Source organism: Hemitrygon akajei, chromosome 14 (genome assembly GCF_048418815.1).
Source record: "Hemitrygon akajei chromosome 14, sHemAka1.3, whole genome shotgun sequence".
NCBI classification, from domain to species: domain Eukaryota; kingdom Metazoa; phylum Chordata; class Chondrichthyes; order Myliobatiformes; family Dasyatidae; genus Hemitrygon; species Hemitrygon akajei.
The window spans coordinates 70,254,514-70,496,270 of record NC_133137.1 but is presented as its reverse complement, the minus strand read 5'-3'; the positions used below and the strand labels follow the sequence as shown (position 1 = coordinate 70,496,270).

At 40.1% G+C, this 241,757-nt stretch overlaps 3 protein-coding genes across 6 annotated transcripts; 2 read left to right on the top strand and 1 right to left on the bottom strand.

The window, feature by feature from the left end:
- Window positions 1-22,655: 22,655 nt before the first annotated feature.
- On the bottom strand, window positions 22,656-89,668 carry rad51ap1 (RAD51 associated protein 1). 2 transcript variants are annotated; one of them, XM_073066341.1, is made up of 9 exons: window positions 89,564-89,668; window positions 78,135-78,181; window positions 76,906-77,041; window positions 74,508-74,587; window positions 73,224-73,298; window positions 70,557-70,715; window positions 31,392-31,544; window positions 28,697-28,822; window positions 22,656-23,810 (listed from the first exon to the last, which is right to left on the bottom strand). In XM_073066341.1, the coding sequence occupies exons 1-9, from the start codon at window positions 89,578-89,580 to the stop codon at window positions 23,683-23,685; spliced, it is 921 nt and encodes a 306-aa protein (XP_072922442.1). In that variant the 5' UTR covers window positions 89,581-89,668; the 3' UTR covers window positions 22,656-23,682. The 2 variants fall into 2 exon arrangements, with proteins under 2 accessions (XP_072922442.1, XP_072922443.1); XM_073066342.1 differs by lacking the exon at window positions 73,224-73,298.
- Window positions 89,669-89,832: 164 nt separating this feature from the next.
- On the top strand, window positions 89,833-150,102 carry ferry3 (FERRY endosomal RAB5 effector complex subunit 3). 3 transcript variants are annotated; one of them, XM_073066338.1, is made up of 14 exons: window positions 89,833-89,914; window positions 108,712-108,917; window positions 113,616-113,761; window positions 115,101-115,282; window positions 116,516-116,615; window positions 117,405-117,526; window positions 120,659-120,756; window positions 120,873-121,070; window positions 124,414-124,542; window positions 125,805-125,879; window positions 129,293-129,495; window positions 132,788-132,845; window positions 135,184-135,251; window positions 148,716-150,102. In XM_073066338.1, exons 2-14 carry the CDS (start codon window positions 108,722-108,724, stop codon window positions 148,806-148,808), a joined length of 1,668 nt encoding a protein of 555 aa, XP_072922439.1. In that variant the 5' UTR covers window positions 89,833-89,914; window positions 108,712-108,721; the 3' UTR covers window positions 148,809-150,102. The 3 variants fall into 3 exon arrangements, with proteins under 3 accessions (XP_072922439.1, XP_072922440.1, XP_072922441.1); XM_073066339.1 differs by lacking the exon at window positions 89,833-89,914 and adding an exon at window positions 89,966-90,330; XM_073066340.1 differs by lacking the exons at window positions 89,833-89,914; window positions 108,712-108,917; window positions 113,616-113,761 and adding an exon at window positions 115,797-115,970 and having other exon boundaries at window positions 115,155-115,282.
- Window positions 150,103-180,783: 30,681 nt separating this feature from the next.
- On the top strand, window positions 180,784-185,720 carry LOC140738680 (fibroblast growth factor 23-like). The gene is made up of 3 exons (XM_073066337.1): window positions 180,784-182,062; window positions 182,734-182,837; window positions 184,018-185,720. Exons 1-3 carry the CDS (start codon window positions 181,849-181,851, stop codon window positions 184,303-184,305), a joined length of 606 nt encoding a protein of 201 aa, XP_072922438.1. The 5' UTR covers window positions 180,784-181,848; the 3' UTR covers window positions 184,306-185,720.
- Window positions 185,721-241,757: the final 56,037 nt, after the last annotated feature.

Below are 241,757 nucleotides of genomic sequence, written 5' to 3'. Positions count from 1 at the left end.
ACAGTCCAAAGACGTAGGTTAATTGGTCATTGTAAATTGCCCGTGATTATGCTAAGGTTAAATTGGGGACATGGCTCAAAGGGCTGGAAGGGTCTTTCCTGCACTGTATATATCTAGAGATAGATAGATAAAGATGTAGGTTAAAAAATATAGTTTTAATCAGTGTGTAAAGTAACACTTTGTGACATGCACTCTGGTACATTTGGAATAACGAGATGTTGCTGAGCACCTTTGCACATTTCCTTATGTATAAAAGCTTCCCAGTTATTTTGACTACCTTTATTTTTCTTCCATCATCTATTCACGAATGCACTTTGTTGGTATTTTCCAGGAAAGTTCCCTGGAATATGTTCTATCACCACAGAGAGGAGCATAGAATCGTTATATATTTGGAAATGTTTTAACCTCTGGTAAATTGTTGTCTACCACAAATAAACCTTTACACACTGTTGTGTTTGAACAAACAGTTTATGTATTTATTTTTAATTTATTTATTGGGATACAGCGCAGAGTAGGCCCTTCAAGCCATCCCCTATTTTTATCCTATTTTAGGACTAATTAAAGAACAATTAACCAATAAACAGGTCATTGGACTACAAACTTCTTATGGACAGTGGCGGGAATTGAACCCAGGTCCTGCTATTATGAAGCAACATGCTAACCACTACGCTACCATACTGGCCTTTAACATGGACCTTTTTTAAAAAAAAAATAATTTTTTTTATTAGTTTTTCAAAACATTTTACAAAATTAAAAACCCCAAATCCCAATGAGGAGCATTAATACAGAGCAAGGTTAAGCATACAATAACAATATGCTACAAAGGAAGAGAATTTAACAAAAAAGCACCTAAATTAAAGACAAGTGAGCTTAGTGTCCTCCCCAAGCCCCACAACACAAGAAAAAAAACAATTCCAGACCAACCACCACACAGTATAGAGAGTATAAGTCCGGACAGTCAAACTCCCAGACTGTGAATACACTTAGCAACAGAGGATAATAATGCCTACTACCAGAAAAAAAAAGGGAGCTGAAAGCAAGGGACCGAAAAGAAAAAAAAACCCTAGTCAAGAGGAAGGTTATGAAAGTACTCGATAAAAGGCCCCCAGATCTTATGGAACTTTAAATCTGAATTGAGAACTGAATAATGTATTTTTTCGAGGTCCAAGCAGGCCATAATGTCGTTAAGCCATTGCGCATGAGTGGGCGGGGCAACATCTCTCCATCTAAGGAGGATCAAGCATCTTGCCAGGAGAGAGGCAAAGGATAGTATTCGGCATTTGGTTGGACCCAGACATACATCTGTCTCGCCCCAAAAACCGAACAGAGCAATTAAGGGGTTAGGTTCTAGGTGCTGATTCAGAATACCCGATAGTGTAGTGAAGACATCTTTCCAGAATTTCTCCAAGCTAGGACAGAACCAGTACATATGGATGAGAGAGGCCACGCCCCTCTTGCATTTATCACAGAGCGGACTAATGCCAGGGTAGAATCGAGATAGTTTAGATTTAGACATATGGGCTCTATGAACAATCTTAAACTGTAAGAGACAATGGCGAGCACAAAGAGAGGTTGAGTTAACTGATTTGAGAACTGAGTCCCAGCTCTCCTCGGATAAGGAGATATTTAAATCCTGCTCCCAGGCCATTTTAATTTTATCCACAGGGGCCCGTCGTAAGGCTGCTAGTTTATCTTGGATAATTGAAATTAAACCTTTACCTAGTGGATTAATGGAGAGAACATGGACCTTTTAAAAGCCGCAATAATAGCTGAAATTATGCACTTGATTGTCACGTTTGAATCAATCTTTATTTAAATTTAGTTGTGCACTTAATTATATTTTTTACCACAAGGTGGCAGGCCAGCAACAATATGAAAAGGGTGGCGGTAACTGCTGAGATTCACTGGTAAAGCCTTCATTCACAAAACATTGACTAAATGGCAAAAAGCAAATTTCTAAATATTTTCTGTAACTTAGCTACTAAGCTAAGGCTGATATCATTTTACCTCATGGTTAAATGGACAGGTTATTTTTTAAAAATGTAGTAAATAAAGAGAAATGAAATAAACGCTGAACACTCTTTCAGTCCATACTATTATATTAAATAAAAGTCCTCTATGATTTTCTGAATGTGCTGAGTAACAGAACACAAGAAATGGAAAGAGCAGGCCAATTGACCTCCCACCCATTCAATTACAGCTTGGCTGAGTTTTACCTCAACAACTTTTTCCACTGTTAAACCCTTATAAAGCCATCATGCTACTGGACCAGTGTGGATAACTTCAATCACCACTATTCTGAACTAATTCTATGATCTGTAGGCTAATTTTCAAGAACATTACAACTCATGTTCTCAGTATGGTTTTTTGTTTGCATAGTTTGTCTGCTTCTGCACATTGGTTGTTTGTCAATCTCTAGTTACAGTGTTTTTGTAAAATTCTATTTATTTCTTTCTTCTCTGAAAATGCCTGCAAGAAATTAAATCTCATGGTAATATATACAATATATAGTCAGATAAGAAATTTATTGTAAACTTTGATTAATGTCTTTGAAATCCAAAAATTCTATCGAACTCTGTCTTAGCTATTTTCAACAAGGAGCCACCACAACCCTTTGAGTTACTACCTTCAGGAGAAATTATTTTTGTTTGAATATTGACCACTTATTCTGGGGCCTTGATCTTTGGTTCTTTACAATCCAGCCAGGAAAAGTGTCTTCCCTTTATTTAGCTTTGTTAAGCAATATAATAACTTAGTGCATTTCAATTAAATCAACTCTATTTTTTTCGAAACAGTTTAAGTCTGACTTGTAGATAGCTTCTTGATTAGTTGGGGGAGAGGGCAGGAGAATGGAGTGATTGACAGGGATAATTAATCACAATTAATCACTCGAGAGGCTTTTTCCCAAGGCTGAAATGGTTGCCACAAGAGGACACGGGTTTAAGGTGCTGGGGAGTAGGTACAGAGGAGATGTCAGGGTTAAATTTTTTACTCAGAGAGTGGTGAGTGTGTGGAATGGGCTGCCGGCAATGGTGGTGGAGTCGGATATGATAAGGTCTTTTAAGAGGCTTTTAGATAGGTACATGGAGTTTAGTAAAATAGAGGGCTATAGGTAAGCCTAGTAATTTCTAAGGTAGGGACATGTTCCACACAACTTTGTTGGCTGAAGGTCCTGTATTGTGCTGTAGGTTTTCTATGTTTCTATGATGGAACGGCAGAGCAGATTTGATGGGCTGTTGGCTTAATCCTGCTCCTATATTTTATGGTTTAATCTCTCATGCATAGGTCTGTTTACTGCAGCACCAATGATAAAGTTAAAAAGCTAAACATCCATTAAACAAAAATGTGATATCAGGGACCCGTCCTATTGTAGTTATTTTGCCCCTATGCCCTTTCCCACTGGGCAGTTGATACAAAATCTTAAGATCACATATCACCAGATTCAAGGACAGCTTCTATTCTGCTGTTATCGGATCCTCGAATGGACCTCTCATAAGATGCACTCTTGATCTGACATTTTACCTTGCCGGGGCCCGGGCACTTTATTTGTCTTCCTGTGCTGCTCTTTCTCAGTAACTGCAACTCGATATTCTTCATTCTGACAACACACACAAAATGCTGGTGGAATGCAGCAGGCCAGGTAGCATCTATAGGAAGAAGTACAGTTGATGTTTTGGGCCGAGACACTTTGTCAGGACTAACTGAAAGAAGAGATACTGTAGTAACAGATTTGAAGGTGGGAGGGGGAGGGGGAAATCTGAAATGATAGGAAAAGACAGGAGGGGGAGGGGTGAAGCTGAGAGTTGGGAAGATGTTTGGCAAAAGGGATACAGAGCTGGAGAAGGGAAAGGATCATGGGACAGGAGGCCTAGGGAGAAAGAAAGGGAGAGGGGAGCACCAGAGGGAGATGGAAAGCAGGCAAGGAGTGATTGTGAGAGGAACAGAGAGAGGAAAAAAGGAGGGGAATAATAAATAAAGAATGGGGTAAGAAGGGGAGGAGGGGCATTAATGGAAGTTAGAGAACTCAATGTTCATGCCATCAAGTTGGAGACTACCCAGACAGAATATAAGGTGTTGTTCCTCTAACCTGAGTGTGGTTTCATCTTGACAGTAGAGGAGGCCATGGATAGACATATCAGAATGGGAATGGGAAGTGGAATTAAAATGTGTGGTCACTGGGAGATCCTGCTTTCTCTGGGGGACAGAGCGTAGGTGTTCAGCGAAACGGTCTCCCAGTCTGCGTCAGGTCTCACCAATCTATGGAAGGCCGCACTGGGTGCAGTATATCACACCACTATCTGGAGCCCTGAATGGTGGTGAGGGAGGAAATGTAAGGGCAGGTGTAGCACTTGTTCCACTTACAAGGATAAGTGCTGGAAGGGAGATCAGTGGGAAGAGATTGGGGGGGGGGGTGGGAAATGAACGGACAAGGGAGTCACTTACAAGGATAAGTGCCAGGAGATTGCCTATCAACTTTCCAGCTCTTAGTTTCATCCCTCTCCCTCTGGTCTTCTCCTATCATTTCAGATCTCCCCCTCCCCCTCCCACTTTCGAATCTCTTACTATCTCTTCTTTCACTTAGTCCTGACGAAGGGTCTCGGCCTGAAACGTCGACTGTACTTCTTCCTATAGATGCTGCCTGGCCTGCTGCGTTCCACCAGCATTTTGTGTGTGTTGCCTGAATTTCCAGCATCTGCAGATTTCCTCGTGCTTGTGTTCTTCATTCTTAAGTTCTTTGTACTGCCTCAGTACAATTATGTATGGCATAATCTGCCTGGATGGCGTTCAAACATATGCTTTTCACTCTATCTCAGTACAAGTGACACTAATAAACGGATACAATAAAATACAGTGCTGCATGGTGACTGATTCAAGATAAGATTGTATGATGATAAGACCACAAGACTTAGGAGCAGAATTAGGTCATTTGGTCCCTGGAGTCTGCTCCGCCAATCAATCATTGCTCCTCCCCTCCTCAGCCTCGCTCCTTGGCCTTCCCTCATAACCTTTGATGATGTGGCCAATCAAGATCCTATCAATCTCCGCCTTAAATAACCCCAATGACCTGGCTTCCACACCTGCCTGTGGTAACAAATTCTGCAAATTCACTACCCTCTGGCTAAAGAAATTGCTCCACATCTTCATTTTAAATGGACACCCCTCTATCCTGAGGCTTTTCCCTCTTGTCTTAGACTCAGGCCCAGAGCCATCCAATGTTCCTTATATGATAACTCTTTCTTTCCTGGAATCATTCTTGAGAACCTCTTCTGAACCCTCTCCAATGCCAGCACTTCTTTTCAAAGATGAGGAGCCCAAGACTGTTCACAATACTCAAGCAGAGGCCTTACCAGTACCTTATAAAGCCTCAGCATCACATCCCTGCTCTTATATTCTGGACCTCTAGAATTTAATGCAAACATTGCATTTGCCTTCCTCACCACTGACTCAACCTGCAAGTTAACCTTTAGCGTGTTCTGCACAAGGACTCCCAAGCCCCTTTGTATCTCAAATGTTTGGATTTTCTCCCTGTTTGGAAAATAGTCTGCACATTTATTTCTACTACCAAAGTGCCTGGCCATGCATTTTCCAACATTGTATTTCATTTGCCACTTTCTTGCCCATTTTTCTGATTTATCTAAGTCCTTCTACAGCATTCCTGTTTTCTCAACCCTACTTGCCCCTCCACCAAACATCATAACACCTGCAAACTTGGCAACAAAGCCATCTATTCCATTGTCTAAATCATTGATATACAGCATAAAAAGAAGTGATCCCACACCAACCCCTGTCGAACACCACTAGTCATTGGCAGCCAACCAGAAAAGGATTATTTTGTTCCCACTCGTTGCCTCCTATCAATCAGCCAATGCTCTAACCATGCCAGTAACTTTGCTGGGCTCTTAACATTACCAAAGGCCTTCTGAAAATCCATACATACAACATCCACTATATCCCCTTTATCTATTCTACTTGTAATCTCCTCAAAGAATTTCAGCAGGTTCATCAGACAGGATTTTCCCTTAAGGAAGCCATGCTGACTTTGTCCCATCTTGTTCTGTGTCACCAGAGTGTGTGTATTCTGAACTTTATCAATCCATGCTGCTCCCATGCAGCCATTTTATCTTTAAATCTCATATGGCATTCCTGAAGGGAATGATACTGCCCTTTTTATTGAATATTTAGATTTTGCCTTCTTCAATTCCTTGCAGTGTCCAACCCAACTCCAAACTTTTGATCAAAAACAGATCAATATCTTGCTGTGTGTTTTAATTCTAGAATTTTTCACAACTAAGCAAAGTCTCAGTGGTCAGCTTGCACTGTCTATAGGTTTTATCCATATGGGTCCACTCAATGCAAGACTATACTTTATTTAACTTTGTGTTCAGTAATTTTGCGTTAATAAAATCTGATTGTATGATGGAAACATATTCTTTAACTCAGTTGTTCAAACTACCATTGTTCTTAAAATAAGCAAGCTGCTCACCCTGATAAGGTAACACTGACCATACTTTAAAATTTGTGACAATTTTGAAACCTGCCACTAGATACTCCCTCAAGTGTCAGCAACACTTAGATTAATCTCATTAGCATCTTCTACTTCAAAAGTTCAAACCTCTGAATCATTATCAAAGTTCATGTATGTCACCATATAGAACCCTGAGATTCATTTTCTTGTGAGCATACTCAATAAATCCAATGCCCATTATAGCATCAATGAAAGACCACATTAACTTGGGCATTCAACCAGTGTGCAACAGACAACAAATTGTGCAACTACAAAAAGAAAGAAATAATAACAAAAAATAAATAAGCAATAAATATTGAGACAAAGAGTCCTTGAAAGTGATTCCATGGGTTGTGGGAACATTTCAATGATGGGGCAAGTGTTTTCAAAACTCTTCAACTATTCATTGCTAATGAGTTTTGCATAAATTAATGTCTATATAACCAAGAGAGGGGGGAAACTAAAGTATCACCAGCCTAAAGAAAGATTTCTGATTGCCTTGTGATTTCCAAAGGAATATGCAACTCTTGTCTTGGAATTCCATATCCCCCATCTGTAGCTAAACCCAATCTATGGGCCCCAGTTATTTAAAATATCTAGGGTAATAAGATCTAGTTCAACACTATTCATTTTCCATATCTCTATCTTATTACAGAGGAAGGTCTTCTTTAAGACATCACATAAAAGCCAGCAATCTTCCTAACATTAATTTTTCAAATCAGATTTTAAACAAAAAATTTTGACCCTCTTCCCATTCTGAAATATTCCCTTGTGAGAGTAAGTTGTGTGTGTTATGTCATCTGCAAAGATCAAAGCGGTATAATTTGTGTCACATATTTAAAGTAAAAAAAAACACCCTGCCTTATTTCATGTGCATACATAATAATATGTTGTCACAATGTTAAATAAAATAGGGGAAAATAGTTTTGACTTGGCCTTACTTTCAAGTAAATATGTCTTCTCAGCATTATTTTCTCTTTTTCAACCAGTTAAACACTTGCATTATAAGTCCTGTTAACGTTGGAATTGTAGGATGGAGGGGGGGGGGGGGAGAGGTGAAGAGATGTGCAGAGAAGGGCTGCTGTTGTGGTGGGGGAGTGGGAATTAAGAAGTGGAGTGGTGAATAGTGGATACCATCATAGTTACCAGGTCCCCCGCACTGGATCCCATGGCCTGTGAGAAGGTCTCGTTGAGTGGAATAAATTCAGGGAAGCATCGTCACCCCATGGTTGGCTGCACCTCTCCAGGCATCATTGTGAAGCAGTGCATCAGCATCAGAAAGAAAAACGTATTCTTTTTGAGCTCTTTGTAACTCCTTGATTTTGTTTGTTCACTTTCTACGGATATTGCACCATATAGTAAGCATAATTGCTGCACTATAAGGTAGAATTTCTAAATTCAGTATAGTTCACATTTTTAAAAAAACAATAATATACTGAATTTTGAAATTCTATCATACATGATGGTATGAAGTTATAATAATTAGCAGGAAGTATCCCCCAAATGAAAATCATTTGAAAGTTCAGATAACGACATGTAAAACATAATTTTTGAGCAATTCAAGCATTTAAAAAAATCCAACAAAACTAATTTTGTACGTGTGGTTTTAAACATACATTGAACGTGATTTTCTGTGGGAACATTTTAGATAACCCCTAAAGGTCAAAAAAACTCAGTAGCATAAATTATGTAGCTCATTAGAGGGCAGGGTTATTTAATTTCGGTAGTGTAGCTGCCGAAAGATAAAATGAATTATGGTGACCTTCCTGTAGAGAGAGCACGTGCTATGAAGCTTCTGACAGCTGCTATATGATTCCTTTCCCTTTTGTGATTTTCAGAGTTCCCATAATCTGATGTCTTGGCTTTTATTGCTCTGCAGGGAATATTCTTTTACATCATATTATTTAGCAATGCATCAGAGTGCATGTTCTCACGTTTACCGTTAAACCTTCCCCCTTGTCAGTACATGTTTGTCCAATGGCTCAGAGCCATATACCATATCTTAAGATACCTGAGTAATGAGAAAGTGCTCTTTAGCAGAGCTTCAACCCAAATGAGAAACACACCATTGGCTCTTATGCTTTCTACTGTAAATAACTGACATGAGAGAGAATGAAATATATTTATGTAGTGCCTTATCACATCTTGGAGAAATTCCTTGAAGTTTTCCACATGAACAATATCTTCTGCAATATTAGGGTTAAGTTTTTACTTTCACTGACTGCGTGGGAATTTGCATCCATCCATCCATCCTCGATCTACTACCCTACTCCCAAAACACCGCAAAGCCCAACAGCACCCTCTTTCCAGTCCAGCCCGTTGCAGTTTGTTCGTTATGTGCCCTGTCGTATGACATGGGCGATCATGGTCTTGACCATGACCATGATTGTTCTTGGCAAATTTTTCTGCAGAAGTGGTTTTGGGCAGTGTCTTTACAAGACGGGTGACCCCAGCCATCACCAGTACTCCTTGGAGATTGTCTGCCTGCTGTCAGTGGTCGTATAACCAGGGCTTGTGATGTGCACCAGCTGCTCATACCACCATCCACCACTTGCTCCCATGGCTTCACGTGACCCTAATTGTGGGGGAGGGGAAGGGTGCTAATCAAGTTCTGTTTTTGCGGATGTCTGCAAAGAGTAAGAATTTCAGGTTGTATATTGTATACATTCACTGATATTAAGTGGATGTATTGAACTATTGCTACACCTTGCCTAAGGGTGACCTGCAGGTTAATGGAAGGTAGGAGCACCTTACACCTCCTTTGGTAGAGACGTATTTCCACCCCGCCACATGGACTTACTCAGTACCACCTTGAAATCAATGGTATGAGAACCCGATTGGCTCTACAACCTGTGATTGATAAATCTGTCAAATTACTGCCTGGAAGCCTGGAAGCCAATGAGAAATCACTGCTCTTTTTAACAAAATGTCTTTTATATCTATATGATTGGGCTTAGAAAACATTATAAGACCATAAGATATAGGAGCAGAATTAGGCCATCTGGCCCATCGAGTCAGCTCCGCCATTCAATCATGGCTGATCCTTTTTTTACTTCCCCGCTTCAACCCTAGTTCCCGGCCTTCTCCCCACTATCTGCCTTAGCAACACACAGAAAATTCTGGAGGAACACAGCAGGTCAGGCAGCATCCATGGAAATGAATAAGCAGTTGATATTTCAGACCAAGACCTTTCTTTAGGTCTGAGAAAGTAGGGCTGGAGAAGAAGGAATCTGATAGGAGAGGAGAGTGGACCACAGGAGAAAAGAAAGGAAGAGGGGACCCAGGGGGAAGTAATAAGCAGGTGATAAGAGGTAAAAGTCAGAGTGGGGAATAGAGGATGTGGGGAAGGGGAATTTTTTTACCGGAAGGATAAATTGATATCCATGCCATCATGTTGGAGTCTTCCCAGATGGAATATAAGCTGTTGCTCCTCTACCCTGCATGCTGGCAGAGGGAAGGAGCACCTTACATCTCCTTTGATAGAGATGTATCTTTACGCCACCATATGGATCCAGTCAGTACCATCTTGAAATGGACCGACATGTCAGAAAACCTACCTTAGTCTTGAATTATTTTTAAATTAAAAAAACTTAAGATTGGGTCTTGATTCCACACATTTTTGACTCAGAGAGAAACAATGATCGGCTACAGCATAGATTAATGACATGATCAGAGCAAATAACTACTTCTGGATAATGAAAATAAGGTTAAGTGGTGGGAAAGTTATTCATATGTTTGATTTATAATAGCTTTTGCCGCATGTAAATTTTAGGAAGTTGGTTTGCATCATAGAAAGATTTGTTGCCAAGCAGACAAATCACATTTTCCTTATCTGTATTTGGAAACTTGAACAAATGTTAAACTCATTGGGAACTGTGTTAATAATCTTAAATTTACTTTGTTTTTTTGTAATAGACATATGATCATTAGACTGTCTCAGTTTAAAGTCTGGTGGGAGTCTCTGTTTCTGTTATTGTAGAAAAAAGTATTTTCATTGCCAAAGAATACAACACAACACCCTCCTGTCCTAAGAATTGCACCCTATGTACTTGGGCTATGCTTTATGATAGAATCAAATACATATTGCAGCCAGTAGAGGGCAAAATAATATTAACTTAAATGGCCTCGGAATTCTATTGTGTGACCTATCGTTTATATGGACTACATAATGAAATATTGAACAATTATCACATTCACAGTGCTCTTAATGTACATATGCCAAAGTTTGTGATTTAGTTACCGAAGAAATGTCAAGCATAGACCACTTGTGCAGAACGAGGTTTCAATACAAATGTAAGAGCTAATCTTAAAAAAAATGTACTTTAAGGGAAATTGCCCTAATGGGTCACAGCTAATACAGTTCAGCCTTGAGAACCAATAGCAGGTACATGTCCTTAAATGAATGGGTGAGAAAGAAATGATATTAATGCATTGTAATAGAATGCCATCACAGGCAAATCCCTCCCCACCTTGGGCACAACTACACGGAGTGCGGTCACTGGAAAGCCGTATCCATCACAAAGGCCCCCACCACCCAGGCCATGCTCTCTTCTCGCTGCTGCCATCAGGAAGAAGATACAGGAGCCTCAGGGCCCACACCACCATCTATTACCCCTCAGCCAACAGGCTCTTGAACTGGAGGAGATAAGCACTCACCCCATCACTGAACTGTCCCCACAACTCACTTTCAAGGACTCCTCATCTCGTGTTCTTGATATTTATTGCTTATTTATTTATCCTTCTCATTATTATTTTCTTCTGTATTTGCACACTTCATTTTCTTTTACAAATTGGTTGGTTGGACATGGTTTTCATTGATATTACCATGTTTCTTGTGTTTACTGAGTATGCCCGCAAGAAAATTAATCTCAGGGATGTAAGTGGCGACATATATGTATTTTGATAATAAATTTACTTTTAACTTTAAATTGATTGTACAAGGAATATAGAAAAAGATGTCAACTGGTTGTATTGCTTTTGCTGTGTGTATTTTATGAATAAAGTACAATTATTACATTTTTAAAAATGGAATGCTTCTCAATCAAATACGGAGTTAGGCAAGGCTGTTCTATCTTGTTTGTATTCTGTATCATCCTTAATGGCTGAATCAATCAGGAAACTCATGGGCATGAAGAGTGATAATCCCAGGACGTGGGAGCACACAAGTCAAAGCTTTCTTACCTATGGCCAGTGTAGTCACTTTCTTCTGGGAACGGTTGTTGTCGCGTGGCCTGAGTATCTGAGATCAGCTTGAACTTGCTCTGGGACCCGAGTCAATCACAATAAAAGTGAAGCCACATCTAAAGCGATTGGTTAGACTAATCTTTTGTTCCTTTCACCGTTTGGTCAGATAGCGTGAAGGTGGGGGAATCAGGTTCAGAGGAGCGAGGCCGAGGGAAAGGAACTGTCTGAGGGGGAGGGAGGAAATTATATGAGGTGAGAAAGAAGCAGAGAATGGGGATTATGCTCCATCTCAGCTGTAGGATGCAAACTGGTCATCAGCTTAAGCTGATCTTGGTGATACTGTATGTGGGCAACCCTATGAAGAGTGGATAAGGGCCAGTCCATTGTAGGTAAAGTCCTCTCCACCATTGAGCACATCTACACGAAGATTGTCGCAAATGAATCTCGGGGTTGTATGTGGCGACATATATGCACTTTGACAATAAGTTTACTTTGAACTTAGGTGCAGGTGTTGCCCACGGCCTGATTCTGTGCAGCAGCATGATGTAAGGAAAATATAGCTAATATTGCCCTCATCTTGACTTTAAGCTTTTAAGAGAACTTGGGCTCACAAACACCAAGTGGCATGATATGCTGTTTCCACATGTCTTCACTGTTACACAGGAAAGACCCATTCAGTTGGACTCTCCCACACCACGTGTCCTTACAGGAATGTTTCCGCAGATAAGCACCTTCCACAACGAGTCAGTCAAACAGTATCTACACAGAACGTTGCTCACTATGCCAGCCAGGGTGCAGCCTTGAGCCCCACACCTCAGGTGTGAGCAGCCACTCCCCTTGCGCCAACCCTCATGGGCAGCTATTAGATCATCATTTCAAAGAAATCATTGCCACAAGACCTGCAGCGTGGAGGGCAGGAGTCCACGCCAAGTTCCCAGCATGAGCACCCACACACTGGAGGGCAGGACTGGGGATTTATGCCAGGTTTCCAGCACAGCAGCCCTGTGTGTATTGCTTCTCCCTGTATGTATAATGCTGTAGAATCACTCATTCCTGGAAATGCTTCCTGAGCACAAGGCAAGATACCAGTGTCTTTCTCCCATTCCTAAACATATGACGGCATCCATTAACCAGCCGGGAACTCAGAAACTGTGGAATCATTGTACTACCAAAACGGGCCAAGCCCTTAAGTGCTTATTCTGAGTAAGAGAAATTTAACTATGTGCGTGTGTCTTTTAATGTTTCCTGAGTTTACTTATTCAGAGTCAAAGTAAATTTATTCAAAGTCAAAGTAAATTTATTATCAAACTACGTATATGTCACCATACACAACCTTGAGATTAATTTTCTTGCAGATTCAAATCCCCAGCAGAAACCATTAACTGAACAGATATTTGCAATGAAAATCTGCCTTTGCAAGATATGCTGTGAGTGCAGCAAACCAAAGTAGATTACTTGTAGTCGGCATGGGAAATTACAAAGAGAGGAACTAAACATTCTAGACAGTTCAAGGCTCTGCACTTGCCAAACAGGTCCAGAATGAGCTGATTTTTCATAAGCTACCTGCTTTAGCTCTTGTTTGCACAACGTTACACACTGAAATGAAATAACAATCAAGCTGTGCCGCGAGAGTACTTTAATTTAGAATTTGCTCGATCATCTTTGCTACACCCAGTGTAGGTGTGAATGGCTGGGATTGGAATTATTGTAACTCGGACGCTGAGTCTCCATCTTCGTTCCTCTTGGGGAGTCACTGCGATTGAATTGATTTACATTCACTCCTTGTGGGTTCCAAGGTGGTTGATGAGGTTAATGTGAGAACCACAGTCTCTTCAACAGATGGAGCAGGAAGTGTTGGTGGGACAGGTGGGTGGGTAGGCATGGCAAAGAGGGTCATAACACCTACTTATTCTCCAGTTAGAGTGGCTATGGATCTCAGATTCCCAAGGATCAGAGGGATTCATGTCTTTGAGCGAATCCTTTAATCTACTTTTTTTTTGTTCACCTAGTAATCTAAGACAGAGTTTAGAGGAGTATCTGTTCAGCATTCTGTTGATGGGCATGCAAATAGTATGGCCATCCCAACTTAGTCACCCACCAAACGCAGGAATGTGCAGAATACTGATTAACTGCTTGCATTACTGTATACAATTAAATTAAAAATTTTACTCCTTCCTTTCATTCGGAGCATGTCAGTATCGAACTCCAGGCAAGACATTAGTTGAATTACTGGGAGAGGGGTGTTCAATTAACTCTTATACAATGACTGCCTTTGTTAATGATTAATAAAACAAATTATATCAACACACTCTTTTAACAACATTGGCAGCATTTTATTAATGTTAATAAAATGCTAACTTGCTGGCTTAGACACGCTCAGTACAGCTGTGAATGAATGACTGGGATAGGAAGCAGAGCAAACTCTTTGGCATCTCCATCCGCAACAACGCCAGCATGCAACCAAGTAATCATTAAACACCCAAGTCGTCAGCCACACCGTCTGCCCCCGCGGCTACCTAAACCTTTCGCGATTACTTTAAAACGCGTTTTGTGGCGATCTCTGGGGTCGACGGCTTGGCACTAAATTTCAACTGGAAATTAATTTTAATTTTGCAAGTGGTTTCTCGTTTTCGTATTACTCAGGTTAGACCACCTAATCTGCAATTGTCTGCTTGAACCCCTCCCTATTTTGAATAAGTAGATAGCGTTAACAGTTCTCCGATACCAGTCTCTTTTCAAAATGACAAAGATTTAGTTCAGAGATTTTGCTATCGCCACCCTTGATCTCTTTTTTAGGGGTATACACTATTCACACTAGGTGCCCTGCTCACTTTTGTAGGTCTTTTAATCCGTTTAATGTCCCATATTCGTTCTTTCTCTACTGTGAGATTAATCTCATTCCGGCCTTTTGTGATCCAAAATACCCACGTGGAGCAAGTCATCCGACAACAAAAATATTTTTTTGTCCATAATCAAATACATCATCGCTGTTATTACACATTTATAAAAAAAAGTTGTGTTCCCATTTATATCACATGCATTTTAAACATATTTTTCCCTTCCTACTTTTAAATAAATGTTTCCCTGTGCATTTCTCCTTCCTCTTGTTCCAGGGAGCTGTAGACTTGGTATCTTTCTGCCACCTAGCAATATGCTTCAGGGCCTCCTTTGGTCAAGGCTGACCCTAGATGTTGCATCCCAGCTGTCTATGTGATATGCAAGACAGAGCAGTACTATATAGAGAGCAAATTATTTCCCCTTTCCCTGCAGCTAATGATTCCAAAAGGATGGCAGAGGCTGATACGGTTTGGCACCAGGAGTTGCCAGTCAACACTGAACTCAAGGTAGGACTGTCTGAGGGTCCTCAGCTCTGGAGTTTTCCTCAGGGGTTTACTCCCAAAGCCTTCCCCATGAATGAATATAGCCACAAGGCAGTGGAGGTTTGAAATCAGAATTTTCTTTCTCCTAGATGAGCTGCCAGTCATATCTGATGTGCCCCCATCTACCCAAGGCAACTGGTTTTAAAGTGCCAGTAACCCACCTTTGCCCCTTCTCCTGTCAGTAGAAACAGTTCTGCCGGGCTTAGTAGCTAAGCCACATGTGAAAGTCAGGAGCTGGATTTAGTTGTCAGAGACTATTTGATGCGCAGCTATTTTGAGCATTTAATAGCTACTGGGAACTTATTCCCACTACCACACCCAGTTATAACAACTTTAAGGAACCATCTTGAAGATTGACTATTACAAACATATTGATATTTTGATCCATCTCAATTTCTGAACTATTTGCTCCAGATCTTTCCTCAAATTATCAGCTGGACCTGAAAGCCAGTTTTCAGCTCCAACCAGCATGGGGCCCATGACTCTAGATGGCTGAGTTCTACCACTGAATTTCACAGTGGTCATGCTGGAATTGCAGGAGATTGGGATAAATTGGGAGGCTGGATTTCAGGAGAGTCAGAGAAGGCTTTTTATCAAAAGTTCTGGATAACTGAAACAGTGCACAAAAAACATAACTTGTCCCTTTTACATTCTGAACATCTGAACATCCCACGAGTGAATGTAAAAGTAGGCTTTATAAAAGGAAACAATAAGTATAAGAGCAAAAAAATTATAGGACATAAGATATACAAGCAGAATTGGGTCTTTCAACCTATTGAGTTGGCTCTAACATACAATCATGCTTTTTTTAACCCCACTTTCCTGCCTTCTCCCTGTAACTCTTAATCCCATTACCAATCATGAATTTATCAAACTTTGACTCAAATCCGCAACCTTCCACTCAAATTCCACAGATTCATCAACCTCCTCATCCAAAGGTATATCTGTTTTTTTCCAAGGACATGGTTTTCTACTAATGGAAACATCATCTCCACATCCACTCTATCCAGACCTTTCAGTTTCTAGTAGGTTTGGAAAACATAGAAAACCTACAGCACAATACAGGCCCTTTGGCCCCCAAAGTTGTGCCGAACATGTCCCTATCTTAGAAATTACTAGGCTTACCTATAGCCCTCTATTTTACTAAGCTCCATGTACCTATCTAAAAGTCTCTTAGAAGACCCTATTGTATCCGCCTCCACCACTGTTGCTGGCAGCCCATCCCACGCACTCACCACTCTCTGAGTAAAAAACTTACCCTGACATTTCCTCTGTACCTACTTCCCAGCACCTTAAACCTGTGTCCTCTTGTGGCAACCATTTCAGCCGTGGGAAAAAGCCTCTGACTATCCACACGATCAATGCCTCTCATCACCTTGTACACCTCTATCAGGTCACCTCTCATTCTCCTTCGCTCCAAGGAGAAAAGGCTGAGTTCATTCAACCTATTCTCATAAGGCAGGCTCTCCAATCCAGGCAACATCCTTGTAAATCTCCTCTGCACCCTTTCTATGGCTTCCACATCCTTCCTGTAGTGAAGCAACCAGAACTGAGCACAGTACCCCAAGTGGGGTTGGACCAGGGTCCTATATAGCTGCAACATTACCTCTTGGCTCCTAAATTCAAATCCACAATTGATGAAGGCCAACACACCATACACCTTCTTAACCACAGAGTCAACTTGCACAGCTGCTTTGAGTGTCCTATGGACTCAGACCCCAAGATCCCTCTGATCCTCCACTCTGCCAAGAGTCTTACCATTAATACTATATCCTGCCATCATATCTGACCTACCAAAATGAACCACTTCACACTTATCTGTGTTGAAATCCATCTGCCACTTCTCAGCCCAGTTTTACATCCTATCAATGTCCCGCTGTAACCTCTGACAGCTCTCCGCACTATCCACAACACCTCCAATCTTTGCGTCATCAGCCAACTTACTAACCCATCCCTTCACTTCCTCATCCAGGCCATTTATAAAAATCACGAAGAGTAAGGGTCCCAGAAAAGATCCCTGAGGCACTCTACTGGTCACCGACCTCCATGCAGAATATGACCTGTCTACATGCTTCCTTGCTTCCTTCTCATGCCTAGTCCTGTTCCTGGTACTTCAGTGTCTGTGTCTTGCTTTTGGGTCCGCTTCCACTGCCCCCCTTATGACAAATCCTGCCTCTCAGGATCTTCTCCATCAACTTACCAACCACTGAGATAAGACTCACTGGTCTGTAATTTCCTGGGCTATCTCTACTCCCTTTGTTGAATAAAGGAACATCTGCAACCCTCCAATCCTCAGGAACCTCTCCCGTCCCCATTGATGATGCAAAGATCATCACCAGAGGCTCAGCAATCTCCTCCCTCGCCTCCAACAGTAGCCTGGGGTACATTTCGTCAGGTCCCGGCGACTTATCCAACTGGATGCTTTCCAAAAGCTCCAGCTCATCCTCTTTCTTAATATCTACATGCTCAAGCTTTTTAGTCTGCTACAAGTCATCACTACAATCACTAAGATCTTTTTCCATAGTGAATACTGAAGTATTCATTAAGTACCTCTGCTATTTCCTCTGGTTCCATACACACATTCCCACTGTCAAATTTGATAGGTCCTATTCTTTGACGTCTTACCCTCTTGCTCTTCACATATTTGTAGAATGCCTTGGGGTTTTCCTTAATTCTGCCTGCCAAAGCCTTCTCATGGCTCCTTCTGGCTCTCCTAATTTCCTTCTTAAGCTTCTTCCTGTTAGCCTTATAATCTTCTAGATCTCTAACATTACCTAGCTCTCTGAACCTTTTGTAAGATTTTCAATGAGATTTGCCCACTTCCCCCCCCCCCCCCACCTTATACAGACCCAGAGCTGTAGCACACTGCTTATATGATGAACCTTTTCAAACACTGGTATGGCTACAATTGTGTCCATTTCTAGGCAGCAGACATCAGAAAAGATGAAAAGGCTTTAGAGAAATCTCAGAAGTAATTTGCCAGTGTGATTCCAGAAATGTAGAACTTCAGTTATGAGACAAGTCAGGGTCAACTGAGGCTCTTTCCCTTGTAACAGAAAGGATGTGAAGAGACTTGAGAGGTATTTAAAGTCACAAACGTTAAAGCTAAGATACAGAGAAGCTTTCCATTGGCAAAGCACCCAAATGCCAGAGTGTATAAAATGAAGGAGATTAACAAGAGAACCAAAAGTGACATGAGGAAACACTATGGAGTCAATGGTTAGAATTCAAAATACATAGCCAGAGAATTAGGGAAGGCAGAAGTAAAAGGGAGCTAGAGAATTTGCAAGAGGACAGAGCAGTAGCATTAGCTGGATTTTCTAACATTTAGTCAGTCTGGACACGATAGGGTGAATAGCCTCCTTCCATGCTGTAAGCATTCTTTGATTTAAACTGGGCCAATTAGAACTATCAAAAGAGATTGACTTTAGGGGGCAGTGTGAAATGTGAAAGCCTGTTCATTTGCGAGGGTCTGTGTCTGTAGGGCAAGTAGATGAGGGCTGGTAAGCTGTTGTGTTTGGGAAAAGGAAGTTACAAGTCTGCCTATGAATTAAGATAATCTTATTGCTATCAAACATATTCTGAGGAATGCATTCCCCACTTCAGGGCTGAGATATTACATATTGCGGACATAAGTGAGAATCCTGAATACATGTCTTTAAACACTAATCACTTCTGGAACTTGCTTGGCAGTAAGTTTTAACACTTAGCTCTTGACATGCGATGTCTTCGTCTGTTACACAACATCTTGAAATACTGATGCAGTTTGAAGTATTGCTGCCGATTGACGTCAGTACTTGATAATCGTTGAAGCTGCAAGTGAGCATCTGTTCCATTTTCTCAACAGATAGCCCAGTCTTTCTGACATAAACACAATGAATCAATCTTCTGTCTACACAGCTGAAGATGGCATTACTTCATGTAATAAACAATGCTAATTTATTATGCTTGTATTGTGAAAGAAAAAGTCCCGTGAAAATCCTTTCCTGCATTTGCAATAGGATCTAATCATAATCTTCGTAACATCATTCCCAGCCTTTTAGAACATTTTATTCGACTGACATTTTCAAATTCTTTTTGATATTACATTTTTGTCATATTGTTAAGTGCCCTAAATGCCAGTGGAAACATCCTCCATTACTTACATTATCAAAATCCCAGACCTCTACTGAGTTAATCCTCCAATTTTAGGAAAATAATACGAAGTTTTTTTCTAGATGTTATGGAATTATTATAAGAATAATGCCAAATTAAAACAATACAGTACATTAAATATTATTAAGAGGAAGGTTTACAGAGAGTGTTTTAATACCAAGGTGGAAAGAACGGGCAGGACAACCATTGGGGATGCTTGGAGAGCATTGGTTTAATTTCAACTGCTGCAACTCTTTTAAACACATCGGATGAGTTACCCAGCTGAAATGATTTTTAGAGAATCCAAGACCACCTTCAATCACGAGTATTGGATGATGAACATGCTGCTGTTGGCAATTCATAAATTTTCAAAGAGACTATATATACAGTGGATTCTGGTTAATTGGGACACAATGGAACCGGTACATTTTGATCTGATTAAGCAGCTGCCCCAAATAGCTGAAGTTTCATGGAAATAGTTACAAAGGTATAAAAAAGACAAAATACCAATTAACTGAGTAAAAAAATTATGTACTTAAATGAAATACAGAATCAGAGTCAGGTTTATTATCACCAGTATGTGTTGTGAAATTTGTTAACTTAGCAGCAGCAGTTCATTGCAATACATAACATAAAAAAACAAATAAATAAATCAATTACAGTATATGTATATTGAATAGATTAAAAATCGCACAAAAATATAAATAATATATATTTAAACAGAGAGGTAGTGTTCAAGGGTTCTATGTCCATTTAGGAATCGAATGGCAGAGGGGAAGAAGCTGTTCCTGAATCACTGAGTGTGTGCCTTCAGGCTTCTGTACCTCCTGCCTAATGGTAACAGTGAGAAAAGAGCATTCCCTGGGTGCTGGAGGTCCTTAATAATGGATGCTGACTTTCTGAGACACCGTTCCTTGAAGATGCCCTGGGTACTTTGTAGGCTAGTACCCAAGATGGAGCCGACTAAACATTCCAAGTGTTAAATGTTAAAAGGCCTGAACAGATTTGATATGGCAAAGTTATTTCTCTTGGCAGGGGAGTCTAGGACAAGAGGGCACGACTTTAGAACAGAGATGCGGAGAAATTACTTTAGTCAGAGGGTGGTAAATCTGTGGAATTTGTTGCCGTGAGCGGCTGTGGAGGCCAAGTCATTGGGTGCATTTAAGGCAGAGATAGATATGTTCTTGATAATCCAGGGCATCAAAGGGTATGGGAAGAAGGCAGGGGAGTGGGGATGACTGGAAGAATTGGATCAGCCCATGATTGAATGGCGGAGCAGACTTGATGGGCTGAATGACCTACTTCTGCTCTGAAATCTTATGGTCTTATGGACTAAGTTTACAACTCTCTACAGCTTCTTTCAGTCCTGTGCAGTGCCCCCCCAACCCCCACCGCTCCATTCCAGACAGTGATGCAACCTGTCAGAATGCTCTCCACGGTACATCTATAGAAGTTTTTGAGTGTATTTGTTGACATACCAAATCTCTTCAAACTCCTAATGAAATATTGCTGCTGTCATTCCTTTGTAATTGCATTGGTATTTTGGGACCAGATTAGGTCCTCAGAGATCTTGATACCCTGGAACTTGAAACTGTTTTCTCTCTCCACTTCTGATCCCTCTATGAGCATTGGTATGTGTTCCTTCATCTTACCCTTCCTGAACTCCACAATCAGCTCTTTCATCTTACAATGTCGAGTGCAAGGCTGTTGCTGTGACACCACTCCACTAGTTGGCATATCTTGCTCCTGTACACCTTCCCACCACCATCTGGGATTCTACCAGCAATGGTTGTATCATCAGCAAAATTATAGACGGTATTTGATCTATAGCTAGCCACACAGACATGGGTATAGAGAGAGCAGAGCAGTGGGCTAAGCACACACCCCAAGGTGCACCAGTGTTGATCGCCAGTGAGGAGGAGATGTTATCACCAATTCGCACAGATTGTGGTCTTCTGGTTAGGAAGCCAAGATTCCAATTGCAGAGGGAGGTACAGAGGTCCAGGTTCTGTAACTTCTCAGTCAGGATTGGCACAAATCAGAAACAGAGCAAATTAAAACATTACCAATACTACAACACTATAAAACTGTGTATTAGTTACCGTTCCTGTTGCAGGAATTCATCAAGATTTGATTGACAAATGAACAAAATCAGTGAGACACCTAGGATAGATAATGGGCTGCCTTCATAAAATGCTTTCAATGACTGCATCCTCCAAATCTTCATTTTCTTTGTAACATTCAAGATGATTGTCAATACCATCAAATTCTTCATAGTTCCTAACTTGTTGAAGTAGTGAAATTGTTTCCATTTCATTCTTGACTGTTTCTGGCAACTCCAAGACTGAATGCTTGAAACTGCATTGAGCAAAGCAGTTCAGAATTGTCTTCCTGCTTATTTGTCACCAAGTATCAGTGACAAAAATCTTTCTAAACACAAACACACACAACTGATGCTATTTAAAAACTCTTTGCTCTATGCATAGTGTAGTATCTAACAGTTACACAAGTGCACGTGACTGATGTCAGTTCCTGCCTCAATTAAGTGGCATAGTGAGCCAAATAAACAAAGGGAATCTTGGCTTTTATCTTGATTAATTTTTGTTCTTTACGAGTTATCATAAATATGCGGCTGGTCTGATAAACTGATGGCCCAACCAACCGGAATCTACCATATACAGATTTGGAGCAATGAGTTACAGTACCTCTATTAATCTTTGTGGGATCCAGAGTCCTAGTTGGCTCCATAAACATTGGGTACTGCTGTGGGCTCACCAATTATTTCAGCTTCAATGACTTTGAATGAATGACCTCCTCTATACAGTGTGTTAAAAAAAATCTTTACACGTATTGACAAAGACACGAACTGAATGAGGCAGGAAATTCAGATATGAAACAAAGCAATCTATAAATGGCAGTGGAGTAATTTTGACTCCAATTTCAACTGGTTTCCATTGGGTAAATGGATTTAAAATCTTTCTTTGACAAGGCTGGAAGTCATATTAGGAAAGATATTGCAAATATTTGTCAAACACTTGCTGCTTCTAATAATCATACCTGTTCCTGTGGCTACTCATAACCATGGCTATGCTTAATTTTGGAAGAAGTATTTTAAGTAAATGTTTCAACTCTTTAAAAACAGAAAATCTGTTCTGCTTATTAAATATGTCAAAGTATTAATCATGCTTTGTATCTGGGAAAACTAAGTTAAGAAACAAATTCATATTTCTGTTCTCCACCTTGTTATATACTGGTCAATAAATTTCCAAAACCCAGCATGAAGAACAAGTTGTCAGCTCAACAATCACATTTGTTTTATATTGATCCTTGCCAAGCATAAATTAGCAATTTTGCTTACCAGTATAATTTAAATGTTATCCATTTGTTGCAAAGAGCTATTGAACGATATGTCATTATTAATGCAGCAGTTTAAAATACAATTCATTTCACAATTGTTACAAAGATAAGTTTATTTTTATTTTTTAAAAATAGTTCTTTTAGTTGTAAACTTGAAACTCTCTTAGGTGGAGACCAAAAAATAACATGATTAAGAAGGACAGTTGTACCCAGAAATTAAGAGAGTTCAATTTTAATAAATCATATTTTCTTCATATAAACAAATGGACAATTGTCTAATTATTAAGCATTAACAGTTTTTAGTCTCTAAACATTACAATTCCTAAATATTGTCCTGACAAGCTTTGTATCAGAGCCGTTTTCATGCTTTGATAAATCACTTGGAAAAACTTTCCAAGAGCAAGTCCAAGTTGTCATTGTGTAGACTGGTCTGGTGATAGCAGATTTTCTGCCTGCAAAACAGATGTTGTAAGTCTGCCTAGAAAAAGCATGTTTGGAATTTCATTATGCTGACCAGACAGAAGAAATCATCCTTCAATCCATGTTATAAGAAAAGCCTCTAACAACATAGCATAATATACAATCATATGATCTCTTTAATTAAGGGCATCATGGAAAAGCTGGTATTTTTTTGATGTGGTCTTGCATCAATTGTGTCCAGATTAAACCTATGCAGACCTAATTTATAGGATTTAATCCCAAAAGAATTTCCCTTTGGAGTGGGTTTTAAACAAGATCATATGAATAAGTGTATAGGCTGTGCAGCAAATACAGTGTGTATTTTCTGCAGAGTCTGGACTCAGTATTGATGAAAAGACAGCAGGTCCAATCTATTCAGGTCTTGGAATGCTTAAAAATGTACTCAATTTGTCAATGTCTGAAAGTTCCAATTTTGAAACACAATGGGTGCAATCTCAATCTCAACATTATCAATACAATCTGTAATCAAGATTATTTCCTCCAATCCCTATCATAAGGAAAACTGTGAAAAAGTTCCAAAAGAATTATACAGATAAATACAGTAACTTGGTAAAACAGGCTTATGACGATAAAGGCTAAAAAAAAATGTTGCTATTACAGCAACAGATTAAATTTCTTACTTATAATAATTTAAAACCATCTTCAATTATTGTCCGCAGAGGGGTGTAAAGGTTTGACTTTGGCAAATCGAGAAAGGCCCAATCGAAGGCCTTGACTCGGGCTTTTGACAAAAACTCTGTCCAGTGGTGCATTGCTGTTTTCTTTTGAGGCTGAAAAACCAGATGAAAATGTTTTGACTTACAGATATGTAGAAATAAAAGCTATAATTTCAGTTAATAAGATTATTTATGTTCTTGAGATGTGTAAAAAATCCTTTGATATAATTTTGACCTAAGTTCCATTTACTTTACATTGTTGCTATAGTGACAAACTTGAAGAATTGTGTGTATAATTGTAAGCACCTTATGGTGGTGGCTGTTCTAACTCAGCCATATCAAAAGGAGTTTAAAACACAGCTGCTGAGGGGCATGTACTCAGCTAATTCAATGCAAATAAAATAGTTCTAACATTTACTAAATCGTTTTCAAAGCTACTGGAGGAAGGAGTCTCAGACTGAAATATAACAGGTGATTTTGCCTGATATATATGTGTGGCCATCAACTTCCATTCAACCGTTCTGATACACTTGAGTCAACCCTCTGCAAATGACCTCATCATTCCCCTCCCTCAAAACTCCTGGAAAATATCTGAGGAGTTTTTATAAAAATTAAAAATTGTTAGCTAGTACCTTCTGGAAGTAATTAGGTCCTATAATTAACAAGGTTCCAGGAAAGAACAGTATAATATGGAGACACTAGAAACAAGTGTGTTACTATGGAGACACTAGGTTTTTTTTCCAAAGGATTACTTTTTACATCTCTTGATTTTAGAAATTTCTTCAACATTGCATATTTACTTTGAATATATATCTGTCAATATAAAAATATACCTACACACAGTGTGAATGGGTGGAACAATGGCACTGCACGTAATACAGCTCTCTCACAGCTCCAGCCCCACATTTGAATCTATCTATTATACAGTATATGTGTGGTGTTTGCTCATCTTTCCTTTGAATGCATGGGATTACCCGAGGTGCTCTGGTTCCTTCACACATCCCAAAGGTTGTTAGAATAATTGGCTACTGTAAGATGCTCCTGGTGGAGGGTACAGCAGGGGAGTCGGAATTGGGTGTGTAAGAGAACAGATTACAGTGAAATGACATGGATAGGATTGCTCTGAGAACTGGCATAGATGCAATAGGCCAAATTGCCACTTTACATGTTTGAAGAGAAATATAACATTTTACGCTATATATTTGTAAAACTAGTTACAAAGAGAAAGTAATTTAAAAACATACAGAATCTAGGACTTTGTAAATAGTAGTACAGAGTACAATAATAATAAGTTATGATGAATCTTTATGAAACACTGATTCAACCAAAGCTGGGGTAGTGTATCCATTTTGATTACCTCACTTTGGGATAGATATAAAGACATTGAAGAAGGTGCAGAGATCAATGAAAATGGTCCAGCGTTATGGAACATTTTACTGTACACTTTGTAAAAGCTGTGATTACGTTCATTGAGTCGGATAGCATTGAAACAGGTCCTTTAGCCTGATGGGTCTATGATGACCATTTGCACTAACCCTATATTAATCCCAGATGTTTTTGTCCCCACATTCTCGTCATCTTCCCTCAGATTCCACTACAATTTACAGTGGTTGATTAACCCAGCAATCCGCAACGCTTTGTAATGTGGGAGGAAAGCAGAAGAAACGCATGCATTCACAGAGAGGATGTGCAAATGTCACACAGAGGTCAGTACTGAACTCTGTCTCTGGTGCTAGGAGACAAGCAACCCTACCAGATCCACTCCTAACAGGAGAGAAAGTTATGAGAAGATATGGTAGAGGTGTTCTGTGCAATGAAGAATCTAGACAGGGGAAGGTCTGTAACAAAATGACAAAAAATTAAATCAACTGGCAAAACACACTTGAGATGAACTGAGAGAGAGTTCTTTTGCAGTATGCACCATCTAACATGCACACTCAGCTGAAGCTTTCCAAGGGGAGATGAGTCTATGAAAAAATAGTTGCAGACTACAAGGAAAGGGCAAGGGAGTGGGACCAGCTACATTGCTCTATAAAGAAAGCTGGCATGGACTCAAAACATCAAATGACCTCAGCTTTTACTGTTACTGTTCCATGATGTCAAAGGAAATGGAATATATAATGTTGTCAGAGTAATTAAACCCACCCAACAATTATAGTGTAACAACTTTGCAACTTTTGCCTCCCAGCTACTCCTAATGTGTTGAAACTCCAGTGATAAAACATTGCCTTCCCAAACAGAAGGAAATGCTTTACTCAAAACAACATTAGAACAAGTGGAGCATGTTCAACAAGGTGAATTAATAATCTATGTTTTTCTAATCAAATTACCCAGTACCCCAACATCACCTGGAAGTTCAGTCCTGGGGGAACAGTTTTAGTTGTGGATTAGTGGAAAGTTACAATAGCCCAGATCATCCTACGTGCCAACAGCTAGCTTGAGATTATTTTAACTGACCTAAATTTACTAAGCAGTTTCCTCCCAGGCTAAATCAAGAATGTTGTGGATGATAGCCAGACAAGGTAAAACATTTCTTGAAATTTCTTGTGCGGCTAGGAAGAGAAGTAGGTTGGTTGATTGAAATTCTTCCATTTTCGGTAATGGATTCTACACTGACTCAACCCTAATCATTATAGCCAGTACTCAAAAAATTGTGACATCTGGCAACCATAGCTAATATTTCAGTGTTGGCTACCTATCCAAGCTAGCTTTTTTGGATAACTGGATATCTTCCTTTTCTTAATCTCATTTGAGGTCACCTTAAGGTTCAAATTTAACATCTCTACTCCTTGCAAGATAAGCTCACTGATTCACACATAAACCACAATGCATGCTTTGTTATTTGAATGTTTTTATATAAATTGATTACTAATGTACAAAAGCTACTTAATTTTGGAATTAAGTCATTTTCCATCTAACAATTTTGTTTCCAAATGGACGATAAATCTACATATTTATTCTAAATTCAGCTATCATGGTCTTTTGCTCAGTTGAAAATCAATTTTCAAATGTTAGCAGTCTAAGCAAATTTATTTTCTTTACAAGATAATCAGAATTGTTGAGACCATAAAACCTTAAGACAAAGGAGCAGAACCAGGCCATTCAGCCCATCTAGTCTGCTCCAACATTTCATTATGACTGATCCATTTCCCTCTCAACCCCAATCCCCTGCCTTCCCCCATAACCTTTCACACCCTGACTAATCAAGAACCTATCAAACTCCACCTTAAATGCACCCAGTGACCAGGCCGCCACAGCAGCCTGTGGCAATGAATTCCACAGATTCACCACCCTCTGGCTAAAGAAATCCCCTCATCTCTGTTCTAAATGGACGTTCTTCTATTCTGAGGCTGTGCACTCTGGTCCTAGATTCTCCCACCAGAGGAAACATCCTCTTCACATCTACCCTATCTAGGCCTTTCAACATCCGATAGTTTTCAATGAGTTCTCCCCCTAAATTCCATCAAGTTCAGAATCAGAGCCTTTAATCACAGCTCATATGATACCACTTAATTCCCAGAATCATACTCATGAAACTCCTCTGAACCCTCTCCAATGCCAGTACAGCCTTTCTTAAATAAGGGGCCAAAACTGCTCACAATACTCCAAGTGAGGTTTCACTAGTGTCTTATACAGCCTCAGCACTGCATCTTTGCTTTTATATTCTGGTCTTCTTGAAATGAATGCTAACATTTCATTCGCCTTCCTCACCACCAATTCAACCTGCAAATTAACTTTTAGGGAATCCCGTACGAGTACTGCCAAATCCTTTTGCACTTTGGATTCTTGAATTTTCTCCCTATTTAGAAAATAGTCCATGATTTTACTCCTTCTACCAAAGAATATGACCATACACTTCCCGACACTGTACTCCATCTGCCACCTCTTTGCCCATTTTCCTACTCTGCTTCCTCAACACCACCTGCACCTCCACCTATCTCTATCGTCCGCAAACGTGGCCACAAAGCTATCAATTTCATCATCCAAATTGTTGACATACAATGTAAAAAAGAAGCGATCGCAACACAGATTCCAGGGGAACATCACTAGTCACCGGCAGCCAATCCAAAAAGGATCCTTTTATTCCCACTCTTTGCCTGCTGCTAATCAGCCAATGCTCTATCCATGCTAATATCTTTCCTGTAACACCCTGGGCTCTTATTTTGTTTAGAAAGCTTATGTGCGGCACCTTGTCAAAGGCCTTCTGAAAAACCAAGTACACAGATCCACTGACTGTCAGGCTAGTTGGCCTATAATTTCCTTTCTTCTGCCTCTTTCCCTTTTTGAAGAGTGGAGTGAGATTTGCAATTTTCCAGTTTTCCGGAACCATGCCAGAATCGATTGATTCTTGACAGATCATTACTAATGCCCCCACAATCTCTTCAGCTACCCCTTTTAGAACCTTGGGTTGTAGTCCATCAAGCCCAGGTAACTTATCACTTTCAGACCCTTCAGCTTTTCAAGCACCAACTCACAATCCACAACTCCATCAATATTTGTGTCATGTGCCAACTTTCTAATCAGCCATCTACCTTTTCATCCAAGTTATTTACATATGCCACAAATAAAAGAGGGCCCAGCACAGAATGCTGCAAGATACCACTGGTCACAGTCAGAATAACACCTCTCCACCTCAATATAACAACAATCCAATACCAAGACAGCATGAGTCCCATGCATCTTAGTTTTCTGGACCAGTTTACCAAGACAAACCTTGTCAAATACATTGCTGAAGTCCATGTCAACAACTGCTACCCCAAAATCATCAATCATCTTCATCAGCCCACAAAAAGCCCAATCAAGTTTGTAAGACATGATCTGTCCTACACAAAGCTAAGCTGACTATCGTGAATAAGTCCATGCTTTTCCAAACATGAGTATATCCTATCATTAAGAACCTTTTCCAACAGCTTCCCAATCATTGATGTGAGGCTCAATGGCCAATAATTTACTGAATTATCCCTATTGCTCTTCTTAAACAAAGGAATAACATTGGCTACCTGGTGGAGTCCATTTTGGCTTTCTTAGTCCAGTTGAAGGACTTGATGCTTGTGATGCTATAGGGGATGTTGGAGAAAATGATATTTCTGTCAACATTGATGGTTTGCTTTTTTCAGGAACCAGAGCTGTAGGGGAACAAAATTGATTATATACATATTATTATCAGCACATTGAAGATACACTCGAGTACTTTATTGCATTGTGAGGTAGTGCAAGGTTCATAATGGCATGACTAAATTTGTTGTATAAAAAAGCATCAAAAATAAACCTGAATTGAACTGGTTTGTGAGGTACCATTTTGGAGCCCTGTGGTGCCTAATTGGGAAGACTGACAATATGAATCTTTGCAGTTATACAGTTCCCAAGAAATCACATAAGGGAATATGCTTCTAAGTCATTGTTTATGCTTTTCCAACACAAGCCACCAGAAGGTGCAGCGGCAAAACAAAATTCCCTGTTGATTAATATTACTTTACAATGCAATGCAATTATGGAGTAGCACAGTAGTGTAGAGGCTAGTGTAATGCTTTACAGTGCCAGCTTTAAGATTAGGGTTCACTTCCCATCGCTGTCTGTAAGGAGTTGTTTGTTCTCCCAATGACCATGTGGGTTGACTCAGGGTGCTCCAGAAATGACATATGGTTAGGGTTAAGGTTAGTAACTTGTGGACACACTATGTTGGTGCTGGAACTGTGGTGATACCTGTGGGCTGTCCCCAGCCCATTTCAGACTCTGTTGGTTGCAAACAATGCACTTTACTCACAAACGAGAAAATATCTGCAGATGCTGGAAATCCGAGCAACAGACACAAAATGCCGGAGGGACTCAGCAGACCAGCAGCATCTATGGAAAAGAGTACAGCTGACCTTTTGGTTCCTCCAGTATTTTGTATGTGTTGAATGCATTTTACTGTATGTTTTGATGTTTCAATGTACATGCAATATATAAAACTAATCTTTATTTGAGTATCTTTATTTTTATTCCAATTTGTTCTCTATGTAATAAGCGCTCTCGCATTTGATAGATACTTAAATATGTTTACAGTATATCCAAAGCAAATTAGTGGAAAATTAAATTGCTTCATAGAACATAGAAATTTACAGCACATTACAGGCTCTTTGGCCCACAATGCAATGTTGACCCATGTAACCTACTCTAGAAACTGCCTAGAATTTCCCGAGCGCATAGCCCTCTATTTTTCTAAGCTCCATGTACCTATCTAAGAAGCTCTTAAAAGACCCTGTTGTATCCGCTTCCACCACCACTGCCGGCATTGCATTCCACACACCCGTCACTCTCTGTGTGAAAAACTTACCCCTGACATCCCCTCAGTACATATTTCCAAGCACCTAAAAACCCTTGTGTTAGCCATTTCAGCCCTGGGAAAAAGTCTCTGGCTATCTACACAATCAATGCTCCTCATCAGCTTATACACCTCTTTCAGGTCACCTCTCATCCTCCGTCGCTCCAAGGAGAAAAGGCCAATTTACTCAACCTATTCTCATAAGGTGTGCCCTCCAATCCAGGCAACATCCTTGTAAATCTTCTCTGCACTCTCTCTATACTATCCACATCCATCCTGTAGTGAGGTGACCAGAACTGAACACAGTACTCCAAGTGGGGTCTGACCAAGGTTGATGAATGTCAACACACCATACACCTTCATAACAACACTGTCAACCTGCGCAGCAGCTTTGAGTGTCCTATGGACACAGACTCCAAGATCTCTCAGATCCTCCACTCTGCGAAGAATCTTACCATTAATATTATATTCTGCCTCTATATTTGAGCTACCAAAATGAACCACTTCACATTTATCTGGGTTGAAGTCCATCTCCCACCCCTCAGCCCAGTTCTGCATCCTATTGATAGGTATCCACTGTAACCTCTGACAATCCTCCAGACTATCCACAACACCCCCAACCTTTGTATCATCAGCGAACTTATTAACCCACCCTTCTACTTCTTCATCCAGGTCATTTATAAAAATCACAAAGAGGAGGGGTCCCAGAACAAATCCCCATGGAACACCACTGGTCAATGACCTCCATGCAGAATACGAACCATCTACAACCACCCTTTGTCTTCTGTTGGCAAGCCAATTCTGGGTCCACAAAGCAAGGTCTCCTTGGAGGTCTTGCCTCCTTACTTTCTGAAGGAGCCTTGCATGGGGAACCTTATCAAATGCCTTACTGAAATCCATATACACTACATCCACTGCTCTACCTTCATCAAAGTATTTTGTTACATCCTCGAAGAATTCAATCGGGCTCGTAAGGCACGGCCTGCCCTTGACAAAACCATGCTGACTATTCCTAATCAGATTATATCTCTTCAAATGCTCATAAATCCTGCCTCTCAGGATCTTCTCCAACAACTTGCCCACCTCTGAAATCAGATTCAATTGAAAGAAAATCATGTAATCATTCAGATGACAAAATAACAATAGGAAAATCTATTAACACTGTAAACATTTTCCTAAAACATTGTTGCAGTGCAAAGAACTTAAAATAACTGGAGAGTCTCCAGATATCTATGAAAGTCATTCTACAACCTCTTAACTATGCTAATATATTTGCATTCCACAATCATTCTACAGTTAACTCGTTTGTCTTAATCCATAACTTTAACATGGGATTATAATACAGAAAGCATGATTAAACACATTCATTTGTAATGATTAGTGGAATCTACCTGTATCTTTGCTGTTTGATTTGACACATTTTTTCTCTTTTGTCTTTGTTTGTACTTTGATTGTATTTTGTTTCTTGTTTTTATTTGATGTATTTTTGAAAGTAAATTCCTCATCCGTATCTGTGTTACTTCCATTGCTTTCTGATTCTTCAGCTGCAACACAAATAATATAGTAAGCTCAGAACGATATGGAACATCAGAATGAATAGGCAAAATCATCTTCAATTTTTTTGATTTGTCCTTATTCAAATTCTTCACCAATGACTTTACCACTTTTTTAAAGGTGCAGTCTTAAGTATAGATTAACTATGCTTCATCATGCGATATTATACTTTGCCCAATACCTTTGTGCAAAAGATATTCTCCCCTAATTTGTTCCATTGTAATGTAGGAAACTGAAGCATGGCAAGGACATTTGGCCATTCCCACACAATCTGCCACTTATGGAGAAATTTCTTTAGCCAAAGGGTGGTGAATTTGTGGAATTTATTGCCACAGGCAGCTGTGGAGGCCAGGTCCTTGGGTGTATTTAAGGCAGAGATTGATAGGTTCTAGATTGGACATGGTATCAAAGGTTATGGGGAGATGGCTGGGAACTGGGTTGAAGAGGAGATAGAAAAAAAGCATCAGCCATGATTGAATGGTGGAGCAGACTCGATGGGCCTAATTATGTTCCTATGTCTTATGGTCTTAATAAGATCATTTCTTTGTTGACCTTGGTTCCTCTTTCCTGCACTAACCCCATATTTGTGATTATCTTAATATCTAAAAGTTTTGCAGATCTTTTGAATATTTTGAGCAGCTTTACTCCACTTTTTATAACTTCTTGTATTGCAAATCTTGCTTTTGAACATCTGTGCTCTTGGACTTTTCTGAGTTCCTTTACTCAAAATATTTATTATTAATTCCCAGAGCATCCTGGAAGCTAGAAAAGTGAATTTAATTCAAGCTTTAATTGCCATGATTTAAGGACTGATCAGCACTTGATAACTTAGTTAAAATATATGAGATAAAATGAGATGAGAGAAAATGTCATCAAAAAACAAGAGAAAATCTGCAGATGCTAGAAATCCAAGCAACAGACACAAAATGCTGGAGGAACTCAGGAGGCCAGGCAGCACCTATGGAAAAGAGTAAACAGTCGACGTTTCAGGCTGAGACCCTTCATATTGGCCTGATGTGCTCTGTGATTTAATTTATTCTTCTGTGGCTATATCCTATCTTATCTTAAGGCCCTAAAATCTGGACTACAAAATTTGCAATAGTTCTGCTATACAATCTTTATTGACATGGATTATCTGGCAAAAAAACTTAAAGTACATCAATGCAGTAATCTACACTGAAAGGCAGCTGGATTGATCTCAACTATGATAAAATATTAGAGTTTATAAGTAATTATCTAATGAGGTATAAAGAACAATGGCCCAGAATTTGTGGTCAGGGATTCATGCATAGTAAATGTCATTATGGTCAGTACCAAAACATACCTCAACCAAAACCAGTTTAAAAAAATCTTTGACAGCATGTTAACATAGAACAGTACAGTACTGGAGAGTACATTCAATGGCCTATCTTCCAGTGAGAGGTCATTGAATGGCCTATCTAGTGCTCACCATGTTCTGCCAATCTTGATGGCATTTTTTACAAGATCTCTTCCTCCCATGTGTCCTCCATATCCTTTCATTCCCTTCATTGTCACTTGCCTGTCTAAACTCCACCAAACTGCCTGCTTCTACAACCACCCGTGGTATCCCATTCCTGATCCTTACCATTCATGGTGTAAAAAAACTTCTCCCCCTCTAACTTTAAAAGCAAGTCCTCTGGTGTTTGACATTTCTACCTTAGGGGAAAGAAGCTACCTTATCTATGCTTCTCATGCTTTTAAAAACCGCTAATAGGTCACCTCCCCCCACCCCAGCCTCTCACACTCTTGTAAGAGCAACCTCAAGTTTGTCCAACCTTTCCTGGTAGCTGAATCCAGGCAGCATCCTGGTAAACTATTCTGCACCATTTCCAGTCTCCACATCCTCCCTACAAAAGGGTGACCAGAACTGTACATAATATTCCAAGTGCAGTCTGATTAAAATTTTACATAGCTGCAACATGACGTCCTTGCAAAGCCATTTTCAGGGATCTGGACCTCAAGATCCCTTTGCACCTCAAGGCTTTTAAGAGCAAACCACGAACTGTATATATTCCCCTTTATTTGACCTCCCGAAGTGCGATACCAGCCTGAATTAAACTCCATCTGCCACTTTCCTACCCATATTTGGAACTGATGTATATCCCGCTGTATTATTTGTTAGTCTTTTACAATATCCACAACTCCACCAATCCTGGTGTTACCTACAAACTTCCTAATCCACCCATCTACATTTTCATCCAAATCATACATATATTTCCAAACAACAGAGGTCTCAGCACTGATCTTACAGAATGCCACTTGTCTTGGATGCCCATTCAGAGCAACTTCCACCCCTACTCTGTCTTCTGTGGGTAAGCCACTTCTGAATTTAAACTCATAACTTAGTCGGAGCCTTCTGAATCACCCACCAAATGCCTCACTAAAGTCCACAGCCTCAAGTTCACCAAGTATCTTTGTTACCTCCTTAAAATAACTCAATCAAGTTTGTAAGGCATGACCTACCCTGCACAAAGTCATGCTCACTTTCCCTAATCAGGCCTTGCTTTTCCAAATACGCATAAATCTTATCCCTTGGTATCTTCTCCAGCAGCTTCTATCACCATTGTGAGGCTCAATCTCGACTGTCACTATTTCCCTTCTTGAACAAACGCACAACATTTTCTACTCTCCACTTCTCCAGAACCTCACTTGTTGCTAGTGAGGACACAAAGATATCTGATAAAGCTTCAGTAATCTACTCACTTGCTTCTTTCCAATATTCTTGGATAAACGCTGTCAGGTCTTGGGAAAATATTCACTTTAATGCTTCTCAGAAGGTCCTTCACTACCACCTCAATCTCAAAATCTCCCAGCACATTAGCATGTCCCACCCAGTTTTCTCTTTCCTCCAAATCCTTCTCTTCAGTAAATACCAATGTAAACTACTCATTTTGCACCTCATTACCTGCTCTGATTCCAAGCACAAATTCCCTCCTTAATCCTTGGGTGGATCCACTCTCTCCTTAGTTATCCTATTTTTATGTACTGTATATATAAATTGCCTTGGAATTCTCTTTGATCCTGCTACCCACAAGCTTACTATTTTTAAACTGTTTTCAGACATTCAGAAACATTAATAAAAAACATGAAAAACCACTCAAACTATCCTGAATTGTCAAAAGGTATTTAAAATGTTAATCTAATTAAAAACACTCAAAAAAGTTAAAGCTAATTCTTGTAATCAATCTTTTGCGACTGTTTGCCCAACAACTGTATCCCCTGGTGAAATCCATGGAGAGCTTTTGTATCAGGTCCAAGCTGATGCAGACTGTTCCCCAACATCAAAGTAAAGTAAAATCAAGAAAGTTCCATTGGCACTGGGAAAATATCAGAAGTAGAAGGCAGAATGTGCAGCAGTCTTGAGGCTGCTCTGAGTTTTGTAGGGTAATGTCAACACTTGTATGGGGATGGGGATTTCTTTCCAGTGATTCATCCAAGAAAGTTGTAAAAAATATTCGCAGAATTGAAAATAGATGGGAATCAATCTTAGAATTCTGTACATCAACCATACTTGGCAAATCTTTGTTTTTGTCTTTCAACTTTAAAATCCTTAATATAATATTCAGTGATCCTTTTGGAGCATCACTTCTCACCATCTGTCACATCAAAGTACCTACTCTTTACTTCTAAAGGTATACGTATTACTTAGTATCTTGAAGCCAGCTATTTGGGAAGTAGCTGAATAGGTTGGGAAAAAAGCAACAAATTATCCTTAATATATATTTTATTGCTGCAAATCTAGAAAATAAAGCCTGCCAGATCAGGTACAGATAGATATGTGGAATTATGATATTGTACCATTAATGAAACACAGCTCAAAGAACAGAAGGCTAGCAGTGCCTTCCGATGACATGCTTTGGTCAAGGTAACAAAGATATGTGAACAGATGCTAGAAAGATGAACTAATTAGAAAATCAGGAAAAGATCTATACGTCAGAGGGAAACAGAAGTTCAAATATTTAGAAACATATTAAGAAGTTCAAGAATAATATTAGGGGATTTCAACTTCATTAACATTTTTAAGAATCTTCATTAGACAGATTCTTAAAGATTAATCTGTGTCAGATGAGTGGGAGTCATTCAAAGATATTTGAACAGTCAGACTGAATACATAACTACAAAGAAAATGTTTCAGACTTCTAATTCTACACCACTTTGGATGTCAATGTAGTGTAGGACAAAAGAGATACACTTCCATTAGATGCCGCAAGCTCTTTACAAGTGGAGGGAAGGCAGGGATGAAATTGAAGAAAAAAATTATAAAGTCAAAGAAAAGGAATGAAAAATTATTAGCAAGTAAAATCAAGAAAGTTCCATTGGTATTTATAAATAGCTCAAGAGAAAAAGGAAAATAATGGAAGAGGTAGAGATTATTTGAAACAAAAAGTGACTGGAGTGTCAAGGCAGATAACATGAATGTGGTTCTAAATGAATACTTAGCACCTAGCTTCAAAAAAGAAGAAAGCATTTCAGTTACAGGATAAGGAAATGTGTAATATTAATACATGAAACCAGAATGAATAAGCCACTCTCCACAATAGGTCTACAGTGGATACAATCTCACTGGCTCTCCACTTGGCCTTGGATCACCTGGACAATAGCAATATCTACTATACACCAGTCTGCTGTTTATTGATTACAGCTCAGCGTTCAACACAGACATACCCTCAGTTCTAATTAACAAGCTCCAAAACCTGGGCCTCTGTACCTCCTTCTTGCAATTGGATCCTTGACTTTCTCATCGTGAGAGCACAGTCAGTGCAGATTGTAAATAACATCTTCTTGCTAGCAATCAACATTAGCACACCCCAAGGATTTGTACCTCAGCCCACTGCTCTACTCTCTCTACACACACAAATGCGTGACTAGGCACAGCTCAAGCACCATCTGTAAGTTTGCTGATGAAAGAACTATAGTTGGCAGAATTTCAGATGGTGACGAGGAAACATACAGGAGTGAGATAGGTTGAGTGGTGTTGCCACAACAGCCTTGCACGTAAGACCAAGGAATTGACTGTGGACTTCAGGAAGGGGAAGTCGAGGGAACACACTCCAGTCCTCATTGAGGGATTAGCAGTGAAAATGGTGAGCAATTTGAACCTTCTGAATGTCAACATCTCTGAGCATCTATCCTGGGCCCAACATATTGATTCAATTACAAAGAAGGCTCGACAACAGCTATATTTCAAAGGAGTGTCACCCAAAACTCTCGTATATTTCTACCGATGTATCTGGTTGTATCAATAATTGATATGGAGGGACCACAGCACAGGATCAGAAGCTGCTGCAGAAAATTGCAAACTTTATAGCGATGAAATGCTTTGAGAGGTTGGTCATGACTAGAATGAATTCCTGCCTCAGCAAGGACCTGGACCCACTGTAATTTGTCTATCGCCACAATAGGTCAACAGCAAATCCAATCTCAATGGCTCTTCACATGGTCTTTGACTACCTGGACAACACAAACACCTATGTCAGGATGCTGTTCATTGACTAGCATTTAATACCATAATTCCCACAATCCTGATTGAGAAGTTGCAGAACCTGGGCCTCTGTACCTCCCTCTGCAATTGGATCCTCGACTTCCTAACCAGAAGACCACAATATGTGTCGATTGGTGATAACATCTTCTCCTCACTGACGATCAACATTGGTGCACCTCAGGGGTGTGTGTTTAGCCTACTGCTCTACTCTCTATATACCCATGATTATGTGGCTAGGCATAGCTCAAATACCATCTATAAATTTGCTGATGATACAACTATTGTTGGTAGAATCTCAGCTGCTAACAAGAGGGCATACAGGAATGAGATATGCCAACTAGTGGAGTGCTGTAGCAGTAACAACCCGGCACTCAATGTCAGTAAGATGAAAGCGCTGATTGTGGATGTCGGGAAGGGAAAGATGAAGGAACACATACCAATCCTCATAGATGGATCAGAAGTGAAGAGAGTGAGCAGTTTCAAGTTCCTGGGTCTCAAGATTTCTGAAGATCTAACCTGGTCCCAACATATCGATGCAGTTATAAAAAAGACAAGACAGCAGCTATACTTCTTCAGGAGTTTGAAGAGATTTGGTACGTCAACAGATACTCTCAAAAACTTCTATAGATGTACTGTGCAGAGCATTCTGACAGGCTGCATCACTGTCTGGTATTGGGGGGTGGGGTGAGGCTACTGCACAGGACCGAAAGAAGCTGCAGAGGGTTGTAAATTTAGTCGGCTCTGTCTTGTGTACTAGCCTATAAAGTACCCAAAACATCTTCAAGGAGCGGTGTCTCAAAAAAGCAGCAACCATTATTAAGGATTTCTAGCACCCATGGCATGCCCTTTTCTCACTTTAGATAGATAGATAGATAGATAGATAGATACTTTATTCATCCCCATGGGGAAATTCAACTTTTTTCCAATGTCCCATACACTTGTTGTAGCAAAACTAATTACATACAATACTTAACTCAGTAAAAAATATGCTATGCATCTAAATCACTATCTCCAAAAGCATTAATAATAGCTTTTAAAAAGTTCTTAAGTCCTGGCGGTAGAATTGTAAAGCCAAATGGCATTGGGGAGTATTGACCTCTTCATCCTGTCTGAGGAGCATTGCATCGATAGTAACCTGTCGCTGAAACTGCTTCTCTGTCTCTGGATGGTGCTATGTAGAGGATGTTCAGAGTTATCCATAATTGACCGTAGCCTACTCAGCGCCCTTCGCTCAGCTACCGATGTTAAACTCTCCAGTACTTTGCCCACGACAGAGCCCGCCTTCCTTACCAGCTTATTAAGACGTGAGGCGTCCCTCTTCTTAATGCTTCCTCCCCAACACGCCACCACAAAGAAGAGGGCGCTCTCCACAACTGACCTATAGAACATCTTCAGCATCTCACTACAGACATTGAATGACGCCAAACTTCTTAGGAAGTACAGTCGACTCTGTGCCTTCCTGCACAAGGCATCTGTGTTGGCAGTCCAGTCTAGCTTCTTACCATCAGGTAGGAGGTACAGAAGCCTGAAGGCACACACTCAGCGATTCAGGAACAGCTTCTTCCCCTCTGCCATCCGATTCCTAAATGGACATTGAACCCCTGGACACTACCTCACTTTTTTTAATATACAGTATTTCTGTTTTTTGCATGATTTTTAACCTATTCAATATACGTATACAGTAATTGATTGATTTATTTTTTATTATTATTTTATTTTGTGCTTTTTTACTTCTCTATTATGTATTGCATTAAACTGCTGTTGCTAAGTTAACAAATTTCACGTCACATGCTGGTGATAATAAATCTGATTCTGACTCAGCCAACTCCAACTGGGCACTAGCCTCCCAAGCACTGAGTTTATCTTCAAAAGGCGATGGCTCAAAAAGGTGACATCTGTTATTAATAAACCTCATCCCCCAGGACATGCTTGTTGCTACCATCCAGGAGGTAAAGGAGCCTAAAGAAACACACTCAAAATTTTAAGAACAGCTTCTTCCCCACCACCATCAGATTTCTTAATGGACAATGAGCCCATGCCTTACTATTTTGTTTTGGTCTCTTTTTGCACTATTTAATTAATTTACTCTTTTATATACAGTGGATTCTGATTAATTGGAACACATCGGGAAGAGTACAGTTTGGCCAACAGTACTATAAAACAATGTATTTGTTCCTAATATTTATCGATGGAGGAACTCATCCAGTGTACACAATGAACAAAATAAGCACAGACACCTAGAACAGATAATGAACTACCTTTACACAATGCTTTTGATGATTGCATCCTTCAAATCTTCATTTTCATTGTAACATTCAAGATGATTGTTGATAGCTTCAAAGTCCTTGTAGTTCCTAACTTGTTTAAGTAGTGAAATTGTTTCATTTTCACTCGAGGCTTTTTCAGGCATTTCCAAGCCTGAATGCTTGAAACCACAGTGAACAAAATAGTTCTGAATTGTCTTACTGCTTATTTCTCGCCAACTATCAGTATCAAAAATCACTTGCACTTTGAGCACAAGCACACGCAACTGACACTATTTAAAAACTGTTCGCTCTAAGGATGGTATAGCATCTAATGGCAACACCTGTGCTTGCGACTGACTTTGTTAGAACTTGTTTGGCAACCCTATATATGTCTAAGACTTTTACACAGTAATGTATTTCTTAATGTAATTTTAAAAACTTATAGCTTATTTATTAGGTATTGCAATGTACAGCTGGTACAAAATAGCATATTTCATGACATATGCCAGAGATATTAAACCTGATTCTGAGTCACCTCCATGTACAGTGAAACTTACATAGCAGACGGTCTTGCTGTCATGCAAAGCTTCACAGAGGATTGGACTGACTTCACTCCACAATCTCCTGCTGGGACAATTCTTTGTAAGACAGTAACAAGCAAAATCTGGCCATTTTACAATTTCTGACATATTTGTAGCTCGGATTGATAAAGAAGATTGCCTATCTTATGGCAGAAATAACGCTACATCTGAAATTGAGCCAATATTTATGATAAATTTTAAAACGTAAATATTAGACAATTATTTATGTTACAGCACACATTGTTGGAATGCTTCTGTCTGTAAAGGCATCTCTCACTGAGTCATGACAGACTTATTTATGCTGGAGCACAATATCACGTTGACAGACACTCTTAATGTGTTTTCAAAAACAATTTTCAGTTGTTTGAAACCTAAAATAAAAATACAACTACATCTGTTTGGTAATATATTCACCAATACAGAAAGGCATACTAGCGATGTTTATGACTATAAAGTTCACTGGTTAAAGTATCTAGTAATGCAAGAACCAATGTATTGGATTTAATTAAAATGGTCAGCAACTTATGTACCACCTCCCTTTTTAAGTGTTGATAAAGTTTAAGTGATCAGGGCAACAAGAATAATTTTGTACACAATATTAACACTTTAGAGTTTGCATATTAAGTAACGGTAGATCAAAATTCATTTTCTCATCATTAAAATGAACACCAGTGTGTCTGTATCATGACCATCACCTCTCTCTGAATATTCCAATATGTTATACATGTTTTTGCAGGATTGCAATCTTTTTTCGAATGTCTCAAAATTATTTCACATGGCATCTTTAGGATCAACTAAGAAATCTAAGAAAAACTAACGATCAACTGAGAAATTTTCATCCCTTCAATCTAGGGTGAACCCAAATTGCAGACTGTATGGAAACAGGACTCTCAATCAGCCACTTCAGCAATTTCTGTTAACCATTAGCACTATGATGTTCCAAAGAAACAGACTGGCTTTCCAGGAAACTTTATTTCAACATTTATCAACTAAAAGCATGTTTTTACATTTTTAACTGCTTTAACCTTGACCATCCTTGTAGATTCCCAGACAAATATTTCAGCAATCAAAAAGTTACCTGTAGTATTATCAGTGCAAACAATTTATCTTAAATTGCTTCTAACTTCAGTAGCCAAAATAATCTTGGCTTCTGTATAGCATTTAAACTTCCTTCATTCCAGTCTCCATAAAGGAGGTCATTTGAAACTTTGCTGCTCATTTCCTATTTGTTCATTCATCACACCAGAGCTAGCTGATTTACATTGTCTTCTGGTTAAGCAATAACACGATCATAAAATTCTAATCCTTTTTTTATTATACCTCCATTTCTCAGTAATCTCAGAAGCCTTGACCTTTCAAGATATTTGTCCTCCTCCAATTATGTTACTCAGCCAAATTAAATTGCTCCATTATTGTCAGCTGCACAGTGGTGTTTGAAAGTTTGTGAACCCAGCAGAATTTTCACTATTTCTGCATAAATATGACTTAAAATATGATCAGATCTTCATGTACATTCCCAAACCAAAAACCATGGATGAACCAGGAGGTATGTCATCTGCTGAGGGTAAGATCTGTGGCATTTAAGTAAGGCATACCAGAAAATCAGGTATGATTTGCGGAGGGCTATTTCAACTGCGAAGAGACAATTTTGAATAAGGTTGGAGGTGACATCAGATGTACAACACTGGCAGGGTTTGCAAGACATTACTTCCTACAAAGCAAAACCAATAGCATGTATAGCAGTGATGCTTCACTACCAGATGAACTCAACACCTTCTATGCCCGCTTTGAAAGGGAGAATATAACTACAGCCGTGAAGATCTCTGTTGTAGCCGGTGACCCTATGATCTCTGTCTCAGAGGCCAATGTTAGGCAGTCTTTAAAGAGGGTGAACCCTCGCAAGCCGGAAGGTCCTGATGAAGTACCTGGAAATGCTCTGAAAACTTGTGCCAACCAACTGGCGGGAGTATTCAAGGACATTTTCAACCTCTCACTGCTATGGGCGGTAGTTCCCACTTGCTTCAAACAGGCAACAATTATACCAGTGCCTAAGAAGAATAATGTGAGCTGCCTTAATGACTATCGCCCAGTAGCATTCACATCTACAGTGATGAAATGCTTTGAAAAGTTGGTCATGGCTAGGCTGAACTCCTGCCCCAGCAAGGACCTGGACCCACTGCAATTTGCCTATCATCACAATAGGTCAATGGCAGATGCAATCTCAATGGCTCTTCACACGGCCTTAGACCACCTGGAAAATACGAACGCCTATGTCAGGATGCTGTTCATTGACTATAGCTCAGCACTTAACACCACAACCCTGATTGAGAAGTTACAGAACCTGGGCCTCTGTACCTTTCTCTCAATTGAATTCTCGACTTCCTAACCGGAAGACCACAATCTGTACAGATTGGTGATAACATCTCCTCCTCGCTGACAATCAACACTGGTGCACCTCAGGGGTGTGTGCTTAGTCCACTGCTCTACTCTCTCTATACCCATGACAGTGTGACTAGGCATAGCTTAAATACCATTTATAAATTTGCTGATGATACAACCATTGTTGGTAGAATCTCAGATGGAGACGAGAGGGCGTATAGGAACGAGACATGCCAACTAGTGGAGTGGTGTCACAGCAGTAAGCTTGCACTCTATGTCAGTAAGATGAAAGAACCGATTGTGGACTTCAGGAAGGGTAAGACGAAGGAACGCATACCAATCCTCATAGAGGGATCAGAAGTGGAGAGAGTGAGCAGTTTCAGGTTCCTGAGTGCCAAGATCTCTGAGACCTAACTTGGTCCCAACATATCGATGCAGTTATAAAGAAGGCAAGAAAGCGACTATACATCATTAGGAGTTTGAAGAGATTTGGTATGTCAACAAATACACTCAAAAACTTCTATAGATGTACCATGGAGAGCATTCTGACAGTCTGCATCACTGTCTGGTATGGTGGGGGGGGGGGGGGGGGGGGTGGCTACTGCACAGGACCGAAAGAAGCTGCAGAGGGTTGTACATTTAGTCAGCTCCATCTTGGGTACTTGCCTACAAAGTACCCAGGACATCTTCAAGGAGCAGAGTCTCTGAAAGGCAGCGTCCATTATTGAGGACCTCCAGCACCAAGGGCATGCCCTTTTGTCACTCTTACCATCAGGTAGGAGGTACAGAAGCCTGAGGCACATACTTAGCAATTCAGAAACAGCTTCCTCCCCTCTGGCACCTGATTCCTAAATTGTCATTGAACCTGTGAACACTACGTCACTTTTTTAGTATACAATTATTTCTGTTTTTGAACAATTTTAATCTATTCAATATATGTATACTGTAAATTGATTTACTTATTATTATTTGTTTATTTTTTCTTCTTCTTCCATATTATGTATTGCATTGAACTGCTGCTGCTAAGTTAACAAATTTCATGACATATCTTGTTGATAATAAACATGATTCTGATGTAAGTCCTGAAACTAGATAAAGAGAATCCAATTAAATAAGTAACACATTAACATTATACTTGTTCATTTATTTATTCAGAAAAATGACCCAATATTATATGTACTTGCTGGAAAAAGTATGTGAATCTCTCGGGTAATGCCTTCTACAAAAACTATTTGGAGTCAGGTGTTCTAATGAATGAGATGAGATTGGAGGTGTGGGTTGTAGAGGTGTCCTGTCCTATAAAAACACACACACAAAGTCAGGTTACTGACAGAGCCTGCTCTTTCGAAGAAATATCTGTTGATGTGCACCATGCCTCGAATGAAACAACTTTCAGAGGAACTTTGTACAGATGCATCAAGCTGGAAAAAACTAATGATTTCTAAAGACCAAAGTGTTCATCAGTCCACAGTAAGTGAAATTGTCTACAAATGGAGGAAATTCAGTACTGTTGCTACTTTCCCTAGGAGTGGGCATCCTGCAAAGGTCGCACCAGGAGTACAACATGCAATGCTGAAGGAGGTGAAAAAGAATCCAAGGGTAACAGCAAAAGAGCTGCAGAAATCTCTAGAACTCCTGAGGTCTCTGTTCACGTGTCCACCATAAGAAAAACACTGAACAAGAATGATGTTCATGGAAGGACACCACGGAGGAAACCAAAAATAAAACATAGCTGCACGTCTCAAGTTTGCAAAAGACCACCTGGATGTTCTACAATACTTCTGGGGCATTGTCCTGTGGACAGATGAGACAAAAGTTGAACTTTTTAACAAAAGAACATAAGAAATAGGAACAGGAATAGGCCATCTGTCCTGTCGAGCCTGCTCCACCATTCAATAAGATCATGGCCAATCTGACCACGGACTCATCTCTACCTACCTGCCTTTTCACCATAACTTAATTCCCCTACTATGCAAAAATCTATCCAACCTTGTCTTATATATATTTAATGAGGTAGTCTCCACTGCTTCATTGGGCGGAAAATTCCACAGATTCACCACCCTCCGGGAAAAGCAGTTCCTCCTCATCTCCGTCCTAAATCTACTCCCCCAAATCTTGAGGTTATCTCCCCTAGTTCTAGTCTGACCGACCAGTGGAAACTACATTCCTGCCTCTATCTTATCTATCCCTTTCATAATTTTATATATTTATATAAGATCTCCTCTCATTCTTCTGAAAAAAGCTGCAGAAGGTTGTAAATCTAGACAGATCCATCTTGGGTACTAGCCTACAAAGTACCCAGGACATCTTCAGGAAACAGTGTCTCAGAAGGGCAGTGTCCATTATTAAGGACCTCCAGCATCCAGGGCATGCCCTTTTCTCACTGCTACCATCAAGTAATCAGCATAAGCACCAGCCTGATGAGCCTATAAGACTCGGGACAGACTTTTTAACCATCAGGTAGAAGGTACAGAAGCCTGAAGGCACACATTCAGCGATTCAGGATCAGCTTCTTCCCCTCTGCCATCCGATTCCTAAATGGACGTTGAATCTTTGGACACTACCTTACTTTTTTTTTAATATACAGTACTGTATTTCTGATTTTGCATGTTTTAAAAAATCTACTCAATATACATAATTGATTTACTTGTTTAATTATTATTATTATTTTTTCTCTCCGCTAGATTATGTATTGCATTGAACTGCTGCCGCTAAGTTAACAAATTTCACGTCACATGCTGGTGATAATAAACCTGATTCTGATTCTGAATTCCAGCATGTACGGTCCCAGGTGATTCAATCTCTCCTCATAGTCTAACCCCCTCATCTCTGGAATCAACCCGGTGAACCTCATCTGCACCGCCTCCAAAGCCAGTATATCCTTCCTCAAGTAAGGAGACCAGAACCGTATGCAGTACTCCAGAGTACGGCCTCACCAGTACCCTGTACAATTGCAGCATAATCTCCCTACTCCTAAGTTTGATCATACATCACCCCCAACTCTCTGCATCCTTATCTTATGGATGTCTTTTATGTGGCACCTTATTGAATGCCTTCTGGAAATCCAAGTAAATAATGTCCATCTGTTCCCCTCTATCTTCTGCGCTTGTTATATCCTCAAAGAACTGCAGTAAGTTTGTCAAACATTTGCTGAATCCATGCTGCATCTGCATGATGGATCCATTTCTTTCCAGATACCTTGTTATTTCTTCTTTAATGATAGCTTTAAGCATTTTGACAACTACAGATGTTTAACTAACTGGCCCATATATACCTGCCTTTTGCATCCTTTTTTGAACAGTGGCATGATATTCATCTTCTTCCAATGCACTGGAGTCCAGAGAATTTTGATAACCTATCACCAAGGCCTCTACTATAACCTCTGCAATTTCCTTCAGTAACCTGAGATGCATTCCATTAGGACTAGGGGACTTGTCTATCTTCAGGCCCACAAGTTTGCTCAGCACTACCTCTTCAGTGATAGCTGCTGCATCGAGGTCCTCTCCTCCCACTGCATCCATATCATGTCTCTTTGGCATGTTAGATGTGTCCTCCACCATGAAGACTGACACAAAATAGTCAATCAAAGTCTCAGCCATTTCCTTATTATCCAATATCTGTACTCCTTCTCGTCCTCCAAGGGACCTACGTTCACTTAAGTCACCTTATTCCACTTTATATTTTGTGCTAGTTTATTTTCCAAATCTATATCCTTTTCTTTATTGTTTGCTTAGTGGTTCTTTATTGTTTTTAAAAGTTTTCCCCATCTTCCAGTTTCCCACTATTCCTGGAGACTTTGTACACATGAGTTTTTAGTTTGATATCATCCTTTATTTCCTTAGTTATCCATGCTGGCTCTCCCCACCCTTACTGTCTTTGCTTTTAACAGGAATATACTTCTGCTGAGCACGGTGAAAAATCCCTTTGAAAGTCTTCCACTGTTCCTCAAACATCCCACCATAAAGCCTGTGTTCCCAGTCTACCCTATCCAATTCCTCCATCATTCCGTTGTAGTCTCCCCTGTTTGGGCATAATACACTGGTTTTTAGATCGAACAATTGCACCCTTCGATTTGTATGAGAAAATCAATCATACTATGATCACTCTTTCCAAGAGGATCCCTAACTACAAGATTGCTAATTTTAACTGTCTCATTTGGCAGAAATGCACATTGCTATGTTTGGAGGAATAAGGGCACTGCACACCAACACCAAAACCTCATCCCAACCGTGAAGCATGGTGGAAAGAGCATCATGGTTTGGGGCTGCTTTGCTGCCTCAGGGCCTGGGCAGCTTGCAATCATTGAGGGAACAATGAATACAAAATTGTATCAAGACATTTTACTGGAGAATATCAGGGTAGCAGTCCGTCACCTGAAGCTTAATAAAAGTCCGATAATGCAACAAGAAGATGACCCGAAAGACAACAGTAAATCAACAACAGAAAGCTTTAAAAAGAATAAAATTCGTATTTTGGAATGGCCGGGTCAAAGTCCTGACCATAATCCTATAGAAATGTTGTGGAAGAACCTGAAGCAAGCAGTTTATGCAAGAAAGCCCACCAACATCCCAGAGTTTAAGCAGCTTGTAAGAAGGAATAGTCTAAAATTCCTCCAAGCTAATATGCAGGACTGATCAGCAGTTACTGGAAACATTTGGTTGAAGGTATTGCTGTACACCAGTTACTAAAAGTAAAGATTCACATACTTTTCTCAACAAATAAATGTAATATCGGATAATTTTTCTCAATAAATAAATGAACAAATATAATGTTTTTTGTGTAATTTATTTAACTGGGTTCCCTTTATCTAGTTTTCGGACTTAATATGAAAAATGATCAGATTTTAGGTCATATTTATGCAAAAATAGAGGAACTTCTTCAGGGTTCACAAACTTTCTAGCACCACTGTATGTTCACTTACTAAGATCCTGAGCTTTGGAATTTCTTTGCAAAAACTCTCCCCTTCATGTTCCTGTAACAAACTAATATAATTTTTAAAGCATCAAGCTCCTTTAATGTCACTTTGAGCTTTTTCTTATATTTTAGATATAGAGGATAAAAGGAAATCATTTTGACATTTGCATCAAAACAAAAATCTTATTTTTAAGATTGTGATTAATAACCATCAAACATACAACCAGTGGAAACCTGACATTAAGATTAGCTCAGCCTCAGAGTATCACTAGTCTTGTGGAATGGACTGTCCTTTACCTCAAACTGGAACAGAATTTTGCTAAAGTTCAAGTTGTGTTGAAAGTAAGATATGAAGTTCCATGTCCTGTCATTTTATCTGAAGCTGAGCCATACATGGAGCTTGAGCTTAAAGACAGCAGTATTAGGAAAAGTTGTAAAGAAAGCATGCAACTGAACCAAACACATCTGAAGGTTATAGAATGCATTGCCCCATTAGCACTTAGTCCTCAATACAATGCAGAAGAAATAAGAAAATTTCCAGTTAGGTGAGGTTAAATCAAAATTGTATCTGCAATTAAAGATTTTATAACAATACTTCTGAAAAAAGTAGAGCTCTCCTAATGTCCTTGGCCATGTTAAATCATCAACCAAAGGCAGCTTGCCATTTATCTGATATCTGAATAGAAGATCTTAAATAAATTTACTGTCAAGTTCAACATTATTTCATTTCAAAGTAAGTCACTGTATGAAATATTTATTTTTCCCTCTTTCATCTTCAATTATCTAATCAGCAATTAAAATAAAAGCAGCATTGCAAACAATAAAATTATTTTTAGGACAGTGACTAATGTTTTGTAACCAAATTTGCAAAAGCAATGCTTGACAAGCAAAGATCCTGGAGGTGTGATGAATTCTGAGCAATTCACTCTCTAGAAGAGCTCCCCACTTTAAAGGGATCTTTAAACTTCCCTGAACAGACAAAAAGACAGAGGCTGAACATTTTGTCCACAAAATGGTATTTCAGCCAATGCCACACTTTTTAAACATACAACTGAAATTTTTTCCTGGATTGTGTGGTCTAAAAAATTAATCCTACCTTGCACGAAACGGAAGTACCTTATCTCACCCAATCTGACATTTTGCTTTTAACTGCTCCTAGAGTCAATAGGGAAGAGAAAAATTGGCAAGTGCTATATATTTAGTCTTTACTATCTGGGTTTACAAAAGGAAGTGTCGACTTGGGCAAGCAAGTGGCACTACCGTTTCATGAAACTGTCCCTTGAAAAGAATCAGTTCTTCCAGAAGAGGAATATTGAGGAGTTGGAGTAAAAAAAAAGTTTGAGTATGTGAACCCATTTTAATTTTTTTCCAAAACATTAATTTTTCCCAATGATTTGTTGATATTGTTTGAAATTATAGATTTCAACATAAAAGTTTGCACATTGTTGAGCCCCTGAGTTTTTTTTAAAAAGAACAATCCAAGCAAAACTCATTCTCTAACAGTTTCTTTCTAGAAATTTTGTCCAGACCCTTTATAATTCTGAATGATCTATCAAATCACACCTCAATTTTGCCACTCCAAATTCTACCATCCTGTATAACATTAATGAGTTAAAGTTCTATTTATTTTTTTGTGAACAGTAACAGGTGGTTGCAGTGTACAGTCAACAGACCTTGGATTCGCTGCTGATGAACTGCAGTCTACCTTTCCATATGGACAATGTCAGTACATCTTTCCATAAACTACATTTCCATGTGAACTTCGCTGGGATCGATTCTGTGATCTAACATTAAGAAGATTACAAATAAAGTATTAAGGGATAGACACTCACAATCTGTTGTTACTTTGTTTTGCACAAGAGACGCTGCAACTGATATGCACATGAATGGCACCATGCATTCATTTGCTTTTGAGCACTGCATGTTAAGATCTTGAAACAAATTTACATTAATGCTAAATAGTTGCATTAGTACACATTTCCTTAGATATTTTATTCTCCAACAACATTGTTAAGGTTCTTATAGCTGGCGGTGGCAATGGGAACAAGCTCCCAATGGCATGCACCTCAAATAGCCTCTGATAACCAAGTCCCACTCCTGGCCTTCATGTGTAGTTTAGCTACTAAGCCCTGTGAAACCGTTTCTACTGACAGGAAATGAGGCACAACTCGGGTTACCGATGCTGAAAATCAGTCACTTTGAGTGGATGGGGCTCATAAAGGAGAAAGAAAACTCTGATCTTAAACCTCCACTGTCTTGTGACTACACAAACTCGCAGGGAAAGCTTTGGGAGTAAATCCCGAGGGAAAAATCTGAAGCTGGAGTCCCTAAGGCAGTTCAACGCTGACTAGCAACTCCTGTGATGCTGCTGGTATTAAACTGTATCTCTCTGCTGTTCCTTTAGGTTCATCAGATGCATGGAGAGGGGGAGCTTGCTACATGGGCACAGCTTACTGCCCAGGAGTGTGTATCTGGACAGTTAGGAAGTAACATCCATGGTCGACCCTGACCGATGGAGGCCTCACTCACTCACTAGCAACATACAAATTGTACTGTAGATAATTTAAGTAACATATAAATCACCCATGATCAAATGTCAGAGAAGACTCAATGGGCTCACAAATAGACTTCTGTTCCTTATGATAATTTCAGCAGCATTGTTTTTTTCTTGAGTAACTAGTTTGGGATTTTGGTGGGCTATTGAATACTATTACAGAAAAGTAGCAAATAATCGATTTTGACAAATGTGGAAACAACTTCATTATTTCTACAATATGTTTACTGTATCCAAACATCGCTTTTAGCTAACTCAGAAAGAGGTTTACTGGATGATGAAACTGATAAAAAAAGATGACTTTATTTTGGACTTTTCCCCCTTGTGTAATATAAAATGAGGCAATAGTTTAAAGATAACATTTATTGTTTAAAATCAGATAACTACACATTATTGTTGATTAATAGCCATGGGTTGTGTAGACAATGTTGCATTGTCTAGATAAGGGAATGATGTGTCACTTCGAAACATATTTATGAGCACCTCTGAATGCCTGACAATCATGAAAATACGGTATAATGCTTTGATTTATGGATGAGAATGTTTTGCAACCTTACAAAAATGCAATTCTAACTATCAACTACTTTTCACATAAATCATTTACCAATTTGGCCTTGAGCATCTTAATTGAAGTTACTAAATATTCATCATCAGATTATTCTTTTGTTATTTAAAAAATGTAAAACTGATAAGCACATGTTCATAACTAATCATGGGATGTTGAACACTGACAATGGATATTTTGGCCAACCACTAAAGTTAATTAAATTTCTCTAACCTTTATCCTTCCTTGTTTTACAGTGTTGGACTAATAGCCCTCAAGCCATTGATTAAATCACAAGAGATATTTTATTTTCATCCCATCATAAACTTTCATTAATTAGAATCCTCTTTGCCTCCTAAATGGTAGTGAAAACAATATTAATATCAATACTTTGGCACATAATCTAATATTATACTATATTCTGTAGCTACAGTTTTCTTAAAATTTTCAGGGCAATTTAAGTGTGGTTTGATGCCGATGTGTTATTACTTCTTTTAACTGGAACTCCATGACTCCTACTTGTGAAGAAAGATGATCTATTTTATAACATTTTATTTTAAAGGAAATACCATATATTTGAATTTCTGAGAGTTTCTATTAATTTGTACACATTACTTATTTCTCCAAAATTCTTTTCTTTACTCGTTGTTATATTTGGTAATCTGCATTTTCTGAACTAATCTGGTATGTTTACAAAATTCCAGTGCTATAACAAAAATCTTATTCCCTTATTTTATCAATCTGTATTTTAAATGCATGTTTATTTAAATATAATTAAAATGTCTCAACATAGCAACTAATGCTTCACTTTGCATCCTACTTCATAATGAACAAATCATTAAAGGTGCTTGGAAGTAGGTACAGAGGGGATGTCAGAGGTAAGTTTTTTTTTTACTCAGAGAGTGGTGAGTGCGTGGAATGGTGAAGGCAGATACAATAGGGTCTTTTAAGAGACTCCTGGATAGGTACATGGAACTTAGAAAAATAGAGGGTTATGGGTAACCCTAGGTAATTTCTAAAGTAAGCACATGTTCAGCACAGCATTGTGAGCCAAAGGGCCTGTATTGTGCTGTAGGTTTTCTATGTTTCTATTAAACCCAACCCATTACTTCTTGTCAACCAACTTTCTACTATTCAGATTGGTCACTTGCATGCTTTGATTTAATTTCTGTTTGTATTTGGCTCCCTAATCAGACTTCTGGATGGAAATATAGCCTTTTCAGTCTTTATTTTCTAATAAAATTAGTATATTATTTAACTGTATGGACATATTTATCTAATATTTTCTGCCTCTTATCCTTGCGCATTTGTGGAATTTTTTCAAATAACACACTCCAGGTTCTCATTATCTCCAAGTAAGGTAAGTAAGGAAGATTTTCCCTGAATTCCCAACTGAATTTATTTGGTGTTCATCTCATATTGAATGCACTGGTAACAGATTATCCTACAGAAAATATAATTACACCATCTCCTAGTCTTTCCTTTTCCAGACCATAGAATCCTTTTCAGTTTTGCCTTTTGTGATAAGTATATTTTCTTAGATCTGGTATTACTCTGGTGAATCCTTTTTGGCTGTCAATTCCCAGTTTCTTTTCTATACAATAGAAACCAGAGGAGCTCAGTACTCCATGTGTGACACAGCCAGGGTTCACTATACACTCCTCTACTTTTCAGCTTCACCCCTTGCATAATGAAACTGGTCTTGACCCTCATTTTCTCTTGCTGCTTTTAATGATTTGTACACCCTCACCCTTGCTTCCTTTGCTCTTTTAACCTTTCAGTCCCTTATATCGTGAATAAATTGCCTACTGCAGTCATTTACATAGAAGTTATATGCATATTCCTAAACATGAGATGAAACAGATGCTCTACTTAGCAATTATAGCATACAAAATATGGAATTCAAACACTTACAAATCCTTTGCAGTAAGTGACTCAAGATGCCAAATTCAAGTGTGAGTTCCATAAAATCAAACTTTTGCTGTCACCTAATAAACACTTTGATTGCCAAATTTGGTTAATTTCAATACAACCAATTGGAATGAAACTGATTGAAAATGCCATTTTATAATAAATTCAAATTCAGTCAATATTGCTTCTTTCATTTTTGGCTTAAGAAGTCTGGTGTAGATTTAAAACAATGTTGAAAATTCAACTAAATGCAATTTCTTTACACACCAAGATACTTGGGTTGCTGCAGCAATGAAAGCCAAAATTTCTGTCTTGTTCAAAACCCTGAATTATGCATCTCCTTAATAATAATTTATTTTACAATCATTAGACTAATTAATCATGAAAGAAATCTTAATAGGAAAAGAAACAAGATTGATACAAAATTAGACATCTGAGATTTTTTTCAGCATTAGGACATTGAGCAATTCATAAGACTGCCCTGGTTTGGCGGGGGTGGGGGTCACAGAGGAAAAGGTCAAAATCAAGTTTAATGTCACATGTGAAAACAGGGCCACCTGGAAGGTAATAATAGAAATGACAATCATCTCAAGAATGCTATAGATTCACAACTTTTGTAAATTCTTTTATAACAGCGCTAACTGCTAAACAAATTGTTAACAAATTTCGCAACACATGCTGGTAATAATAAACCTGATTTTGATTCTGATAAACAGTGGAGCTTTTTTTTGACAAGCATATTATAAAGTCCAATGTAGGGAAGGTGAAGGTATCACAGCTTAGCAACAGAATATTTGCAGACCAGGAGGGGTGAGCTTGGAAGCAGCACAGGAGCTGCCAGGTAGGGGTCAAGACATGCAAAAAATTGAGGCCTGGAGAGAAGTCTACGGCCATAAGGGGAAAGTAGCAGAACATAGGAATAGGACAAAGTAAAACAAAGGAAGAAATATATGGTCAGGATACAGCATATTTGAGGTGGCAAGAGGGGAATGGGGAAGGATAAACATTAATGCAAATCTTAAGAGTTTTAAGATAAAACAAAGGTGAGCTAGATTAGTATGGTTTGTGATTTGACAACAATGAGAGAATCTTGATGTAAACTGCCTCTGCACTTAATATGAAATAATGTCCTAAGTTAAAACTCTTTCACATGCATTTCCCTGCTAGTTTTGAATTTTGACAGAACAAAGCAACTCAAAAATCCTCCTTGCACCTTCATATGGATGAGAGGAGTTTGGAGGGATATGGCCCAGGTGCAGGTCAGTGGGACTAGGCAGAAAAATGGTTCGGCACAGCCAAGAAGGGCCAAAAGGCCTGTGTCTGTGCTGTAATGTTCTATGTTCTATGGTTCACCATGAAGACATCTTGCCTTCATACATACAGAGGCACACTAGAAAATACTGAATATCAGCAGATGGGTAAATTTGGGGATTTCTATGGCAAAGTGCTGAATTTAGGAAAACATTAAAAAAAACTGAAACCTTATGAGAAATTGATGCAATTAATCAAATTTCTGGTATTGCTGGTTCATGTTTGGTTGTTTTTACAGATAAAGTTATTAAAGTAGTGGAAGGCAGATGCAAAGTTAACACTTTGCATGTATTGATGCAAGTATTGATTTTCAAATTGCATTAAGCATCACAATGCATAAAATAGCTACAAAACCTGCGAAATATGGTGAAAGTGGCAAGCAGACTTTGTGTTGATTGGTAGGATTCCCATAAAAAAGAAGTAATATAAATGGTAGTGACGTTCTATGATGTGGGAAAATCAATTACCAGTGAGGACCCTTAGGTAGGTGAATGACACCATGTGGTTCAGGCAGGGTAGCAACATCAAGACGAACAAATGTGAGAAGGCCTAGGTACATGAGTTAATAAAGGTCCATGAACCATAGTGCAAAACAACAGCAAAAGCAAATTGGGTGATAAGACAATTACATTCAAAAGAAAACATAATATTTGTGTCTGCTAAAAGCCTTGACAAGACTTAGCATTGAATACTGTTTCCACAGATTGAATCATGTAGAAATATAGATTATTTGAATTTTTGAAAATAATTAAAGAATTATAGCTTAGGAAGGATGATTAGATCAGGGCAGAATTAGGTTAGAAACTAAAAGATACTACATTGCACAGAAAGTCATTGGACATCGGAGCAAGTTGAAGGCACTTGCATTGACTGCACATTGGGTGCAGAGTACTCAAAAGGGAGTTGGAGGTGTTAATGAGATCTTAAAATATGATATGTAAAAGAAAGGATAATCAACCGGTCACCAACATCCAACAGTTTATGCAGTTGGAGAAAAGTTCCTAATTTTGACCTATTATCTTGGGTCCTTTACCTTTCCCAGAAAACTGTAAAGCTGTACAGACACAGCTAGAAAATGGATGAAGATGCCTTTCACATCAAAGTGTATCAATAAAGTACAGGATGGTCCTCTTCTTTATTTTTGTACAGAAACTTCTAATTGAGAATAATATCAAACACGAGGAAATCTGCAGATGCTGGAAATTCAAGCAACACACTCAAAATGCTGGTGAAACACAGCAGGCCAGGGAGCATCTATAAGGAGAAGCACTGTCAACGTTTTGAGCCGAGACCCTTTGTCAGGACTAACTGAAAGGAACAATACTAAGAGATTTGAAAGTAGGAGGGGGAGGGGAAAATGCGAAATGATAGGAGAAGACCGGAGGGGGTAGGGTGAAGCTGAGAGCCGGAAAGGTGATTGGCAAAAGGGATACAGAGCTGGAGAAGGGAAAGGATCATGGGACAGGAGGCCTAGGGAGAAAGAAAGGCGGAGGGGAGCACCAGAGGGAGATGGAGAACAGGCAGAGTGATGGGCAGAGAGAGAGAGAAAAAAACAAACAACTAAATATGTCAGGGATGGGGTAAGAAGGGGAGGAGGGGCATTAATGGAAGTTAGAGAAGTCAACGTTCATGCCATCAGGTTGGAGGCTACCCGGCCGGTATATAAGGTGTTGTTCCTCCAACCTGAGTGTGGCTTCATCTTGATAGTAGAGGAGGCCATGGATAGACATATCAGAATGGGAGTGGCATCTGATATGTCTATCCATGGCCTCCTCTACTGTCAAGATAAAGCCACACTCAGGTTGGAGGAATGACACCTTATATAACGGCCGGGTAGCCTCCAACCTGATGGCATGAACGTTGACTTCTCTAACTTCCATTAATGCCCCTCCTCCCCTTTTTACACCATCCCTGATATATTTACTGTTTCCCCCCCTTCTTTTTTTTCTCTCTCTTTCTTTCTGCCCATCACTCTGCCTGTTCTCCATCTCCCTCTGGTGCTCCCCTCCGCCTTTCTTTCTCCCTAGGCCTCCTGTCCCATGATCCTTTCCCTTCTCCAGCTCTGTATCCCTTTTGCCAATCACCTTTCCGGCTCTCAGCTTCACCCCACCCCCTCCGGTCTTCTCCTATCATTTTGCATTTCCCCCTCCCCCTCCTACTTTCAAATCTCTTACTATCGTTCCTTTCAGTTAGTCCTGATGAAGGGTCTTGGCCCGAAACATTGACAGTGCTTTTCCTTATAGATGCTGCCTGGCCTGCTGTGTTCCACCAGCATTTTGTGTGTGTTGCTTGTGAATAATATAGTTGCTTTTTTCTATGTCCTTTACATTGTCAGGTTTGAGTTGTCACTACTATCCAACAAAGCACAGAAATGTAGGTAGGCAGAAAAGATAATTTACCTTACTCTGAGGTACGATGTGTGGACATCAGCTAAAGAAAGCATTAGGTTCTGCTATGCATCCTGAATAGTGTATGAGGATTTGCTGTTCAAGTATGTTCTGAAGAAATTATTAAAGAACCATATTTTCCCCAGTCTGTTACCTATCAACTATGTAGGATTTGCATAGCTCTTTTGAATACACAAATGCATAATTAATGAGATGACATATAGCTTAAAATCTTTGCAATATCCACAGTTCTGGAAAAAAATAGTTCTGTCATAACAGCTTTGTGGAGGGAATTTACTCGAAGCAAAGAAACGAGCAAACTGTTAAAAAATACAAAAAGGACCTTGAGAAATATCAGCCTGAGTGTTTAATTTGTTTTCATTTAGCTCATTGTACTTACTGGTAATGTCAGGTGACCCACATAGAGACCAAGCAATTTTTATTGTCATAGGGATTTATTACAGAAAAATCCCATTTAAAGCAAGTATTTTAGCTATATCAACAATTTTATATCGACTTTTTTATTTAACTGAAATAGTTCGGCTCAAATAAAAGCCCACTTAAAATAAATTGGAAAAAATTTAAAGATTTTTGGCTGAAGAGATCACAAAATGAAATTTCCCTGCAATACAGAGGGTTTGTACAAGTGAAGAAAACAAGGGATTCTCCTAGTGTCTTGTCCAATATTTATTCCTGAACTAACATCAGTAAAATTGATTACGTACTCAGTTATCCCTTTTGAGGCACAAGTTGAGTGAATAATGATTTTATTTCCTCTTACACTACAACACTTTCAAATGGCAGCAATAAAAACTAGTATATAACTGCAAAACATTTCCTTTTCTTTTGATTAATTTTTAATTTCTGCTTCAAATTTCATACCAATAAGAAATTATGCTTCTTTATTTAATATAAATATAAGACACATTAACTTTGCATAATTTATTTTTTTCTACATTCTGTTCATCCCCAGGCAATATCCAATTTACTTTACAATTACACAGTGGTTTGAAGTGATAAATTTTAATTTCACAGCAATGGAACAAAATAAATTCCAAAAGAATGCCAAATGAACCTTCTTGAACCAACCTTCCCTGCAGGACCTTGTCAAAGGCCTTGCTAAATGCCATGTAGACAACATATACTACCTTGCCTTCATCAATTTTCCTGATGAAAGAGGTTCATGAAAAAGATCCCAGGAATGAAAAGGTTAACGTCCAGTGGCATACAAAAGTTTGGGCACCCCTGGTCAAAATTTCTGTTATTGTACTGTGAATAGCTAAGCGAGTAAAAGATGACCTGATTTCCAAAAGGCATAAAGTTAAAGATGACACATTTCTTTAATATTTTAAGCAGATTACTTCTTTATTTCTATTTTTTACAGTTTCAAAATAACAAAAAAGGAAAAGGGCTCAAAGCAAATATTTGGGCACCCTGCATGGTCAGTACTTAGTAACAACCCGTTTAGCAAGTATCACAGCTTGTAAACGCTTTCAATTCTTGTTTGGGGGATTTTCGCCCATTTTTCCTTGCAAAAGGCTTCTAGTTCTGTGAGATTCTTGGGCCGCCTTGCATGCACTGCTCTTTTGAGGTCTATCCACTGATTTTTGATGATGTTTAGGTTGGGGGACTGTGAGGGCCATGGCAAAACCATCAGCTTGCACCTCTTGAGGTAGTTCATTGTGGATTTTGAGGTGTGTTTAGGATCATTATCCTGTTATAGAAGCCATCCTCTTTTCACCTTCAGCTTTTTTTTTTACAGACGGTGTGAAGTTTCCTTCCAGAATTTGCTGGTATTTAATTGAATTCATTCTTCCCTCTACCAGTGAAATGTTCCCTGTGCCACTGGCTGCAACACAAGCCCAAAGCGTGATCGATCCACCCCAGTGTTTAACATTTGGAGAGGTGTTCTTTTCCTGAAATTCTGCACCTTTTTTTCTCCAAACATACCTTTGCTCATCGTGGCCAAAAAGTTTTATTTTAACTTCATCAGTCCACAGGATTTGTTTCCAAAATGCATCAGGCTTGTTTAGATGTTCCTTTGCAAACTTCTGACGCTGAATTTTGTGGTGAGGACGCAGGAAAGGTTTTCTTCTGATGACTCTTCCATGAGGTCATATTTGTGCAGGTATCGCTGCACAGTAGAGCAGTGCACCACCACTCCAGAGTCTGCTAAATCTTCCTGATGATCTTTTGCAGTCAAACGGGGGTTTTGATTTGCCTTTCTAGCAATCCTACAAGCATTTCTCTCGGAAAGTTTTCTTGGTCTTCCAGACCTCAACTTGTCCTCCACCGTTCCTGTTAACTTCCATTTCTTAATTACACTGCGAACTGAGGAAACGGCTACCTGAAAACGCTTTGCTATCTTCTTATAGCCTTCTCCTGCTTTGTGGGCATCATTTATTTTAACTTTCAGAGTGCTAGGCAGTTGCTTAGAGGAGCCCATGACTGCTGATTGTTGCGACAAGGTTTGAGGAGTCAGGGTATTTGTAAAGCTTTGAAATTTGCATCACCTGGCCTTTCCTAACGATGACTGTGAACAAGCCATAGCCCTAACAAGCTAATTAAGGCCTGAGACCTTGGTAAAAGTTATCTGAAAGCTCAAATCTCTTGGGGTGTCCAAACTTTTGCATGGTGCACCTTTCCTTTTTTTCACTTTAAAAATGTACAAAACAAAAATAATACACTAATCTTGCTTAAAATATTGAAAAGAATATTTCATCTTTAACATTATGTCTTTCGGCGATCAGTTCATCTTCTACTCAACTATTCACAGTAACAGAAATTTTGACCAGGGGTGCCCAAACTTTTGCATGCCGCTGTATGAGGTGTGTTTGATAGCTCTGGGCCTGTAATTGCAGGAGCTTAGAAGAATGAGGGGCAATTTCATTGAAACCTATTGAATTTTGAAAAACCTCAACTGAGTGGACGTAGAGAGGATGTTTCTTATACTGGAAGAGTCTAGGACCAAAGGGCATATACTTAGAATACAAGGATGTCCCTTAGCCAGAGGGTGATGAATCTGTGGAGGACAAATCACTGGGTGTATTTAAAGCAGAGGGTGACAGGTTCTAGACTATCAGGGTGTCAAAGGTTAAGGGGAGGAGGCAAGAGAACAAGGTTGAGAGCAATAATAAAGGAGCCATGATGAAATAGTGGAGAAGTCTTGATAGGCTGAATGGCCTAATTCTGCTCCTATGTGTTACCGTCTTAACCAACTGTGCTAGGCAACTGTGAGAACAATATCAGGAAAACATGAGGCTGAACAATGCATTATATGCAAATAACTTAACCAACTGTTAAATTATTTCATTGGCTTAAAAAAACATTCACAAGACTGTTTTCTCTAATGAGAGTTAAGTCTCGTGGTTGGGTTTGTCAACTTTCTGTTTCCAATAACAGTGACCTCCCTCTCTCTTTCTCTTTGTGTAAATACCCAGTACGTGCAGACACACACGTCCAGGAGTGGATTGATTGCATCTTTATTTAGACTTACATTTAAATACGTTTCCAGGATGTTAGATACTAACCATCATTAAAATATTGCAATTTAAATGAATTTAAACCAAATAAATAATAGATAATTAAGCTGGAACATAGTTAAGACCAATAATCTTGCTTGTCCTAAAGCAGTTTGAAGTACAATTCTTGTTGCCTTCTTTAAAAACCAGTTTTTGTACTAAATTAATGCAGACAGATTTGTGATCGTTAACAGCTGAAACCGATCCCAATATCAAATTAAAGATGTGTGATATTAACTGGCAACTTCTTTTACTCATTTACAGGAAGTGGACGTCACTGGTAATGGCAGTAGTTATTACCCATCTATTATTCTTCTTTTAATGAAGGAACAAACATCTGGAGTCACATCAAAGTTCAAAGTAAATTAAGGTTTATAATCAAAATACATATATGTCACCATATACAACCCTGAGATTCATTTTGGGCAAGGGTGGGAGATTTCCATCCATAAAGGATATTAGTAATCTGGGTGCTTTTTTTCAAACAACAATCCAGTAGCTTAGTGTTTATACAATCATAGAATCATAGATCACTACAGCACAGAAACAGGCCCTTCAGCCTATCTAGTTCACGCTGAAATATATTCTGCCTAATCCCATTGATTTGCACCCAGACTATAGCCTTCCATAACTCTTCCATCCACGTACCTTTCCAAATTTCTCTTAAATGCTGAAATCAAACCCGCATCCAGCTTGTTTCACACTCTCATCATACTCTGAGTGAAGACTTTCCCCTTAAACATTTCAACTTTCACCTTGAACCCATGGCCCCTAGTTCTAATTATTTGAACAATTTCCTCTGCTACTTCATTGAGATTCCAGCCTAAGTCTCCAGACCGATGGTTAGAAATCTGGCTGCTAGTCTAACCACAAAATTACTCCTGATTGAAACTGATGAAGTATAACATTAGAGGTTGAGTTGCAACCCAATGTCCAATTATCCAAAAATGCACTTCACTGTCCAATTAATACTGAAGGTAAAGTGCAGGAAGCAACTTTAAATCACTATGCTTAACTATAATTAATCCATTCAATTTTTTGTTTGGATTTGGCATCTCTTAACCTAACATTACTGTCATCAGGATGTACAGTATCCTATGGTATTAGTATACCATAGGTATACTTGATATGTTTGAGTACACTTGGTATGCTTGAGTATCCTATGGTATAAATTTAAAGAGGAAATATATTAGCTTTGGTGTGATGAATTCAATCAAAGCATCAAATGTAGTAATGAGCAATCTGTCAACAAATTATATCAAGTTGCATAACTTTTAGGATCAAAAGTTTCAGTTCAATTAACTATTTCTCTATGCTCTATATTTTCTGTATTTAACACTTATCAATAAGGTACAATTTAAAATTTCTAAATGATACTGCTTTGTATAAAATCAGACCTTTTTATATTAACTTGGAGATATTGTTGTCTGCTGATCGTGACAGAAATAAGAAACAAAGTTTATGAAGTTAAAATTCTTCATCTACATAAGACCTATCATGTTGGAAAAGCGCCAAGGGTGAAAATGGGCACGGCAAGCATCCGAAATTATCTCCTTCCCTAAAACCACGTCATTTCCTGAAATGAACATGCAGCTTTAAATGAAATGTGCTTCTTGGAACTATAATGCAAGAGATCAAATCTCATCTTCCCAAACTGAAATCTTAATTTAGAAACAATTAACAATGTACAGTTTGAAAGTCCAGCCAGGATTCTGCAGCCAACAGTGAAGCAACAAAACTTGCTGTTGACTGGAAAAAAAACTATCTACAAAGGTCTAGCAATCTGTGTGCTATAGCTTTCACCTGCTAGCAAACTTCACAGGAATTCCAAGAACCAAGGAGCAATGATATCATCAAACTGATAAGCAGCCACATTCAAACCAGGAAGGAAGGCTTAATGCACCATTCACTTATAACCCACAAACCAAAGTACAACAAATATAGTTTTTTTTCAAAAGAGCTAGAATAATGTGTAGTTTTTCTTCCATATATTCAGTGTAGGTTAGCCGGTGTTGTAGTGGCATTTGCACTGGATTTCAAGGTGAGTGGTCCCAGGTTCAAATCAAGCCGGCTCCTTACACACTTTCTATCCGTGCTGGGCTGAGCATCGAGCTGGCAACTCGATGTCGTAGAAAACAGACTGAAGCTAAAGAAACAGGAAGGTTGCCACTCGATGCGCTACAAGGTGGGGAAAGGGACAACAATTCACTGTAATAATATCATTGGCAAGCCTACCACTTTTCCTTCCAACCCAAATGTCCTGAAGAAGATGAATTAAGCAGGTTACTGGATTTTTGAACCAGTTATGATTAAGAACCAGAAAAATATTTCCAGAATGGATGTGTAATTTTGAAGGAGATCCTGCAGATAGTGTTGTTACCAATTACCTTTTGCCCTTGTCCTTCTAAGTAGTTGAGCTTATACCTTGTCACGTGATCTCCATGTAATAACAAGATTTTATATTACATGACAAAAACCCTCCATTGACAGATGAAGGAAATTGCTTTGTCCTGGAGGTTGTGAGCTTTGAGTGATGCTGAAACTGAAGTTTTTAACTCTAAACTGAGGATACTGTTAGGACCTAGAGCCTTTGCTATACATGACACACACAGACATCCTGTGGTATCATGTGGAGTGATACCAACTGAATTTACTGAAAACAGATTTTTGTGATATTGGGGCTCTCAGAAATGGGCCAACTTGGATTTCTCATTTATGCTGAGGATAGGTAGAAATTTTAGAGCAATGGATTTTGTACTTATGTTTTGGCTTCTGATAGAAGTGAGACTGGGACTGGTACCAGGGCCTCCTTTTTTTTATAAATGTGGCAGGACAGATTAGATCCCTTGATGATATGACTGCTTACTTCTGTCTGCATTGTATTAAGTGGCTTTCCAAATTATTTCATAACACAGTTTAAAAGCAAACTAAACACACATATAAGCCGGACCAGGTAGCTGCTCCACAACAGATTTACTTCCCTATGTGACTTTAATGAACAAGGTAATTAGGACAAACAATTAGTTTTGTAACAGTGCAGATATGAGCACTTTATTCTACATTAAAATTCTTAGCTGCCATGATAAGATTTGGAGTCTAGTAAGATAGCATTATATTACCATTTCCAACAAACACGTTGTTCTCAGCATTTCGCAATTTCTTGGTATCATGCTCAATGGGGTTGAAAACAGCACCCCCTCTGGAGCAGCTGAAATAACAACTAAACTTTCTGGCTAACTTTTCGTTTCATCATCATTGCAACTCAAGGTCTGGCCCTATGCATTTTAAAACTTACAAGGTACTTTTCAAAATACAAACATAGATAATTAGTGAAAATACTAAGTAATGCCATTTAAACTTACTACATGGTCCTTTTCATAAAAACTGAGAAGTCTCTTTCTTAGCTGATTAATTTATCAGGTTAAAGTCCATGGTTCTTTGCTGTGTTTCATTCATTTAATTCCGTTGAGAATGCGATTTTTTTTTGCACAATACAATTGCCAAGGGCCGTTCAGCCATTGGACATGAGTTTAATCCTACTTTCAACTATTAGTTCATAGTATGCAGGTAGTGCCTCTAAAGTGCTGATCCCAGACAGGTTGTTCTGCAATGTGGTGAATGCTCACCACTCTTTCAGCTAGTGAAGTCCATATCATCAGTAATCATTGAATGAAATGATTTCTTCCAGTACTTCACCAATTAACTTAAACTTGAGCTCTTTGGTTACTGAAATTTCTGTTAAGGAAGATAGGTCATTTTAGTCTACCCTGCTTATAGCTCACATTATTTTATATACCTCAAATAAATTTCTCCTGATTTCTTTGTTCCAAAGTCTAGACTGTTTCTCATTACTCTAATTCTCTTATGCTGGCAATACTGTGGTTATGAGAACAGATCAGTGCTTGGGTATCCTGCAGCAAAAGGCTCACCTTGTAATAATGCACCTAGTTGTTTCCATCATTTACAAGGCACATGCCAGCAGTGTAACAGAATAATCACTACCTACTCTGATGCCTCTCAAGAAGCATCATCGTCATCATTATGTACAGTGTCGTATGATGTAGGCAATCATGGTCTTTTTTCTACAGAAGTGGTTTGCCATTGTTTTCTTCTGGGCAGTGTCTTTACAAGATGGGTGACCCCAGCCATTGTCAATATTCTTCTGAGATTGTCTGCATGGTGTCAGAGGTCATATAACCAGGATACATATATGCACCAGCTGCTCATACGACCACCCACCATCTGCTCCCATGACTTCACGTGACCTTGATCCGGTTCAAGATGATGGTTCATTGCCACTTTCTCAACAGTATTAGCGTAGGCAATATACAATGGCCTTGGCAGCAATGTTCACATCCATCTTTGTAAAGCACTATTACATCCTTCCTGACCCTCACTGACCAGAGTTCAACTTTAGACATGACTCAACTAATATTTTTTACTGTTCTAACATGAACACCCTGTTCATGTTCTGTGCCTCTGCCAATAAAAGCAAGTATTACACTTAGTTTCTTAACCAGCTTTTCTACCTGCTCTGCTACCTCCAAGATCCGGATCCCTTGTTCCTCCACACACTCTGATGTATACTCTTCTGCTTCACGGTTTTGGATAAAAAAGGAATATTAGTTCATGGTCCCAGCATATTGATGTAGTCATAAAGAAGACAAGACAACGGCTATACTTTATTAGGAGTTTGAAGCGATATGGCATGTCAACAAATACACTCAAAAACTTCTATAGATGTACCGTGGAGAGCATCACTGTCAGGTTGCATCACTGTCTGGTATGCAGGGGCAACTGCACAGGACCGAAAGAAGCTGCAGAATGTTGTAAATCTAGTCAGCTCCATCTTGGGTACTAGCCTACAAAGTACCCATGACATCTTTAGGAAGCGGTGTCTCAGAAAGGCAGCGTCCGTTATTAAAGACGTCCAGTACCAAGGACACGCTCTTTTCTCACTGTTACCGTCAGGTAGGAGGTACAGAAGCCTGAAGGCACACACTCAGCTATTCAAGAACAGCTTCTTCCCCTCTGCCAACCAATTCCTAAATGGACTTTGAAGCTTTGGACATTACCTCACTTTTTTTAATATACAGTATTTCTGTTTTTGCACATTTAAAAAAATAATCTATTCAATATATGTAATTGATTTACTTGTTTATTTATTATTATTTTTTCTCTCTTTGCTAGATTATGTATTGCATTGAACTGCTGCTGCCGCCAAGTTAACAAATTTCACGTCACATGCCGGTGATAATAAACCTCAACAAACTAATGATATAAAACTCCTACTAGATTCACATAGATCTGCCAGTAGATATGCCCATAACTGGTTATTCACTATCACAGCCTTTCACTCAGCCGACAGCCAACCACAGGACCTCTGTACTGGTTAAATGGTATTGTTTTAATTATCATGTGGGTTGTTAGGTAACTGTAGGATGCAGGTGAGTGGTAGAATCTGGGGAGAGTAGATGAGAGTGTGGGGAGAATAAGAAGAAATTAATTAGAATGAGTGGTTGATGGTCTGCACAGAGCCAGGGGCCAAAGAGTTATATTTCTCCATGAGTGAGTCAGTGAAGTGCATATGCATGTCTGTGTCGTGCATGTATACTTTAAAATTTTTAATGCCTTTATGTTTGACAGGCCTTGAGTAATTGATAGCTTGGATAACAGACATGATAGTCACTATCCAAAGGGTGGAGCCTTGTAGGTGCAGCGCCTTTCTTGTCACTGCAGCCAACCACCTGAGCCAGAAAAGATTCTACACTGCCCTGAGCCTTCTTGATGAGCTAGAAACTGGGATCTCAATAGAAGAATGTGCAGAGGATCACATGAAAGGGAATGGCAGATGATGCTGAATGTGCAAAATTCCAAGAAGTAACAGACTTTCTCCCTTTATCATCATATACACCTTATCCATTTGGGGATATTTTTTCTGCTGGATTACCTTATAGTTCCCTTTCCTCCCCAATATTGATAACTTGCTTCTGAGGAGATTAGCTCAGCCTACCAATCCGATACAGACACTAATCGATGTCATACCAAGCATATCTGCATCAGAATAAATTCTAATGTAACAAATGTAAAGAGACAGTACACTGTTAAAGAGCAAGACCTTTAACAGTGTTTATGAGCAAAGTGATCTAGAGGTCAACGTTCATAGCTTCTGAAAAATGGCCACACGTTAGTAAGGTGGTAAAGAAGGCATATGGCATGCTTGCCTTTATTAGGCAATGAGTTCAAAAGTCAGGAAGTTATGTTGCAGCTTTATAAAATTCTAATTAGATCGCATCTGGAGTATTGCATACAGTTCTGGTTGCCTATTATAGGAAGGATGTCATGGATTTGGGGAAGTGCAGAAGAGGTTTATCAGGATACTGCCTGGAATAGAGGCTATGTGCTATAATGGGAGGCTGGACAAACTTGGGTTGTTTTCTCTGGAGTGGTGGAGGCTGAGGGGAGATCTGATAGGGGTTTATTAGATTATGACAGGCATAGATAGAGAGTCAGTATCTTTCTCCCAGGGTTGAAATGCCAGAGAGCATACATTTAAGGTGAGAGGGGATAATTTTAAAACAGATGTGAGGGGTAAGGTTTTTTTTAATTAAGAGAGTTGCAAATGCCTAGAATGCACAGCCTAGGGTGGTGGTAGAGGAAGACACATTAGGGACTTTTAAGAGATGTTCAGATAGGCACATGAATGTGAGGAAAATAGAAGAATAAGGGCATTGTGTGGGCAGAAGAGATTAGTTTAGTTAGCCATTTGATACTAATTTACAGTCGGCCCCCCTTATCCGCGAGTTCCACATGTGCAAGTTCAACCAACCGCGAATTGAGAAAACCCGGAAGTGCTCTTCCAGCACTTGTTGTTCGAGCATGTACAGACTTTTTTTTCTTGTCATTATTTTCTAAACAATGCAGTATAACAACTATTTTACATAGCATTTACATTGTATTAGGTATTATAAGTAATCTAGAGATGACTTAAAGTATACGGGAGGATGTGCGTAGTTGCCATGGATCAGGATCGGAAAAAAATGGGAAGTTCTCTTACTAAGTAAGTTAGAACAGGTACATCTAGTATTATTTAGCATCAGTTAGTCAAATGTTTGTCTTAGTACTGTATATAGTATATATTTTACCTTTCTATGCATATAAAACACTTAAGAACATATGTTTCAGCACCGGGCTCGGGAACGGAAGTTCCCAAGTTCAATCCAGTGACAGACCGCTTCCAAGCGCACTCTCCATCCGTGCCTGGTTGATATGGAGGATCAAAAACCCAAAACCTAATAATTAAACCACTGCGTTGCATAGTAATAATTGTAACTTTCATTGGGGCAGGGCTTTTCTCACTTCATCCTTTAAAATTGTTCCGATCGTTGACCGACTGTAGCCTAACGCTTTTCCAATGACCGATGGCATTTCACCTCTTTCTGATTGCTTTATTATTTCCACTTTATTTTCAATTGTGATCGTGATTATTTTCGTGAACAGAAACACTGTGGATTCAGAGCTCCGCCACCAGGTCCTAATGTCCACCGCATTGAGACAGGTTGAAAAGGGACTTGAGCATCCACGTTTTTTGGTATCCGCGAGGGGTCCCAGAACCAATCCCTCGCGGATAAGGAGGGCAGACTGTAATTGGTTTGGCACAACATTAAAGGCTGAGGGGCCTATTTCTATGTCTATGTACTGTTCTATATTCTATGTGACAGAAATCCAAAATGCACAAATCATAAATTTAATCCCTTGTTATTTTCAATACAAATTTGACAATCAAATGGCAAGACAGCAATATCAATCATTAGCCCAGCCTATCCCTGAACGAGGCAGAGGTATTTATTCAGACAAAGAATATATTGTACTTCTAACTCTGCTTCTAACAGGATGAATCTATTTGCCAAGTTGGACTGTTGTTTCAATGTCAATGCTAATTCTTCACCAAGAATACTTCAAATACTTTTCGCTTCTGCACTATACCAATAACTACAGTATTTGTGTTCAAGTATTTTATGTTGTAAAGACGTGCTATATGAAACAATGGGCTAGAAATGATAACGAATCGGCAAATATATGTTAAATGCACTCCAGAGTACTTCACAGACAGAAGAGGTACTGCAGATGCTGGAAATTTGCAGTCTTGTCCCAAAACGCTGACTGTTTATTTCTATCCACATATGCTGAGTTCCTCCAGCACATTGTGTGTATTACTGCAGAGTACTTGATTTGTGCAAGGACTCTGGCAGAGAAATTTCAGTGAGCAGAAGACCTAAGTTCAAAGAAGAGTATTAGGCCTCCCACAGGGGTTTCAGTGCACTGAGGGAAGAGGGCTGGATACATGATCTTGGTTGGTGGACATAGATCAAATGGGAATGGGAAGGGGGAAGAGCTAATTTGGCCAGGTCATGGATGTGTAAGATGGGGAGGCAAAGGAATTGGTATTACACATGAGCAGAAGTCTAATGATATTGGTACCAAGAGGTATCCATCATTCTCTGTCCATCAAGCAAAGTGCTTAGAACAAGGGTTCCCAACCTGGCATCCACTATCCCCTGCTTAATGGTATTGGTCCATGGCATAAAAAGGCTGAGAACCCCTGGCTTAGAATGACAGATACCTCTAACCGCACAAGGTAAGGTTTAGTTAATGCTAATGCAATTCCTCAGTCTTTCTGGTTTCAGAATTCAATGCCAATTTCACTATGAATGTCTGCACTCATCACAGGACACGAATGTACAAATAAATTTTGTGCTAGTGACATCAATACATTTGTTAAAAATACTTGATGTCAGTGCACATATGTGGATCAAATTTGTGGAAAGCATGATATGTGCTTGAAGGACCTAATTGTGTTTACCAATTAGGTTTTAAATAAATAAAATTTACTCATGAAGCAAACAGAGGCGCAGACTAATACAGGAAAATTTCTAGTGACTATTCTCTTCACATCCCTTGTCACTAATGCAATTAACAGAAAAAATTATTCTCTATCTACTCTCACATCTCAAAACTTTAAAACTTTGAAAAAAATTAATCAGACCCCGTTGATGTCTGTAGTTCCAATGAAAATATCATTCTTTTTCTTCCTTCATCACAACCAGAGCACCTGGCATTGCTTCTGTAAATCTTCTCTTTTGTGACTCTAATATTCTTGCTTTAATGTGGTTCCCAAGTAATCAATGTACTCAAGAGTTTCATGGAAATACTTTTAAAATGTATAAAAAAGACAAACCACTATTTAACTGAGTGACTAATGTATTTAATTGAAATATATAATGAATTAGAGCACTACCAAAATTACTACAGTACTATAAAACTGCATATTAGTTCCTAATTGTTGACAATGGAGGAATTCATCCAGCATACTCTGCCGTGTTCTTTTGATTGACTGTAAATGAAAAAAATCAATGGAGATACCTGATGCAGATAATGGATTACCTTCATACAAAGCTCTCGATGACTGCATCCTCCTTCATTTTTATTGTAACATTCAAGATGAATGCTGATACCTTCCAATTCTTTGTATTCTCAACTTGTTGAGGTAGTGAAATAGTTTCATTTCACATCTGGCCTTTTCTGGCCACTCCAAGCCTGAATGCTCAAACCGCAGTGAGCAACACAATTCTGAATTGTCTTACTGCTTATTTCTCACCAACAATCAGTGATAAAAATCACTGCTCTTTGAACACAAACAGACACAACTGATGTTATTTAAAAACCAAGCATGGTGTAGTGTCTAACAGCTACACAAGTACACATGACTGATGCTAGTTGGAAACTGTTAGTTAGAAACAGCCACCTTTTCACAATTAAGCGGCATAGTGTCCCAAAAAAATGAAGGGAATCCTGGTTAAATTCTCAATTAGTTTCTGATCTTTAAGAGTTGCCCCAAATAAGTGGCTGCCCTGATTAACCAATGGCTAAATTAACGGGAATCCATTGTATTTTATTTATCATCTCTTACTTTGCATGCAAACCTATGTTTTAATTTCTCTGTGTCTATATCCTGGTATATGTTGATTTTACTACTCAAAGGATTCTCTCAGTTAGGTTATGTTCTTGTTTGTTAAAATAAACAAATGCAAAGGCCAAAGAAAACTTAAGCACCTCATATTGCTCTGAGGTATTTTAGAAAAGCTCTAGAAAAAGATAACTGCATATAAACTTTTAAATGAAATTCCAAACAATATTAATATACCATATGTTCTTAGAGATTTAAAATTGGATATTTCAAAATACATTAATGCATTCTTTGATCGCTTAATGTAACAAAAAGTGGACTCACAATAAAGACAAAGAGTCACAGATTTGTACTGCATAGACATGAGCCATTTGGCCTACCAGGTCCACGCCGACTTTTTTGCCCATCTGTCAGGGCATATTCTGGGGTTATGGTATATAGCAAATACTAATTTCAACAGCAGCCAGCCTTTGGACCTGAACATGGATAGTAGTTTGAACTTAAAGTGCAGCTCTGAACAATGGTCTTCTTGAGCTGTATATTGGGGTTGATTGCAAACAAAGAAACACTGCATTTGACCTTAAATGCCTTCATATGCATGATTGCAACGCAGAGTCAGAGAGAATTAACATTCATTTTGGGTGTCTGGAGTATGGGTGTGAAGATGGAGGTGTCTGAAAATTATATGCAATTCAAAGGAAGCACTGTAGATACATTGTAACTATAGAATTGTCCTGCTGTTACCTTTGATCTTTAACATATAAAAATGTCATGTACTATTGGGTCAGGCAGGCCTCTTCTTTCAAGAGTGTCTCGAATATGACACCTTTGCTGAATAAAGGCTTCTATATCCACTAGCTTCAGTGTCTCTCAAGTCATAAGTCAGAACACCATCTACATTAGTCCTATTTGACATGTTAAGATCACATCCTTCTACCCCTTGTCCATCTAAATGTGTCTAAATTCCTCATAAACATGACAATTGTATCTGATTCCATCACTCCAAATGTGAACACAAATATTAATTTAGTAAGAGTAAAGTAATAGACGACTTTTTAAAAAATCAGGCATTACTACAAACATGCTGGAAGTGCTTTTGTAAATTATAATTTCACTTACTTTTAATGGAAACATTAACTTAATCAAGTATATTGATTTTGTAATTATCATTATCCACTACTCACTTGTTATGTAGTCTTGTTCACTTCCAGATTCCTTTTCACATTCACCATCACTGCCTCTATCATCAAGAAGAATCTTCCTCTGTTTTAACACTGCTCCAGATGCTGCCTGTCTTTGTCTAGGTCGTACTGAGGGTCCTTCATTTTCAACAGTAGTTTTGTCTAAGCCAGAACAAAAAACGTGTAATGGATTACAACAGTCATTATTCTTAATACCGTACAGGAAATAATATCTAATAATATACAATTCATTATATAAAATCTATCATATATTTAGCTTCTGCCAGATTTCACCCAACTTTTTCTGCCACATTTCAAGAACTTTTAATATATTGAAAACATTCACAAATGGAAATCATTAGAACCACTAATTTAATTGCTAATCAAAGAAATTCAGAATTCTATCCTGGATCTTAAACAACAATCAGCTTGTTGCTGACATTTCCTTGCCTACTTCTATCTTACTTAACTTCATCTAACTGGTTCCATATCATTGAAATCCTTTCTTTGTTCTTGCCAATTGCTGCAATCTGTGATTGTCAAACTACTTTTCTCATGTACGTGCAAAAGCAAGCTCCAACAGGTAACTTTGGAGGATCTGTGAATTGACTCATGGCCTGAATGTAAAATGTTCATGAAGATTCATCAGAAAATTGACTATGAACTAATGAAGGGCTGGACTTTTTTTTGCAACAGTCTTCATTTATCTGTTGAAATCCTCTGCTGTGATCTGATAGTGCTCAATGATATCACTATTAATTGGCACCATATTTCAATATGTTCCTCTGCGGAACTCCATTTATCTGAGGTTCTCACAGCATTTACTTCAGGTAAATCAGTTCTTTAGTCAATACAAGGTTAGAGCACACCCCAACAATTTCAATGAAAATTGTAGGACACAAGAAAGAAAGATAAGGTAAGCCCCTATTGAAAAAAAAGAATAATTATCTGAAGTTTTTCTTGCATGTTTTTAGGATTTTGTTTAAATATATTGTAGAAAAATGTTTAAAAAATAAGGAAATTTTATTTCTAATAGTCTTTCAGATGTTTCTATATGTCAGAAATATTCAAAGCCCTGACAACAGTCATGCAGCTAGGCCGCTGGTAGACTTTGCAGTTGTCAAAGCTGTCAGTGCAGCTTGAGGCAGGATTTCACCTTTGCTTAGTTTGTGGACCTGCTACAGTTAGCCCCCATAAAATAGGCCACTCGGATTTGGATCAGGCAAATTCAGCTCTTGGATGACCAAGAGTAAACAATACAAATGATTTTTTTTCCCTCAAAATTAGAGAAAATAGAAAAAATTGAAAAGTAGCTCAAAAATTAAGAAAATTAAGAATACATGCATTAGATAGCACCCACTTAACATATACCTTTTACACATATCACCTGGCAACATTTCTCATAAATTCTACACCAAATGGCATTAGATCTAGATCAATTAATAATTTTAAAGATGTGAGACAGACCAAAGGAAGAGAGGTTTATTTTTAATAGCATGCTTCTACATAAAACAGAGACTATGCTTCCCTGTTTGGGTTGTGTTGTTATTTTGTTTCATTACATATCCTCTCTAGCCCTTCTCTTCTTCTTCTCACTCTCCAATTTTGGTTTTACCATAATTTCAATAACTAGTTCTGAAAAACATCAGTCAAACAATGAGAAGAACCACAGCAAAATTATTCCATTGGCACAATGTTGCTGTATCCTGTAAAATACATACCCAGATAGACTAAATTCAGGTCATAGTGACAGCACTCAATAGGGGAAGGATAGAAATTTTTATCCAATATTTTGATTTGAGGCCAAAACTTTGAGATCTTCAAGGTAAAATTTAGCAGAGGGAATTATGTGGTGTACACACCAGCTGTGTGAGGAAAAAGGCACGACAACACCTCTCTCACCTCACATGGTTGAAAAAGTTTGGTATTGGCCCCCAAGTCCTAAAACTTTCTACAGGGGCACAAATGAGAGCTTCTTGACTGGCTGCATCACTTCCTGGTATGGGAACTGTACCTCCCTTAATCACAGGACTCTGCAGAGAGTGGTGCGGACAGCCCAGAGCACCTGCAGATGTGAACTTCCCACTATTCAGGACATTTACAAAGACAGGTGTGTAAAAAAGGGCCGAAGGATCATCGGGCACCCAAGTCACCCCAACCACAAACTGTTCCAGCTGCTACCATCCAGGAAACGGTACCACAGCATAAAAGCCAAGACCAACAGGATCCGGGATAGCTTCTTCCACCAGCCATCAGACTGATTAATTCATGTTGACACAACTGTATTTCTATGTAATATTGACTGTCCTGTTGCACATACTATTTATTATATACTATAAATTGCACATTTAGACAGAGACATAATGTAAAGATTTTTACTCCTCATGTATATGATGTAAGTAATAAAGTCAATTTAATTAAATTCAATTAAAAAGACAAATGACAATTCAACTGCCAAATTTAACCATGTACTTTCTGCTGAACTTAAAATGAAATGATGGGAGAAAGTTTTAAAAGCCCACTGTTGATCACTGGAATTCTGATCAGTAATTTGGTTACAAATATAAGGCAATTCATGAAAACTCACTAGTCACATGAAACAAGGACAGCAGCATTTAGTAGGACAAGAAAGTGACCTAGCAATGATTCAATTAATTACTGCAAGCTTACCAGGAAAGTTGCTATTCTCATTGCAGTTAGAGTGTAATGATGTATCTGTATTTGTTGTTTCGGCTGATTCATTTGCTGTTTATTACATAGAGAACATTAGCAATAAATTTTACCTTTGCAAGTGGGACCAACTTCACATAAAAATAAAGTCATCTATATTTAAAGTCAAAACAAAATATTATAGCTATTTTAACAACATACTTTATTAATAAACAACATTACAGAAGGAATAGAACGTATTGTTTCAGGTAGAAATGAAACAGTACAATAGAATACTAAAAATACTGCTGTTTGATAGTTATCTAAAAATGCTTTACTCTGTAAACTATTAATGCAGAATATCAGAAAATACAGAGTTTATATTTAATAGCTCAGAAAAAAAGGAATAACTTATTTATTTTATTTTTTACTTAGAGATACAGTAAGGTAACAGGCCTTCCAGCCCAATGAGTCCGCACTGCCCTATTACACCCATGTGACTAATCGACTTAATAATCCGTGTGTCTTTAGAACATGGGTCAAAACCAAAGCTCCCAGAGGAAACCCACGTGGTCATGGGGAGAATGTTCAAACTCCTTAGAGATAGTGGCAGAATTGAACTGGAGTCACTGGCATTGCAATGGCATTACACTAGCTGCATTACCAATTTGAAGCATGGTATTTTTTTTCTCTACCTCCATCTACCATCTATCTGCCTCTCCCTCCAATTCCACCCATCCCTTCCACAACATGGCTTGACATGCCCTTCATCTGTCACCTCTACCTAGTCCACCAATCACCTCAGGCTCCTGTGTCACCACTCCCCCTCTCCTCTTTATCCTGGCTATCACTTCTTTCCACTCCCAGTTCTGATGCAGAATTTCAGTTGGAAACATCAACCATTCCTTTTCTCCCTCAGATGCTTTTCAACCTGCTGAGTTCCTCCAGCAGATTGTTTGTTGTCCACATTTCTAATCTGTTGCACACACCTTTGAAGATATTCAGTGGGCCCACCTTTTTACATAAATATGACAAGTGAGCCCATATGAATGTACTCATCTTCTATGAAACTGTTGGAAATACTCAGAGTCAAGTATACTTCCACTTATAAATGTGTTAGTAAATTTGTACATATCTGTTAAGCATTTTGTATAGAATAGTATATTATTTTGCATTTCAGGCAAATTACACAACAAATATGTAATGAAATATTTTCTGTAGTATGCTGTTACATTAGGATACAATCCACATTATTTACTACAGCAATGGAAACTGGCACTTTGTTAAAATATATATTAGTCTCACCTTCACAAGTGGACTCTTGTGCTGATATGATTAATGCAGTCTTTAAGTTTCTTTGGTAAACTTTTTCATCAAGTGGTAGTCTGTGTTAAAAAGCAAACTGGCCAATTAAAATAATCAAAGTTCAAGGGCAAACAGCACTAAAAGAAAAAAAAAGAGCGGGACACTGTCATACAACAGTATCGCTCAGTAACTACAGCAAGAAAAGAAACCCTAAACTTCCCTAAATCAAACAATCAAAAAAATCTAATTTCTTTTCTATATAATTTTACAGTAGATTTACCATGTATATATTCAGTTGATTTAGTATTTTTATACTGGCAGAATTAACTTTGAAGAATAGAATAAAATTGCCATCAACAGCAGGACAATATGATGTGAGCTTCCACTAAGAACCAGCCATTTTGGTGAAATTATGATAGTGAGGAAGAACAAGCCTCTATCACTAGATTGGGGTGTCAATAAAAACTCTTACACTGATCCGGAATAACTAATTTTCTATTCACTGGTAGTGTATTGATCTTTGCAGTAATCAAATGTATACATTGGCTCTGTCCAACACTTAACTCAAAGTATATCCAGCTCAACAATAAGGCCCAACATAAAGAAATTGTCTCTCTTGGAGTCACTGTACTTCTCAAAAATAAGTGATCATTGATTGCAAAACAAAACAAAAACAAATCAGAAATTAGGGAATGTAAAATCTAAAGTGAGCTTTCGAGAGTAAAGTTAAGAAACAATTCCAGAGCCTGGTGCATCTTCATTACAGCTTTTTATTCCACCAGGCTTTACGATATTAGTAGATGCACATGTACATTTTTCATTTAAATCATTACCATAGATTGTGAGTATCTGAAGGCTTCTTGTGACTTTTTTAATTGAGATTCAACAAAGTTATTGAGCAGTCTCTTCTGGCCCTTTGAGCTGTATTGCTTAGCAATGCCCCAATTTAATCCTAGCGTAATCACAGGACAATTTACAATGACCAATTAACCTACCAACCAATACGTCTTTGAACTGTGGGAGGAAACCAGAGAAATCCACATGGTCACGGGAAGAACATACAAACTCTTTACAGGTAGTGGCAGGAATTGAACCCTTGTTGCTGGTACTGTAAAGTGTTATGCTAACCACTACACTACCGTGCCACCCATCTCATTAGCAATAGTGAAGCATCCTGAAAAGGTCCTGTTTCTTTTTAAATTTCAGTCTCAGTCCTTCAACAAATCCACTGTTCCCATTCACCTTTTATGTGGTAACATCAAAATGTCTTTTGAAATTCCAGACATCCTATATCCATATTTGTAGTTAGATCCTCAAAAATAAACATTTAAACTTGTCAAGTACAATTTCGCTGTATTTTCCAAGTGTCCTGTTACATGGCACTTACTAAAGAATTGCAACTTTTTCCTGACAGTTGGTGTCAGGCTAACTGGATTATACTTCCCTATTTTCTCTCTTGTTCTTCAGCAGTGATGCTGAATTTGCTAACTGCTAATCTCCTGACAATAGTGATGATCTTCTAAAATTCTCCAATGTTTCCACTATTTCATCAAACACCTCTTTTAGAATCCTGGGATGCAGACTATCTGTCAGGGGATTTGTTAGCTTCTAGTTCCCTCAATTTTTCTAGTGTTTCTCCTGAGTAGCTGACTCCATATAGCAACAAGAGTACTCTCAGCCACAAATGAGATGAAGGATTTTTCTGTCAAGAAATCTTGGTGAATATATTGCTGTATGAAACAAGGATTTTTTTGCAGCAAATTTGTAAGTAACTATCTACCACTCAGTCCATATTTATGGAGAAATTCACACTGCTCTTATTGAGAAAACTTACAGTAAATTCTGTCATAAATATTCCTCAATATAATTCAATTTTGTGCAGAGATTTTTTTTCTGGTGGAATATGTAAATATCATATTTGATGTAAACATCATTGTTTATTGATAAAGCCATCACAAAACAAACTTGGCTTGGAATATCCTCAAGAAGCATGAGAGTTCACTTAGAACAAATTCAAAGTGTTTTTTCTTTTGGTATTAGATCCCTTTATATCAGTTTGATATAGTGTACAAAATCACCAGAATTCAAAAATGAGTCTGTAATTCTATGCACAAGTTTCATATCTCAGTCATGAGGAAAAAGATTATCAAGCATTTAACAGACATTACATTTAAGGAAGAAGAATTCCACTGAAGCAGAACGCTTCCAATCCACTGAAAACATGTTTACATATAAGTAACTACTTTCATTAATTGCAAGGCATTGCTGGAAAAGGAAACAATGAGAATCTGGGAAGAGTGATACTGACTGAGACTCTAGGAGGTAAATCAGGCTGAACAGGTATTCCAGCCATCAGTAGCTCTCATTGAGATTCTCTCAGGTTGAAAACCAATCTCACCTTTCGTTAGGCAGTTCCTTTTTGACTTTTGCTTCTTGACTGTCTTTTTTAACACTTTTCCCCTTTTTTTGTTTCTCATCAACTTTTAGACGAGGCTTTTTACTTGGAGGAGCAGACGTACACGCAAAATCTTCATCTGAAAAATATATTCACTCTAATGAATATTTACTCTTCCAATTATTGATTTGCTGTTCCCCAAAAATCACTATTCATGCAGAACTCACAATATTGACTCCAGTTCGGTGAATGTTTGTGAAATCAAGAAATAATATTCTAAGATGAAGAAATTTTAAGTTGATATAACTTTATAAGAAAGTCAAGAAATGTTTCAGTTAATTACAACAACTATAACTGTAGAGCTTCTTATTCCACAATTGAAGGTTATGCAAGCACAAGGAATACCAAATAACATCAGACTTCAGAGATAGTTGGAGAAATTCTCACCTGCCTGTTACTTTCCCTTGGGTCCCAGCCTCCTTCTCTTTCTCCTATGGTTCACTCTCCTCTTCTATCAGATTCCTTCCTCTCCATCCACTTATCTTTCTAACCCTATCACTAGGCTTACCCTATCACCTTCCAGCTAGCCTCCTTCCCCATCCCCCCCCCTTTTTACTCTGGCATATTCCCCCTTCCTTCTCAGGCCTGAAAAAGGGTCTCATCCTGAAACATTGACTGTCTATTAATTTCCATAGCTGCTGCTTGCCCTGCTGAGTTTCCCTAGCATTTTGTGTGTGTTGCTTTGGATTTTGAACATCTGCAGATTTTCCAGTGTTTATGTTGTGCTTAAAGTTGCTTGTCCATAAGTACTTTGTAGGACATGAATGATTTAGAGGGCAGAGTACTATTAAAATGTTGAGATGACACTGACTGGTAATGGCTATTTCTGAGAGTCAGTAGATTAATAACAAGTAAGAATAAATCCAGGAATAATCCTTAAAGAATTAAAGGAAAGAATATAGGGACCTTTCTTGTCTTTGGATAAGTGCTACTTTTCTACACAGTTATTCAAGTCATTTAACTGTATTTAAATTTAAGAAATAAAATAACATAGACAAATAATGTGGGAATACAACTACCATACTGTAGGCAGCTCTAGTGCAAGAGCTGGACTTGGCACATTACACCATGATGCTCGAGAACTCTAATATTCTACAGAAAGCCAATATTCAAGAATTTCCATATTCTAAAGAAAACCAGCAAGCACTTTAAAATTTTTATTTGTAACTTACCATCATCAAAGTCTTCATTCTGTGAGTAATCCACAATTTTCTTGTTCCTAATGATTAAAAAAATCTCTTACTTTTCAGCAAAAATTAAAAAAATTTGTTTGAATTATGTTTGTATTGTACAATATTATAAAAGTAGACCAAGCTAAATGAGTTAAGAATAAAAATTACAGGTTAGTATTGGTAAACTGAGGTTTTAAAGGATAACTGAAGAAGAAAATAGAGTAGACCTAATGTGGATAGCTCTTTCAAAGAGTTAGCAAGGGTATCATGGTCTGTAAGGCCTTATTCAGATCTGTGAAATTTCATGTTTATTACTTGGTTTACAAAATAATTATTACTCCTGCAATGAAGATAAACTTCCATGCTGTTTCATCAGGATAACCCCAAGTTTATCAAGTCAAGACAATGTGTGATTTTCATACAAGATATTACAATCATCATTTATATCATTGATCCTGTAAGATATTTAATCTTAAACTCCTCCCTGGTATTCAAATATTGAATGTTATCTCCACAATCCCTACAACCCTAAAATATTCTTATTTGTCACCACTCTAAACCCCGACAAAAACCCTTCAGGTTTACCAATTTTGTTTTTTGCTAACTTTCTTTAGCTTTCTCTTCTTCCTTCATATTCATCCCACCAAACCTCTTTTCTAGCCACCAAACTAACTCAATTGGAAGTTTCTTCTTCTGTTATCCTTTGAAACCTCAGTTAACCAACACTGAAACTACTTGCCATTCCTTAATTCATTCTCATTCATTGTCAATATCTTGGTCTGTTTTCCTCCATTATTCCATCAAATTTCCTAACTCACACCACTAAATCGGGACATTCCAATCTTACTTCATTTAAGAACAAATGCTCAGTATGAAAACATTGTCACCACAATTCCCCGTTTTATGACACAGTCACTGCTAGTCAATGTAAACAGAAACTTCGCCCACTACATGAATGGACACAAGCCAATTTAAATTATATAAATATTTTTATTACAAATATATACAAATTACTTCATACATGTGATATTGTGTAAAGGATGAAAGCTATCACCAAACACAAAAATGAACAGACGACAAAGCTATAAATTCACTTGTGGTTAGAATTTAAGATATTTATTTATTGAGATACAATGCTAAATAGGCCCTTCAAGCTGCGCTGCCCAAAAATCCTGATTTAATCTTCACTTAATCATCGACGGCTTACAGTAACCAATTAACCTGCCAACCGGTACATCTTTGGACTGTGGAGGAAACCGGAGGACTCAGAGGATACCCACACAGTCACAGAGAAAACATAGAAACTCCTTACAGGCAGCGACAGGAATTGAAGCCGGTTTGTTGGTACTGTGCCACCCGGGTAAAGTATATATAAATAAATGCACAATGAAATTTAATTTAGAATCACTTGACTTAAATAATACTTACTTTTGCCACTCCATTTCAAGTGGACGAATTTAGAACCTTTCTTTTTGTGACACCCGCATATTAACAATTTAGAAATTGTTTTAAGGCCATAGCTTGATTACTGCTTCCAGTTAAAGTCACTTTACAGGAACAATGTAACTGCACTTGACAGGGTACAGAAGAGAACAATTTTGCCAGGTTTGGAAAATTGTAACAATGAGAAAAGATTACAAAAGCTAGGATTGTTAAGCAGAGGATACTGAGGAGATACATAACTGAGACACATGAAAAATTATCAAGATCCATAGCCTCCTCTTGTGCCAAAATAAGGCGACTCTCAGGGTGGAGGAGCAACACCTTATATTCCATCTGGGTAGCTTTCAACCTGGTGGCATGAATATCGATTTCTCCTTCCCCTAACTTTTTCCCCTCCTCATCCCCTCTTCTTCTATTCCTCACTCTGGCCTTTTACCTCTTCTCATCGGCCTATCACTTTCCCCTGGGTCCCCACCTCCCTCCCTTTCTCCTATGGTCCACTCTCTCCTATCAGATTCCTTTTTCTCCGGCCCTTATCTTTGCCACCCATTTGGCTTCACATATTACCTTCTAGCTAGCGTCCTTCCCCCCCCCCCCCCCCCCCCCCACTGCCACCTCTTTATTCAGGCAACTTCCCCCTTCCATTTCAGTCCTGAAGAAGGGTTTCAACCCAAAACGTTGACTGCTTTTCATTTCCATAGATGCTGCCTGGCCTGCTGAGTTCCTCCAGCACTTTTATGCATGTTGCTTTGGATTTCCCCGCATCTGTTTAAAGAGTTTAGATAAATTATGTTTCCTTAGAAAGATCAAAAACTAGGTCACAGATCTAAAATAGCAAATAAAATCTATTTACAATCAAGAGAAAATCTACAAATGCTCAAAATCTGAGCAACACACACAAAATGCTGGAGGAACTCAGCAGGCCAGGCAGCACCTATGGAAAAAAAAAGTAGGGTCAACGTTTTGGGCCAAAACCCCTCAGCAAATTAAACTGATTTATTATTGTTACATGTACCGAGATATAGTGGAAAAAGTTTGCATGTCATATAATACAGATAATTTCATTACAACAGTGCATTAATTAAATCCTTGACTTTCTCATCGGGAGACCAGTCAGTGCGGGTCAGAAGTAACATCTCCTCCTCACTGATAATCAACACTGATACACCACAAGGATGCATGCTTAGCCCACTGTTCTACTCTCCTTACACCCATGACAATGTGGCTAGGGAAAGCACAAACATCATCAATAAATTCGCTGATGACACAACTGTTGTCATCAGAATCTCAGATGGTGATGAAGAGTGCGATAGATCGGCTGGTTGAGTGGTGTCACAACAACCTTGCACTCAATGTCAGTAAGAGCAAGGAATTGATTGTGGACTTCAGAAAGGGGAAGTCGAGGGAACACACACCAGTCCTCATTGAGGGGTCAGCAGTGAAAAGGGTGAGCGGTTTCAGATTCCTGGGTGTCACCTCTGAAGATCTATTTTGGGCTCACCAAAAGTATTGATGTAATTACAAAGATAAGCCAGCGGCTATATTTCATTAGGAGTTTGAGATTTGGTATGTTACCAAAGACTCTAGTAAATTTCTACTGATGTACCATGGGGAGCATTCTAACTGGTTTTAGCCAGAATCTTTAACTAGAGGTTGGTGAATCTGTGGAATTTATTGCCACAGATGGCTGTGGAGGCCAAGTTACTGTGTATACTTAAAGCAGAGGTTCTTGACTAATAAGGGCGTCAAAGGTTATGGGAAGCAGGTGGGACAATGGGTTTGAGAGGGATAATAAATCAGCAATGAGAGAAAGGCAGAGCAGACCAGATGGGCTGAATGGCCTAATTCTGCTTTATGTCTTATGGTTGCATCACCATATGGTGTGGAACGGTGACTGCACATGATTGGAAAAAGCTGCAGAGCCTTGTAAACTCGGCCAGCTTCATCATGGGACTATTTTCCCCACCATTAAGGAACTGAGAGTTAATTGGGTACTCCTGTTCTTAGCAAGTCCACATCTGCCATGCTGAGGGTGTTTATAGACCAATGCACAGAGTACAGAGCACTGGTATGTTGCAGTAAGAGGGAAGAGCAAGGATGGCGAGGTAGGGTAACCCTGGATGTCAAGAGAAGTGGCCAATTTAGACAGGAAGATAAAGGAAATATTTCTAAGGTTTAGGAAGCTAAAAGCAAACAGAGGTATCCCTTGAGAATTACAAAGAGGATAGAAATCCCTGGCAAGTAGATTTAAAGAGAATCCCAAGGCATTCTAAACATACATTATGAGCAAGAGGAAAACCAGCAAGTGGGTAGGATACAGAAGGGAATATGTGCTTATAGCATATATGTCAAACTCAAGGCCCGCGGGCCAAATCCGGCCCGTGGTGGAATTATCTTTGGCCCGCGAGATAATATCTAATTACTATTAAAGCTGGCCCCAGTAATCGAAGCGCCTATGGCATATGATATGGCTAATGCTGAGTTTATTCAGGTACCAGGTTTTCAGGGTTTTTAGTGTTTATTCGGCAGTCTTCTTCATAAGAAACGGAATTTGTAAAGTGAAACACTTTGTAGTTATAGCAGAGACTGAGACACATGAGAGCAGGCTGAAAAAACAGAGGCAACGAAAGCTGCGTTCGCACGCGTCCGACTGATCCGGCCCGTGACCTAAAATGAGTTTGACACCCCTGGCTTATAGGAATGGGGTGTGGGTGAAGTCTAAGTGAGTACTTTGCATCAGTATTTGGTTTAATTTTTTATTTCATTTAGCGATACAGTTGGGGGTAGGCCCTTCTGGCCCTTTGCACCACACCACCCCAGCAACCCCCAACAAACCCAATTAATCCTAACCTATTTGTGGGACAATTTACAATGACTGATTAACTTACGCAGCACATCTTTGGACTGTGGGAGGAAATTGGAGCACCCAGGGAAAAACCCACTCATTCCACAGGGAGGATGTAGAGTCTCCTTATAGAATGGCACTGAACTTAAGTCCAAACTCTGATGCCCGAGCTAATAGCACCATGCTAACTGCCATGCTACAGTGGCGCTCAAGAGAACGATGTGGAGGACAGGGAGACCAGTGTGCAGAACGTTAATTTCATCAAGTGGCTACACAGTTTGATATAAAGAAGGCATACAGCATGCTTGCCTTTATTAATTGAGAAATTTTAAGAAGTTTTAAGAGTTGAAAAGTTGAGCTGCAGCTTAAAAAAACTCCAGTTAGGCTATATCTTGTCACTGCATTATAGAAAGTTAGTGGAGGCTACGGAAAAGGTGCAGAAAAGGTTCACCAGATGCTGCCTGTATTAAAGGGCACGTACTATAAGGAGAGTTGGACAAACTTGTTTTTTTAAAATCTGGACAGCAGAGACTGAGGTAAGATCTGACAAAGGTTTATAAGATTATGACGGGCATAGATAGAGTAGAGAGCTAGTATCTTTTTTTGAAGGTTGAAATGTCTAATACCAGAGGTCATGCATTTAAGCTGAGAAGGGTTAAGTTCAAAGGAGATGTGTGGGGCAAGTATTTTTTAACACAAAGAGTGGGGTGCTTGGAATGTGCTGCCTGAAGTGGTGGTGGAGGCAAATACAATAGTGGCATTCAAGAAGTTCTTAGCATAGGCGCACGAATGTGTAGGAAATGGAAGAATATGGACATCGTGTAGGTATAAAGGATTAGTTCTTGATTTAGTTTGTGTTCTTTAAGAGTTGACCCAAATAATCAGCTGCTCTGATTAACAGAAGGCCCAATAAAATGGAATCCACTGTACTTCATTTAATAGTTATACTTATAAATGATGTAACTTCATACCATTCTAATTTAATTTTTCACCTATATGCCATTCTGTTAGTCTAAATTTTCTTACAGTCTCTGCATAGTCAATGATATTAATTTAGTGTCATTTCTTAAATTAATTCCATGTTACAGTGGAATTCGACAAGGGGAAACCCAATGCAATCTCTATGGGAATCAACACAGCTTTTCCACAAACACTTTCAGCTACTATTAAAATGTTACATTCTGTAAATAACTGTCTGAGTAACATCTTATTGCTGTCATTTCTTGGCAAATGATTGAACAAGAGATAGGACAAGTTCTGGCATATTGTCTGAATGGACAGTGTTATTCCATTAGTCAGGAGACAGAAATTTCCTGTCAGTGGATTTGCATAAGCATGGCATCCCCAGAGAATTATTGACCAAAGCACACATACTGATATGGAAAGAGTTGTCTCTTGTTCATCATATAGGGCTAAATGCACGATCTTCTTAATCATATCACTATAGGCGTACAGAAATACAGCAATCAAGTGATAGCATTTGTATCCAGAGGCCTCTATGATTGATCTAGAGAATAATTCAGATCCCACAATGCCAGTTGCAAAAGTTAAACTCAATACTTAAGTCTGAAATGAAAAACTAATAACTATAATCTTCCTTTCCATCTCTAATACCAGCCCTTCCTTCCTGACATCCAAATTTGTTTCCCTTCCTTCCCCCAGCTCCTTTCATCTTTTCTCTCCATTCTCCTTTCACAGTCCCTCCTTACTTCTCGTTTCCTGCTCCAGTAGCAATACAGTGGAAGTGTGACTGCTCTCCAGATTTAGGAAAGATGTGACTTATAGAAATCTGACTTCATGTAAATTCTCCCAAAAATTTTAAAGAACTTTTCAAGATAAGAAAGTTTACAGAATTGCAAGCATCTTTGAATTATAGATTAGTGGTAACAGCTAGTTAATTCAAAAGACAAATATTTTTCAAAAGAAAACTGTTTACAGGTGACCGCCACATTACTGGGGGGGGGGGGGGGGGGAGGGGTGCTCCAAGTAAACAGTCCATCTTGAATCTCTTTAACACAAAGCCAAATCATCTGCCCATACATCAAGAAACATGACTTAAAAATGAATGACAGTGGATTCCTGTTAATTCAAGTCAAGTCACTTTTATTGTCATTTCGACCATAACTGCTGGTACAGTACACAGTAAAAATGAGACAACGTTTTTCAGGACCATGGTGTTACATGACACAGTACAAAAACTAGACTGAACTACATAAAAAAACACCACAGAGAAAGCTATGCTAGACTACAGACCTACACAGGACTGCGTAAAGTGCACAAAAACAGTGCAGGCATTACAATAAATAATAAACAGGACAATAGGGCAAGGTGTCAGTCCAGGCTCTGGGTATTGAGGAGTCTAATAGCTTGGGGGATTAATCAGGTTAATCAGGGCAGCTGTTTATTTGGGTCAACTCTTAAAGAACAAAAGCAGATCGAGAAAATAGCTGGCATTCCCTTATTTGGGACATGTCACTTAATTGGGGCAGGACACTGTTGCCGAATCATTTCTAACTGTCAGTCATGGGCACTTGTGTCTATGTTAGACACTACACCATACTCAGAGCAAGTTTTCTTTAAATACTGTCAGTTGCATGTGATTGTTTTCAAAATGCACTGATTTTTGTCACTGATAGATAAATATGCAGTCCGACAAGTAAGAACCGTTTTGCTCACTGCAGTTTCAAGCATTTAGGATTGGAGACAGCAGAAATGGTTAAGAGTGAAAATGAAACAGTTTCACTAACTGAACAAGTTGGGAATGATGAAGAATTTAAAGGTATCAACAATCATCTTAAACATTACGATGAAAATGAAAATGTGGCGCATGCAATTGTCAAAATCATTGTACGAAGACAGTCCATTATCTCCACTAGGTGTCTGTACTGGTTTTGTTCACTTACAGTCAATCAAAAGAACATGACAGCATACACTGGATGAATTCTTTCTTCAATAACTATTAGGAACTAATACATAGTTTTATAGTACAATTGTACTATTGGCAGCATTCTAATTTGTTCCATAGTTCATTTAAATACATAATTTGTTACTCAGTTAAATAGTACTTTGTATTTTTTTTATATCTTTTTAACTATTTCCATGAAACTTCAGCTTACTGGGGCAGCCACTTAGATGGGCCAAAAAGTACTGGTCCCAATGTGTTCCAATTAACCAGAATCCACTACAATTTTATTTACTTTTTTCACCTCAGTTCATTGAGAGCAAAATTTATTCCATATCTCAGAGATTTGGTTAGTTTTTGAGAGTACTGTAAGGGCAGTTACATTATTTGGATAGCTATAATGCAGGTGTCACCTGTACAAGTAACCTTCCTACAGTATTCAGACACCATTTTTTTTATGAATGCAGGCTGTTAGTTCACATCAGGAAGCCATTTAAGAGATCTCTTTCACTGAGATTTGTAAAATACTTTATCACATAAGGTAACATTAACTAATACTTCAAGGCCATGGTAACTAGCCATTGGATGAGGCATTTTGTACCATTGTAACTACACAGGAGAAGACAATGAATAAGTACAGTTAGACGAGAAGCTAGACTGGACTGCCAACACAGATGCCTTGTGCAGGAAGGCACAGAGTCGACTGTACTTCCTTAGAAGGTTGGCGTCATTCAATGTCTGTAGTGAGATGCTGAAGATGTTCTATAGGTCAGTTGTGGAGAGCGCCCTCTTCTTCGTGGTGGCGTGTTGGGGAGGAAGCATTAAGAAGAGGGACGCCTCACGTCTTAATAAGCTAGTAAGGAAGGCGGGCTCTGTCGTGGGCAAAGTACTGGAGAGTTTAACATCGGTAGCTGAGCGAAGGGCGCTGAGTAGGCTACGGTCAATTATGGAAAACTCTGAACATCCTCTACATAGCACCAATCAGAGACAGAGAAGCAGTTTCAGCGACAGGTTACTATCGATGCAATGCTCCTCAGACAGGATGAAGAGGTCAATACTCCCCAATGCCATTAGGCTTTACAATTCAACCGCCAGGACTTAAGAACTTTTTAAAAGCTATTATTAATGCTTTTTGAGATAGTGATTTAGATGCATATCATATTTTTTACTGAGTTAAGTATTGTATGTTATTAGTTTTGCTACAACAAGTGTATGGGACATTGGAAAAAAAGTTGAATTTCCCCGTGGGGATGAATAAAGTATCTATCTATCTATCTATCTAATGTTCATTTTAATTGAAAATGTTTATTTCCGACTTGCAGAAAAATCAGTTCTCAGGAATGAAATTTCGAGAACATAAAAGCAAAGATGTAATGTTGAGACCTCACTTAAGAGTATTGTGAGTGGTTTTGGGTCCATTACCTAAGGGAGGTTGTGTGACATTGGATAGAGTTCAAAGGAGGTTCATGAAATGATTGTGGGATTGAAAGAATTACCATACAAGGAGCATTTGATGGCTCTGGGCTTCTGCTGACTGGAATTCAGATAAATGAGGGATGACCTCATTGAAACCTATCGAATGTTGAAAGGCCTCAATAGAGTGGATGTGGAGAGGATGTTGCCTATTGTGGGTGTGTCTAGGACCAAAGGACAGCCTCAGAACAAGGGGACATCAGTTAGAACAGGGATGAGTAGGAATTTCTTAGCCCATGAATGGTGAACCTGTGGAATTCATTGCCACGGGCAGCTGTAGAGGCCAAGTCATAGGGTATATTTAAGACAGATATTGATGGATTCTTGATTAGTCAGGGCATGAAGGGATACGGGGAGGAGGCAGGAGATTGGGGTTGAGAGGGAAAATCGATCAGCCATGAAGAAATGGCAGAGCAGACTTAATGGGCCAAATGGCCTAATTCTGGTCCTATATCTTATGGTCTTATGAAATGCTGGCATAACTCATGGCCTATCCGGACTAACTTTGACAATCTATCAGTCAGCTAGACCTCTAGGAAGTTCCTGATAGCGCATCATAAAGAACAAAAACAGATGCTTTGGCCCACACCATTGGTAGTGAACACCAAGGTGCTATTTGTACAAATCCAGTGTTTCCTCTTGCATCTCCAAAATCTCCAATCCCAACCCCACTACAATCCTCTTGTATCCATATTACTTGGAAAAATTTATAGTGACCAACTAACCTATAAACCAGCACATCTTTGCCATCCTGTTAATATTAATGGTGAGGATGTGGATGTAGTGAGGACATACAAGTATCTGGGGATGCAGCTAGATGACAGACTGAATTGGAGCATCAATACAGAGGCTGTGTACAAGAAGGGCTAGAGTTGCCTCTACTTCCTGAGGAGACTGAGGTCTTCTGGAGTATGTAGGCCTCTCCTTCACATGTTCTACCAGACTGTTGTCGCCAGCACAATCTTCTATGTGGTGGTATGTTGGGGCAATGGCATCAGCACAGGTGATGCCAACAGGCTCAATAAACTGAGTAGAAAGGCTGGCTCTGTTATAGGAGTCAAACTGGACACATTTTGCCTGCTGTGGGAGAACAAAGTACGCTATGGAAAATCCTGGCAATTCTGGACAATGTTTCTCACCCTCTGCATGCCACCTTGGCTGAACAGAGGAGCTCTTTTAATAATAGACTAAGACAACTGTACTGCTCCAAACAGCGCTATCTGAGGTCATTCTTACCGTCAGCCATTAGGCTCTATACTGAGTCAACCTATAGCCAGGGAAGTGATGACCCCCTCCTGTTAAGACTGATTGAAGTAATTTTTTTTTATTCTTTCTTACTTCTCTTCTAATATTTGTATATCTGTGCACTTGTAATGCTACTATGACACTGTAATTTCCTTTGGGATCAATAAAGTATCTATCTATCTGAGAGGAAAACCCATGCAGTCAGAAAATGCACAAACTCCAGAAAGTCAGGACTGAACACACTCTCGGGGGCTGTGAGGCTACACCATAAACTGCTGCACCACTGTTCCACCTGCCCTGCACCTCACTGTGAAAGAGTTGTCCACAGAGCAATTCCACGAAGCTCCCATGGAGATGGTAGAAGGGAGGAGAGGGGAGAAACAGGTGGAGGACGGGGGGGGGGGGGGGGGAACAGCATGAAGCAAATCTTTTTTTTAATTCAAAGTCACAGCATGCCAGTAATGCTCATAATTAATTGGTATACGTTGAATCATTGTGCCTGTTGTATGTCTCTGAGACAAATAGCCGCCTTTCTCTAACAACCCCATCCAACACTCTCCTCTGCCCAGCAGACTTTTGCCCTTTTTCTAAATCTGTAAATCTATCCTCTCTTTATTTCTAATCTATCTCCTACTCTACCCTCAGCCTCTCCTCCATCTCTACTCCTAGTCTGTACCTTTCTACCCAGGTAGCCCTCCACCTCCATCTTTACTGCTTGATTTGTCATCCTTCCAACCCCCATCTGCTGTTCCCATCTCCTTAACCCTTATTCTGCCACCCAACAAAGATTTTAACTCATGTATGTGAAGGATGTAAGAAATAAAGTCAATTAAATTCCCTATTTCCCTCTGTACCCTGCCTGCCATCTCCTCTATTTTTTTCAATCCACTCTATGTCTCAACTTCACTTCACAGTCTTGGTGACTATTTTGTAGTTGATCTGAAAACCAGCCATAATGTCTCTTTGGTAACTCTACCCCGCCCCCCCCACCACCCCAGTCCCTTTCTCTCTGCACTTGACACTTTTCCTTCCTAACCCTAATCACTCTGTTAACTCCAACTCGCTTTCATTCTCCCTCTTCCTCCTCCTCGACCCCCACCTACCCACTTCATCAAAGTTCCAGCAAGCTGTGTTTGTTCCTGACCTCTGTGTAGTTTATGTCTCAACATGACTGTTTTAACTTCCCCGAGTGTTCCAGTTTCCTTCCATATGTCAAGACTTAAGTGGAAACTGAAGCTTGTCCCAAAAGTAGCTGATTGCACATTGTTGAATTTGTTAGGAAAGCGAGAGGAAAAACGGGATTCGTCCAGGTTGGTGGCTGGTGAACACAAGACCTGTCATCGTACGACTCTGTGAACACTGACTTCCAGTTCCGCGGTGTTTCTCTCACCTCCAACTTCATCCCCTCCATCTCCCTCCCCCCAATTCACTCATCGACCGACTTTCCCGTTCCCGTACCGCCCCCCCCCCCCGCTCTTTTTGCTTCTCTCCTCTCCTCTGTTTATGTTTAAACTTACGAACCTGACAGGCCTGGGCATAACAGCGGCTTTTTAGGATCAGTAGGAACCATTAACCGGCCGGAATAAGATAAATAATTCAAGAGCCCGCGCTCTCGAGACTCGCAACAGTTCTCAGACGCACTTTCGTTTCAAGAATTAGACGGATTTTGATAGCTACAGATGAAATGAAATAAGTACTAAAGATTTTTTTTTTAATTTCCCTACTTTTAGGCAAACATCTTTTTTGTTTAACCTGCGTAGAGAATCTGCAGTTGTGGGTTAAAGGCTACTTTGGGCTTCAGTCGGCCTTCCTGTTGCTGGGACTTGACGTGAAGTGTTTAGTGAAGGATCCCGGCGCTTGCTGGAATATCAGGTCTCTGAACTTACCGTTTTCAATTGCATTATCTTTGTTTTGTCTAGTACAAAAATAATATTAATCGAATATCCATAGGAAATTTTGTTGACGTTTGAGGAAGGTTCCATTCCGTACAACACGGGAGACTGGACTTTCGTCCTAGTGATGATTACTGAAGACCATCCTCCATCTCCACCACCAACCCCACATCCTTTCTTTATATGCACGCGGAAGACTTTATCTCTCTCTTTGAACACACACGACGTTTCAGCAATTTCTCCATCCTGTTAATTAACAGGCTTCACTGTTAATTACACCTGTCTTGTGCCGCCTTCATTTCTCCTCTGCCCAATTCCTGACCATGCAGCTGCGCTATAACTGATGCTTATCAAAGGGGTTCCCAGGTTCTCTAAGGATTTAAAACTGTTTTTCTGGTATGTGTTCTGTCCTTTGCATTGTTCAGTAGAAACAGTTTGCAAATACGTTCAATGTTTGCCTGGCAATCTGAACATAATCTGCTTTATGATGTTATGTGCCTGTGATGCCTTTAGAAGTACCCAAGTTTTTCATTGTGCATACATATACTTGAGAATAAGACAATAAACTTTGACTGTGCAGTTCATAGAATAACGGTACCACAGGAATTTGGCCCATGATGTGGAGCTGAACTAATTAAATTCCTAAATAAACTAATCCCTTCTGCCTACACAAGATCCATACCTGTCCATTTTAAATTCTTTGTTATGCTTGAATAATTCATTAGACCAGTCGTCTATTTGTATTGACATACTATTCTGTTTATCTATTTATTTAGTTATTGACATACAGCTCAGAATAGGCCCTTCCAGTCCTTTGAGCCACACCGCCCAGCAATTCCCCTGAATTAAATCTGAGCTTAATCACGGGACAATTTACAGTGGCCAATTAACTCACCAGCTAGTAGGTCTTTGGATAGTGGGAGTAAACCAGAGCACGTGGACACAGGGAAAATGTGCAAACTCCTCACAGGCAGTGTTGAGAGTTGATCTTCAGTCACTGGTACTGTTATTGCTGTTGTAGTAGCCATTTTGCTACAGTGCCCCCCCTGAATGTTTTTGGGATGTTAATCATATCTTGAAAATCCAGACACTTCAACAACTTAATTCCCACCACTACATTAAGAACGTTGTTGTTCCGTTTCATGCCTTGTGGCGCATTGGCCGGCATTTTTGCCATTTCCGTAGCATTTGATTGTTTATGCGGCTGAGTTGCTAGCTCAGTGCTCAACCCAGCACGGACGGAAAGCATGCAAGGAGCCAGCCGGATCTGGACTCGGGACCATTTGCCTGAAGTCTGGTGTTGGTGCTTCTGCACCACTAGCCGGCTTATACTAGAATTGGGGAAACCAATATCGCTTTTAGCTGACATTTTCTAACAACTGGCAGGCTGATTGGTATCAGTTTCTGTCTTTTTCTAGTAGGTTTCTCTGTTAATCTCCTGCATTTGATCTGGAAACTGTGGAAGCAAAATTAGCAACAATTCTGCTGTTTGTGTCACTTTCCTCTCTCTTGTATTCTTCAGTACTGCATTTTAGTCATATGTTTCTGAGTGAATCTATTTTGTTTCACACGTAACATTAAAACACGTGTTTTATGTCAGCATCTTCACGCCCTTAGGAGGTTTGATTTATCACCAAAAAAATCTGACAAACTTCTACAGATGAAGAATCACAGAAAAATATAGCACAGGCAAGCACTTAGCTCCATCTAGTTCATGCTGAAGCATTTAAACTGCCTACTCCCATTGACCTGCTCCAGGACCATAGCCCTGCATACCCAGGTGTATCAAGTCCTCAGCATTCTTAAGTGGGAGGGTGAACAGCCAGAAGTCGTGGTCCATGTAGGTACCAATGACATGGGTAGGATGAGTGAGGAGGTTCTGCTTAGGGAGTTAGGTGCTAAATTAAAGGGCAGGACCTCCAGGGTTGTGAACTCAGGGCTGCTACCCGTGTCAAGTCTAGAACTTGGAAGATAATACAGTTTAATATGCGGCTAAGGAGTTGGTGTAGGAGGGAGGGCATAAGAGTTTTGGGTCATTGGGCTCTCTTCCAGGGAAGGTGGGACCTGTGCAGAAGGGTCGATTTGCACCTGAACTTGAGAAGGACTGATATCCTAGTGGGAAGATTAGTTAATGCTGCACAGTGGGGTTTAAGTGAGAGTTGCAAGGGGGTACAGAGACAGTTAATGAAGAGGGGTAGAGGCAGATGTTGGTAAGACCTCAGACAAAGTTGGGAATCAAAAGATTGAGCATGGTGCAACAAGAGCAAAAAGAGTGAATACAGGACTGAATGTGTTGTATCTGAATGTGTACAGTATATGGAATAAGGTAGATGAACTTGCAACACAGTTGCAGATTGGCAGGTATAATGTTGTAGGTATCACTGAATCATGGCTGAAAGATTATAGCTGGGAGTTTATTTCCAAGGATACAAATTGTATCAAAAGAATAGGTAGGAAGGCAGAGGGGGTGGCATTGCTCTGTTGGTAAAAAATGAAATCAAATCATTAGAAAGAGGTAGGTTTGGAAGGTGTTGAATCTTTGTGGGTAGAGCTAAGGAACTGTAAGGTTAAAAAGATCCCGATGGGAGTTGTATTCACCAAGACCAAGGAGATGGTGGTGGACTTTAGGAGATCTAGGCTTCATATGGAGCCAGTGATCATTAATGGAGAATGTGTGGAGCAGGTTAAGACCTACAAGTATCTGGGAGTACAGTTAGACGAGAAGCTAGACTGGACTGCCAACACAGATGCCTTGTGCAGGAAGGCACAGAGTCGACTGTACTTCCTTAGAAGGTTGGCGTCATTCAATGTCTGTAGTGAGATGCTGAAGATGTTCTATAGGTCAGTTGTGGAGAGCGCCCTCTTCTTCGTGGTGGCGTGTTGGGGAGGAAGCATTAAGAAGAGGGACGCCTCACGTCTTAATAAGCTGGTAAGGAAGGCGGGCTCTGTCGTGGGCAAAGTACTGGAGAGTTTAACATCGGTAGCTGAGCGAAGGGCGCTGAGTAGGCTACGGTCAATTATGGAAAACTCTGAACATCCTCTACATAGCACCATCCAGAGACAGAGAAGCAGTTTCAGCGACAGGTTACTATCGATGCAATGCTCCTCAGACAGGATGAAGAGGTCAATACTCCCCAATGCCATTAGGCTTTACAATTCAACCGCCAGGACTTAAGAACTTTTTAAAAGCTATTATTAATGCTTTTTGAGATAGTGATTTAGATGCATATCATATTTTTTACTGAGTTAAGTATTGTATGTAATTAGTTTTGCTACAACAAGTGTATGGGACATTGGAAAAAAAGTTGAATTTCCCCATGGGGATGAATAAAGTATCTATCTATCTATTCAGACCCCCAAACAGTAGTAAGGATGTTACCTGCAATTTACAGTGGGAGATGGAAAATGCATGCCAAAAGGGCAATGTTACAATGGTCATGGGGGCTTCAATATGCAGGGGGATTGGGAGGATCAGCTTGGTGCTGGATTACAGGAATTTCTAGAGTGCCTACAAGCTGGCTTTTTGGAGCAACTCGTGGCTGAGCCCACAAGAGGATCAGTTATTCTGGATTGGGTGTTGTGCAATGAACCAGAATTGATTAGAGAGCTGAAGGTAAAAGAACCCTCGGGGAAAGTGTTCATAAAATGATTGAATTTACTCTGAAATTTGAGAAGGAGAAGCTAAAGTCAGAGGTGTTAGTATTACAGTGAAATAAAGAAAATTACAGAGATTTGAGAGAGGAGTTGGCCAGAATTGATTGGAAAATAATACCGACAGGGATGATGGCAGAGCAGCAATGGCTGGAATTTCTGGAAGCAATTTGGAAGGCATAGGATATATACATTCCAATGAGGAAGAAGTATTCTAAAGGAAAAATGACATAACCTTGGCTAACAAAAGAAATCAAAGCCAACATAAAAACCAAAGAGGGGGATTATAATAGAGCAAAAATTAGTGGGAAGTTAAGAGGATTGGGAAGCTTTTAAAAACCAACAGATGGCATCTAGAAAAGCCATTAAGGAGGTAAAGATGGAAGTAAACTAGCCAATAATATTAAAGAGGATACCAAAAGTAAAAGAGAGGTGAGAGTGGATATCAGACCACTGGAAATCAATGCTGGAGAAGTAGTAATGGGGGACAATGAAATTGTGGATGAACATGCATCAGTCTTTACTGTGGAAGTCACTAGCAGTTTGGTGGAAGTTCCAGGTGTCAGGGGTCGTGAAGTGTATGAGGTTGCCAGAACTAGAGAGAAGGTTCTTGGGAAACTAAAGAGTCTGAAGGTAGATGAGTCACCTGGACCCGAGGGTGTGCACCCCAGAGTTCTAAAAGAGATGGCTGAAGGGATCATGGAGGCATTAGTAATGAACTTTTGATAATCACTAGATCCTGGAATGATTCCAGAAGACTGGAAAATTGCAAATGTCACTCAACTCTTCAAGAAAGGAGAGAGGCAGAACGAAGGAAACCTTAGGCCAGTTAGTCTGACGTCAGTGGTTGGGAAGATGTTGGAGTTGATTATTTAGGATGAGGTCTCAGGGTGCTTGGAGGCGCATGATAAAATAGGCCAGGGTCAGCATGGGAAATTCTTGCATGATAAATGTGTTGGAATTCTTCAAAGAAATAATCAGGATAGACAAAGGAGAATCGGTTGATGTGCACTTGGATTTTCAGAAGGCCTTTGACATGGTGCTACACATGAAGTTGCTTAACTAGCTATAAGCCCATGGTATTACAGGAAAGATTCAGGCATAGATAAAGCAGTGGCTGATTGGCAGATGGAAAAGTGTTTGAATAAAGGGAGCCTTTTCTGGCTGGTTCCCAGTGACTAGTAATGTTCTACAGGGGTCTGTGTTGGGGCCAATTCTTTTTATGTTATATGTCAATGATTTAGATGATGAATTGATGGCTTTGTTGCAAAGTTTTCAAATGATTTGAGGATAGGTAGAGGGTCAGGTAATTTTGAGGAAGTAGAGAGGCTACAGAAGGATTAGGAGAAAGGGCAAAGAAGTGGTAGATGGAATACAATGTTGGGAAATGTATAGTCATGTACTTAGGTAGAAGAAATGAAAGTGTTGACTTTTTTAATGGTGAGAAAATAGAAAAAAACTGAGGTGTAAAGGGATTTGGGAGTCCTTGTGCCGGATTCACTAAACGTTAATTTGCAGTTGAGTCTGTGGTGAGGAAGGTTAATTTCAATAGGACAAGACTATAAAAGTAAGGATGTAACGTTGAAAATTTATAAAGCACTAGTGAAGCCACACTTGGAGCAATGTGAGCAGTTTTGGGCTGAAACTGGAGAGGGTTCAAAGGAGGTTCATGATAATGAATGAAAATCAGAATCAGTTTTATTATCACCGGCATGTGACGTGAAATTTGTTAACTTAGCAGCAGCAGTTCAATGCAATACATAATCTAGCAGAGAGAAAAAATAATAATAAATAAAATAAAAATTAATAATAAATAATCAAGTAAATCAATTATGTATATTGAATTAATTTTTAAAAGTGCAAAAACAGAAATACCGTATATTTAGAAAAAAGTGAGGTAGTTTCCAAAGATTCAATGTCCATTTAGGAAACAGATGGCAGAGGGCAAGAAGCTGTTCCTGAACCACTGAGTGTGTGCCTTCGGACTTCTGTACCTCCTACCTGATGGTAACAGTGTGAAAAGGGCATGCCCTGGGTGCTGGAGGTCCTTAATAATGGACGTTGCCTTTCTGAGACACCGCTCCTTGAAGATGTTGTGGGTACTTTGTAGGCTAGTACCCAAGATGGAGCTGACTAGATTTACAACCTTCTGCAGCTTCTTTTGGTCCTGTGCAGTAACCCTTCCATACCATAGAGTGATGCAGCTTGTCAGAATGCTCTCCACAAAACATCTATAGAAGTTTTTGAGTGTATTTGTTGACATACCAAACCTCTTCAAACTCCTATTGAAGTATAGCCTTCTTTATAACTACATTGATATGTTGGGACCAGGTTAGATTCTCAGAGATCTTGACACCCAGGAACTTGAAGCTGCTCACTCTCTCCACTTCTGATCCCTCTATGAGGATTGGTATGTGTTCTTTTGTCTTACCCTTTCTGAAGCCCACAATCAACTCTTTCGTCTTACTGATGTTGAGTGCCAGATTGTTGCTGCGGCTGAGATTCTACCAACAACGGTTGTATCGTTAGCAAATTTATAGATGGTATTTGAGCTATACCTAGCCACATAGTCATGTGTATATAGAGAGTAGAGCAGTGGGCTAAGCACACACCTCTGAGGATCGTCAGCGAGGAGGATGTGTTATTACCAATCAGACAGATTGTGGTCTTCCGGTTAGGAAGTTGAGGATCCAATTGCAGATGGAGGTACAGAGGCCCAGGTTCTGCAACTTCTCAATCGGGATTGTGGGAATGATGATATTAAAAGCTGCTATAGTCAATGACAGCATCTTGACGTAGGTGTTTGTGTTGTCCAAGTGGTCTAAAGCTGTGTGTAGAGACCCATTGAGATTACGTCATCTGTTGACTTATTGTGGAGTTCAGTCTAGTCATGACCAACCTCTCAAAGCATTTCATCACTGTAGAAGTGAGTGCTACTGGGCGATAGTCATTAAGGCAGCCCACATTAATCTTCTTAGGCACTGGTATAATTGTTGCCTTTTTGAAGGAAGTGGGAACTTCTGCCCATAGTAGTGAGAGGTTGAAAATGTGCTTGATTGCTCCCGCTAGTTCATTGGCACAGGTTTTCAGAGCCTTACCAGGTACTCCATTGGGACCTTCCGCCTTGTGAGGGTTTACCCTCTTTAAAGCCAGCCTAACATCAGCCTCTGAGACGAAGATCACAGGGTAATCAGGTCAACAGGGATCTTCACAGCTGTAGTTGTGTTCTCCCTTTCAAAGCGTGCATAGAAGACGTTGAGTTCATCTGGTACTGAAGCAACGCTGCCATTCATGCTATTGAGTTTCGCTTTGTAGGAAGTAATCCTACACTTGATTCTGATTTGTCAAGATCCCCCCTCTCAGCCTCACCAGTGTAGTCCAAAGGGAAGCAAAGCAATACGTTTGGCACCAGCTTGGTTCTAGGAGCTGCCAGAAACATGCTCAGTGACATTCAGCCGTCTAAGTGGCTCCACTCCAGATTTGCTGTCTGTGTTTACTCCCACAGCCTTTGTCTTCTCCGAGGCTTCCCACAAGGCAGTGAGACTATTTACCTATAGTTGGGGATCCGGTTCTCGAGCACCAGGGCATGTCCACACGCCAGTGGGCCTGCGTGCTACGTGTGCAAGGGCCAGACTTCCTCCCTGTCCCCTGTAGTTCAGCTTGAGTCTGAAAGGAGTTCAGTTTGCATGTGTTGCCAGCGAGCAGGCACTACATGTGGCTTACTGTTAGAGAGGCTGTGTACTGGCAGGGAGAGACTTGCACATTCAGCTCTCCTTTTTGCAAGACTGCTAACCAGTGGTGGAAGCTGAAAGTGAGAGTAACAAGCACTACCCACTACACTGCCACACTAGATGCGTCACAACAACCATTTGGGCCTATATTCACTAGAATACAGAAGAATGAGGGGTGACCTCATTGAAACCTATGGAATGGTGAAAGACCTTGATAGAGAGGATGTTTCCTGTGTTGGGAGAGTCTATGATCAGAAGACACAATCTGAGAATTGAGGGGCGTCCTTTGAGAATTGAACTGAGGAATTTCTTTAGCCAGAGACTGGTGAATCTGTGGAATTCTTTGCCACAGGCAGCTGTGGAGGCCAGGTCTTTATGCATATTTAAGGTAGAGGTTGATAGGTTCTTGTTTGGTCAGAGCATGAAGGGATACAGAAAGAAGGCAGAAGACTGGAGCTAAGAGGAAAATTGGATCAGCATGATGAAATAGTGGAGCAGACGTAATGGGCCAAGTGGCCTATTTTGCTCCTATATCTTAAGGTCTTATGGTTTTATACCACTACTATCCAAATTTCTCTTAAATGTGGAAATCGAGCTTAAATACGCCACTTCTGCTGGCAGTTCATTCTACACTCACACAACCCTCTGAGTGACAAAGTTTTCCTTCATGTTCCCCTTAAACTTTTCACCTTTCACCCTTAGCCCATCCTCAGTGGAAAAAGTCTGCTTGCATTTACCCTATCTATACCTTTCAGAATTTTGTATGCCTCTATCAAATCTCCCCTCAATCTTCTACGTTCTAAGGAATGAATTCCTAAACCTATTCTGAACCTATTCAGGTCCTCCAGTCCCAGCAACATCCTTGTACTGTTAAAAGTATTCTGACTGGTTGCACCATGGTCTCGTACAGCAATTTGAATGCACAGGGACATAAGAAACTGTAAGAGAATAGTGAATTCAGTCCAACGCATCAAGGACATATTTCTTGGCACCATCAGTACATAGGAGGCACTGACTCAAAAAGGCAACGTCCATTCCATCTTCTCACAGTTACCATCATCAGGCAAGTGGTACAGAAGCCTAAAGACCCACACCACCAGGGTCAAGAACAGCTCCTTCCTTTCGTCCATTCAATTTCTGAACCAAACTCTACAACCCTAATCATTAGCTTAATTATTAGTTGTGCTTTATTGCTTCTTTATTGGTTACAGGAAAGTGTGCTAGAAATGTAAATTAATGTTGCAATTTGATGAAGAATAATTGTGATGCCCAACTGTAATGGACAAATTAGAAAATAGACCTTTTTTAAGTCAATTGTGGTTATCTGTTTTTTTTCTTGGACAATATGCTGCTTAACAAAAAAAAGAGAATATTAAAGAATTTGTACCGGTATGTTAAAAGAGAAATGGTTTAAATTATATTGGCAGTGACATTATACTAAAAGTGATATTCAGTTTACTTAAGTGTTGGTTGGTTGTCGATTTCAACAATAATTGTGTTTGTGCAGCTCACCTGATGTGCTTGCAGGTGAGTGTAGAGGTTAATTCCTGAACGTCATAAACATTCACAGTGGGGACAAGAGGGTTGCTCTGATTCTGTAGGCACAGCTGTTGTAGCTGCTTTCCTCTTCTCTCAGGCAGTCTCCAGGTCCGCATGACACCAATCTTCTCAGTGGCTCTGAGCAAAATTAACCAAGGTGCACCAACCAGTTCTGTCTCATGCCCTATGTTCCAGATGCAGGGATGCTGGCCTTCACAGTCTTTATACCTCTTGCAAGGTCTACCACAGTTTCTGCTTCCCCGTAATAACTTGCCATAGAGCAGCTTCTTAGGAGGTCTGGTGTTCTCCATACATATGATCTTGAAAGCTCAACAAAGTTGTGGTTTCCGGATCATGGCTTCAATACTGATAGTCTTTGCCCTATTGAGAACTTCCAGTAATGTCCCAGTGGATACCCATAATGGATCTCAGGCTGCACATATGGAAATGCTCCAGCAGTTTGAGTGGACCTGCTACTTCAGAATCAGAATCATAATCAGGTTTATTATCACTGGCATGTGACTTAAAATTTGTTCTACTTAATAATGTGACATGAAATTTGTTCCTCTTAATAATGCAGCAAAGTGAAATTGCGTCTTCAGTGATAAATCCATGTTTTCTTGGATATCTTTTAACTGGTGTTATAGGTGAGAGTGCAGGGTTAATGCTTTCATTAAACATTTTCTCAGGATAGTATATGATGTTATGTACATACTTTGATAGTAAATTGACTTTGAACCTTGATAGATATATTTGAAACTAGTTCTGATGTTTGTGTCAATTTGGTGTCCTCACTTTCCTTGGCAGGTGCAATGATTTCTGCAATGTTTCTAGTTCCTGATGTACTCATGTCTTTCTGCCCTCCCGCTGTTCACCCCTGCAACTCCCTTTCCTTCATTCTTTATCTCTTTAGCACAGTTTTTCTAATTGTGATTATTATTTGTCTTGTTCTGTGGTTTCATAACTCACCCAAATGGATGGTATTTCTAGTATTAAATTACTCAAAGCCTCATTGAAGTATTGGAATGTTTCTTACACCCGCCTTCTGTTTCAAAAGTAGAAGTGTTTCCAACCGACCAAGTCAAGAAAAGATATTTGAAGAAGGGCACTGTCAGCTAGTTTAAAGAAGGTTTGATTTCTGGTGTCTTTAGCCAGTGATTATGTGGAGCCATGTCAATTAAGAATTGAAATGTCTCATATCCTCACTGAATCAGAAAGATGAAAGTTTATTTTTCATTTTGTTCTTTCTCTGTTCAATATGAACACTATCAAGCTTTGGTAATTTGAGGCTGATATCCCATCATCAAGGTCATGGTTGAGCTTTGCTTCAATGTCATTTTCCTACATTATCTTTATATCCCTTGATTACCTTAATATTTACAATTCTATCAGTCTCTGATTTTGAATGAACTTAGTGACTGAGCGTCTACAGTTGTGTTAAGTTGAGAAAGTCATAGATTCACAAATGTTTGCCTGAGAGAAAAATCTAATTTCAGTCCTAAACATCTATTCCTTTTCTGATATTATGACTTCTGATTCCACACTCACCAGCCAGGTGAAACATCCTTCCTGTGTCCAGTCTGTTGAGTCCTATAAGAATTTTGTAAATTTCATCTTATTCTGCTGAGCTTAGAGAACACAGACTGTGTACTCAATATTTCCTTGAACAGCAAACACACCATCCATGGAACCAGTAAAGTGTATTTTCATCACATTCCCTCTCAAATAAGTACAGTAAGTACAGTTAATTGGATCATTGGTTAATCGGGGCTGCGGCTTATTTGGGACAACTCTTAAAGAACAAAAACGAAACGAGAAAATAGCAGGGATTCTGTTTGTTTATTTGGGACACTATGCCATTTAGTTGGGTCAGGAGATTGTTGTTGAACATTTTCTACCTGGCGTCTGTCAGGTGTATTTGTGTGGCAACAGTGTACTTAGAGCGAACAGTTGCATGTGTTTGTGTTCAAAAAGCAGTGCTATTCGCCACTGATAGTTGGCAAGAAATTAGCTATAAGACAATTCAGAACTGTTCTGCTAAACGTGGTTTCACACGTTCAGATTTGAGGTGCCAGAAACGGTTGGGCGTGAAAATGAAACAATTTCACTACTTCAATATGTTAGAAACTACAAATAATTTGACAGTCATCTTGATTGGTACAATGAAAGTGAAGATTTGGAGGATACAATCATTGAAAACATTGTATGAAGGCAGTCCATTATCTGCACTAGGTGTCTGCTGATTTTGTTCATTTCCAGTCAATCAAAAGAATACGGCAGTGCACATTGAATGAATTCTTTCTTCAATAACTATTAGGAACTAATACATAGCTTTTTGTACTGTAGAGTTAGTGGTAGTGTTCCCATTTGTTGTGTATTTCACTTAAATACATGAATTGTTACTCAGTTAAACAGTAGTTTGTCTTTTTTATACATTTTTAACTATTGCCATGAAACTTAGGCTAATTGGGGAAGCTGCTTAATGTAGCAAAAATATACTGGTCCTGATGTGTCCCAATTAACCAGAATCCACAGTATATCCATTTTTAGTGAAGGAGACTAAAATTATACACAGTACTCCAGACATACGTATCTTTACTCTTGCACTCAAACTCTCTCATACTAAAGGCCATTTGCTAATTGCTTGCTGCCTTTGCATATTGGCCTTCAATGACTTTTACGAAGTTACCAGGCCCCACTCCTTTGATCAACCCTATCTAACTCTTAGCATTTTAAAAAAATGGCACTTATCTATTTACTTAGCTTATCTATATTTCTTTAAATCCACTTAGCATAATCCCTCCTAGTCTGTATCGTCAGCAAAGTTAGAACTATCACTTTTGGTCCCCTCAGCCAATTTAGTAATATAGACGGAATAGATGAGACCCCAAGTACAATGCCTGTAGTACCTTACTAGCCAGAGCCTCTCAGCCTGAGAGAAAAAAACATTTATTGCCACTACCTGGTTTATGACTGAACTAGTTGTTGCTCTGTGACAATAAAATGCTTCCAACTTCCTGTGTTGTAACCTTATTGATCAATCTCCTGCATGGGACTTCATTAAAATCCTTCTGACAATCCAAAAGCACCACTACTATTGGTTTTACCTTTCAATAAGATATGATAAGATAAAATAAGACTTTATTTATCTTGAAGGAAATTATTGTTTCAAGGTTGCTCAGTCAAAAATATATACCGTACTTTAAAATATAAAATGTTAAGCATTGAGCTACGGAAAAATATAAAATATGCATTAAAAAGTAATGATGCAAGATACAAATGTCCAATGGAATTATATACATATATAATTAAGGAGGAGGAGTTGTCAAGTCTTATAGCCACGGGGAGAAAGGATCTCCTGTGGCATTCAATGGTGTGCCTCGGTGGAATTACCGGTAGTCTGTTGTTAAAGGTGCTCCTCTGTTTGTCCAAGTTGTCATGGAGGGGGTGAGAGGGATTGTCCATAATGCTCCATAGCTTCTACAGCATCCTCCTGTCAGTCACAACCACCAGGGAATCCAGTTCCATCCCCAGAACAGAACCGGCCTTCCTGTTGAGCTTATCGATCTTCATGGCATCAGCTGCTCTCACCCTGCTGCCCCAGCAGACTACAGTGTAGAATAGAATGCTAGCCACCACTGAGTCGTAGAACATCTGCAGCATTGTACCATGGATTTTGAATGGCCAGAGTCCCCTCAAGAAGTACAGTTGGCTCTTATTTTTAATCTATAGCCTCTGTATTTTAAGTCCAGCTCAGTTTATTGTCCAGATGAGTTCCCAGATATTTGTAATGCTGGTTATATCCATAAAGTTCTTCAATAGATTAGTTAGGTTTGGTCTTCTTGTCATATAGTTTATCCAAACTGACTCTGTTTAATCCTGTTGTGTTCAAGATGTTATATTATTATTTCCATTATAAGATCATAAGACCATGAGATATAGGAGCTGAAGCAGGCCATTTGGCCCATTGAGTCTACTCCACCATTCAGTCATGGGCTAATCCAATTCTTCCAGTTATCCCCACTCTCCTGCCTTCTCCCCATACCCTTTGATGCCCTGGCTAATCAAGAACCTATCTATTATGTGCTGACATTGGAGAGGATCCAAAGTAGGTTTACAGGGATTTTCCCAGAAATGAAAAGGTTAACTTACACTCAGTTGCCACTTTCTTAGGTACACCTGTATACCTGCTCGTTAATGCAAATGTCTAAACAGCCAATCATGTGGCAACTACTCAATGCATGAAAGCATGGTCAAGAAGTTCAGTTGTCGGACCAAACAGCAGAATGGGGAAGAATTGTTGTCTAAATGACTTTGACAATGGAATGATTGTTGGTGCCAGGCAGGGTGGTTTAAGCATCTCAGAAATTGCTGATCTCCTGGGATTTTCACGCACAACGGTCTCTAGAGTTTAAAGTGAATGGTGCAAAAAACAAAAAAACATACAGTGTGCAGCTGTTCTGCGGACAAAAATGCCACATTAATGAGAAAGGTCGGAGGAGAATGGCCAAATTGCTTCAAGCTGTCAGGAAAGTCACAGTAACTCAAAATAACCACGTGTTACAACAGTGGAGTGCAGAATGGCATCTATAAACACACAGCACATTGAACCTTGAAGTGGGGGTGCTATGGCAGCAGAAGACCATAAACATACAGAAATATACTCAGTAGTCACTTTATTAGGCACAAGAGATACCTAATAAATCAGGCAAGATGGAATGGCAGAGCACACTCAATGGACCAGAGGGCCCATTTCTATTCCTATGTCATATGATCTTACTATAAATTCTAGGATATTTCCTACTACTGACTATAAAATAATCTGCTCTGTCTTTTTCCTGCCTCCCCACCCCTCACTTTCATCTCCCTTTGTTGGCCTCTGTCTTAGATTTAATGCAATGATTTCTCCACTCTATCATGATTATGTTCATTTTCCTGATGGCTTTCTGTGACTTAAGAAAATACCGTTTCTTGTGCTAATTTTGGATTTTTTATTTAAATGCCTGTTCACTATCATATCTTTCCCAATCTACCACAGCTAGCTCTTCTCCTCATACCTTCAGCTTCTATTGTTTAGATTTAAGGCCTTAGTTTTGCATTAAATCACATCCCTTTCAAACTTGTTATTCATTTCTACCATATCATCACCATGCTTAAAGCCCTCTTACAAAAAGATTGTTTTTAAACATTTTTCTCAAAACACGATCAAAAATAGACTTTTCCACCTGTGGTTTCTTCACATGTTGATATGGAAGGAACTGTCACAGACTAGGCCAGCTTTCAAAATGTTAGTAAAGAGAGCTAACTGTACCGTGAAACATGTTTAGCAGATGTTGAGTTGTACACAATAGTTTGTTTCAATAAATGATTTAGAAGTAGCAATAATGGAGTTATCTCTATCTCTTGGGTTGGGATTTTTTTCTAGTCAAAAACAAGCCTTCTTCATCCAGAAGGGTGATATTTTAAGGATATTTTAAGATCATCCTTTGTAAACATCGGTCTGTTGTGAGGCACACACAAAATGCTCGGTCTGTTGTGTGAACTCACCATCAGGCAGAAACTGCCTGACATACATTCCTCCAGTATTTTGTGTGTGTTACTCTGGATTTACAGCATCCCCGAGTCTGTTGTGGGAAATGCTTTGTCATATGCTCACCAGAAATCTAAACGGAATTGAGGAACTCCAAAAGATCCACATATTTTAAACACTTGGGCAGTTTGAAAATGGGTAAACAAGGTAATGCATTAATTTTCTAAGTGGGAAACCACTAATCAGTCAGCATTGCAGACTGAGATAGGATGTGACATTTTGAATGTGTTTATCTTTTAGTTTTGTTTTCACTCAACAAGGTGTTTTACTGAACACTTTATTCAGGTAAAGTTTTAGATCTAAATTCAGAGTAATAACCACTATTTTGAAATCTTAGGGAATATTTACATATGCTGGGATTTGTTTGCATGAAGTGGACTGTTTTGTAATTTATTAACATGACGTACTGATTTTGAAACAAGGCGTATACTGTATATGCCATTGTATACACTTTTTATTTCCTTAAGAAACAAATCATCTGTTGAATCACGAATTTGTCCTTTAGTAGTATCTGGCCAAAAAAATTGCAATATTCTATTTACTGATTTCATTGTCAGTTCTGGCCATATCTCTTGTTGAACCAATTTCTCTAAGTGAAAATTTCTGTTCTCACGATAACCAAGGAATTTCCACTGGCAGTACTGAGCCTCAGAATAAAGTACTAAAATTCAGTCATCCAGGATTATAGAACATAGAATAGTACAGCACATTACAGGCCCTTCAGCCCACTATGTTGTGCCGACCCTTTCTTAGAAGTTTGCGTTAATGGCATGTCATCCAAAACTTAGCCAAACTTCTGTAGATGCACAATGGAGAATATCCTGACTGGTTGCATCACAGCCTCATATGGAAACACCAATGACCAGAAATGGAAGAGTCAACAGAAAGTGGTGGTGGATACAGCCCAGTCCATCACAGGCAAAGCCTTCCCCATTATTGAGCATATTTACAAGGAGCACTGCCACAAGAAAGCAGCATTTATCATCAAGGACTCCTATCATCTAGGCTCTTTTCTCACTACTACCATCAGGCAGGAGGTACAGGAATCTTAGGTCCCACACCACTAGGTTCAGGAACAGTTTTTACCCTACAGCCATCAGCTTCTGAACCAGTGTGGATAACTTCACTCACCTCAATGCTGGACTGACTCCACAACCCATAGACTCATTTTCAAGGACTCAAGAAATCATGTTTTCAGTATTATTATCAGCATTTTGTGTATGTTGTTTGAATTTCCAGCATCTGCAGATTTCCTCGTGATTTTCAGTATTATTTATTTTTTAATATAATGGTTGCACAGTTTGTCTTCTGTACATAGGTTGTTTGTCAGTCTTTGTTATTTATGGTTTTTCATAAATTTTATTATATTTCTTTATTTTCCTGTAAATGCTTGCATGAAAATTAATCTCAAGGCAGTATATGGTGACATACAAGTACTTTGATAATAAATTTATTTTGAACCTTGAATTTACTTCCACACACACCATATAGTGCTATCTTGAAGTAGAGCAGGAGAGCAGTTTTCTGATATTTATTCTTTAATAAGCTGGATGTTCATGTTCACATTTCTACTTATTGGAGCTTGCTGATGGGGAAATTAGCAGTCTTGTTTTCCTGCAATATTGTAATGCCTAAGCATTTTGGGCATCTTAAGATCCATAAAGGCAATATTTAAAGCATTTCTTTCCACAGCAAATAAATAGAAACTAATGTCACAACTAAAATAGACAATTTCATTCCCTTGTAGTATGATTATGATCACAAATAAGAGAAAGTCTGCAAATGCTGGAAATACGAGCAACACACACAAAACACTGGAGGAACTCAGCTGGCCAGGCAGCATCTATAGAAAAAAGTACAGTCAATGTTTCAGGGCGAAACCCTTTGCAGGACTGGAGAAAAAAAGCTGAGGGGTAGATTCAGAAGGTGGGGGGAGGGGAGAGAAAAACACCAGCGGTAGGTGAAACTTGGAGGCAGAGCGATAAAGCAAAGAGCTAGGAAGTTAATTGGTGAAAGAGACAGAAGGCCATGGAAGAAAGAAGAAAAGGGTAGGAGGAACATCAGACGGAGGCGATGGGTGGGAAAGGGGAGGAGAAATGATGAAGGTGGGGGGATGGGGGCTGTGCTGGAAGTTTGAGAAATCGATGTTCATGCCATCAGGTTGGAGGCTACCCAAATGGAATATAAGGTGTTGTTCCTCCAACCTAAGTGTGGCCTTTTCCCGGCAGTGGAGGAGGCCATGGATGGACCCGGCAGTGTTTGGTGCTCCCGGTGTGACCTTTTGTATATTGGTTAGATCCAACGTAAATTGGGAGACCGCTTGGCCGAGCATCCACTCTCTATCCACCAGAACAAGCGGGATCTTCCAGTGGCCACCCATTTTAATTCCACTTCCAATTCCCATTCCGATATGTCCATCAATGGCCTCCTCCACTGCTGGGATAGGTTAGAAGAACAATACCTTATATTCCGTTTGGTTAGCCTCCAACCTGATGCATGAACATCAATTTCTCAGACTTCCAGTAATGCCTCCAGCCCCCTTCCCCTTCACCATTTCCCATCCCCTTGTCCCTCTCTCATGTTATCTCTTTGCCCGCCCATCACCTCTGTCTGGTGCTTCTTCCCCCCACCACCACCTTCTTTCTTCCATGGCCTTCTGTATCTTTCACGAATCAACTTCCTAGCTCTTTGCTTCATCCCTCCCCTTCCAAGTTTCACCTGCCGCCTGGCATTTCTCTCTCCTCTGCCCCCACCTTTCACATCTACTCCTCAGCTTTTTTTTCCAGTCCTGCCAAAGGATTTCAGCCTGAAACGCCGACTGTACTTTTTTCCATGGATGCTGCCTGGCCAGCTGAGTTCCTCCAGCATTTTGAATTTGATTATGATGTCAGTTACAAATTATAAAGTTGGAGATTTTTAACAGTATTTATTGTTGAGATACAGTATGGAGTTGGCCCTTCGAGCCATGCCACGCAGCAATCCCTGATTTAATCCTAACCTCATCACAGGATAATTTATAATAACCAATTAACCTACCAACTGTTACGTCTTTGGACTGTGGGAGAAAACCATAGCACCCAGAGGAAACCCATTCAGTTATGGGGAGAACTTACAAACTCCTTACAAGATTGAATAATATAACAACTTCCACCCTTCCCTTAAATTTTACCTGCCTAGATCAAGCTACCTAGGTGCTACCTGACCTGCTGAGTTCTTCCTTTAGTTTTTGTGTGTTTCTTCGTTCCAACATCTGCAGTCTTTATTGTGTCTGTATTAACAATATTGTTCTTTGCATTGCTATTGAATATGCTAATAGCTAAATATTTTCAACAAACAATAAATGAAATTAGTAAGATTTTTTTTGTCATTCTCCCAGTCCCATTCCAGTTAGAATCATTCAGCACAGAAGTAGTCCTTTTGACCAAACTGGGCAGTCAGTGCTAACCTGATGCCCACCTAAGCCAACTCCATTTTCCAGCATTTAGCCATATCCCTCGAAACCTTTCCTATCCATGTTCCTGTCCGGTTGTCTTTAAAATGTTGTTAATGTACTTGTCTCAAGGACTTCCTCTAGCAGCCCATTCCATATACGAATCATCCTCTGTGTGAAAAAGTTGCCTCTGAGGCTCCTGTTAAATCTCTTCCCTCTCAGCTTAAACTTTCAGTTCTTGGCTCCTTGACTTTTAAGAAGATCCTATCTATGTCCCTCATGATTTTATACACCTCTGTAAGATGCCGCTGATTCTCCTATGCTCCATTGTATAAAGTCCGAATATGCTGAGCCTGTCTCCATAACTTAGTCCTGCAACATCCTCATAAATTATTCCTGCTGTTATATGATTAGAAAAGAGATTCAACTCCTGTTCTGGGTAATTTCCCAGTACTCATGGATTACCAAAGTTAATTTTAGATCTTTACCCCACACATGAATGTGCAGTGCACCAGTTTCTTTCCATGTTATAAATTATGTTGAGCTGAATTTGTCTGCTTTTTTGTACAGCAATGTGGTACAGTAATTATTCAAATCAAAATCAAATTCAATTATCATTCTACTGTACATGAATACAGCAAAATACAACAGTGTTCCTCTGGGAGCAAGGTGTAAAACATACATAGGGCATTCAAAACAAGAGCAAAAATCATAGTCATGCAAAAAAACACATATATAGTCCAAGACCCTGAGCGACATGTCCCGCACATTGATTGTACTGATGTCTATAAGTTTACTAGCCCAGTACTTTTCTAATCTATTGTTATTTATTTCAGAACTGGGAAGATGCTATTAGGCACAAGAATAAAAGAGAAACCTACACACTTCCAGTCATCAGAAAAAACATTTGTTTTTAACTTTAAGTCAGGACAACAGTCATATGTGCTATCTGCACCCCTCCAGATCCCAATGCAAGGAAGCATCAATGATTTACATGGACGTCTTATGCTCTTACATAATCTTCCTTATTTTGTTGAGAATGGTGAGTATTTCATTTGAAATTTGACAGCCACCTAAACCATTTAACTGTACGTAACTATATACAATGATTTCCTCTCAAATGCTCTTATCTTGGTCATTGAGTAAAACTAATTTTCTTATCAGAAGAAATTGCTGACTTTCCTGTTCTGAAATAACAATTTGTCTCTCCATTTACCCATTTCTACCAATTCATCATTGATCAAATTGTCATGCGATAAAAAATACATATATAATCCAAGACCCTGAGCGACATGTCCCGCAAATTAATTGTACAGAGTTCTATCTTACTTTTACATTCAATTTGGTGATTTAATGTTTATTTAGTTATTTTGGCTGCCATCTTTATGAGGAAAAGTGTAAATATGCATGAGTTAATTATCATGAATAATAACAAAATATACCTCTTGAAACCAAATGCTTTGCTTTTTTATGAGTAAACACAGACATCAGTCTGAAGAAGATTACAAGCTTTCGTAAATAGAAATAATAATGTATTTATAACCATTTGAAGATATCATCTGATTCTAAGGTGCCATTTAACCTAACCTGTCCATTACGGCCATACTAAAATTCAATATAATCTTTGTGATGAGGAGTGATGCTCTTTAAAATGAGAGCCAGCATTGTCAGATTAGAGTGTATTACTAATAATAAGAGCATGGATAATTATTTATTAACAATCCAATAGAAATGATGGAGTGAATTGTGTCAAAGGTATCCCAGCTGAAGGGATTCTAATCTTGTCTGACTGCTTTATGGGGGATAATTATTGTCGTCATCACCCTGTCATTCAGTATACAACAGTTATTACTACTTATTTTACCATTAAACTGGCAGTTCTCTCATGGTGGATGCAACACAGCAGATTGCTGTAGGAATTGGGGGACTCTAGCATTACTGCATGGGGCAAACTAAGTGGACGATGGCACTTGAAGAGGACTATGGGAAAACTTTATTCAAAACAACAAATTAATTAGGATCTGATTTTTAAAAATACATACAGAACTAAATCTCCCAATTCAAGTGATACTGTTGATTTCTTTTGGGATCAATAAAGTATCTATCATCTAACTTGCCTTTTGGGTAGGAACTCTGATGTTGATTATCTTATTCTTCCAGTGAATCTGAAGAATATTGTTGAGGGCATTGGTGGCATTTTTCAAGTGTCTTTAGGTGCCTGTTGCAAGTAGTTCTGGTCTCAAAAGTAGACAAAGGGCAAGGATCACTACTGTACAGTAGACACTAAGTTTGTTTTGTGAAATCTGTATTGATCTTCATATCGATAAAAGACTTCGCTGACACACTGAAGATGATGGTGAATCTCTTCATTGATGTTTTCTTCACCAAGAGATGGCTTCTGAGATATGCAAAGTAATTTTGACAGGAAACTGTATTGTTGGATGGCAATGCTCTACTGAGAGGCACTTTGTTAGATGTCTTTTGTCTTGTGAATGTTAATTATAAGGCCCATCCTCCTGTAAGCTTCAGAGAACAAATTAACAATGTCTTGGAGCTCAGCCCCTGAGCAAATACTAATGAAACATCATTTGCATACTGCAGCTCGACTACTGAATTTTGAGTAACGTTGATTCTGGCATATGGTCACTGTGGGTTAAGCAGTTTTCCTATAATCCTGGAACTTAGTTCCACTGTAGTGGGAAGTTTGTTGGAGATTAGATACAACAAATGGGGCAAGAAAGATTCAAAAAGATGTTCAAATAATGAGGCAGCCTTATTTGACACTGGTCTTCACCATGATTGATGCTGTTGCACCCACACCTTGTCTGCCAGAGAAAGTGTTATCTCCCAGTGGCCACCCATTTTAATTCCACTTCCCATTCCGACTTGTCAGTCTATGGCCTCCTCTTCTGTCACGATGAAGCCACACTCAGGTTGGAGGAGCAACATCTGATCATCCGTCTGGGTAGCCTCCAACCTAATGGCGTGAACATTGATTTCTCAAACTTACAGTAAAGCCCACCACCCCCCCACCTCCTTCACCATTCCCCAAGCCCATTTCCCTCTCTCACCTTGCCAGCTTACCTGCCTATCAAGTTCCTTTGCTGCTCCTCCCCACTTTGTTTCTTCCATGGCCTTCTTTCCTCTCCTATCAGATTCCCACTTCTCCAGCCCTGTAGCTCTTATACTAATCAACTTCCCAGCTCCTTACTTCAATCCCCCTTTTCACCCATTACATTATGTTTCTTCCTCCCCTCTCCCCACTTTCTCACTCTGACTGCTCACCTTTTTTTCCCCGTCCTGGTGAAGGGTCTCAACCTGAAACGTCAATGGTACTCTTTTCCGTAGATGCTGCCTGGTCTGCTGGGTTCCTCCAGCAGTTTGTGTGTGTTGCTTGGATTTTCAGCATCTGCAGATTTTCTCTTGTTTGTTCTAGACCTGTTGGTTAGGATTATTATGAAACAAACATGAAATTGGTGATGAATTTGAGAAGGGTGTTCCATTATCCCTCCCTGATGGAGTCAAAGTTCCCAGTAAGTTTGAAAAGCTTGTGTATTGCCTTTGATGCTGCTCTCTACATTTTTCTTGAAGCTGTCATGTGAAGGTTATGTTCATTGTAGCTTAGCTGTAGTTGGACAGAAACTATACTATAATTGTGAGAGCAGCTCTGTAGCTATTGTGGAGAGGTGGTTGAAGTGACCCTGTTAATGATACATATTTTTGGAGATGGTAGAAAGACCCTACTTTAGTTACCATAGTCAAGCTTGTCTCCATTCTTGAAGATGCTCATGATTATGGAATCATCTGAGGTCCCCCTGTATTTACCAGATGTGGACATGGAGGTAGCGAATTTGTGACTGCATCTCTCTGCCACCAATTTTAGCACAGCAGTAGGGATATTATCTGCATCTGAAACCTCAACTTTTTTTAGTTGGTATGTGGCCTTTGGTCTTTGAAGCTTCTTATCAACCTACTGACTAAGTAGGTAAATGTGGCATTGAGTCAAGAGAGCAGATGTCATGGATAGATTTGAGTACTCTTCCCAGTGGTTCTTGGCTGCTTCTCTCTCCATATGTTAACCTTAATTCTTTGATTCCATTGAGGCCTTGAAAAATTATTAGTGGTTTACACCCAGAAATAAGCACCCATCTACCATCAGGCTCAAGCACAGTTTTGACCCCACTGTTAAATAGTTACTAAATATGACAATTGCACTAGGGAACTATTTAATAATTTGGATGCTTAGCCTCATAATCTACCTCGCTTTGATCTGCATCTTGTTTACATTCACTGCACCTTCTCTGTGGCTGTTATACTTTATTCTACATTGTTATTCTTTGACCTTGTTCTAGCTTAATGCACTGTGTAATGATCTGATATGTATGATCATATGCAAGATCAGCTTTTCACTGTATCTTTGTATATGTGACAATAGTAAAACAATTCTAATTCCAATTCTAAAGCAGGAGGACATTTGCTTAATTTTGCACATCTCTAGGAACTTTCAAAATCCCAGTGACACTCCACAGTTGCAAACACTGGAGAAGACAGTGGCTTCAAGGGAAAGGGAGACAGCTCCCATGATCACTCAGAGGGACATGCAAGTTTTGATCAATGAGATGCATATGATGGGTACATTCCATGTACATCTATGGTACTCCTGAAGATCCACCAGGTTCATATTAAGAAATGTCTAGTATGACGTGGCCACAAGGTATTAACTAGGGGAAAGATACCTCTCAAAGATGATCAATGTTGAAATAAAGTTCATAAATCTCCAACATAAGCCATCTGTACATATACTTCATGCCTGCAGAACAGAAATGCTGACAGAATTCCTTTTACTTAGAGGTCTGAGTTCAGATCCCAGCATGCTCACTTTTACCATCTTCAATAGATTATCTTTCACAATTTCCACCAACTTCAGGGAGATTCTACCACAAACTATTTCCCATTTTATGTGTCACTTTCCCATGCAACCATGAGATTTACAAAACTAGGACAAGAAAATCTACTGATGCTGGAAATCCAAAGCAATGCACACAAAATGCAGGAGTAACTCAACAGGTCAGACAACATCTGTGGAAAAGAGTAAACAGTTGATGTTTCAGGCTGAGACCTTTCATCAGGTCTTGATGAAAGGTCTTGGCCTGAAATATCGACTGTTTAGTTTGCAGCGGTGTTCCCTGAGTTGGAGAAAATACTGCTATTTATTGTAACATGCATTCTAGAACATTCTGTGCTTCTGAAATTGTCCTGTGTTTACATTAACACAATGTCTGTCTGTTTAGCAAAATGCATACAGGATATGCTCCTGGTTCCACTGTGCATGGTTTACTTAAGTCACAGGTTGCAGCTTTTTGCTTCAGAGGAAATGGGCATAATGTGCATAATTCTGTCATTTGATGTGTGCCAGAGAAAGGGCAGCAACATGATAGCAAATGGCAGTCCTCAGTCCATTTTCACATCTGAAAATGATCTCCAGTGAGGTCTATGTAAGGAAAAGTTGAAATTTAACCCTGGAGTATCCAAAACACAAAACTCTACATGTATGGATTTCTGGGTTCTTGCTTTATTTTGTAGTGTTATATTCAGATTTGAATCTTTTGTGAAATATGCTGTGTTAGATTGAATACAGCAATACAGAATGGTTGACATTAGATTGCATCTTTCGTATTAAGGGATATTTTTGAAGAAAAGGTGAATCCTTTTTCAGCAATGTTTTTCCAATGTTTTACAGATTTAAAAAATTCCCTTTATCAATTTATTAATGAAGAAACTGAAAGGAATTATGACAAAGAAGCAGAAGCTGCATTAGAAAAAGTAAAAAGCAGCGAATTGAATACTGAGCAGCTTGTTAATGCTTGGGCAAAATCTTATCATGAGGTATGTATTTTAGAAAAGTCAGTCAATAGCTTGGGGACATCCAATAGCATAAAGCCAACCAAACAATTGGAAGAATTAGATTTTTGTTTTGGACTATGCTTCTGCTTTGCTTGTTTCCTAAAGATAAATCTTAAGTGCAGATTTGAGAGCTGTTAGTAAAAAATCCTACAGGAATACAATTTTGTTTCATCTATTAGCTAGGTTTCTTTTTCTGTGACTAATTTAACATAGCAGCTGTACAATGATTTATATGGTTTTATGACATTAAAGGACAACACACAAAGAAGCTGGAGGATGAGCAGATGACTTCTGGCATCTACATGTCAGGGCACTGAAGCAGGGACCCAATTGCAGACCAAGTACTGTGCACACTGTGATATTTACTGAGGGGCAACAGAGTCAAAGTTCAGGCAGAGATCAAAAATTCCCAAGAAATCCCAAAAAAAACCAGAAGCAACAAACACAAATGCTGGAAAGGCTCAGGAAAACTCACTGACCCAATCTGGCAACAAACAGGTGAAAATGCAGGACTAAAATACACTGAGCAATAAACAGAGAGGCAGGAGATAGGTGGAGCACAATGAGACACAGGTGGCAGCAAAACAGGTAATAATGAGAAACAGGTGAGAGGCGAAGTACTCAGTAATACAGGGGCCGGAGTAGAGCAGGAGCAGAGGCAAGAGCACATGGAGCATGAAAACAAACAAGAGCACATGGAGCATGAAAACAAACAAGAGCACATGGCAGTACAAAAAACACAATGGCGGCTAGGGGGAAACACACAAAAAGACAGAGTTCAACTGGAGGTACTGACACTACAGTCTTTTGTGTCTCCAAAGAATAAGGATAATTGGTTTAAGCACAACCTGTGACAGACCTCATTACATAGTTAATATTTCAAATATTTACATTTATATGATACCAATGTTTACATGTTTTATTGAAGTTTATTTCTTCATTTAGAAATACTATGTGGCCTCAGGACCTTCCAGCTCAATGAGCCCGCGCTGCCCAATCGCACTCATGTGACCAATTAACCTACAAACCTGTATACCTTTGGAATTTGGGAGGAAACCAGAACACCTAAAGGAGAGCATATAAACTCCTTACAGGCTGCAAAAGAATTGAACCTGGGTGTCTGGCACTGTAATAATGTTACTCTCACCACTATGTTATTATAAACACCTTGCTGTTAATATTGTCCTTGTATTCTCATGTCATTTTCCATGAATTAGTTTGCTGCACATTGCATTCTATAGATTTGATGCTTCAAGGTTATAAAATAATTTTAAAGAAGTCACTGAGCCAAATTTAACTAACGTGCTTCATTAATTTCTAGACCACATTGGAATATGCTCGGCCAGAAGAGCCAAGCTGGGATGAAGATTTTGCAGATGTATACCATGACTTGATACATTCTCCAGCCTCTGAGACTCTGCTAAACCTGGAACATAATTACTTTGTCAGAGTTTCAGAGCTCATAAGTGAAAGAGACATGGAATTAAAGAAGCTACAGGAAAGGTTTGTAATTTTTATACAAATGAAAGTGTCTGCATAATATGCTGTTTTTCTGTCTAACTCAAAAGTGGAATGTATTTTCAATCCAAGAAATTGAGCCAAACATTGTTGCAACCGGTGCAAATACAGCAGTGATATAATAAGCATGGAATTCCAGAGATGAATTAATTGCTGGTGAATGGCAAGTTTGATCAGTGCTATCAAGTTCTTTGTGAAAATATTCTGATTATTAAGAAAAGTAATGCTGTTAACATAATTTGAAGTAGTTCACTAAGAGAGATTAGTGAGGCTAAATTGATGTAGTTGATATTCATTGATATGAAATACAACTTTACACAAAATCTAATACCACTGGTAGAACCTGGTTATACTATCTGCAGTCCAGTTCTAATTGACAGCATGCATATTCACAATAATTATCTGTTTCAGTGGTGCATCATGACTAAATTGAATATATTCAGCAAACTTTCATGTCTTTTTCTGTTCCTTCAATGAAAATTTACCCTATGTTTATTAGATTTGGTGTATACTGGAATAGTCGCTTTATGTATTTTGAAATAAGACAAGACAGTACGTACCAGTCTTCATAGAGGGATCAGAAGTAGAGAGAGTGAGCAATTTCAAGTTCCTGGGTGCCAGTATCTCTGAGGACGTAACCTGGATACAACATATCGATGCAGCCATAATGAAGGCAAGACAACAACTATATTTCATTAGGAATTTGAGGGGATTTGGTATGTCACCAAAAATACTCACATATCTCTACAGATGTACTGTGGAGAGCACTCTAAGTGGCTGTATCACCATCTGGTATGGGGGGGGGGGGGTGCTATTTCACAGGATCAAAATAAGCTGCAGAGAGTTGTAAACTTAGTCAGTTTCATTATGAGCACTAGCCTCTGTAGTATCTAGGACATCTCCATCACCTAGGACATGTCCTTTTCTCATTGCTACCATCAGGAAGGAGATACAGAAGCCCGAGGGCACACATTCAGTGATTCAAGAACAGCTTCTTCCCCTCTGCCATCTGATTTCTGAATATACATTGAGCCCATGATCACTACTTTTTTATTTATTTTTATTTGCACGACTTTTTTATTTTAACTATTCTCTCTCTCTCTCTCTCTCATGATTATGATTACTTTTTTGTTGGTTTTGCTGTGTGAGGGAGGTTAGTATGTTATTTATCTTCTCAAGGAACTCAATGCCTTTAAAACTGATTTCTTTTTTTAATAGGCAGTCTGTAGAAATGGACAAAGTAATGCAAGAACTAGGAAACACACTTACAGATCAAGATGTAAACTCAGTTGCTGCTCAACATTTTGATTCCCAACAGGTAATCCAGCTGTACTTCACCGAGACAATTACATTTAATTTATTAAATTTAATTCAGGTGCAAAGTAACATTCCCAGATAAATCAGTCACTTCAGTACGGAGCCACAAAAATTATAATGTGAACCAAAATCTTAAAATTTTTTAAGTGTAGTCTATTTATGTGTGCAGAAATTTGTACAAATTATTTTGAAGAAGAAAAAAAAGCTCCACAAAAGCTCAACCAACTTGAATATACAGGGTGAAGGTTAACGTATTTAACTTTGCTGCCACACATGCCTATAATTTTGTTCTGTGGAACGAACATAGTACTAGAGTAACATTCCAGTCATTTGTAATCCAAAACTTTGGAAACCCTAATGGTTCAGCATCTGGTTACCAGTGAATGTTTGCATTTCCTGCTCACTGGGGTCTTGGTGACCAAACTCCCCCTTACTCACCAGGCCACCAATTCCCATGATTACCTCCACTAGCTGGGGCATGGCTCCCATGTTTCCATTAAACTTACCCAATTAACTGTAAAAAATTATTATAATGTTGTCTAACATCCATAATAGAGAAATAAATGCACTTTGGGTGTTAGTAGATATGACATCCTGTTGTCCAGAAAATCAGCATGTCTGGCATCACCAAGGTGATGAATGTATCTGATTATCAAAGTTTTACTAGTCTGAGTAGCCTCTTCTAGAAAACTTATTATTACAATACAAAGACGTAAGATCACTATATTTTAATGTAAAGAAAATATTTTAAGGAAAATCTTGTAAGCATCTGTAAAATTTCTGTAATTAGGTACTGGAAAATAAATGGGCCAGTGAACTGAAACAACTAATGACAATTCAGAAACAGGAATACCAAGAGTGGGTAATAAAACTACATCAAGACATGAAAAATCCTAACAACAGTACAGTCAGGTAGCTTATTTATGAATTTGTTTATTGATCTATGATTAACATTGTTATCATGACATACTGTACCTGCCTAATCATTCAGAGAGGAGGCATGAGTTTGCAGATGATGGTATCTGGAATGAGAAACAAACTGCTGGAGGGATACAGCAGTGTGGGCATTATCTCTGTGTGTGGGGGTGGGGGAGGAGAAGAAACTTAAGGACTAAAGTCTTGTCATAATACAGAGTTTTGAATCAAAACTTCGACAACTCTTTTCCTCCAACAGATAATGTTCAAACCACTGAGTTCTTCCAGAAGATTATTTGTTGTTCCTCATTAATTATTAGTTTCTGGGCAATACTTTGATGCTTGCATAACTTTGCCAAAAGTAGTTTTTCTTGAATTTGGCATTTGGTTCGGTTGTCTTTATTTTGCTGTGCTTCTTAACTGTGTTCTCTGTCTCTTTCTTATCACCAAATTAACCAATTTTCAGATGATTGAGATCAACATCTGTAATTTAGTTTTTGAATCCTAAAAGATAATATGAGTGGTATAGTACAGCTTGTGAGATAGACTGTAAGCATAGAAAACTGTATTGGTTTCTAAGAACCTGATGATTGTTTTCAGTAGAACCATACATTGAAAGTGGAGGCAAAAGACAAAATATTGAAAATTGACTTTAGCTTCTGGGTGTTTATTTTACTGTAGTTGTATAATTACATTTGCAAAAAAAAAGCTTGCGGACCCTTTACAATTACCTGGCTTTCTGCATTAATTACTCATAAAATGTGATCTGATCTTTATCTAAGCTTCAGTAACAAACACAATCTATCTAAACTAACAACACACAAACAATTGTACTTTTCATGTCTTTATTAGAATCATTGTTTAATCATTCACAGTCCAGGCTGGAAAAAGTATGTGAACTCTTGTATTTAATAACTGGTAAAACCTCTTTTAGCAGCATTAACTTCCACCAAATATTTCCTGTAGCTCCTGATCAGACTTGCAGAATGGCGAGGAGGAATTTTAGATCATTTCTCCATACAAAGTTGTTTCAGTTTGTCAATATTTCAGGGATACCTTGCATGAACAGCCCTCTTTAAGTCATGCCACAACACATCAATTGGGTTAAGGTCTGGACTCCAACTTAGCCATTCCAAAACATGAATTTTCTTCTTCTTAAACCATTCTGTTGTTGATCTACTCTTGTGTTTTGGATCATTGTCTTGTTGCATCGTCCAACTTCTATTAAGCATCAGATGACAGACCGCTACCCTGACATTCTCCTGTAAAATGTCTTGATTCAATGTTGAATTCATTGTTCCCTCAACAATTGCAATCTGTCCTGGCCTAAGGCAGCAAAGCAGTCCTTAACTATGCTGCTGCTTCCACCATGCTTCACAATTGAGATGAGGGTTTGGTGTTGTTATGCAGTGCCTTTTTGCCTCCAAACAGCAATGTGCATTTCTGCCAAAAAGTCCAACCTTTGTCTCATCTGTCCAAAGAACATTGTCCCAGAAGCTTTGTGGAACGTCCAGGTGACCTTTTGCAAACTTGAGATGCGCAGCAGTGTTTTTTGTTGAGAGCAGTGGTTTCCTCCATGGTGACCTTCCATGAACACCATTCTTATTATAGTGGTCACATGAACAGAAACTTTAGCAAGTTCTAGAGATTTCTGCAGGTCTTTTGCTGTTACCCTTGGGTAACCTCCTTTACCTCCTTCAGAATTGCATGTTGTGCTCTTGGTGTGATCTTTGCAGGATGCCCACTCTCAGGGAGAGTAGCAATAGTACTGAATATCCTCCATTTGTGGACAATTTCTCTTACTTTGGACTGATGAACACTCAGGCCTTTAGAAATGCTTTTGTAGCCTTTTTCAGCTTCATACATCTCTACAATTCTTCTAAATTCCTTTGAAAGTTGTTTTGATTGAGGCATGGTATACATAAACAGATCTTTCTTGAAAAGAGTAGTCTCTGTCTACTGAAGGGTCTCGGCCCGAAACGTCGACAGTGCTTCTCCCTATAGATGCTGCCTGGCCTGCTGTGTTCCACCAGCATTTTGTGTGTGTTGTTGTCTCTGTCTGTAACCTTTTTTATAGGTCAGAGCACCTCTACAACCCACACCTTCAATGTCATCACACTGATTGGAACATCTCATTTCATTGACTCCAAATAGCTTTTGTAACAGGCATTACCCCCAGAGGTTCACATACTTTTTTGAATAGTAATTACTTAGTAATTGTTTAAATGGTGTACTCAGTATTAACAAAAAGAAGTACAAATGTCTGTGTGTTATTAGTTTAGGCAGATTGCGTTTGTTTATTATTGTGACTTGGATGAAGATCAGGCCATATTTTAAGAGTAATTAATGCAGAAAATCAGGTAACTGCAAAGGGTTCACAAACTTTTTTTTCCAATTGTACATTACACTCAGTGGCCAGTTTATAAGGTACAGGAGTGGAACCCGTTGTGGTCCTCTGCTGCCGTAGTCTATCCACTTCAACGTTCGACATGTGTGTTCAGAGATGCTCTTCTGCTCTGCTCACCACCATTATGATGCATGATTATTTGAGCTACTGTCGCCTTCCTATCAGTGTGAACCAGTCTGGTCATTCTCCTCCAACCTCTCTCATTAACAAGGCATTTACACCCATGTAACTGCCGCTCACTGTTTTTTTTGTTTTGTGTGTGTGTGTGTGTGTGTGTGTGTGTGTAAATCTCAGGGGATCAGCAGTGTCTGTGACACTCAAGCCACCCCGTCTGGCACCAACAATCGTTCCACAATTAAAGTCACTTAGATCACATTTCTTCCCCATTCTGATGTTTGATCTGATAACTGAACCTCTTGACCATGTCTGCATGCTTTAATGCATTGAGTTGCTGCCAAAAATAATTGGCTGATTAGATATTTGCATTAACGAGCAAATGTATAGATGTACCTAATAAAGTGGCCACTGAGTGTATTCTGATATCTTGGCGGTTTCTGAATAATTTAAAAAAATAGATTATTTTCCATTTTCAATCTAAAATTTAAGTAGTCAATAACTTATTTGTAAGTAGGGGTATATAATTTAAAAAATTGCTTTGCACTAAAGCAAGTTTGATCCAGTGTGCGCTTTTCAAAAACAAAATCTTTTCCTGCTTTTTGAAGTGAGGAAATCAAAGTAAAGCAAAGTCAATCTACGGTAACAAATGAACGAATGTTTGAAGAGCGATCACTGTTGGAAGAAAGTTTTACTATACATTTAGGTAGGAAATTATTTTACAATATATGTTGTCCGTTCTTCAGCATAGTTTGGAATTTGTAATGTTTATCTATTTAGCCTGGTGCTTAAATTACCTGTACTTTCTTGTACAATTTACAGGAGCCCAGTTGAAAACCATGCACAACTTGCGCCTAGTGAGAGCTGATGTCCTTGACTTTTGTAAGCACAAGCGCAATCAGCAAAGTGGTGTTAAACTTCAGAGATTACAGACAGCACTGTCACTATATTCCACTTCCCTCTGTGGGCTTGTCTTGCTTGTTGATAACCGCATCAATTCCTACAGTGGTATCAAGCGAGGTATTTCAAAACATTTTTTTAATTCAATATCTCTTATTGCAGAAATTGGCAAAAATATTTTATATGTTTTCACAAAAGGCTGGAAGTGCTTGTCAAGTCAGGCAGCATCAATAGAGACAGAATGATACGATACTAAAATACAGCCTAGGATGTGCTGGGACACGTCATCAGTGATATAACCTAGGGTCGTCAGGTGTTTTGGGCCTTTTAACATCAGATATCCTTGCCTAAAGGCGGCAGGATAGCAGCAGCAGCTGTGGACGGAGGAGGCGGAGGTGGGAGAAACACAGCGGGAACAGTGTCTCTCCCAAAGGTGGGTTGGGCAAGATTTTAAGGACGAAAATGTGTTTCCTGTTATTTTTTCTCGGGAGCCTGTCTTCGCCTGCGATGTCCACTCGCAGCCCTTCGTCACCGCGCCCACTTTGAGCCGAGGCCCAGGCCCTGTTGCTCCACCCCTCGTTTCCCTGCCACAGCTGCTGGCTGCCGCAACACCCGGCCCGGAGCACGGTGTAACGAAACGCCCCAGGTCCGGTTGACCCAGCTAGTAGCACCTGGTAAGGGTCCCTTGCTCGGGGTTATGAGCAATGGCCAATGGCGGACTCAGCAGGAGACTGGTGGGGAAGGCAGAAGAGCTATGACCTTGGAAGACAATAGTTGCTTTTCAAGCAGATGATCTAACAAGAAGAGAGGTGGTGATCTCCTTAAACTCACCCGGCAGAAGACCACTGCTGTAACCTGCCAAGTACATTATTTCCCAATATGTCAATCTCAATAAAGGATCAAAACAACGACGTTAATGAGAAGTGTTGGGACAGAGCAGTGTGGAGGGAAATCGTCTGCCAACTGGAAATTCCAGATGCGACCTAACGATAAAACCCTTGCCTAGGCGACCCAACCAGAATTGATCAGGCCCCAGTTTGTGTCCCAGCAGTATTGGTCCACAGGTCACATCTCTTGATCCATAGCCATCTGGAGGCTGGTTCAGTAGCCTCTGTGATGGTCCTGATGGCTCTTTTCTTTGCAGTTCCCGTAATGCCAACAAGAGAGTAAGTTCTGCAGAGCGAGCAGCAAGAAAAACCTCTACACTCCATCTCTGCTGGCTCACATTGTGTGCTCTATCCCTGTCTCTTACACTGCTCTACTATTTCCTAGTAGTAGTTTCTAACTCTTGAACACCTCATGAATCCAGTTTTCCCAATGCACTGTCAGTTCTACTATGACTGCCTGTTTGGAAGTTTCTGACAGAGTGACCATTTCAGGCCTCAGTAATGATGATGTGATGAAGTCAGAGAATGTCAATTGCTTGCCAAGATCAATTTTCAGTTAAAATGTTGTATAAAAAGTTTTAAGAAGCAGAGTGAAGAGAAGAAGAGGAGAAATCAAATGTAAGCTCTGTAACAGGATAGAAGCCTTTGAGAGATTAAATGATAAAGGTGATGATAATGTAAGGCGAATGCTAATAGAATGCGTTTACTAGGAATGCCAGTAATGGTAGAGAATAAATAACTGAAAGGTGAAGACAATTAATCAAGTAGGGACGGAATGAAATTGTGAGCTCAAGTCATGGAATGGACCCTTAATTGACAGAGACATAGGAAACTAATGTCATCAGAACAGATGCAATGCAAATAGAAGACTGAAAGAGTAGCACATATAAAATGCTGGAGGAATTCAACAGGTCAGGCAGCATCTATTGAAAGAAATAAACAGTTGATGTTTTGGGGCTGAGAACCTTCATCAGGCCTCAGAAGACTGAAAGAAAGGAATTGTGTCTGTATAGGAAGTAGAGTGAAAGGAGGAATGTAATCAAAAGTAAAGGGTTGATTAATTCCCAGTAAGCCTTTTCTAATGCATACTTCACCTATGAGATAGAGGAGAATACATGAAATATTTCTTTTCCACATAAGAGAACAATAATCTATGCTGGGAAATATTTCTAGCTGGTGATATAAACATAATGTTTTGATTCCAAAGAAGGTTATAACGAGGAGATTCATCCTTTAAGTCCGTATTATTTTTAGCAGAAAACACAGTAGGCAACTGTAAGACCTGATGTATGAGTTTTCCTTGATTTTTGAGTGTTGTTTACTACATTGGTCTTTAAAGCTATAGGGCCAGGAACAAGTGGGAAAAACAAGCCTGTCTCTTGGGGGGTTGGGGGTGGGAATCAAATAAAATACCCCACTAAATCTGTATAAATATTTACATGCTTATCTGTGCAGTATTTTCAGTGTTGGATCTTTGTTCTGTCGCTGATTACGTAATACAAAATCCATGAATTTTTTCTATTTTCTGATCAGCACCTCTCCAATTACATAAAGTTATTGTACTGAGACCAGTTATGATTAAACCATATTACATTTTCCACAGTAATCCAGTTAGCTATCTCCTCTATTTAAACACCAAGAATAATTACTTTAATTATGATAAATCACTAATTAGTTAATTTACTCAACACAAAGTAGTGTTATTCCATGATCTTCAATCAAGTTTTGGTAACCTCACCTTTGATTGAGGGTGGTTTCTTAATGTACAAAGTAATTTCTGATAAGGTGTTTTACTTGTCTAGGTAATTCTTACAGCTTTAAGGAACATTTTTGTTGCTCTTTATGGGCATTTAATTATTTTTTCTCTCTCTTTGCTGTCCACAAGTACCATCAATAATACCGATAAAAAGCACAGTCTGTCTAATTCCAACCATTTCATTAACAATTTTGTCTCCCAGAAGAACAGGCAAAATGTTGAGTAAAAGAAAGAATGTCACAGTTAACATGAGTTTCATAGTTAGGCAATAGATCATGGAACCATATGGAACCAGCAATACTTCTTATTAAATCCACATTATTGAGCACTGGATACCCTTTGATACGTCATCACAATTATTATTGTGAAGGACTCATTATATAGACAGAATAGTTATACTCACTTTTGCAAGTATTTGATATTTATAGCTGGGTACTTCCAACAAGAAAGGCTAGGAAGTGTACAGGACTGAATATTCTTCCTAGACTGGGGCACATAATCCAGTTGTGGCACACTTATTGATACCCCAGCTGGGATAAAATATTATGGTATAGGCCAGTAAGTGAACCTAATCTGTGATCCAAATTTGCCTGTAACTGACAGATTTTTCACTGTACAGAGTAATATGGCGTCCTTTGCTTTTTATTGACTTTGCTTTTTTACCACAGTAAAAAAAACCTTAATAATAATACTGTCTTATAATGTACATCAGGAAGAGCAATGCTACACAATTCCAATATTTGGTTTATTCATGCTGATCTTGGAAAATTAAGTTATTTGTCAGTGCTATTAATTGTTGTTTCTTTTATATATTTGCCAGATTTTGCAACAGTTTGCCAGGAGTGCACAGATTTTCATTTCCCTAGAGTGGAACAGCAGCTTCAGATTGTCCAACAGGTTGTACTTTATGCAAGTGCTCAACGTAACAAGAAAATAAGGGAAAGAGCTGGTAAGTTAGAAAGTATACAGTTGAACTGGAAACTGATTGTGATTTTGTTTTGTCTGACCAAGTTTACAATGAACAAAGTTGCTTCAAATCACATTTATGGTCTGAATGTTTATATGCTATAACTCCTATGAGGAAGCCAGCTTTAAATCTTGAGTATTAATCAAAAAGAATTATCTGTTATTATTGCTAACATTTTATGTTTTTTGCCTTGTGACGAAAATCACTCTTCTGAGTACAGCTGGTGTTCTGTGACATCTCAGAGTTGCTTGTCCCTAACCAAAAGTTCATCACTAATTTCATAATTTGGATTTTTCACAGCAATTTCCATTTTATACACGTGGGAGCTGACCTGTGGATTTATATCAATTACTTATTTTGTTTTGAGTATAAATGTCTTATTTTGGACCAAATTAGTGATGAGAATGATGTAATTATCAACACTTGTGTAAAAACATAGGGAATCTAACCATAGCTTCAGAAAATATCTATTTGTAGTTAACTCAGAAGTCAAGTTGGTACCTTGATTTCCTTTTCTTGATTGAAATGATAGCAGCCTCCTGCCACTAATCAGTGGAAATCAGAGAACTGATAAGTATTTCAACAACTTTGAAGCCGTTCTGATTTCAAGAAACCCAGAAAATGTTACATTTTGTTGAATGGGGTGCACTCAAATGAGACTTTTAATATGTATAAACCATATCTGCCCTTTGGCTTGAGAAATTAATTTTGTGTGTGAAGTGTACACTGATACTTATTTCATTGTTCCTGATTTTTACTAATTTTACTCTAATAGAGTAAAGTTTGTGCATGATGCTTTTAACATAATCTTATGCATATGGCCCAATTTTTGTTTCACTCTTTGAAATGCGAAAGTGTTAGTTAAGAATTAGAACTTTTTAACCTGGATTTTATGGACTGCTATGAAATCTCAGTTGTATTTGGCTGGTCATCCTGCTTGGTGACTTCACTGTTGCTATGAATGGCAGAGATTCTCATTGGCTGATACCTGATAGAAACTGTCAATGAGAAAGGAAATGTTTGCACCACGGGATCTTTGAGGGTTAAGATTCTGAGTGCCATTGCTTCATTGCTGACACACAAAATCAAGGCTAATAAGTCACAATTGTACATTTCCACTCATAGACCTTGTGCAGTGATTATCTTAAAACACTGGTTGATCTATTAAGTATCAAAAAAATTGAAAGCAACTCATTCCAGTAGTTTCTAAAATAATTCATGCCAGAATCTATTTTTTGCACAAGAGCTACCAAATGGAAATGGAGGGAGTGAAGATAAGTCAAAGATCGGAGAAAGAAATCCATCAAATATTTTACCAGGTAAGTGGAACTGCAAACTACTTTGAAATTTAATATTTGGAACTCTGATTTTCAATCCCCCGATAGGATTAAACCAGGTTCTGGGAGATTTATAGTCATGGGAAAGTCATTATTTTGGCCTGTATATGGCATTCTTGTCATCAGTAATTTTCAACTCCTAGTTTTCAGAATAGATGTGACACTGTGTTTCTAATGGGCATTGTGTTGACAATTTCCATATCTGTTGCATCCTGGAATTGCTCTATTTAATAGAACTTTAGGTAAAGAACATTTAAATTCCAATAAAACTTTAATTGTAAGACTTTTGGCAGTGTGGAGGATCAGAGATATCTTGGGGTCCGTGTCCATAGGACACTCAAAGCTGCTACACAGGTTGGCAGTGTTGTAAGGAGGAGTATGGTGTGTTGGTATTCATCAACCATGGGATTGAATTCAAGAGCCATGAGATAATGTTACATCCATATAAGATCTTGGTCAGACCCCACTTGAAGTATTTTGTTCAGTTCTGGTCGCCCCACTACAGGAAGGACGTGGATACTATAGAAAGAGTGCAGAGGAGATTTACAGGGATGTTGCCTGGATTGGAGAGCACGCCTTATGAGAATAGGTTGAATGAAGTTGGCCTTTCCTCCTTGAACCGACAGAGGATGAGAGGTAACCTGATAGAGGTGTATAAGATTTTGAGAGATATTGATCATGTGGATAGTCAGAGGCTTTTTCCCAAGGCTGAAATGGCTGACATGAGGGAACATAATTTTAAGGTGCTTAGAAGTAGGTACAGAATGAATGTCCAGAGTCAGTTTGTCACACAGAGTGGTGGTTGCGTGGAATGGGCTGCCAGCAACGGTGGTGGAGGCGGATACTGTAAGGTCTTTTAAGAGACTCTTAGATAGGTACATGGAGCTTAGAAAAATAGAGGACTATGTGGTAGGGTAATTCTAGGCAGTTTCTTGTGTAGGTAACATTATGGCAGAAGGGTCTATAATGTGCTGTAGATTTCTATGTTTTATGTGGTTTCCTGTTCATCAACCTTAGTGTTTGGAAGTATTGATCATCTATTGAGCATTTCTTCAGAATAAAAGTGATATCAATTGTAGGAATCAATGCAAAATTAATGTTATATAATTCGTTTTGAGGTTTTTTTAATTGTAAAAACAATATACAATGAGAATCAATAATATTTGGTAGGGTCCTGGAAAGCTTTGACTTTGATCTTTCCATGAAAATGCTCCTGATGTTGTGAGGCCAGATAATGCAGTATATCAGGAATGGTCAGCCGAGCAGCCATTGGTATTTATCATGGTGCATGTGATTAAGTATCTTTGCAGTCTCTCACTCAAACAATATTATAATTTTAGGAGGAGACTGTGCTTGGACCAGTATTGCCATGTGGTCTTGTGCTTATGTCTTTACTGAATCCTTCCATATTCCTACCATGACAATATCAAAGATTGCAATCTCCCCTTATGCTGGTGTTGAGTATTAGTTTGCCTGTCCTTTTAAGGTGTGGACAAAGATTTTTTTTCACGGGTAGAATAGAAGACTGCCTTCACCTCATCTGAAGTTTCCAAAATGACCAGTAATGACAATATAAGGTTAGGTATACACTAGAGTAAGCCATAGCATCATAAGGTGTTTACTAAGTGTGCCGAAAGAGTCACTGAGACATCATTTTTATAGGGAAGATCACTTCATAAAGACAGCAATCTTTTTCCAGTTTGCCCTTCCTGAAGAAGATATACCTAACACCTTGTCCTTTAAACTGGCCACCTCCTCATTCTGAGCAATGATTTTAATATCAGTGTCCAAATTCTTAAGCTGGAGAGTGTTCAAAACTTTGACTTTTGGTATATTCCACGAGGATCTTGATATTCCAGGTCTAGAACTTCATGTTCTCGAGTAGAATTTGTGTGCGCATAGTTTCTACCCCACACAAGGTTCACTGAGTAAGGTCTTAATCGAGTAGAAAGAGTCTCCAAGACAACTAGAAACCAAGATTTTTTCTGTGGGTGTTAATGTTTATGTGTGGCACGTGAACACTTGCTATTGTGCGTGTGTTGGAGCAGGAGACCTTGCACAGTGCATCCCTCATCGCTACACATTCCCATCAACCAGCCCAATGTACTTGTCTCTAAACTCTACTTGGCTCTTGAAAATTGAGGAAAAGTGTATTTGAGGATCAATTGTTTAGACCTATTACAAAACTCATGCTGTCTGGCAGTAGTGATCCCTCCCTTCCAATGTATTTCAGAGACCGGGATACCTACAAGTGGCACAACCTTTATCTTCTCTGCAGAATCCTCCAACTTTTTTGGAAGTATAAGCAAACCAACAAACATGTCCTATCCCAGACCCACATCCCCAACTTTGAGGCCTTAGTTGCAGGTTCTGTTTATAAACCTGATGTCAGATTCCCCAAACATGTACTTTTCTCTGAGCTCCATCATGGAAGTAATACCCAGATGGAGGAGAAGATGGAAAGATGCATTCAAAGCCTCCCTGTTAACACCTGGAATTCCCCAGCCTATGACTGCTCAGAAGGTGAAGGTGCATTTGGGATGGTATTAAAAAGCAAAAGTTCATGTACTGAGAGCACAGAAGCAGTTGTATTAGTGGCAACAAAATAACCCTCCACTCCTCCATCATTCTTGGACTCATCCTGCCCTGTCTGTGGAAGAATTGTGGTCTTTTGGAGTTTTTGGAGTGGAAAAGGCCAAGGAAGTTCTGACTAAGATAGACAAAATTCTGAAGTGCATAGATGAGGTAGACTTTTCAAAACTATCTGCTAAGCAAAGGGGTCTATAACTAGAACACATACAGTAGGTGATAAGAAATTTAGAGGAGATTTGGAAATAATTTTTTTCAGCTGAATCTGGTGTACACTATCCAAAAGGCTGGAGGAGGCAGGAATTCTCACAACATTCCAGGAAGTATTTAGACGAGCACTTTAAATGACATGGGTTAGAAATCTTCTGTCTGAGTGCTGGAAAATGGAATTATGTAGTTAATTTCTTGATGGTTTACATGTTTCATGGTGCATGGTTCTATGACAGATTAGCCATGATAGCTTTTTTAAATATTCAGTTGTTCATGACACTGGAAATGCTCCACAGCCAATCCAAAACCAAAGCTTAACATAATCAGTAAATCTACAAAGTTTTTTATGATATGGAGTTGCATTGACTGCATATTAATTCACCATGACAACCAAGATGAATGCTATCCATTAATTAAGAAATGTGAGTGATTCTTTATTGATAATCTATATTTGCTTAATACATGATATACATCTCTTAATAATAATGAATAATGTTTTCCACACCTTCAGTGGTTATTTTTCTTAAATGATTTAACAATGTTGGTGTGTTTTAAGTGATATTAAACAGTCAAAACTTAACATTTACTTTCTACAGGAGAATTTTACACCACGAGGCATTCTAATCTTTCCGAAGTTCATGTCGTTTTTCACCTGTGCGTGGATGATAATGTAAGATCTAGCAATATTACAGCCCGTGATCCAGCAATTATGGGCCTACGGAATATTCTGAAAGTCTGTTGCACCCATGACATTACAACAATCACAATCCCTCTATTACTAGTGCATGACATGTCCGAGGTAAGTAGAAAATTGTTAAGGCAAACAACATCAGTCTGTATTCAAGTGATTAATAATATCAGCTGAAGGCATAAGAAACATTAAAAAAATAAAGACAGAACATTCTGGAAATAAGCAGCAGATGAGATATTTTGTGATTTGACAGAAATAGTTAATGTTCCAGCTAGATGACATTTCATGAGAACTCAAAAAACTAGAGGTAAGTACAGTTTTAAATTTGCAGTGAAAATAGGCAGAGAACAGAAGGGAATGTCTGTGCTAGTGTAAAGTTATTAGCTGTGGTATTCTATATTAAATGGATTGAAGGCAGTGAATATTAATAGCTATGTCAAGAAGGGGTGCAGATAGGAGGAAGTAAATTAAATCTGATATTACCGTTAGAGGGGATTAAAAAGGATGGAAATGTGAAATACAAGGCTATAATGACCAATTTTAAAAAATCAGAAACTGTAACTATCCTGTAATCATTCATAATTTTTTTCCTCTTCATGATTTGTTAAATTAATAGATTTGACAAACAATTGCTTTAGACATTTACTTCTAAATCTGCTTGGAGTACAGAATTGGAATCAGCTTTATTATCTTATATTACTGTCTTATATGACATCTTATAGTGTCTTATTAGTTTTTTTGCAGCAACAGTATAGGGTAAAGACATAAATACTCTGTTAATAATAAATAGTGCAAAAGAAAAGAACACTGAGATAGTGTTTATGGACCAGTCAGAAATCTGAAGATGGAGGGGAAGTAGCTGTACCCGATTCATTGAGCCTCAGTCTCCAGGCTCCTGTACCTTCCCTTGACAGTAGAAACAAGAAGAGTAGACAGTGAAGGTACTTAATGATGGTGTTGCCTTCTTGAGGCACTATTGGACTCTACAAATTAAGACTGATCAGATCCTTCTGCTATTTTGTTCTTTTCCTATAGTCTGTGAAACTTTCACGAAGTTTTTCATTTATCCTAGTTCTAAATGTCTTTCTCTGGTTTCCCTTCTACTTCTCCACAAGCTGTGTTGGGAATTTTCTTGTCCAAATGGTCCATCTCCTTCTCCAGCGATCCTGTTCCCACTGAATATATATTTGTGGTCTCCAAGAAAGAAATATTGACATATCAATTCTCTCCTGAGTTATTATTTCTGCTGCTTTAAATATCTCCATAATAATTCTTAAAGAAGTGACCCTTAATCCCTTCATCCTGTAAATTATTACTTATCTTCAATTTCCTTACAAAATTTTTTACCGACCTCAAATTTCCTGGAGAAATTCAAACATTCAGGCTTCATTTCTTGCTGAATAACAAAATCCCACGGTCATGATTTTAGTATCTTCATCTTTGTTTTCAAATCCCTCCATCGTTATGTCTTCTCCCTACCTTGTATTGTTGTATGATTTTTTGTTATTATTCTACTCTAGTCTCTATCTGATTTTAATTGCTCCCTCATTGTTTGCAGTGCATTCTTCAACTAAGGCTTGCTGAACTACTCAGCCTTTCCACCTTTTTCTTTTTTCAAGTCTCTTCTTAAAACTTCTTTGACCAAAGTACTGATGTGCCTTTGTGTTGTATTTCATTTCATAACATTCCTATGCAGATGTTTATTCCATTAATAGTACTTTACAATTGGTGCAGACTGCACTGTTCATAACAGTCAGTGCTGCTCGTTTTGTTTCGAGGAGACACGCTTAATAAAATAGAACAGGTCTTTCTTTTAATTGCTTTAATTTCTTTTGATTGCTTTAATTGAAAGGTGGAAAAATTACAGAAATTACTTTCAACTTTTTGTATCTTTTTCATAAATGCTATAGTTTCTAAACTGTTAAAATAGATTGGATGAAAAGCTAAAGTCCAAAAACAATATTGCGCAATGCTGAAAATGTTCTTTAATCCTTTTATTATTTACAAAAGATTGCACACAATTTCCTGCTTTTGCATTGCCTCCTTTCCAAGCATATTTCTGAGATCATCTGTGAAATTCCTAAATCTTGCTAAATTGGTATGGTGAATGTCTAATGTTGAGCTGAACTACTTCATTATTAAATAGTTTAGTATAATTTCTTGCTTACAGATAGGAAAATGTAACCCAATGTCTCAACATTATTAAAGTTACTATTAATTAGATGTATTTAAATGTTCATTACAAAAAAAGCACTTCTTGTAATCTGCCTTAATAAAATACTGTTTTATTATCCATGTTCTCTCACAATGTCACCAAGTCTAGCTTCATACCTTCTCTCCTGTGTAAATTAAAAGTTAGCGCCTGTGCTACAGTGCGCTTACTCCATACTTAATGAAATTTTCTTGCTCTGAACTGATGATGAGGCCAAGCACAAAGCTGAGGACAAAAAAAGATAAAATCAGTGAAAATATTTTCTCTTACTAACTGACACACATTGTTTAAAGGCACCGACAAGAGTGGTAGTTTGGTAAATGATTGCAGGCATTGAGATTACTATGAAATAAATTTCCCCATTTTGGATGGAAAGATAGAGATGTTGGAAGGAAATAGAAAACACCAATTTAATCTGATTTTGTAGAATTGTAAGTGTCTGCTGTTGAAAATGGTTTAAGCTGCATTCTGGTACATTTCATAAATCAGTCAAACTTTACTCACATTTTTCACCCTATAAATTATGTTAAATTGTTGTCAATCCCCTCATATTCTGTACATTAGTTATGTATTTCAGTTGGAGATTATATTTGTCATAGAATTTGTTATATCATTTTGAATTAAATTAAAATGCAACTCCAAAACTTATTTGGGGAGAAATGAAATTTAATTCTAACAAATCTAGCTTAAAACTATTTTTACAAAATTGCTGCAGCTAATGCACAGAATCAAAATTAAAGATAGCATCCTTCCAAAGCAAAGGCACCCAAATTGACAGACAAGCATATTTTCAGGCTTCTAGCTCATAATGAAAATTCACTTACACATCTTTATCTGATTGTGGATCATTTCCACAACTAACAGGGCTAAGAACAGTATAGTGCAAAATGCAAGTATGACTACTTGATGTATTCCTGGGAAAATGGGAAAACACAATATTATTCTGGTAGTTTGAACCATGGAGGATAAATGGCCAGATGCTATCTGGCACTTGAAATATATTGACATTTACAAGCACTATGCACAGAGCCAAATATCAGATAGTCACAGATACTGTGCAGACCTACCTGAAAAAAAACCTCAAATGCAAATAGAAAAGTAATCCTTAATGAAAATTTATTAATGAAACCTCTTTTTAATATTTCTGGTTACATGATAGTTTGTCCATAACGCTTCATATATTTGCAGGAGATGACGATACCTTGGTGTCTGAAAAGGGCAGAGCTTGTGTTTAAGTGTGTAAAAGGTTAGTAAGTTATTAAATTTGTCAATTAATTTTAGATACCTTCTGATTAACAATGCATTTATGTGCTTGGGAGAATCAGTGTTTAAAATGAGTGTGTATCATGGAGGTTGCATAATGTGAAGATTAAACTTACTGGTGTTTTTTTTCCCCTTTCCTACTGACTTCTGTTGAACACTCATGTGTTCAGTTCTCTGCTTTATCAAGCCAACTAAACACAGTGCACTATGTTTAGTTGTAATGAACAAGACAATTTAAAGGGGTGCCTATTTAAATCTTTTATTACAGAATCAAAGGCAAATTGTAGAATCAAGAATTAAGAATCAAGTACATTTATCATCAAAGAATGTATAAATTATACAACCTTGAGATTTTCTTACTCACAGGTAGCCACAAAGCAAGAAACTCAAAAGAATTAAGTTTAAAAAAAAGAATAAAAATAAAAGACCAGTACTTGATGCACAAGTGAAAGAGGGGAAAAAACAGATCATGTTACCAACTGAAGTGATCAACAGCATTTCCAATCAAAATTGTGCCCTCAGATCTGAACCTCAGAGTAGGCCCAAAGCCTTAGCAGGCATGGAGCACAGCAACTGGGGCAGTCTTCGTAGCTTCAGCGCCAGGGGAATGGCCATCGCAGAGAATGAGCAAAACGGCTCTTGTCCCAAATTCCGACACCCTGTCTTTTGAATCTGTCTGGCTGGCATTTAAATTGACCAAACAATGGAACAGCGAAAGGTTCCTGCGCCCTGGAGAGAGGAATGAAGATCATGAAGAGAGTGCAAAATTGGCTCTCGCATCTGATCTGGGCCAGCATTTAAATTGTCTAAACAGTGAATCATATCTTGCACTAGGACCCAGGCACTGCTGCTGTGAAAGGCTCCAGGGGATCAGCAGTGTTCCAGGCCAAGACCATGCCAGCTGACGACGCACTCCAGGCCCAGATTTTGCTGCCCAGCGAATTGCTCCAGGCCCAGATTTTGCTGCCCAGCGAATTGCTCCAGGCCCAGGTTTTGCTGCCCAGCGAATTGCTCCAGGCCCAGGTTTTGCAGCCCAGCGAATTGCTCCAGGCCCAGGTTTTGCTGCCCAGCGAATTGCTCCAGGCCCAGATTTTGCCGCCCAGTGACTCACTCCAGGCCCGGTTTGGAGAGCATACAAGTTGGCAGTGTTTAGAAAATGCATTCCAGCCAATCTTGGACAATACTGACTCTTTTCTCAGGAGATCAGTCCAATAAGTTGCTCCCTCATGCAGTCTGACACTGAGAAGCTATGCCTGCCAGCATGGATCCCTTTGGAAAGTCTTGAATTTCTTTTATTTCCACAAGAAGCTGCATTCCTACTTCTAATTTATACTAGAATATTTTCTAAGTTATGTTTCACTACCCTTAATTTGATCAGATGAACCTGATCACATTTTCACTCTTTTCATAAAAATTTCAATGTCAAGTTGTGTCTATTGTCCATATAAAGAACATTTCCTAATGTAATGCTCACGCTATCGGCTGATGTATGTCTAGGGGAAAATCCGCCCACCCACCAAACCATGTCTCTCATATGCATGGATGCTGTGAAATGCACACTGGTACCAACTCACACACACAATATCAGACCGCACACCATGTATGGTTACAAAATACACTTTATAAATCTTACTAGAACTAGGTAATTAATAGCAATACAATATATATGGAAAAGAAAGAAAGAAAAGGCACTAAAAATTATCAGAGTTCAGTCAATTTGTGCACAACCGTTGGAGCTCAACTATCCAAGTCTTTGGTCCACTATTCGATCTTCTCTGACCTCCTCGACCCGCTGCCTGAAACCAACCTTGGTGGTCGACCAGAGCGCATTCCGCACGTTCTCCTTCCTCGCGATCTCCCCCTTGACCTCCCCAAAAGGCCACGCAACACTAGCTTACAGACCCACAAGAAAGAATAACATCTATCCCAATTGGTTAACAAATGAATACAATTCTCATTATCAGTAATTATAACCCAAACAAGCTGCGAGAGAAAGCACTCTCTCGCCAGTTACCACAACAAAGAAGCATTCTTACTTTAAACATAACAAGAAGCCATTTTGATTAACATATGCATTAACATAAAGAAGAAACCCCTTACACTAACCATCTGTTTCTTGGAACAGTTATATTTTTACAGCCTTCATTTCAAATGCCTTAGTATTTTCACTCGCATCCATGGTGTTAGCTTCTTTTCTCAACATTCATGCCATTGGTCACTGACCCATTTATGACCACACAATTCTAGTTTATGTGCATGTTCTTACAATATATGTACAGTGTATGTTAAACATGTGACGGTGTATATTATCTTTATTTTAGGTTTTATGATGGAAATGGCATCTTGGGACGGAGGAACTTCTCGTACAGTTCAGTTCCTTGTACCACAGGTAGAGTACCAATTTTTTACTGTTTGAACATTCCATTCTTTTTAAAACCTGCAGAACTTAAGAACCAAAGTGAAGATACTGCAACAGCATTTCTGGAAATATAGAAAATATTATAACTTATTTAAATTCACATCTATGGAGAGAGTTTGATTTGAGAAACATTATGCAGTTCAACATCTCTTTCAGGTAGGTGTTTTGGCAGTGGGGTAGATAGCCATATATAGTACTCAAATTTCTTTTTACCTGCAGATCCACATACATGTAAGGTCAGCCACAGAGATGTGGGCTAGTTTTATCCCTATCACCCACGTTGAGAGCATGTGTAGGTTTATAGCCAGAGTCAGGATTCTTGTGTGTTTCATATTGTTTTGACAAGTCAAAATCTACATTGATGTTACCATACAGTGTTCAGTTATTGGAGTCATGGTAGTATCCGTGGTTTCTGCTGTCCTAGGAAGACCAAACAATTATTCCTCAAGAATGATGAAGACTTAATAAAAACATCTAGTATTAGCATTCTCCTGTCAATAAATATAAGAACTTCAGAATTTAATTTGAAAACTATATTATAAAAATGATGAGGTTAATTTTTTTCAGCTTACTGGCACTGTAGCTCTTTTGACAATAACCACATCTTCATCGCAAAATTACTATCAAGTCCATTTATTATCAAAGAATGTATCAATTATACAACTTGAGATTTGTTTGCTTACAGGTAGCCACAAAGCAAGAAACCCAAAAGAACCCAATTAAAGAAATGAAATAAATAAAAGACTAACACCCGATGCACAAGAGAGAGAGAAAAAAAGACACAAATCATGCAAACAATTAAAGCGAGTACGAGAAACCAAATTCAGATGACTCTGGCTGAAAAATGTGGATCCCGAGAATAGGTTCTTTCATGCCTTAGTTCTTTATTAAACTGGAAGAAATATGATTTTACCAAGTAAGCTTCTTAACTGAAGATCCAAGTCTAACCTCAGTGACTGGTTTGGTGTTCTGATACTCGAATTGGATAGTTACAAACTCCTCCCATGCTCATTGGGCTGGAAATGTCAGCATTCTTAGTTAGTCAAGTGAAATGCATTAACTACTTGCAAAAAAAAATCTGTAATACTTAGCCGTCAACAAGGTGGGTATGCCAGCAGAGCACATGATAGGGTAGCAAGACCCACCAGTCTATTTTGTAGAGGAGGACCTCTTAAAATGTGTAATAAGCAGAAATTGGGAGGAACCTAATCTCATTGGAGTCCAGACCAAAGCAGCGTTAAAAGCCTAAAGGTCAGCCAATGCAGAAAAAAGGACATAATAGGTATTTATCAAAGTGGTAGTGGCTCCCCATGCAGCTCCCCAAAATCTCTTTATCACCTCTACACCTTCTGGTGCCATAAAAATAACTTGAAATCTTGCCTTCTCAGACCTGGTCATTTGAATAAAGCATTCATGGTGAAAGCTCTATCCATTTGGATTTTAAATTGCACAAGAACTCTAGTATTCCATAGGTCTCTGATTTTCATGAAGCTCCTTTTTGATTGAATGGATAGCTGGGCCTGTAATATTAAACATTCAGTAAAAAATTTAAACCCTTAGTCATCCCCACTTGGCCACTCATAAGTATACAATTGCCTAAGTAATTTTGGACAAGTTTTGAGTAATGACGAATTCACTTGTATTTGGATTACATACTCATTCACTCATGTACGGGATGCATTTTTGAACAATTAATACCACAAAAACAAGTGTGGAGGTCTTCTGAACTAGTCTAGAATTACTTCCAGTTGCGCAGAATGTAAGTATATTGAGTAATATGTTTGGAAACTTATGTTGAAGAGGAAAGTGTGAAGATAATTCAAGCACTTCATTCATGAGCAATGTTTGGCTGCAGTGTGTATCATTAATAAAATTCATTGCAGTTACTTGTCCAGACTCTGAGACTCTCAAACCTCTGCCATCAAGGAGTATAAGGGTACCAGGTGCACTTTGATGGCTGTAGACTCCCCTCCAAAGGCTGCATAGCCTGACTTGTAAATTTTTCATTGTTCCTTTTCTGCTGTTGTATCTAAATTCTGGAATACTCTACCCAGCAGAACTGTAGGAATACCTTCACCAAAACAGGTTCAAGAAGGCAGCATGCCAATACTTGTTGGCAGTTTGGGTTGTCAATAAATAAACAGATTCTTAGGTACAGCACTGAGATCCCTTTATCAGAAATGCAAACTGTTGGCTAAGAAACAAAGTGAATGGTGATTCAAATGGATGTTGAGGTCCCATGGCAATACTTGAAAGACAGTGTGTACTTCTGGTGCCTTGATGATCAAAGATAAAATACCATAAGACGTAGAAGCATAATTAGGCCATTCAGCCCATTGAGTCTGCTCCACCATTCCATCATGGCTGATTCCAGACCCCACTCAACCCTATACACCTGCCTTCTCACCATTACCTTTGATGTCCTGACCAATTAGAAACTATCAATTTTCACTGTAAATATACCCACAGTCTTGGCCTCCACAGCTGCCTATGGCAGAGCATTCCACAGATTCACTACTCTCAGACTAAAAAAATTCCTCCTTAACTCTGTTCTAAAGGGTTGCCCCTCAATTTTGAGGTTGTGCCCTCTAGTTTTGGACACCCTCATCATAGGAAACATCCTCTCCACATCCACCTTATCTAGTCCTTTCAACATTTGGTAGGTTTCAATGAGATCCCCCTGCATTCTTCTAAATTCCAGTGAGTACAGGCCCAAAGCTGCCAAATGCTCCTCGTATGTTAACCCCTTCATTTTTTGTCATTCCTTTTTTCACAATTCTACCATTCACCTTTTCCTTTTTTGAATTTTAAACAACTTTCTCTAACTTAATCTACACCATTTTTACTCCATTTACATTTTTTCTTTCATCTAAAGAGCAGCACGTATATGATTTATTCATTGCTTCTAGATCACACAATTCTGAAGCCATGATCTGCATTCTTCAAATTGAGTCTTGGCTAAAAGCTAAGTCTGAAGATTATTATGGTAGCTTCTGAAATACTATCAGCAGTTTACATTTCCAATAGAGGAACGTCAGTGCTGTACCTAAGAATATATTTTTTATTTATTGACAACCCTAATTGCCATAATGTATTGGCATGCTGCCTTCTTGAACCTGTTTTGGTTAAGATTTCTGCTGGGTAGAGTATTCCAGAATTTAGATACAGCAGCAGAAAAGGAACAATGAGAAATTTATAAGTCAGGACTGTGTAGACCTTGGAGGGGAGCCTGCAACTGTTGAAGAGCAGCTGGTGGTCTTATCCTTCCTGATGGCAGACGTTTGGGAGGTGCTGTCTCAGTGGTCGGGCAACAAACTGCAATGATACACACTGCAGCCAAACATTGCTCATGCATGAAGTTGTTGAATTATCTTCACACTTACTTCTTCAACATATCATGCTATCTTGTTGAGGGCTCTGTCTTAATTTATTTCATTTGTAGCAAAGTATAAGGGTTTTAAAATGGTGCTCCAGGTCCTTGTTGTTAAATGTACTGAGACAGAAAAAGGTAATAAAAAAAAAATTCTAAAATAAGAGACCAGGTAATTTGCAGTAAATGCAAAATTATACCTATAGAAACAATTTTTCATTCTGGAAGACTGAGCTTAAATATTGACATAAGTTTATAAATGCTGGAATTATTCAGCTAGTCAGGCAACATCTGTGGAGGAAAAAAGAGTAAACATTTCAGGACCAGAATTATTTGGCGCTATTGAACATCTGTCCTTTGCATACTGAAGACTTATTCAGGAAATTGATGGTTGGGACAAACTTGAGCTGATTCTGGGTGATTTGGTAGGAGAGTAGCCCAGGAGTGGGAAGGAATATCAGTTATTGGAATCATATCAGGATCAGTAGATCTATGAAGTGACTGATCTGAGGGTCATTTGTAACTTAGTAGTTACCAGAACTGCAACCAGTGGTTGGTTGGAAGGATGAGTGCAGTGGTGATTGGTGGAGCATTATTCAATAGATCAGTCTGTGATAGGTTTGTAAGGATCAGGAGTATCAGAGCAGGACTGTAGGTTACTTCATGGAAAATGAGGGGAAGAAGGGTAATGGGAGGTGAAACCATAGTAGACTAAGTAAATACCTCCCTTGACGGGGTTGTATCTGAGATGTGAACCCAGTACTGGCCATGACATAATCTACTAAATCCTTAAATTGTGGTTTAGCATAACTAATGCAATTGACCCTTTTCAATGGAGATAGCTACTTCAGAGTTACCTTTCATCTTTGTAATCTATTTGCTGTTCAGTAATGTTATCAGTTCATGCCCATTGCCACTGTCTCGGGGTGTGTATTTTTATTGTACTGTGAAGAAAGATTATGTTAAGAAAGAAGTTAAGCTTTAGTAGAATCTGTAAGTTTAAATTCAGTGAAAAGACTCCTGATTTGTTACAAATTCCTGGAGAGGTAAAGGTTCACAGCACATAATTGGGAGCAAGGTCCATCTATAAGAATGATGTGATTCTGTGAACACCATGAAAATATCTAGTTAAGATAAAAGGGAATGAATACTTCGAGAAGATCACACACTCTCTAAGGCTATTGATTACTGCAGAAGTTAACTCCAAACGTTTTAGTTGAAATGTTTTTGGCTCTCCAGACGATGGGATATGTATTTATATTTAAAGTGCAACAGATTTATTTGGAAATTGCTTCTAACTTACCCACATATCAAACATTTTGAATAAATAATATTTCTGAGTTTAAATAAAGTCCTGGTTTGAAATCTTAAACACAAGAAATTCCATAGATGTTGTAAGTCCAAAGCAGCACACACAAAATGCTGGAGGAATTCAGCAGGTCAGGCAGCATCTATGGAAATGAACAGTCAACATTTCAGGCTGGGACTCTTCTTCATAAACATTGACTGCTTGTTCATTTCCACGGATGCTGCTTGACCTGCTGAGCTCCTCCATCATTTTGTGTGTATTGCTGGTGTAAAATTGGTTTGGTCATTAAAATCACTATGTAATTGATATTGATTTATAATAAACACAAAATTATATTGGTCCACAATGGTCCTATTATCAGTAGATGAAGTGATTCATAACAACATAAAATGTCAAATCCTTTGCGGCCAAATTGAATTGGTGATTAATTGAGTAACATGGTACTATCAATGGATAGATGCTACGTAAGGATGAATATTTGAACAATTCTGGAGTTAAGGGAGCCAGACTTGGGGAATTTCATTATTATGTCAAGGGGATATTTAGTCAGCTTAGGTCCCTGGCTCTGTTGAATCCTTGATCTCAACCACGCAGCCACTTCTGCTAAACACAGAACAACTAGAACTGAGTAGGGTTGCTGCAGCCAGTATACAACTACCAAGGCCTTTTCCCCACCTTCACCACACAACCTCAGTGTGCATAGCATTATGACCTAAAAAACAGTATGCTGTAAGTTAATGCACTTGGTTTGTAGCATAGATTCTAAAATTATATCTCTGTGCACTTTTTACCTCACTTATAATTTCCAATTGTTTAATCACAGATATGTCAAGCAGCTAATGTTCATTATAATTAGTGGAAAAAATACATTATAGCAGAAAATTGACCACTGAGCATAATTTATAGACCATTATTTGTATGATAATTTGTTTAAATATATTAACCTGTCTAAATAGCAGACAAATGAATGTCATTCCAATTAATATTTATACAGAATAATTTCACAATTTATGTTTTAGTGCTGTTTAAATCAGCACAATTGCTAACATCACTGGGAAAATATAACTAAGTAATCAATGCTTGGAACAGTGGAGTTCAGGGTAGAGCCATTATTGGTTGAACTGACACCCAGAGCTTTTCATGTGTATCAAATAAGGTAGCTGATGGTCAGAATTAGCCATGTTCATATCTTGGAGTAATACAAAAGAAAATCATTCAATTGTAGGTGAAGTTATTCTTTTAAAGAATGATCCAGCTAGTCTCATTGCACTCTGCATATCTAGGAAATATTTTCTCCAGTTATCTATGCTGTTCCCTTTCGAAAACTGCTACTGAACTTATCCTATCCTACTATCCTAAAACCAAAACACCCATGTAGAAAAGTTCTGTTTGTAATTGTGACAGGTTGTTCACCATAACTCCATGTCATCTACTGTTGACTCTTAAACTATCTAAATTTTCATATTCATGATTTTAAACATTTCTGTCAACTCTGTCAGTCTTTTCTGTTATGAGGAAAGAAAGCATAGATATTCCTGTCTGCACACAACTAATCCTTCCTTTGGGAATTATACTAGAATATCTCTTTTACACAATCTACTAAATGGTGGTGCTGGAAGTGGATAGAGCTGAATGAACGTTGTGTAATAGAGTCATCAGTTTCATTTTTTTATGGAAATTGAATAAAGGCAGAGGAGAGGAATACAGAAAACAATACTGAAGCAGTGAGATTCAGAACACTGCAATGCTGAAAATCTGAAATAAAAGAGAATGCTGAAAACGCTCACTGATATCATCTGTAGCGATTTAAAAAAAAAACATGCTATAAAAGCATAACTTTCAACCAAACTGGCTAGTTTGCTTCAAATGGATAAGCTAGTTATCTGAATTTGTCAAATTCATTGTTCCTGGATGGAAGATAAGGTGCCAGATGTCAAGATACATTTGATTTCATTGGAAAATTGTAGAGGTCAGAGTAGGAATGAAATACTGTGGCAAGTTAAGGTGATAGATGGTTGGGAGCTGTTGTATAAGTGGAAGTGTTCAGCAAAGTGGTCACCCACTCTGTGTTTGATTTTCCCAATATAGTAGAGACCACATCATCAGCACTGAATTCCATACACTAAGTTGAAGAAATGCAGCTGAATTGCTATTCCACATTCAATGGATCATTCTCTGTACTTACTGCCACCTTCAACAAGATGTCATTACCAGACACACCATCTCATCTCCCCTTTCAGCATCCTGAAGGGACAGTTCCCTTGATTACTCCCCAGTTTACGCTTCGATCTCTACCAATATTCACTCTTTCTCTTGTGGCAACTTTTCATGCAAATATAGTTGTTTTTTTATCCCTTTCCTATCAACACTCCAGGGTCCACATAGTCATTCCAGAGGTATTATGAATTAAGTGGAATACTGTCCACGTAAGTTATTCCCAATAGCAGAAGTAATCCAGAGATGATGATAACCTTTTGAAATTTTGGCTTTTTAATTTCTTCACTTGAACTTTAAGCATTGGATGATCTGGTGTCGCGAAGTGCTCTGGCAATATCGGAACCTAAGTGTAGAAGAAAGACAGACTCTGATGTAGAGACAATGACTAGAGTTTATTCATAATAATTCAAAAAGAACATCGGTGGTTCAGACGAGCAACGCCCACAAGAAGAGGTCACAAAACTAGGATCCCGTGATTAGTGCTAATCAGGCATCTGCTTAAATAATACAAATACATGGAATCCCCAAGCCTATCAATTTAAACTCAACAAGCTGTAACAGAAAGCACCAGGAGACCGAGTTGCTTAAGAAAAACACTAGGAACTCTAAATAATTAATGTCTCTCGCTAAGTAACAATTAACCGACTCAGGTGCTCTAAGTACGTAGGAGCTCAACACTCTGGGGTCCCACACAGGGCTGAAGACTTCATTACATCTGGATGATGATGTCTCATTATTCCCTGTACACCCCCATCATCTCCCTTCTCATATGATATTCTCCACCTTCTCTTATCCTAGCACACATAATGCAACCTACCCCACTATTCTCATGATGATGATCACAAAAACTGGCTTCTTACGATCATCAAATCCACAATTATTACTACATTTGTATCCTTTGCAATGTTTTATGTGCAGTTCTTGCCAATATTCGCAATATCTTGAAGGACCCAAACTCATAGGGGATTCCTTGATTGCTTGCATTTTCCTAACTTTGCAGATTGTTACCATTTGCTCTATGGATCTCAATTTACATGTGATGATTTTCTGAATCCTGTCAGACATAAAACTTTCACCTACTATTATGCCCTGTAGTGTCTCCAGTCGCTCAGTAACCCTCAAGCTTCAAGAAAGTGGAATGCTTCCTGTGGACATGAACTATAGAGATATATGGAGCATTATGAAATTCTCTTATGTAGCAGTAATTGCAGAATACAGGTTGTAGCTCTATTTTGATTGGGCTATAATAGTTATATTAGTGAACCAGTAATTCAGGAGCCTGGACAATGATCCAGACATAATCCAAATTAAACAATGGTGAGTAGCTTAAATTCTTCTGCTTTGCTGCTCCATGGACCCAGGTTCAATCCTGACCTTGCACTGTCTGTGTGGAATTTACAAGTTTTCCATGTAACTGTATGGATTTTGTTTTGGTGTGACAGCTTCCTCCCACATCCCTAAGCTTTGCTCCTATATTGGCATTGGAGCCAATAAGTTTTTACTTTAATGAAAGGAAAGCCTGGAATAAATGCTGGTATCAATAAAGGAAGACATGAAAAATTATGTTGGAAAAACTCCTTTATGAAAGGAAACTGGCTTCCATAAAGATGGCCTCTTATAATGTGAGACTCATTGCAACTCATAATTGTCCTCTGAAATAGCCTAGATAGCTATTCAATTCATGGAACAATTAATGCTAACCTAACAGCAACACTTTTTTTTTCTCATGAATAGGTTTTGTTTTATAAAAAGGTCATATATTTGTATCGTTTGATCTACTCACCAGACTTTTTCATCCCTTGAAGTGAACTAATCAAAAGTTATTTTTTTTAAGTTTACAAAGAAACACTGAAATGCTAAAGACACAGTTTAAATTTTAGATTTCTAAATACTTAACCTGGATGTTTGCTTTAGAATCATATTCTGCAGCTCCATTCTTTTATAATAGGACATGAGGACTGTCTTTCTCCTCTCCTATGAATTCTTGCCTTCACCCTTGGAATATATTTTGTAATGATGCATCTGTTCACATGTTAAATCTTCCATGGATTAAGATTCCATGTTTAACCATTGTTAATTGATTTTAATACATGTGTTTTATATATTTGCCAAGAAAAATGTAACGTAAGTTAATTACGGTAATAACTTTGGGAGCTAGGTTCTGCAAACTGGATATTTTCAGATTTATTATTCCAAGGTCATGACCCACTGTAGAGAAGCTTTGAACGTACAGTTCATCCTTGGCCTCGGTATCAGTTCCTGCACCGGTACCTATCAATCATGGCTCAGCAGTTAGTGTTGCTGCCTCATAGTTCAGGGACCCAGGCTCGATCCTGACTTTGGATGTCATCTGTACAGAGTTTGCACATTCGCCTAAAACTATATGGGTTCTCTTTGTGTACTCTGGTTTCCTCCCACATTCCCAAGTCTTGCTGTTGTTTGAATTGGCAAATGTAAATCACCCCTTGGTGTAGGTTATTGGTTTAAAAAAAAAAGAAACCAAGGGGATTTGTTGGGCATGTGAGCAGTATGGACCCAATAGTCCAATTCACCTCCTTTGTCATTTGTAGGCAGGATAATAATTGATGGCATGGCTTTTGCCTGTTTCTGTACAGATCTCTCAAACAGTACCATAACACTCTTGTTTCCTTGCCCTGCCACTATTACTGGGGAGGAGGATCATTTTTGTAAATGCAGGTAAATTTTCTATAGCTTATGAGATTCCATACAAGCTTTGATTTTAAATTATGTCCCATTATAGTGGATTCTGTAAATCATAGGTAAATATTGAATTGTTGACAGTCCAGTTACTTGTGTCCTTCACCCTGATGCCCATTGCATTTTAAATGACTGGACTTTGCGGAAAATTAATCTTTATAATGTATGACAAACTGGCCTGACAAAGAGCCATCTAAATCTGTCTATTTGATTTTAATTTCAAACACTACATTTTCTTCAGTTAATGTAATAATAATAATAACATTATTTATATAGCACTTTTCGTACATAAGATGCAGGCTCAAAGTGCTTTATATAGATTGTAAAAATAAATCAAAATAGTCATAAAAATGTGACAATTAAAAATCATAGGACAAACATTATATAGATTAAAATGTAATTGAATATACTTATTTACTTACTGCTCATTACATCACTGGCATAAAGACAAAGGTTGCTTACTTTCTGCATGTTATGCTGCTGGCATTTAGGGCAACAATGAAGGTCCTCCAACTCTGGTGATGTTCGTGGCTTCCTTCATCATGTCAGTAGCTTCCACTCGGTTTTCACTACTGTCAGTCATGCAAGTCCCAGGTGGAGAGCCAGGAATACTGTTGCATTCAGATGTAGAAGGATTCTTTATTGCTGTTTCTGTAATGATTTTGTTTTACCAGTCATGGTTGTTAGCCCTGAGTTGAACCCCCAAACCTGGATGATCGGTAGACTGCTCTAGTCTGGCCTCTACCCTTTGACCTGTTTAGCATGGGTGACTCTACCATGAGCCGAAGCACAAAGCCTTGACCCCAGCCAACATAGATCTTCGGGTCACTGAGGCACACAAGCCTCCAAACCACGACAAAGGGGTTGCGGTCTTGGAGGGATCGAATGTACCAAATTGTTTAAATGAAATAAACATCAGCTGGCATTAATTAATCCTGTAAATTGGTCAAATGTTAAAAAAGTAGGTTTTTAGAATAGTTTTGAAACAATTCTAAATGTTGCAGTGTCATTACTGGCTACCACCTGAGTAAAGATTGAGGAAACATTTCTGTTTGTAAATTTATATAATGATTGAGAGTGATTTAGTCCAATGTGAAATGAGAATTTAAATCTACACTAACCACACTAGAAAGAAATGGCAGGTTGTATGGCAGATTGGGAAATAGCATTGGAAGGTATTTTAATAAACAAGCAACAGCTAACATTTGAAGTATTAATACATGGTTGATATTAAAATGTGTTTGTTTAAGACGAAAAATAAACAGGAAAAGTGGTTGAGCCATGGCCAAAGAGCAGAGGAGTTACATCAAAGGAAGGGACCTAAAATGTTCCCCAAAAGAGCAGCAAGCCAGACAATTGAGCGAATTTCTGAATTTGGCAAAGGAGGGCTAAGATGTTTGTAAGGGAAGAGAGAGCAGAATACAATAGTAATCTGATGAGAAACGTAAAAATTAACTATAAAAGCTTCATTAGATACATTATGTAAAAAGAAAAACATTAGCCCAAGTTAATGCGAATCCCTGTCAAACCAAGCCGAAATGAAATGTATTTTGAAATAAGGAAATGGCAGAAAAATTAAACAAGTATTTTGTGTCTATCTTCTCAAAAGTAAGCACAGAAACCCTGGAAATGGTGTAGTTCTAGAATAGTTCTGGTGTGTATTGGTTTATTTATCTTGCTTTGTTAGAGATTTTAATAATGCAATGAATGCCTGAAGGCATAAGATTACAAGGTAGCAAATTTAACCTCTCTATTTAAAAACAGAGGTAAAGGGAAGGCTGGGATATTGACCCAATTAACCTGACACCAATAGTAGGGGAAATTAAAGAATCTATTACTAAAGCTATGGTAGTGAGCAGTTATCAAATAGTAATAGAATTGGGCACAGTAGCTCCTTCCCCTCTGCCATCAGATTTCTGAATGGGCATTGAACCCATGAATACTATCTCACAGGTTTTTTTCTTTATTTCCACTATTTGTTTTATTTAACTTTTTAAATATATACAGTATATATATACTGTATATATACTCTAATTTACAGTAACACAAAATGCTGGAGGAACTCAGCAGGTCAGGGAGCGTGTATGGAAAATAGCAAACAGTTGCTGTTTCAGGCCGAGACCCTTCTTTAGAACTGGAAAGGAAGGGGAAAATGCCTGAATTTACATTGATTTACAATTTTTATTATTATGTATGGCAATGTACTGCTGCTGTATAACAAATTTCTCAAAATATGCCAGTAATATTAAACCAGGTTGTGATTCTTGATTCTGAAAATCCAACCTGAAATGTCAGCTGTCCATTTCCCTCTATGGATGTTGCCTGGTGCACTGGATTCCTCCCAACAGTTTTTTTTTGCCTTTTGAAAGGAAAATCACACCACAAATTTTTAACAGATTATTAAGACTGTAATTAGCATAAGAGATCAGAGGGAATCACTAGATGTAGTTTATTGGACTTGGGTAAGATGGACTTGAGAATTTATTAACAAGAACACATGAAATTGGGGCTAATATACTACTATGGACTGAGGATTGGTTAGCAGACAAAAATTGGGATCTTCCCTGGTTGCAGTGGATGACCATGACTTCCTCTGTGTCTCGTCATACCCTCTCCATTGACTGTTACAGAACAGCCATCTTTGCCATTGGCTGTCACTGTAAATTTCATCTGCCCTGTCCACTGGAGGTGATTTAGCATGCTAGGACAAGCATGTCTCTATCTCACTGGGCTATAAAACTCACCAGCTATCCTCAGCTGGTTTGGCCTCCCCATTAAAGTAGTGTGCTGGGTGTAGCTGCTGTCACATGTAAGCAACTAATTGGAGCTGCAAGTGAGAGCTGAGTGTCTGGTGGGGACCAAAGGTAATATTCAAGATTGCCAATACCTTCAAATTCCTTGTACTTCCCAACTTGATGCAAAGATTTTTGTTCTCCAGAGAGTAGAGAACTATGGAGTCTCAGTCACTGAATATACATCCAAGGACAGTTATCTACAGCTCTTTGGATATCTGGTGAATCAAGGAATATGGGTTTAGCATAAGAAAGTGGATTTAGTGATTTAAAAAAAGGCATGATCTTATTAAATGGCGGAATAGCACAATAGATTGGATGACCCAGTTCTTCTCTATTATTTTATTTTGTAATATATCAGAACCTATATGAACTGGAATTCATGTTGTGATTTCTCATGTTGGTATCTGGCGTATCAACAGACACTCCTGCAACATGAAACCATCAGAAGAACAGGAATGTAAAATTATCAGCCTCAACAAAGCTAAGCAATATATTCACGGCTTTCATAGCCATGTCCCTTAAGGTTTTTTTTAAATGAAATGTATTCAGCTATACCATTTAGCAAAGGCAAACTTTCTGTCAAGGAGCTATGAAGGACAACATTCCAGATCTTGGTGCCAAAATGGTTGTAGTCATGGCTAACACTGCAAAAGTGATAGAAATCCGAATGGACAGACACCCAGAGTTGAAGCTTCAAAAGGTTGTTCACTTACAGTAAAACTCAGCTGCAGTGACAAACTAGATTTAAAAATTGCACTGGTCCATTGAACATCATAAACACTTTTGAGAAAATCTGCATTCCTCTCTGGGAAACAACGTCATCATATATCTTAACTAGGTATGTGCAAAGCTTATTTTTGGCAAATAGAGTGCAAATTGCAGCCAGCCGGTGAAGAACATCCTGAAGCCCTTCACACTCTGCAACAATCAATTTCACACCCTTACATTGAATAAGTATGAATAATGCTGTCAATGTGTGCTCCGTACCATGGAATATAAATGGTAATATAATTTTATATTAACAGAGTATTTCAGAAGAACTGTTCTACCAGTTGAGCAACATGCTACCTCAGATCTTTAGAGTGTCATCTACCCTGACCCTGACCTCCAAACGATGAACAAACAAATGAACTACTGAACAGCAAGTGAGTTATGCTGACAAGTCACTTTTTGTGTGGGCTTCAGACAAGATAATAAAAATGATCAACTCTGCATGTTTCCCACAGCAATTCAGAAAGACTTTTTTCATTTCAGCAGAATCTCAAACATTTATAATTGTTGCACTTAAGTTGAAATATGCATCAAAATTTAATGTACTGTCACAATGAAGATGATGTCTTAAAGTTGATTCTTGTCTCTTTTATAGACTTAAAAGTTACCAAGTACTGTTACAAGCACATTTAATGAGATGTACTAGATTCCTCTTCCTATAATTTCAGTAAAGTTATGGTTTAATTGCTCTGCCAAAATGAAGAGATTTGATGTGAATGCAATAAGCCTTTGTACAGTTACATCCTCACTATATTTCAAGACTATGGAACATATAATAATGAAAATATATTCAAAATTATTCCATTTCTAATTCTCATATTTGTACATGTGTGAGGCAAAGTTGTTGGCCTAAAAATAATTAGATTTGTGAAAGTGGTTGCTGCCTATAACTTGCTTTGGGTAACATTAGGTGATGATAAATTTCATATTTGTGTACAACTAGCTATTTAATTGTGGAACTTGAACTATTTTCCCATGCTTTTTAACTATATGCAGCTAGTTTGCCTATCTAAATCCATTAAACATTGATCATAAATGAGGCAGTCAACTAATACATTTTTTGTTCTGCGGCTTAAAACACAGATGATTAAGTGTGGCATCAGAACCACCAACATATTGCAATGATGTATAAATATAGGATTAATAAGTGTAAAGTGATTCACATATCATATAAGTTGTTATAATTTTATTCAGTTTCAAGTTTCAACTGTGACTTAATTCCCAATGGTGACTCTCTGAGTTCATATCCTAATATGTAATTTATAGGATTTTATACATGTATTTAGAATGATGTCACTTTGGATGTTTAGTAACATTAAAGGCTCATCTGCACCCAATTAAGTAACACTAAAATGGAAAGTTATGTTTAAAGTTGGTATAACAGAGAGCCATTTGTAATTAATTTGTGGCATTACTGTTTATCTGCAGGCGCACAGGTAAAAATACATTATTCATTATTTTTCACATATTTGTATAACAGAAATTGTTATCTTCAATTGCACTGGTGTACAGAGTAATGAATGAAAACAGTTCAAAATATTTAGAATCATGCGGAAATAGTTACTTGTAATCTCATGAATTGTCTCAAGCATATACATTTTGTATTTGAAGAAGTAAACATACTGCATTTTTAAAAACTGATACTGTATAATTTAACATTTATTTATGTTGTGTGCCATTCTGGTTACTCCAGTACAGGCACAATGTGGAGGCTTTGGAGTGAGTGCAGAGGAGACTCTTTAGGATTAGAGTGTGTTAGCTCGGAGGATGGGTTGAACAAATTTGTGTGTTAAAGGCTGAGGGAAGAACTGTTAGAGGTTTATAAAATTCTGAGGGACGTGGATAGGATAGCCAGAGTATTTCTCCATGAGTTTAAATGTCAAATACTAGAGGACATATCTTTAATGCAAGAGGAGGAAAATAAATTTTTACCCAATGTGGTAAGTATTGTGTGGTAAATGCTACCAGACATGGTGGTGGAAACAGACATAATAGTGTCATTTAAGAAGCAGATAGACACATGAAGATGCAAGGAATGGAGGGATATGGTTCATGTTCAAGCAGATCAGTTTAATTTAACATTGTGGGCCAAAGGGCCTGCTCCCATGTTGTATTGTTCTATGTTCTAAAGCTAATACGCATGGCTGTTTGTGGTCGTGCATCACCCAAAGCTCAGCATTTGCCGGTGTTATGTTCATAGCAGCTTCACCTTCACCATACACATTGTACAGCACTTCATGAAAGAGTTAAGCAGTAAAATAGTGTACATAGAAAAGGGGCTTCTGGGGGATTTTGCATCATGAATCCTATAGTGTTGAGCATCCCTTAAATGTCCTCATATTGTGTATAAATTAAAAATTATATTTGAATTTCTATGTTAACATTTTGTCCCCCAAGTCAGAAGATTGTGGGTTCAAGTTCTACTCTAGAGTCCTCAGCAAGAGGATTTTTTAGGTAAGCACTCCATGCAATCCTGAGGGATTGCAGCACCGCCGGAGATGTAGTCTTTTAGGTGACAAAAAGCCGAAGTTGTGCTCTTTCAATCTTTTGCACAGAACATCTGTTGCCACACATGGTTGTATTAATGGCATTCTCCAGGGTGGAAGGCTTGATTGAAAGGAAGAACAGTAAAATCATCAGGTAATGAAGATGGAGGAGGAAATGAAAGGACTTTGTTTTTGGCCCAGGATGTTCAGGGTATAATTCTCTAATGCGATTCTTGGTGAGGAACAATATATGAATGATATGGCCTTTATTCAGGATGTAATCACTAAAATATGTCATGACTACATCATGGTACATGTGAGAAATTGCCCATGGCTATCAAAATGCTGTAAAGATGAACCTATTGGGTTCACTGGAAGTGGAGGTACTTGCAACATTTCCCAGTTTATTCTCCTCTATTACATAAAGGTCACTGACACTATTCAAAGATAACTGAATACATTTAATTCTTTGTTATAAGAACACTATGTGTAAATGACGTTTCAAAATACCTGGAGTATATTTTTTAAAATGAATGAAATAAAATTTATTGAACAAAGTTTAAGACTAATCACTAAAATATATAAGAACAATTGGCAAAATTCAAACTAATTGAAATAAATTTCAATATAAAGGTTTAGTTACTGAGACTTCTGTTTGCACAAGTGAAGTTTAATGGGCAGACTGCCCAGCCTGAGAGCTGGGAAATCACGAGGAATCCACCAGAGCAATGTAGGTGCTGAGGTGGCTGGAAGGGTGCCAGCTTTTAAGTGGACCTGTACCTTCTGATTGAAATCAAATTATCAAAGTGCTTAAAAAAATATAATTTGAGCAAATGACCTAAGGAACTCTTGTTTGGAAAGGATAACTATTTTAAGATTGTCCAACAGTACAGTAACAAACATTATCAACAGAAAAATCAATGGGCAACTTGCCAGATTTACTTTTCCACAAAATTTTATAACTGGCTAGCGTGACGTCTGTAAGCTACAGTTTGCAGTATGAAGCCTTGTATCAGGAACAGATTGTGCAAAAATTTTCAGATGTGACCTATGTAGGCAAAATTTCAATTAGAAGCACACACGTTACATTTATTGGGAAAGCCTTTGAAAATGACAGATGTATGAAGATATTTAATGATGAAAGACCATAAAACATAGGAGCAGAATTAGATATTCAGCCCATCAAGCCTTCCCCATTTGATCATGGCTTATTAATTATTCCTTCTCAACCCCATTCTCCTGCCTTCTCCCTGTAACCTTTGACACCCTTTCTAATCAAGAAACTTAATCTCCACTGACCTGGCCTTCACTGCCATCAATGGCAATGATTTCCACAGATTTGCCAGTCTTTAGCTCAAGAAATTCCTCCTCATCTTTGTTCTAAAGGTAATATTACTAAAATATTAAACACATGAGTACCAACTCTATTTTCCAGTACTTGACCCATACATGTTTTTTACATGCACACTTATATAATCCTTGCCTGTACTAACTTTCAGACAGTGTACTAGCTTCCATTCTGAGGCTGTACCCTCTGGTCTTAGACTTTCCCACTGTTGGAAACATCTTGTCCTTGTCCACTCTATCTAGGCTTTTTAATATTCATTAGGTTTAAATGGCATCCCCTCTTCATTCTTTTAAACTCCAGTGAATACAGGCTCAGAGGCATCAACCATTCCTTATATTGTATGTTAACACTTTAATTGCTGGGAACATTCTCATAAACCTCCTCTGGACCATCTCCAGTGCCAGCACATTCTTTCTTAGATATGGGGCCCAAAACTGCTCACGGTACTCCAGGTGAGGTCTGACCAAATCCTTAGAAAGCCTCAGCATAACATGCTTTCTTACATATTCTAGTGCTTTATAAATGAGTGCTAACAATGCATTTGCCTTCCATCAGCATACAGAAATACACTCAGTGGCCACTTTAACAGGTACCTCCTGTACCTAATAAAGCAGCCACTGAGTGCATGTTTTATATTGATGGTCAGAGTTTTCCTGGAAGAGAAGAAAATACTACTCAGAAACTCCAGCTGGAATATTGCAAATGAAGTAGGCAATTCAAAGTAATACATCAGTGGCACACAGGCTTCCTGTGGAATTTGATAAATCCTTTATGTTATTCTAAATAATCAAGTATAATACAGTATGATAAATGTGTTCATTTAAAATTGCCTGTATAATTTAAAATAATATCAGCTTTAAAATTAATAATTTTATTATATTATTTGATAAAATTGATAATTTGAAATAAATTATCAGCTTTAAAGCAAAACAGGACATTTAGATGGGATTTGATTTTTTTTTCACCCAAGGTTTGTTGAACTTTTGATGCACTGTCTGAAAGTTAGTACAGGCAAGGATTATATAGGTGTGCATGTAAAAAACATGTATGGGTCAAGTACTGGAAAATAGAGTTGGTACTCATGTGTTTAATATTTTAGTAATATTTGAGTAATATTGTAAATATATTGCTAGATTAAGCATTATTTGTTATTTACATAGTGCATTGCAGGTTATATGTGAAAGTACATAAATGGCATACGTCGTGACACTACCACGTGATACGTGCGCACCTCGCTTAATAGTAAAGACAAAGTTTGACTTGCATTCCTGGATCTCTTGTTTCTTTTCTATTACTTTTTAAAAAATGTTTTGAATGTATAGAACATAACAGTACTGTTAGGTACTTAGTGGCCAGTATTGACAAGTGGGTCAAAAGAGCAAGTTTCTGTGTTATGTGACTGTAAGTGTGAACTAAATTATCTGTAATTCAATAAAATAAATCAATGTATTGCAATTAAATGCATTATATTCAATAAAAGTTAATTCTGAGGAATTTTCTTTTTGTTTATGATAGACTGCTGGAAGCTGAGCACAAATATAATCTCAGACTACTTGGAGAGACAAGAAATTAACTTTTATTGAATATAATGCATTTAATTGCATAACGGTACTGACGCTTTGCAATAGTTCAACTGACCTAAAATGTTTTGTTGATGATTTTTGTTTGTACTCTGTCTAAATCTTAAGTGTCCGACAATGACCAGCCAGGATTCCAGTTGCCCTGGTGCCATTTCTGCAGAACTCCAGTGTTTACTGTGCTCATCACTGACAGTGCCAAGTTTTGCAGGGAAGAATTCTGAATGGGAATGCAGAAGATGAATCTTTAGTGAAATGTTTCACTTCATGGTTTTGTATGTCTGAAACATGTCAACAAGCTATGCATAGCTTGGTGTTCTATAGTTGCCAAGAAAATGTTTAACAATATCCTTGAGTGCCTTCCATGTGATTTTCTCTGGCCCCACTAGAAGTTCTTCGAATTGCCTGTCATCGATGCCCTGTTTGATTTGTGAACCAACAGAAATGCCTTCCTTAATCTTGGAATCAGTTGCTCTGGGAAGCATCTGTCTTCGCTGTCCTCTTTTTTTCTTTATTAGTAAGAGAGAGAACCTGTGGCATGTCAAATTGTCAGGTGAACAATTAGTTTGTGTTGTACTGCAGATCATGGTCATTATTGGGAGCCGTGCTGTTGCATGTTTGGTGGGAGGAGGATGCTGATGCTGTTTTGCAGAAGTGGGTGGGGGTTGGGGAGGGCTGTTGCTTTGCTGATGCTTGTGTGTGAGAGGGAAGAGTTGGGGGGAGCTTTGGAGTTCTAACATTTTAAATGTCATTCATTCTTTGGGGCACACTTCAGTTTTCGTGGATGTCAACGAAGAAAAAGTATTTCAGGATGTATATTGTACACATTACTCTGATATTAAATGGAACTATTGAAATATCAAAATCCTTCATGGAAACTTTAATGCCTAGTGACAGCAGACCACATTGTTGCAGTCTTGAACCCAGTAATTCTACTTTTGCCTTTGACAAACCAAGTCTCTGACTAGGTCATTTAGCTCAGATTGAATTATCAGATGAGGCACACTCAACATAAAGAGTTCAAAATCTGTGTCAGTGTCGGTGTCATTTTCCATTCCTGGCTCGTGCATCACAGCATCTTCACCTGCCTCCTCGAAACTCCATGTACTGTTATACCGCCCTGCCTAAGTCCATTTGTGTAAAGCTTGTGTACTTTAGCCATATATAACCAGATGTGTATGAAGACATGCATGCTGATATTACCAACAGCCTGTTTCTATTCAGCTTGCTATCAAAGCCAATAACAATTTCCTTATTTAAAATCCGTGGATCAGGTCAAGCTGATCTTGAGCCTGTGCTTCCACAGGGAACAACCAGCTGACTAGGTGAATTTACAGCTTGTTCCTGACCTTCATTGTTGTGCTTTACCTTGTGGAATTCAGATGTCAGCTTGTTTGTTCTTGAAATGAGTCTGGGCACAATGCACAAGCTCCCTCAGTGTACACCAGTCATATGTTACATAACCCCACTGTTTGAATAGGGTCCAATCTGGATTGAATAAATAAAGTGATTTAGGTTTTATTAATTTCATACAATTAGTAAATTAGAATAGTTTTAATTATTAAAGTTTAATTCAATTCAAAATAATGCGGTATAAAGAAAGTATATTTTACATTGAATAGGCAACACGAGTGAATCTGCAGATGCTGGAAATAAATAAAAACACAAAATGCTGGCAGAACTCAGCAGGCCAGACAGCATCTATGGGAGGAGGTAGTGACGACGTTTCGGGCCGAAACCCTTCATCAGGAGTGAAGTAACATGGGATGGTGGAGAGGGGTAAGAAGTGGGGGGAGGGATGAAGTAGAGAGCTGGGAAGTGATAGGCTGGAGGGAAATGGGCTAAGGGGAAGGTGGAGAATTATGGGAAATAAAAGAGAAAGAAAGGTAGGGCTGGGGGGAGATTATAGTGAGGGGGGAAAGAGAGAGAAAGAGAATCAGACTAAAATTATAGATAGGGGTGGGGTAAGGGGGGGCAGGGGTAACAACGGAGGTCAGTGAGTTGGATGTACATACCGGCAGGTAGGAGGCTACCCAGGCGGGAGATAAGGTATTGCTCCATTGACCTGCGTGTGGCCTCATCTTGACGGTAGAGGAGGCCATGGACAGACATGTCGGAGTGGGAGTGGTCTGTGAAATTGAGGTGTGTGGCCACAGGGAGATTCCGCCACTGCTGGAGGACTGAGCGCCGGTGTTCGGCGAAACGGTCTCCCAGTCTGCGACAGGTCTCCCCAATGTATAAATGGCCACATCAGGAGCACCGGATACAGTATATCACCCCAGTTGACTCGCAAGTGAAGTGGTGCCTCACCTGAAAGGACTGTCTGGGGCCTAGGATGGTGGTGAGGGAAGAAGTATGGGATCAGGTGTAGCACTTCTTCCGTTTGCACAGATAAGTGCCTGGAGGGAGGTCGGTGGGATGAATGGACAAGGGAGTCGCGTAGGGAGCGATCCCTGCGGAAAGCCGAGAGTGGGGGGGGGGGGGGTGGGATCCCGTTGGAGGTGGCCACACACTTCAATTCCACAGACCACTCCCACTCCGACATGTCTGTCCATGGCCTCCTCTACCGTCAAGATGAGGCCACACGCAGGTCAATGGAGCAATACCTTATCTCCTGCCTAGGTTGCCTCCTACCTGCCAGCATGAACATTCAACTCACAGACCTCCGTTGATGCCCCTGCCTCCCTTACCCCATCTCTATCTATAATTTTAGTCTAGTTCTCTTTTTCTCTCATTTCCCCCCTCACTATAATCTCCCCCAGCCCTACCTTTCTTTCTCTTTTATTTCCCATAATTCTCCGCCTTCCCCCTAGCCCATTTCCCTCCAGCCTATCACTTCCCAGCTCTCTACTTCATCCCTCCCCCCACTTCTTATCCCCCCCTCGACCATCTCATGTTACTTCACTCCTGATGAAGGGTTTCGGCCCGAAACGTTGTCACTACCTCCTCCCATAGATGCCATCTGGCCTGCTGAGTTCTGCCAGCATTTTGTGTTTTACATTGAATAATAGATTTCAATTTTTAATTTTAAAAATATTTGTATTTCTTTTGAATTAAATTAACATTTAATTAATAAAACAATACTAATTTACTGACTTGCATTGTGAAAATACAAAGCTACAATGCAAATTGCAATTGTTTTATTATTTCCAGTGTTCTGACTTTAGGCTAATTAGAAGTTAGATACCGATAAAACTGATAACTTTGGTGTGATAGGTACCAATGTTTCCAATGAGCTGCACCAAATGTGGGATGTGGGCAAGTTATTGGATGATTAATTAATCAACACGACTGATAATGGAGTTGTAGACCGATCTTATCATCTCTTGGCCATGGTGTGGTCCCTCTAAACCAGTTCTTAAAGCCTCATGTCTCAGGGGGATTTTGCTGGATTGTACATTTGTACCAATAGTTTGGTCCAACAAGTGGTTAAAAAAGGCAAACAACATAATGGCCTTAATCATGAAGGGATTAGAGGAGTTTAAGAATAGGGAGTCGTTGTTTACAGTTGTATAGGATGTCAGTGAGATCACACCTGGAATGCCTTGCATAGTTTTGGTCTCCGCCTCAAAACAGATATAGTACCATTGAAGGCAGTCCAAAAGAAATTCATCAAGCTAATTTTTGGGATAAAAGAGTTTTCCTTCCAAAAGAGGCTAGACAGAATAGGCCTGAATTCATTGGAATTTAGAAAAATGAGTGATGACCATATTCAAATATATAAATAAATGGTGTTCCACACGGGTCAGTGTTGGGACCGCTTTTTATGCTGTGTATCAATAATTTAGATGATGGAATAGATGGCTTTGTTACTGAGTTTGCAGATGATATGAAGATTGGTGAAGGGGCAGGTAGTTTTGAGGAAACAGGCATGCTACAGAAGGACTTAGCTTAGGAGAATGGGCAAGGAAGTGGTAAATGAAATACAATGTTGGAAAATGCATGTTCACGCACTTTGATAATAGAAATAAATGTGCTGACTATTTTCTAAACGGGGAGAAAATCCAAAAATCTGAGAGGTAAAAGGACTTGAGAGTCCTTGTGCAGAACACCTTAAAGGTTAACTTGCAGATTGAGTCAGTGGTGAGGAAGGCAAATATAAATTCATTTCAAGAGGTCTTGAATATAAGAGTAGGGATGTGATGCTGAGGCTTCATAAGGCACTGGTGAGACCTCACCTTGAGTATTGTGAACAGTTTTGGGCTCCTCACCAAAGAAAAGATGTGCTGGCATTGGAAAGGGTCCAGAGGAGGTTCAGAAGCATGATTCCGGGAATGAAAGAGTTACCGTACAAGGAACATTTCATAGCTCTGAGTCTGTACTCACTGGAATTTAGAAGGATGGAGAGTGGGATCTCATTGAAACCTTTCGAATATTAAAAGGCCTAGACATAGTAGAACCGGAAAGGATATTTCCCATGGTTGGTGAGTGTAGGACAAGTGGGCACAGTCTCAGGATTGAGGGGTGTCTATTTAAAACAAGATGCAGAGACATTTCTTTAGCCAGAGGGTGGTGAATTTGTGCAATTTGATACCACATGCAGCTGTGGAGGCCAGGTTGTTGGGTGTATATAAGGCAGAGATTGATGGGTTCTTGATTGTACATGGCATCAAAGGTTACAGGGTGAAGGCCCAGGGAATGGGTTAAGGAGGGGAGAAAAAGGATCAGTCATGATTGAATGGCGGAGCAGACTTGATGGGCCAAATGGCCTAATTCAGTTCCTAAGTCTTATGGTCTTATATAAGGTGGCTAGGGGGGGAAATTTATTAGTGAGAGAGTCATAAACAAGGGACATACAGCTGCAAATAGTGGGCCAATCATTTTAAAATGAAGTACATCAAAACTTCTCTCAGAGAGTGGAGAATCGCTGGAATTCTCTGCTCCCAAAGATGTGAAGGCCAGATAGTTAAATATTTTTAAAGTGGAAATTGATTAAATATTTGATAAATCAAGGAATTGAAGTTCATGGGGAACTGGTACATAAGAATTTAGGCCAACAGAGATCACCAGTGATCAAACAGGAGAGGCTTGAGGAGGCTGGTAGTTTACTCCTGCTCCTATATACTATAAATTACCCTCACCTCACCACCAACCACTCCCCAACATGGCAAGATCCTATCACTCACCTATATCTAGTCTGAAACTTTGATTTAAAATCTAAACAAATAACCACAAATTACAAGTTGACTGTGGTTGATTGGAAACTATCTGAGGATTGGGTAAATTGAGGCATTTGCTTCCCGGTTAACTCATTGTCAAAATCAAAGTAAATTTATTTAAGTACGTATATTTTACCATATACCAGCTTGAGATTCTTTTTCCTTGCAGGCATATACAGGAAAATAAAGAAATACGGTAGAATTTATGGAAAACTATACATATACAAAGTGTAAAAGAAAGACAACCTAAGGGAAAAAGAAAACATTGTGCAGATAAAAAAAAAGAATAATGCCAAGAACTTGAGTTGTAGAGTCCTTGAAAGTGAAGCTTGTAGGTTGTGGGATCAGTTGTGAATTGTGGTGAGTGAAGTTATTCTCGTTGGTTCAGGAGCCAAAAGGTTGTGAGGCAATAACTGTTCCTGAACCTCGTGGTGGTGAACCAGTTAGTTGTGTGTTGTTGTGCTCAAATGTGATGGTTGTATCTCAATTCTACTCTCCTGACATGGAAAATCTGGCTATCAAGTGTCATTTGTTCTATAAGCTGAGAAAGTTCTTTACCGTCATCCTGTGAGCAGATTTTTTTCTACTCCAGGAAAGTGTCAACCTGGCACTGGAAGAGCTGAGCACTGTAATCAACAGTCATGGGACAACACATCCTGATGCCTTCCTAATCATCGTTGAGGACATCAGCTAGGCTAGTTTGAAGAATTCTCTGACAAACTACCACCAACAAGCCATCTGTGAAACCAGAGAAGCTAACATACTCGATCACTGTTGCACCTCCATCAAAAACCCTTACCGTGCCATCACAGGGCTGCACTTCGGCAAGTCCAATCACCTGGCAGTACTTCCATTCCCACCATATAGGCAGAGACTGAAGACTGCAGCACCAGTGATAAGCACTGCGAACGGAGGCAGAGGAGCACTTACAGGACTGCTTTGAATTGGCAAACTAGACCACATTCAGGGATTCATCTTTGGGTCTGACTGAATGCAATTTGACTGTCACCGACTTGGAGCAGTGTGTGTCTTTGAGAACACAATGAGTTTCCCCAAACATAAGCCCTGGATGAACCAGGTGATCACAGTGTGCTGAGGGCTAGATCTGTGGCATTCAAGACTGGCAGTTTAGAATCATAGCAGTCCAGGTATGACCTACAAAAGACTTATCATGAGAATGAAAGAGAAATTCTGTGTGAAGCTTGAGATATGATTAGATGCATAGCATCTGTGCAGGGTTTGTACACCATTACTTCCTATAAGAAAAATCTAACAGCATAGTTGGCAGTGATGCTTCAGTGTCTAATCAACTCAATGCCTTTTATGCTCACAGTATCTAGCAACCCTGTGATCTTTGTCTCAGAGGCCAATTTCAGAACATCCTTCAAGACGGTTAACCCTTGCAAGAAGTCAGGCTCCAACAGTGTATCTTGCAGAGTACTAAAACTGTCAACCGACTGGCTGGAGTGTTGAGGGATATCTTCAAACTCACTACTGCAGTGTGAGGTTCCCAGCTGATTCAAAAGGGCATCAATCACACCAGTGCCAAAGAAGAGCAGGGTGAACTGCCTCAATGACTATTGCTGTGAGGTTGGTCATGGCTAGAACTAACCCCTGCCTGGACCAGGACCTGCTATAATTTGCCTACTGCCACAGCGGGCATAATCTCACAGGCTCTCCATTCAGCTTTGGGACACTTAGACAACAGCACAACATATGCCAAACTGCTCTTCGTTGATTACAGCTCAGCATTCAAAACCATCTTCCCCTCACTACTAATCAACAAACTTCAAAACCTGGGTCTCTGTACTGCCTTCTGCAAACGGACCCTCGACTCCCTTATTGTGAGTCAGTGCAGATCAGTAATAACATCTCCTTGCTCTCAATCAACACAGACCCCGCTCAAGGATGTGAACTTAGCCCACTGTTCTACTCTATCTGCACTCATGACTGGGTGGCAAGGCAGAGCTTAAACAACATCTATAAATTCACTGATAACATCACTATTGTTGACAGAATCTCAGATGGAGATGAGGAAGCATACAGGGCAGAGATAGATTAGTTGGTTGAGTGTAGTTGCAACACTTCAGCATGACCAAGGACTTGATTGTGGACTTCAGGTAGGGGAAGTTGGGAGAACACACAAGTCGTCATTAAGGAGTCAGTGGTGGAAAGATTGAGCAGCTTCAAGTTCCTGGATGTCAACATCTTGGAATATTTGTCTTGGGCCCAACACATTGATGTAATCAAGAAGACATACCAGTGGCTCTATTTCTTTAGGAGTTTGAGGAGATTTGGTATATTACCAAAGACTTGTAAAATTCTACAGATGTACAGTGAAAAGCATTCTGAATGGTTGCAGCACCTTGTAAACTCAGCCAGGTATGTCATGGGCACAACCCTCCCCATTATCAAGGGCATCTTTTAATTGGTGGAATATCAAGAATGCAGTATCCATCATTAAGGACCCTCACCTTCTGGGCCCTCTTTTCATTACTACCATCAGGGCCCTCTTTTCATTACTACCATCAGGGAGGAGGCTGAAGGCTCACACTATATGTTTTACAACAGTGGAAATTTTGGGCCAAGACCTTCTTCAGGACTGGAAAGGAAAGGTGAAGATGTTAGAATAAAAAATTGGGGGAGGGGAAGGGGGATAGCTAGAAAGTAATAGGTGAAGCCAAGTAGATGGGAAAGGTAAAGGGCTAGAGAGGTTATAGTTTCCAAACAACCAATTAATTTGGATAGAGAAATAGACCTTTGAGGAACAATAAACAACAAGAATTCATGAATACTAACCATGGAATCACTCCTAGTAATATACACTAAGTAAGAAGGAAAAATCGACAACAGGAATGGAAGGCATGTAATAAGGGCAATACTATGATCTTCATGGGGGATTTCAATGTGCAGGTAGATTGGGAACATTAGGTTGGTGCTGGATCCCAAGAGAGGGAATTTTCAGAAAGCCTACGAGATGGTTTTTTTAGAGCAACTTGTAGTTGAGCTCACTTGGGGAAAAGCAATTCTGCACTGGGTGTTGTGTAATGAACCAGATTTGATTAGGGTGCTTACAGTAAAGAAATTCATTGCCACGGACAGCTATGGAGGTCAAGTTATTGAGTATTTTTAAAGTAAAGGTTAGAAGGGTGTTGGTTAGTCTGGGCAACAAAGGTTATGGGGAGAAGACAGGAGAATGGGGTTGAGAGGGATAATAAATCAGCCATGATGGAATGGCAAAGCAGACTCCTGATGAAGGGTCTTGGCCCAAAACATGGACTGTTTACTCTTTTCCATAGATTCCGCCTGGCCTGCTCAGTTTCTCCAGCATTTTGTGTGTGTTGCTTGGACTTCCAGCATCTCCAGATTTTCTCGTGTGTATATTTTATTTTGATTCTGATCGAACTGCCATGACAAATCAATTTTTTGTTAAAGAGTTCATATTTAATTTGATATTAAATACATCACAATTTAATCCTGGGAAGAATTTAAAGAGTGAGGGAAATGTTTACAGATGAAGCAATGTCACGGTAACATCACTGATGCATAATCTCCTTTAACAGCCAAGAGGTCTGGAGACAAATCTGTGCTCCAGCTGACTCAAGAACAATTAAACTAATAATACTAACAATTGTCAATAAGTGTTTGCAAGTCTAATCTGATTGGGATATTCAAATATTTAGTCAAATTTAAACATATTCAAATATGTTTAACCCATTCATTATTCTAATATTTGGAGTCATTTCACAGTTGAGTGTGGTATTTGTGCCCTGATGTGGAATGATAGCAACCTAAATTAATAAAACCATATTGATAAAATTTATGTTGACTACTAATTTAGTCACAGTTAATACATACACTCAGTAGCCACTTTATTAGATACCCCCCTGGATCTAATAAAGTGGCCACTAAGAATATGTTCGTGGTCTTCTGATGCTATAACCATCTACTTCAAGGTTTAACATGTTATACGTTCAGAGATGGTCTTCTGCCCACCACTGTTACTACACGATTACTTGAGCTACTGTCACCTTCCTGTCAGCTTGCATCAGTTCTGCCCTTTTCCTCTACCTCTCCCATGAAGAAGGTGGTTTTGTCCACAGAGCTGCCATACACTGGATGTTTATTGTTTTTCCACACCATCCTCTGTAAACTCCAGAGACTGTTGAGGGTGAAAATCCCAAGAAATCAGCAGTTTCTGAGATACTCAAACCATCTGGTACCATCAATTCCACGACCAAAATCACTTAATCTTATTTCTCCCCATTCCGATATTTGTTCTGTACAACAAATGAACCTCTTGACGAAGTCTGTATGCTTTTATGCATTGAGTTGCTTCCATGTGATTGGCTGATTAGATATTTGCATTAATGAGCAGGTGTACCAGTGTATATTTTATCTGACAATAAAGGTCTAGTAGATTAGAACTGCATCTAAATCTAAGGAGCATTCCTAATATGGCTGTTAGTGCATAATCTGAGCTATTAAATTTATGGACTAATTTTATTTAAGTGGTTAGATTTTGATTTTCTGAGAATGCCTGCACATTCCATATTACCATAATGTGCCCAGATTTGTGTGAATTAACTATAGTCTCACAGTTCTACTAAGGCAAATCTACCAGTGCAAAATAATCAGCTCAGCTCTGTAAAATGCATTAATGGTCATATTTTGTTTTAAATTAATATTCACGAATACCTTTTCTAATTGCTATTTTTCTATTTTAAAATAAGATTTTGAGTATCAGGATAAGTAGGGTTTAGGAAAATAAAGCTCCGTTGTACTCAACAGTTTCATGTCTTTCTAGACATAAAAGTATCATTTATTGGAAGCAAGCAGCCTAGCTGAGGTCTAATACATCAGTGCGATCCCTGGAAATTCTTAATGTTCAGACCATGTCCATGATCTATCTACTTTTTCCTCACCATACACGAGAGGAGAGTACTTTTCCTTGTGTGACTGAGTTAATGAGTTCAGCTAATTGCCTGCTAATAAAGTAATGCTGAATTCACGCTGTCATCTAAATCTTAACTCTTTCATTACGAATGTTTTGAAGTGGAACACTGTAAGACATCACAGTTTTGGAGATTAACAGTGCTCAATACATAATTAACAACTATCAGTCTGAAACAAAGATTTGGAAAGAAGACCGGAGAAATTATCCGTTCAAGTGAAAATCTGCATCGGTAATGATTTGGACTTCTTTGGGACCCTTTCTCTGCTGTCCTATGATATGGCATCTCGGTGTCTGACCAAGGCTTTGGATGAGAATCGAGATGTTGCGGTGACGTTAACCAATTTTAGATTTTGCCTGACGGGAGCATAAACTGCGCGCTCAGTACAGTAAATTCATGTTTTAAAATAGGTAAATACATAAAGTAAATGAATTCTGCAGACAATTTTAATCTTACGTTATGACATTTTGTTACCTTAATAAATTCTATTTTTATTAACATCCGGATTCACGCACTCCATGTGACCTTGTATGTAGTTAGTCTGCTTAAAACTGAAATGCAACACACAATATACTAACCACATAAGGCACAACAAAAATAAAATCTAAAAAAAACAATATGGAGTATTAGGTTAAAATGTTGGGTGTTCGGTTTAATAATATTTGTGATTAATGGGCTCATGTACTTAATATGGAATTTGTTGTATTACATTAATAGATAGTATTAGATATGTTTAATATACTGTGCATTTCATTATTCGTAGGTTAATATTTAAATATGTTGTTAGAGTGATTGTACTGGGATTAATGGTTTAAATTAATATATCGCATTAGTTAATTGTAAACGATTGTGATTAAAGTAATGGCTGCATCACTATTCATTAAATTTAAATTTGATTAATGAGAATTTGGTTTAAACTCAACATGTGGCTGCTGCAACTCTACATTAAACATCAATGTAACTAATCAGTGATTACAAAGGCATGTGGAAATGTTTCTGATAAAGTCTGCATACCTTATTGTCACAGAAGCTTTCTAATTGCAGTTTACATTTCAGCAAATACTGGAATACAATTTTTATGTACAATACACTATAATTATGAATCTGTAGTATTCATGGAAATTACTGATTTCCATCTAGTGTTTCCCTGATTGAATTTAATCCTTTAGCGACTAATGATATTTGCACATTTTGTTAAGCTAATATATAATGTTTTGTACTCAGTGGAGAAGACTGCCCCTTGATGAAAAAAATCAACCTTTCAAATGATTTTGAATATGCTTTTCATTAAAAAAATTAAGATCAATATTTTGTCTTTGGTAACTTCAATGTATTATTCAGGAAATGGAGTTTTGTGTCTTCACCTACTTATTCTATAAGATAGGTGCATAATATAAAGAATGTAATGACATAATTCTTCGGAACTCTGGGGGGGAACACAGTAGATTAATTTCAGAAAAGGCTATGAATATTCTTATTTATGTCCTATAATTTCAAATGAAATATAAACCAAAATAATATAGTATGGTTAATGTTCAAAATTGTCATATATTTTATTTAATCTAAAAAGAATTGATTTGAATCCTATTATAAGAGCTATCACTAAATAATAAAAACTGAAATCTTTCAAAATTGTATTGTTTAATGACCTTATATGCCTTGCTATTGTCTTTACAATTGTCCAAAATGTATTATTGAAACAATTATTGAACAATTTCAGTGCATAATACTTAGCATTAAAAAAAACTTTATCTTTCATTAGTAATATAGATTCCTCACTCTTCTACATCACAGCGTTTGGTAAATCATTAAGCCTGGGTTATGCAAGTAATTTCCTTGGACTGATATTCTGCATGTTGCATATGAAACAATGAATGAGTAATTACTAATTGTTATTTATTCATTTCCAGAATGAATGCAAATATAGCGGGAAGTTCCTGCATAAAAGTTACAATTCCCAAGAAATGAGAATTTACAGTAAACAAGCAAGGAAGTGGAAAAGGAAAATGTATCTCTCCCATGAGCTGACATTTCAAACTTTACAGAGGACACTGAATAGAATGCAAGGGGAAATAGCTCGGCAGAATGAGCTGATATGCAACATTGAAATCCTAAACAACAAAATGTGAAGTAAAATATTTTGATGGTGGAATGAGGAGAGGTAATATCACCAAAATACAGTCATACAGAATCTGCAACAACACAGGGACATGAGTCATCACATCCAAAATTCAAAGTACATTTATTATCAAAATATATATATGATTCATTTTCTTGCAGGCATTCAAGAAATACAACAGAACGAAGAAATACAACAGAATCTATGAAAAACTACACAAAAGACTGACAATGTGTAAACATCAAATTGAGCAAATACAAAAAGTCAAATAATTATTAAATAAACAGATAGATAGATAAATTGGTGTCTGGGTAGCATTGAGAACATGTAGAGTCCTTGAAAGTGAGTCCATAGGTTATGGAATTGTTTCAGTGTAGAGGTGAGTGAAGTTACCCACGCTGATTCAGGAGCCTGATGGTTGAAGGGTAATAACTGTTCATGAAGCTGGTGGTGTAGGATCCAAGGCTATTGCACTTCTTTTTATGATAGCAGCTAGAAGAGAGCATGGCCTGGATGGTGGAGATCCTTGATGATGGATGCTTCTTTTTTGTGGTAGCACTCCTTATACCTGTGCTCAATGGCCGAGGAGGTCTTTTGCATGTGGCATCCAATTATTGTCACCACACATTAAAATCCATTTATTTATCTGTGAGAGGGTCCATAGAAGATTTGAGGAATGGTTTCAGGGTTGGTGCATTTCAATCTCATATCCTTGGACTGAAGAAAGTTGAGAGATAGAGGTGGTCACTTTACAATAGTTAAGAGTAAAGGAACTGTGCTTACTAGGGAATTGTTTGAAAGTTGGGACAGTCATTCAGAGTGAAGGAAAAGAGAGGTGATAATAGGAAACATACATCCTACAAAGACCATGGAACCAGATTCAATCTTTCCAAATTAAATTGGATGGGTTATTGACGCAAAGGGAACGAACAGACAAATGGGACTGACGAGAGCTGCTCAAGGAATTCATGAACTACACAGCTTGCCCTGAGCCACCAAGATTCTATGATTAAATGTTATAAAAAGAACAAATACAAAAATTAGATACACAGCAAATTTGAATCTTTGAAATTAAATGTTAATATTAAATCAAGATTATAGATTTAGACAAATATGGATTATGTATGTAGAAACTATTTCCAAAATGAAAACATTAATGAAAACATACTGTACTTTGGACACTTTTCCATAGAAATCAGATAAGCTATCACTCATTGTTATGCACGAATCCTCTATAAAATCAATTTTGCACATGTTTTTAACACAAACACATTATCACATGGCTGTATCTGAGCATATCCAGTTTTGAAGATATTTAGTGCAATAATAATTTTTTTAGCATTATTTTTACATATGATAGTCTCATAACATTCTCAGCACTCTTTATGGCATTCTGTCAGAAAATGGATCTTGGTTTCCTTCAGATGCTTTGATTTCCTCCCATTTCCCAAAACCATCTGGTAGGCAAATTAGCTGATGTAAATTAGCTACTCATGTAGGTTAATAGCAAAACAAAATTCACTCAATGAGCAGCACAGGTTCCGATCAACTTGGGTTCAATCCTGATCGTTGGAGAATTTCACCAGTTTTTTTGTGGGTGCCATAATAGGGCATTATTAAGCAGATAATTAGATAAAATTCATCCCCAAGCATCTGAAAGACATTTTTCAAATAATTTAATTTTTAATTTTTCTGAAGATGTATCCAAATAGCCTCTTCCTGTGTTGGTGTAAGGATGTAAGAAACTTTGTCTCTACTTTCAGTTTCAGCAAAAACTAAACCGGCAGCAAGCGATCAAGCAGACATAAATGAATGAAGTTTTGCTCTCTGCTTTACCAACCTTATACATATACTGTTGTCTCATCAGGCTTCAGACCCCGTGGCCTTCTAAGGACATGTGTATCTTCTGTGCCCCTCCTCCATGGTAGACTGATGTGGCTAATGTTGAGAATATACGTCAAGGCACCCACAGCTTCCTAGAGGTCAGAGAAGGAATGATGTGGCAACTGGGGAAGCAGAAGCTTGATACATTCTATTGGTAAAGTTTGCCAATCCTTTGTGGTGGCATAACTGATTGAAGGAATAAAATTGGTGGAACAGACAGTAAAATCCAATTCCCAGGCACTTGGAAGATATTTTTCCAATAAATAATTCAAAATTTTTCTCATGACATATTAGTCCAGTTACATAATCATATTTAGTTTGTTCATTCATTACATGCTGCGTTGTATGACTTAGGCAATCATGGTCTCTCCATGACCGTGAATGCTCTTGGCAAATTTTTCTACAGAACTGGTTTGCCATTGCCTTCTTCTGGGCAGTGTCTTTAAAGACGGGTGACCCCAGCCATTATCAATACTCTTCAGAGATTATCTGCCTGGTGTCTGTGGTCATGTAACCAGGACTTGTGATATGCACCAGTTGCTCATATGACCATCCACCACCTGCTCCCATGGCTTCAAGTGACCCTGATTGGGGGCTAAGCAGATGCTACGCTTTGCCCAAGGACAACTTCAAGGCTAGCAAAGGGAAGGAGCGCCTTACACCTCCTTTGGTAGAGACCTATCTCCACCCTGACACCCACATTTATATTGTTTCATAAAACTTATATTTGCCAAAATAATTCAATTCTAATTACTCTTCTGCAGGGACTTTGAGAAACAGCACAGATTCTTATGAGTTCAAGGATCTGTTACTAACATTTTCATCATCATTCAATGGCATTTCGTGAACCTTTATTTAACCCAATTACTTACAGTTTCTTTTCACTTGCTTTCGGCAATGGTCCCTCTAAGGAACACACCTTTTGCTCGAGCACACAAAGGAATTTAAACTGCGCACAAAAGGCTGTCGCCCTCCACCTCGTTGGCATGTTAAGTATATTTCACAATTGTACACAATCACATTTCACTTTTTCCAGTTTCTAATGCGGGCGGTGTTGACAACGTGAAGTTCGTGATGATTCATCTGCAGATTTTAGAACTAGCTTACTTGTACGCACAGTGGTCATTACAAATTGGGGGGATCAATGTTTTCAGGGATCTACTGTTATTGGACCAGCATCTACAACCTTTAAGGAAGGGTAGTGTGCTGGCTTCTTCAACTGCTGTAATCATTCTGGTGATAGTTCTCTGGGATTGGTGAGAAATTTTCACCCCATCAACAAGGCAGAGACAGTGATAGAGCCCATCATATTACAGGAAAGGTACTAGCATGGGTAGAAAATTTGTTGGTTGGCAGGAGGCAAAGAGTGGGAATAAAGGGAGCCTATTATGATTGGCTGTCAGTAACTAGTCATGTTCCGTGCCTGATGTCCATGCCCTTTTTTGGTGGTAGGAGTTGCATGTTTGGGAAATGCTGTTGTGGCAGCCTTGAAAAGTAGCTACACCAGATTTTGTAGCTGGTAAGCAGAACAAATACGTGAAAAATAAAAGCCTCATCCCAGCTCTAATCCTTCGTTCTTATTTTAAATCTGAACCCCTTGAGTCCTTCCTCTTTATTCTGTCCAGGCCCCTCATAAATTTGCAGTATATACAATGCTGTACAAAAGTCTCTGGAACATATACAGTATATAGGTAGTGTGCCTAAGACTCTCTCTCTCTATTATTTATACACGTAAGACTATTGCACAGTACAATACCTTATCTAATTAAATCTTCCCCTGTTCCTACACTTCCAGAAATGAATAGCTGCAGTGGAAGCAATCTTTCCTCATAGCTATAACTCTTCAATCTTGGCAACAACATTTCCTCTGTACTTTGACATAATCACATCTCTCCTGTAACACGGTAATCGGCTCTGTACGGAGAACTCAAGCTAATTAACTAATGTTGACTGGTCTGGCATAAATACCCTCCCTTCTCTGCTGGAGGAACTCAGCAGGTCTAGTATTCTTGTTTCAGATGATAAAAATAATGTTTCCACGTAGCTCTTTGTTAACATGTCCTGCTACCTTTACAGACCGGTGAGCATGCATTCCAAAGTCCACACACCTAAATACCCCCCCCCCCCCATTTATGGTGAGTTCCCTTGCTTTGTTAGACCACACCAAATGATTATTACCTCACACTGCTCTGGATTAAATTCCATTTGCCACTTTTCTACTCCAGTTGATTAGGTCATCTTTATTGTCCTGCCATTTAAAGATTTCCTCCTCACTATTAACCACTTTCTATTTTTATACCACCTCCAAATGTCTTCATCATCTTGTCTGTATTTAACTTAAAAGTCATTAATTTACATTGCAGAGGACATGAGAGCCCATTGAAAGGTGATTGCCAATGCTTGGTTTCTGCAACAAAGCCAAACAGTTTACAGCATTATCTTAATGTACAATTGCACAGTATTAGAAAATGAACAAACCTGCCTCAGACCTGAATGACCTTACTAACCACAACCATGTAATAAGTTAAATGAAAACTTGCAGAGTTATTAAATTTGAGATGCGTGCTTTTTAAATTCTGGTTGTTAACAGGTAAGAACAAAATGGATACTCTGGATGCCTTTCAAAATATTATTATAAAAATATTATGGCTGGAGTTCTGCAAATTGGCAAGAACCCCAAGGATGTTTTGGGAAACAGCTGATGAGTCCCTCAATGCCAGATACCTACTGCAGTATCTATGCTGCTGATCTTACTAAGTGTCTGATCTATAATAGCTCCCCCAGGGTGTTGATGGTAGAGGAGGTGGCTATAGTAATACCCCTTGTTGGATTTGTTCATTGTCTGGCACTTGCATGACATGTTTGCCCATGCCTGAATGCTGATTTGGGAACTGCAATAATCACAACGAAGAGAATTTCCCCAAATTGGCCATGGACTTCAGTTTTACCAGAGTGCCTTGATAGAAATTCAACACTTTGATCCATAAATGAAGTGTGGAATCACATCTTGTTACTGAAAGCCAAACAGAGTACGGAACCAGAGTACGAATGAGCAGGTTAGCTGACAGCATATGATGCTTGGTATTACTGTTAACATCTCAAATCACTTTGCTGAACATGAACGTGGACAGTTGGATCAATGTATCTGTACTTTTTTAGGGTTAATCTGGGCATTTTCCACATAATCTGGTAGATGGCACTGTTGCAGCGTACCGGAACAACCTTGCTGTAGGCAAGATTGGTTTTATAGAAAATAGACAATAGACAATAGGTGCAGAAGTAGAGCATTCGGCCCTTCGAGCCTGCACCGCCATTTTGAGATCATGGCTGATCAACTACTATCAATACCCAGTTCCTGCCTTGTCCCCATATCCCTTGATTCCCCTATCCATAAGATACCTATCTAGCTCCTTCTTGAAAGCATCCAGAGAATTGGCCTCCACTACCTTCCGAGGCAGTGCATTCCAGACCCCCACAACTCTCTGGGAGAAGAAGTTTTTCCTTAACTCTGTCCTAAATGACCTACCCCTTATTCTCAAACCATGCCCTCTGGTACTGGACTCTCCCAGCATCTGGAACATATTTCCTGCCTCTGTCTTGTCCAATCCCTTAATAATCTTATATGTTTCAATCAGATCCCCTCTCAATCTCCTTAATTCCAGCGTGTACGAGCCCAGTCTCTCTAACCTCTCTGCGTAAGACAGTCCAGACATCCCAGGAATTAACTTCATGAATATACGCTGCACTTCCGCTACAGCCAGGATGTCCTTCCTTAACCCTGGAGACCAAAACTGTACACAATACTCCAGGTGTGGTCTCACCAGGGCTCTGTACAAATGCAAGAGGATTTCCTTGCTCTTGTACTCAATTCCCTTTGTAATAAAGGCCAACATTCCATTAGCCTTCTTCACTGCCTGCTGCACTTGCTCATTCACCTTCAGTGACTGATGAACAAGGACTCCTAGATCTCTTTGTATTTCTCCCTTACCTAACTCTACACCATTCAGATAATAATCTGCCTTCCTGTTCTTACTCCCAAAGTGGATAACCTCACACTTATTCACATTAAACACCATCTGCCAAGTATCTGCCCACTCACCCAGCCGATCCAAGTCACCCTGAATTCTCCTAACATCCTCATCACATGTCACACTGCCACCCAGCTTAGTATCATCAGCAAATTTGCTGATGTTATTTTCAATGCCTTCATCCAAATCGTTGACGTAAATTGTAAACAGCTGTGGTCCCAATACCGGGCCCTGTGGCACCCCACTAGTCACCACCTGCCATTCTGAGAAACACCCATTCACCGCTACCCTTTGCTTTCTATCTGCCAACCAGTTTTCTATCCATGTCAATGTCTTCCCCCCCCCCCACCCGATGCCCTGAGCTTTGATTTTACCCACCAATCTCCTATGTGGGACCTTATCAAATGTCTTCTGAAAATCGAGGTACACTACATCCACTGGATCTCCCCCGTCTAACTTCCTGGTTACATCCTCGAAAAACTCCAACAGATTAGTCAAGCATGATTTACCCTTGGTAAATCCATGCTGGCTCGGCCCAATCCTATCACTGCTATCTAGATATGCCACTATTTCATCCTTAATAATGGACTCTAGCATCTTCCCCACCACCGATGTCAGGCTGACAGGTCGATAGTTCTCTGTTTTCTCCCTCCCTCCTTTCTTAAAAAGTGGGATAACATTAGCCATTCTCCAATCCTCAGGAACTGATCCTGAATCTAAGGAACATTGGAAAATGATTACCAATGCATCCGCAATTTCCAGGGCCACCTCCTTTAGTACCCTAGGATGCAGACCATCTGGACCTGGGGATTTGTCAGCCTTCAGTCCCATCAGTCTTCTCATCACCGTTTCCTTCCTAATGTCAATCTGTTTCATTTTCTCTGTTACCCTATGTCCTTGGCCCATCCAAACATCTGGGAGATTGCTTGTGTCTTCCTTAGTGAAAACAGATCTAAAGTACTCATTAAATTCTTCTGCCATTTCTCTGTTTCCCATAACAATTTCACCCAATTCATTCTTCAAGGGCCCAACATTGTTCTTAACTATCTTCCTTCTCTTCACATACCTAAAAAAGCTTTTGCTATCTTCCTTTATATTCCTGGCTAGCTTGCGTTCGTACCTCATTTTTTCTCCCCGTATTGGCTTTTTAGTTAAGTTCTGTTGCTCCTTAAAAACTTCCCAATCATCTGTCCTCCCACTCATCTTAGCTCTGTCATACTTCCTTTTTTTTTAATGCTATGCAATCTCTGACTTCCCTTTGGCCCACTTCCCACTGTGGCCCCTTTCCCCCCTTTGAATCCTTCCTTCTCTGGGAGATGAACTGATTTTGCACCTTGTGCATTATTCCCAAGAATACCTGCCATTGCTGTTCCACTGTCTTTTCTGCTAGGCTATCCGTCCAGTCAACTTTGGCCAGCTCCTCCCTCATGGCTCCATAGATTCCCCTGTTCAACTGCAACACTGACACCTCCGAGCTGCCCTTATCCTTCTCAAATTGCAGATAAAAACTTATCATATTATGATCACTACCTCCTAATGGCTCCTTTACTGCAAGATCACTTATCAAATCCTGTTCATTACATAACACTAAATCCAGAATAGTCTTGTCCCTGGTCGGCTCTCGTACAAGCTGTTCCAAGAATGCATCCTGTAGGCACTCTACAAACTCCCTATCCTGTGGTCCAGCACCAACCTGATTTTCCCAGTTCACCTGCATGTTGAAATCCCCCATAACTACTGCGACATTACCTTTGCCACATGCCAATGTTAACTCCCTATTCAACTTGCACCCAATATCCATGCTACTGTTTGGTGGCCTGTAGACAACACCCATTTGGGTCCTTTTGCCCTTACTGTTCCTCAGTGCTATCCACACAAACTCTACTTCTCCTGACCCTATGTCCCCCCTTGCAAAGGACTGAATCTCATTCCTCACCAACAGGGCCACCCCACCCCCTCTGCCCACATTTCTGTCCCTACGATAGCACGTATACCCTTCTACATTCATTTCCCAGGTCTGATCTCCCTGCAGCCATGTCTCCGTTATCCCAACGACATCATAGTTACCCATTCGCACCTGGGCTTCAAGCTCATCTGCCTTATTTCTGACACTTCGTGCATTCAGATATAGAATTTTTAGCTCATTTCTCCTCTCTCTGTTTGAATCGCTGCCTATTGTGCTTAACCCAGCTCCCCGAACTATACGCTCCTAGAATTTTGTTGTCCTTCCTAAATTTACTTATTCTTTCTGCACATTTAACTCCATGTTCTGTCAGACCATCCCTCTGTACGTGTCCTCCTTATCACTTGTTCCGCCCCACCTTTCTCTACTACACACTTAATATTCCAGAACCGTGTAGTCCCCACCTGTCCTTTATTCTTCCTCTCGCTATCCTCTCTCACATTCTGGATCCCCACCCCCTGCAAATTTAGTTTAAGCCCCCCCCCCAAGAAACCTAATCCTTCAGTGCTGTGTGTGGGATGTTGGCTTGTTCGTGCCCATTACTAGATTTTGTGCCCTCAGCATTTGTCAATATTATGTGTTTGAGGTTTGGTCCTGTGGTGATGGAAAACTGAAATAGCTCATTCATGTAACGTGTCTGGAACATCAAAGAGTACAGCACAGGAATAGGCCCTTCGGCCCATCATGTTTTGCCAAACTAATTACGCTAATGATTGGCTGATTGTTGCAAATTCTTCAGCACTGACCTTTGATAATCACATTCTGGTCTTCTCCATTGCCGAGGATTGGGATGTTCTCGCAGTATCCTCCCCATGTTAGGTGTTGATTGACTACCACCATTCACTCCTGAGTGCATCTACAGAGGTCTGAACTGTGGGTCTTGGTATTGCTTAGCTCAAGTGACTCCTGCTGTTCAGCTTGCAAATCACCTTGTGCCTCACCATTATCAAGTTGGCTACTAGTTTGTAGCTACACCTGAAACACCTTCTGGCATGGGTTTCTGCATTCTTCATTGAATCAGGAATGGTAGAGGGAAGCCTATGCCAGAAATCAGGTATAAAAACAGATAAGGTATTCAACAAGTTACTTCTAATGATTCTATGGTTTACTCTCTCCATAGATGCTGCCCGCCCTTTTGAGTATTGCGTGGTTTTTTTTGCTTTCGTCCTTTGTATTGGTTTGCTTAACATCTGCTGCAAACCTGGCCTGGTGGTCATGTCCATCAGAACTCAGTCTACGCAGTCAATGGTGGTACCACTAAACTACTCTGGATTAGAGTTAGAAGTTTCCCACCTGAAGCGTATCCTTTACTTTGTTACTCTCACGGTTTCTCCAAGTGTTGGTCTACATGGAGCAGCACTGATTCATCAATAATGATAGGCAGTAATCGGAAGGGAAGTATTGGCACGTTGTGGTAGCCTAGTGGCTGGCACAACGTTTTACAGTACCAGCGGCCCTGGTTCAATTCCTGTCGCTGTCTGTCCCTGCGACCACCTGGGTTTCCTCTGGGTGCTCCGGTTTCCTCCCACAGTCCAAAGATGTACCAGTTGATAGGTTAATTGGTCTTTGTAAATTGTCCCTTGATTAGGCTAGGGTTAAATCGGAGGTTTCTGGGTGGTGCAGCTCGAAGGGTGGTAAGGACCCATTCCTCACTGTATATCAATAAATAAATAATATTTCCTTACTGATTTTTTGAGCAGATTCCATGAAACATTGTTAGCTCTAGGGTTAATATTTATCACCGTCTAGGGTTGCTACCTCCTGTGCTGTCACTCCAGTAGGTTTGTCCTGCCTTTATTATTGCCCAAAACTGGATGCAACTGGGATGTCTGATTGTTTGGGAACAAACAACACGCTCTTGCTTATTGTTTCTGTACATCTGCTATAAGTGAATGGACCCCACGCTTCCTGTGGTGAGCTTTGATACCTCTTCAATCCACGGCAATGCACAGCTATTCAGTTAAATCAGTATTAACTTACTTTTGTATAATGGTAGAAAATAAAGAGTATCCTATTTTAGTGACACATCTTATTTGAGTTAAACAAGATGCTTTTCCACATGCTTCCAGCTTTCAACAGTAAAAATCTCCATGACTTTCCTATATTCACATATCAGGTGACAGCAAGTCATTTCCTTTGGTCTTCTCCTTCTTGTCCCAACTGCTCAGACTGGCTTCCTCTCCCTTTGTCCTGTCCTGGATTGACAAGAAGGTTTACTAATCAAACCATGATAGAGTATCCTTTTCCATTGAAACTAATGGCTAACAGGAAGGGACACTGTATTTCCCTGACGGTGTGAATATTCATTGGGATTCTTGAAGTGAGACAACAAGTTCTCCCTTGTTTGTGGTAATCCAGGATGTCAATATTACAGTCTGACCATCACATCCTGAAAATGTCTGCGAACAGTCACCTTGCTGTCCAAACCCTTGTGACCATTATTCTTTCATACTCCATCCCCTAGAAAGTTATTTATTTCCAAATCCTGAATTATAGTCTGAATATAATAGAACATATGTGAATAACAAACTTAGAATTGTTCAGGCAGCAAGTTTCTCCCAATGAACTAATCTGAAGTACATCACAAACAGCAGTTCCTATATTCAGAATCACCATCAGGTTTAATATTACTGGTATATGTTGGAAATTATTTTAGTGACAATTATTTTATATATATATGTTCTTACTGTAATTCATAGTTTTTTCTCTATTATTATCTACTGCATTGTACTACTGGCACAAAGTCAACAAATTTCACAACATATGCCAATGAGTGTGTGTTTTCAGGCTCCGATACCACCTCTCTGATGGTAGCAATGAGAAGAGGACGAGCCCTGGGTGATGGGGGGGGGGGGGGTCTTTAATGATTGATGCTGCCTTTTTGAGGCATTGCTCCTGCATACATCATTGATTTTAGTAATTTATTTGATTGCTGATGTAGAATGAAGGAATGCTTTACAGGAAATCTTGGGAAATTAGTTTCCAGTCCACGCAGTAAAATATAACATCATTTTCTATTCATTGATTTGGAGAGCAGTAACATGACCTTACTGAGGCCCAGTGCCAAGATCTCAGACACCTCCTCTTACCTACCCCTCGAACATGACCCCACTAGGAAACACCAGGCCATTGTCTCTCACACCATCACCAACCATATTGACTCTGGGGATCTCCCATCCACTGCCACCAACCTCAACGTTCCCACACCCCGCACCTCCTGTTTCTACCTCCTACCCAAAATCCACAAACCTGCTTGTCCAGCTAACCCATTGTTTCAGCTTGTTCCTGCTCCACTGAACTCATATCAACATACCTCGACTCTGTTTTATCCCACCCCCCCCCCCCCGTTCAGTCGTGTCCCACCTGCATCCGTGACACCTCACACACTCTTGATCTTTTCAAGGATTTCAGGTTCCCTGGCCCCCATCATTTTACTTTCACTATGGATGCCCAGTCCCTGTACACCATCATCCCTCACCAGGAAGGCCTCAAAGCTCTCCGTTTCCACCCTCCAGCACAACCTTCCTCCGCCTAGTGGAACTTGTCCTCACTCCCCACTTCCGTCAGACAAAAGTTGTAGCCATGGGCACTCGCATGGGTCCCAGTTATGCCTACTTCTTTGTTGGCTATGTGTAACAGTCTATGTTGCTAGCCTACACTGGTGACCTTCCCGCACTTTTCCTGCGCTGCATCGGTGACTGCATTGGTGCCGCTTCCCGCACCCTTGCTGAACTTGTCGATTTCATCCACTTTGCCTCCAACTTCCACCCGGCCTTCAATTTCACCTGGTCCATTTGGGACACTTCCCTTTCTCGATCTCCGGAGACAGCTTATCCACCGAGGTCTATTATAAACCAAAGGACTCTCACAGCTACCTGGACTATACCTCATCCCACCCTGTTACTTGTAAGAACGCCATCCCCGTCTCTCAATTCCTCCGTCTCCACCACATCTGCCCTCAGAATGAGACTTGCGCTCCTTTTTCAAAGAAAGGGGCTTCCCTTCCTCTGCCATCAACGCCGCCCTCAACAGCATCTCTTCCATTTCACGCACGTCTGCTCTTACCCCGTTCTCCCGCCACCCTACCAGGGATAGGGTTCCTCTTGTCCTCACCTACCACCCCACCAGCCTCCGCGTCCAGCACATAATTCTCCAGAACTTCCGCCACATCCAACGGGATCCCACCACCAAGCACATCTCCCCCCCCCCACCCCTGCTTTCCACAGGGATCGCTCCCTACGTGACTCCCTTGTCCATTTGTCCCTCCCCACTGATCCCCCTCCTGGCACTTACCCTTGCAGGCGAAACAAGTGCTACACCTGCCCCTATACCTCCTCCCTCACTACCATTCAGGGCCCCAAACAGTCCTTCCAGGTGAGGCGACACTTCACCGGTGAGTCTGTTACTGTGTTCGGCCTTCTGTATATCGGTGATGGTGGGACCGCTTCGCCGAGCACCTACTTTCCGTCCACCAGAATGAGCGGAATTTCCCAGTGGCCACCCATTTTAATTCCACTTCCCATTCCCATTCTGACATGTCAGTCTATGGACTCCTCAACTGTTGTGATGAGGCCACACTCAGGTTGGAAGAGCAACACCTTATATTCCGTTGGAGTAGCTGATGGCATGAACATCGATTTCTCAAACTTCTGGTAATGCCTCCACCACCCCCCCCCCTCACCATTTCCCATCCCCTTGTCCCTCTCTCATGTTATCTCCTTGCCCACCCATCGCCCCCGTCTGGGGCTCCTCCTCCCCCTTCCTTCTTTCTTCCATGGCCTGCTGTCTCTTTCACCAATCAGCTTGAAATGCAGAAGCCAGAAGGCACCCACTCAATGATTCAGGAACTGCTTCTACCCCTCTGTCATCCAATTTCTAAATGGACATTCCACCCATGAACACTACCTCACCTTTTAAAAATGTCTGTTATTGCACTACTTATTTAACTACTTAATATATGTGTATATATTTACTGTGATTCCGTTTTCCCCCTATATTATCATGTATTGTTGCCGCAAAGTTAGCAAATTTCACGACATATGCCAGTGATGTGACACACACAAAATGCTGGTGGAACGCAGCAGGCCAGGCAACTTCTATAGGAAGAAGCACTGTCAACGTTTCGGGCCGAGACCCTTCGTCAGGACTGAGCATCAGCATCTGCAAATTTCCTTGTGTTTTCAAGTGATGTTAAACCTGATTCTGACAGTATTGTTTAACACAGTTTAGGATACCTGATTACACTAAAAAATCACTGTACTTAACAAGGGTTACTTGTGGTTCAGAATGAATTGCCACTCTACCTTCTGAGGCCACTGTTGATGAGTTCAAAGTTCTGCTGACAAATAATGAGGCAAAAATCAGTGCTCTGAATGTGAAATAAAATAGCTCAAATGACTAGGATTATATTTCTTTTTAAAAGGAAGACTCCAATGATTTTAAAATGAGACAGATCGAGATGCTAAATTGCAGAAATGTCTTCCCACTAATTAAAAATGTATGGAATAAACTGAGTATCAATTGAAATTTTGATGGGTAGGGACAGTGGGTAATGGAATACTTTGCTGAAATTGGCTATTAAAGTATGGACGATAGAATAGATCTGCTTTCTTTTCATTGGACCTGGGAATAATTTAGTTCATCTGAAGAGTGAAACATTAATAAAGTTATTGTCCCCCCACTGTCGTAATTATTAACCAACACTGTTTTGCATCAGATTTCTGTTTGCACTATAGAATTAACTAGATTTCTGAAATATATATATTATTTGGCTTTTAAAGAAATGCCAAGTGGTTTTACCTGAAATATATTCTATTCCACGTTCATGGCGATAAATTTGAGTATTTTGAGGAGAACACTTTGTGCCAAAGGAAAGGAGTTGGCTATTTCGTTCTTTTGACTATTCCCCTATTCACTGGGTCTGCGGCGGTTCTGTGACTTACGTGAATGTTTGCATTTGGGTCAACATATATTCCATGACTACAGACGGTGGGAGGCATTTGAAACAATTTATTTACCCAGAGTCACTGCCAGCCGTCACGGGCTGCTGGAGTTTCGGAGAAAAGGTCTGTCTTAAACAGCAAGGTCTTGTTCAGGTAGCTCTGAAAAAGTGCAAACTGATTCACTTTGACAGTAAGTTGTCGCACAATGCAAGTTATAGTCCTTACTGTCCTGCACGGTGCCATTTAGTAATAGCTTTAAAAGTGCATTGACCAGCAGAAGCAATATATAGAATGATGACTTCCAACGCAGCAAACTATGCAGCCTTAATATCTGATTTACCGGCATCAAAACCCTAATAAGGGTGAGGTGATCAAAATGCTAATGTGCTTTATTTTAATTTGACGTGATAAAATGGTAGCGAAAATTTAACCAAGTTGTTCCCCCCGTTTTAGATTTTATTTAAATGTATGTCAGAAATTGCCTTTTTGCGGGAGACACCTTTGGGCATCTTGAGGGGTTGGAAAAGGTTGAAACGACCACGACGGATATCACAGTGCGACCCCTTGTGGTCGGTTTAAAGAAGTGTAACTCATTTATACCGATTTATCAAAGAATTGTGGGACCCCGTAGTTTTCAAAATAATTTTTTGATGAAACGGCTCACTTAAAGGTGCACAATAAATACATTTGATCTACAGTATTTATTTAATGTTTATACATTTATGTGGTGAGAATCGACGTTATTTAAGGTACGTCCGGAACATGCCATTATTAGGTCAATGTTCATTTCCACGCTGCAGACTTCGGAAAATTTGTTGACCTACCCGGAATCTCTGCCATCCATTCCAGGTTTCTGGAAATGACACACGTATAAACTGGCCGCCTCGCCAGCATTCTGGAGGCTCACATGCGCCGTGTCAGAGGGAAGATGTCGTGGATCGGTGTTCCGTGCTGCAGGAAGCGGGACACGTGGGGACTGGAAGAGTCGGTGGCGAAGTTTCGTTTACATGGAAATGAGCTGCAGATTTATGTGTCCCGCACAGAGTGTCTGACAGCAGGAGGCACTTCCTGGTTCTAATATCTGCTGCTGGTGAAAATGAAAGAAACTCCAACATTCAGTGAAAGAACGGTTAACGATCGCGAGAGTGGTGAAATCGGCTTCAATTTACCCTTTCACCCAGACAAAATATAAAATCAGTTTATCAGAAGAGCAAACTTAAGTAATTGTTTTAATGTCATTTTATGTAGAAGCCTGGCGTTGGAGTTAGTACAATTACATATTCATTCGCTCTATTCCGGACCTCTGCGATTGGAAAGATAATTGCTTACATTATTAAGTCACGACTTCTGTAACAAGGAAACCGGGGTATCCCTGGAGATTAGGCGAAGCGTTTAAAGTGACGCAGAAGTGCTAAGGGTGAGAGATGTCCTCAATAAACCGATAACCCAACTGGAGAAAAGAGGTTACAGTTGGAAAACGGATGGTCAGAAGTAAAATTGTGTTGGAAAAGCAAGCGCCGTGTTGTTGAAGCAGACGGTCGCAGGTGCCTGGTAACCCTGTCAGAGAGTGAAATTTAACAACCTGGGTATAAAGTTGTCACAAAGTTCGCCCAGCTGCGGTCTGTGTTGAAGAGTTGGCTCTGACTGCGTCGCCATCACCCATTCCAACTTTGCCAATTAACGAACACCCCTTGTGCCCTCCCCTCGCCCTCCTCTAGGATGAGTGGCTCGCAATGAACCTGATGCAAAAACCCACAACCTCATCCAAGGCTGTCACATCACTCACTGGCTTTCTGCCGGGGTTTAAGGTGATTCTGATGTCATTTGCTGGGTTGACTTTAAAAGCCGCGCGATGGGTCCAGGGCCGGAAGAACGATCCGGGTTGCGTCCAGGAGAAGGGTCGAGCTCTGAACTCGGAGCTCCAGCATGGGCGCCAGCTTCATCCACCACGCTCTTCTGATACTGCAGCTCGCCGCTGCCCTCGGCTCCTCACTGGTCAGGCTTGATACAGATTCAGGACCTCCACAGGACTGGGGTCAGCAGATCCGATTCAAGCACCTGTACGTGGAAGGCAACAGCAAGCACTTGCAAATCAACCCCGATGGGCACATCGACAGCTCACCAGCTCAGAACCTTTACAGTAAGTTAATGTTTCAATGGAGAACTTACACGTTCTGACAACTTATCCTTAAATGTTTCATCTCCCTTAAAAATATCTTAAATTCCTCCTGCTTATGTGGTCGAAAATATTATACTCGGCTAACTGCCGACAGAATGTATAATTTAGTTGACCGGCTGTTACCAATTTTATCGAACTCATCGGGGCAATGCAGACGGATGAGATCCTTTTTCCGATTGGAAACGCACCTCTTCCCCGAATGCTTGCGCTTGCCCAGTTTTATTTCCTGTGATAAATAAAGTAAGTCACTTTGCACGAAGTATATTTATTTTTTTAATCGATCTTGTCTGTATTCTATGTCATGCCACGCGATTCCATCAATAAGATTTGTAGCTATTTAGTAAGTCGGCTTGAAAGTTTAGCTGTGTTTCTTAACGTGTTCAGTGGATGCAGGATTCTTGGGTGGAGGAGATTGGACAGTACTGCCGTTGCCAACTGACTCAACCATATGATCACAGAAAAAGCGCCATTGAGCCGTCTGCCTGTCCTAAATTTTTGAAAATGTTTTCCATTTTCCCTTGCCCCTTCATCTGTTGTCCTCCTTTATCCCTGCGTGAAACCGGGGGTTGACTCACTTGCTGGGTTGTATGAGGGAACTTTCTAACGGAGCTCTGTTTCTCGTTGGGTTTCAGCTCTGGTGGAGATCAAAGCGGTGCAGCCTGGACAGGTGGTGATCCGAGGGGTGAGGACAGGCCGGTACCTGTGCATGGACGCCAGGGGACACATCTTTGGATCGGTGAGTTCCCTATTACTTGTTCCCTTAGGTCGACTCACCTCTCCTCTACACACCGCCGCCCCCGAAGATTCCGAAGTGAAAACCAATCATATGTTTTACAAGACTGTCAGAAGCGCGTTACAGCGCAGTAGGAGGGCACTCGGCCCATCGCGTCCGTGTCCTGTCAGTACAACTCTTCAGTTCTACCACCCATACCCATTCTCCCATCGCGCCCGCGTCCTGTCAGTACAACTCTTCAGTTCTACCACCCATACCCATTCTCCCATCGCGCCCGCGTCCTGTCAGTACAACTCTTCAGTTCTACCACCCATACCCATTCTCCCATCGCGCCCGCGTCCTGTCAGTACAACTCTTCAGTTCTACCACCCATACCCATTCTCCCATCGCGCCCGCGTCCTGTCAGTACAACTCTTCAGTTCTACCACCCATACCCATTCTCCCATCGCGCCCGCGTCCTGTCAGTACAACTCTTCAGTTCTACCACCCATACCCATTCTCCCATCGCGCCCGCGTCCTGTCAGTACAACTCTTCAGTTCTACCACCCATACCCATTCTCCCATCGCGCCCGCGTCCTGTCAGTACAACTCTTCAGTTCTACCACCCATACCCATTCTCCCATCGCGCCCGCGTCCTGTCAGTACAACTCTTCAGTTCTACCACCCATACCCATTCTCCCATCGCGCCCGCGTCCTGTCAGTACAACTCTTCAGTTCTACCACCCATACCCATTCTCCCATCGCGCCCGCGTCCTGTCAGTACAACTCTTCAGTTCTACCACCCATACCCATTCTCCAACGCACTGTAATGTACTCCCCCACTTCATGCCACTCTGTTACATCTGTCACCGTCTGCCCTTGACCACTCCGCCAGTGAGGACAGTCGCCCGCTATCCACTCGCTCCAGACCTTGTCGTCATTCATATTTTAAAATCTGATCTCCCGTCGGCTTTCTCCAAAGGAAGTAGTCCCAGGCTGTACAGCCGAGGAATTTCAGAGTTGTATACGTTGATAATAAACAAATGACCCTTCTAAACCTTATGAACTGGCATCCCTCATCCCAAGGGCCGTAGTTGTTAAATCTCCCCTAACCCTTTCCGCTGCCCCACATCCTTCTTCCAGTGCAGGATGCTCCAGCAGAGGCCGGGCTGTAATATATTTTCCTCATTTTGTTTTTGTATAGACAACCTACCGTGAAGATGATTGCAACTTCAACGAGGAGCAGTTAGAAACGTTTTACAACGTGTATCACTCGCCGAGGCACAAGAAGGTGCTTTCTCTGAGTGTGGACAAGCATCCGTACAACCCCAACAGAGAAATGCCTCCTCTTTCTATGATTTTGCCTCGAGAAAACGAGTTGCCTACCCCTACACACAGCAGGCGGGCACCGGAGATGGTGACTAACGACCCCTTTCAGATGAGATCCGTACAGCAGGCAAGTTCTAAACAGCTCAGAGTTAGCAGAGGGTAAAGGGACATTCCCGCCGTTTCAAGGGTTTAAAAATCCGATCTCTGCGATGACATAGGTCAAAAGTACTGTTCCTTGGGTTCGATTCTGCTTAATAATTACCTTGCACGGCCAACTTAGTTCGTAATGGAAAAGAAACGTAAGAATAGGCGCGGGCCAATTGAAGGACTGCTGGCACAGTTAAGGCAGAAGATGTCGGTGGGTTGAAGCGGTCCTCAATTAATCGTGCTACGACCACAAAGATTCCATTGGAATATTCAGTTGTGTTTAACGCGCTTCCAGGACCTTAATTTCAATCACTCTCTCTGCTGTTCATTTGATACATTGATCGGCTTTTGTGTGTAAGAAAAAACAAATGCCTTTTACCAGTTTAGACGAAATCCTGTTTAAAGTATTACTGACATTCTTCCCATAACTATGTACAAGGCCGCCTTTCAGATGTGACCCTTCCAAGTTTCCGGAAACTTATTCATATCTCTGAACTCATCGCCTTCTCGGTGATCTGCCTAAGAATTTCGAATTTCTCCCGAGGAGAAATGGGTGTGGTACTCCAACCAAAGCAAATGGAAGAGTAATCAGCTCGTTCTCTGCACCTGACCTTTATAAGACGTTTAGTGGCCTGTGCATTTTAATAAGCCTTACAGATATTTTGGCTTAATTTGCGGTGACTGTAAACCATCGAGGAATTTGTATGACGCCCATTCCTCTCTTCCTTCATTCAGTGGCCTGCCCCCACTCACACATTAACTCCAACTCCTTCCAATGACTTCATAGACTTGATATTTTTGGAATCTGTGGCTACTGTGCCTTGAGGAACCTAAACCAGCTTGTCAGCATCAGCCAGCAGTGGCATTAGTCTCAGTACTGTGGCCCGGCTATCACACAATCCTTCTTCAACCTTGACATAACCTCTCCAGCCAGCATAGACTTTTTGTACTCTTCAACTCCTCTCCTTTCATGTCCGGCCTACCTTAAAGTTTGAATTGAACTCATTGCTTTCTGTGCAAGGCTTTGTCAGATGTCTCTGGAATCCTTTGAAATCAAACTAAAACCCTTGGATTGCTGCTTCTCAAAAGGGGGCAGAATGAGCAGATTCTTTCCCTTCCAAATCCCAGTGGGGTGAATGGCCTTCCTATCTTGGGATGCTTCCTAATTTAATAGATATTGGAGATTAGAAGGACAATATAAATGCTTTTTATTTCACATATGCAAATAACTTGAATCACTCCTGCATATAAAGTAGGCTAATCTCATGCATGGAATCATATTGCCTACTCTGAATTATCTATTTATTTAAATTATTGCTGTCAATATTTATATTTATATGTATATGCAACTACTTTTTAAAAGAAGTTTTTAACTTAAGTGGTGATTTGTATAATGGTGATAATAAAGCAATAAAAGAAAATAAATGTTCAGTATTGGAATTTTCCATTTTAAAGATTCAAAGCACATTTATCAAAGAACATATAAATTATACTCTTGAAATTTTTCTGCTTAAAGGCAGCCACAGAGCAAGGAATCCAAATAACCCAATATAAAAAGACCAAAAGCTACTATGCAGAGAAAAAGAGAGAAAATAAAACACACATCACGCAAACAGTAGAAGCAAATCAACAGCATACCGAACTATGCATTTGTTTGAATACAAACATTTGTAATTACTCAAGGACCCTTGATAGTAATTTAATATAGCAATCCAATTAACTAAATGGACAGTTTGCCATTAATAGCTTTTAACAGCACTGCTCTGAATAAACTGTAATTAAGTACATCCTTCAAACTCTATTAGCTTATATTTTTGTCAATAATTTCCTTGGGGCAAAAATCTTGAAACTCATAATACAACACCAGAATCTCATGCCTTCTGTTAATGAAGAGAGTCTTCCCTTAATCAGAATCAGGTTTGATTATCTCCAACATATGACATGAAAATTGTTCTCTTTGTGGCAGCAGTACAATGCAATGTGTAATAATAGAAAAGATGTGAGTTATAGTAGGTGTGTGTATATATAGAATAGTTAAATTGATCAGTGCAAAAATAGAAATAAGAAGTAGTGAGGTAATAAAAACTGGGAATTACAGTAAGTACAGAAGCTTGAAGGAACAGACTCAATGATTCAGTAATAGTTCCTTTCCCTCTGCCATCCGATTTCTGAATGGACATTGAACTCACTACCCTTTTATTTCTATTTTTGCAATACTTATTTAACTACTTAATATACATATACTTACTGTAATTCTCTGTTTTTTCTCTATCATTATGTACTGCATTGTAGTGCTGCCACAAAGTTAACAAATTTCACAACATTTGTCGGTAATATTAAACCTGATTCTGATTCTGATATGTTAAATAGTTAAATTAAATAAGTAGTGCAAAAATGTAGTGAGGTTGTGGTCATCAGTTCAAAGTCTATTCAGAAATCAGGTGGGCAAAGGGAAAGAAGCTTTTCCTGAATTGCTGAGTGTGTACCTCCTTCCGGATGGTAACAATGAGAACAAGGAATGACTTGGTTGATGGGGGTCCTTAACGATGGGCGCCGCCTTTCTGAGGCATTGCTCCTTGAAGATGTCCTGGATACGATGGAGGCCTGCGCCCAATGGAGCTGACTAAGTTTACAACTCTCCGCAGCTTATTTTGATCCTGCGCAGTTGCCCCCTCCCATAACAGACGGTGATGTAGTCAGTTTGACTGCTCTGCATGGTACATCTAGAAATTTGTGGGTGTAGAAAGTTTAGTTATTTAGTGGGTGTGTGGTTTATTTTATTTATTTAGAGATTCAGTGTGGAACAGGCCCTTCTGGCCCAATGAGCCACACCACCCGACGCCCCATTCATTTAACACTAGACTAATCACAGGACAATTTGCAATGACCAATTAACCTACTAACCAGTCCATCTTTGGACTGTGGGAGGAAACCAGGCCACCCGGAGGAAACCCACATGGTCACAAGGAGAAGGTACATACTCCTTATAGGTGGCTCCAACACCGAACTCCAGAATGCCTTTACAAGGCAATATATTACATCATGCAAAATATCACTCAGTTTTAAATCTCTTGCGTGTTACCCTTCCCAGAAGGGGTTGGAGAGGATATAAATTATTTTGTGTATTTTCAAGCTGGAACTGTCCAGCATTACTGAGGAATGACACCAATTAACAAGGTTTGAAGTATGTAAACAAAATGCACATCTTTGCAATAAAACTACTCATTCCTGTTCATTGCAATATTTAGCCATTTTAACAAAAGTTTTCAATATGATATTGACAGGATTTTTACTGGAAAGTTTCGCAAAACCTGTTTCAATCATCTCGCCAATGCAAACAGGGATAGTCTTGATTTCTGTCCCATAACTGCAATGACTGAGATAAACAGTGAGGCTGGATTGCTTGGGAGGTTTGCTGGGTTGCTATAAAAGTATGACACCCATTTCATCTCCTGCACTATTGATTCCAATCAAAGGTATACTTTTAGCTTAGAAGCCGCTGCAATAATTTGCAATAAGTCTTCCATAAGAATTTTAAAATATGAAAATTGACATTGACTTTTGGGCTTGTGTAGAAACAGTACCATCATACTTAAAGCAGGGGTTCCCAACTCTTTATTATGCTATGGATCCCTACCATTAACCAAGGGGTCCATGGACCCCAGGTTGGGAACCCCTGGCTTAAAGTATTTTGATTTATTACCAATTGAGTTCACTTAGATCTCCAGCATGAAAAGGGTTATTATTATACAGGAAGGAACACTTTTCCTGTCCCATAACAAGGTGATAAAAGAACATCTACACTATCAAAATGTTGCTCTTCAGCAGTCACCAGAATAGGCCAAAAGTTAAGGGTATCAAAGGCTGCAGCAAGTACAACCTTGCATTCCAGTCAGTTTGCTCTAGCTTCTAATACAGGCCCCAGTTCTTGGTGAACTTGTCCTTGGTACTTTGACTGGTGAGTTAAGGTTTATTTTGCTGATATTTATCAGGTGTATTACATGCTGAAGAAAGGGAAGGAGCTTTGACTGGGTCAGCCAGTCATCTCGGTTTTCTTGCTTGCTGTCAAACCCTCTTTTGAAAGCAGAATCACCTCTAAAAAGAGGTACCTAAGGAGGCGGGCACAGACCCAATAACAATAAGGAAATCATCGCTGTGTTAGTGTGAGTGTGGATGGTGGTCTGCATGGAGACATGACATAAAAAGTCAAAAGAGCTACTCATTCTAGAGAGTACATAGTTAACATTCTTCAAAGTTCAAAGTAAATTTATTATCAAAGTACACATATTATGTCACCATATACAACCTTGAGCATTCAACCAGAGCAAAAGACAAAAAACTGTGCAAATACAAAAAAAAGGAAATAATAATAAATAAATAAACAATAAATATCAAGAATATGAGGTGAAGAGTTCTTGAAAGCCAGTCCATTGGTTGTGGGAACAGTTCAGTGATGGGGCAAGTGAATTTGAGAGGAGTTATCCCCTTTGGTTCAAGAGCCTGATGGTTGAGGGGCAATAACTGTTCCTGAACCTGGTGATGTGAGTCCTGAATCTTCTGCTTGGATTTAAAGTTAGGGAAGTAGTAAACATTTTGATGGAGAGTGAGGCAGTGGGGGGAAGCACTGGTGGCTCCTCCTGGCTCATAGGCTGTGCTTTTGGACCATGTACATTTTCCCCAAAACTCCTATGCACCGTTAAGTTTCCCGTGCCCCATGGATTGAACCTATAAAGCAGATTGTGCCCGATGCTCTTTATCCCTGTGTAATATTTAAAAAGACAACTGATCTCTCTGGAGTTTGTTGGCTGCTAGGCATCTGTTCTGCCTTTGTTAAACCTGAAAGTTTGGAGGCGTCACAGTACCTAAATCACTGTGCAGCCTTGTCAAAATTCGACAAGACCTGTTGCCTAAGTACGAAAAAGAAGATCAGAGTCAACCCCCTCTCCCCACCCAACAGTACAGCTAAATTCCAACTCACTCCAATATCACAATGCCAATTCAAATAATGCTGTCCATCTTTAACTTTGAAATGGTTAAGAATAAAAGTTTGAGCAAGAAATATATATGAAATATAAATTGATTCTGGCTTGTACAGAAGAATGTTTGTTCATGGATTTCAATCTACAGTACATCTGGAAAGGTGCACAGTTTAATAAAAGTCCACCAGCAGTATTTGACTGTGGCCTAGGCATTTAATATTGGCAGAAATTTAACATGCTGCACACACTCTTGGCATCGTGCCAGGCAGTGGGTGATACTCATGTTCTGTCAGCCTGTTACATTGGCTATAATGGGGCTATAATGTTGCGTGCTTGAACTCAGTTAAGGACAGCCACTGTCTCTTTAAGAAGAGGCACACCATGGCTGCAGGCAATGGGGAAGTTCACCGGTTCTCAGAAACGGCTGCAACAACAATCAAGAGGGCACCATGTGTTTCTGTGGATGGTCTGAACACTCTGAGTGGGAGGACGAGGTAGAAATGCCTCTTTATTACAGCTTTGTGTCCAGTAGCATGAAGGGCTAAAGAAGAGAGTGCAAAGAGCCTGGCTGTTCATGGCATTAATGCAATTCTGTAAAACTCTCAAATGATCTTCCAAGCACTGAGGTACAAGAATTGCATCCTCTCTCAAACACCTTTAGTTTCAGTGGTCAGTGACGTGACCTTCACTGCTTCTCTTCAGCTTCATAACTTATCTCCTTCCTCTCAGCTTTGTGCTCTCATCAGTGGTAAACACCTTATACCATAGCTGGTAGTGTAGCAGTTAGCGGAAAGCTATTACGGCGCCAGTGACCTGCATCGATTCATGCTGCTGTCTGCAAGCAGTTTGTATGTTCTCTCTGTAACCGCCTGGGTTTCCTCCGGGAGATCTGATTTTCCAAAGATGTACGGGTTAGTAGGTTAATTTGTCACATGAGGCATTTGGGCGGCGTGGGCTCGTTGGGCTAGAAGGGACTGTCTCTAAATAATGGAAAAGTTACATCATAGCTGAAGTCCAAGGGCACTCTGCATGCTCTTCCGGTGACCATGTTTCTCTCAAGTACCTTCGTTTCCTTCCACTATTTCTTTATCTGCTGAGATACAGCATGGAGTCCAGCCTTCCGAGCCACACTGCCCAGCAACCTGGATTTAACCCTAGTCTAACCCACCAACTGCTATGTCTTTGGACTGTGGGAGAAAACTGGAGCACCCAGGGGAAGCCCACACGGCCACAGGGAGAACGTGCAAACCTGCTTACAGGCTACGGCGGAAAGTGAACCCGGGTCGCTGGTACTGTAAAGCATTGTGCTAACCACTTTGCTATGGTGCTGCCCCAATTCAAGGATGTGCAGCTTGGTAGTTACTTTGCCCAGTGAGCGATAGAATCTGGGGAGCTGAGGGAGGAACTGAATAGGAATCTGGACAGAATAGTAAAAGGGCAAATTAGTGAGGATATTTTATTTCTCTGTGAAGCACAATCTCTAAAGGGGTGGGACGGTCTACATTGATGCCTTAAAGAAATAACGTAACATGTCACACATATGCATGCAAACCAATCAAGAAAGACAAAGACACCTACAAACCGCTCCGACAACTGTCAACAGCAAACAGCCTCCTTTCATGAAGCTGAATGTCACCCAGGACCTAACATCAGGGTTGGGTAAAGCAATGTGCGCAGACCTCCTGCATTGCCGAAGAGTTGTTTAGTCATGGCTGAGTTGGAAGAGATATCACAAATGGTTCCCTTATGATCAATAAATTAAAATACCAATTCACTTCCCAATGCACCTCTATTTCCATGAGACCATAAGACCCCAGTACAAAGGAGCGGAATTAGGCTGTTTGGCCATTGAATCTGCTTCACCGTTTGATCATGGCTGATTTATTTCCCCTCTCAACCCTATTCTCATGCCTTCTCCTTGTAACCTTTGGCGGCCTTATCAATCAAGAACCTATCAATCTTTGCTTTAAATATACCCACTGATTTGGACTCCACAGACATCTGTGTCAATGAATTCCACAGATTCACCACCCTCTGGCTAAAGAAATTCCTTCTCATCTAAAGGGACTTCTTTGTATTCAGAGACTGTGTCCTTTGTGTCAGACTTTTCTGCTATAGGAAACATCCTCTCCATGTCCACTCTATTTAGGCCTTTCAATATTCGGTGTATTTTCAATGAGGTACCTCCCCCCCACCCCCCAAATCTTCTATATCCAATGAGTAAAGGCCCAGAGTCTTCAAACACTCCTCATACATTAACCCTTTCATTCCCAGTATAATTTTTGTCTCTCTGGTCCCTCTCCAATGCCAGCAAAATCCTTTCTTAGATATGGGGGCCAAAACTACTCACAATACTCCAAATGTAGTCTGACCTGTGCCTTATAAACCCTTGGAATTATATCTTTGCTTTTATATTCTAGTCCTCTTGCAAATGAATGCTAATGTTGCATTTGCCTTCCTTCCTACTGATTCAATCTGCAAGGCAACCTTTAGAGTATCCTGTACTAGGACTTCCAAGCCCCATATCTGAATTCACTCCCTAGTTAGAAGATAGTCTACACCTTTATTCCTTCAACCAAGGTGCATGTCCATACCCTTCCTTCCATTTCCATTCCACATATATCAAGTGGCCCCAAGAAGGTTTGATCTTCTAATGTGGCCAGAGTTTCCCCTGAAGCACTTGAGGAAGACAGGATGCCAGTCGAGTGAGATCTCTACACGTCAGTGTACCTGCAGTTGATCCTGCTGCAATTTGTAGATCAGTTACTGTCAGGTCATGTAATCATGGAGAAGTATGTTGGAGATGATGGGGACTGGAGTTGTAGGAGAGGAAACTTGTTGCTTGGCAATTGGAAGTAAAGGGATACAACTTCTTAAAAACTGACTGCAGCGTCCTAGATTCTAGCAAGTAAATTAATTTTCTTGCAGTATGCAAACTGCCAGTATGTAAAAAAATATCTGGATACCATTGGTGTTTCTGCAAAATATGGTGTAATAGGGCTAGGGGGTGTGCAGAAGTCTGGTAGGAGAAAGGCAGCTTCATCACAGTGAACTGGAAGTGTGTGTGAGAGGCCTGGGCGAGGACGGTAAGGACCCAAGTACCGGAGTATCCGAGACACCATTTCGAGACTGAGACAAGAGCAGGGTCCTTGACCAGATGCTAGACGAGAACCTGATAAGACTAGACGAGAATCCAAGTGAGACAGAAATCCGAAATGCCTTCACTGACTGAACCAACGCTGAGCTGACGATTGAGCACCGAACCTGAGTTCAAATGCTCTTTAAACATCCAAATCTTGGTGCCAAAACCTGGTCACCAATTACCGGAACGGGCCAGAACCTTTAAAGTGTTTGCATCAACTATCCAAACTCTGGAGAATCAGAGTGTCCAAACCCCGGGGGCTGATGCGGTTGGGTGCGTACCGTAACCGAATGTTGAAGTTGTAGATCAAAAAGGGAGCATGGAGGAACAGATTGCTGGGAATACAACTAGTAGAGGCTTGGTGAGGTCACTGACAATGGTCCAAGGTGCCACCTTCTCCTTTCTAGGACTTCTGAGCAGCAAGTTCAATGACGTGATGTGGGTGGGCAAGATAAGGAAGGATTGGCTCCACCCATTCACTTGGCACCGTGTGGCATCGCTCTCTCACTGTGCAGTGCACTGGAAAATATGATGCAGTAACACACTGAGACACTTAGCAAAGCCCATCGCAAGACATCTGATGACATAGTTTTGTCACACACAAACTTAAACAAAATTGACATTTATGAGTTTACCCATGAGTTACTGTTTCGCAGCAGTTATCAGTTCTTAGCACCTGTTTATATTTAACAATATAATCAACCAAATCAGGACATATTCTTCAATTTACAGAGTAATGATATTTGCTACTTTCATAATAAACTCCTGTCGCTGTTGTGCCGAGGCTGTGAGACTGCATTGACCGCTACGTGTTTCATGTCTGTAAAATCCCCGGCACTTTGCCCCGCTGTGTGATTAACTGAGACCGAGGCTACGAGCCGGCTCTAGTTGCTTCGGGCTCTGGGTCTATGGACTCAACATGGTCCGGGACACTGTTGCTTGTTTTTTTTTTGTTTGCATGATTCATATTTTTTCCTCCTTCTCTTTCTCTACACATTATGTGTTGGTCTTTTCTTAGATGGGGTTCTTTCGGGTTTCTTGCTTTTGTGGCTGGCTGTAAGCAGATGAATCTCAAGCTTGTATAACTTATATGTACTTTGATAAGGAAAGTAATTTCGAATCCTTTGAATTATTTGAATTCTTCAATGTTACAGAAAAACCTGGAGGAGGCTTTCAGAGTCACGTACTGGATTGGGGATCTGTGACTACACTGAACCAATGCCCAATGTGCATGTCAGTGGTACATCAGGGATCTCCTAGCATGAAACAGCTCTATTTTACAAAGGTAGGAACTACTAGGGCTCTTACAGCATTGTCCTCGGGCTCAAACAGCAAGTAGTTAACAGTGCCAGCTGCCCAGTATATGAGGAAAAGCACAAACGCTTTGCAAAACTCAGCTAACATAGGACAAAGGATACTCCAGCCCAGATGTGCCTTGGTTCACTCATTGTCACAGTGAGTGCTGGCAACGACTGAACCCAGGTACTGAGGAACTAGAGACTTCTGTGTAGAGATGGAAACCAGAGTTTATACATAGAATTCCAACAGAACATCAGTAGCTCGACTGAACGACACTACGAGACAAATCATTCTCAGAACAAGGACCCTGTGATAAGTGCTAATCAGGAGTCTGCTTTAAATAATCACAGTTCACGGAAAATCCATGCCCGTCAAAAATAAACTTGGCCAGCTTAAACATAAAGAAGCAGGGCTTAACGATTTTAGTTAAGCCAACAATTAACAAATACAAGTGCTCTAGAAACCTTGAAGCCCAACACTCTACAGCTTGCCGCCCAGGCCTGCAGGTTCATGACACTCATATATTTAACAAGCTTTCAAAACAGCAGATTTCAAATTGAATCAAGAGGTGGCATTGGTAAAGATTGTAACAGAAGATATCTGGACATATGAGCAGCACACACAAAATGCTGGAGGAACTCAGCAGGTCAGGCAGCATCTACGGAAAACAGTACAGTCGACGTTTCGGGCTGAGACCCTTCAGCAGGACTGGAGACAAAAAGCTGAGGAGTAGATTTAAAAGGGGAGTGAGAAACACAAGGTGAGAGGTGAAACCTGAAGGAGGAGGGATGAAGTAAAGAGATACAGGGGAAGAAAGAGAAGGGGGAGTCTGATAGAAGAGGACAGAAGGTCTTCTTCAGCCCTGTATCTCTTTCACCAATCAACTTCCCAGCTCTTCACTTCATCCTTTCCCTTTCAGGTTTCACCTATCACCTTGTGTTTCTCCCTCCCCTCCCCACACCTTTTACATCTACTCCTCAGTTTTTTTTCTCCGGTCCTGCCAAAGGGTCTTGGCCAGAAACATCGACTGAACTCTTTTCATAGATGCTGCCTGACTTGCTGAGTTCTTCCAACATTTTGTGCGTGTTGCTCGGATTTCCAGCATCTGCAGATTTTCTCTTGTTTGTGATTGGATATCTGGGTGTATAGAGGAATTGGAGGCTGTTGACAGGGTCATGAAGGATAATCATTAAACAGGTATTGATTCTTGAATAGACCCAGGTCTTTCTGTCCTCATTAGGCTGAGTGAGGTCTGGTGTGATAACCTTGCATGATTTGTTCAGTGGGACCAAAGTCAGATGCTTTATCTAAAAGGTTCGGGATAGCCATGACTGCTGTGCGATCGTTGTGTTTCGTAGAACCAGTAAGTGAGAAGGTCTGCCTATTAATCTTCCTGTGAAGTAAGATTCAATGGACTGAAATTAAAATGAAGAAGAAGAAGAAGAAGAAGAAAGCCCTTAACTCCAAGTGGAGTTATCGGGACACCGTCATAACGGCGTTTTTTTTTAGCAGGCATCTTGTTTATATGAGGCTGAGTTGCTAGCTCAACACTCAACCCAGCATGGATGGAAAACGTGCAAGGGAGCCGGCTGAATTCGAACTCAGGAACCTTCACTCCAAAGTCTGGCACTGATGCCACTACGCCGCCAGCCGGCCAATTAAAACAAAGAATGCTGGAAACTCAGAGATTCAAGCAGCAGCCCTGGAGGCAGTTGATGGATCAGTTGATAACTCAGCTGTCCCGTAGGATCCTCTCACAATTTCTCCATTGAACATGATCAAAGTCCACCCGGAATGGCAAGTTCATCGCTAGCAATTGTATGGAAACCAATAGTATGTTAATTTTCCAAACAGTCAAGCGGAGACGTGACTGACCTTTGACAGTTTGAAATCCCTAAAAAGGAACCAGAATGGAAAATTTCAAATGCCATTTAGACTTTGCCTTCAATAACTATGTGAAGAATTAATGACCCAGATCCTTGTGTATCGGCAAAATTCAGGAATAACATTATTCTGTCATTCATACCTAAGAAATGATGCATCTGCATTTCAATACGGAAGTTCTGAAAATGGTGTTGGTAAGACAGTGCTCTTCCACATGGTGCTTTACCTGTGGCCTCCTTCAACTCAATCAAGGCACATTCACTTGAAATGAAGGAGATTTAGGCTATGCACAAACAAATCCCATTGTCAAAATTTTAAATGGTGGGTGAGTTATTAATATGGCAAGCCATAATTACTATTTTTAACTGCCCGGCGCAAGGGAGAACTCTTGTGTATGTGCAGCATAATCCCTCTGCATAACTATGTTAAATATACAGATTTTGAAGTTCTTTAAAATGTTATTTTTGATCAATCTTATGATATTCAACTTTATACATCAATCTTATGGCTTTGTTCCATTCTTTATTTAGATATCTATCTGAAAAAAGAGGATACGCTTGCCAAAGAAAGTGTGTTGTGAAAACTCACTGAACTGGTTCCAGGAATGGTGCAATTGATTGGTTGGTTGATTTACTGATTACATCACGGAACAGGCCCTTGCACCCTTTGAGCCACGCTGCCCAGCAATTCACCAATTTAACCCGCCGAATCATGGGACAATTTACAATGACCAATTAACCTACCAAACGGTAGGTCTTTGGACTGTGGGAGCAAACCAGAGCCTCTGAAGCAAACCCATGCGGTCACAGGGAGAACAGTCAAACTCCCTACAGAAAGTAGCGGGGAACTGAATCCCAGTCGCGGGCACTGCAGAGCCTTGTGCTAACTACTACTCTGCCCTGCCACCCCACTACACTACTGTGTGTTTGTTGTGTGAGGAGAGATTGAACCGTCTAGGATTTGGAGGAGTGAGATGAAATCTCATTGAGCCTGGATACAGAGGTGGCATTTGCTCTGATTGAGGAAGCTAGGACCATGGCTCACTGAATCAGAATAAGCTGTATGCCACTTACAACAAGTGAAGAGAAATTCTCTGCAGCAGAGTGCAGACATTCAGAACAGATATTGAGAGACTTCTGAATATTAAGGGATTGGGTAATGGTGCAGAAGTAGCAAATCATCAGGAACTTGACTAACAAAGGGGTGAACCGGGGGGGGGGGCAAATAGTCATCAAATTTCTTTCATTCTGTATAGGCTTAAACAAATTAAAATTGTGCAATTTGTAATGTTGTGTGATTTTGTAAATTCTTTAACGTTAACATCTACCCAACTAAAGCCATGGATTGCCAAAAGTCACGACAGTAGCAAGTCCCTGGTTGCTGTTATTCCTCTCCATGCCTTGTGGTATTGGGCGGCTTCTTTAGTGTAGAAAGCTGAGTTGCTAGCTCAACACTCAACCCAGCACTGGCTGGATTCGAACCCACAACCTCTCACCTCAAAGTTGGATGCTGATGCCACTACACCAGCAGCCAGCAGCAAGTAATTGGGGCTACCAACTATTGCCTCCAGGATTGCTTACTCTTAAGCACATTTCAGCAAAGTCTTCTCCAGCAGCTGCAAATAAATGGGTTCCATTGCAGCAAATCATTATTTAACATCTGTTGATTAAATGACAAATGATATCTTTAATATCTATCTGAACTGGTAGAAAACAGCCAGCTTAAGGTTTGGGTGAATAACACTTCCAAAAGGTCAGCACTAAAGTATCATTAAGCTGAGTGAGTGAGCCAAACTCTCAACCACCCTGTCAAAGTCAAGGTCAAAGCTGAATCATTGTCATATGAATTGGAAACTGTGTGCAGATACAATGATGAAATTACTGTCAGCAGCATCACAGGCACGTAGCATCAGGTGCACAACATTCACAAGAAACACAACATAAATTATACAAAATTTTACAAAAAAAGAACACAATCAGAACAAAAAAGGTCCATTGTAGTGCAAAGTGGTCATAGTGTTGCCTTACTGAGATAGGCGCTAGAATCAGAATCAGGTTTAAAATCACCAGTATATGTCGTGAAATTTGTTATATGGCAGCGGTACAATGCAATACATAATAATAGAGAAAGAAAATCATGAATCACAATAAGTATATATATTAAGTTGTTAAATTAAATAAGTAGAGCTAAAATAGAAATAAAAAGTAGTGAGGTCATGTTCATGGGTTCAATGTCCATTCATAAATCAGATGGCAGAGGGGAAGAAGCTGTTCTTGAATCATTGAGTGTGAGCCTTCAGGCTTCTGTACTTCCTTCCTGATGGTAGCAATGAGAGTAAGGCATGACCTGGGTGATGGGGGTCCTTAATGATAGATGCTGCCTTTTTGAGGCATTGCTCCTTAAAGATGTTCTGGATGCTACAGAGGTTTGTGCCCATGATGGAGTTGTCTAAGTTTACTACTCTCTGCAGATTATTTTGATCCTGTGCAGTGGACCCCACACCAGATGGTGATGCAGCCAGTTAGAATGCTCTGCATAGTACATCTATAGAAACTTAATGAGTGTTTTAGGTGACATACCAAATCTCCTCAAACTCCTAATTAAGCATAGTCACTATCGTGCCTTCTTTTTAGCTGCATTGATATGTTGAGTCCAGGGTAGATCCTCAGAGATATTGATACCCAGGGACTTGAAATTACTCACTCTTTCCACTTCATATTCCTCTATGAGGACTGTAGGATTGTAGAGGTGTGATGACTACCAATGAGTACAGAGACAAACAGCTTTGTTGGACATAGAGACATAGAAAACCTACAGCACAATACAGGCCCTTTAGACAACAAAGTTGTGCCAAACGTGTCCCTACCTTAGAAATTACTAGACTTCCCCATAGCCCTCTATTTTTCTAAGCTCCATGTACCTATCCAAATGTCTCTTAAAAGACCCTATCATATCCACCTTCACCCATTCCACACACTCACCACTCTCTGAGTAAAAAACTTAACCCTGACATCACCTCTGTACCTACTCCCCAGCACCTTAAACCTGTGTCCTCTTGTGGCAACCATTTCAGCCCTGGGAAAAAGCCTCTGACTATCCACATGATCAATGCCTCTCATCAACTATCAGGTCACCTCTCATCCTCTTTCGCTCCAAGGAGAAAAGGCTGAGTTCACTCAACCTGTTTTCATAAGGCATGCTCCCCAATCCAGGCAACATCCTTGTAAATCTCTTCTGCACCCTTTCTATGGCTTCCACATCCTTCCTGTAGTGAGGCAACCAGAACTGAGCACAGTACTCCAAGTGGGGTCTGACCAAGGTCCTATATAGCTGCAACATTATCTCTTGGCTCCTAAATTCAATTCCGTGATTGATGAAGGCCAATACACCATACGTCTTCTTAACCACTGAGTCAACCTGCGCAGCTGCTTTGAGCATCCTATGGACTCGGACCCCAAGATCCCTCTGATCCTCCACACTGCCAAGAGTCTTACCATTAATACTATATTCTGCCATCATATTTGACCTACCAAAATGAACCACTTCACACTTTTCTGGGTTGAACTCCATCTGCCACTTCTCAACCCAGTTTTGCATCCTATCAATGTCCTGTTGTAACCTCTGACAGCCCTCCACACTACCCACAACACCTCCAACCTTTGCGTCATTAGCAAACTTACTAACCCATCCCTCCACTTCCTCATCCAGGTCATTTATAAAAATCATGAAGAATAAGGGTCCCAGAACAGATCCCTGAGGCACCCTACTGATGACCCACCTCCATGCAGAACATGACCCTCTTTGCCTTCTGTGGGCAAGCCAATTCTGGATCCACAAAGCAATGTCCCCTTGGATCCCATGCCTCCTTACTTTCTCAATAAGCCTTGCATGGGGTACCTGATGCACTATCAATAATTCCAAAAGACTGGAAGTAGAGTAAATACTGAAAGGCTTTTATTAGAGTAAAATGGAGCACGTCCATGCTGGATGACTGTCCAGGACTGTGGGAGGAGCAGTGACACAATCACCTTCATCCAGGGGTCTGTGGGAGGAGCCACAGGAGCAGTCAGCAGAGGGGCATGTCCAGACAGGTATACATAGTTTACCACAGTACCTTATCAATGCCTTGCTGAAATCCATATACACTACATCTACTGCTCTTCCTTCATCAATGTGTTTAGTCACATCCTCAAAAAATTCAATCAGGCTCGTAAGGCACGACCTGCCCTTGACAAAGCCATGCTGACTACTCCTAATCATATCAAACCTCTCCAAATGTTCATAAATCCTGCCTCTCAGGATCTTCTTCATCAACTTACCGACCACTGAGGTAAGACTCATTGGTCTATAATTTCCTGGGCTACCTCTACTCCCTTTCTTGAATAAAGGAACAACATTTGCAACTCTCCAATACTCCAGAACCTCTCCCATCCCCATTGATGACGCAAAGATCATCACCAGAGGCTCAGCAATCTCCTCCTTTGCCTCCCACAGTAGCCTGGGGTACATCTCATCCGGTCTCGGCGACTTATCCAACTTGATGGATAAGCTCCAGCACATCCTCTTTCTTAATATCTACATACTCAGGCTTTTCAGTCTGCTGAAAGTCATCACTACAATCACCAAGATCCTTTTCCATAGTGAATACTGAAGTAAAGTACTCATTAAGTACCTCTGCTATTTCCTCCGGTTCCATACACACTTTCCCACTGTCACATTTGATTGGTCCTATTCTTTGACAGCTTATCCTCTCGCTCTTCACATACTTGTAGAATGCCTTGGTGTTTTCCTTAATCCTGCCTGCCAAGGCCTTCTCATGGCCTCTTCTGGCTCTGTAAATTTCCTTCTTAAGCTCCTTCTTATTAGCCTTATAATCTTCTAGATCTCATAACATTACCTAGCTCTCTGTACCTTTTGTAAGCTTTTCTTTTCTTCTTGACTAGATTTATTACAGCCTTTGTACACCACAGTTCCTGAACCCTACCATAACTTCCCTGTCTCATTGGAATGTACCTATACAGAACTCCACACAAATATCCCCTGAATATTTGCCACATTTCTTCTGTACTTTTCCTTGAAAACATCTATTTCCAATTTAAGCCTCCAATTTCCTGCCTGATAGCCTCATAATTCCCCTTACTCCAATTAAACACTTTTCCAACTTGTCTGTTCCTATCTCTCTCTAATGCTATTGTAAAGGAGACAGAATTATGATCGCTATCTCCGAAATGCTCCCCCACTGAGAGATCTAACACCTGACCAGGTTCATTTCCCAATACCAAATCAAGTACAGTCTCTCCTCTTGTTGGCTTATCTACATATTGTGCCAAGAAACCTTCCTGAACACACCTAACAATCTCCACCCCATCTGAACCCCTTGCTCTAGGGAGATGCCAATCGATATTTGGGAAATTAAAATCTCCCATCACGACAACTCTGTTATTATTACACCTTTCCAGGATCTGTTTCCCTATCTGCTCCTTGATATCCCTGTTACTATTAGGCAGCCTATAAAAAACACCCAGTAAAGTTATTGACCCCTTCCTGTTCCTAACCTCCACCTACAGAGACTCCGTAGACAATCCCTCCATGGTGGCCACCTTTTCTGCAGCCGTGACACCATCTCTGATCAACAGTACCACGCCCCCACCTCTTTTGCCTCCCTCCCTGTCCTTTCTGAAACATCTAAAACCCGAACTTGAAGTAACCAATCCTGTCCCTGAGCCATCCAAGTCTCTGTAATGGCCACCACATCATATCTCCAAGTACTGATCCACGCTCTAAGGTCATCCACTTTGTTCACAACATTCCTTGCATTAAAATAGACACATCTCAAACCTTCGGTCTGAGCGTGTCCCTTCTCTATCACCTGCCTGTTCTCCCTCTCACACTGTCTACAAGCTTTCTCTATTTGTGAGCTAAGCTTCCCCAGTCTCTTCAGTTCAGTTCCCACCCCTCAACAATTATAGTTGCAACTATATAGCTGCAACATTACCTCTTGGCTCCTAAATTCAATTCCATGATTAATGAAGGCCAATACACCATATGCCTTCTTAACCACAGCGTCAACCTGCGCAGCTGCTTTGAGCATCTATGGACTCAGACCCCAAGATCCCTCTGATCTTCCACACTGCCAAGAGTCTTACCATTAATACTATATTCTGCCATCATATTTGACCTAACAAAATGAACCACCTCACTCTTATCTGGGTTGAACTCCATCTGCCACATCTCAGCCCAGTTCTACATCCTATCAATGTCCCGCTGTAACCTCTGACAGCCCTCCACACTATCCACAACACCTCCAACCTTTGTGTCATCAGCAAACTTACTAACCCATCCCTCCACTTCCTCATCCAGGTCATTTATAAAAATCACGAAGAGTATGGATCCCAGAACAGATCCTTGAGGCAATCCAATGGTGACCAACCTCCATGCAGAATATGACCTGTCTACACCCACTCTTTGCCTTTTGTGGGCAAGCCAGTTCTGGATCCACAAAGCAGCGTCCCCTTGGATCCCATGCCTCCTTACTTTCTCAATAAGCCTTGCATGGAGTACCTTATCAAATGCCTTGCTGAAATCCATATACACTACATCTACTGCTCTTCCTTCATCAATGTGTTCAGGACCTTATAATTTTCAAATCAGAAAGCGGTATGGGGTTGCACCTACTTGCTCATTTGATTATAAAAGATTGCATTTATAAAACTAATGAAACTTGGAAAGCAGCTGGACATATTGGACAAATGTCTGCTTATGTATATGATATCTTGAATAACTAGAGACCAAGTGAAAAAAAAGCAGAGAGATATACTAAACTTCTATTAGGCCATTCCTGCTTATTTTTCCCTTGTAAGGGCAAAGGTCCTTGCACTGGTCTAACAAGGACACAAGTTCCTTGCGAGGGTGAAGAAATGATTTGTCAGAATGGTTCTGGGGTTGAGATAGTTCAGCTTCAGGATTCTACAGGAGAAGCTGGGGTGATTCGCATTGGAGCTAAGATGGTTGAGAGGAGATGTCAAAATAGTGGACATGATTAGGGTAGGTTTTATACAGGGTAAATAAAGCTCATCTATTTCAATTACAGGATGGCTCCAGGGCCAGGATTCACAGATTCAAAATGAAGGGCAAAAGACACAGGAAAGTACTGAAATGTCGAGAAATTTCTTGTGTGCAGAGTGGGTTCAAATCTGAAACCTTAAGGGTAGTGGGTGTGTTAATTGAGTTAAACAACACTTTTGTAATGGAATTAGATCAAGAGAGTAAAGATAACGGATCCAATATGATTGAGAAATTTGGGGAGTGGTGGGGGGATTGGATTGGCGAAAGTATCAATATTAGAAGGAATAAGCTGAGTAAGCTCCCTATGATGGGAGTTTGAAGTGGATAGAGATACCAAAGCTTAGATAGCTGGCGGATGTCTGTACTAAAGCACAGCAGGTGTACAAACATCAAGTACTTAAACTGAAACAATGTGAGCAACTTCACCAAAGGAACTGCAACGCCAGTGCTGGCCATGGAGGAATTAAAATTTGGAAGAAAATATCGAGCTCGAATGGATCAAGGACAGTGCAAGTACACAAACCAATTATCTTGGTTCTTGCCATGTGCTTGAAGGAATGGAGGCTGCCATTTTATGAAGCTGCTCTGTAACCTCCATCTTGTGAACTGTTTGAGAACTGATTCTTGCTCTGGGATAACCTAATCAGAGCAATTAAACCTGGACCCAAAGAGTTTCTGCTATTGACCTGATAAACCTGAGCTCACTCTCAGATAAGCTATGTATTGTGTACAATGCAGGTTTCTCAAAGTAATCTTGTTATCTTGACCCAGTGTCTAGGTGTCCTGGTTTGACTGCTTCGAACCAGAGTCAAAGAAAACAAAAGAAGTCACCTAAGATATGAAGTTGTGTAGCTCTTTGACTGCATCCAATGAGAAGGTGTTACAGGTCAGTCATATGACCTCAAGCCAACAGGAATGAAGTGCATCATCTGAACTAATAAGTATTTAAAATAAGGAGCTTGAAATGTGAAGGTGTGACAACTCCAGAAACTAACCATATCGCAAGGAAGAACACCACGCCAGGGGCAGGGGGAAGAAAGGACTGATTGTCTGGCCAACAGGAGATCCCCTAGTTCAATTGGAAAGGTGGTTTGAATAAGTATTGGTGCAAAGGGAACAGTAGAATTTGTGTTCAAAGTTGTTGGCCTGGGGTCAGCATAGTTATACTGTTGTTTTGCAGAGACTATAAAGTGTGAGCATTGATTAGTTAAAAGTTGCGTAGCGAATTTCTCAACCAAAGTCCGTTGAAGAATGATCAACACCAGCAGAGCTTCAAAGTCTCCCAGGAGCTGATCCAGCCATAGATCAGCAGTTCCCAGGAATCCCTGGAACATCTCTATTTCCTTAAATGGATTAGCCCAGGAGAATTGTGGCTAGAGAGTGGCACTAAGATTCAACCCTTATCTCTTCCCTTGCTTGCTGTCCATCTTGCAAGGCCTAAGTGTTCCAGTATTGGGTCCCACCTAATATAGAGCCCAGGGCCCACTTGATAGGAACTGATCTAGGCTTGGAATCAGGGATGAGATGGGTTTAGCCTGCCCTGTCCAAGTCTCTACAGCTGAGCTCAGATCCCAGTCTATAGGTAGTTCTAGCCATCGATCTCCTGTAATGTGGACCTGGTGTACAACTGTGGTGAATAACACTGGGTGCATCGCTGATGGGCTTAAGTCTAACATCATTTATTATTTTACTTATTTAGAGATACAGCACAGTAACAGGCACTTCTGGCCCAACCTACTAACTCATACATCCTAAGGGAGAATATAAAGGGAGATTATAACTACAGCTGTGAAGATCCCTGCTGCACCTGATGATCCTGTGATCTCTGTCTCAGAGGCCGATGCTAGGCTGTCTTTAAAGAGAGTGAACCCTTGCAAGGTGGAAGGTCCCGATGGAGTACCTGGTAAGGCTCTGAAAACCTGTGCCAACCAACTGGCGGGAGTATTCAAGGACATTTTCAACCTCTCACTGCTACGGGCAGAAGTTCCCACTTGCTTCAAAAAGGCAACAATTGTACCAGTGCCTAAGAATATTGTGAGCTGCCTTAATGACTATCACCAGTAGCACTCACATCTACAATGATGAAATGCTTTGAGAGGATGGTCATGACGAGACTGAGCAAGGAGCTGGACCCATTGCAATTTGCCTATTGCCACAATAGGTCAACAGCAGATGCAATCTCAATGGCTTTTCACACTGCTTTAGACCACCTAGACAACACAAACACCTACATCAGGATGCTGTTCATCGACTATAGCTCAGCATTTAACACCATCATTCCCACAATCCTGATTGAGAAGTTACAGAACCTGGGCCTCTATACCTCCCTCTGCAATTGGATCTTTGACTTTCTTACTGGAAGTCCACAATCTGTGCAGATTGGTGATAACATCTCCTTCTCACTGACAATCAACACTGGTGCACCTCAGGGGTGTGTGCTTAGTCCACTGCTCTACTCTCTCTATACCCATGACTGTGTGGCTCAAGTACCATCTATAAATTTGCTGATGATACAACCTCAGATGGAGACGAGAAGGCGTACAGGAGCGAGATATGCCAATTAGTGGAGTGGTGACGCAGCAACAACCTTGCACTCAATGTCAGTAAGACAAAAAAGCTGATTGTGGACTTCAGGAAGGGTAAAGCGAAGGAACACATAACAATCCTCATAGAGGGATCAGAAGTGGAGAGAGTGAGCAGTTTCAGGTTCCTGGGTGTCAAGATCTCTGAGACCTAACTTGGTCCCAACATATCAATGCAGTTATAAAGAAGGCAACAAAGCATCTATACTTCATTAGGATTTTGAAGAGATTTGGTATGTCAACAAATGCACTCAAAAACTTCTATAGATGTACCATGGAGAGCATTCTGACAGGCTGCATCACTGTCTGGTATTGGGGTGGGGGGGAGCGGGTGGCTACTGCACAGGACCGAAAGAAGCTGCAGAGGGTTATAAATTTAGTTGGCTCCATCTTGGGTACTAGCCTACAAGGTACCCAGGACATCTTTAGGAAGCGGCGTCTCAGAAAGGCAGCGTCCTTTATTAAGGACCTCCAGCACCCAGGGCATGCCCTTTTCTCACTGTTACCATCAGGAAGGAGGTACAGAAGCCTGAAGGCACACACTCAGCGATTCAGGAACAGCTTCTTCCCCTCTGCCATCCGATTCCTAAATGGACATAGAACCTGTGAACACTACCTCACTTTTTAAATATATATTATTTCTGCTTTTTGCATGATTTTTAATCTATTCAATAGACGTATAATGTAATTGATTTACTTATTTATTATTATTATTTTCCTCCTATATAATGTATTGTATTGAACTGCTGCTGCTCAGTTAACACATTTCATGACACATGCCGGTGATAATAAACCTGGTTTTGATTCTGAATGTGGGAGGAAATGGGACCACCTGGAAGAAACCCACGCGGTCGCAGGAGAATGTGTGAACTCCTTGTGGGTCACTGGTGCTGTGACAATGCTACAATAACCACAATACTTCATGCAAACCTAAGATCTGTACTGATGAGTACAGGCATCTACCTGGCACTAACTGTAATTTCTATGAGCTGTTTTAAAGAGATAGTACAGGCATTTTGGGTGACAAGATACTTTGAATTACAACCCAGCATGGCTTCCTTACCAGGTTTTCAGCAAGTGTACATGGCTACCGAGGGTAAATAGAGGAGCTGACTAGGAAACATTTGCCCTTGGAGGGGATGAATAGGTGAATAGCAAACTTAAAAATAAATCCAAGTTTATTGACTTTTCTGAATAGCTTGGACAAAATAGTGTGTGTGTGTGTGTGTGTGTGTGTGTGTGTGTGTGTGTGTGTGTGTGTGTGTGTGTGTGTGTGTGTGTGTGTGTGTGTGTGTGTGTGTGTGTGTGTGTGTGTGTGTGTGTGTGTGTGTGGTGGGGGGGGGGGGGTTTGGATTTAACTTCTCCACAAAACAAAGGTGTGCATCACTGCACTAAATCACAATTTAGATATTAAAACCTTAAATAACCTACTGATTAATTATTAAAACCTTAAGTACTTTTCAATGCCTAAAACACAAAGGGATCAACTTTTCTCTCCTCGGTGATTCTGGCATTACGTTATCTCTTGACAACTCTGGGACAAGTGGGACTTCCCAGTGGCCAAACATATTCATTCCCATTCCCATTCCCATTCCGACATGTCGATCCATGGGCTCCTCTTGTGCCAGGATGAGGCTGCCATCAGGGTGGAGGAGCAACACCTTACATTTCGTCTGGATACCCTCCAACCTGATGGCATGAATAATGATTTCTCCTTCTGGTGAACAAACTCCCCCTCTCACTCCCTTCCTCTATTCCTTACTCTTCTTAACCTGCTTACCACTGCCCCCTGGGTGTCTGCCTCCTTCCCTTTCTCCTATGGTCTACTCTCCTCTCCTATCAGATTCCTTCTTCTCCAGCCCTGACCTTTCCCACCCACCTGGCTTCACCTTTCACCTTCCAGCTTGTCCTCCTTCCCCTCCCACCACCTCTTTCATTCTGGCATCTTCTCCCTTCCTTCTCAGTCCTGAAGAAGGGCCTGGATCCGACATGTCAACTGTTTACTCTTCTCTACAGATGCTGCTTGACCTGCTGAGTTCCTCCAGCGTTTTACACGTGTTGCTTGGATTGCCAGCATCTGCAGGTCTTCTCTTGTTCGTGCTTTTCATCTGCTGTTTTTTTTTTCACCCCTTTTCCACCATCACCTTTTCATCCCCTGTAGTGACGTTACTTACTGTGAAATACAATATCTCAGTTTAACTGCAGCGTGCAGAATTACAAACCCAGTCTTCCTCTTCCCTCAAACAAACAACAGCAACACAAAAATAAACAAGTTGTACTAAGAGGGCAGATAGTTGAACATAGGATCGAAGTTACGGTAGCATAACAGTAGCGCAATTGCCTTGTAGTGCCAGCAGTCAGTGATCGGGGTTCAATTACCGTTGCGGTCAGTAAGGAGTTTGTACATTCTCACCGTGACCTCGTGGGTTTCCTCCGGGTGCTCCAGTTTCCTCCCACAGTCACAGAAGAAGAGCTGGAGTTAGTGAGTTATGTTGGAGCTGGAAGTGTGGTAACATTTGTGGGATGCCCTCAGCACAATCCTCAAACGGTGTTGGTCACTGATGCAAAATGATGCATTTTCACTTTATGTGTCATTGTTTCAATGTACATGTGAAAAGTAAAACTTATCTTCATCTTTATTTTCCAACAACCTCAAGCCCGATTTCATTTTATCTTGAATACATATCATTCTCAAAAATAAACATCATATTTATAATGTAAAATTTCACCTGTAGTTTTTCTAGCTTTGAACAAAATAAATAACCCTTTCATTACAGCAAGCCCTGAACACAGTACTAACCTCAGTTTCCTTGCTATTGCTCAGAAACCATGCTGCTGTCTGCGAGAATGGTGGACAAAACTTCTGCTTGACTGGCTCATGACTGTGTCGTAGGATTCAGCTCAAGCCGTATCATCAGATTTGAGGACCACACAATGGTTGTTGGCGTCATCGATGTTGAATTGGAGTACAGCGAGGTAGTGGATGGTGGACCGGTGTGAGAACAACAACCTGAGTCTGAACATGGAGAAGACCAAGGGCATGATTGTGGACTTTAGGAAGATGTAGATGAAAAGTTCCCCTCTGCACATACATGGCTCCTACATAGAAAGAGTTAAATGCACTAAGTTCCTGGGAGAACATGTCATGGCTGACCCCTCCTGGTCCCTCAATATCACCTCCCTGAACAAGAAGGCACAGCAGGGCGTCCACTTCCTGAGGAGACTGAGGCAAGAGAGGCCCCCATACCCCCAGCTGACGTCCATCTGGAATGGAGCAGCTGAGCGCCGGATGGGAAGGCCCTACGAAGGACTGTGAGAATGATGAAAAGATCATAGAGGTCTCCCTACCATCCATTGGGGACATTTATCAGCAGCACTGTGTACACAGGGCCATTAGTATTATCAAGGATCCCACCCATCCGTCCAGCACCCTCTCTGACTTTCTACCATCAGGCAGGAGACTCCGATGCATAAAGACAAGAACGGTCAGGATGGGAAACAGTTTCTTCCCTCAGGCCATTCGGCTTCTGAATTCCCTGCTGCATCGCGTTTGAGGTGTCACTGCATAATTTGTACTGTACCCCACAATATTAAATTTATGCACTTTACTTAGTTGATTTATGCATAATTCATTTGTAGATTTAATTCGTACTTTCCTTAGTTATTGCGTGTTATGTGTACTACAGTGCTTTACACCCTGGTTTGGAGAAACATTGTCTCATTTGGTGATATACATGTTAAATGACAATAAATGACTTGACTTGATACTTTGGATTCTGAGTGTGTAGAGTTCTTTGTAACCTAGAAAGAAAAAATAAATTGGAGATGTATTAAAATGTACAGAGAAAATCATATCACTCAGTTACAGAATGCACTTTCCTACAGGAGTGACCTGAAGCCTTGTAGATAAAGTTAATGCAAACAGTAATCAGATCTGGTTTTGATAGCAGAAGCACCCCAGATGGGACTAAATAAATGGTCATTCTCATTGTTATTTTTATTAAATACTTTTTTCTCCATTCTTAATGGAACTCTTAGAGTCAATGAGGTTACATGCTGCGTTTTAGAACAATTAGTCCATGTCGTGTGAAGATTCACAGCCCAAAGAGTGAGATCCTCAGACCACAGTAGGTATTCCAAACTAGTTAAACATCTTTCAAGTGAAAAGAACTGCAGTGAATGGGGGAAGTGAGGTCAGAGTAATGGAAATTGTTCAGAAAATACCAATATAATGTATGTCACAGCCCCATAGTGATAAGGTTTGTGGTGATTTATGATGCTAGTGCCCTTTGCATTTTAGGCATAAAAATTTTCAAGGTTGTAAGTAGTAATGACATATTTATCCTTTGCACTATACTAATAAAATGATTTTTATTGAGTTAAATTGATACTGTGCAGATGAGTAAAATTATAGGTTTTGAGGGAGTGAAAAGCACAACTTAAATGCAAATCTTCCTGTCTCAACAGGATAGAAAATGTAACAATCAACACGTTAATTATGTACTCCTAAAATAAATTCCTTCCTGAGTTTTAACAATGCTTGATGAACTCCCAGATGAACTGAGAGCCAGCTGAAATGAAACCAGAAGTGAGTTACTAGAAATGGAAAGTGAATCAAAGAGAAAACGTCTGCACTGAGCATGTTAACTCCCAATCAGAACTGTGAGTGTCTAAGTCTGGGATTGGCCTCATTCACCATCTTTGTGTCCATAGATTCAATATCCCCTTGGAGACCAAGTCACTGGGTGATTTTAAGGCCGAGATAGACAGGTTCTTGATTAGCCAGGGCATCAAAGGGTATAGGGTGAAGGCAGGGGAGTGGGGATGACCGGAATAATTGGATCAGCCCATGACTGAATGGTGGAGCAGATGATGGGCCGAATGGCCCACCGTCTGCTCCTATATCTTATGGTCTTATGGAGACTTCAACTCTTATTGTTTTGTACATGACATTAAATGATCTCAAATCTTGAACCTTAACCAAAAGAGTCTGTTATGATGACTTGGAATATTATCTCAACAGCACTTCATCTATTCTTGCCATGTTCCTTTTATACTTTTGTTTCACTTCTTTTTTTCCTAGCGTTTTATGGCACGTGTTGTTTGTTTCTAGAAATCTGAGATTCAGTATTGTAATGTTCTGTCCAAATAATTTTGGAACCCTCAATTCTGTTAACGGGTGGCGGGGTGGTGATATGCCTCTACCAAAGGAGGTGTAAGGCATGCTTTTTCTCCGCTAGCCTGCTGGTCACCCTTAGGCAAGGTGTAGCACCTGTTTAGTCTCCCCACTCCCCCCCTCAGTAAGGGTCACATGAAGCCATGGGAGCAGGTAGTGGACGGTCGTATGAGCAGCTGGTGCATATCACAAATCCTGGTTATGCTACCAGTGATGCCAGGCAGACAATCTCTGAAGAGTATTGATAAGAGTATTGACTGGGGTCACCCGTCTTGTAAGGACACTGCCCAGAAGGAGGCAATGGCAAACCGCTTCTATAGAAAGATTTGCCGAGAACAATCATGGTCATGGAAAGATTATAATCGTCCATGTCATATGACACGACACATAATGAATGAGTTCTATTATGCTCCTCATAACCATGCTTGTTTGCTGTGTAACACGTACAAACTGCTGGAGGAATTCAGCAGGTCAGACATAATCTATGGAAAGGAACAGATATCAGCTGAGTCACTTGCTGGCAAGTCTTGACGAGCCTTTTGGAAACTTAACTTTGATACACATTTTAGCCTTCCACTCTCCTCCTCCCAGTCAACAATGACAAACTATATCAAGGTCTGTTGGCTATGAAGGAATGGAAGTGTGGAAGAAAACATTGAACTCAAGGCCAGTGGAAGTAGAGAAGCCAATTGTTTTTGTTCTTGCCATGTGGTTGAAGGAATGGAGGCTCCCATTTTGTCAACTGCTTTGTAGCCTCCATTTTGTGAACTGTCTTGTGAACTGGTTTTGCTATAAATAGCTGTATCAAAGTGCTTTAAAAGGGACTCAGTGCTGCTCCTGATAATCTGCTAAACCAGAGGTAATTTCCAAATAAGACCGAACAAGCGGGTTTATAAATGGCGGAGTCATCTCTGATCTGATTAACCTGAGCCTAATAACTGACTGGTCTACTCTGATTCAGAAGCAAGAGACATTATTCACAAGTTGTCACTTGCGAGAAGAGCAATAAATGATACTGGCTGACACGTTAGCCAATTATGTCAGAGCCAATGAGATTGAAACACATTTGAACTGATAAGGAGGATATAAAATGAGGGGCTTCAAACACAAAGCAATTGAGAACTTTGGAGACTAATGATTGCAAGGAACAGCCCACACCCACACCATTGCCAGAGCCTGGGAGAAGAAGAATCAATCATTTGGCCAATGGGAGATCTCTGTTTCAAAGTTATAAATTGGAGAAGTTGGACTGACCTTGCATTGGTACAAAGAGAACAGTAGAATTCATTGAAAGGAGCAGTCAACAGATGCTGCCCAACCTGCTGAGTTCATCCAGCTTGTTTGTACATGTTGATTTGACCATAGTACATGTAGCCCGCAGATTTGCTTACCCAGTTCCAATCGATAAATGACCAAAGAGATTATTTATTCAAACTGTGAGTCATCGATAAGCTTCCCATAGAATCAAGAATTTTAAAGTCAGGAATACAAGAGTTAGTAACAGTTAGAACACAATGAAAAAGTAAAATATTGGAGAAAATAAATCAACAGGAAGATGCTAGGTATATGTTTCAAATGAGAATATGCTGATTGTGGTTGTGTAAATTCCAATAATCAGGAAGACCTGAAAGTCATAGCCTTGAAAAAAATACAGAGATGAACAAAAGGGAAATGATATAAAGTGAGCCAAAAGTGACAGAATATTGCAGCATGAGCAAATAGCTCAGATAACATTCAGGGGATGTTGGGTGAGAGAATGCAGAGAATGACAAAGTTTAGTATAAAGCTGGGATAAAACTCTGGGCCAACAGCCACATACCCGTGTTGTAAATGCAAAACTCAAGAAAATGAGGCTGGAAGCTGAATAAATTAATTGTCCAGCATTTCACAGTGGCGTCAAATGAAATACCTCCAAATACCTGATGGTGAGTTTCGATTTTCCTCCAAGTGGACCACAACCTTACCATAAGACCACAACTATAAGACATACGAGCAGAATTAGGCCTCTCAGCTCATCGAGTCTGCTCCACCATACCATCATGGCAGATCCCAGATCCTACTGAACCCCATACACCTGCCTGGTTGTGGTTTGGAGGCTTGTGTGCCTCAATGGCCCAGTGAGCCAAGTCGGCTGGAGTCAGGGCTTTGTGCTTTAGCTCATGGGAGGGTCACCCATGCCAAACAGGTCAAAGGGTTGATGCCAGACTAAGAGCGGTCCACCATTCCTCCAGGTTCGGGGGTTCAGCTCAGGGCAAACAACCCTGACTGGTAAAACAAAATTGTTATGGAAACAGCAGTGAAGATTTTTTTCAACAGTTGAAGGCAACGGTATTCTCGAGTCTCCACCATGGCTGACAGTAGTGAAAACCGAGAGGAAGATACTGACATGATGAAGTAAGCTCAGAACACTATGGAGATGGAGGACCTTCATTGCTGCCCCAAAATGGCAGCAGCATAACAGGCAGTAAGTAAGTCAGAGTTCCATCTTTAGTTACTAGCAGTAAGCCCACATGAGGTTATCAGAACCTTGACTGTACTCAGCTACAAATATTCAGATCCATAAAATTGAATGGGTGGCAGAGTGGAGCTACACCTCGACCAAGGAGGTGTGAGGTGCTCCTTCCCTCTGCTAGCCTGCAGGTTGCCCTTGGGCAAGGTGCAGCACGTGCATAGCCCCCCCCCCCACCAATCAGAGTCATGTGAAACCATGGGAGCAGGTGGTGGATGGTTGTATGAGCAGCTGGTGCAGATCACAAGTCCTGGTCATGTGACCACTGACACCAGGTAGGCAATCTCTGAAGAGCATTGACAATGGCTGGGGTCACCCGTCTTTAAAGACACTGCCCAGAAAAAGGCAATGGCAAACCACTTCCGTAGAAAAAATTGCCAGGAACAATCATGGTCATGAGACTGTGATTGCCCACATCAAACGACACGGCACGTAATGAATGAATAAATGAATGAGTTCCATTAAACTGCTCATAATCATGTTCTGTTTGTTTGCTGAGTAACACATGCAGAATGCCAGAGGAATGATATGGCACATAATCAAAATGATAATGATGGTGATAAACTTCAGAGAACCAAATATGGGAAGGTAAGAACAGCTCATGCCCAATACGAGAGCATGTTCTTAATGATGGTGACAAAATATCCCTCATCACTTGGCATTGACCATAAATAGCTGGCAATCCTAATCCAAGTGTATGGATCTTTCAATTAAATCGAAAACAGCATCATATCTACAAGTCATATTTACCATATAACCATATAACCATATAACAATCACAGCACGGAAACAGGCCATTCCGGCCCTCCTAGTCCATGCCGAACTCTTAATCTCACCTAGTCCCACCTACCTGCACTCAGCCCATAACCCTCCACTCCTTTCCTGTCCATATACCTATCCAATTTTACCTTAAATGACACAACTGAACTGGCCTCTACTACTTCTACAGGAAGCTCATTCCACACAGCTATCACTCTCTGAGTAAAGAAATACCCCCTCGTGTTTCCCTTAAACTTTTGCCCCCTAACTCTCAAATCCTGTCCTCTCGTTTGAATCTCCCCTACTCTCAATGGAAACAGCCTATTCACGTCAACTCCATCTATCCCTCTCAAAATTTTAAATACCTCGATCAAATCCCCCCTCAACCTTCTACGCTCCAATGAATAGAGACCTAACTTGTTCAACCTTTCTCTGTAACTAAAGTGCTGAAACCCAGGTAACATCCTAGTAAATCGTCTCTGCACTCTCTCTAATTTATTGATATCTTTCCTATAATTCGGTGACCAGAACTGTACACAATATTCCAAATTTGGCCTTACCAATGCCTTGTACAATTTTAACATTACATCTCAACTTCTGTACTCAATGCTCTGATTTATAAAGGCCAGCGTTCCAAAAGCCTTCTTCACCACCCTATCTACATGAGACTCCACCTTCAGGGAACTATGCACTGTTATTCCTAGATCTCTCTGTTCCACTACATTCCTCAATGTCCTACCATTTACCCTGTATGTTCTATTTGGATTATTCCTGCCAAAATGTAGAACCTCACACTTCTCAGCATTAAACTCCATCTGCCAACGTTCAGCCCATTCTTCTAACCGACATAAATCTCCCTGCAAGCTTTGAAAACCCACCTCATTATCCACAACACCTCCTACCTTAGTATCATCGGCATACTTACTAATCCAATTTACCACCCCATCATCCAGATCATTTATGTATATTACAAACAACATTGGGCCCAAAACAGATCCCTGAGGCACCCCACTAGTCACCGGCCTCCATCCCGATAAACAATTATCCACCACTACTCTCTGGCATCTCCCATCTAGCCACTGTTGAATCCATTTTATTACTCCAGCATTAATACCTAACGACTGAACCTTCTTAACTAACCTTCCATGTGGAACTTTGTCAAAGGCCTTGCTGAAGTCCATATAGACTACATCCACTGCCTTACCCTCGTCAACATTCCTCGTAACTTCTTCAAAAAATTCAATAAGGTTTGTCAAACATGACCTTCCACGCATGTTGGCTACTTCTAATCAGATCCTGTCTATCCAGATAATTATAAATACTATCTCTAAGAATACTTTCCATTAATTTACCCACCACTGATATCAAACTGACAGGTCTATAATTGCCAGGCTTACTTCTAGAACCCTTTTTAAACAATGGAACCACATGAGCAATATGCCAATCCTCCGGCACAATCCCCGTTTCTAATGACATCTGAAAGATCTCCGTCAGAGCTCCTGCTATCTCTACACAAACTTCCCTCAAGGTCCTGAGGAATATCCTGTCAGGATCCAGAGATTTATCCACTTTTAAATTTCTTAAAAGCGCCAGTACTTCCACCTCTTTAATTGTCATAGGTTCCATAACTTCCTTACTTGTTTCCCACACCTTACACAATTCAATATCCTTCTCCTTAGTGAATACCGAAGAGAAGAAATCGTTCAAAATCTCTCCCATCTCCCTCGGCTCCACACATAGCTGACCACCCTGATTCTCTAAGGGACCAATTTTATCCCTCACTATCCTCTTGCTTTTAATATAACTGTAGAAACCTTTTGGATTTACTTCCACCTTATTTGCCAAACCAAACTCGTATCTTCTTTTAGCTTTTCTAATCTCTTTCTTAAGATTCCTTTTACATTCTTTATATTCCTCGAGCATTTCCTTTACTCCATGCTGCCTATATCTATTGTAGACATCCCTCTTTTTCCGAACCAAGTTTCTAATATCCCTTGAAAACCATGGCGCTTTTAAACCTTTAACCTTTCCTTTCAACCTAACAGGAACATAAAGATTCTGTACCCTCATAATTTCACCCTTAAATGACCTCCATTTCTCTATTACATCCTTCCCATAAAACAACTTGACCCAATCCGCTCTCTCTAAATCCCTGCGCATCTCCTCAAAGTTAGCCTTTCTCCAATCAAAAATCTCAACTCTAGGTCCAGTCCTGTCCTTCTCCATAATTATATTGAAGCTAATGCTATTGTGATCACTGGACCCGAAGTGCTCCCCAACACATACATCTGTCAGCTGACCTATCGCATTCCCTAACAGGAGATCCAACACTGCCCCATCTCTAGTCGGTACTTCTATATATTGTTGCAAAAAACTATCCTGCACACATTTCACAAACTCTAAACCATCCAGCCCTTTTACAGAATGAACTTCCCAATCTATGTGTGGAAAATTAAAATCTCCCACAATCACCACCTTGTGTTTACTACAAATATCTGCTATCTCCTTACACATTTGCTCTTCCAACTCACGCTCCCCATTAGGTGGCCTATAATACACTCCTAACAGTGTTACTACACCTTTTCCATTCCTCAATTCCACCCAAATAGCCTCCCTAGAGGAGCTCTCTAATCTATCCTTCCAAAGCACCGCCATAAGATTTTCTCGGACAAGCAATGCAACACCTCCACCTCTGGCCCCTCCTACTCTATCACACCTGAAGCAACTAAATCCAGGAATACTTAGTTGCCAATCACACCCTTCCTGCAGCCATGTTTCACTAATAGCTACAACATCATAATTCCAGGTATCAATCCACGCTTTAAGCTCATTGTGAGATCAATGTAGGAAACTCAGCCTCAAATAGATAATATAACAGAACAAAATTATTGGACCAATATAAAATATAAGAATGATAAAACTGAGATGATTTTTAAAAAAATTGTTTCTTCCAAGTGATGGGAAGAGGTGATAAATGGGAATTAACCAAACCTATTCTAGATTGTGGAAAAGCAATGCATTCATTGCTAGAACGCCTAAGTGACAAAAGATTTAGACAATAAAACAAAAGAGTGGGAGTTGGATGATGATAAAAACAATTTCAGAACTGGGCAAAGAACAACCTTCCCTCTAATTTTTTTTAACGGCTGCTTGGACCTTAAATTGCCCTGACCAAGAATTACCGCTGCCGAAAACTGAGTGGCACTTTAAATGGTTTTTTTTGGTAATATGCACATCAAACAAATGCAAACCACAACTCACAACACAAACAGACAAAGTCAGGAAATCAAATCAACTGACAGGCACAATGACAAAAGTAAAATGTTTTGACTGGATGCCATTGGCATTCAGTGAGCCGGGTATTTATTAACAATAAGCTACCGATTTCCATTCTGCATTTATTGTTACAATTTGTAACAGTATTGTAACTTGAAATCTCTAAAATGTTTCAAAGAAAAAGTTGTTGTTATTTAGAACATTTATGGCATATATTCTTTAATTAATTACAGGGTATTTCACAATTATATTAATATAGATTTCAAAAATATATTAATAAAATTTCAAAATTATATTAACATTATGCAACATACTGGAAAATGTTTCACTGCTAGCATAATGGTCCTTCTGTAGAAGCAGTGTTTGGGTTATGTTTAGAGATAACGGGGGCTTTGGAATGTGAGCGATACAATCAGGGGAGTGTTTTTTTTGTGTGTGCCTGACACTGGTGTGAGCTGACATCTTTGTTTGGTGGAAGATGAAGAGAGAAGATGCTGGAGAGAACCGGTTGTAGGACTCGACCCAGTGCGAGACCGTGGTTCAATGGAGCAAGGTGTGGAAATCTACTGAGGATTGGTGAAATTGACTTTCGGAAGAGTTCAGCTGTGTACATTTAACTGTTTAATTATAATGGGCCCTATTTGTTTATTTTCTTTCTTTGCTTTAATAACCGTTTAGTTAACATTCGTAAATATAATTCCTTTAATTGTATGCAGTGTGCTGCCTGTTACTTCTTGGCATTGAGTTGTAACAGGGTACCAAACTACACAGCATCCACACAGACCGGGGTTTGGGGTGGGAGAGCCCTCTCAATCTCACGGATTTGGTGAGACCAGAGTGTGTACTCCCTAGACGTACGCAGCCCAAAGAAACCAGAGTTTAAATCATATAAAAGAAAATACCAGCGGTGTGGCAACAAAGGTTACGGGCACAGGAGCATTTCCGTTACTGTGCGGTCACACACCCTCACAACTTAGAGGCAACAGTGACAGGCAACCAAGCTGAATATCAAAAGCGTGTGAAACAGAAAGGAGTAAGAACAGTTATGAGGATAGATTAGCAGATTCAAAAGGCAACCCAAAGTCTTTGGTAATAAACTGGTAGTCAGGAGTAGGCCCGTAGATAAAGGAGATCCTCTAAAAGCAGGAGGACTTTTCAGATTGGAGTGAACTAGGCAATTTTTTTCCTTCCCACAGTTAGACATATTAATTATTTAGAATTAGTAAATAGAAGATCATTTCTAAGTGCGCATATGAAATCAAACTCAGAAATGCAGAATCCATTGAGGGAGTTAGTACAGATTTCTGGAGGCTTTGATACACTGATGAATGTAGTAGAGAGACAGATGTCATTTTAGTAGGAAAAGAGGAGATAAGCAATATAAACCAAGTGGTACAATTTTAAAGGAGACCTGGGGTTTATTTACTCACTTCCCTGAAGAGGACAGTAAATTGAGAAGATACTAAAGCTGGGTCTATGGTTTTTTAAAGCGAGGTGTGTCATTAGCAATGCTAAATGAATGTCTGAGAACCAGTTACGGCTTGTACTCCACATGTTTGGTTCTTCTGAAGGCAATGGAGTTGAATGGGAAAAACTGATTCAACCAGTAGCCAACATTACCAGTGTGTTTGACACTGGTGACTAACGTTGAATTTTAAATACACAGAATAATTTTTAAAAATTGATGAAATACTAACTACAGTAATATAATCAATTCAGGGTACTATATTTTAGAAAGTATGTTAAGATCTTTGACAGGCTAGGAAGGAGATCTACTAAAACTTCAACTCTGTGGGGAGAGAATAGAGAAACTAGGGTAAAGAGGTTCAGGGAAAATGTGGTAATTAATAGTGCCTAATATGGTTTTGATGGGGTAAATAAGAAAAAAAACTATTTCTGGTAGTAGAAGGGTAGGTTGCTAAGCAACATAGACTTAAAATTAATTGGGAAAACAACTAGAGGCAGCTGGGGGAAGATTTTAGGGAACAAGCTGTTATGATGTACAAAACACTGCCTGAAACCTCACTGGAGAAATGTTCCATAACAACTTTACAGGGAGATTGTACAAACACAGACAAAGAGAAGTCGTATACACAAAACGCTGGAGGAACTCAACAGATCAGGCAGCATCCATGGAAATGAACAAGCAGCCAACGTTTTAGGCTGAGACCCTTCTTTAGGACTGGAAAAGGTGTAAGTATATATGTATAGTACTGTATGTACACACACACACACACACACACACACACACACACACACACACACACACACACACACACACACACACACACACACACACACACACACACACACACACACACACACACACACACCTAATACATTTGCACAGTACTGTAGCAATTTTAAGAATTGCACTGTACGGCTGCCAAAAAAAATCATGACATACGTGAAAGGTGATAAACCCGATTCTGATATGGGTCCCCATTATGGTCTGAAGGTTGGAAGGGGGCAGGGAGAGGGGAATCATGATTGGGGAAAGGGGAAGGGAAAGGTGAGGGAGCGGGAAGCACTGGAAAGACATTCTGTAATGATTAATAAACCAATTGTTTGGAATCAAATGACCTTGTCTGGTGTTCCAGGACTGGGTGTGTCTGTACCCACACCACTCCCAGCCCCCAGCACTCCTTCTCTGCCACCTGGTCCACACCCCACAAGTGGGCTCCACCCTCACCATTACCTACATTCTCCTGATTTACAAACTCACTCTCCGCTCCACGCTGACAAATATGGTACTGTGCAATAGCGTAGGGCACCCTAGCGATATACATGTGCCTGAGACTTTTGCACAGTACTGTATTTCTGCTATAATTTATCCTTATGCAGTGAGCCCCTTTACATCGGCAGAACTGCAGTGGAAACAGTAAACTGATTCAAACTCCTGGGAGTGCCATCACACACAACCTCTCACGGTCGCAGAACATGTCCCACACAGTCAGATAAGCTCATCGATGTCTCTACTCTCTGCGGAAGCTAAAAAGAGCTGGACTTCACTCATCCATACTTACAGCATTCCACAGACGTGCGGTAGAGAGCATCCTAACACTCTAAAAAAACACGAAATGCTGGCAGAACTCAGCAGGCCGGACAGCATCTATGGGAGGAGGTAATAACGACTTTTCGGGCTAAAAACCTTCATCAGGAGTGAAGTAACATGGGATGGTCGAGGGGGGGATAAGAAATGGGGGGAGGGATAAAGTTGAGAGCTGGGAAGTGATAGGCTGGAGGGAAATGGGACTGGGAGTTTTGACTGGGAGACCGTTTCTCCGAACACCGGCGCTCAGTCCTCCAGCAGTGGCGGGATCTCCCTGTGGCCACACACTTCAATTCCACAGACCACTCCCACTCCGATATGTCTGTCCACGGCCTCCTCTACCGTCGAGATGAGGCCACACGCAGGTCGATGGAGCAATACCTTATCTCCCACCTAGGTAGCCTCCTACCTGCCGGCATGAACATCCATCTCACTGACCTCCGTTGTTACCCCTACCCCCCACCCTTACCCCTATCCCTATCTATTATTTTAGTCTGATTCGCTTTCTCTTTTCCCCCCTCACTATAATCTCTCCCCCCAGCCCTACCTTTCTGATGCACCATCAATAACTCACTCTGAGACGTAAAGGTGAAATATCGGCTTTTATTGACTGGAAGAAAGAACAAGCAGTAGTTGACCACCATACTACATCCTGGAGACTGAGAGGCCGGGCTCAGACCTCAATCGCCTTTATACCGGGGTCTGTGGGAGGAGCCACAGGAGCAGTCAGCAGGGGGCATGTCCAGACAGGTATATGTAGTTCACCACACTTTCTTTCTCTTTTATTTCCCATAATTCTCCTCCTTCCCCCTAGCCCATTTCCCTCCAGCCTATCATTCCAAGCTCTCTACTTCATCCCTCCCCCCACTTCTTATCCCCCCTCGACCATCCCATGCTACTTCACTCCTGATGAGGGGTTTTGGCCCGAAACGTCGTTATTACCGCCTCCCATAGATGCTGTCTGGCCTGCTGAGTTCTGCCAGCATTTCGTGTTTTTTTATTTATTTCCAGCATCTGCAGATTCACTCGTGTATCCTAACACTCTGCTTGGTACGGAAACTGCACTGCGGTGGACACAAACACTCTACAACTGGCAGTCAAAACGGCCCGACACGACACTAATACCAGCCTACCTGCCATCAAGGACATACCGTCTCTACAGGAAGGGGCTGGAAAAAGGCTAGTAACATCATGAAGGATCTCAGCCACCCTGCTCATGAACAGTTTGGCCCAATCCCATCAGGAAGGAGGCTATGTAGTACCCACACCAGGGCCTTGAACCAAATGGATCATCATCCTAATCACTACAGCACACGATGACCACTTCGATCACTTCCTACTGTTCTAGTTGTACAATCAATACTGGTGCACCTCAGGGGTGTGTGCTTAGCCCACTGCTCTACTCTCTGTATACACATGGCTGTGTGGCTAGGCGTAGCTCAAATACCATCTATAAATTTGCTGACGATACAACCATTGTTTCTAGAATCTCAGGTGGTGACGAGAGGGCGTACAGGGGTGAGATATGCCAACTGGTGGAGTGGTGCCACAGCAACAACTTGGCACTCAACGTCAGTAAGACAAAAGAGCTGATTGTGGACTTCAGGAAGGGTAAGACAATGGAACACATACCAATCCTCATCGAGCGATCAGAAGTGGAGAGAGTGAGCAGCTTCAAGTTCCTGGGTGTCAAGATCTCTGAGGATATAACATGATCCCAATATCCTCCTGCATTTTGTGTGTGTTACTCCAGATTGCCAGTATCTGCAGAAACACTTGTGAGTCGGCTGGTGTGGTATACTGCACCCGGTGCTCCCGGTGTGACCTTTTATATATTGGTGAGACCCGACGCAGACTGGGAGACCGTTTCGCTGAACACCTACGCTCGGTCCGCCAGAGAAAGCAGGATCTCCCAGTGGCCACACATTTTAATTCCACGTCCCATTCCCATTCTGATATGTCTATCCATGGCCTCCTCTACTGTCAAGATGAAACCACACTCAGGTTGGAGGAACAACACCTTATATACCGGCTGGGTAGCCTCCAACCTGATGGCATGAACATTGATTTCTCTAACTTCCGTTAATGCCCCTCCTCCCCATCTTACTCCATCCCTGACATATTTAGTTGTTTGTTTTTTTTTCTCTCTCTCTCTGCCCATCACCCTACCAGTTCTCCATCTCCCTCTGGTGCTCCCCCCTCCCCCTTTCTTTCTCCCCAGGCCTCCCGTCCCATGATCCTTTCCCTTCTCCAGCTCTGTATCACTTTCGCCAATCACTTTTCCAGTTCTTAGCTTCATCCCACCCCCTCCGGTTTTCTCCTATCATTTCGCATTTCCCTCTCCCCCCACTACTTTCAAATCTCTCCTTTCAGTTAGTCCTGACGAAGGGTCTCGGCCTGAAACGTCGACTATGCTTCTCCCTATAAATGCTGCCTGGCCTGCTGTGTTCCACCAGCATTTTGTGTGTGTTATCTGCAGAAAATCTTGTGTTGACACTTTATCGATAAAAGCTTTGTTGAGTCAGTCCAATGTGTTTTGAAGGAAAGACTGAGACATGGTGAGAAAATAAAGCTGCTTGATGAAAACAAATGTCATCAGTGTCAAATGGCACTTGCAAAGACTTTAAAAAGCTTGATACTTTTCCCACAGTGATGGTACATGGTGATCACAAATCTGTGCTTTGGCACCATCTAGTGTTCATATTCAACCTATGCATGTTGAGACACTTAATTATTACTTGGAGCAATGTTCCTTTCCATATATAATTCGATAATAACTCCTTTCATGATGATTCAATTAGAATCTTTATTTTGCAAACACATCCTGAACCATTCAGTGAGCTACTAATGTAGTGATTAATCAAAGCTGTGTAAAAGTGATCTCACTTTATTCCCTGAGTAATAACAACAAATTTCACACATATATTTTTGCTGCTTATCCTAAACTATTCCTGAGCCATCAGAATAAATACTTTTATTCAAGGACCTGAACAATCAGGTTCAGAAACTGTTACTACCATTCAACCATCAGGCTCTTGAACCAAGGGGATGACTTCACTCAAATTCACTTGTCCCATCATTGAAGTATTCCCACAAACAATGGACTCACTTTCAAGGACTCTTTATCTCATGTTCTTGATATTTATTGCTTATTTGTTTATCATTATTATCTCTTTCTTTTTGTATTTGCACAGTTTGTTGTCTTTTCCACACCAGTTGAACGCCCAGGTTGGGTTGGTCTTTCATTGATTCTACTATGGATTTATTGAGTTTGGCTGCAAGAAAATGAACCTCGGGGTTGTATATCACAGGGACTCAATAGTAAGGAGAACAGACAGGTGATTCTGTGAACGTGAACAGGACCCGAATGGTATGTTGCCTCCCTGGTGCCACGGTCAGGGACATCTCAGATTGCATCCACAACATTTTGGAGAGGGAGGGAGAGCAGCCATGTCTTGGTATATATTGGTACCAAATGAAATAGGAAGGAAAAGCAAACAGGTTCTGAAAAGAGATTTTAGAGAGCTGCAGGATCTCCAGGGTAGTAATTTCTGGATTGGTGCCAGAGGGTAGAAACAGGATGATTTGGCAGATAAATGTGTGGCTGAGAAGCTGGTGCTTCAGATTCTTGGATCATTGGAATCTCCTCTGGGGGTGGTATGATCTGTTCAAAAGTGATGGGTTGCGCCTGAACCCGAGGGGGATCAATATTCTCATGGGCAGGTTTGTTAGAGCCGTTGGGGTGGGTTTAAACTAATTTGGCAGGGGCGTGGGAACCAGAGTGATGGGACTCAGGACAGGATGGATGGTAAAACAGTAAAGATAGCGTGCAATCAGACCGTCAGGAAGGGCAGGCAGATGATGATACAGTCACAGCCAACAGGATGAGTATCAGTACATTAGGGATGCAAGATCAAAAAGGGTAGCAAATACAGTACTCAAGGTGTTGTACCTCAATGCACTGAGTGTAAAAAGTAAGGTGAATGATCTTGTTGCACTATTACAGATTGCCAGGTATTAGATTAGATTAGATTCAACGTTATTGTCATTGTGCCGAGCACAGATACAAAGCCGAATTAAATGCAGTTAGCATCTAACCAGAAGTGCAAAAGAATAGTATTATTTACAAAATAACTGAATAAAAATTAAGTACTACAGCATACAGATATAAAAGTACTGAGACAGTACAATATGGGTGTAATACTGCTTAGCGCTGTGATGTGAGGTTCAGCAGGGTCACAGCCTCAGGGAAGAAGCTCTTCCTGTGCCTGCTGGTGTGGGAGCAGAGGCTCCTGTAGCACCTACCGGATGGGAGGAGAGTAAAAAGTCCATGGTTAGGATGAGATGCATCCTTGATAATGCTTTTCACCCTGCCCAGGCAGTGTTTATGGTAGATGTTTTCAATGGTGGGCAATTGGGTGCCGATAATCCGCTGGACAGTTTTCATCACCCACTGGAGTGCTTTGCGGTCCAATACAGGACAATTGCCATACCACACTGAGATGCAGTTGGTGAGTATGCTCTCAATGGTACAGCGGTAAAAGTCTGTCAGTATTCTGGGACAGAGGTGAGCTCCTGATGCTCCTCAGGACAAAACAAGGTGCTGTTCTGCCTTTTTGATCAGGATGGAGGAGTTCAGGGACCAGGTGAGATTATCGGAAATGTGGACACCAAGGAATTTGAAGCTTGATACACGCTCCACTACAGCTCCGTTGATGTAGATGGGGACATGAGTGTGGCTCCTAGCATGCCTTAAGTCCACAATAATCTTCTTGGTCTTCTGGGTGTTAAGGACAAGGTTGTTATTGGCACACCACATGGCCATCACTGAATCGTGGCTGAAGAATGATTGTAGTTGGGAGCTGAATGTCCAAGGTTACACATTGTATCAGAGGGATAGCAAGGTAGGAAGAGGAGGAAGTGTGGCTCTACTGGTAAGGAATGGCATCAAGTCAGTAGAAAGATGTGACATAGAACTGGAAGTTGTTGAATACTTGTGGGTCGAGTTAAGAAACTGGAAGGATAAAAGGAACCTGATGGCTGTTATACACAGGCCTTCCAACAATGACTGGGAGGCGGACCACAGATTACAACAGGAAATAGAAAAGGCGAGTCAAAACGACAATATGATGGTCATGGGAAATTTTAACATGCAGGTCGATTGGGAAAATCAGGTTGGTAATGGATCTCAAGAAAGTGAGTTTGTTGAACGTCTAAGAGATGGCCTTTAAGAGCAGTTTGCTCTTCAGCCTACTAGGGATCAGCTATACTGGATTGGGTGTTATGTAATGAACCAGAGGCGATTAGGGAGCTTAAGGTAAAAGAACCCTTCAGAACCAGTGATCACAATATGATTGAGTTCAACTTGAAATTTGACAGGGAGAAAGTAAAGTCTGATGTAGCAGTATTTCAGTGGTGAGGAAAATTACAGTGGTATGAGAGAGGAGTTGACCAAAGTAAATTGGAAGGAGCTGCTGGCAGGGATGTTGTGCATGGGAACAATGAGGAAGGTGCAGGACATGTGATGAAGAAATACTCAGATGGCAAAATAGTACAACCGTGGCTGACAAGGGAAATCAAAGCTAATGTAAAAACAAAAGAGAGGGCATGCAACAAAGCAAAAATTAGTGGGAAGGTAGAGGATTGGGAAGTTTTTAAAAACCTACAGAGAGCAGCTAAAAGAATCATTATAAGGGAAAAGATGAAATATGAAAGCAAGCTAGCAAATAATATCAAAGTAAAAGTAAATATCAAAGTAAAGTAAAAGCTTTATCAAGTACCTATATGTAAAAAAGTAAAAGATAGATGAGAGTGGATATAGGACCGGTAGAAAATGAGGCAGGAGAAATAATAACCAGGGACAAGGAGATGATAAATGAACTAAATGAGTATTTTGCATTAGCCTTCACTGTGGAAGACACTAGCAGTGTGCCAGATGCTGTAGTGTGTGAAGGAAGAGAAGTGAGTGCAGTTACTGTTACAAGAGAGAAGGTGCTCAAAAAGCTGAAAGACCTAAAGGTACATAAGTCACCCGGACCAGAGGAACTACACCCTAGGGTTCTGAAAGATGTAGTGTTAGAGATTGTGGTGGCATTACAGATGATCTTTCAAAAATCATTGGACTCTGGCATGGTGCCAGAGGACTGGAAAATTGCAAATTTCACTCTGCTCTTTAAGAAAGGAGGAAGGCAGCAGAAAGGAAATTATAGACCAGTTAGCCTGACCTCAGTGGTTGGGAAGTTGTTAGAGTACTTGGTGACACAGGACAAGATAGGACAAAGTCAGCATCCTTTCCTTAAGGGAAAATCCTGCCTGACGAACCTGTTGGAATTCTTTGAGGAGATTACAAGCAGGATAGATAAAGGGGATGTAGTGAATGTTGTACATTTGGACTTTCAGAAGGCATTTGACAAGGTGCCACACATGAGGCTGCTTACCAAGTTAAGAGCCCATGGTGTTACAGGGAAGTTACTAAGATGGTTAGAGTATTGGCTGATTGGAAGAAGGCAGCGAGTGGGAATAAAAGGACCCTTGTCTGGTTGGCTGCCAGTGACTAGTGGGTTTTCTGTAGGGGTTGGTGTTGGGACCGCTTCTTTGTATGGTGTATATCAGTGATTTAGATGATGGAATAGATGGCTTTGTTGCCAAGTTTACAGATGATACAAAGATTGGCAGAGGGTAGGTAGTGTTGAGGAAACAGGTAGGATGAAGAAGGACTTAGACAGATTAGCAGAATGGGCAAGAAAGTGGCAAATGGAATATAATGTTGGAAAATATATGGTCATGTACTTTGGTAGTAGAAATGAATGTGTAGACTACTTTCTAAATGGGGAAAAAATCCAAAAACCTGAGATGCAAATGGACTTGGGAGTCCTTGTGCAGAACACCCTAAAGGTTAACTTACACATGGAGTCAGTGGTGAGGAAGGCAAATGCAATGTTTGCATTCATTTCAAGAGATCTTGAATACAAGAGCAGGAATGTGATGCTCAGGTTTTATAAGACACTGGTGAGGCCTCATCTTGAGTATTGTGAACAGTTCTGGGCTCCTCATCTTAGAAGATATAGAACCATAGAACATTACAGCACAGAAACAGGCCTTTTGGCCCTTCTTGGCTGTGCTGAATCATTTTTCTTTCACAAAGAGTAAGGGTCCCAGAACAGATCCCTGAGGCACTCCACTGGTGACCAAACTCCATGCAGAATATAACCTGTCTACAACCACTCTTTGCCTTCTGTGGGCAAGCCAGTTCTGGATCCACAAAGCAATGTCCCCTTGGATCCCATGCCTCCTTACTTTCTCAAAAAGCCTTGCATGGGGTACCTTATCAAATGCCTTGCTGAAATCCATATACACTACATCTACTGCTCTACCTTCATCAATGTGTTTAGTCTTATTGCACAGCAGCCATTCGTACAGACAAGAACTAGTCTTCCAAAAGAATAAAAACTGTCCACAATGTACCATCCATCGATTCTTAAACCCCATTGAAATCAACCATTGAGTATGGGGCATTAGCATTCTAGATTTACACTACTGTAATCTATGAGGGAAAAACAATAGGTAAATGTTTATGTTAATTGGCCCACATTGATGAGATCAGGGACAAGATTAAGGCTACATCCACACTACGCCGGATAAATCCGTAACCAAAGCTTTTTCTCTTTTTTACCCTCCGTCCACACTAAGACAGTGTTTTCGTCCCCTGAAACCAGAGCTTTTCAGAAACGCTTTCCAAGGTGGATATTTTTGAAAACGCTGCTCGGGCAGATCAGTGTGGATGGCGTAAGCGGAGAAATCTGAAAACGCTGTCAGACGGCAGCGCGCTATTTCATTGTTTTCTTGAACGCAAACTAACAATTTCAGAACAGACAGCAACGAGACTGAAGCCAGAAAAGTTAGAAATGTACTCACCAAATACTTTGACCCATAACTTACTGAATAAATAAGTATACTGTACTCACTTTGCCCTGTTTTCTGTCCTTGCTCATATGAAGGTGGTTTACCTACTTATGCAAGTACTTCTCTGACCATTGATGTGTAACAGCCTAATGTAACATTGTATGGAAATACAAGATAATACTGATGCAGACATGTTTTACACATTTAACAAGGTGTTTTATTAATGCAACAGAGTTAGTCAGTTTTTCAATGTTCGTCGTCAGCTGGGTCATACAGTCCGTGAACTCCCTGTCGATTGCCTTCATACGCTCCAGTATTTGTATTTTTTTTTTACTTTTAAATCTTCCTGCGCGACAGCCAACAGCTGCCCGTTGTTTAAGTTTTTCTAGTCTGTAACTGAACCAACACGCACCGTCTTTCACAGCGAGATCCAACACCAAACATGCCGCTTGTTTTCGGTAGATGTGTCCTGCGCATACGCAGTAGGAGGAGATTCGACGAGATCTCCGTTTCAATGTGGACGGAGATATTTTCAAAAACGCATAGTGTGGACGACTATTGTTTTTACGCGAAACCGGCGTCTTCAAAATTATCTGGTCTAGTGTGGATGTAGCCTAAGTAGCCATCCTGTCACTTAGCAAATCTTGCCACTTACCGCATGTTAAAGACATGTTTGTTCTGACAGTTAATACTCTGGATGTTTGAATAAAGACCACAAAATCTGCTGGAAGTCAAGGCAACACCTAACAAAATGTGTGGACAGCCCTGATGAAGGGTCTCGGCCTGAAACATCGACTGTTCACTCTTGTCCATAGATGCTGCCTGGCCTGCGGAGTTCTTCCAGCATTTTGTGTGTGTTGCTGGGTGTTAATATGTTCGGGAAACTGTTCCTCCACACTGAGATGTTGTGGTGTCTGCAGTTTTATACACAGGACCCTTCAGGCCGTCCAAAATGTATTTAAAATTCAAAGACATGAGTCAGTTGGAGTGTGATCCAGTGTAAATAATTCTGCTAAGTTTTATTTGTCCACACCCAAAAGTGACCTTCATGCCCTGGTACAAACAAGAGAAAATCTGTAGATGCCAGAAACGCAAGCAACACACACAAAATGCTGGAGGAACTCACCAGGCCAGGCAGCATCTGTGGGAAAGAGCACAGTCGATATTTCAGGCTGAGACCCTTCAGATGCTGCCTGGCCTGCTGAGTTCCTCCAGCATTTTGTGTGCTTTATGTCCTGATAAAGGCTCTCAGCCAGATACTATGTTTCAGGCTGAGACCTTGTAATTGAACGGGGCCTTAAAAATCTATTCAGCCCCACGAGTATTTTCACATTTTACTTCCCAATTTTCTAAATTTAAAATATATTGAAGTAGGATCATTTTTAGCTAATCTACAAATCATATCCTGGATAAAAACCTGCTAGCCTCTGCCAGAAAGCTTAAACTGGAGATGAAGTTCATCTTCCAGCAGGACAACAGCCCAAAGCACTGTGGCAGAGCAACCATGGAATGGCTTCAAATGAAGAAAATTTATGTCCTCGAGTAGCCCAATCAGAGGCCTGACCTTAACCCAATTTAATATCTCTTGCAAAACCTCAAGATTACTGACCACTGACATTCCCCAACTAACCTGGCACAGCTCGAGCAATTTTACAAGGAGAAATGGTCAAATCCTGCTCCATCAAGTTGTGCAAAGATTTTAGACACTTATCCAAAAAGAATACTGACTGTAATAACTGAGAGGTGGTTCAACTAAGAACTGAGCAAAGGGGGATGAATACTTTTAAACTACTGACATTTCAGTTTTTTAATTTGTAGTTTTTTATGCTTTACAATCTTCCCCTTTTTTGGGGGGCTCTACTATGAAAAAAGGAGCATGTGATTCGCTAAAAAAATTCTCAGTTAAATTGATCAAAATCTCTGGTTGTTTTTACACTTTTATGTGAACAAGGGGTTGGGGACTAAATACTTTTACAAGGCACTGTATCTTCTGGTAATTCCTCTCCCTCCCTCCTTCTCTGAAGCTTCCATTTAACATTCTGGTTCACCTCTCACCTCTTCTCTTCTCCTCACCTGCCCACCACTTCTCTCCGGTTCCTCTCCTCCTTCCCTTTCTTCCATGGTCCACGGTCCTCTCCAATTAGATTCCTTCTTATTCAGCCCTTTATCACTTCCACATGCCCCTCCCAGCTTCCTATTACATCCTCCTCCCCCATCAACTGGTCTCATCTATCACTTGCTAGCTTGTACTCCTTCCCCACCCCCCAGCTTCTTACCTGGCTCCGCCCCTTACTTTCCAATCCTAATGAAGAGTCTCAGGCTACGTCCACACTAGACCGGATAATTTTGAAAATGCCGGTTTCACGTAAAAACAATAGGCGTCCACACTATGCGTTTTTGAAAATATCTCTATCCACATTGAAATGGAGATTTTGGCGAATCTCCTCCTCTTGCGCAGGACACATCTACCGAAAACAAGCGACATGTTTAGTGTCGAATCTCGCTGTAAAAGACGGTGCGTGTTGGTTCAGTTACAGACTAGAAAAACTTAAAACAACAGACAGCTGTTGGTTTTTGCACAGGAGAACTTAAAAGTAAAAAAAAACAAATACTGGAGCGTACGGAGGCAACCGACAGGGAATTCACGGACAGATTGACCTGGCTGATGACGAACATTGAAAAACTGACTAACTCTGTTGCATTAATAAAGCACCTTGTTAAATGTATAAAACATGTCTGCATCAGTGTTATCTTGTATTTCCATACAAAGCTACATTAGGCTGTTACACATCTATTGTCAGAGAAGTACTTGCATAAATAGGTAAACCACCTTCATACGAGCAAGGACAGAAAACAGGGCAAAGTATACTTATTTATTCAGAAGTTATGGGTCAAAGTATTTGGTGAGTACATTTCTAACTCTTCTGGCGTCAGTCTCATTGCCGTCTGTTCTGAAATTGTTAGGTCGCGTTCAAGAAAACATTGAAATAGCGCGCTGCTGTCTGACAGCGTTTTCAGATTTCTCCGCTTACGCCATCCACACTGATCCGGCCAATCCGGCGTTTTCAGAAATACACACTTTGGAAAGCGTTTCTGAAAAGCTCTGGTTTCGAGGGATGAAAATGCCATTTTAGTGTGGACGGAGGGTAAAAACAAAGAGAAAAAGGTTTGGTTACGGATTTATCCGGTGTAGTGTGGATGTAGCCTCAGTCCAAAACATTGACTGTTTATTCCTATTCATGGATGCACTCTGACTTGCTGAGTTCCTTCAGCATTTTGTGTGCGCTGCTCAAGATACCCTGTATCAGCAAAATTTCGGTTCCTGAAACACTGACTGTTTATTTTCCTACATAGATGGTGCCTGGCCTTCTGAGTTCTTCCAGATTTTTGAGTGTTAATATGTACTATACTTAATCACTTGCTTAGTGATTGTACTTAATCTTTGTGCTTGGAGTATAAAACACCAATGTACTTAGAGATTCTCCAAACGAGATACTTTAGGAAAGCCTGGTTGTTGACCTGATTAAAAGATCTTTTAGATCTACAGCACCGATCACTGTGAGGCTCATCCCTAACTGGGCTTGAAGGTGGACAGAAAAGCAGCAATAGAGAGAAACCTTTCTGACCCTGTACCTCAGCAATACCCCTACTGCAGATACATCGATTCACTAATGGGAGTCCTTGTGGAGACAAACCCCACCTCCATAGTGAGGGCACCCCTGCCATTCTGTTGTGTTATAAGACCATAAGACATCAGAGCAGAATTAGGCCATATTGCCCATTGAGTACACTCCACCACTCCATCATGACTGACCCAATTTTCCTCTCTGTCCCAATCTCTTGCTTTCTCCTCATATCCCTCATGCCTGACCTATCAAGAATCTATCAACTTCTGCATTAAATATACATAAAGATTTGGCCTCCACAGCTGCCTGTGGCAAAGAATTCCACAGATTCTCCACTCTGGCTAAAGAAATTCCTCCTCATCTACAAAGGACGCCCCTTTATTCTGAGGCTGTGTCCTCTGGTCTTAGACTCTCCCACTATAGGAAACATCCTCCCACATCCACTCTACCAAGGCCTTCAATAACTTTCAATGAGGTCACCCCTCATTCTTCTGAATTCTAGTGAATACAGGCCCAGAGCCATCAAACACTCTTCCTATAACAAGCCATTCAATCCTGGAATAATTTTCATGAACCTCCTTTGAACCTTCTCCGGTTTCAGCACATCCTTTCTAACATAAGGGCCCCAAAACTGCTCATAATACTCTAAATGAGGCCTCACCAGTGCTTTATGAAGTTTCAACAATACATCCTTGCTTTTATATTCTAGTCCTCTTGAAATGAATGCTAACATTGCATTTGCCTTCCTTCCTCGGACATAATCTGATTAGATAGATAGATAGATAGATAGATAGATAGATAGATAGATAGATAGATAGATAGATAGATAGATAGATAGATAGATAGATAGATAGATAGATAGATAGATAGATAGATAGATAGATAGATAGATACTTTATTCATCCCCATGGGGAAATTCAACTTTTTTTCCAATGTCCCATACACTTGTTGTAGCAAAACTAATTACATACAGTACTTAACTCAGTAAAAAATATGATATGCATCTAAATCACTATCTCAAAAAGCATTAATAATAGCTTTTAAAAAGTTTTTAAGTCCTGGCGGTTGAATTGTAAAGCCTAATGGCATTGGGGAGTATTGACCTCTTCATCCTGTCTGAGGAGCATTGCATCGATAGTAACCTGTCGCTGAAACTGCTTCTCTGTCTCTGGATGGTGCTATGTAGAGGATGTTCAGAGTTTTCCATAATTGACCGTAGCCTACTCAGCGCCCTTCGCTCAGCTACCGATGTTAAACTCTCCAGTACTTTGCCCACGACAGAGCCCGCCTTCCTTACCAGCTTATTAAGACGTGAGGCGTCCCTCTTCTTAATGCTTCCTCCCCAACACGCCACCACAAAGAAGAGGGCGCTCTCCACAACTGACCTATAGAACATCTTCAGCATCTCACTACAGACATTGAATGACGCCAACCTTCTAAGGAATTAGGGATAGTCAGCGTGGCTTTGTCAAGGGCAGGCCGTGCCTATGAGCCTGAATGAATTCTTTGAAGATGCAACAAAACATGTTGATGAAGGTAGAGCAGTGGATGTAATGTGTATGGATTTCAGTAAGGCATTTTATAAGGCTCCCCCTGCAAGGTTCCTTCAGAAAGTGAGGAGACATGGGATCCAAGGAGACCTTGCTTTGTGGATCCAGAGTTGGCTTGCCCACAAAAGGCAACTCGGTGGTTGTAGATGGTTCGTATTCTGCATGGAGGTCGGTGACCAGTGGTGTTCCACAGGGATCTCTTCTGGGACCCCTCCTCTTTGTGATTTTTGTAAATGACCTGAATGTAGAAGTAGAAGGGTGGGTTAGTAAGGTTGCTGATGACACAAAGGTTGGGGTTGTTATGGATAATCTGGAGGGTTGTCAGAGGTTACAGCGGGAAATTGATAGGATGCAGAACTGTACTTCAACCCAGATAAGTGTGAAGTGGTTCATTTTGGTAGGTCAAATTTGAAGACAGACTATAATATAAAGGGCAAGACTCTTGGCAGTGTGGAGGATCTGAGAGATCTTGGGGACATGTCCATAGGACACTAAAAGCTGCTGTGCAGGTTGACTATTATTCTGAAGTAGTACGGTGTGTTGACATTCATCAACCATGGGATTGAGTTCAAGAGCCATGAGGTAATGTTACAGCTATATAAGACCTTGGTCAGACCCCACTTGTTCAGTTCTGGTCATCTCACTACAGAAAGGATGTGGATACCATTGAGGGAGTGCAGAGGAGACTTACAAGGATGTTGGCTGGACTGGAGGGCGTACCTTATGAGAATGGGTTGATTGTACTTGGCCTTTTCTCCTTTAAGCGACGGAGAATGAGAGGTGACCTGATTGAGGTGTATAAGATGATGAGGGACATCGACTGTGTGGATAGCCAGAAGCTTTTTCCCAGGCCTGAAATGGCTAACACAGGGGGCATAGTTTTAAGGTGCTTGGAAATAGATACTGAGGGGATGTCAGGGTAAGTTTTTCACACAGAGAGTCATGTGCAGAACACCACTAATTACCGGCAGCCAGCCAGAAAAGGTTCCCTTTATTTCCAGTCTTTGCCTCCTGCCAATCAGCCACTGCTTTATCCATGCTAAAATCTTTCCTGGAACACTATGATTTGTAGCTTGTTAAACAGCCTCATGTGTGGCACCTTGTCAAAGGCCTTCTGAAAATCCTAGTACACAACATCAACCGATTCTCCTTTGTCTATCCTGCTTGTTATTTCTTTTTTAAAATTCCAACAGATTTGTTAGGCAAGAATTCCCCTTGAGGAAACCATGCTGACTGCAGCCTATTTTATCATGTGCCTGAGACCTCATCCTTAATAATCAACTCCAATGTCTTTCCAACCACTAACTGGCCAATTCTTTCCTTTCTTCTGCCTCTCTCCTTTCTTGAAGAGTGGAGTGATATTTGCAATTTTCCAGTCTTCTGGAACCATTCCAGAATCTAGTGATTCTTGAAAGATCATTACTAATGCCTCCACAATCTTTTCAGCCACCTCTTTTGGAAATCTGGGTTGTACACCATCTGATCCAGCTGACTTATCTACCTTCAGACCTTTCAGTTTCCCAAGAACCTTCTCCCTACTTATGGTAACTCCACACATTTCATAACACCTGACACCTGGAACTTCCATCATTCTGCTAGTGTCTTCCACCACGAAGACTGATTCAGCTCATCCACCATTTCTTTGTCTCCTGTTACGACCACACCAGCATCGTTTTCCAGCAGTCCAATATCCACTCTTTTACAATTTATGTATCTGAAGAAACTTTTGGTATCTTCTTTAATATTATTGGCTAGTTTACTTTTGTATTCCATCTTTACCTTCTTAATGACTTTTTAGTTGCCTTCTGTTGGTTTTTAAAAGCTTCCCAATCTAACTTCCCACTAATTTTTGCTCTAATATATGCCCTCTCTTTGGCTTTTATGTTAGCTTTAACTTCTCTTGTTCACCACGGTTGTGTCATCTTTCCCTTAGAATACTTCTTCCTCTTTGGGATGTATATATCCTGTACCTTCTGAATTGCTTCCGGAATTTCCAGCCATTGCTGCTCTGCCATCATCCCTGCCAGTGTTCTTTTCCAATCAGTTCTGGCCAGCTCTTCTCTCATGCCTCTAATTCCCTTTACTCCACTTGTAATACTGATGCATCTGACTTTAGCTTCTCCTTCTCAAATTCAGCGTGAATTTGATCATATTATGATCACTTTCCCATAAGGGTCCTTTTACCTTAAGGTCTCTAATCAAGTCTGGTTCACTGCACAACACCCAATCCAGAATAACTGATCCTCCAGTGGGCTCACAATCCTCTCTAAAATGACATCTCATATGCACTCTAGAAATCCCCCCTCCTGTAATCCAGCACCAACCTGATTTTCCCAAACTACCTGCATACTGAAGTCCCTCGTGATGATTGCAGCATTGTCCTTTTGGCATGGCATTTCCATCTCCCTTTGTAATTTGTAGGCCACCTTCTTTCTACTGTTTAGGGGTCTGTATACAACTCCCATCAGGATCTTTTTACCCTTGCAGTCCCTAGCTCTATCCACAATGATTTAACACCTTCCTTCCCTATGTCACCTCTGTCTACTGATTTGATTTCATTTTTTACCAATAAAGCAACACCACCCCCTCTGCCTTCCTGCCTGTCCTTTCGATACCATGTGTATCCTTGGACATTAAGCTCCCAACTTAATCATGCAATCTTCTTTCAGCCATGATTTAGTGATGCCTACATCATACCCGCCAATCTGCAACTGTGCTGCAAACTCGTCTACCTTATTCCATATACTGTGCGCATTCCAATACAATACCTTCAATCCGGTATTCCCCTTTTCAAGTCTGTCTGGCTTTTACATTGCAACTCATCCTGTTGACTGCAATTTTGCCCCATCAACAACCCCTCCTCACTACACATTGCCTCTGTTTGTAAACCTGCTACCTGGTCTGCAGCACTATTATCTGCCTTTCCTACGATACTTCTTGCATTGAAATAAATGCACCTGAGGACACTAGTTGCACCAAGCTCAACCTTTGATTCCTAACTTTGTCTGAGGTCTTACCAACATCTGCCTCCACAACATCTTCACTAGCTGTTCTGGCACTCTGGTTCCCATCCCCTCCAACTCTAGTTTAAATCCCACCTTACAACACTAGCTAACTTCCCTGCTAGGATATTAGGTCTCCTCCAGTTCAGGATGCAAGCCGTCTGTTCTGTACAGGTCCCATGTTCCCTGGAAGAGAGCCCGATGATCCAAAAACCTTATGCCCTCCCTCCTACACCAACTTCCTAATTCTGGCCTCACTAGCAAATGGCATGGGCAGCAATCCTGAGATCACAACCCTGGAGGTCCTGCCCATCAAATTAACACCTAATTCACTGAACTTCCGCATGCAGAAGCTAGATACTTGTCCTACCCATGTCACTGGTACCCACAACTTCTGGCTGTTCACCCTCCCACTTAAGAATGCTGAGGATTTGATCCAAGATATCCCAGACCCTGGCACCTGGGAGGCAACATACCATCCGGGAATCTCATTCTTGCCCACAGAATCTCCAGTCCATTGCCTTATAAATTCCCTACTACCTTTCCTACGACACTTCTTCCCCCCTCCCCTGAGTCAGAGGCAGACTCAGTGCCAGACTCACTAACTGTGACTTTCCTATTAGGTCAATACCAACCCCCCCACCCCCAACAGTATCCAAAGTGATATACCCGTTGTCAAGGGGGAAGGGGAAGGCCACAGGGTACTCCATGCTGGCTCCTTAACCCTTTTCACCTTCCTGATGGTCGCCCATTTCCTGTTACCTGTAACTTGGGAGGTGGTCACCCATTTCCTGTTACCTGTACCTTGGGTGTAACTACCTGTCTGTCTGTCCTATCCATCATCACTTCAGCCTCCTGAATGATATTCTGCTACAACCCGCTCATGCCTTTTATCCTTGGACTGAAGAGCTGATTGAAGTCCCCTCCTCTCCAAACTCTGGTTATATTACTGTCATAAATAGAGGCAGATTCAAATTTGTTTATATATCCAGTGAAATGCATCATTTACATTAACAAACAACACAACCTAGGGATGCGCTGGGGGCATTCCACAAGAGTCACCACACATTCCGGCACCAGCACAGTACAGTGTACAACACTCGGTGCATGGACAAGGATAGTTCTCCCATCTTCAGGCTTCGACATTGGGCTTGATTTCCAGACTACCCATTGACATTCGGCTCCGATCTTCAGTATTGACACCTGAGACAGAGACGGGTCCCCAGACTCCAGGCTTAAACTCTGTGCATGCCCACTGACTGGCTCTTGTGCTTCCTGTTTGCGCAGTCTTGGTCGCTGGCCTTGGTATGTGGATTGGAGGCTTGGATTGTGGATGCCCTTTGTCACCCATACACGTCTCTGGACGTCAAACATGGATTTAAACAGACCTGACACTCAAAACTGAGCATCCAGATGCAACAGAATTTAATTCTACCACAATCTATAGCCACATGGCCTGATCAACCATTCATTCTACCAAGACAGTAGATTAACCCTGCTTCAGTGAGGTGTGTACTTACCCAGGCTTACACCCTACAAAAGACTAAATGATGTGTGAAAATAGGACTAATCAATTCCAGGATCAATGAATCATATGAAAGCTTTGCTGTCAATCATATCCAAGTGTGATTGACAGTGGGCAATCAACACTCAAAAGGAGGCAGTTTCACATACATCCCAATCCTCAACAATGACAGGTGCTATCAGTGAATGCAAAAGGCAAGGCTGATAGCTTCATACGCAGAAGTGCTGAGTGAGGTGCCGACTGTCAAAGAAACTAATCTTCAATGAATTTGATATTAGGAATTGAGATTAAGAACAGGATATGGTAATAGTCACAAGCCCTGATTATAGAGCTGCAGATCTAAGCAGTTGCTCCAGTAACCCACGATGGTAGCAACAGCCTGATGCAGAGGATGGCCAGAGAGGTCGGTGACGGGGGCGGAGCGAGAGCTGGCTGGTGGGGGAAACCATTTTGTCTGCTCATCGAAGCTCAACGTAGTCATAGTCAAACTGTGGACAAAAAAGTGGAATTCTGGAGGTGAGATGAGAACAGTTCCTACAGCCATCAGTAAAACTGAACTCAGCAACTCTACTGAAACATTGGGAAATTTAATTGGCTTAAGTCACACCCAGAAAAAAGGTGATTGTGCTTGTTAGAGGTTATTTAACTCAACCTCCAGATATTATTTATACAATATCTCACCATCCAGTACATGTTCTCTTTGTGCTGCTGCTATCAGTAAGATGGTGCAAGAACCTCAGGTCTCACACCACCAGGTTCAGGAACAGTTACTACCCCTCAACCATCAGGTTCTTGAACCAAAGGGGATAACACTTCCCCTATCATTAAATGCTCCCACAATCAATGGACTTTCTTTCAAGGACTCTTCATCTCAGATTCTCAATATTTATTATTTCTCCTTTTTGTATTTGTATAATTTGTTGTCTTCTGCACCGTGGTTGAACACCCTAGTTGGGCAGCTTTTCATTGACTCTGTTAAACTGTTACAAATTATAACAATAAACTCAGAATGGAAGTTGGTAGCTCATTGTTAATAAACTACCAGCTTGATGAACGCAATGACATCTGTTTGCATCTACAAGTTCTGATGTCGGTACTGCTCCTATCATTTGATTCAGTGAAAGTGAATGTAATCCTTTGGATAATAGATTTCCTGATGATGACTTAAGAGAAAGGCAAGCTTTTGATCTGTTGCTCTTGCAAACTCAACCAATTCTGAATTTGCAAAGGAGAATGTTGTATGACTGACAAAAAAATTCTCGGCTACTGTGACAAACTACAACAAAAGTGTTGCCTTAAGATATCGCAGAAATACTGCAATTTCAAATTTGTCTTTTCGGAGAAAATTAATTCTGAGACTGGTTCAATTAAGACATTCACTGATATGTTGAACTATGTGCTTAGACATGAAGAATTTGAAGAACAGTCAGTTCTTGTTGACATCATTGAAATATTTCAAACTTCTAGTGCTGACTACAAACATGGATTCAGTATTTTGAATTAAATCAAAAGTAAATCTATAAACAGATTAGAAGTGGAATATGTGGGCATTCTAATGAGGATTAAGATGATCTTTCATCTGGATGCAAAATTAATCTGGACAGTGTTTAGAGACAATGGATTTGCAATAAAGACAGATGAGATAAAGTTTACAAAACATAAAAGCTTTTCTGTTATATTGTATTTTATTATATTCAATTAATAGAGAAAATCAAATATATTTTATTTTAAAACTTCATTCTAAATATTCATAGTAAGCATTTTTTAAAAGAAACAAAGTGCCACATACTTCTCAGGCCTTGTAAAAAATTTTCTGCTCAGAGCAATGCTTGGTCTGTGCAGCTGTAAAGAAATGAGGGAATGCTGCTCCTAGCTTAGTTTCAAGCTGACAACATAACCCTAAACTGCCAGTTATACTGTACCAGAGGACTCCAAGTGGGCAGTGCACACATCCGGTCTTTTCAGATCCTTTCAAATGGTAGCAGTTGGCTTTCAAGGAAAACTTTGGTTGGAGAGTTTACTATTCAATAAGATTCAATGTTTATAATTATTCTGAAACATATTTTCAGTGCTTTATAGAGTATTTTATTTTCTATACTTGACAGATTTCAAAGGCTTTTTAATGTTTGTGATGCCCTGAGAATTCATGAAAGCTCAGAAGTAGTTCTAGCTCGATAGTCCAGCAAATGGCCATCGCAGAGGTTTCTCTCTGCTGAACATTTGGATTAATCTAACATTAGATAACGATCCTGATTGAGGGGAGAGAGATCAGTCTCATCTCGGTGACTGTCATGAAGATAGCAAGTTTCGTGTTTGTGACGAGTTCAATTGACCAGCTTAGCCCCCACTTCCAAGATAACTTATTGGAGAGCAAGCTCATCATATCCATTGTCTTCTTTAACCAATTCTTTCTTGTCATCCAAAGGATAAGCAAGCCGAAGTTCTCTTCCCCTGGAAGAACTCTTAAAAGTCAGCCTAGTCATTGCCTTACTCCACCCTTCTGCATGAAGCTTTGAATACCAATCTGGCCTCCATAAACTGCACACGATACAAATCATGCAGCAATGCAGCACACATGATGTGATGAGGGAACCAGGGAAAACCTAGTGGAATATAATGCGCCTATTTCTGGAATAAACATTTCTGTGATTCCAGGTAAAGCAACGATGCTCACTTCATCCAGTGGGGGACACTTAATTTTAGGAAAAGTATTAAGATGGTGGAGTGTCAAGGAGATTCACTGTGAGATCAGGGTTTACAGTCAAAAGACAATTAAGGTCTTCTGGCAGGGCAAATTCATGATAACCTTTGTCGCGCTCAATCATAAAAAAAACTATTACCACAAATTAATTAGCTGTTAACCAACACTTTGCCATATCCACAGGAAGTTTGATTAGTACAGTGATGTGAGCAATATCCTTAGTTTTAAAGTTTTAAAGGAAAGCTTCTAAATAATTGAAAAACTCGCTAAGAGGATGGAGAAAAGGTAGGGGTGAAGCGATGTGCTACACACAGCGCTGAAATAACGACACGCAGTCAGTAAGTCATTTGGAGACTAGTTTATTCAAACTTCGCGGCGCTGGCATTTAATCCCTAGCGCCCGGGAAATGACATCAGAGGTGCATTACCAAAGTCTCCCCCCGCACGCTGGCTATTTGTGAGCCGGTTCACCTGCGCATAAAGTGGTCGCCACATAACCCCCCCCCCCCCCAGAACTGGCGATACACCCCCCAATGTCCAGAGTCTGGATCAGCCTCTGCGCCGCGGTGCCTGAACCTCAACCGGCTGCACCAAGTCCACATGGGCTGGTTTGAGCCGGTCCACCGTGAAAACCTCCGCTTTCCCCCCAACGTCCAGAACGTATGTGGACCCGTTGTTGTTGATCACCCTGAACGGCCCCTCGTATGGCCGCTGTAGTGGTGCCCGGTGTCCACCCCTTCGTACAAACAGAAACTTACAGTCCTGCAGGTCTTTGGGTACATGGGTCGGGGTCCGTCCGTGCTGTGAAGTCGGTACAGGGGCCAGGTTGCCGAACCTTTTGCGTAGTCTGTCCAGGACTGCTGCGGGTTCTTCCTCTTGCCCCCATGGGGCTGGTATGAACTCTCCCGGGATGGCCAGGGGTGCGCCGTACACCAACTCGGCCGACGAGGCGTGCAGATCCTCTTTGGGCGCTGTGCAAATTCCAAGCAGGACCCAGGGAAGCTCGTCCACCCAGTTAGGTCCTCTCAGGCGGGCCATGAGAGCCGACTTCAAGTGACGGTGGAAGCGTTCCACCAGTCCGTTCGACTGTGGGTGGTAGGCAGTTGTGTGGTGCAGCTGCGTTCCCAACAGGCTGGCCACAGCCGACCACAGGCTGGAGGTGAACTGGGCGCCTCTATCGGAGGTAACGTGGGCCGGTACCCCGAAGCGTGCTACCCAGGTTGCAATCAGTGCTCGGGCGCAGGAATCGGCAGATGTGTCGGTGAGCCGGACCGCCTCTGGCCACCTTGTGAACCGGTCTACCATAGTTAGGAGGTACCGCGCTCCTCGGGACACTGATAGGGGGCCCACGATATCCACATGGATGTGGTCGAACCTCCGGTAGGTGGGTTCGAACTGCTGCGGCAGGGCTTTAGTGTGCCGCTGCACCTTGGCTGTTTG

Coding starts and splice junctions, on each gene's coding strand:
- rad51ap1 (XM_073066341.1), bottom strand. Junction 77,042..78,134: donor GAATGAAGACTTTGATGATG/GTAAGTTACAAA, acceptor TATATTTTTCAG/ATGAAGATTTTGCGTGTACG. Junction 28,823..31,391: donor ATCAAACAGCAAAGATACAG/GTAGATTCCACT, acceptor GTTCCCCTACAG/CTCTGGTTCCTGAAAAAAGC.
- ferry3 (XM_073066338.1), top strand. CDS start 108,722: ATGCTATTAGGCACAAGAATAAAAGAGAAACCTACACACTTCCAGTCA. Junction 124,543..125,804: donor GAAAATAAGGGAAAGAGCTG/GTAAGTTAGAAA, acceptor TTTTTGCACAAG/AGCTACCAAATGGAAATGGA. Junction 132,846..135,183: donor TGTGTTTAAGTGTGTAAAAG/GTTAGTAAGTTA, acceptor TCTTTATTTTAG/GTTTTATGATGGAAATGGCA.
- LOC140738680 (XM_073066337.1), top strand. CDS start 181,849: ATGGGCGCCAGCTTCATCCACCACGCTCTTCTGATACTGCAGCTCGCC. Junction 182,063..182,733: donor ACCAGCTCAGAACCTTTACA/GTAAGTTAATGT, acceptor GTTGGGTTTCAG/CTCTGGTGGAGATCAAAGCG. Junction 182,838..184,017: donor GGGGACACATCTTTGGATCG/GTGAGTTCCCTA, acceptor GTTTTTGTATAG/ACAACCTACCGTGAAGATGA.